The sequence below is a fragment of the Macaca nemestrina genome, chromosome 8, assembly GCF_043159975.1.
Source record: "Macaca nemestrina isolate mMacNem1 chromosome 8, mMacNem.hap1, whole genome shotgun sequence".
NCBI lineage: Eukaryota > Metazoa > Chordata > Mammalia > Primates > Cercopithecidae > Macaca > Macaca nemestrina.
In genome coordinates, this window is record NC_092132.1 from 87,937,558 (window position 1) to 88,225,915 (window position 288,358).

Sequence of the window (288,358 nt, forward strand, 5' to 3'; positions counted from 1 at the left end):
CATCTTGTTTGGGGAGGTGGTGGCACTAGACCTGTACTGCCATCCTGCTCCACTCCATGAGAAGGCAGTTGCCTGAGATGTACACTTTGACAAGCTTCTCAAATGGCTCACACATTCAAAAGCAGCTCCCCCATTACTTCTTATGGGGGCCAGAAATTTCTCCACAAAATATTCACTCCTTTATGGGTCTTGGATGTTTTTTGAACACTATAGAATGTGGTCATGGAAGGAGAACTTGCCCAGGTGCCAGGAAGCCTAGTCCTGAGTTTCCTCCCTTGTTTTGGTACTAGCTCTGCCCTCACTGCCCTGGTGACCTGGATAAACACGTTCTCTCTCTTTCTTAGTTTTTTTCCCCATCTAAAGTGGCAATGCTGATGTCTGTCTCTAAGCGCTGGTGTGAGGATTAGATGAGATAATGGATGTGAAAGCCAAGTGTTGCAGAAATATAAGCAGTATCATAGTTACTAAAATGCCCAGGCTAGATAATGCCCAGGGGGGATTAGCTGATGGCTCACCAGAACCACGTGGGCGCCTGGGATGGTCACAACAGAAGAACCAGAAGGACTACAGCGAGGAGAAAGACTTCAGGAAAAGAAAAGAAAGAGACCTCACCGCTGGCACAATCATGGAAGTTTTGTGGGTGAGGAGGTGCTCTAGAACTTTCCCCTTTTCCCCAGACAACTGTGTGCACTTACAGGGGAATGAAAGCTGCCCAACCCAGTTCAGGCTTGAGCCCTTGCCTTCCTGCTGCCCCACCTGTGCGGGATGAGGAGTGATGGCTGATGAACACCCACTTGGTGAAAGAGCCAATAAGAAAAATAACCAAATGCACCTGAGTTGATGCAGACACATCGCTCAGGTAATTTAGACAAAAAAGCCCAGTTTGGGCACCAGTAACTGATGTATGTCAGACTGGAGTAATTACTTTCTTTGTCAGAATTCCTGGATAATTTCTTCCCCATTCTTCAGCTGAAAGAATCTGGCCTTGCATGTGGGAGCCTGCTTGCTAAACATGATTGGATCCTTAGAAATGAAAGGCATGTGGGAGCCTGCTTGCTAAACATGATTGGATCCTTAGAAATGAAAGGCACAGCATGAGCTGCTTTCTATAAACACATTGGCACATGGATTAATTATTACAAGGGAAAAATAGGCCCCTATCTTTTATGTGAGAGGTGCATGGTGCCATGGAGCAGCAATGAATGAAGGGAGGACAAATCCACGTGAGATCACAGTAGCTACTTCTCACCAGGACCCTGCTGCCATCTAGGCTTTGTTCTGGATATTTTGCATTAAAAATCTCGTTTAATCTTCACAACAGGCCTATGAGGCAGAATCGAGGAATGAAAAGAACTTGAGTTTAGAAGCCAAACATTGGTGGATTTGATTCTGTACTCTACCACTTACTGGGTGAACTGGGCAAGCTACTTGTTTGTTGGAGCTTCAGTTTTCTCATCTGTTAAATGGAATTAATGCTGGCCTCAGTGTGTTGTGAGAATTAACTGGTAGTAATGACCGTGAAGCAGCTGAAACCCTGCAGGCAGAAGGTAAATGATAGCTCTTGTGTGACCCTTTACAGAGAAACTGCAAGAAGGATAGGTTGCTTGGCCAATGTTACGTTGCTGGTAAACAGCAGAGCTAGGTCTGCCTCCCTCCCAAGGGCAGATGTTTTGCTTGGAGGCCACTGAACCCATACCTTTCGTGACCACCTTTGCAGTGGCTGGATATAAGTCTCTTCCCACTGAGGGTAAGACCATGCATTAGGTGTCTGTATCCTTAGCATACTCTCACATGGTACCTTCAGTATTCCTTAAATGAATAACAGAATTCAGGAGCACCTAGAATAGGTGGACTAAGCTAAGTGCAGATAATTGCATAACAGGTGTTTACTGTGTGTGTAATAACTTCAGCACCTTTCACGTTGTTGGGACATAAGGTCCCTTCACTCCACATCAAAAATAGTCTGAGCACCCGTAAGACTAGCTTGCCAGGATGCAAGAACTCAGGATAGGAAGAGCGATAGGCCTGAGGAGAATTGGGTCAGAGCTCAAAAATGAACCCACATAGAACTAGCACAAATGGGGATCCTGTAAGGAAGCTTGTGACGAGCACACATAGTGAAGATCAAATGGCACAATGGATGGGAACATTCCTTAAAAATGCAAAAGCCCATGGCAATGGAAGGGATCACTGCTAGATCAAGAGCAGAAGCCTGAAACAATGGTGAGCAGGAGGCTTGTTACTACTTCCCTGGGTTGTAGGGAGATGGCAGGGAAACAAAAACCAGGGCAGAATCCCGGTCAGTGACTCACACAGAGAAGACTATGTTTGGAGAAGCAAAAACTGAACAGTCTCCTCCCCACTCCTCTCCTGGTTTTTGTCACATCCTCTGGTCCTGAGGCCACAGTGAGGCAGCTCCATTGGCCCTCAGTGGAATACAGAGGCACTTGGCAGAAACCCTCCAGTCAAGCAAAGAGGGGCAGCGTGGTGGGACTTGGTCATCCTGGCCTAGTCCTTACCTCCCTCAAGCTGCCAACTTTCTTCAGAGAAACAAAACCCTCTCCAGGCAGGCTTTGATAAATAGTATTGTCCCTGCACCCCTGCCCATGTCCCTGGGCACACACCAGGCAGGCCACCACAGCCCCTGACTGGCCTGGCACATGGCACATGGGGTGTCTTGGTACATGGAGTGGTGCCATGTACCTGTAGTCATAGATGAACTCACTGGAATCCCGCCCTGCCCCATGCTCCTGGCTGAGAGCTTCCAACTCGCAGGAGCTGAGTGTGAAGACAGTGTTCTGACTGCAGCAGGCCTCATAATGAGCTGGTGATTTTATTTCCTCCTGACAGATGGCGAGGTCTGTCCCTCCCAGGAGAAACATCAGCTGACCCATGACAGGTCTCAGCTCCCAGAGGCCTGGCTTTAAGCCTGCTGGATGAACTCACACTCCTCCAAGTAGCTGCCACTGTGAGGCCTTCAGAGAGTGGCTAACTAGGGTCTCACCTGGCCAGCTCCGACCTGCAATCACGAACTCGCTGCCCAGCTTCCTATCCACAGTACCGTTAGGACCCTGCTGCATCTCTCGCAGATGGCGTTTGACTTCCTTCATCTGTGTAAACAACAATTCTGCTTTTTCAAGCAGAAATAATCCATTGAAGGATCTACTATGCACCACACACTGCCCTTGCACCTGATACAAGAGTTAGAAAAGAAATGTGATATCCTCTGATGTAAAGAGGTGAAGGACCCCGTGGGGAGGTGGCAGAAAACATCAAACAGTAAATGGCTGTCAAAACAGAGATCAGGACACGTGTGCTGGTTAAGGAGAGCTTCTCGGGCAGTCATTTGTGAATTGGGCCTGGAAGCACAGATGAGCAGGAAATGGCACAGGACACAGTTAGATGCCATTTTACCACCACTCCAGTGGCACAAATGGAAAAGGCTGACCCTGGCGAGTGCTGGGGAAGAGGTGGTGCATAGCTGGTCTACCTGTTGGCTGTGGGAGTATAAATGAGTCAACCACTCAGGAAAATAGCTAAACAGCCTTCAGAGGAACAGTCTCATACACAATGACCCAGCAATTCCACTTGTAGGTGTACACCTTAGAAAACTTTTACACAAAGATGTTTACAGTAAGACTGTTCAAATGCCCACTGATGGAAGAAAGGATAAGCAAACTGAGGGGTGTTCCTACCATGGAGTGCCATTCAGCAGTCAAAAGAGAGGAACTGCAGTGACCACTAACAGTATGGACAATGCATATCAACTTATTATTAAGTAAGAAAAATAAGTCCTAAAACATTGCAAACAGCATGACACCTTCTTAAAGCAGGTAAAGAGAGTTAAAATGTCATATAAACATCTTAGGACTCCAAGGAATAGATAAGATGAGAGGACAGAAAAGGAAAATAGGTGAGGTGCAGTGGCCCACGCCTGTAATCCCAGCACTTTGGGAGGCCTAGGCAGGCAGATTACTTGAGCCCAGGAGTTCAAGACTGGCCTGGGCAAAATGGTGAAACCCTGTCTCTATAAAAACTACAAAAATTAGCCAGGCATGGTGGCATGTGCCTATAGTCCTAGCTACTCAAGTGGCTGAACCAAGAGGATTGCCTGAGCCCAGGAAGTTGAGACTACAGTAAGCTGTGTTCACATCACTGCACTATAGCCAGGCAACAGAGCAAGACCCTGTCTCAAAATAAAAGAAAAAGGAAAACACAGAAAGAAGGCACATGGGATTCAGGGTGTTGACTACCTTGGAGAAGGCAGGGATCAGGTGGGATGGGTTGGAACACACAGCCAATGTCAGCCATTGCTAAGGCCCTAGCTTTCAGGCTAAATGGTGGCTTCAGAGGTGTTCATCTGTTACTTTAAAATGTGATCTGGCTGGGTGTGGTGGGTCACACCTGTAATCCCAGCACTTGGAGAGGCCAAGGTGGACAGATCACTTGAGGTCAGGAGTTTGAGACCAGCCTGGCCAACATTGTGAAACTCCGCCTCTACTAACAATACAAAAATTAGCCAGGCATGGTTGCAGGTGCCTGTAATCCCAGCTACTTGGGAGGCTGAGGCAGGAGAATCACTTGAACTCAGGAGGTAGAGGTTGCAGTAAGCCGAGATTTTGCCACTATTGGGTGACAGAGCAAGACTCCATCTCAAAAAAAAAAAGGGGGGAGGGACCTATAACACAACTAGGAAAGCAGGGTCATGCCTGTAATAGCAAAAATAATAAAACACATCATAAGTCCCAGGGTTATCATTTCACCACCTCTTGTGTACCTGTAGTCCATTAGACTTCTTCTAGTGGGAAGGCATTCACTGAAGGGGAAATGGCATGAGCAAAGGGATGAGTCTGGTTGTATGGGGGACATAGAGGAGCCAGATTGGTGCAGAAGGTAACCTGATGGTGACCTGGATGCAAAAGGAGTCTGTGCTTTCTAGTCACTCTGGTCAGCCATTCAGGCGTGGGTGCTTGGAACCTCTCAAGTGCCAAAGGCCCAGCCCTGAGGTCTCGATAATCTTACCCTTGCCTTCCAGGAGCAGAGGGCTCTGCAGCTGTTTCCCCTGCAGAGAACACAGATTGGGTATGAACTGGAGACCTGGGGTCAGTGGCTGTGGGACAACACTCTCAGATAGGGTGGGAAGCAGGGGATTTGCCTTCTTGTGCAGTAATCTATCCATCCCTAAGTCGTGTCTCTGAATTGACATACCTTTCACTACAACAACTTAAATGTTCTAGGACTAGGGCACATCCTATCAGGCCTGAGATTTCACTAGGTTCTAGAATATTTGCTGCTTGTGAAGAAGGTGGAGCCTTTGATTCACAATTACTGGGCAGTATTCTGTCCCCCTGGTCTCCAAGCATTCACACTGATGACCTCCAGGGTCTCCTCTGTACCTAAATAAGCAGTGACTTGTTCTCTGGCTCAGGCCAGGTTCATGGAGCCCTGAGTTCTGACTGTAATTCCCATGAGTACCCAGTTCCAGAGCTGCCACCCCACAGGCCTCTGGAAGTTCTGCAGCCTGAGCCACCTTCCTCATACCACTGTGCCTCAGAGTGTGCAAGAGCCATGGGGCCTTTACACCCCCTCTGCCCAAGAGCCAGGAAATAGCAGGGAACAAGAGAAGGCTGTAGCTCCACTGTAGCAAAGAATGGCCTATTTAGGCCAATGGCGGGCCCAAGAGATCACAAACTTACATTTTCTTTGCCCAAAACATTGAATTTAAGGATGATTTAAAAGGATGTTCAGGGACAATTATGCTAGAAATTCCAAATATGATTAAAGAATCCTACAACAGAGGTGAACAAAGACCTGTCCCCATGTAAGTCCCAAGGAGGCGGCAAGACAGCATCCCCTTTGCCCAGCTCAATGACACGCCAGGGGACCAGATGTGGTTGTGCACAGGATGAGGCAGCAAGGGTGGAATCTTCCAGAACCCCAGGGAAGACAGGAGCAGAGGGAAGCCTTCACAGAGTACCCAAGAGGGGTGCAGGGAGCTAAACTCTTCTGCCGGAACCCAGCCATCTTGCAGTCAAGGGCAAGGAGGCCACTGCTGGGACCTGCAGGGACCTGTGACCGAGGCTACAGGAGTAGAGAATGCCTCAACACAGCATGGACCACCCCCAAGCGCACACTCATCCCCCTCTCCCTAAACACACCCCCAACCCCACAGGGCCTGGTCCTTGGCAAGTTTCTTGGGATTGAGCCATAACAGGGAAAGGAGGGCTAGACTTGTTTGAGGTAGACTTCCTGCTACCTGATGGAATGAGAATCAGAGTAGGCATTTAGAGTAGTTAAACAAGAAAAATGAAAAAAAAAAATAGCACAATGGCAAAGTGTGTGCTGATTCTGGGGCCAGATGCCTGAGTTTGTACTATGACTCCTTCACTTTAGTGTTAGTAGTGACATGTCCATACAGATCTGCAGCAACCTCAATTCTTGCCTCCTTAAAAAAAAAAAAAGAATTCAACCAAGCAACATAAGGCAGAGAGAGAGAGAGAGAGAGAGAGAGAGAGAGAGAGACTGAGGCAAGTTTTAGAGCAAGAATGAAAGTTTATTTTAAGATATTAGGGCAGAAATGAAAGGAAGTAAAATACACTTGGAAGAGGGCAAAGCAGGCAACTTGAGAGAGTCAAGTGAATGCTTCAACCTTTGACTTTGGGGGCATGTGTCTGAATGGTTGTATCCCTTCTCCTCTGATTCTTCCCTCAGGATGGGCTGTTCACATGTGCAGTGGTCTCTCAGCATTTGAGAGGGGCCGCATGCACAGTGTGTTTACTGTAGTTGTACACATGCTCACTTGAGGCATTCCTCCCTTACCAGTCAAATGTTCTCAAAGAAAGGTCATATACCAGTTAAACTCCACCATTTTGCCTCTTAGTGTGCATGCTTGAGCTCACTCTCCCAACTCCCGAGACCTTATTGGGAAGCTACTGATCACCACCTTCAGGTCGTTCTATCTGTTGGAAGACTGCTTTTTCCTGGTGCTGGCTGTGACCAACTATTGTGTTAGAGAGACAGTGTAACAACCGCCTAACCATCATGTGGTGATTACCTGACATTGCTGGTAGTGGGTTGCCAGGGGCATCTCTCCTGCCCTGCTTGTGTCTAACTAGCTACCTACTGTAACATCTCCCTTCTCAAGAGAGTAAGTGTCCAATTCTTTGAGACAATGGATGAAGTTCGGTCTTCTGTAACTGCCGCATGGTGGTGGTTGTTTTGTGGGTCTTGGCCTCTTGCTAGCTGTCAGGGCAAATTGGCTCCATGGGTTGTTGAAAGCAGTATCTGGTCAGGTCCAAGGGAGACATGAGCACTATTTCACCTGTCATGTCCCACTGATGGGCAATCTAACGGTCCCCTGTAGAAGGGTAACTCTTGAATATTGAGAGGATGGTATCCCTTGCTGAGGATCATCTGGAATTTGACAGCACATTCCTCTTGTTTCTTTTGAGCTGCAGCCAGAAGTCACTGGTTGGTTCACAGGAATAAACAGGGGTAGTCTAAATTGCAGAACAAAATTAAAAACAACTGATAAGACTAGAATCTAGTAACAGGTGTACCATAGTTTTTTAACATAAATGTTTCTCTCCAGTTCTCATTTTTCTTAAAAAGAAGTTATGATAGGACTGATTTGTCTGCTAATAAGCTCTAGTCTTATTTGCAAAAAGAACAGCAAGAATAATTATTTGCATATAATTATTTGCATGTCTTCATTTTGATGTCACAATCTCCAAAGTTATCAGAAACCTACAGCCAAAGCACCTGTCAAAGTTTTATAGCTTATTATAAAACTACCTTTTAAAGAGGATCAAAATAAGACAACAATTGTCTATGGATAAAAAAATGTCTTGCAGCAGCCACAGTCAAAGACATAATTAACAAGAAATTTTGTTACCTCTGTGGTACACAATAATTTAACATAACACTTATAATTATTACTGATAATTAATACTGAGATATATTATAATAATTGGAGTTTTACATAAAATTTTGGAACACATACCAATAACACATCTATACTATTGATGTTAAACCTAATTCTTAATAAAACCTTATAGACAAATCTATTCAATCTTAATCAGTTTGACCATAAGGTAAGATTCTCATAAACCTTTTATAACCCTTTACAGTTTTTTTTGTTAAAGTGAAGAATAATGTTCTAAGAAAACAATATTGTGCTTTTTTCAATGTTCAATATATGGATAAAATGAATAATACCCCTTTAACTTTAGCCTATAGGTTTACAAACAGAATTTCTTCTACAACATTAATCCTTCACAAACCTTTCATAACATGCTCAACCCTTCAGATTTATTCTGTCTCACTTAAAACAATCCTGTAATCATTTAAACTAAGCAAAAAAACCCACACTTTCATGCTTTCTTATAATCTTTTACCAAAAACACATTCTACTTTCCTTACATACCTTACACATAAAACTGTTTTTCCAGTAGTCTCAAATACAGTTACACCGTTAACTCTTAGCAACTTTGACTTTTGGTGAAAAACCTGGCAAGTTATTTTAATTATGTACTAAATATGGACCCTAGGACACCAGACAGAAATGTGGACAATCTCTGACACTTTCTAGCATAGCTAAGGGGCACAGGTAACTCTGTATGTCTCCAGCCTTACATAGCTTAAGAGCACAGAAATTGTAAAGTTAAGAGTCACAGTAACAGCTTATGAAGCATTTAGTAGATCTCATAATCTTTAAAATTGTTCAACATTTCTTTTTTAAATTCCCTTTCATGATTTTTTGTAACTTCCCCAGACCATCTATGACATACTTCGACTTTCTGACTTGTCCTAAACATCCCTTTTTAAACAACCAGTTATTTTACTGTAGGACAAAAATTTACCATACAAGATCCTTTTTCATATAAAGTCTCTTTTATTTATAACCTTTCTTCCCAGAAATACCTTTACCTTTATAACCTTTGAACTAGACAAAAGTCATTTTCCTTCTATTAGGAACTTATGGTTTGTACTGTGTGTTGCTCTGTGAGTCCAGTGAAGGTGGAGCAAGTAAAGAGGTTGTCTGCATACCATAGAAGTTATCTCCCCTCAAGAGATTGCTTGGTTTTATTGCTAGGATGCATTTGAATGAATGTGGGCTATTTTTAAACCCCTGAGGTAAGACTGTCCAAGTTAAAGTTATTGCTTAAAGATTTAGGTAACTTTTGCAGAAGAAATGGAACTATTAGAGGGAGAGATGAATTTAGAGGTTGGGTGAATATTGAACAGGCACCCATCTTGGAAATATATTTTTGCCCCAAAGGGGTGTGAATCTTTTCTTTTGGAGGCAGGGGGTGCCATTTGTCCCCATTATCTGACATGATTTGGAGGAAAATTGCTTAGAGAAGGAAATTAGCAGAGTAGGCAGCTCTTAAACGCAAAAGAGAAATTCACAATTTTACTTGCCACCTCGACTTGCCCTTGGCATTGTCCTATTGATGACCATGTCTGATCTGGGAGCCAGCTGGAGCAGAGGGTCCCTTCTGCTCAAAACCATCAGGGATTGGGATTCCATCCCAAGGGCCCTTCTGCCCTCAGAGCAGTCCTGTTTCCTGTGGCCGAGCTTGTGGCAGAGAGGGCATTCCATGCAGAGCTTCTTCCCTTTTATCCCATTAGGCAGTTCACCTTCCAGTGACCTGGCTTCCCACACTGATTGCAGTTACCTGGAGGAGTGTCCTTAGGGCAACCTGGAGGGAGCTGTTGACTGGCAGAGCAGCCAATAGTTGAACCTGCCTCTTCTCTCTGCATTTAGTTTTTTCCTGAGCCCTGTCCTCCTTGTTCTGATCTCAGTTATAAAATACTTAGCATGCTAATTTGAGGATTTTCTGCCTAAGAACACTGGATGTTAAGGTTCACTTTTGTAATTTTTTCCCAGTTCATTTCTAGGCCAAACAGTATTACTAAGGAAACCTAACTTTTGTTTAGGTGATCAGACTTTTCCCAGTTCTTAAGGATGCATCTGAGGGGCATGGCCTGTGGTATGGAGATGGAATTACCCACCTCAAATTGAGAACAGAAGAGAAATAAAGGAAAAAGGAAAAAGAAGGCCTCCCCTCTTACTGTTCTATTATCCCAAATGGGGTGTCTGCCATTCATCCTTAGGCTTCTGGAATGAACTGGTCCTACCATGTACCCTTAACCTTGGTACCATCTCATCATGATTACTGACTTGAGGACAGGAAAACTACTGGAGTGAACAAGGTGGGGTCCCTCTTTATCCTTGGGGTTCTGGAATAAACCAGTCTTACTTTGTACTCCTTACCTTGCCTTCATCTCTGCTCTAATGGTCATGGGTTAGCCTAGGATAAACCTTCATCTCTGTCCTATGGGTCTCTTGTGCCTGTGGCCTTGGCCCAGCCTCCATCCTTGTCTCTATGACCTGAGAATGACTCTCACTCAGAGCATTTGAGCAACAAAATAATTATCCCTTTTCTCAGATTTCCATTTCCCATATTCTTTAAGTAGATGAGAAGCCTGTTTTTTAGCTAACTGCTCCAAAGGGGCTGGACTGACTTCCCTTCGAATAGGACCTTTAAGGCCTTGATGCATATTAAGAAGGGTGTGGAATTGATTTGAGAAACGAAAGCTACAATAATAAATGGAAGGAAGCGAGAGGAATACTCATGGAAAGCCTTCCGGTGCTCCCCAAGACAGCAGGCTTTGGACTCGAGAAGGTAGCATTTATTTTCCCTCCTGACATAAAGTAGTAACCTTTGGAGGACTTGGGGCTTAGTGTAAGAATCTGCAAATGGCGAAGAAAGAATTTCTTCTCCTCTCAAAGAGGTACTACCTCAAAAAAAAGCAAGTAGATGGGTTCCTTAAAAGGCTACTGCTTAAGGCCCTGTGCAGGCATATAAACTGCTTCAAAAGTCACCAAAAAAGTTAGCCCTGAAGCATAACAAGAACGAAAAGTGTGTGGTAAGTGATGATGAAATAGGAGAGCTGGGGTTGTGATTAGCGTCTGTTCTAGTAATGTGCCAGCAGACAGGTCTTCCAAGCTGGCAGGGTAGAAACAAGTATAAATATCAGGGGATATCAGCAAGGTAGCCCATGTCTTTGCTGTCAAGCAAATGCAGCAAGAGCCACAGGTACACAAATAACAGAAAGTGTGTGTTTAAGAAGTCACAGGGCATTCAAAGTGAAAGCAAAGGAGGCAGAGTTGCCCTTGAGGCAGATGGTCTGGCAGGTGTGCAAGGGCATTTTAGAATACACACAGAGAGAACAGAAGAATAGGCAGTGTGAGTTTTTGGGAAAGAGCCAAATGTTAGTTGAAAAAGTAGAGGAAACCCCAGATATTGCATGGTATTAGGATTTAGCCCTACCACTCCTGTCCAGAAAAGCCAGTAGTGTCTAGGTCTACTTGGTGTTGACTCCAGGGTTCTTCCAGCCCCTGCAAGTCACTGGTGAGGGTAAGCTGAGACACAGCCAGCGGAAGTGTGGCCAGAGGCAGTGTGGCCAAGAGAAATCATTTTGAGGGTTGGTTAATAAGCAGGAGAGCAAAAGGAGAGCAAAAGGAGAGAACGAAACTCTCTACAGGGGTTGAACACCTCCAACCAGAGAATGTGAGGCATAGATGTATCTTACTGCCAGGAAATGTATCTGAGTCATGCAGCAAAAAAGTATGTTAGCAGCAATGAATCCATAGGGGACTGCAGGAACCTCAACACTTGCCTCCTCAGAAGAAAGAATTTGATCAAGGGACATAAGGCAGAGTGAGAGACTGAGTCAAGTTTTAGAGCAGGAATGAAAGCGTATTAAATTGTTTTAAGGGCAGGAATGAAATTAAAGTACACTTGGAAGAGGGCCAAGCAGGCAACTTGAGAGAGTCAAGTGCATGGTTTAACATTTGACATGGGGTCTTACATGTAGGCAGGCTTCTAGAGGATTGCATCCCTTCTCTCCTGATTCTTCCATTAGGGTGGGCTGTCTCCAAATGCCATGGCCTGTTATCATTTGGGAGGGGCCCATAGGCAGTGTGTTGAGAAAAATACATCACAAATCTAACTGCAAGGAACTTGTTGCCAAAATAATTAAAATTGGTAAAAATGCATAATGTGTAGGTCTAGATGCCCCTCCAGGATGTGAGCAAAGGACAAGTCCAGGTGGTTTTCTCAGAAGCCATTGTCACAGCCCAAGAGAGCCACAGTGTGGCCTAGAGACCCCAACTTCAGTAGTAATTCAGAGTCCACATATCCAACTGCTTAATGAGCCTGCACTTATTTCTTCATTGTAAAATGGTTATGATTATATCTACTTTGCAGAAATCTTATGAGGACAAATTAGATAGCCTGTCACTATAGTGAGTATTCAAGAAATGGGATTATTCTATTATCAGAGAAATTATTTTGATAATTATTCTATTATCAAAGGAAGAAAATGCATAGCGTCAATAGCAATGAAAGATGTGGAAGTGATGACAATTTAAAGGTAAGATGACTCATTCATTAAAGTAGAAAGAGATATTCTAGTTCACAAAAAGACATCAACAAAAACATCAGTATCTGTTTTCTTTATAACTTGCAAATCCTCAAAGAAGCCCAGATGTCCATTAGTAGATAAATAAATTGTGGTATATTCATGCAATAAAATGCTTCTCAGCAACAAAAAAGAATAATTCACTGGTTCATGCAGTAGTGTAAATAAATTGCAAAATCACTATGCTAGGTAAAAGATGGCTTATGCAAGAGATTTCATACTGACTTTTTTTTTAAGACAGGGTCTCTCTCTGTCACCCAGACTGGAGTGCAGTGGCACAATCACAGCTTACTGTAGCCTCAACCTCCTGGGCTCAAGGCGTTCTCCCACCTCTACCTGCTGACTACAGGTATGCACCACCAGGCCTGAAAAATTTTTCATAGAGGCAGGGTCTGAGTATGTTGCCCAGGCTGGTCTCTAACTCCTAGACTCAAGGGATCCTCCTACCTTGGCCTCCCAAAGTGCTGAGATTATAGGTGTGAGCGATAGTGCCTGGCTATAAAATTTAATCTGTATGAAATTCTGGAGCAGAAGAAACTAATCTTTCTTAGAAAACAATCAAAACCCTGATTCCCAGAGCCCAGGAATTCTGATTTCATATTCAGATTATACCTATTACAGAAGCGTATCATACACAAATATATCTATGTAATACTTTTCACTTATCCTTCTTAACATTTTCTGTAAAACATACCTAACCCCTTTTGGTTGTAACTTTGGGATTCTGTTGTGTTTGACTGCTTGAAGATCTTATTTTCCTCCTCCCACCTTCAATACTCCTTTTGGTACTGTCCAGTACTGCCTTGCCCAATGGAGAGATGGAATGTTTGCTGGGTACTTCCATACTCCAGGCCCTGTATTAGGCACTTGGCATGTATCTTCTCATTTTATCTTCACAATAGCCACGTGGGGGACACATTATTTTTTTCCATTTTACAAATATAGAAACTAAGACTCAGATTGCTAGTGTAACTTGACAAGTGGAACACAGGTAACAAGAGGTGTTTTCTTCTTCGCCAATAAAGAGAATTTTTTTAGGCTAAGACCATTTTGATTTAATCTTATTTCAGAGTGAAAAAAATTCATTACATTAAAAATGGCAAACTCTTTCATTCTATAAGAGTAGAATTGGCAGTCACTTATTTGGTCTAGAATCTTAGGAAGCAAGATGCTTATAGTTTCAATAGAGGGCTAATTTTAATTAATTGAGTGCTTCCCTGTTTTAATCCCACGGCTTATAAATGACATTAGCAGTGGCTTGGACTTATTGTTGTCTCTGGAAGAAGTTGGGCTTGGCATAACCTCCTGGGGTACAGATTTGTTAATCAGGTACTGAATTGTTGATGAAGGATGGAGCGGGTGTTGATGTTGTGGAGGCGGGTGTCCTGGGATCATCTGCCTGGCCCATGAGAGCTGGCACAGAGGCAAAGCCGTGGCTTGTCTTTCCCCAGCCTATCCTCATTATCCTGGACAGCTCCTTTCCTGGATCTGAGAAGAAGCTATGCAGCACATAGAAAAAAAAAGAAGAAAAGAGTCTTTTAAAGACTTTTAATGAGTGATTAATTATAAAAGTAACACATGCCCATTGCAAAAATGAATAAAGATATTTCCAGTTCTTAAGAAAGTTTTGAAAATCTTTTGTTATATGCATAGGTTGTTGAATGCACCTCTGCTGATTTAAATTACTGAAAGTGTTACCAACGAGGTCAAAGGCAGAAACAGTTTTTTGTTGTTGTTTGTTTGTTTGTTGAAATAAGGCCTTGCTCTGTTGCCCAGTCTGGAGTGCAGTAGCATGAGCATAGCTCACTGCAACCTCAAATTCCTGGGCTCAAGTGATCCTCCTATCTCAGCCTCTTGAGTAGTTGGCACTACAGGTGTAGGCTGCCATGCCTGGCTAATTTTTTTTCTTTGAAGAGACGGAGATTATCATGTTGTCCAAACTGATCTCAAATTCCCACGTTCAAATGATCCTCACACTGTGGCCTCCCAAAGCCCTGGGATTACAGGCATGAGCCACTGCACCTGGGAGAAACATTTTGAAGGCTCTGAAAAAATAGAAAATATTGCTAAATTGTCTTCCAGAAAGGTTGTACCAATGTATGCTTTTGTCAGCAGTGTGTAAAAACCATTTCACAATGTGCTCAGCAACACTGCACATATTAATTTTAAAGACAGAGCCAGATTGGGCCAAGCACGGTGGCTCATACCTGTAATCCCGGCACTTTGGGAGGCCAAGGCAGGTGGATCAAGGTCAGGAGATCGAGACCATCCTGGCTAACACAGTGAAACACCGGCTCTACTAAAAATACAAAAAATTAGCCGAGTGTGGTGGCAGGTGCCTGTAGTCCCAGCTACTCGGGAGGCTGAGGCAGGAGAATGGCGTGAACCTGGGAGGTAGAGCTTGCAGTGAGCCGAGATCGCGCCACTGCACTCCAGCCTGGGCAACAGAGGGAGACTCCGTCTCAAAAAAAAAAAAAAAAAAAAAAAAAGACATAGCCAGATTGCAAAATAAAGAGTATTTGGGAGTAGCTTTTTATTCATAATGAAGTCTTAATTTTTCTATATGCTTATTTTTGGCTTCTATGATTCTATTCATTTGAAACTATAGAACATAAATAGATTTTATAATCTATATAAAATTTATTTACTTCTATAAGTAGCTTTACATTGTAATTCCCTTACTCATTTTTTCTTACAGAGTTAATATTTTTCTAGTTGATTTTTATGAGCTCTTTATATAGTAAAGACACTAACTCCTTAAACACACACACATAGTAGAAGAAAAGATAAAAAGTGGTTCATAGAGTGGACAGGGTATTGGGAGGAAAGTAGACAGCAACTTCAGTATGTATATTAGTTTCACACTCAGGATTTTTTAATGCAGTTTTTAGTTGGTGACTCAAGGATATGGGCTGTTTCATCTCATTTCCAGCACATGACTGGCAAGGTCATGGTGGAAGGAGAAAGAACATGGATGGCCACTTAGGGCATGATGACCAGGCCTGGAAGTGGCATGCATCACTTCCAACTATTTTCTATTGGCCAGAACCCAGTCATATTGTCCAAATCTAACTGCAGAAAAGGCTGAGCAACATGATCTTCTTGTGTGCAAAAGAAGAAAAGAGGGAATTGTGAGCATTTGGCCATTTCCTACCACCTTAACTGTGACAATCATCCTATGTTAACTTGTGAACCACCCAGCCCTAGCACTCCTAATCACGTTTCCCCTTTTTTGTTGTTGTTGTGTTTTTCTTTTGCATAGCCCTTATTTTTGACATGCTGTATGTATTCATTTATTAATGTTAGTCCTCCCCCACAAAAATATAAGCTCAACCAGGTTAGGGATTTTTGTCTATTTTGTTCACTGACCCAGAAGAGCACCTGGCACTCATATTAGTTAAGGAGATATTTCCTGATGATATTTCCTGGCACAAAGTGCTGACATGTTTCCCATGCTTTCTCTGTGGTGCATCCTTCCTCTATAGTCTACTGCCAACACCTGGTCAGCCTTCAAAATTCAGCCCAAGATCCTTATCGTGCATGAACTCAATTACCCTCCCACCTCCTGCAGAATTGATTGTGACCTTCTTTGTGACATAGTCACACCTTGTACCAAACAACTCTGCATGTTTCCCACTGTTTTTCATTTGTAATTTGTTTGTCTGCCCTTTGCAACAATAGGTCTCCTATGAGAACTGGCCACATTAAGGATGTCATAGTGAGTGTCAGTTGAATAGATGAATGAAAGAATGAATGAATAAGTGAATGATTTGATAGGCCAACCAATTCTTTACAATTTGGACAGTTTTAAAAATGCCCCCAATGAAGTCTTAATATGGACTACATATACATGATACTATTAAATTTATTAGATGTGATAATGACATTAGAGTTATGTAATACATGTAACGTTATATAATGTATTCATACTGGGTTTATTTTTTTATATAAAGAATATATTATATAACGGACATATATTATGCAGTGTACATTTATTGGAGATAACTCCTGAATTACAGGTGAACTGATAAAGTGCCTGAGATTTGCCATAAAATAAAATAAAAGGAAATAAAACAGAATAAAAATAAAGTATGTTGGAAGAGGAGGATAGATGGAAGACAGGATGGACAAGAGATAAGTTGGAAAAATGTTAATAACTGTTCAAACTGGGTAGTGAGTATTTGACATTCATTTTACTGTTCTCTCCACCTTTGTGTATGTTCAAAATTTCCTTAATAAAAATTAAAAACAAATGAAGTAACATAGCTACTTATACTGTGCTCAATATGAAGGAAAAAAGATTTCCCAACCCTGTGACCTTGTTCCACACTTAGCCCAGTTCTGAATGAAATGCCTCTCGCCTCTCCTGGTGTTGACCATGACATCTCATACTATGTGTAGAGAAAGCCATGTGTATCCCTGCCCTCTGTGGGAGGAAAACAGATGTGTACATGTGCAGCAAGAGGACATCTTGCTCCTGCATGTCATAGTGCATTCTTTTAGAGTGTTAGGGCTAGTGAGGGGTCTTAAAATCACTTAATTTATCTCTCTTATCTTACCAATGAAAGGAAACTATGAATCAAAGGCTGTGTGACTTTCCTAAGCTTAAACAGTGAAATAGCAGCAGCAACATCAAAAATAAAATTCACATCTGTAGACCATTGAGCCAATCTCAGATATGTCTACGAAGAGTGTTTGTCTCATATACACCTATCAAATACTTTTCATTCTCTACACCAATCAGAAAGGCAGGCCTAGAAAATAGATTAGTATGTTGTGGATAAATATTTGTAAAGAAGTGACTGTGGCTCAGACATACAATAAAACTTACTAAAACTCATCAAGTTAAAATTCAGAGTCCTCTGGAAATCCACAAGTTTATGGAGATGTAGCAAAAAGATCATTTATGGAAGAGATACATTCATTGAACAGCAGAATAAGTCTCCTCATTTTCTGCCTTCTGTCCATGGGTAAGGTGAGACTGACTGAAGAGAGTCAGGCGTGTCTTAAGCAGGTTACTCAGCATGCTTCTACATAACCGGTGACCACTAATTGACTGTCAACCCTACAACACTTAGTGCTCGTCCTTTAGTGCACTCAACAACCACACCAAGTAAGAATCATTATCTATCCTTATTTGACAAAAACAATTAGGCTTAGACAGGGTGATATAGTCTGGATTTGTGTCCCCACCCAAATCTCATGTTGAATTGTAATCACCAGTGTTGGAGGTGGGGCCTTGCATTAATCCGTTCTCATATTGCTATAAAGAACTGCCTGATACTGGGTAATTTATAATGAAAAAAAGGCTTGATTGACTCACAGTTCCACAGGCTGTACCTGAAGCATGGCTGGGGAGGCCTCAGGAAACTTACAGGGGCAGGGGAAGCAAGCAGGGCTTACATAGCCAGAGGAGGAGGAAGAGGGAGCAGAGGGAGGTGCTACACACTTTAAAACAACCAGATCTCATGACAACACACTCACTATAAGGAAAATAGGAAGGGGGAAATCTGCCCCCATGATCCAATCACCTCCCACCAGGTCCCTCCACTGACACATGGGCTTACAATTTGACATGAGATTTGGGCAGGGACTCAAATCCAAATCATATCATTCCACCTCTGGCCCCTACCAAATTTCATGACCTTCTCACAATTGAAAATATAATCATGCCTTCCCAAGAGTCCCCCAAAGTCTTAACTCATCCCAGCATTAGCTCAAAAGTCCAAGTTCAAAGTCTCATCTGAGGCAAGGAAAGTTCCTTCTGCCTATGAGCCTATAATCTCAAAACCAGTTAGTTACTTCCAAGCTACAATGGGGGTACAGGCTTTGGCTAAATACTCTCATTCCAAAAGGGTAAAATTGGCCAAAATAAAGGGGCTACAGGCCCCATGCAAGTTCAAAACCCAGCAGGGCAGTCATTACATCTTAAAGTTCCAAAATAATTTCCTTTGACTCTGTATCTCACATCCAGGCCACAATGATGCAAGGGGTGGGCTCCAAAGGTCTTGGGCAGCTCTGGTCCTGTGGCTCTATAGAGTACAGCCCTTGCAGCTGCTCTCAAGGCCTGGCATTTAGTGCCTGCATCTTTTCCAGGTGCATGGTGCAAGATGCTGGTGGATCTACAATTCTGGGGTCTGGAGGATGGTGGCCGTCTTCTCAGTTTTACTAGGCAGTGACCCAGTGGGGTTTCTGTGTGTGGGCTCCAACCCCAAATTTCCCCTCCCCGTTGCCCTAGTAGAGGTTCTCCATGAGGGTTCTGCCCCTGTAGCAGAGTTCTTCCTGGATATATAGGTGTTTTCATACACCCTCTGAAATCTGGGCAGAGGCTCCCAAGCCTCAACTCTCACACTTAGGACACCCACAGGCTTAACACTACATGAAAGCTGCCAAGGCTTATGGCTTGCACCCTCTGAAGTGACAGGCTGAGCTGTACCTTGGGCTTTTTAGCCATGGCTGGGGCTGGAGTGGCCATGATGCAGAGCACCAAGTCCCAAGGCTGCATAGAGCAGAGGGACCCTGGGCCTGGCCCCCAAAACCATTTCTCTTTCCTAGGCCTCCAGATCTGCAATAGGAAGGGCTGCCTCGAAGTTGTGTGAAATGCCTTTGGGGCATTTTCCCCATTAACTTGGCTATCAACATTTGGCTCCTCTTTACTCATGTAAATTTCTGCAGCCAGCTTGAATTACTCCAGAGAAGATGGGTTTTTCTTTTCTACCACATGGTGGGGCTGCAAATTTTTCAAACATTCACACTCTGCTTTCCCTTTAAATATAAGTTCCTGTTTCAGATTATCTCTTTACTCATGCATAACAAAAGTGACCTTAGCTCCACTTCCCAATAAGTTCCTCATCTTCATCTGGGACCTCCTCAGCCTGGGCATCATTGTGCATATTATTGTCGGCACTTTGGTCATGACAATTTTACAAGGTTCTAGGAAGTTCCAAATTTTCTCTCATCTTCCTGTCTTCTTCTGAGGCCTCCAAACTGTTCCAACTTCTGCCCATTACAGTTCCAAAGTTGCTTCCACATTTTCAGATATCTTTATAGCAATGCCCCACTCCTAGGTACCAATTTTCTGTATTAGTTTATTCTCGTATTGTTATAAAAAAACTACCTGAGAGGCCGGGCGCGGTGGCTCAAGCCTGTAATCCCAGCACTTTGGGAGGCCGAGATGGGCGGATCACGAGGTCAGGAGATCGAGACCATCCTGGCTAACACGGTGAAACCCCGTCTCTACTAAGAAATACAAAAAATAGCCGGGCGAGGTGGCAGCGCCTGTAGTCCCAGCTACTCAGGAGGCTGAGGCCGGAAAATGGCGTGAACCCAGGAGGCGGAGCTTGCAGTGAGCTGAGATCCGGCCACTGCATTCCAGCCTGGGCGACAGAGCGAGACTCCGTCTCAAAAAAAAACAAAAACAAAAACAAAAACAAAAAAAACAAAAAAAAACTACCTGAGATTGGGCAATTTATAAAGAAAAGAGGTTTAATTGACTCAGAGTTCCATAGGCTGTGCAGAAAGCATAGCTGGGGAGGCCTTGGAAAACTTAAATTATGGCAAAAGATGAAGGGGAAGCATGAACATCTTACATCGCCAGAGGAGAAAGAGAGAGAAGGGGGAAGTGCCACATACTTTTAAACAATCAGATCGCATGATAACTCACTATCATGAGAACAGCAAGAGGGAAATCTGCCCCCATGAGTCAATGACCTCCCACCACGCCCTGTCCTCCAACACTGGGGATCACAATTCGAAATGAAATTTAGAGACACAAATCCAAACCATATCAAGCCTGGTGGGAGGTGATTGGATCATGGGGGTGGATCCTTCATGAGTGGTTTAGCACCCTCCCCTTACTACTGTTCTCATGATGGTGAGTGATTTATCCTGAGATCTGGTTGTTTAAAAGTGTATAGCACCTCCCTCCTCTCTTTCCTCCTCCTGCTCCAGCCATGTGAACTACTGGCTCCTTCTTTGCCTGCCATCATGACTGTAAGCTCCCTGAGGTCTCCCCTGAAGCCGACACTGCCATGCCTCCTGTACAGTCTGCAGATCTGATAACCAATTAAACCTCTTTTCTTTATAAATTACCCAGTCTCAGGTATTTATTCATAGCAGTGTGAGAATGGACTAATACAGAGGGTAAGGGGCCTGCTGAAGGTCATGCATCTAATAAATGACTAGTCCAGGGCTTGAATCATGTCTATCCCATCTTACAGCTTTCTTCTTTCCACCCTGCCAAGCTGCATTTGAAGAATCCAAATATTTTGGCCAAATTGGGATCACTCCTACAAGAGCCAGAGATGTCTGTAATCCTGAAACATGGCGGACAGTGAAAGATGGTTATGGTTACATAGTCCTGGGTCTCCATATGAGGTCTAAGGCAGCAGCGTTGCACTCTATAGATTCAGGGGTATTGAGGCCTACTGCTGGAATCGGGCCGTGGAGCAATAGGAAGACTGTCCCTGCTGGCTAACCCACTGATGGGTGACTCCACATTCACTTACCAAGTCACACTGGGCCAAGCTGAGGCCTGACCTTAAATTGCTTTAAATCCTCCTCTCCTGTATCCTGAGCAGGAGAGGAGGAGGAGGGGCCAACAATTTATCACTCTTTCCTCCAAGAGTTACCTTCTGTCATGAGTGCCTCACCAGCTGTTCTTCTGACTAGCATCCTCTCTTCGCCCTCACCTAGCCAGGCATACGGAAAGACATACACCTCTCCTCTGCACACACACACATGTGCACACACATACATGCACACACACAAACACACCTACACACACACATGCACACACACACACAAGTGCATGCACACACACACACACACACACTCTGCACTGCTCTTCCCAGACCCAATTTACAGACAAGAAACGTGAGCCCAAGCAGGTTTCTGGTTTACTCAGTGTCCTCCATGAGAGTCTCTATCACCATATTTGGCTTCTAGGAAACAATCATATAAAAATGAATAATTGAAAACACATGTCCACACAAAAACCTGTACATGAATGTTCATAGTAGCATGATTCATGATAGCCCCAAGGTAGAAACAACTCATGTCCATCAACTGATGAATGGCTCAGCAAAATGTGGCCTATCCATGCAATGGAATATAATTCAGCCTTTAAAAAGAAGTGCTGATACATGCTGCGACACAGATAAACCTTAAAACTTTATGCCAACTAAAAGAAGCCAGATCCAAAAGGCCCCATATTTTATGACTCATTTGTATGAAGGATACTGAATTGGCAAATCCATACATATAAAAAGTAGATTGATGATTGCACAATGACAGAATGGTGTGGGATTGCTAGAGGGTATGAGGTTTCTTTTGGGGTGATGAAAATGTTCTAAAATGAATTGTGGTCAGGGCGCAGTGGCTCACGCCTGTAATCCCAGCACTTTGGATGCCTGAGATGGGTGGATCACTTGAGGTCAGGAATTCGAGACCAGCCTAACCAACATGGCAAAAACCCATCTCTACTAAAAATACAAAAATTCACCAGGTGTGTTGGCATGCGTCTGTAATCCCAGGTTCTCAGGGGACTAAGGCACGAGAATTGCTTGAACCCAGGAAGTGGAGGTTGCAGCGAGCCAGGATCACACAACTGCATTCCAGCTTGGGCGACAGAGTGAGACTCTGTCTCAAAATAAATGAAATTAAAATAAATTAAATTAAAAAAATAAAACTGTGGTAATAGTTGCACGAGTCCAAATATAGTAGGAAGCATTAAACTGTACGTTTTAAATTAGTTAATTGTATGGCTTGTGAATTATATCTCAATCAAGCTCTTTCCCAAATAAATAAGCAAATGATGAAGCTTTCTAGACCCTCTAAGGAGACTGCACAGCTACCTGCACTCTCTCTAGCACAGCTCACTTTAGGAAGCCTTGAGAAGCATGGGAGGCTAAAACACAAAACTGGCCATCTTAAGCCATCTTGCTGAGTGACCTGTAGTGAAAACCCACGGAGAGCCCACCTCAGGGAGCACACTGCACATAAGGCATGTCCAGCACAGGTGACAGGACTGAGACTGTGGTGCCAGATGGACCTGAGTTCCAGTCTGACTCTGCCACCTCTCAGCTGTGAGATGGGGACAGGTCACCTAAGACAAACTCGCATCTGTAAAATTGAGGGGGCAATAATAGGGTTGTGGTGAGAATTAAATGAACTCTTCTACGTGGCTTGCACCAAAAAGTTAGTTGTTGCGATGATAAACATGGCATCACCCAAAGACAAGAGCTGGATAGTTAAAACTTGGCTGACAAGGGGCGAGTGCCTGTGTAGAACGTTCATCTCAGCATTCCACGCATCCACAGAGGGAGATATTCAAGGGCACATCCCAAAGAGAGCAGGCTGTCTCCCTCTTGCACAAAACCTCAGAGCAGCAGAGTCCAGATGGCAAGTTTGCACAAGATACCAGTGCACATTGGAAAACCTAGTGCCCGTCTATCATTTCTGAGGCTTTGCCGAAGAGGTTTCCCCCATTATTTCATGTTTCAAATAATCAACAAGTATTCACTGTTAATAATCAACAAGTATCAGTTTATTCTCGCATTGGTGCTGGGCTGAATTTCACACAGGTACAAAAGAAAGAAGTTCAATCCTTTCTCTAAAGGAGTAACTCTCATAGCAATTCTTTGAAGTAGGCAGGACAGTTATTAGCATGTCCATTTTCAGGTAAAGAACCTGAGGCCCACAGAGGCTAAACGCCCTGCCCAAGATCGTGTAGCTATTATAGTCACTGGCAACACTGAAATTCAAGCCTAAGGGGTCATGACCTCCAGCCTCATGTATTCTTTCTCTGGCGGTGGATTCTCTAAGACATCAGAGCATGGGCTTAAAGCTGTCTGAGGCACAAATCGCCTCACAAATAATCAAGTGATGAGGACAACAAGCTGAGATAGATGCCTTGACAGGACCTACTACGTAATTTGCAGGGCCAAGTACAAAATAAAAATGCAGGCCCTTTCTTCAAATATCATGAAGATTATGACAGCAGAGCATCAAAGCGAGCTCAGGGCCCTTCCACATATGGAGACTGCACAAGTCACACATCCCTGGAGTCAGCCTGCCCCTTATCCCTGTCACACAAATGCCTAGTGCAGAGCAGATGTATCTGAGCAATTCTGCTCTCTGGCTCCAACAAGAAGCAAACTCTCCTGACCAAGCTGTGAACTTGCCCTGACCCCACATCCAGCCACCTTCCAGGTGGACATGTATCTCTCGGGGCCAGCTGATCCAGCATCCTTCAGCATTTCCGATTTTGCAGATGTGCAATCTCTTGGCTTACACTGCAGCCACCTTCTCTGCCTGAGAAACCCAGTCTCCCTTGCCAAGATTCAGCTGCAGTGATACACAAGTCCATTAATGCTCCCCTGGGCACTGAGAAGTGGAAATGTCTACTTAAAGCTGGAGGGCTCTTTGGCCAGGGTGTCAGACCTGCATTTTTCTTATGCAACTGTTTTCTCCTGTTTGTAACACCTGTGGCTGTCTTGCAGAAAACAACACACTACACTGACAACCAGCCGATCTTTCTTTTTTTTTCTTTTTTTTTCTTTTTTTTTTTTTGGAGATGGAGTCTTGCCCTGTCACCCAGGCTGGAGTGCAGTGGCACAATCTTGGCTCACTGCAACCTCCAGCTCCTGGGTTCAAGCAATTCTCCTGCCTCAGCCTCCTGAGTAGCTGGGATTACAGGCATGTACCACGATGCCCGGTTAATTTTTGAGTTTCTAGGAGAAATGGGGTTTCACCGTGTTGGCCAGGTTGGTCTCAAATTCCTGACCGTATGATCCGCCCGCCTCAGCCTCCCAAAGTGCTGGGATTACAGACATGAGCCACCGTGCCCGGCCTGATTTCTTTCCATCTGTCATGTAAACCTTATTTTTCTGAATAACAGGGACACAAGAACGGCAGACAAACCAGAGGCTCCTAGAATTTCATGAGTAAGAAAGATAACTTGGTATTAGTTAGAAATAGAGGCAGACAGAAATGAGCCTTGGGTCTTCCAAAGATCCATGAATTAGCTGTGAGATTTAAACAGAGCATATTCTCTCTCTCTTATGGCTCGAACTGCGTTTTCCCCTAAAAAATATATTGAAATCCTACCCCCAGTACTTCAGAATGCGAGCTTATTTTTAAAGTATGGGGTTGTTGCAGATGTAACTAGTTAAATCAAGATGAGGTCATACTGGAGCTATGTGGGTACTTAATCTAATATTTCTGGTGTCCTTATAAGAAGAGACAAAGAGGCTGAGTGCAGTGGCTCATGCCTATAATCCCAGCTCTTTGGGCGGCTGAGGTGGGAGGATTGCTTGAGTCCAGGAGTTTGAGACTAATCTGGCCAACATGGCAAAACCCCATCTCTATAAAAAGTACAAAAATTATCTGAGTGTGGTGGTGCATGCCTGTAGTCCCAGCTACTTGGGAATCGAGGAGAAAGGATCACCTGAGTGTGGGAGGTGGAGGCTGCAGTGAGCTATGATCATGCCATTGCACTCTAGCCTGGGCAACAGAGTGAGGCCCTATCTTAAAAAAAAAAAATAGAGAGAGAGAGACACACCACGTGGCAATGGAGGCAGAGACTGGAGTAACGTTTCCGGAGGCCAAAGAACATTGAAGATGGCCAGCAAACCACCAGAAGCCAGGAGAGAGGCCTGGACTACGTTATCGCTCATGGCCTGTGGAAGAAACCCACTCTGCCATCGCCGTGATCTCAGGCTTCTGGCCTGTAGGGATGTGAGGGAACACATTTCAAGTGTTTTAAGCCACCCAGTGAGTGGCAGTTTGTTACGGCCACCCCAGGAAATGGGTGACCCCCTTTACCTGAAACATAATAAGGGTTTGACTGAGTGGTCTCTGGGGTCCCCTCCATCTCTACATTTATGCTATTCTGACTTTGATCACATAGCCACCTTATCCCAGAAGTCAAACTGTCACTCTAGTCAAACTTACCCAGTTCTTTCTGCTGCTCCTTCTTTCCAGGAGATTCGTAGGACCCAGCAATCTGGGCCATCTCCCTCTGAAGCTCCCCAGTGAGTCGACTGCCTCTTTCACACTCCTCTGTACATCTGCTGTGTGTCTGGGCCTGAGCTGGGAAGTGGTGTAAAAATGCAGACTGGGAGCTTGACCTTGTGAAGGTTGAATTCTAGTGAAGACTGGCTTTGAACACATAATCCACTTGGCAGCCATCCCCCGGGAGAGCTCCCAGTGAGCCCCACATCCTGGGGAGTTCATACTCCCATGGCGTTGCCTCCGCCATTGACACTGGGCTGGTCTATCAACTGATGAATGGACACATGAAGTGGGGCACATCCATACAATGGAGTAGCACTCAGCTACAAAAAGGAATGAAACCTGACACATGCAACAACATAGATGAACTTTTAAAACATGATGCTAAGTCAAATAAGACAGGGACAAAAGGGCAAATACTGCAGGATTCCACCTCCATGAGGTAGCTAGAATAGGCAGGGTTCACAGAGATGAGAAGCAGGCCGTAAGTTACCAGAGTTGGGGAGGTGAGGGGGATGAGAGTTGTTGCTTAGTGGGTACAGAGTTTCTGTATGGAGTGACAGAAAAGTTTTGGAAGCAGATGTGATGATGGTTGTACGTTGTGAATATAATTAATGTCACTGAATTGCACATCTAAAATGATTAATATGGCATAGTTTGCTGTATATATTTTACCACAATAAAATAAACATAAGTTTGAGACCAACCTGGGCAATATAGTGAGATCTCAATCTAATTATTTTTTAAGTAACTGGGCATGGTGGCACACACCTGTGGTCCCAGCTACTCAGGAGGCTGAAGTAGGAGACCACTTGAGCCTGGGAGTTTGATGCTGCAGTGAGCCATGATTGTGCTATTGCACTCCAGCCTAGGTGACAGAGCAAGACCCTGTCTCAAAAGAAGGAAAAAAAGAAATATAGGCAGGGAAGGGAATACAAGCACAAGTGAAAGAGGTTAAAAGGCTTACCTCTGAAGAGTGGGATTCAGGTGCAAAGGTATAAGGCAGAGATGGCTGTTGTTAGAAGTGGAGTGACTATTTGACTTTATGAATCTGCGCATATGTCAGCCCAATAAAACAAAGAGGGAAAGGCTGTATTTCATAACTGATACATTAACAAACACTAAAAAATAATTAGAATAAAATTGTGGTGAAACTAGAACACCAAAATCCTGCTAACAATAGAAATGTGTACAAGCCTGGTGGTTTCATTTCCAGAACATTTCAAGAGCCATTGAAATGCTGGGACGTTTTGACCAATTCTCACACGCTGAAGCTAGGATCTGTGTGGGAAAACTATGACCCACAGACCAAATCCAGCCTACCACCTATTTTTGTATGGTACATAAGCAAGAATGGTTGTTATGATCTTTTAATTGTTGGAACAAAAACCCCAGAGAATAGCATTCCGTGATGCATAAACATGATAAGGTATTCGAAGTTTGGTGTCCATAAACAAAACTGTGTTCTCACACAGCCTTGTCCATGCATTTGTGCAGGGCCTATAGCTGCTTTTGTGCAATAGAGACCACATGGCCCATAAAGCTAAAAATACTATTTGGTCCTTTGCAGAAATAGCCTGCCCATCCAGGTACAGAGGGCGGCAGCACAGTCAGGGAGGGCAGCGCAAAGCCTGGACCCTCCGATGCCTGGTTAGGTGACCTTGGGCAAGTTTCCCAACTTGTTTGTGACTTGGTTTTCTCATCTGTAAAATAAAGATATTATTAGTGCCAACCTTCTAGGGTTGTGAAGATTCTGTGAATGAACCAGCCTAAATCAGAAGAGCATCTGCACTTGGTGTAAGTCAACTGCCAATGCTTCCCCAGAGAAATGCATCAGGAAGCAACAGGTATGTGCACAAAGGTTTGCACAGCTAGTGCTCCCTAAGGGGTGCCCCTGACACCTGGGCATCCTTACCCACAGCTTGGGCCACAGCAGAGACCCAGGGTCAGACTGTGAATTCAAATATTTCTGCTATGCTGCAACACAGACATCCCGAAAAATCACTGTATTCTGCAAAATCATGGGACATGACTTACAGGGCTATGAGAGAAATAGAGTTAGGGGCTTCATCAGCAACATGTTTTTTAAAAAAGATTAGAACCTAATAAAAATGATAGCACAGTTTTACATGTTAAATGTTTAAGAAATACATAAATACTAAAATAAAGACGGCATTTTCCTTTAAAAAGACAAGGCTTGTTTGAGGAAGTGGGCATTGGGGTTGTAAGCTGGGTAATCTGGAATTAGGAGGAACATTCTAGCCCCAGAGGTTAGTGGATGTAACTCCTAACACACCCGGTGAATGGAGGGACAGATGATGCTAGGATTTGCGTGGGTGCAGTATGTATTCATAGGGTGTGTGCACGGATGTGGTTGTGTATTCCTTGGGTGTGTACACAAGTGGGTTTGTGTATCCCTTGGGCGTTTGCACAAGTGGAGTTTTGTATTTTTAGGATGTGTGCAGAAGTGGGGTTGTGTATCCCTAGGATGTGTGCAGAAGTGGGGTTGTGTATCCCTAGGATGTGTGCAGAAGTGGGGTTGTGTATCCCTGGGGTGTGTGCACTGGTGTGGTTGTGTATCCCTAGGGTGTGTGCAGAAGCGGGGTTGTGTATCCCTGGGGTGTGTGCACTGGTGTGGTGTGTATCCCTAGGGTGTATGCAGAAGTGGAGTTGTGTATCCCTGGGGTGTGTTCAGAAGTGGGGTTGTGTATCCCTAGGATGTGTGCAGAAGTGGGGTTGTGTAAACCTGGGGTGTGTGCACTGGTAAAGCTGTGTATTCCTAGGGTGTGCATGTGTCCTTGTGTATTCCTAGGCTCAGGTTGGCCAGGCGCTGTTCTCTGTATTAACCTGGTATTTCTGAGGACAAAATTGTGCAGAGCAAATGTGAACTTTGAGACTCATGTCATGTCCAGACCTTTGTTCCTTAATCTAGCAATTGTGTTGGAGAAAACTCATGTTTTAAATCAAGCTGTATAGCAGAACTGAATATATCACATAGCTTGAGGACTCTGGACATGGTTGGGGAAGGGGAACTTTTAAGGAGGTGGCATTTCAGGGAGGGACTCAGAACCTTGACTCATTCCCTGATGTGGATGTCAGCGGCAGCACCAGAAAGGGCTCTGCAAGGCCACGTGGCAGCAACTCCTTGCAGCTGCCCCACCCTCCGGGCTATATACTCAGTGCTGAGCCTGATGACTCACACCAGGTATACAGCCTGCTGTGTACGAAGCCCTTCCACACACACACACAGGGCACCTCACAACAGGCTCATGGGGACAAAGTGCAGGCATCATGAATCCATATTTGACAGGGATGGAGAATGGGGATCAGAGAAGTTGATGACTTGCCCAAAGACACAGAGCCTGAAAATGGAGGAGGTCACTCCCACATCCCAGGCCCTGACTGGCCCGCCATCTGCCCTCTTGACACTGTAGGTGTTGGGATCCCCTCGCCAAACACGGGGGTAAACTCCAGGGGTCAGGCTCAAGGCCGCCCGTCCAGAGGCAAAGGCTACAAGAGGAGGGGTGCAGGACACCCAGGTGAACGAAAGGCACCGGCCTCAGATGGGTTCACCTCCAATCCTGACACCTGTTTCTCCTTTAAATGGAAAAAGGACAAGCCTCCCTCTGCACTGCATCTTTAACAATTACAGCCAGCAAGGATGAGGAATGTTCCAGCACAGTCAGGACATGAACTGGTTTGTAGCAGGATTGCAGCATTTATTTCAATCTTGAGTCAGAAGGCCGAGCAAGTAGCTTGCATGATGTTTAAAGAGCTTAACTTCGACTGCGGCAGGCAGTCGCTTCTCTGATTAAAACACCTGCCAGCCTACCCCCGCCACCTCTGTCCTCAACTCTCAGGATGCACCTGGGCCCTCAGGCTGGGTGTGCTCAGGACCTCCATGTGCCCAGAGAAGCCATGGCACTCACGTGTGGTCATGTCAGTGTTTAGTAGGTGCACCTCCTGCTCACATTTGCCCAGCAACTTCCTCTAACCCAATGGAAACAAGACACAGCCTGAAGAAAGCAGACCTGAAATAAGACCCCGCAACAGCTATTTCTCCTTCAGTGCTCTCCAGGCTGTATAGGACCAGTCAGTCACTGCACTACCCTACATGGCCTTGGGGAACAAGCTTACCCTGCTGGAATATGCTTTAAGGACGTGGCCATGTGACACTCATCTGGGCCAGTGGGCCTTCAGACACGTACACACACACACACACACACACACACAAACCTGGGAAGCAAAACTGCTTTGTTCAGGAAAGGCACAAATGCATTTATAACCCAATTCCAATGTCAGCTACTTGGAGCATAAAAGGAGGCCACATTCTCTAGCTTTTGGGATTACATCAACTCTCTCAAGGGAATCTTCTCACTAACTCCAAGAACCCCCCAGCCCAGTGGATGCTTTCCAAGTCCAAAGGGTCAAGTCCTAGTCACAGCACCTCATCTGAGGGTCTGATGCAGTGGCCACTGCCACGAGGTGTCTGTGTTAGGAAAGGTGGCCCACCAGCCAGACATGGTCCCCCAAACTCATGGCCAGACAGCCTGCAGGCCTCCGCTGCCAGGCCAGGAGCTGGCCTGTCTTATCTTCCCAGCTCCTCTCTGCCTCAGCTGGACCCACAATGTCGAGCCCCCTGGTGATGGGGCACAGCATGCTGACCACTCTTCTTAGGGACGCCCAGTCACAGCCCCATGCTGTGTTCAGAAACCTACACTCAAGATCTCCAGCCAGGATGGGGCAGGAGCCAGGCTCCCCTCTCTGTTTCAAAGCCCTTCCCTCAGCGCCCACCTTGTTTCTCCTGTGCAGAGATCAATGATGATTCTTTCAGGGGAAACCACAAACATTCCATATTAAGTTTGAAAACATGTAAGTTACAGCTGTGTAGTGGAGGGCACATTTTATTGTGACTATTGTGGGATCTGGCCAGCAACCCACAATGTAACGGGGCTCTCTCTTTGTTCCCAGGTGGATCAGCAGGTCAAGAAATAATGAACACACCCAAGATAGTGAAAGCTGGGTCCGGGGGGTCATTGCCTTCTCGTCCTGCAGTGCCAACAATGCACTGGATATGCCAGCATTTATTATTAAGTTTAGTGAGGGCCAGGCGTGGTGGCTCAAGCCTGTAATCCTAGCACTTTGGGAAGCCGAGACAGGTGGATCACGAGATCAGGAGATCGAGACCATCCTGACTAACACGGTGAAACCCTGTCTCTACTAAAAAATACAAAAAATTGGCCGGGTGAGGTGGCGGGCGCCTGTAGTCCCAGCTACTCAGGAGGCTGAGGCAGGAGAATGGCGTGAACCTGGGAGATGGAGCTTGCAGTGAGCTGAGATCTGGCCACTGCACTCCAGCCTGGGCGACAGAGTGAGACTCTGTCTCAAAAAAAAAAAAAAAAGTTTAGTGAGGACGTGGGTAGGTTAGTGAGGGATTTAGGGTCATTTGATTATGAGGTGAGATGGTCACATGGGGATGAAGTAATTCTTTAACATAACATCTGTATGCAGAAGTACAGTATACAGAGATAAGAATTCACAATATAGTGTGTGCAACAGTAATTTCTAACAGAGCCTTAGAACAGAAACACAGTCTTTCTATAACCTATGATTAGCAAGATATTAATCAGCAGTAACAGTTGCAGCAAGAGCTGGTTACAAACAATCCATAGAAACAGGATGTGAAGCTAGACAATCGGTTAGACCAGAAATTCTCAGAAGGGAGTATGCCTTAACCCTAAAGAGGCCTAGAAGAGCCGTGGCAAGATGAAGGTGTTTATAGCCCTATCTTACCCATATGGTCAGGGTCCCCCCACCCATGCATCCGTTTATAGGCTCTCCACAAGGGTCACATTCCATTTCCAGAGCTATGAACATCTGCTTTTCTGGGATAGGAATCTTGGTGATGTGAAACTTCCCTGACTGCACGTCCATTCATAGGCTCTCTGCAGGGGGAAGCACATCACGCGCTGTTGGCTCATTCTGGCAGTCCAGCCTGGCATTGTCTTTACATAATCCTGCATGCAATTTTGTATTTACAATAATCGGAGCATTTCATCTTTTATTCCACAGCAATAGTTTCAGGGGGTCTCCCTACATGAATCTTTGTAACTGCTATGAGAATCTTGCTCCCGGCTGCACTCCATCTAATGCCTGTTGGAGGTGTGCACCGCATCAAGTAAGGCCAAGATCCTGCTCACCTGTGATCCAAAAAATATTTGCAAGGAGAATGGAGATCTGGATCAGCCTGCATGAAGGCTTCCCAAGCCTCAGAGGCAGAATTCAGTGGCCCAAACTCCAGGGCCAACTTACTGCAGTGTGCATATATTTTCACACACGTATGTGCCGACTCATGCATTTGTGCATGCACACAGATATGCATGTAGGCTATGTGCATGCATATGTTCACACATACATACAGTGTGTACAATGTACTGCTCTGTATGTGTGTGTATATGTATTATATCTATTTTAGACATATATACTGGTTTGTATGTATGTGTATATATACTGGTATATTTGTGTATACTATCATGCATGTATGTGTGTATACATATACTGGTATGTATGCACGTATATATAGAGAGATATATGTGTGTTATGTGTGTACATATATCCATTTACCAGCATGTATGGTGTGTGTGTGTACCAGTATGGATATGTGTGTGTGCGTGCGCACACATTTGCTGGTATGTACGCCTGTTTGTGCTTATAATGCACAGGCAGAATGTTTCTAGTGGACCACACAAGCTCTAGTTCTGTCCTCAGCCCTCCCTTTTGCCCTACACTCAAGGCCTCTCTGAGCTTCCTTTACAGGTAAGCATGCAAGTTCTGACCCCGCAGCGCCACCTCCTGGCCACCTTGGTATTTCTGGCAGATCCTGGCCACCAGTACTCAGAGGTAAAGATGAATAGGAGCCACATCGGGAGATGGGACACTGAATGAAGTCCCCAGGGTCACAGGGTTCTCAGACATCCCCAGTAGTTCATTTGCAACTCCAAAGATGGACTCCAAAGGACCAGGACCCGTAATAAGTCAAGGAGGCCTCAATCCTGAAGTGGGGAAGGCGTACAAGTCTGGGTGACCCCAGGAAGGGCAGGAGAACTTTCTGGGCATCTGGCTTTGTACTTCTGCAGTTTTCATGGGAGGCTGGCTCTAATCCCATGCTCACCTCCCATATCCAACCTCGTGGCCAGGCAGCGCCTCTAAAGTGGATGATGGCCCAGCATGAGGGAGAGTATCTCTTTCAGGGTGGAGAGAGAGGGAGGTGGGAGCAGTCCCAAGAGAGAGGATGCTCCAGAGGGTCCTGGGATGTGGCGCTCAGGACTCAGGCGAGACAGCTGACCGCTGAAGAACCTAGCGTTGAAGAGAGTTTTCAGAGAATCAAGCCAGGGAACCAGGCTGTGTAAAGCCCCAGGACACTCCAGATCCTCAGGGTGATTGGCTGGGGCAGGGGTGGGCTGATCTTGGGGGTCAGAGCTGGAAAGGAGTTGGAGCACCCTGGTTCCACCAACCTCCCTAAGCAGGAGCCTCTCTCAAGGCAGCACCCCTACAGGGAGTCAGACCGTGAGCCCACACATTGCAGAGCTGCTTGCTTCTAACATGGGCTCTCTGCCTGTTACAAAGTCCTTCCTCACCTAAAGCTGGTATCTGCTCTCTTAGGATGTCCTCCCACTGGTCCTCAATCTGCCTTTGGGATCATCCTGGATAAGCCCACTTCTCTCCCAGAAGACAAGCTCCATCATTTGAACACAGCCTTCTTGTTCTTGAAGACCAGTTCAGCCTCACATATTTCCCACCTCTCCCTCAAATTCTTCCCTCCTGGCTGGGTGTCCCAAGACTTGGATCTTGTCACTGCCAATCTGGGGGTCTCAGATCCCTAATCTGTAAAATAAAGAGGTTAGACTGGGTAGTTCTGAAAAGCTTTAACATCCACAGTTCTCTGAAAGTGCAAAAGTCATCTGGCAGACAGATTGGTAACACAAAGGGGGCTTGATCAAACAAGTAAATATTTTATCTAAATATGTAAATGTATATAGCTACATATAGAAATATACCTGTACATGTGTATGCCTACATATACATCCACATATATGTGTGTTTAGCTACACTTACATAGACATACCTTTCACTGAAGGGGTCTAGGAACAGCAACTCCCCCAGTAGCAATGAGCACAGCTCACACCCACATATTCTATTCTCCACAAAAGAAACTGAGGGTCCTTGAAGAAATACTGACTTCAGGGATGGGACCGTGAAAGCACAAGTTGAAATCAGGGTTTTTTATTTGTTTTTTGTGTGTTTTTTTGTTTTTTGTTTTTGTTTTTGTTTTATTGAGACAGGGTCCTGCTCTGTTACCAAGGCTGGAGTGCAGTGGTGTAATCCTAGCTCACTGCAGCCTGAATTATTGGGCTCAAGTGATTCTCCCACCTCAGCCTCCTGAGTAGCTAGGACTACAGGTGCATGCCCCCATGTCTGGCCATTTTTGTTGTTGGTGTTGTTGTAAAGACAAGGTCTTGTTATGTTGCCCAGGCTGAATTTGAAATCTTGGTCTCACATCTCAGCCTCCCAAAGCGTTGGGATTCTAGGCATGAGCTACCACACCTGGCCTGAACCCAGGATATCAAGATGTCTTACTGAACCAGAAAGCAAGTGAACACTTAAAGAACAAGGGACTATGTCAGAAGGACACAGAAGCCAGCTTCAAGGGACTCCCTGTTTGCCAAATCTGAGACAATTTGAGCATCAAATAAATCATGAAAGTAATGGATTAAAACCGATTGACTTAAATAGAAACCACAAGTCTACAGTGATAAAAATGAATAAACTGAATGTCTGATGAGAAATGGAATATTCAGTTTCAATATACCACCTCACAAAATATTTATTCATTACAAGACGAAGAGTAACTTTACAGAGGACTCTGGAAGACACCACTTTAAACAAATAATCAAAGTGAACATTACCATTCAAGTCCAGTCTTGGCATCGCAGCAAGACCCCACCTCGAAAAAAAGAGAAAGAAATAACTGGGTGTGATGATGGTTCATCTGTGGTCCCAGCCCCTCAGGAGGCAGAGGTAGGAGGATCACTTGAGCCCAGGAGGTTAAGACTACAGTAAGTCATGATTGTATCACTACACTCCAGCTTAGGTGACAGAGTGAGATTCTGTCTAAAAAAATAATAATAAAATTTAAAAAAAAAAAAAAACAGAAAGAAAACAAAGAACGCTTACACAGGACAAACCAAAATCAAGCACAGTGGAATCACACTTCTGCCATGTTCCTGCCATCAAATCCCGAGGGATCAGCACACACTCAAGTGAAGGGACAGTCCACAAGATAACTGGTCCTTCATCTTCAAAAGTGTCAAGGTTATGAGACTCAAGTAAAGACTGAGCACAGCCTCAGACTGGAGACTGAGAGATGTGACAACCAAATGCCGCATGTCAGCTCAAACTGGATGATGCACTTACTGTGAAGAAACCACTGGGCATTGGGGAGACTGAGCGGCAGTGATGCACCGCGTAACTTTCCCACTTGTGACTGAAGGTTGTTCAGACTGACCGTGTAGGAGAAAGTCCTCCTTTGCAGGAAATACACAGGAGTATTGGGGGTGATGACACATTGAAAAGTAAGTGTTGATAACTTGCCCTCAGATGGTTCAGGAAACATACATTATTTGTGCTGCAGTTCAAGCTTTTCTGTAACTTTGAGATTGTTTTAAATTTAAAGAAAATTATACACACACCCACAAAACTATCTCTTGTAAATGCCTGAGAAGAGCAGGACTTTCTTCCTCCAATGAGCAATTCTAACCAGGAAAAGCTCGCTAATCTGTGCGTACCTGTCGTCAGAATCTGGCCCACAGAGTATGCTTCCCTGGCCCCGCCCCATCTTCCCTGAAATTCTAACAGGATGAATGTCAGGGAAACAGGACGTCAGCACACCTGGCTTCCCAGCCCTGAAGAGCATCAGCACATAGGGTCATGGCTGGCTTTTACCGAGCACTCACTGTATGGATGGGGTATGATGTCAAGCTGACCAGGCGCTGGATCTTGGTTCACATTCGCTGTGTGATCCTGGACCAGTCACTTCACCTTTCTGAGTCTCTGCTATCTGCTGGGTAAACTAAAAACAATAGTCTCTGTCTTGCCAGGTTGTGGTGCGGATTACAGAGAATTGTGCAGGATATCAGGTACAGTGATAGTTTCCAGACTTTAGGCCTTTGGGAAGTCAGCCTCAGAATCCTTTCGGAATCTCCTTATCAAATACAGATTCCTGCAACCTACTCCCAGAGTGATCCCAGCTCACCTGTCCTGTTTCAGCTCCAGCTGATTCACTTCCCCCGCTTCAGGCTTAGACCAAACACTTCACAATTTCCCACATGCACCATAGCTCGCATGCCTTTGTACACACAGTTCACCCATCCGCAATGCCCTTGCTCGCATGCCTTTGTACACACAGTTCACCCATCTGCAATGCCCTTCCCTCCTTGACTGGGAAACTCCTATTCCTCCTTCAAAACCCAGGCGAAATGTCTCCTGATTTTCAAAGCCTTTTCTGACTACGCCCCACGCCCCAATTCCCATTACTCTCTTCTTTGACCAGTTGTTATGACATTATAAGTATAATTACCTCCCATTTAGTGAATCTATTATATACCTACAATTTCACACGCAGTATGTATTGTAAGCCAAGGACTAATCATTAGCCCTGTTGTCCTGTTTGCTCATGAAAAAGCTGAGCCTCTGAGAGTTTAAGTAGCTTGCCCTAGGTTTCCTAGCTGATACGGAACAGAGGCAGGACCCCAGGCCGGAGTCTCTAGCTCCGGGTGTCACGGTTTTGGCTCTGCCTCCCACGCAGCTCACGCGCTCTCAGATGCTGGGTTCCCATCAGCCAGCACAGCCTCTGATGCACAAGCATCAGGGAGCCGTGTCAGTCGGTCCCTATCTCCCAGGTCCACACTTCCTTCAGTCATACCAGGCTCTCTCTGGGCAGGCTGAGAGGATGGAGCTAGGAGCCTCTGAGGCTGGTAAGCCCGGTGCCTTTGGGAAATGACCGGGACTGAGGGTGGGTTAACCAAGCAGGACCTCTCACGAGGAGGGCATTGGCCTTCCCCGGGATGCAGCACTGACGTCTGCCACCAGGGGGCGCTGCTGCATTATTTCAGGAGCTGCTTCTGCCCAGCGAAGGACGGGAGCGTTTTCCACTGCGTGTGTGTCTGGGGCTGTGATTGTCAGAACCCGCCAACTTCAGAATTCACAGACTGAAGAATTCATGCTCACATGACCGAACAAAAATATGTGGAGCATGAAATTTTTACTCAAGAAGTAGGGCACCTCGCTCTCCCCTGGGGAAAAGCGTCGTCCCTACTTTCCTAGGAGTTAAATTGCTAAGGCTCTCAGGAGACTCCACGCGGCTGTGCGCTCTGCTCTCTTGTTAGAAAAGATGCCAAAATCGTAGAATTTGACCAGAACCAACCGAGCTCCACAACGGAGTGTCGCTAGTGTGCTGTTGGAACCGAACTGTCGATTCCTTCCTGGGCAGGAGTCGCCGCGAAGGATCACTGACACGAGATTCACAGCAGAGAGTTATTTATTACTAGCGCGCTAGGGTCCCAAGCTCTAAGTTGGCCCTGGGACCCCGAGTGCTTGTTACAGGTTGTTTATATAGGCAAACACAAGTTCAAACACAGCTTAAGGCGCGAAATTCAAACAAAGCTTTAGGCGCGTGGTAATTGGGTCTAGCTATGGCCTGAGCAAGGTGTCTTGTTCTAATTGGTTAGAGCAGGACCTTATGAGGTTTTTTCTTGGAGTTGCTGATTCCGGGAACTTCGAGGCAGGGTGGGACCCCCAGAATTGGCAGGGTGGGACCCCATGAGGTTGTTTTCCGGAATTGGCAGGGTGGGACCCTATCAGGGTGGGACCCTATCGAGGCAGGGTGGGACCCTATCGAGGCAGGGTGGGACCCTATCCAGAGCCACCTGGTGTTAATTTTTCTCTATATGAGGCCTAGTTTCTAAGTTTTATGAGGCCTAGTTTCATTCCCTCCTCTTTTTGTGTCAGAGGCTCAATCTTGAGCCTCTTCTTCAGTCCTGAGGGTCTGGTATTGTTGGGTCAGAACCATAGCATGTACTATGTTTAATCTATTTTTAATAAGGGTGAGTAAGCGGTTGAGTATGCATGGCCCGAAAGTCAGGATGAGCGTGAGCAGGATGAGGGGTCCTAAGATGGTGGAGATTAGGGTGCTAAGCCAAGGGGATTGGTTGTACCAATTTTCAAACCAATTTTGCTGAGATTCTCTCTCTTTGGTCTAGTATGAGTTTTTTGCTCATACCGGAGATCAAAGGAGTCTCCAGAGTGATAGTATACTCGGGGAACAACTTGTACCAATACGCAATAGTGGGTGCCGCTGCTAAAAACGGCTGTGGATACACAGGGGGTGAGCCCAGTGTTGCAAGCCCACCAATCCGTCTCGGAGGGGACCAAATAGTGATTGGAGCTGGGTACTGTCAAGGTTACATTACAAAGATGCTGGTGACTAGGGGGCACTCGGCCTATGCAGGTCCCCGACCCAGAAACCTCAGCCAGGGTTAGTTTTCTTTGTTGTTCCCACGCGCATCCAGTAGGATTGGCGGAGTTAGTGAAATTATTAGTGGAGGCGATGCCTTCATAGTAAGGGGGGCCTGTTGCCAGACATAGCCAGCAAGAGGAGGTAAATTCTGGCTTTGTCTGGTTTAAAGTGAAGTAGGAGCCTTTTATGAGATTTAGGAGCCTGTCACCTATTCCCAGGTCAAGGGGCCCGCGGGTGACGTTTTGGGCTGAAGGTGTGTATTTAGAGGAGGTGGAGATTGGAGGCGGGGAAGTGCTTTTAGGAGCTCTTGGTTGGGGCTCTCTCGATGTAGGAACCAGGGGCTTCCCTGTTTCTGATAAAACTTGGTTTGGTCCTACTGCGACAGGGGCTGTGATAGGGTTGACTATTAATTTGATTTGGATGGGGATTCCATACAGTGGCTTTTGGTATAAATATAGGCCCCATATTAACCCGGATATCTAACGGTTATCAGATTTTGCTGCATCTTCAAACTTGATGCGGACCAGATTGCAAGTTTTTGAATATCGGGTTCTGGTGCAGCGCTGGACAAAGGACATGGTTATGTACCAGGGTTTTGTGGCCCATTTCCATTCTCCATCATTAGTAGTTATACAGGACCAACTAGCGCAAAACAGGGCATCTATTTCTCCACAAGTTTTTTTCATTTCTCCTGTCCTGAATCCGGGACAGGCATAGAACCCGTTCCGGCTTACGGACACCCTTCTAGCCTGTTTTCTCCATTCTCCCCCTTCCATGTCATCTATCTTTGCTATTTTGTCTAGGTTGAAATAGAGGTCAGGGAACCAAGTCCCCATAGGAGCAATTTTTGAGGTTTTATCTAAGACCTCATGAGTACTAAAATCAATCACCTGCCAGGTCAGGTTATATGGCCGGTGGGGGTTATTACTGCCAGCGACGCAGGGAAGGAGGGCTAGTAACAAGCAAGGGGCTAGATACGAGAGAGTCTTATCTTGAGCGGGTCCTCGGAGCGTCGGAGTTTCCATGTCTCAGGTGGTGTTGGTCCGGGCATCCCTGGAGCAGCCTTGGCGTGGGATGCGTGGATCCAAGTGGAGATTCCGTTAACCTTTATGGCTGTGGGTGTGGTCAGGAGAACAATGTAGGGTCCTTTCCACCGAGGCTCTAGTCCTTGAGTGCGATGTCGTCTAACGTAGACAGAGTCTCCCACCTGGAAGGGGTGACTGGTCTGTGGATGTCCTGGTTGGTACAGTTCTGCCAAGGGGGCCCAGATTTGGGCCTGTACTGCTTGGAGTCCTTTTAGCCGGGCCTGTAGGTCAGTCTTAGGATCGGAGGGGGAGAAGGAATTAAGCAAGGTTGACAAAGGGGGAGGTCCTCCATAGAGGATTTCATATGGAGTGAGCCCAAAATGGTTAGGTGTATTCTGGGCCCTTAACAGAGCTAAGGATAGGAGGCGTCTCCAATCTTTTAAACCAGTCTCTAAGGTCAATTTAGTAAGGGTCTCTTTTATTGTTCTATTCATTCTTTCTACCTGTCCTGAGCTCTGGGGTCTATAGGCACAATGTAATTTCCAATTAATCCCCAATATCCTGGCGAGCCCCTGACTTACCTGAGAAACGAAGGCCGGCCCGTTATCTGACCCAATTACCTTGGGAAGTCCGAATCTAGGAAAGATTTCTTCCAAAATTTTCTTGGCTACTATGTGTGCCGTTTCTTGCCGGGTGGGGTAGGCTTCTACCCATCCTAAAAAGGTATCTACAAACACCAATAAGTACTTATATCCAGCATAGTGAGGTTTTACTTCAGTGAAGTCTATTTCCCAATAGACTCCTGGGCGGTTACCACGAGTTCGTTTCCCTTCTGGCACTCGGGTAGCCCCAGCGTTTACCTGCTGACAGACCTTGCAGGCAGATGTCACTTGTTCTACAAGGGTACTTGCCTTTGGGATTAGAAAGTCAGTTTTTTCAATCAGTAATTTTAGCTTTTGATTACTCAAGTGTGTCCAGGCATGCATCTGCTGGATCATTGCCAGGGCCTCCTTTTGGGGAAGGACTATTTTCCCTCCTTTTTCCTAGTTTTTAGTGTCTTTGTTTTCTATAGCCCCTATGGCCTTTGCTTCTTCCTGGTCTTCTGGGGTATAAGTATGTTCAATAGTTATGTGGCTGGTTTCGTCAGGTTCTGTGGCTAGGGTCAGTACTTCCACCATGGCGGCTTGCCTGGCTACTTGGTCAGCCTGTCTGTTTCCTACTGCGACTGGATCCTGTCCTTTCTGATGCCCGGGGCAGTGAATTATAGCCACTTCTTGAGGAAGAAAAAGGGCTTTCAATAAGGCAATTATTTTAGCTTTGTTCTTGATTTCCTTTCCTTCTGAGGTTAGGAGACCTCTTCTTTCATAGATACTTCCATGAGTATGAGCCGTTGCAAAGGCATACCGGCTATCAGTATAAATGTTAGCTTTCTTTCCCTTTGACAGCTCTAGGGCCTTGGTTAGTGCTATTAACTCAGCCTTCTGTGCAGACGTGCCAGGAGGTAATGATTGTGCCCAAATGATGTTGTGACCATCTACTACTGCCGCTCCCGCCCTCCGGGTACCTGAGTCAAGGTAACTGCTGCCGTCTGTGTACCAGGTGTGATCCGCGTCTGGGAGTTCTTGGTCTTTAAGGTCTTCTCGTGTTCCATGGGTCTCAGCCAGTACTTGCCAACAATCGTGTGGGCTTGGTTGGTCTTCTGGTACCGGCAGCAGCGTAGCAGGGTTTAAGGTGACCGGAGGGCCAAACTGGACGCGATCCATGTCCAGTAGGAGGGCCTGGTAGTGGGTTAGGCATGTGTTGGTTATCCACCGGTCCGGAGGCTGCCGCACTATGGCCTCTAGAGCATGTGGGGTAATAACAGTCAGTCGCTGCCCAAGGGTTAACTTAGCAGAGTCCTTGACCAGCATAGCGGTGGCTGCCATGATACAGAGACACGGGGGCCAGCCAGCCGCTACAGGGTCTAGCTTCTTAGACAGGTATGCTACCGGTCTTTTCCAAGGCCCTAATTTTTGGGTCAAGACCCCTTTGGCAATTCCTTGCCTCTCGTCCAGGAAGAGGGTAAAGGGCTTTGAGGTGTCCGGTAACCCAAGGGCCGGGGCAGACAAGAGTGCTTGTTTTAGTGCCTCAAAAGCCAATTGATGCTCTGTCTGCCAGGTGAAAGGGGTGCTCTCCTTGGTGAGTGCATAAAGGGGGGCGGCCAGTTCAGCAAAACCGAGTATCCACAAGCGACAGAACCCAGCAGTTCCCAAGAATTCACGTACCTCCCTGGGATTTCGTGGTGGTGGAAGGCGAGCCACTGTCTCTATGCGCCCAGGGGTGAGCCACCTTTTCCCTTCACTCAGGATATACCCCAGATATGTTACCTTGGTCTGACAGAGCTGTGCCTTCTTGGCGGATGCCCGGTATCCTTTTTCACCCAGTGCCTGGAGTAGATGCCTGGTACCTTGTATACAGATTTCCTTTGTAGGAGCAGCCAAGAGGAGGTCATCCACATACTGGAGTAGAGTCACGTCTGGATTTTGGGTCCGGAAGTCAGTCAGGTCTCGATGAAGAGCCTCATCGAAGAGAGTGGGAGAGTTCTTGAATCCTTGGGGAAGCCGGGTCCAGGTCAACTGGCCTGAAATTCCTTTCTCAGGATCCTTCCACTCAAAGGCAAAGAGTTCTTGGCTTTGGGGGGCCAGAGGTAAACAGAAGAAAGCATCTTTTAAATCTAATACTGTATACCAGTCATAGCCTGGTTTTAAGGTGCTGAGTAAGTTGTAAGGATTAGGGACCGTGGGATGGATGTCCATGGTTCTTTTGTTAATTTCTCTCAAGTCTTGGACAGGCCTGTAATCCTGAGTACCAGGCTTTTTTACTGGCAAAAGAGGAGTGTTCCAGGGTGAGTGACAAGGTCACAACACTCCGAGTCCTAGAAATTTGTTAATGTGCTGCCGAATTCCTATATGAGCCTCTCGGCTCATGGGATATTGCTTGGTAGACACGGGCACCGCCGTGGGCTTTAGATCAATTATGATTGGGGCTTGATACTTAGCTAGCCCGAGTCCTCCCGTTTCCGCCCAAGCTTGGGGAAAATCTTGCAACCAAATATCAGGGAGGCTAGTGATAACCGGAGCGTCGAAAAGCCGATGCTCATCTTGCAGAGACACAGTTAAGATTTGGATGGGCTGACCGTCCCAATTTAATACCTGGGCCCCTGTCTCGGAGAAATGGATTTGGGCTCCGAGCTTGGTCAGAAGATCTCGCCCTAGGAGGGGGTAGGGGCATTCAGGTACCACCAAGAAGGAATGTGTCACCATTCCTTGTCCAAGATTAACTGTCCGGTGGTTAGTCCACTTGTGCAATTTTCCCCCTGTTGCCCCCTGGACCCAGGATGTGCGGGAAGACAGGGGCCCGTCTGCCTTTGTCAAAACTGAATGTTGGGCGCCTGTGTCCACCAAGAAGGTGGTGGGTTGCCCCCCTACAGAGAGAGTTAGCCGGGGCTCGGGGGGGGGCTCCAGAGCCTTGACACCCCTATTTGCTATCTTCACCTAGGGTGAGGACAGCGGCAGGTTTCTTTTGGTCTTTAGGACGCTTGGGGCAATCTTTAATCCAATGTCCCCGTTCTTTGCAGTAGGCACACTGGTCTTTTTCCACTTTTGGCCGCCTTCGCTTTTCTCCCTCTCTCCCTGGTCCTTTCTCTTTCACAACTGCCGCCAGGATTTTTGTTAAATGCTTATTTCTTACTCGGTCCCTACGATCCTCTCGCTCCATCTGTTCCTTTGCTAACCTGGCTTCCCTTTCCTCAGGGGTTTCTCTCTTATTATATACTTTTTCTGCCTCCCTAACCAATTCCTGTAATCCATAGGTTTGGATTCCATCTAGTCTTTGGAGTTTTCCTTTGATATCTAATGCAGCTTGATCTATGAATGCCATAGCTACGGTAGCCTTATGTTCTAGGGCCTCTGGATCGAATGGGGTATACATTCGGAACCCTTCCAGAAGCCTTTCCATGAAGGCTGCCGGGCTTTCATCCCTTTCCTGAGTTATGGTCCTTACCTTGGCCAAATTTGTGGGGCGCTTTCCTGCCCCTTTGAGACCCGCCAACAGAGCCTGGCGATAGATTCGGAGACTCTCCCTACCTGGTGCCATTTCATACTCCCAGTCTGGGCGGGTGAGGGGAAATCCCTCGTCTATTTCATTGGGAAGTTGGGTTGGGAGGCCTCCTGGTCCTGGCACATTTTTCCGGGCCTCCAGGAGGACTCGCTGCCTTTCTTCAGTGGTTAGGAGGACCTGCAAGAGTTGCTGGCAATCATCCCAAGTGGGCTGGTGAGTGAGGAGAATGGATTCTATTAACGAGGTTAGGGCCTGAGGGTCTTGGGAAAAGGAAGGGTTATGGGTTTTCCAGTTGTAGAGGTCAGAGGCAGAGAAGGGCCAGTACTGGACCGTGCGATTGACAGTACGGAGGGGAAAAAGGGAGGATTGCCAAGTAGAAGGGCCCTCTGGGTCCTCAGTTCGCCGCAAGCGGAGACGAGGAGGTGTCGGCGGCGGCGTCTGAGGGGTGAGTTTGGGCGGGGCTGGAGAAGGAGACGGGGTGGAGGGAGGGGCCGAGGGAGAAGTTGGAGAAAGGGTAGGGGCCGAGGTGGTAGAGGAAAGAGCTGGGGACAAGACAGGGGGCAAGGGTGAAGCGTAAGGTGGAGGTCCCAGAAGGGGGTTCTGAGGTGGAGGAGGCAGGGGGTCAAGAAGGAGGAGATCCCTCTGGGGTTCATCTGGGAGGACTGGCTTAGGCGGGTCTGGATTCCGATTCTTTGGGGCTTCTAAGGCAAGGAGGGTAGATTGGGATGGGGAAGGGGGATGGAGGAAGGGTTTCACCCAAGAGGGAGGATTACGGACCAGATCCTCCCAAATAATTATGTAGGCCACCTGGTCCGGGTGTCCGAGTGGCCCAGGATCCATCACTTTTGCTTTAACCTGCAAGATAATTGAGAGGTTAAATGTTCCGTCCCGGGGCCATTCCCCATGGAGGGTTGGCCATTCGGACGAGCAGAATGTTTTCCATCGTCCCTTACGGACTTCTACAGAGAGGTGGTGGGCTCAAGCCCGGATGTCAGGGAAGTGAGTCAGGGTTAGAGACAAAGGAGTTGTCAACATCTGTCCCATTTCGTCCACGTATAACAAGGACAAAACAAAAGAAACAAAAACAAAGACCAGACAAGTAAGGAGAAGCCGCACGGCCAGAGAGTGGCGCCACAAGATCACAAAATATTCAGACGGCGGGGCGGCCTGCCTACAGATTTGAAGAGGCTAACTGAGTCGTTAGCCTTCTCCCAGACTACCGCCAGGGCGTCCCCCACGGCGCAAGTGGGAAGGTGCGGGACACGTCTGTCCCCCTTCCCCACTTAATTCAGAAGGAGTACTCCCCAGAGTTCAGAGTTAGCCGGCAAGACAGACAGAACAAAACGAAAGTACCTGGTAGGTCCGTTCAGTCAGCAGTCCGTGGCCCAGGCCAGATGGGTCTCCGCCGGATGGGTCGGGGGTCCTCGGACGACCCCACTTCCCGGCCAACGCACCAAATGTTGGAACCGAACTGTCGATTCCTTCCTGGGCAGGGGTCGCCGCGAAGGATCACCGACACGAGATTCACAGCAGAGAGTTATTTATTACTAGCGCGCTAGGGTCCCAAGCTCTAAGTTGGCCCTGGGACCCCGAGTGCTTGTTACAGGTTGTTTATATAGGCAAACACAAGTTCAAACACAGCTTAAGGCGCGAAATTCAAACAAAGCTTTAGGCGCGTGGTAATTGGGTCTAGCTATGGCCTGAGCAAGGTGTCTTGTTCTAATTGGTTAGAGCAGGACCTTATGAGGTTGTTTCTTGGAGTTGCTGATTCCGGGAACTTCGAGGCAGGGTGGGACCCCCGGAATTGGCAGGGTGGGACCCCATGAGGTTGTTTCCCGGAATTGGCAGGGTGGGACCCTATCAGGGTGGGACCCTATCGAGGCAGGGTGGGACCCTATCGAGGCAGGGTGGGACCCTATCCAGAGCCACCTGGTGTTAATTTTTCTCTATATGAGGCCTAGTTTCTAAGTTTTATGAGGCCTAGTTTCAGTGCCAGGTCCTGTGCAAAAGACCCCCGTGTCTAGCTTTGCAGAAGTAACTTCAGGGTCCTTCAGCAAGCTCTAGCTACAGCTGTTAAATCTTACTGACTGACATATTCTACGACTATAACTCCATTTTCTCCAGCCCAAATTTAGCACATATGATGCGACAAAGCATCCCAGAGGTAAACTGCTTTCTAGGAAGTGTAGCTCAGGCACCTACATGTTGGCATTTTAGGGATAACGGCTTATGGGACCTACGAACACAGTATTTGAAAATAGACCTGTCTGGAAAGCCCAGGTCAGGGGCTGCCAAGAGCAGGGCAGGGCAGGCCCCAGACCACATAGCTCACTTGCAGGGGGTCCTGGGGTCTCTTCACTGACCCTTCTCCAGGAAGCTTCTACCAGGGGTCACAGCAAAGCCCCTCTTCTGTCTGGCATTCCACCCCAGGTCTTCTCCTTTTCTCTCTCTGCACCTTCTCCTGGGAAATCTCATCCAAATCCATGGCCCTAAGTATCTGTTAAAGATGCCCCTAAGACACCATTAATGAACATACAGACCAAAAAATAATTCTGATAAGATTGCTGTGGTGATTACACAAATCTACCCATGACAAAATTGTATACACCCAAACCACACAACACACACACACATACACGCACACACACAGTAAACTCAAAAGTACACTCAAAGTGGGGCCTTCCAGGTCATAGGTAGACAAGAAACGAAAGGTTGCATTCTTTGAGGTCTTTGATCAGCCTTTCACTGAATACACAATTTAATGTGAGAGGGGGTAGATAATCGTCAATACCTTAAGCTGACTCAGTGAATCTGCATTTTTACAAAAGCAATAAGGCAGAGGAAGCAATTTTATATGCGTTTGTCTCAGGTGAGCAGAGGGATGACTTTGAGATCTGTCTGTCCTTTGTCCCACGCCTGTGAACATAAACTATCAATTCTCATTGCCAGGGTGAAATTCAACAGAACTGTTTTCAGGTAAAGATCTTGTGATCCACAAGGAATTTCCTTGTGGGCAAATCGTGATGGAGGAATGTAACTTTTAAAAAAAATCTTTGTAGCTATCTTATTTAGGACCAAAGTGGGAGGCAGGTTTGCCTGACTCCGTTCCTAGCTTAGCCTTTCCCCTTGGCTTAGTAATCGTGGGGGGTCCTGAGATTTATTTATTTATTTTCCTTTCACAACACACACACACACACACACACACACACACACACGAGGTATTAAGCTGGTAAAACATGAATATTGTGCAGGAGTCCTGACGTTCACCTTGATTGGACTTCTTGGACCATATGTCCAACCCCAAAGCAGTGACCATGCAGGAGAAATGGAACAGCTCAATCAGTGAGGGCCCTTCCAACTGGGAGTGGAGCAGGCTCCCCTCAGGCACAGAGATATCCTGGCTGGGATGGAGGAAGTGGGAAACAAATACCAGTGGACACCCAGCCATGCCTGCCTCTCACCCTAATCTGCACTTGAAGCTGACCTTTTCCTCTGGTCTCCAAAGCTGAACACTGGATGTCCATCACTAGACATTTCTTCAGTGCTGCACAAGCATTCACATTCAACAAGTCTAGAAATGAACTCTTGCCCTCAAGCTCACTGCCCCTACTTCCAGATTTTCTGTCCTGGTTGACGGTCCCACTCACCATCCTAGTTTCCTCCGAAGAAACACCTAGTATTACCAGTTTCCTTTTTTTTTTTTTTTTTTTTGAGATGGAGTCTTGCTCTGTCACCCAGGCTAGAGTGCAGTGGCACAATCTCGGCTAATTACAACCTCCACCTACTGGGCTCACGCGATTCTCTGGCCTCAGCCTCCCAAGTAGCTGGGATTACTACCTAATCCATGTACTCTCAGAGAGTTGGTGACAGGGTGTGGACAGCGAGGTGAAGGCACACCGGGCTCCACGCTTTCATGAATCTTACTGAGGAGCAGGCCCTGGAGACTCGCCTTGGAGGTAGAAGCAGGGGATGGGCTGATGGATTGGGTGGACATAAGGGAAAAGAGGAAATCAAAAACAACACCTATATATGAGGGCTGGTGATGCACACACCTATCATTCCAGCTACTCGAGAGGCAGAGGCAGAAGGATTGCTTAAACTCAGTAGTTCAAGACCAGTCTGGGAAACAAAACAAGATTCTGTCTCAAAAAAAAAAAAAAAAAAAAATTTAATACCTGGAATTTTTCCCATAGATATCATAGATATTTGTGAAATGTTTATTAAAGCATTTTTATAATAAAAACTAAATACTAGCCAGTGAAAATGTGGTTAAATAATGATGGTGCACAGAACACTACACAAGCATTAAAATACATTTTTTAAGAACTACCATGGGACACTCTAGAGTGGCCTCCAATGACCCTGGCCTTTTGGAGTTGATACCCTTATGTAAAGGTGAGGGATGTCACTTCTAAGACCAGGATACAAACTGTGGCTTCCATCTTGCTCTCTCTTGACTGTGTCCATGCTCACTCTGAGGGTGGCCCTGCAGAGAGGTTCGAGTGGCAAGAAACTGATGTCTATGGCCAGCAGCCCTTGGGGACCTGCAACCTGCAGACTGCCACTTGAGTTAGTGTGCAGTGGATGCTTCTCTGGCTTCCCCCTCATTGTGGCCAGTGAGAGACCCTGAGCTGGGGGACCCAGCTAAGTACACCATGTTACTGCCGTGGGGATGACGGTACCCAGGCAGCCCTTCAAGTGATCCCTTTCACTTTGTTAGGCCGTGCTCCTTTTGTAGGTCATTAAAAAAAATTGACAAATCAATGCTTTAAAATTAAAAATAAAACTATTTCATTCAAATAGTCTCCAATTGTACAATGCCTTGTTGTCCTAAAGGGGGACAGTTGGAGATATTTGGAGTTTCAAACCTGATGAATGAGATGCGGGGAAGAGTAACTGGATGGAAATTGCTCAGCAGGCCTGGTGCCTGTGGGAGCTCATAAGGCACCAGTAGTTTCTCCCAGGTGTTTGGCCACTAACTCATCACCAGGGCATGCTGGTACATGCTGAGGAGTAAACCAAGTCCTGGGTGTTGAGTCCTTTTCTTCTCCTGGCTATTGGTGGTCATTGTCTTCTCTTCTGAACTAGTATCTTATGACAGGGATTGAGAAGGAGCAACTTAATAATCATTTTTACTTTCTTCCTTATCAACCAGACCCAGATTTAATTCAAGGAAGCAATGTGTCCTAGTAAAGAGCTACATTTTCCAGCCACAATGCTGTGTGGTCCTGTGACAGTTTTTAAAAGAAAATTAAATGGAAGATCTTGGGTGAAACTTCTAGGAAATCTCCTTCTGCCCTTTAATGTTTATTTTCTTTCTTCCTGGAACAGGGGTAGGATGGCTGGAGCTCCAGCAGCCATCCTGTGACTACAAAGGGCAAAAAAAAAAAAAAAAAAACCCATGCTAGGGATAGCTGTAAGGAAGGACAGAGGGAGAATAGGTCTTTGACCAGCTGCCAAATCCATTATGGACTGCCCTTTACTGGACTTCTTTGGCCTAAGATAAACATACATCCCAGTCTTCTCTAAGCAACTGTTATTTATATTATCTGTATATATAAACAACATTACATTAAGGAGACATCAAGATGATAGTAGCACATTAAATAGAAAAAGGCGAGATTACAAACCCCAGACATTGTGCCTCAATCTTGCATCTCCTACAAAAACAAAGCAAGTAATTGTGGCAAACCAATCAATTTATTTAATGAGTATTTATTGAGTGTCAATTATTTGCCAACTCTGGGATGATGAAGAAAAAAATTAGCACATCAGGCCAGGAGCGGTGGGTCACGCCTGTAATCCCAGCACTTCGGGAGGCTGAGGCAGGCAGACCACGAGGTCAGGAGGTCAAGACCATCCTGGCCAACATGGTGAAACCCCATTTCTACTAAAATACAAAAAATTAGCCAGTTGTGGTGGTGCGTGCCTGTAGTCCCAGCTACTGGGGCGGGAGGCAGGGAATCGCTTGAACCTGGGAGGTGGAGGTTGCAGTGAGCTGAGATCACACCACTGCACTCCAGCCTGGCAATAGAGCAAGACTCCATCTCAAAAAATAATAATAATATTAATAATAATAATTAGCACATCAGTGGGTTCCAGGATGTTAAAAGTCAGACTTCAGCACATGTGTGTATATGCCTGTGCTGCCTTCAATTAAATGTCAATCAAAGCAACATCATCAACTGTAAACCAACAAATTAGTTTTAAACACATTAAGCTAGGATGATGCCATCCATGCATAGGCTGAGCAGTCCCTGTAAGTTTCACATGCTTCCTGTCTAACATATGAGATAAGGACTGCAGGAGATATTAGATATTGTTAGTGGTAGAGACTTAAAACAAATTTCTTACTATTTCAAAGCTTTTGGATATTGCTTTTAAAAATGAAAGTGACTATTCGTGTCTATTTACATGAGCAAATCAGAATTGAATTGTCTCTGTCTTGTGTAACTAGAAGTGTTTTGAAATGAAAATGCAGGCCACTGGCAACCAACTGCCAATTTCAGATGAATGAAAACAGCCGTGGTGTGCTCATTGATTCTGTCTGGGGGATGTGATGGTATGCATTTGGACAGTTTGTATCTTAGCAAGACAACTTTTTAATGCATTTCATGCAGAGGAGTTGGGTTTAAAAAAAGCACTGACAGAGCTAACTTGACTGTCTCTTCGCCATTGGTCCTGTCCATTCTGAGTCCTGATTCCTCTCCATCTGGATCCTCCCCCTGCAGCCCAGTGCTGGGAGGGGCTAGCACAGCTAACTGACTTACTCGAAGTGCACTACACTGGAGATTCAGAGATCAGAAGGCATGGGCATCAGGCATCTGAGCCAAAGCTAAGTCATCATAGTCCCTGTGACCTGCGTGTAAACATCCAGATGGCCGGTTCCTGCCTTAAGTGATGACAGTCCACCACAAAAGAAGTGAAAATGGCCTGTTCCCACCTTAACTGATGGCATTACCTTGTGAAATTCCTTTTCCTGGCTCATCCTGGCTCAAAAGCTCCCCCACTGAGCACTGTGTGACCCCCATCCCTGCCTGCCAGAGAACAACCCCCTTTGACTGTAATTTTCCTTTACCTACCCAAATCCTACAAAACGGCCCCACCCCATCTCCCTTCGCTGACTCTCTTTTCGGACTCAGCCAGCCTGCACCCAGGTGAAATAAATAGCCTTGTTGCTCACACAAAGCCTGTTTGGTGGTCTCTTCACAAGTCGAGCATGAAAATGGGTTCCTGTCCTGAGGGACTGACAGTCTGTCTTTGTTCTCTAGGAATCAACTAATGAGAAGTCTCAAATGCCTTGTAAAATTTCAAGTCTGAAAGCAGGGGCTGTTTCACAGCAGTCTCCAACAGCGGTAGTAAGGATGTACCTGCCTAATAAGCATTATAGAATGACCATAGGTGTTTAGAACTTTCCTCTCCAAGATTAAAATAACTTCATTATCTTGATTTGTTGGTTCATAACTTTTTAACAGTTTACCTAGAACAGACTAAGAAAATAGCACATGATGTCAGAAAGAACAACAGGCTAGGAGAGTGTGAAAGTAATTTTTAAGCAGAAAAGGAGAATACAAAGGTGAATTTTGGCTCATCATTACCTCTCTGCCCTTGGAAAAATAACCTTTCTGAATCTTGGTGTCAGGCCTCTGAGCCCAAGCCAAGCCATCCTATCCCCTGTGACTTGCACGTATATGCCCAGATGGCCTGAAGTAACTGAAGAATCACAAAAGAAGTGAAAAAGGCCCTGCCCTGCCTTAACTGATGACATTCCACCACAAAATAAGTGAAAATGGCCGGTCCTAGCCTTAGGGGATGACATTACCTTGTGAAATTCCTTTTCCTGGCTCATCCTGGTTCAAAAAGCTCCCCCACTGAGCACCTTGTGACCCCCACTCCTGCCCGCCAGAGAACAACCCCCCTTCGACTGTAATTTTCCTTTACCTACCCAAATCCTATAAAACGGCCCCACCCTTATCTCCCTTCCCTGACTCTCTTTTCGGACTCAGCCCGCCTGCACCCAGGTGACTAAAAAGCTTTACTGCTCACAAAAAGCCTGTTTGGTGGTCTCTTCACACAGACGCACATGACACTTGGTTTTCACATTATTACAATAATATTGCCTGTGTTACCCACTGCTGAGGTTGGAGGATTATGAGCCATAATATGTGTGAAAGCACTGAGTATTGAAGGTGCTGTGCAGATGGAAGATTGTTATTATTGCTACGCCTACAGCCAGTGCTGGTATTGTCACATTTGCATCCAGAATTTTGGGTAGGATGCACTTAAGGGAAGAGACCACCCCTCATATCATCTTATGCCCAATTTCTGCCTCTAAAGAAAGAAGAAGTAAAAACTAAAAGGCAGAAATGAAATCCACAGGCAGACAGCCCAGCGCTGCACCCTGGGCCTGGTAGTTAAAGATCCACCCCTGACCTATTGGTTCTGTTATCTGTAGATTACAGACATTGTATAGAAACACACTGTGAAAATCCCTATCTTGTTTTGTTCCGATCTAATTACCGGTACATGCAGGCCCCCGTCACGTACCGCCTGCTTGCTCAATCAGTCACGACCCTCTCACATGCACCCCTTAGAGTTGTGAGCCCTTAAAAGGGACAGGAATTGCTCATTCAGGGAGCTCAGTTCTTGAGACAGGAGTCTTGCCGACGCCCCTGGCTGAATAAACCACTTTCTTCTTTAACTCGGTGTCTGAGGAGTTTTGTCTGCCGCTCGTCCTGCTACACACTGACATAGACATTTCATTTCTTTGCATCTATTTTGAGAAAACCAAGCCAGGGAAATGCAATGGAATTCTACATTAAAAATTACTTTCTACAAGTACCAACTATTTGTTTTTATAGTAAATAGGTGCTGTTCACAGTATTAACTGATAATTGTCAATTGATTTTTTTTTTGAGACTTTTGGGGAGGAGTTTTACTTTCCCCTAAGAAATTAATCCATTACCTTACATATATTTGAATGTAATTGTAATATTTCCTCTTTGGAAAGATAACTAAAGCACAAAATATTTTAAAGATGGTACTTTCAGATAATTTTATATTGTGAATCTCGAAAATTTGAGACAGGTCTCAGTTAATTTAGAAAGTTTATTTTGCCAAGGTTGAGGACACACATCCATGACACAGTCTCAGAAAGTCCTGATGACTTGTGCCCAAGGTGGTCAGGGCACAGCTTGGTTTTATACATTTTTGGGAGACATGAGTAATCAATCAATATATATAAGCAGTACATTGGTTTGGTCTGGAAAAGCAGGACAACTTGAAGCAAAGACAGGAAGATTCCAAGCAGAAACGGCTTCCAGGTCGCAGATAGTTGAGAGACAAATGGTTGCACTCTTTTGAGCTTCTGAATAGCCTTTCCAAAGGAATCAATCAGATATGCATCTATCTCAGTGAGCAGAGGGATGACTTTGAATAGAATAGGAAGTAGATTTGCCATGAGCAGTTCCCAGCTTGAAGGGGCCCAAGATGTTTTCCTTTCACAATATCCAGAAACTCAGAGGAGAAATGATTCATCTAAGGCCAGGATATGAGTAGGTAACAGTCTCCATGGCATCCCTACCCCCACATTCATCTTCTCACTTTGCACAATCTATTGTTTTTTGTCACTGCAATAAATGCAACTGGATCCCTGGGCTGTGTGGCTTGAGCTGGCAGAATCCTGGTAAGCTGCCAACTCTCTTGTGGCTGTTGCAGCTTCCACAGGTCTCTTGAGGAAGAGTAAATACTCAACATATCAGTTTCAAAGCAGACAACGATACAGGAGTTATTAAGAAATAATTTTAGGCAGATAGTAAGGGTAAAGTCTCTTGGTGAAAATCTTCCTGTAATAACAAACCTCCCTGAATCAGCTCTTTTCTAACAGAAAAGGCAGCTTAACAGGCCAGGCCAGCAAGCTTTGATATGCAAATGCCAGCCATTAGGAACTAGGTTCACCCAATCTGGTGATTTCCACCATTTTCTCCTTGTTACCAAGTGTACCAAGTGTCCTGGCCAGCTCCAGATAATACCATGTGCTCAGAACATCACGGTGACTCACATTTGCATATTAAAGGGCTAAGGTGGGAGGGCCAGCTTTTTCGTAGGCTACGTAAATGACATACCTGGTCAAACCAATCCCCTGGGCCCTATGCAAACCAGACTCTGCCTCCTCCAGCATCCCAATATAAGCAACCATTTTTCTGCCACACACAGGGTTGTCTCTTTGTTTGAATCCCCATTCCCTCCGTCTCTGTATGGGGGAGCTGTTTTCTTCTTCCTTCTTTCTTGCCTATTAAACTTTTTGCTCCTTAAAACCACTGCACATGTGTCCATGTTGTTAATCCTATTGGTGCGAGACCAAGGACCCTGGTGTTCTTCCAGTCATTGGAGCCATATCATTTTGGTGTGTTGGCCGGGAAAGGGAATTCATTCATCGGACTGGTGAGTATGGAGTGAATCTCAATCTTAAATCTGTCCTTTAATCTCAAGGCTCTCTTCCAGCTACCCTGTCACTAATCTTTCTTTCTCTCTTTATCTGCAGTCTCTTACTCTCTCTGTGTGTATCTAATGTGCAGGAATCTTTACAGTTCAGGGAAGCAGGTCTATTAGAAAAGATCACAAATTATAGCAGGCAGTAACTCAATAAACATCTCTCTGTGGTTTCTCTGGTGAGCATGTGGTATTTCTAAGCCAGCACTGCCACCTAATGGAAATAAAAATCCTCTTCATGAGATACATTGCTGGTCCTCTGAGGTACATTGCAGCTTCACAACTTTTCCATTTTGTGCTTTTCTACTGCTACTTCTGTGGATGGGAAAGCTCTGCTTTCAACAGTTAGGAGTAAGATGTCTTCCTCAGCCAGATTTTAGTCCCAATATTGTCCCATGAGTAGGAAAACATTCATTCGGTTCCTATTCCTAAGGCACCTATTCTGTCTCCAATTAAGACACTACTTAATTAGTAAGGTGACTTTAAGTTCAGAAGTTAACCAGAACTGTTTTTTAAGAGTAAGTGCTTTACCACGGGTCATAATAGCAGACTATCTAGCACATTGTCTTCATTAAAGGATCCTTGCCCAAAGGTGACACAGTCTCTCTGGAGATCCATTTCTTGGTGAGCCAGGAAAACCACACAGGCTTTAGGAAATCAAAGGGAAATCACACAAGGCAGTTAAGCTAAGTTTGCATGGGTAAGCATGGTTAACCCCATCACTTAGTTCATCTGGTTCAATGGCTTGGAGGACCATGCCTACCACCATGGGAGGCACATTTAACATGGCACTGGGATCCAGAAGACAGGGAGGGGAAACATTCAGAGGATGCTCCCTGTCTCCTTCTCCACTCTGGGTCATACAGAAAGGAAAGACACTAAGGGGATGCTGTTATTCTCGCTTCTTTTCCTTTTTCTTTTTCCTTTCTTTTTTTTTTTTTTTTTTTTTTGAAACAGAGTCTCACTCTGTCACTCGGGCTGGAGTGCAATGGTGTGATCTTGTCTCACTGCAACCTCCGCCTCCTGGGTTCAAGTGATTCTTCTGCCTCAGCCTCCTGAGTAGCTGGGACTATAGGTGCATGCCACCCCGCCTAGCTAATTTTTGTATTTTTAGTAGATACGGGCTTTCACCATGTTGGCCAGGTGGATCTCGAACTCCTGACCTTGTGATCCACCCGCCTTGGCTGGCCTCTCAAAGTGCTGGGATTACAGGCATGAGCCATGGCACCTGGCCTATTCTCACTTCTTTTTCTAAATGGGTAATAAATTATCTCCAGCTTTCACCCTTCTGGAGTGCACTCTGAAACACTGGAACTTCCTTAAGCTCAGAACTTTAAATAAAAAAGCAACTCATTTTCTTTCACACAAGGGAATGACATTTTTACTAAACCTTTGCAAGCATTGTAGATCAACCCAGCTCTTTTAGCAGTCATATCAGGCAGGGCCAGGGAAAACAGTTTCCCAAAATTAAAAAAGCAACTTTCAGGGGAACCATCTGAGGATTCCCCTTAGTTAAGGCCCCCTCAAGTTCCCTTCTCTTTACAAAACCTTGGGCAAATAAAGGGAAACTTAGGCAGATTTTCTAAAAACCCTAATAGGTATATAGAAGCTTTCCAAAGTTTAACTCAGGTGTTTAATCTCACATGGCGGAATGCTATGCTGCTCCTAAAGCAGACCCTCACTGCAGCTGAAAAGCAAATAGTTCTGCAAGCAGCAGATAATCTTGAAGATGAGCAATATATCTCCTGTAATACACCGAAAGGGAAGAAAGTAGATAGGGAAAGTCAAGAAATAGCAGAAACACCATTCCCAATAGAGAGGTAAGCAGTTCTGGTAAACAATTCTAAATGGAATCCCAATAGTTCAAGAAATAAATGGAAAGAAAGCACGTTTTCATATGCATTTTAGAAGGCCTGCAGAAAACCAGGGCCAAACCTCACAATTAAATTCTCTATTATGGACCAAAAGCCAGATAAGAATCCTGTAGCCTTTCTGGAAAGGCTAAGAGGGGCACTAATCAAGTACACTTCCTTACCTCGTAATTCAGCTGAGGAATAGCTCCTCCTGAAGGACAAGTGTATTACGCAGGCAGCTCCCGATATTATGAGGAAACTACAAAAGCAAGCTGTATGACCAGAGAGTATCTTAGAGACCCTCTCAAAGGCAGTCACTTTGGTCTTTTATAATGGGGTCCAGGAGAAGCCCACAAGAAGGAAATAAAGCTCAGGAGAAGGACAGAGGCTCTAGCAGCAGCTTTGCAGGTTTGTAAAGTCCAGAATCCCCAAGCTGCATCTGCTAGTTGCTATTGGTGTGGCAGGCCAGAGCGTTTTAAGAAAGAATGACCAGGCAGCAAGATTAAGAAACCTTGACCTTGTCCAGGCTGTGGCAAAAACCACAGGAAATGGAACTGCCCCAGAGGATCACTGAGTTCAGGACCAGTCTCACAGATGGTCCAGCAAAACTGACGGGTCCTGGGGCTCCAAGCTTGCCTCCAGAGGCTCAAATAGCCATTACAGCACAGGAGCCCCAAGGTGATTCTGGAAATTAAAGGAAGAAAAGTAAACCTCCTTCTAAACACGAGAGCCAGTCTCTCTCATTCCTCTATAATCCAGGCCTCCCCTCTTCCCATAGCACAACTGTAAAGGGCATCTCAGGAAAAACTCTAATCCAATATTTTTCTCAACCTTAGTTGTAGTTAGGAGGACCTATTTACACACGCTTCCAAGCCATTGTCATTATACCTCTATTAGTCAAAAAAGCCTCCAAGTTAACCCTAGGAAATAATTCAACTGCTTATAGCCCACATCATGTGGCAGGATCACTGTATTCTTAGTTGGTAAAGCAAGAAGTACATAAGGCAGGATAAGCAGTAGTCACTCTTCCCAAACATAAGCACTGAGTTAGCTGAGCTAGTAGCTCTTTTTTTTTTCAAGAAATTTTTGTTTGAGTTTATCTGTTAAACAGCTTAATTGAGATACAATTCATATACTATACATTTTACTCATTTAAAGTATACAATTCAATGATTTTTAGTATAGTCACAGTTATCTACAAATATTCAGTTTTAGAATCGACTCAAAATGAAACTGAACACCCTTTCCCTTTAGCTACTATTAGTCCCTATCCCCCATTTCTCTCCAACAGCCTTGAGCATCCACTAATCTACGTTGTGTCCTTCTAGATTGTTCTGACTATGGGTATTTACTGTAAATTGAATAATGTAATATGAGGTATTTTGTGATTGGTTTCTTTCTTTTTGTTGTTGTTGTTGTTATTATTTTTTTAATTTTTATTTATTTATTTATTTATTTATTATTATACTTTAAATTCTAGGGTACATGTGCATAACGTGCAGGTTTGTTACATATGTATACTTGTGCCGTGTTGGTGTGCTGCACCCATCAACTCGTCAGCACCCATCAACTCGTCATTTACATCAGGTATAACTCCCAATGCAAAGAGCTAGTAGCTCTTAAAAGAGCACTTAAATTAAGCAAGGGAAAGGTAGCTAACATTTATACTGACTCCAAGTATGAGGGAAAGGTAGCTAACATTTATACTGACTCCAAGTATGCTTTCCTGATTTTCCATACTCATGCTTCCATCTAAAAGGAAAGGCATTTTCTTACCACTAATGGATCTCCTATAAAATATCACCAGGAAATTGGTAGATTATTATCCTCAGTTTTTCTTCCACAAAAAAATAGCAGAGATGCATTGTAAGCAACATCAAAAAAAAAAAAAAAAAAGAAAAAAAAAAAGAAATAAAAATAAGGTAGCCAAAGGAAATACATTAGCTAATCAGGCAGCTAAGTCAAAGGCATGAAAGCTTCAAGGCATTAACGTGTTTCAAGCCCCTTCTATTCTAAAAAGGCTCCATAAAAGAAATTAAACCTCAGCATTCCCCTGTAAAAATAGAATAGGCCACTTCTCAAGGGCATACTTTTCAGCCCTCAAGATAGCTATAGTCAGGATGGCAAATTCTATTTACCAACCTCCAGCCAATAAAGGTCCTTGAAATCCTTCACCAAGATTTTCACTTGGGAAAGGATAAATCTTATCAATGCGCTCAGAGATTGTTTTTAGGTAGAAATTCTCTATATTGGTTAAGCATGTAACCTCTCTAGCTCTCTTCCAACAAGAATTACAAGTAGCAAAACCTCACCCCAGAAAATAAAACCGCGTCTCTTCAACCCAGGAAATTTGGTATTAGTAAAAATTCTTACCTCTCTCCTTCTGTAAGCCAAGCTGGGAAGGGCCCTACACTGTTCTTCTTTCAACCCTCTCAGCAGTAAAACTTATAGGAATCAACTCTTGGATACATCACACTCCAGTCAAAGCCTGAAGAGCTGAAGGAGCAACCCCCAACAGCCCAAAAGAAAGAACTGAATATCAATGTGGAGAAACAGAAAATCTCAAACTAAAAATCATAAAAGATAAGTAACCGAGTGAGGGCTACTCATCTTAGTCAGTCCCACCTTTACCTCAACAAATACTTTTTGTCATTTCTGCCCTTTCCTCTCAAAACTTGCCACCAAATATTAGAAAATTTTAATGCATATTTGCAGGCAAACTTCATTTGTACATGGGGTTGCATTTGTAACCTTGGAAATCCCCAAAGGGAAATGGTATATCTTGGCAAGTAAATTTTTAAGCAAAAATTTTTTACTATGCCACGCTTATGGAAATTGTTACAGTCAGTCTACTATTTGCAATAGAACTATACGCTGTGGCACCCACAATGTGCAATCCTGGTTGTAAAATTCTAAATGCTGTAATATTTTGCCTAATTATCATCCTTATAACAGGATTAATTATTGCAGGAAAAATTTATTCAAGGTTGCTTTGCTTACAGCAGGACAGATAGTTATGGATAAGAAGTAAGCATAAAAGTTTTGCTATCATTAAGTTTAATAGGACTTTTTACTAAAGGCTGGTAATATAATGCACTCTAAGCTATAAAAAGGAGGTTATAAAAAATAAATTGTATATAAAAAAGGATTTTGTATGGCAAATACTTGTCCGAAAAGGAAATGACTTGTTGTTTAAAGGAAGAATGTTTAGGACAAGTCAGAAAGTTTAAGTATTTTGTGAGAGTGTCCGTGAAGTCATGAAAAAGTTAATAATGAAAGGAAAGGAATTGTCAAAATTAACACTAAAGTTATTTTTAACCACCCAATAATGTATTTCTGCCAATCATATTGCAAGTTATAAAAATGACATAAGACTAAAATTATTCTCTAATGGCAAGTCAGGGGGGAAATGTCTCTAGGAAAAAGTTACTTTTATATTAATGCTTCTGGTAACGTACAGCGATATCTATTGAAGGCAAATTGTTATTGCAATCCCTTGGTGTAACTAACAGGTATCAAACTTATTTATGGTCTATAGGACCCCCACTAATGGTGATAAATCTTAATGCTCATCTTCTAACCCTATATTTTAAACCTTCTTGTAAAATTTATCTCTTCATCTAGAAGCGATCAAACTCCAAATGATGCTGCGAGCAGAGCCACACATGAACATGCCATTCTTCTGAGGACCCTTAGACCAACCTCAGGAGAAGTCCCAACTGCTGCTCCTCCACATGAAATCCCTTTTCAACCAGAAGTAGCCAGAAAGAATCATCATCAAACACCCCCTAAAGCAGTTAGGTTCACTTCTGTTGTGGGGGGAAATGATACAGGAGTTATTAAGAAATTATTTTAAGCAGATAGTAAGGGTAAAAGTTCTTGGAAATTTTCCTGTAATAAGAAACAACCCCCAAACCATCTCTTTTCTAACAGAAAAGGCAGCTTGAAGGGCCAGGCCAGCAAGCTTTGATATGCAAATGCCAGCCATCTGGAACTGGGTTCACTCAATATGATAATTTCTGCCATCTTCTCCTTGTCACCAAGGTGTACCAAGTGTCATGACTACCTCCAGATAACACCATGTGCTCAGAACATCATGGCGACCTACATTTGCATATTAAAGAGCTGAGGTGGGAGGGCCAGGTTTTTCACAGGCTGCATAAATGACATACCTGGTCAAACCAATCCCCTGGACCCTAGGCAAGCCAGATACTACCTCCTCCCGCATCCCAATATAATCAACTACTTTTCTGCTGCACACAGAGTTTTCTCTTTGATTGAATCCCTCCTCCCTTTATCTCTGTAGGGGGAAGCTGTTTTCTTCTTCCTTCCTCCTATCTTGCCCATTAAACTTTTTGCTCCTTAAAACCACTCCTTGTGTGTCTGTGTTGTTAATCCTATTGACGCGAGACCAAGGACCCTGGTGTTCCCCAAGTCATCAGAGCCATATAAACAACATTCTGGCTAAGAAACAGACAAGCTTCATTTTTATGGTTTATGCCTTCTATCTTTATTTCTCAGTCTTCTTCCCTTCACTCCTCAGATTAAACACATAGCAGCATTAAATGTCGTCTTTGTTTTTAGGACTCAGCATTTTGGACTGTGTAGGTCCATGCTCATTGTGCCTGCTGATGGGGTCCTCATGCCCTTTAGTGACGTTCCTGGGATTGCAGGCTCTAAATGTCACGTGATCTTGTTTGCATCCTTGTGCTCCTTTTTCAGAAAACAATCCCTGCTGCACACAAAGATTGACTTTGTGTGGCTCCTCAGCAAGTCTGGTGGTTCCTTCCTGCCTCTCTTCTCCCTTCCCCATTCTGGATTTTTCTCCTCTCTGCTTCCCATTCCATCATAAGGGAATGGGGCCAAGTATTTTGGATGGGAAACAGGAACTGAGACGAGACGTGAATGCTGAAGAAATAGCAAGACTAAAGATAGCAGTGCTTTGAAAAACTAGGATTGTGTAACATGGACACATGCAAGTGATGACCCTTCCCCCTACCCCCTATTCTAGTCTTTTCTGTCCCCAAACCCTGGCCCTTGGGAAGATTCTGGGACAAGGAGTGGGTTACCCAGGGTGATCTGGGGGTTGTGCCTATGCTCCTGGTGAACATTTGATGCTAGCATGCTTGGAGCCATCTGATAAGCTCTTGCGTGCCAGGAGCTGGCATGGGTGGAGGAGAGGACCCCAGCAGCTTTCTTGGTGAAGAGGTGGACAGCACTCTGTGGAAGTAGCAGTCACATGTTCCTTTAGCTGGGGCCAGGGTTAGTGAAGAGGGTTTAAAGGAAGCATGGGGAGCAGGAGGAATGAGAGGCAATTATTTCCTCAAATGTTAGAGAAAGCCAGTGCTCCTCACTCCGGAAGCCAGGCTGTTGGGAATCAGGGGTGGGAAACACAGTTCTGGAAGCTGCCCTCTGCTCTTCCTCAGTTTGCTGGGGCTCTGTCAGCCTTTAACTGATGAACTTCCTTGTCAGTTCAAAGTCAAATAAATGACTTTGGGCAAGTCACTTAAACTCTTTGGGTCAGTTTTTCCTCCTTTAAGTTGAGAAAATTGATGGTGACTTCACAAGTGGGTATAAATATTGCATTAAAGATAATAGAAGTGGCCGAGTGCTGTGGCTCACGCCTGTAATCCCAGCACTTTGGGAGGCCGAGGTGGGCGGATCATGAGGTCAGGAGATCGAGACCATCCTGGTTAATACGGTGAAACCCCGTCTCTACTAAAAATACAAAAAATTAGCTGGGCATTGTGGCTGTGCCTGTAGTCCCAGCTACTCGGGAGGCTGAGGTAGGAGAATGGCGTGAACCCAGGAGGCGGAGCTTGGAGTGAGCCAAAATCATGCCATTGCCCTCCAACCTGGGAGACAGCAAGATTCCATCTTAAAAAAAAAAAAAAAAAAAAAAAGATAATAGAAGTTAAAGTGCTCTGTGGAGTGTAACTTGCTATATGTTACTTTGAGTTAGGACCTCGGTGTGTTTTTAGACTACACATCTACTATTCTAGGTAACTTAAAACTATTTCTCTCAAATGCTAATGAGCTGTCCTGAGTAGCACAGTAGGTGTGTTTCTTTCCCCAGGACTTCTTGGGAGCTTTGGAGGTTGTTCCGTGCACTGGAAGACCTCCAAAGCTGCCCCCTACTTTAACAGCATGGCTGAGTGTTGTCGGGAGGGGACAGAGTTCTGCCTGGCTGGACTGCCACGTGCAGGGGAGATGCCCCACTGGCAGTGCCTCAAGAGTGAAAGGGGCAAACCTGGGGTTCCTTCAGCCAAGGAAGGTTCCAGATAGGGTAGGAGGAGATGGGTGGACGCCTTGGTAGCCACTCCCACTCACCCCTGCACTTACGACTTGGGGTTTCATGCCCTGCTCCTTTAACGCTGTGTCAAAGAGAGATGCCAAGTTTGACCAAACAACCCCGCCCTGCCATTTGCCATGTGGCCCTGCCTGTGGGGAGTTGCAGAGAAATACATGAGCACACCAGGAAGAGTTTTGAATGAAAAAATTGTTTAGACACAGGGTGTCACTATGTTGCCCAGGCTGGTCTCTAACTCCTGGCCTCAAGTGATCCTCCTGCCTCAGCCTCCAGAGTAACTGGGACTACAGATGCATGCCACTAAGCCTGACTAAAGTTTTGAAAAATTTAATGTTGATGGAAAAAACATGAGTAGAAATGAAAGGCTGGTATGAGTTGTAAAGTCATTTTGTTCTTAGAGAATTTTCCTCATGATAACTATTGTCAGACATGAAGAGTACTTATCCTAATAATTGGGACAGTCCTGCGGGGACAGTGTGTTCTTAACAGCTACCAAATTGGCATATAGAGACCTATCCTCTCTGAGAACCAGAGGACACTAATAATCAGTAGTAGTTATTGAGTACCGGCTATATGCCAGACACATACGCACTGGTGATCTTATCCTATGAAGGAGGTATTGTTGTTCCCAATTTATAGATGAAGAAACTGAAGTCACTGAGATAACGTCATTTATTGGAGGTCTTGTGGCTAGTAAGTGGAGCCTGATTTAGAACCAGGGCAGTCTCATTCCAGAATCCAGAACCAGTGATTTGTAACCGACACATTCTTCTCCAAAGGGATCTAGTAATGGGATTTCCCACTTTTAATGCACCTTTTGCTTAAAGCCTCTGTTCACAGTCACAAGACATACTTTTTAAAGGAACATGCAGGACACAAATGTGACCACCAGTGGACAGCAGGGTGGGCCCAGCTGGATGGCAGAGGCCAGTACATTGACCAGGACAGAAGCCCCAGTACATGGTGTGATGATGGCGTCTCCAGGCAGACTTCCTTTGCCTCAGGAAGCAAAGTCCTAGCTCTCTGCGTCTTCATGCAGGATTTAGAAGGAAAACTCAGCTATCTCACGTCTGCTCTCCCTTGTTTATTTTACCAAAGTGAAGTTAATGTGGCTTGAGCCTTGTTTCCTGGGGAAATCAGCCTGGCTTAGGATTCCATTGTCCTCTGGGACCGGTAAGATGTGGAAGGCTGACCTCACACCCAGCTGAAGGGCACCTTCCTGGACTGTGGGCTTGGCTGCCTTCTGAATCACCAGGGCTGGAGGGCCTGACCCAGGTGTGGACACACACTGTCCTTCCACTCTCTCCATGTCCCACTGCCCATCAGTAATGTTCTTGTCACCTTCTGGTGTAATTTCAGAGCTCAGTAATGCGGGTGTCAAGGGACACTGGGCCAGACCCCCTTGTGCTTCTGTAGCTCTCCCTTGAGCAGGATTCCATGGCGGCCAGGTGGGCCTTGCCCAGAACCCCCTGTGCGGCCAGGTTTCTGCTGCTGCTATGCAGTGGCTGTCTTTCCAAAACGTGGCATTCCTTTTTCCACTGCCCCAGAGTCCCAAAGGCTTTTCTTCCCCCTAAATTAAAATCAGGTTGAGAAGCTGTTTGACAGAGTTGAAGTTCACTATCATCTATTCTTTTTTCTCTCTAAAATAAGGATCCCAGTGAAGCCCATGTTAGAGACTGGGTGTTTCCTCTGATGCCCCCAAGAGACAGGCTTTGTGGGGGTGTCTCTTGGCACTGGGTCTTTAAGCTTCAGGAGTTTGAAGGCTCTCCTTGTTTGTGTGGCGTTGACTCATAGTGTGTGTAGGTTTAGAGCTACATGGCTCATTTTTTCACTTCTCTGTTCATACGCTGTGACACCGTCCACTTCAGGCGCAGTAAGCCACTGTCTGGAGGTCATCAGATGAGTGCAGAGTTTGCCTGATTACTCCACTAGGTTGAGTATTTGGGGTTCTTTCCCACTTTTGTCTTTTAAAAATACTACTGGGCTTCTTTGAAGAAACAGCTTGTGCGGAAAGGAGGGAGGCATATTTTAGCACTTGAAGTGGAGGAGAGGTGAGGTGTTGCTTCCCTGGGGCATGCCCTGCAGACAATCCTGTGCTGCGGGTCACCTCCCCACCAGGTGCCTTCCTTCCTTGGTTGTTATTTCCCATCTCCCTGGGCCTCCGACCTTCTCATGCTTTATGAGTTCCCAGCTTCTGATGGCCACTGTGGCTGATGCACAGAGTCTGGGGAACAGCATTTCAGCCCGACAGGTCATGTTCATGTACCACTCCTTCTTATTCCACAGAGCTGTCTTCTTACTTATTCATCTTTCCCGCATAAGTCGTACATGAATATATCCCCGTGGTAAACATTTTAGACAATGCCAAAAGCTGCGTCTCCTGTCACGGTCTTCTCTGCTTTTCTCAGGTGACCTCTGTGGCAGCTTCACATGCCCATGTCCAGAGTTTTCTCTCCCTATATACTGTTGGCTCTCTGCATCTGTGGATTCAGTTATTCATAGGGTCTACAGGCCAATAATATTCAAGGAAACATATGAAATAAAAACTAATACAACAATTAAAAAAAAAAGCTTTGGCTGAACATTGTGGCTCATGGCTCATGCCTGTCGTCCGAGCATTTTGAGAGGCCAAGGTGGGAAGATCACTTAAGCCCAGGAGTTTGAGATGAACCTGAGCAACATGGAAAGACTCTTTCTCTACAAAACAAATTTAACAGTAGCTGGGCATGGTGGCATGTGCCTGTGGTCACAGCTACTTGGGAGTCTAGGGTGGGAGGGTCTCTCAAACTTAGGAGGTTGAGGCTGCGGTGAGCCATGATTGCATTCCTGCATTCCAGCCTGGGTGACACAGTGAGACCCTGCCTGAAAAAAAAAAAAAAAAATGTGTGCATCAACTTCCACCTCCATCTTCCTGCTCCGGCCATGCCTGCTCCTGCTTTGCCTTCCGCCACAATTCAAAGTCCCCTGAGGCCTCCCCAGAAGCTGCTATGCTTCCTGTACAGCCTGCAGAAAGTGAACCAATTAAACCTCTTTTCTTTATACATTATCCAGTTTCAGATATTTCTTTATAGCAATGTAAGAACAGACTGATACACATTTGAAATGGTTGAAAACAATTATTTTCCTTGGAAATACTTAAGACACATCCTCACCTCTTGTTTTTGTGAAAAACCTACTCTGTGAAACTTATTTTACAAACTGAATGTCTGCCTTAGCCTGGTTCCTCAGAATTAATGAGGTTTGGCCAGATGTAAGCTGCTGTGCAGGTCCTGCTCAGGTCTTCATGATCCATTAGATTCTTGGCTTTGTTTAAAGTTTTCACATGAAAGTTCTGGTAAAGTTGCCTTTTCCTGCCTCTCCAAGCTTGAGTACAATTTTCATTTTGGGAGCAGGTGTAGGTGAGTGCCTGGTCTGCTTGCAGATCTCGGCCTGACAGATAGACACCTTTGCTTCCTGGAGACTCTCAAGCTTTGTTATTTTTCATTGCTCTAAGATTCCAGTGCTGTTTTTTAAATTTTATTTTTTATTTTTGTGGGCACGTATTAGGTGTATATATTTATGGGGCACATGAGGTATTTTAATATAGGCATGCAATGCAAAATAATCACATCAGGGTAAATGGGGTATTTTTCACCTCAAGCATTTATTCTTTCTTTGTGTTACAGACATTCCAATTATACTTTTTTCATTATTTTTAAATGTGCAATAAAATATTGCTGACTATAGTCACCCTGTTGTGCTGTCAAACACTAGGGCTTATTCATTCTATTTCACTATATTTTTGTATCCATTAACCATTCCTACTGTCCACCTCCCACCTCAACCTTGACTACCATTCCCAGCCTCTAGTAACCATCCTTCTACTCTCTATTTCCATGAGTTCAATTGTTTTAATTTTTGGTTCCCACAAATAAGTGAAAACATGCAAAGTTTTTCTTTCTGTGCCTGGCTTAATTGCCTTAACATATTGATCCCCAGTTCTATCCCTGCTGTGGCAAATGACAGGATCTCATTCTTTTTATGGCTGAATAGTACTCTGTTGTGCTTAAGTACCACATTTTCTTTATCCAGTTGTCTGTTGATGAACACTTACATTGCTTCCAAATCTCAGCTATTGTGAATAGTGCTGCAGTAAACGTGGGAGTACAGGTAGCTCTTTGATACACTGATATCCTTTCTTTTGAGTATACACCCAGCAGTAGGATTGCTGGATTCTATGATATTTCTATTTTTTGTTTTTTGAGGAAACTGAAAACTTTTCCATAGTGGTTGTGCTAATTTACATTCCAACCAACAGTGCACCAGGGTTCCCTTTTCTCCACATTCTCACCAGCGTTTGTTATTGTCTGTCTTTTAGACGTAAGTCGTTTTAACTGGGGTGAGATAATATCTCATTGTAGTTTTGATTTGCATTTTTCTGATGACTGAACAGACTTATGACGTTTTCATAAGCCTGTTTGCCATTGGTATGTCTTCTTTTGAGAAATGAGTATTCAAATCTTTGGCCCATTTTAAAATCCAATCATTAGATTTTTTTATTGAGTTGTTTGAGCTCCTTATGTATTCTGGCTATTAGTTTCTTGAAAGAGAGATAGTTTACAAATATTTTCTCCCATTCTATGGATTATCTCTTCATTTTTTTGACCATTTCCTTTGGTGGGCAGAGGCTTTTTTAACTTAATGTGATCTCGTTTGTCAGTTTTTTCTTTGATTGCCTGTGCTCATAGGGTATTACTCATGAAATTTTTACTCAGACCAGTGTCTTGAAGAGTTTCCCCAATGTTTTCTTGTAGTGGTTTCATAACTTGAGGTCCTGGATTTAAGTTTGTAATCTTTATTGATTTGATTTTTGTATATGGTAAGAGATCGGGTTGTAGTTTTATGCTTGCGCATATGGATATCCAGTTTTCCCAGCACCATTTATTGCAGAGACTGTCTTTCTCCCAATGTATGTTCTTGTCACTTTTGTTGAAAACGAGTTCATGGTAAATGTGTGGATTTACATCTGAATTATTTGTTTTATTAGCCAATGTGTCTGTTTTTATGCCAGTATATGCTGTTTTGATCATTGTAGCACTGCAGTATAAAGTTAGGTAATGTAATTCCTCCAGTATTGCTCTTTTTGCTCAGGATAGCTTTGGCCATTCTGGATCTTTTGTGGTTCCAGATAAATATTTGGATTATTTTTTATATTTCTGTGAAGAACATTATTGGCATTTTGATACAGATTGTATTGAATCTGTAGGTTGCTTTGGGTAGTATGGACATAGTAACAACATTGAATTTTCCAATCCCTGAATATGGAATATATTTCCGTTTTTTGATGTCTTCTTCAGTTTCTTGCATTAATGTTTTATAGTTTTCATTGTAGGGCTCCTTCATTACTTTGGTTAAGTTTATTCCTAGGTATTTTATATTATTTGTAGCTATTGTAAAAGGGATTATTTTCTTGATTTCTTTTCCAGATTGTTCACTGTTGGCATACAGAAATGCTACTGATTTTCGTATGTTGATTTTGTATCCTGCAACTTTATTGAATTTGTTTATCAGTTCTAACTGTTTTTTGGTAGAGTCTTTAGGTATTTCCCAATATAAGATCATGTCATCTGCAAACAAGGATAATTTGACTTCTTCCCTTCCCATTTGAATGCCTTTATTTCTTTATCTCATTTCTCTAGCTAGGTCTTCCTGTGCTGTTTACAAATATAGTTGGCATGAGAGTTTTACTAGCACTGTCTTTTTAAAAAATTTTAGTTTAAGTTCTGGGATATACGTGCAGAATGTGCAGTTTTGTTACATAGGTATACATGTGCCATGGTGTTTTGCTGTATCTATCCACTCATCATCTAGGTTTCAAGCCCTGTGTGCATTAGGTATTTGTCCTAATGCTCTCCCTCCCCTTTTCCCCCACCCTACCACAGGCCCCAGTGTGTGATGTTCCCCTCCCTGTGTCCATGAGTTCTCATTGTTCAACTCCCACTTATGAGCATGCAGTCTTAAACAATTATTCTAGCTTCCCCTCCTGACCAAGTTTAATCTTAATTATCTATAAATATGCACCATATTGAAGGGCATGTTTTTTAGTAGGGAGGTAATTGCTCTTCCTGCTTACAATTTTAATTAAAAATTACCTCTGCCACCTACCTCACCTCTATTTCCAATCTATTTAACAATGTAGAAAAGCAACAGTTAATGTTTATGCATGCCTCCCTGAGTTCAGAAAACACTCTTTTCCCTTTAGTAACAAAGGTAGAAGATTCCATAATGTGACATATTTTTATAAGACATTTTATGCAGTAAATGATCAGGGAGGAGTGTATCTCATGACATAATATGGGAAGAATTTTGACAGAGTTCACTTGTGTTAAGTGCATGTTGTCTGTGATCAGCTTTCCACATTGAAATATACCACCATTTCCAGGTACATGTTTTTTGTTTGTTTGTGTGTTTGTTTTTAGAGGAAGGGTCATTCTCTGTCATCCAGTCTACAGGGCAGAGGTGTAACCATGGCTCAGTGCAGCCTTGAACTCCTGGGTTCAAGCAATCCTCCCACCTTAGCCTCCCAAGCAGCTAGGACTACAGGTGCATGCCCTCATTCCTGGCTAATTTTTATTTTTATTTTTTGTAGAGTTGGGGGTCTCACTATGTTGCCCAGACTGGTCTCAAGCTCCTGTCCTTAAGCATTCTTCCTACATTGGCCTCCCAAAGTGCTAGGATTGTAGGTGTGAGCTGCCACACCCAGCCTTGTCCTCATGGTTTTTTTTTTTTAGCACCGTTAAGCCAAACTCCTTTAGAGATGAGATCACTCTGTCACCTACAGGAGTATCAGAGGCAAGAAGATTGAAATCTGGCAGAGAGAGGCAGAACATATCTCCCTGGTTGGCTTTTCCAGAGTGTCTGCTGTCCAGAATTAGCCCCGGATGGCTTTTGAAGCACAGGTTCCAGCCATTTTCCTTATCTTTGGGTAGCCTCTCCCTGAATGCTTTTCCTACTGCCCTGATCTGTTACTCTCCCAGTGGCCTGAGTAACCTTCAAGCACAGCTCTGCCCTCTCCCATCTAGGGGGCACCATTGCCTGGAAATTGAGTCCTTGTCTGTCTTTTGGACTCATATGCCTTTATTTAACTACTTGAGTCCTGTTCTATGGCAAAGTCTCTGGTAGGCATTGGGGATACAATGAAAAAACATCAGTTGCTATCCTTAGAGTAGAGCATAAAAAAACTAAAAAGAAGCAATAAAATTAATTTTATTGATAATTTCTGCAATGTAAGATATCTGATATGGTATTTTATCATGAGTCACTAGCCACATTTGAAGCGCTCAGAGGACACTTGTGCTAGTAGCTACTGTAGTGGACAGAGCTGGTCCAGAGGCAGAGCTGGACAAGTAAAAAAGCAGTGCAGTGTATGTAGTGAGTCCTGTACTTTTGTTTTCCTAGTGAATTTGTGTTTGCGTAGGAGATTATTTTTTGCTACATCGTGAACTCCATGAAGGGATAGGCATTGTCCTATTTTCCTCACCCTTTTATCATTAATACTTGATGTTTAGCAGGTGTTTAGTCAATTTTATTATATGAAATTGCTAAGCACAGGGCATTATAGGAAAATCTAGGATGAGTACCTGCCTGCTCTGGAGTGGGAGAAGGGTGGCATCAGAGACATTCTCAAAAGGAGGAGACACGTCTGAATCAACTTGCAAAATCAGAGTATGTGTCTGGGGTAAAGAGGAGGCAGGGAGAATATTCGAAGGAGAGAGGAATGGGTACAAATGCTGGGAAGTAAAAGGGAAGACAACAAGTTGAGGGGGAGCCCCAGGTACTTCATTATGAGGAAAGCTCAGGAAAGTGGAGGAGAACATCAGAAGATGACATTGGAGAAGCAAGCGGTGCTCAGAGGATGTATTAGTCCATTCTTATATTGCTATCAAGAACTACCTAAGAATGGGTAATTTATAAGGAAAAGAGGGTTAATCGGCTCACACTTCTGCAGGTTGTACAGGCTTCTGCTTCTGGGAAGACCTCAGGAAACTTACAATCATGGCAGAAAGCAGAGGGGAAGCAGACGTGTCTTACATGACTGGAGCGGGAGGAAGAGAGTGAAGTGGGAGGTGCTACACACTTTTAAACAACCATATCTTGTGAGAACTCACCCATTATCATGAGAACAGCAAGGGGAAAGTCCACCCCCATGATCTGATCAGCTCCCACTAGGCCTTTCTTTGATGTGGGATTTGGGCAGGGACACAGATCCAAACCATTTATTCTGACCCTGGCCCCCGACAAATCTCATCTTCCTCTCACATTGCAAAACACACGTATCCCTTCTCAATAATTCCCCAGTCGTAACTCATTTAATCATCAACTCAAAAGTTCACAGTTCAAAGTTTCATCTGAAACAAGGTAAGTCCCTTGCCTATGAGCCTGTAAAATAAAAAACCAGTCAGTTACTTTCGAGATACGATGGGAATATGGGCATTGGGTAAATATTCCCTTTCTAAAAGGGAGAAATGGGCCAAAACAAAGGTGCTAATGGCCCCATGCAAGTCCGAAACCCAGCGAGAAAGTCATTGAATAATATCCTTTGATTCCATGTCTCATATCCAGGCAACACTGACAGAGAGGTGGGCCCCTAATACCTTGGGAAACTCTACCTGTCTTGCTCTGCAGGATTCAGCTCCCATGGCTGCTATCAAGGGCTGGTGTTGAGTGCCTGTGGCTTTTCCATGCTCACGGTGCAAGCTGTTGGTGGATCTACCAGTCTGGGGTCTGGAGAAAGGTGGCCCTTTTATCATAGCTCCACTAGGCAATGCCCCAGTGGGGACTGTGTGGGGGCTCCAACCCCACATTTCCCCTCTGCATTGCTCTTGTAGAGGCTCTCCAATGAGGGCTCTTCCCCTGCCGCAGACTTTTGCTGGACATCCTGGCATTTCCAGTTCTGTTGTCAACCATGCAATTTTCTCAGCTGATACTTCTGCTGAAACCGCAATCTTGTGAAATTTTCTTTCTTTCAAACAGTCTATTGTGACAGATGTTTCTTTTGACATTCACACTTGTTGGATGTTCCTTCTATCAAGCATTCAACATTGTCAGATGTCAAATCTTCTTTCTGTTGAACATGAAATCTTCTTGGATGTGAGTTCTGCCAAACATTCCATTGAGGCCTGTGTTTCTTTTCCAAAACATGTAAGCATGTCAGATGTTCTTTCTGCCAAACCTGCAATATTGTCAGATGTTTCTTCTTCCAAATCTGCCATCTTGACGTATGTTGCCTATGCCGAACATGCCATCTTGACAGATGTTTCCTATGCCAAACATGCACTCTTGTCAGATTTTCCTTCTGCCAAACATGTACCCTTGTCAGATGTTCTTTATCCATAATATGCAATATTCTTACATGGAACTTCTGCCAAACATTCCATTGCATCAGATTTTTTTTTTTTTTTTTTTGACCAAAATTCAAAACTCTGTGATGTCTCTTTGTCAAACTTTCAATCTCGCTGTGTGATTTTTGGATCAAACACCCAGCCTTGCAAGTGTTACTTTTGTAAGACATTGAATGTTGTCAGATGTTACTGCTGCCAAACATGCAAGCCTGTGAGAAGTTCTTTATGCTAAGCATGTAATCTTCATAAGCGTGAGTTCTACCAAACATTCATTGTGGCACATGTTTCTCTTGCCAAACATGCGAGTATGTCAGATGTTCCTTCTGCCAAATCTGCAGGCTGGTAAGTTTTCTTCTGCCAAACAATCAACCTTGACAGATGTTTCTCCTGCCACACATGCCATCTTGACAGATGTTTCTTCTGCCAAACTCACAACCTTGTCACATATTCCTTGTCCCAAACCTGCAACATTCTTAAATAGAACTTCTACCTAATAGTCAATTGGATTAGATGTTTTTCTTCTTTTTGGCCAAGTTTTCAAAATTTCAAAATTCTCTGATGTCCTTTTATCAAACTTTCAATCTTGTCACATGATCCTAGTGTCAAACACTCAGAATTGTCAGACAGTACAACATTTCATGTTGTCAGATGCTACTGGTGCCCAACGTGTAACCTTGTCAGATGTTCCTGCTACAAAACATGCATGCCTATCTGATGTTCTTTCTACTAAATAGGCCATCTTATTAAGTGTGAGTTCTACCAAACAGTCCATTGAGGCACATGTTTCTCTTGCCAAACATGCAAGTAAGTCAGATGTTCCAAACCTGTAAGCTGGTAAGATGTTTCTTCCACCAAACATTCAATCATGACAGATGATTCTTCTTCAGAGAAGACTGAGTGTTTGGCAGAAGATGTTCAGCTTGCAGTCTTGTGACATATTTCCTCTGCCAAACATGCAACTTTTTCAGATGTTTCTTTGGCATAACATTCAACCATGTCAGGTATTTATTGTACAAAATATACAGGCTTTGTAACATGTTCTCTCTGCCAAACGTGCAACATTGTCAGATTTTCCCTCTGCCAAACACACAATCTCCTCAAATTTTCTTCTGCCAAACTTCCAAGTTTTTCAAATGTTTTTTCTGCCAAACGTGCGGTCTTGTCAGAAGGTCCTTCTGCAAACGTGTAACTTTGTTGGATATTCCTTGTCCCTAACATGCAATATTCTTAAATAGAACTCCTGCCAAACATTCCATTGGATCAGATGTGTTAATTTTTTTCTGCCAAACATTCAAAATTGCCTGATGTCCCTGATTCAAACTTTCTTTTTTTCTATTTTTTTTTTTTTTTTTTGAGAGAGAATCTGGCTCTGTTGCCCAGGCTGGAGTGCAGTGGTGCGATCTTGGCTCACTGCAAGCTCTGCCTCCCGTCTTCATGCCATTTTCCTGCCTCCAGGCCATTTTCCTGCCTCGGCCTCCCGAGTAGCTGGGACTACAGGCGCCTGCCACCACGCCCAGCTAACTTTTTATATTTTTAGTAGAGATAGGGTTTCACTGTGTTAGCCATGATGGTCTCGATCTCCTGACCTTGTGATCTGCCCACCTCGGCCTCCCAAAGTGCTGGGATTACAGGCGTGAGCCACCGCGCCCGGCCTCAAACTTTCAATTTCTTCACCTGAGCTGTATGTCAAACATTCAGCCTTGTCAGATGTTACTTCTGATAAGCATACAACCTTGTCAGATGTTCTTTCTGCCAAACATGCAAGCATGTCAGGTGATCTTTCTATGGAATATTAAAACTTTTCAGCTGTTTTTTCTCTCAAACATTAAAATTTGTTAGATATAGTTACTGCAAAACACGCACTCTTGACAGATATTATTTTCTGCCAAACATGCACATTTGTCCGATGTTTTTTCTGCCAAACATGCCATTTTGTCAGGTGTTTCTTCTGCCAAACATGAAACCTTGTCAGATATTCCCTTTGCCAAAGATGCAATCTTCTCAGATGTGCCTTCTGCCAAACATACAAGGTTTTCAGTGGTTCCTTCTGCCAAACATGCAAGCTTTTCAGATGTTTCCTCTGTCAAACATTCAGTCTTGGCAGATATTTCTCTTACCAAACATAAAATCTTGTAAGATTTTTCTTGTGCCAAATGTTCAATTGAGTCAGAGATTCTCATGCTAAATTTTTAATCTCATCAGATGTTGCTTTTGCCAAAAATTCAATCTTGGCACGTAAGTCTTCTACCAGAAATTCAGCCTCCTCAGATATTTCTTCTGCAAAACATGCAGCCTTATCAAATATTTCTTTTCCCAAGCATGCAAGCTTGTCAGTTTGTTTTTTCTGCCAAACATGCAACATTGTCAGATGTTCCTTCTGCAATCCACGCAATTCTCCAGGTTCTTGCAGAAGCAACTCCAAGAGTAGCCCTCTCCAGCATCTCAAGTAAGGAACTCATTGTCTGCTGTATGGCAGAATAGAAACTCAATGTCTGCAGTCTTGCAGAAGACCTTAACCTCTCCAGCCTCTCAAAGGAAGAGATCGCCATCTCCAGCATCTCAGTGGAGCACCTTGCTGTGTGCAGCATCACAGAAGTGGACTAAGTTCATAGGGCCAGGACAGTGCACCTGCTCCCACTCTACTTTTATATTTTCTCCCCTCATCCTCACTCCTTCATAGTTCCCAAGCTGTGAATGTGGTGCTTCTCTCACAGCTGCCAGCTACTCCTGCAGTCCCCAGCCCCCAAAAAGCAGCTCTTTTTACCTCTTTCCATTGTCTGTTTCATTCAAGTGCTCCTATTGAGGACAAGGATCTGCTGCATCTTCCATAGTTTCCCCTGGATGGCAGTTTTGTGAAGCTTCCCAAGAGCCTGATCTAGGCTCTGCGACCAGGGATCTAGTAGACACAATTACTGAAGAAGTTCAGGGTCACCTGGCTCTTCTGGCTTTCCGCAGCACAGATGTTCTTTGTGACTTTGGCTACCAGCTGCAGACTCCCCAAATTCACCCTCCCCTTCACCACACTATCTCCAACCAAACATCAGCAATCAAAGCTGTCTGGCCAATGGCTCCAACAGAAACACTGATCATGTCCATCTGTTCAGAGAAGAGAGTCATCATGAAAACCCTCTCAGAGGAGGATCTTGTTGTTAAAGGAGACTCTCAGAAGAGAAACCTTGTTTCCAGCCTCTGACACTAGGACCTCACCACCTCCAGTCTCTTAGAGAAGAAATTTGCCATGTCAAGCCTCTCAGAAAAGTACATCAGGGTCCTCAGCCTCTCACAGGAGAAACTCACCATGTCCAGCCTCTCAGACTAAGACCTTGCTGTCTGTCTCCTGCCTCTCAGAGAAAGAAGTCATCACCAGCCTCTCAGAGGAGCACTTCGTGGATCTTCCGTCCTGGAGGTAAAATTCACCACCTCCAGACTCTTGGAGAACCTCATTGTCTCTGGCCTTTCAGGGAAGCAGCTCACTCTTTACAGTTTCCTAGAGGAAGACCTCAACCTCTACAGGCTCTCAGAGGAAGACTTTGCCATCTCTAGGACTTTGCCATCTCTAACCCCTCAGAAGAGGACTCCGCCATCTTTAGCCTCTCAACAAAAGACCCGGACATGTGCAGGATCTCAGAAGAGAACCAAAGACCTGGAGGCCAGGTGTTCTCCCCTGCCTCCACCCTATTTTTCCACATCCTTCCTTCACCACCACTCCCCCATAGACCCCAACTCTGGAAGAGGTGCTTCTCACGCATCTGCTCACTTCTTGAAGTCCCCAGTGCTCAGTACACAGTTCCTGTTATCTCTTATTATTTTCTGTTTCATTCCAGGGCTGTCTCTGGCACATACAATTCTCCTATACCCTCCATATTTTCTCCCAGATGACACCTTTGTGACTCTTCCAGAGATTATCACCACAGCTCTGGTACAAAGGGTCTTAGAAGACATGGTTACTGAAAAAGCTCAGAGGCACCTGGTCTTTTTGGTCCTCCATAGCAAATAACTTCTTTATGGCTGTGACTACTGGCTTCAGAGACACCACACTCGCCCTCAGCCTTCCCATCTCCCCCACCCTGTCAAGCACCAGCAGAAACCCAGTCTGGCCAAGACATTTGACAGGGACATTCACCATCTCCAGGATCTCAGAAAAGGACCTTGCAGTCTGAAGTAGAGGACTACGTGCTCGCAAACGAGACGTTCCCAATAAGTCCTGCTCTTGCAAATGAAGCAGGGCGTTCCTTCCCTGCAAACAGGGAGGACAAAGGAGCCAGCTGCTAACAGCAGACCCTGGGGGCTTGTTTATGTGTAAACATCCTGAAAATCCAGAAAGTCAGGGAAAGGTCAGAAAAACAACAATGTGTCTTGTGACTTGGCAACATTTCACAAACGACTTTATAATATAAAGCAGAGCACGCCATTCGAGGTGGCCGCCATGTTTGTCTTGTCTTGTGTTGTCTTGTGTGTTCATTCCTTTGTCTAGGAAACACGCGGACCCCAACATCTGGCACAGCGAGCAGGGTCCGTGGCTCCACGAGAGCAAGGAACTGGAGGGGGAACACCCTGGGCAGGTATACAAATGAAGGGGGACCCACGGGAAATTATGGGGAATTCCACCTCTCTGGCCTCTAAATATTTGCGGTTACTCCAGGGACCGTTGATGTCTATAGGAGTAGAAGTAAAAGAAAAGACTTTGAAGCGATTGTTTGCCCATGTTGAACAACATTGTTATTGGTTTCAATATCAAACCAAAGTGCAGTTAAATCAAAAGGAATGGTTACAAGTGGTTAAAGTCCTGCGTCGAGCTCATCAGCGAGGGCAAATGATACCTCTGACTTTGTGGACCTTGTGTAGTTCCATTACTCAGGCATTAGAGTTACTTGACACTTACTCAGAGCGTGGTGATACTGCCACAGGAGATGAGGCATCTGAAGCTTTAGAGAGGAATGATCCTAGAGAGGAACATATTTATGCCCCAATTGTTGAGGACAAGGAATTGAAAAAGAGCTAATGCCTCCTTCATCTGAAGGAAATTCTGATTTGCAGCATATTTTAGAGATGTTACAATAGTTGTTAAAATTGCAAGGTACCGCTGCTCCTGTTTCTCCTATCTCTCCGCCACGAGCCTTCCCTGTTACCTTCCCTTCTGCTCCTTTGGAAAAGGATTTCCCTTTGCCCCCACCTCCAACCTCTTTGCCTATGTCAGGTCAGGTTTTCTCTGTGCCTTTTCCTCCTGCAGGAGAAAAGAAGGAATCGAAGGAAAAGGATGATTTCGAGGAATTAGATATATTCCCAATAACACGGCTGCTTTCGGCCCCAATGCTCAGTTCCCAAATGGTGGCCAGAATGTGACTTTTACAGCCCTACAATTTAAATGTTTGAAAGAAATGAAAGCTGCAATTTCTAATTATGGACCTCAGTCACCGTTTGTTCTTGGCCTTCTCGATTCCTTCTCTTCAGAAAATATGATGATTCCTATTGACTAGGAAACGTTGGGACAGGCTGTCCTTGATCGTTTGCAATGGCTTCAATTAAAAAGTTGGTGGTAGGAGGAAGCAAGAGTACAAGCTAGAAAAAATGCTACCCAAAATCCCCCAGGACCTACTGAAGAGCGGCTTACGGGTTCAGGACAATACGCCGCTCTTAATGCTCAGGCAGACCTAGATGATATTGTTCTCACTCAGATTAAAGCCTTGTTTATAAAAGCGTGGACTAAGGGTGAAATAGCGGGTAAAACTTCTTTATCTTTTGTAAAGATCCTACAAGGAGCCACTGAGCCGTATCCAGATTTTGTAGCCTGTCTTCAAGGTGCTGTATTAAAGACTGTAGGTTCAGGCCCTGCTGCTAAAATTCTTTTTGATACTCTGGCTTTTGAGAGTGCTAATTCCGAGTGCCAAAAATTGCTGCATCCTCTAAAAGCTAGTGGAGCTGATTTAGATGAATACATTCGGACTTGTGCAGATGTTGGAGGAGCTATTTACAATGCTCAATTGTTTGCTGGGGCACTTTCTAAGGCTTTAAAAGGCAATTCTAAACAAGGTATATGCTATCAATATAGAAACACGGTCATTTTAAAAAGGAATGCCAAAAAAAATAGGCCTTTCTGCTCTAAAAGAAAAAAGTTACCATCTGATATGTGTAAACGATGAAGCAAGGGCGGACATTGGACCAATGAATGCCATTCAAAACCTGATAAAAGTGGGAATGTATTGTCACCCCTCTCGGGAAACGGGAGCCAGGGCCCGCAGGCTTGGGGGCCCAACAACTACAATGCAGGCCTACCCCAGTACCCAGTGAGCAGTGGCCTACAGCATCAAGGAATGACCTCGAGTCCTCCTCAAAGACATCTTACCCTACCCCAGTTTCTCAGCTTTATGCTGCCACTAAGCAGAGTGACGCTACTGACCTAGCTATTGTCCAACCTTATACTTTATCACCTAATGGAGGAATATATAAGTTGGCTACTGGAGTGTGTGGTCCTTTGCCAAAAGGACATATAGGACTTTTACTAGATCAAAGCAGCAGCGCTATGCGGCGGTTAATGGTGGTCCCAGGAATAACTGATCCTGATTTTACTGATGAAATCCTTATTATGGTACAAATCTCATAATTTATGCACCTAGAGGCAGGGGAACGTATTGCACAATTGCTTTTATTGCCTTTTTTTTTTTTCCTTTCCTATCTAGAGATGTGTCTCGTCAAGGAGGTTGCGGTAGTACTGGGAAAACTGTTTTCTGGGAAACTTTAGTTTCTGATCAAAAACCTTTATGTTTATTGCAAATTAATGGGATACTTTTTGAGGGGTTAGCTGACACAGGAGCGGATGTATCTATTATATGTTTGGCTCAATGGCCTGATCATTGGAAAAAGAAACAAGTGTCGGTTACTCTATCTGGCCTAGGTACTGCTTCTATAGTCTACCAAAGTGTCGAGCCCCTGAGCTGTGTAGGACCTGAAGGACAACAAGGAAAAGTGTTTTTTTTATATTGTTCTCATTAATATTAACCTTTGGGGCCGTGATCTTTTACAACAATTTGGTGCCTTTTTAAGCATTCTTCATATTTCTTCAGCTGCCAAAAATATGGTGTTCAAAATGGGCTACGATCCTTTAAACTCTTAGCCACTGTCCACAAGCCTCAAACTTTACAATTGAAGTGGAAAACTGCAACTCCTATTTGGGTGGAATAGTGGCCATTATCTAAAGAAAAACTTAAGGCTTTAAAGAATTTAGTTAAGGAACAATTGGCCGAGGGGCATATTGAACCAAGCATGGAATTCCCCTGTGTTTGTCTTGTCAAAAAAAAAAAAAAAGGAAAATGGCACTTATTAACTGATCTTAGAGCTGTAAATACTTGTATTCAACCTATGGGGACTTTATCCACTGTAGCCGAAGAAGAATTGTCATTTGTAGAAAATAGAATTAGTGAAGCTCACCTTGATTATATTGCACCCAATCTTCCACTTTCGTTATGTCTTTTTCATACTCCCCATTTGCCAACGGCCATTTTACACCAAGATAATAATATTCTGGAGTGGCTGTTTTTGGCTAATAAAGCCATTAAGAAAATTCACCCATATATTGATAAATTGGCTAAATTAATTATTAAAGGATGACATCGAGCTCGTCAGTTGCTTGGTGCTGACCCTATAAAAATTATTACCTGATTATCTAATCAATACATTAAATCTCTGTTGAAAACTCATGAGGGTTGGCAAGTGGCTTGCGCTGAGTATACTGGTTCTTTTTCTCAGCATTATCCTAGTAATAAATTATTTGCTTTTCTGCAACAATATTCTTTACTGCCATATAATCCTATCTCTTACACTCCAGTTAAAGGTCCCACCTTTTTTACTGATGCTTCAAGCAATGGAAAGGCTGGATACTGGACTTCAGACAATTCAATACTTTCTCACTATCCATTTGAATCAGTACAACAAGGAGAACTTTTTGCCATTCTTATGGTTCTACAATACTGGCCTCAAACCCCTTGTAATATAGTTAGTGATTCCCAATATGCTGTATATGTAACTAAATATATTTCTCAGACTTCTTTAACATTATTTCCTCAAACTCCTTTACAAAAATTATTTTCTTTATTATTTGTAACTCTTACTTCCCACACTAACCCCCTTTTTATCATTCATATTCGTTCTCATTCAGCTTTGCCAGAACCTTTATCTTTTGGCAATAGTCAGATTGATTCTTTACTTATTGGCAGTGTCCACCGGGCTCAGGATGAGCACCAACTACATCATACTAATAATTTAGGATTACAATGGTGATTTTCTATAACACGCCGTCAAGCCCGAGCTATTGTCAGAGCCTGCCCACCTTGTGCTCCTATTATTGCACCTTTTTTAAGTCCAGGTATTAATCCTCGAGGCATTCAAAAAAATCACATTTGGCAAATGGATGTAACTTATGTTCCTTCCTTTGGTCGTTTAAAATATGTTCATCATACTATTGATATGTGGCCACATTTCCAGTGGGCTATGCCATTACCCTCTGAAAAGGCTGACTCTGTTATTACTCATTTACTTACTCGCTTTGCAGTTATGGGAGTCCCTGCTGAATTAAAAACTGATAATGCCCCTGCTTATTGCCCTCGCAAATTGGCTGTCTTCCTCTCTTTATACCATATTCATCATTCCACTGGTATTCCATTTAACAGTCAAGGTCAAGCAATTATTGAAAGAGCCAATGCTACCTTAAAATTACAACTTTTAAAACCAAAAGGGGGAGATGGGCGAGATTCCCCAAAACATCAAATTCTGAAAGCCCTTTTAACTTTAAATTTTCTCAACCATTGGCGCCAATTACAGCAGTCTGCAGCGGTGAAACATTTTCAACAGCCTTTAGAAAAGCCACATAACAGTAATCTGTGGGTGTATTATCCTTCATTACAAGGGAAATATTTAAAAGGAAAAGTTTTACAATGGGGCCAAGGCTATGCTCTCGTCCGTACAGGTGCCGGAGACAAGTGGTTTCCATCTCGACGGTTGAAACAGTGCCATGGCGAAGAGGAGCCGATCCAAAGAGTTCCTGAAGGAATTCCAGGAGCTAAATCTGAGCGCTCAGAGAACATTCACCTTCGGAACTTGACGTGCGGAGCCCCCGACATGGGGACAACTGAAAAAGTTAACTCAAGAAGCTGAAGGGGTTGTTCAACAAGCTGGGCAGCCCAAAACCCCACTGACTTTATTCCTGGCTATGCTGGCTGTAGTAAATTGTCAGGTAACAGCTGGAGAATTTATATACTGGGCTTATATTCCTTTTCCACCCTTATATCAAGGTGTGGCCTGGGGAGACAGAGAAGTCCCAGTATTTACTAATGATACTGCTTGGATGCCATCGCCTTTTTTAAACCAGGATCCTGAATTAGACACTGGCACAGTAAATAGTTCATATCAATTTGGGGTTGAAGGGTTACCTATATGTCTTGGGGGTAGTCCACATTGTCTGCATCTTTCTCCTGATGCTTGGGCTGTTCGCTATAACCATAGTCATATCTCTGCCCTTAGTATGATTATTGTAGCTCAATGTTTTAAGTATAATCATACTGCAGTACTTAATGAAACTCTGCCAAGTACATTATCTTTATGCCCCATCCCCAATGTGTCCAGAGGTGTTTCCCAACTAGAGTGGACTAGATGTAGAGGTAGTGGGCCACGATTGTTGTTAGAAGTAAAAGGGAAGAGTCGTAAATGCCTTGTTACAGATTGGAGTGTACATGGAGATTTTCAGACTAAATTCAGCCATGTCAACCTGCATTGGCATAAAGGTAATCATAGCATTTCTGCAGATGGCAATGAAACTATTATTTGGCATGATGGTGGTCTATCACCCCCTATGCCACATTTGGCTAATACCTCACAAATACAAGGTCATATTTGGAAGTTGCTAGCTGCTAGTAAACCAATGTTCACTTTCACAGGAAACATGTCCTTAAATCTTACTAATATTGCTAACCTTTTCCATATAACTTTGCATCGAAATAGTTCTAGATATGTTATTGCATGTGTAAGAAAGCCTTACTTGTTGTTGACAGGAGTTTTTAAATGGGATAATAATACGGGGGTAGTTAACTGTACAAACAATTGTACATTCTTAAGTTGTATAAATGCTACTTGGTGGAATAATAATTGGAATGAGTCTCATTCCGATTTATATATACTAAGAGCCAGAAAAGAAACCTGGCTAACAGTAAACTTAACACGTACTTGGAGTGAATCTGCTGAGGTTACTCAAATTTACAAGGTTATGCAAGATCTTGTCCACCACAGTCGGAGGATGGTTGGAATCGTCGTGACTGCTGTGATAGGACTTGTAGCAATTTCTTCCACCGCCGCTGTTGCTGGATTAGCTCTACACCAGAGTATACAAAATGCAGAATTTGTGCAACAATGGCATGAACAATCACATTTGCTGTGGCAGCAGCAACGAGACATAGATGCTCATTTGACTGAACGAGTGCATAATCTGGAGCAAGTGGTTTCTTGGTTAGGAGATCAGCTAACAGTGTTGAATATCCGAGCTTTGTTGAAATGTGATTGGAATACTACCCAATTTTGTATTACTCCTGTTCCTTTTAACAGCACTGTACATAATTGGACTGAGATAAAGAGACTTTTAATTGGTCATAATAATCTTTCCCTAGAAATACAAGAATTAACACAAAACATTTCTGAAACATTTCACAATCAGTTACCGTTGCTGACTGGTGCAGATTTGATGACTGGTATTGCACAAAGTTTGACGTCTCTGAACCCTATGAGCCCTGTAAAAACTTTGCTGACCTCTGTTTCTAGCAATGTATTGATTGTTGTTCTTGCCTTGGTCATTTTCACAGTCTGCTGGAGACGGTACCAAAGGGCAAACACCAAATCCCAGTGAGCTCAACATGTAATGATGGTTTTAAAAGAAATTCCAACTTATAAATAAGGAAAGGGGAAATGTAAAGGACTATGTGCTCGCAAACGAGACGTTCCCAATAAGTCCTGCTCTTGCAAATGAAGCAAGGTGTTCCCGATAAGTCCTGCTCTTGCAAACGAAGCAGGGCATTCCTTCCCTGCAAACGGGGAGTACAAAGGAGCCAGCTGCTAACAGCAGACCCTGGGAGCTTGTTTATGTGTAAACATCTTGAAAATCCAGAAAGTCAGGGAAAGGTCAGAAAAACAACAATGTGTCTTGTGACTTGGCAACATTTCACAAACGACTGTATAATATAAAGCAGAGTGCGCCATTCAAGGCAGCCGCCATGTTTGTCTTGTCTTGTCTTGTCTTGTGTGTTCATTCCTTTGTTTAGGAAACATGTGGACCCCAACACAGAGAAGGACCTCACCATCTCCAGCCTCTCTGAGAAAGATCTAGCTATCTCTAGCCTTTCAGAAGGGAACCTCACCTTCTCTATACTCTTAGAAGGGAGACTCCCAGTTTGCAGCATCTCAGCAGAAAAACCTCCAGTCTCCAACCTTGTGGGGGAGGACCTCACAGTCCTGGGCTTCTCACCATGTCCAGTTTCTTTCTTTCTGCAAATATTAAACCTTCTCAGATGTTGTCTCTGAGGAGAAACTCACTGTTTCCAATTTTTCAAAGGAGGACTTCACCAGATTCTCACAAGTATGTTTTCTGGTTTTTTGTTTTGTTTTGTTTTCTTCATCTGTGAATATGACTTCATTGTCTTTTGCTTTTTGGAGGGGAAACTTCTTTTCTTCAGGCTTTTAAAGGATAATTTTTTTTTTCTTTCACATCTCAGGAGAGTCTCACTGCCTCCAGCCTCTCAGAGGAAGGCCTCACTTTCTCCTGCCTCTCAGATGAGAAACTTGCCATCTCCAGTTTCTTGTAAGAGGAACTCACAGTTATTAGTTTCTAAGAGAATGACCTCTTATCTCCAGTTGGTTAGAGAAGAAACTCACCCTTTACAGCCTCTCAGAAATAGACTTCATTATCCCCAGACTCTCAGCAATGAAACTTGCCATCTGCACTTTTTCAGAGCAGACGTTCATTATCTTCCACCTTTCACAGGACAATTCAAAATTTTTCAAATAATTTACGGGAAACATGTGACCTTGTCAGATACTTTTTGTGCTAAACATAGGAGCTTGTCAGATCTGTCTACTGCCAAACACGAAAGCCTGTCAGATTTTATTTCTGCCAAACGTGCAAGCTTGTCAGATGTTTCTTTGGCCAAACATGCAATTTTTGTCTAATTGTTTTTTTGTCTAATTTTTTGCCTAATTGTTTTTCTGACAAACATGAAAACTGGTCACATTTTCTACTGCCTAACATGCAATCCTGTCAGATGTTCTTCCTGCCAAACATGAAATCTCAGATGTTTCTTCTGTGTAACAGTGAAACTTGTCAGATGTTACTTATGCCAAACATGTAATCTTTTCTTCTGCCAGACCTGCAGCTTCATCAGATGTTACTTCTGCCAAACATGTAACATTATCAGATGTTCTTTCTGCCAAACACGCAATCTTTTCAGATATTTTTCTACCAAACGTATGCAATATTGTCACATGTTCATTCTGCTAAACCTGCAACCTTATCAGTAGCTCCTTCTGCCCAACATGTAAGCTTGTCAGAAATTCTTTCTGCAAACATCAAACCTTTTCAGATGTTGTCTCTGCCAAACATGCAGTCTTCTCAGATGTTTTGTTTTCTGTTAAACATGCAAGTTTGGAAGATGTATCATTTGCCAAATATTCAATCTTGACTTTCTCCTGCCAAACATGAAGACTTGTTAAAAGTTCCTTCTGCCAAACATGCAACCTTGTCAGATGCTCCTTTTGCAAAACGTTTAAACTTGTCACATGTTCTTTCTTCCTAACGTGCAGCCCTGTCAGATGTTCCCTCTGTCGAACGTGCAATCTTCTGAGATGTTCCAACTAACAAACATGCAGTTCTTCTGCTAAATATGCAGTCTTGTAAAAAAAAAATTCCTGCCAAATATTCAGTTGAATCACATCTTTCTCTTGCTAAATATTCAAACTTCTTACATATTCCTTTTGCCAAACATTCAACCTTGTCTGATGATTTCTGTCAAACATTCAGCCTTGTCAAATATTCTGCCAAACAGAAACCTTGTCAGATGTTTCTAATGCCAGAGTTGCAATCTTGTCAGATGTTCTTCCTGCTGAATGTGGAGCCTTTTCAGATGTTCCTTCTGCCAAACATACAAACTTGTCAAATGTTTCTTCTAACATTTTTTGTCAGATGACTTATGTCAAATATTCTATTGTTCAAGATGTCTATTTTGCAAGCTGTCAACCATACTATCTTTTAATATGTTTCTTTTCTGCCAGACCTGCAGTCTTCTTAAATGTTCCTTCTGCTAAACCTGAAATTTTCTAAAATGTTTCTTCTGCCACACATTCAATTGTGCCAAGTGTTTCTTTTGTCTAACGTTCTAATTTGTCAGATGTTTCTTCTGCCAAACATGCAACCTTTGTCAGATGTGGCTTTTTGCCAAACATTTCAAATTTCAGATGTATTTTCTGCCAAATGTTCAAACTTTTCAGATGCTTTTCCTTTTTAACATGCAGTCTAATCAGTTGTTTCTACTTCCAAACATGCGAGGTTGTCAGATGTTTCTTCTCCAAACATTCAACCGTTACAGATGTTTCTTCTGTCAGACATTCAATCTTGTTTGCTATTTCTGTTATAGTAGTTAGCTAGTCAGATGTGATCAGGACAGAAAATCTTTTTCATCCCCACCAAAAATGCCAGTTGTCCATGAGTTGATGGTCAGGTGGTTGTTAAACTGCCTGTATGAGATAATAATTGGTCACACCCAGGAAAAGCAGTCTTTCAATAGATAGAAACACCTACAGTTGTTGATCAGCAGTTTCCCAATAAGATCTCAAGAGTTGAGTGAATAGGCTAATGTACGCTAAGGGGCAAAATGGTGGAGTTTAAAACATTTATGACCTTTCTCTGGGAATATTCAACTGGTAAAAAAAAAAAAAAAAAAAAAAAAAAAAAAGTCAATAAAAAATGAAAAAACAGAATAAAGAAAGCTTAACTGAATGTGCATACAACTCCAGTAAACACACTGTACATGTGCTGATAGGCTACTATGCATGCAGACAGACTGGTCCAAGAAAAGAATCAGAAATGTAATGCAATTTCAGAAGCCTGCCAACCTATACAGCCCCAAGTAAAAGGTCAAATCATGAACCTGATATCTAAAGTCACATGTTTGGCCCTCTTTAAGTGTACTTTACTTCCTTTCTTTCTTGCTCTATTACTTTTTAATAAATTTTACTCCTGCTCTAAAACTTGCCTGGGTCTCTCACTCTGCCTAATGCCCCTCAGTTGAATTATTTCTTCTAAAGGGGCAAGAAATTGAGGCTTCTGCAGGCTTCTACTGATCCACAGCTGCTAAAATTCCTATTGCCAAACATTAGATCTTGTCAGCCTTTTTCTCGGCCAAATATTCGATCTTGTCAGATGTTTTCTTCTGCCAAATATTGAATTATTTTACATGTTTCTTTTGCAGGCTCTGCACATTTTCAGGTTTTCTCTCTGCCAACCATGCAGTCTTCTTGGATACTCTTTCTGCCCACTATGAAATCTGTTTAAATGTTTCTGTTGTCGACCATGCAATCTTCTCAGATGTTTCTTCTGCCAAATGTGCAGTCTTCTTAAATGTTCCCTCTGCCAACCATTCAATTGTCAGTTGTTTCTCCTGCCACATGTTAAATTTTATCAGATGTTTCTTTGCCCCAGCATTCAATCTTGTCAGATGTCTTTTAGACCAAACATCCAATCTTGTCAGCTGTTTTTCTTGCCAAACATTCAATCTTGTCCAATGTTTCTTCTAACCAATATTGAATCTTGTCCAGTGTTTCTTTGGTCAAATATTTAATCTTGTCAGATGTTTCTTCTACCAAACATTCAATCTGGGCCAATGTTTCTATTACAGTAGGTAGCTAGTCAGACATTAGTAGGGCAGAGAGGGCCTCTTCTCACTAGGAATGTCAGGCAACCATGAAGTGATGGTCAGGTCTCTCTAAAATAATCATTGGTCACCACCAGTAAAAGGCAGACTCCCAGTAAAGGGAAACATCTGAAGCTAGTGATCAGTGACTTCCTGATAAGATTTCAAGAGCTGGGCTAATGGGCTCATGCATGCACAGTAAGAGGCAAAATGGCAGAGTTTAACTGGTATATGACCATTCTCAGAAAAAATCCACCAGGTAAAAGTGGAATGCCTCGAGTTAGCGTGCGTATATCTCTAATAAAGACTCTGCACACGTGGCTCCTTCCAAGAGCTGACAGGCCACTGCACATGTGAGAGCCTCCTCTAAGGGAAGAATCAGAGAAGTAATGCATCCCCCAAAGTCTACCAACCTATAAAAACCCATGTCAAGGGTCAAACTGTGCACTTGGATCTCTCAGGTTGCATGCTTGGGCCTCTTCCAAGTGTACTTTGCTTCCTTTCATTCCCTCTTTAATACTTTTTAATAAACTTTCACTCCTGCTCTAAAACTTGTCAGTGTCTCTCACTCTGCTCTATGCTCCACAGTTGAATTCTTTCTTCTAATAAGGCAAGATTTTAGGTTAGGGCAGACCTTTTCCATCCACAGACACTGAAATTTCTACTTCCAAGCATTCAGTCTTTTCTAGTGTTTTCTCTGCAAAATATTTAATCCTATCACATGCTTTTTCTCCTAAGTCATCATTCTATTCAGATGTTTCTTTTGTAGGCCATGCTATTTTCCTAGGTCTTCCTTCTGTTAACCATGCAATCTTCTAAGATATATATATATACTCCTTCTGCCAAACAATGACACTTCTCAGATGTTTTTTTCTCTCAACCATTCAATATTGTCAGATGTTTCTTTTGTCAAAAAATTACTTTTGTCAAGTGTTCTTTCTGACAAACATTCAATCCTGTCAGGTTTCTTTTGCCAAACATACATTCATCTTAGATGTGAGTCCCTCTAGTGGAACACCAAACGTGGAGGTGATCTTAGGAACCCCTGACAAAATTGCATTATGTGAGATTTCTTTATTTAATTTGATGTGTTAAATGTGACTGCAATCAGAAGATTATTTCACATAATGCTTTTAAAATCCATTTTTCTTTATATTTGCCTCTCAGATTTCTGTCTTTCTGAGGGATGAATGAAACAATGATGTATAAAAAAGGGGAACATGCACAAATCCTATTTCAACCAGAAACAAATTTTCATGATGCACAATATGTTCTACAGTATAAATATTTCTATTAAAAAGATGAAGATTAAGTCAATATTTTACAACTCAGTAGGATTAATTTCCTTTTAATAATAATTGTGCATAAGAGCAGGCATGAGGGCACAGCACAGGGCTATAGTATCAACTACTTGGCTGGCTTACTTTGGGAAATGGCTTGACTTTAGGAGTTGAAGTCTATAGTGCCCTATGATCACACCTGTGAATTGCCACAACACTCCACCCTGGGCAACATAGCAAGATCCTGTCTCTTAAATAGTAAATACATACATACATATGTACATATGTACAGCAATAATTGTGCTTAATTTAGATAAGTGAGATAATTGTAGTAAAACATATATCCACTGAATAAAGTATAATAGTGTTTAATAATAGAAATTGTTTTGCTTTTAATTTTTTTATAACACTACAAACACAGTGAACCTGTTTAAGGCAGTTCTCAGAAAAGTCAGTCAAAAGAATTCCTTCCTCAATGTAAGATGATTTATCTGCTGTTCCCACTAAATTGTGGGTTTAACCATCAAAAATGAATCAAACTTTCAACTTATTTATAAATATGGTAATTGCATTTTACCTCATAACCTAGTTAAATCACAGATTACCAATTTCTGAAGAAATATAATACCAGAAAAAAACTTCATACTAAAACTATTTCAGATACAACAATTTGAGCCTGACCATTCAGAAGACACTCAAAATCTTGGCAGAGCATTATCAGTGACACTGTCACTACGGTATGCATATAAAGAGATTCAGTTTCAGGAACAAAGAGAATACAAGATATACTTTAGGATAGGGAGTCAATTATTTTAAAAGGAAATAATACAAATTTGTCATACATATCTTTAAAAATGTGTTCTAAGAGTACTTTCTTTAAGGATGAAATTCAAAAGGAAGCAGTAAAAGCAGAGATAACAGAATATAGCAAAATAAAGAGGAATTGCACTAACAAAAAGATGGGTACCAGCTTTTCTACAGATATCCCTAAAATTCCCAGAATACTGAAAACTAGTATTTAAAGCATATCTCCATATTTCCCTCTGTATCTCTCCATACGACATTATATTAGTTGTCTGCAATATATTATTATTAAAATGTCCACTTCTCCAAGCCGCTGGTTTATAAACTACTTCTGATTCAAATGTGAAACTCTCAAAACACAGTTGTATTGAGGGGGAGTATATGTGCATCTGACAGTAGCTTCTAGTTCTTGCTACCAGGTTTTTGTTTCAGAGTGACTGAGAGCATTTTTTTCTTTCAGGAAATACAAATGAAGTATTTCCACAAGAAGCAGCTAAGAAAGACAAGATCTTTCTTCACACCTGACCCTTAGGTTTTGACAATCCTGGAAAATGTTGACACATGTACTCATTAGTCTAGATAACATTCCCTGACCCTGTGTATGTAGCTGCAAAAAAGTTGGTTACTTTTGGCATCTTGGTAGATTCTTGAACACCAGAAGCATCAATCACATTAATAGTACACCCAAGAACTCTAAATTTTTTTTAAAAGGGTACCACCAGAGAGCTTTTAAAAGCTAAATCCAATTTACTTTTTGCTGTTAGTATCGATACTTCCTGCTTGAAATATTCATCTTTGTAAAAATTTTTTTGCAACATCACTCCCTCTGACTTTGCTCCTGCTTTTCTCTTGCCACTGTTCAGTCTCTTTTACCAACTCATTTTCCTCTGTATATTGTTAATATTCCCTGGGTTTTGTCAAGGGCTTTCTTCTATTTCTTCTACATATTCTGCATTATGGACAAGCTCATTAAGATCTATGGCTTTGTCTAATAATTATAATAAAACTATTCTAAGTCTGCAACTTCAACCATAGAGTTCTAGCTCCAGGTAGAAAAGCCTATTATCCAATTACCAACTGAAAATATCCTACATGAATGTTTCTTTGACCTCAACATATATGGAAATAAGTTAATCTATCTCATTATACCAATTATTATTCTTATATCTTAAGTTTAAAAAATTCAGCAAAAACAAATGAAAATAGAATAATGCCAAGAAAAAGTTCCACATGTTTAAATGTATAATCTGAGCTTCTAACTTACTTATTTAACCCCGGATGGGTCAAAAATTTTAATAGATTGATAGTAATGCACAAATCGGTGACACAAAACAAACAAACTATAGCATGAACTACTGCAAAAGTTTCCGTTGTTTCTCAACCTCTTTACATGGCTACCCTCCAACTATGCTCTCTATGAAGTGTCAGAAAACTACAGGCCAAAGGTCAAATGCAGCCTTCAATATAGCCTTGTATGTTAAGTTTTATTGGAGTACAATTATGCCTATTTGCTTACCACATTTTATGACATTTTTCACACTGCAGTGACAGAATTGAATAGATATGATAGAGACCAAATGGCCTAAAACGTTTCCTATTGAGCCTATATGGGAAAAGCTTGCCAATCCCTACTTTAAACAGTGACAAGAATGCCCTAATACTCAAATCTAATCTTGCGACTCCCCTGCTTAATGTTTTATTAGATTATTCTTAGCTAATCAAAGTAACTACATTTGCTTTCATATTGACTCGTTTAGGAATGAGCATGTTGTACCCTAAAATGTTACAGGAAGATCACTGCAAGCATCTGAGTTTACTCCCTATTTAAAAGAAACGTGAAGAAAGGCAACCCTTCCAGCCTTCACATACTGTCTTCAGAGAACATGATGATTGAAGTCATTGCTAATTAGCCAACCATGGACAAAACACTGCCAGTAGCACAGCTAAGCTATGATATCCTTGAACCACCAAAACAACTTTGGTTCCCATGGTTTTAGTCATTGTTATTATAGTTAGGTCAGCTAATATTCACAGCCAGAAGTATTCAGAGAATTTTTCCCTGGCCCACAGAATAAGATCTACTCATTTATATACTATTAAAAGGCTTTCTGAAGCTTGCCTTATGTAGGTATTCAGTCCACACCACTCCCATGCCACATTATTTCCACTAGCAAAGTGTAACTGCTCATAAACACTACAAAGATTAATCAAGCATACAACATTTTGCACTTGCTCTTCCTTCTGTCAAACATGAAATCATCTCAGATGTTTATTCTGCTTAACGTGCAAACTTATCAGATGTTTCTTCTGCCAAACATTCAATCTTGTCCGATGTTCCCATGACATTAGGTACCTAGTCAGATATGAGCAGGACAGAAAAACCCCGCTCCCACCTTCACCAGGAATATAAGAAAACCATGAGTTGAAGATGAGGTGGTTATTAAACTACCTTTCTAAAATAATAATTAGTTGCAGCTAGCTCAGGGAAAGGCAGTTTTCCAATAAATAGAAACATCTAAAATTGGTAATCAGCAGCTTCATAATAATATCTCAGGATTTGAGCTGGTGGGCTTAGATGTGTGCAGTAAGAGGCAACATGGTGATTTTAATTGATTTGTGACCTGTCTCTGAGAACACCTTACATTTTGAAAAAACAATACCTTAAGTGAGCAGGCATACAACTCCAAAAAACACACTGCAAATGCAGTCTCCCAGGTGCTGGCAGGCCACTGCATGTATGGACAGCACACCCTAAGGGAAGAATCAGGGGAAAAATAACACAACCTGAGAAGGCTTGGATCTTCTCAGGTCCATGGATCTCTCAAGCCACCCACTTTGCTTTCTTCCACATGTACTTTATTTTCTTTTGTTTCTGCTCTAATGCTTTTTAAGAAACTTTCACTCCTGCTGTAAAACTTGCCTTTGCCTCTCACTCTGCCTTATATCCCTCCGTTGAATTCTTTCTTCTGGGGAGGCAATTCAGGTTGCTGCCGACACATGCAAATCTGCCACCACTAACATTTTTACTACCAAACATTGAACCTTATCAGATGTTTCCCGTGCCAAATATTTAATCTTTTCAGATTAGAATCTTTTCTTTTGCAGGCCATGCACTCTTCCTAGGTCATCCTTATGCAGACTGTGCAATCTTTTTAGATACTCCCTCTGCCTACCATGCCATCTCCCTCAGGGTTCCTGCTGACCACGCAATGCTCTTAGATGTCTCTTCTGCCAAATACTACATCTTAGATGTTTCTTCTGCCAAAAATTCAAATATGTCAGATGTTCTTCCGCCAAACATTCAGTCTTGTCAGATGTTCTTGTTACTGTAGGTAGCTAGTCAGACATGAGCAGGGCAAGAAAGGGTGTGCCACCACCAGGAATGTCAGGCGACCATGAGATGATGGTCAGGCAGTTTTTAAGCTGCCTCTAAAATCATAATTGGTCACACTCGGTGCCAAGGAAAGGCAGTCTCCCAATACACAGAAACACTGGCAGTTGTTGACCAGCAGCTTCCCCTTAAGATCTGAGGAGTTAGTTGAGTGAGTTCACACATGTGCCCTAAAAGGAGAACTGCCAGAGTTTAACTCCTCTCTGACTTTTCTCTGGGAGCGTTCTACCTGTATGAGAATGTTTCAGGTGGGCAGGCATACAACTCCAGTAAACATGCTGTGCATGTGGCCCCTCCCAAATGCTGACAATCCACTATGCGTAGGGACACATTGTTCCAGTGGAAAAATCAGGGGAAAAATAACACAACCCTAGGAGCCTGGCAATGTAGAAGACCCCAAGTCAAAGGTCAAACCATGCAGTTGATCTCTCAATTTGCCTGTGTTGCCCTCTTCCAAGAGTATTTTACTTCCTTTCATTCTCGCTCTGAAAATTTTAAGAAATTTTACTGCTGCTCTTAACTTTGCCTCAGTCTCCATTCTGCCTTATGCCCTGCAGTTGAACTCTTTCTTCTGAGGAGGCAAGAATAGAAGTTGCTGCAGAACTTTACATATTCACCGCTACTAACATGCTGTGTTGTTGTGACTCAAATACAGTCCCCCATGGTGAGACACTTCTACACCTCATCTTCTTCCTCTTTGGACAAAGGAATTCAGCTCATATATGTGGGTTTTGTCTCCCCTTTCAATCTCCTGCTTTCTAAACCACCCCTAGAACAATTCCACTGGCCACAAGTGGCTCTGCTGTGCTCCTCCCGGCTGATCTCAGCTCACCCTGATAAGTGGCTTACAGGAGTGGGAAGGAACCTGGAGTCTGTACCACATAGAACCAAGGCACTAATGGCCTTCCTGGACAGGATGCTCACGAGAGCTGTGAGACTGAAGTCTAAGACTGTGCAGTGCCTGGGGCTTCCTCTCAGCTTTTACACCTAAAATCAGCTCTTTCCAAAAAGTCCACACCACCTATTCTCCCGTTTCTCTGTGTGTATTCTGAAATATCACCCACCATACCTTTTCCCATGGAAGTTAGTCTGCCTTTTCTCTGGTTTCACTTCGCATACCATGTGACTTCTCTGCCTGAAATACACATGCTCCTAGTCACTCGCACGCCCGCAACTCTTGCTGTGTTGGCTCGAAAGCAGAGACATGAGCTCTGCTCATGAGATTTTCCCCTGTAAATATTCCCTGACATTTATATTTGTTTTCACCAGCTCAGATGATGTTCAAGCCTTTCCCTATCTGCTGGCACATTGCTGGGAAAGATGTTAACTGGAACTCTGGGGCTCTGCCAGCTTCTTATGACTTACCACATGCTTTTCCTTACTGTTATGCTCAGGGCCCAGTTCTTCAGTGGCTTTTGAAGCCATTTGTTCACCTGCATAGAGCTTCATTCTGTGGCCTTTTAAGAACCCTACCTACTTGCTTTTTTTGGGTAATAGTACCCCTATGGGAGGGGGGAAATTCTTCCTCTAACCTTTGGGAGTTTTTACCCTAAGGCCCAAATCCTCTGGAGGTTACTACCTTATGTCAAGAGGGCAAATAAATATGGCCCTCTCAAATTCAAGGGTGGCTGTTTTGGGGAGCACAGGGAGGCTTTCCATGAGTATTCCTCACTCGCTTCCTCCCACTTCCTCCTGTAGCTTCTATTTCTCTAATCACTTCTATGCCCTTCTCAATATGCATCAAGGTCTTCAAGGTCAAATTCAAATGGAGTAAAGTCAAACCCCCTTGCAGCACTTAGCTGAAAAACAGGCTTCTCATCTAGTTAAAGAAGATGACAAACGGGAATTTGAGTAAAGAGATCATCATTTTCCTGCTAGAATGCTCTGAGCGAGAGTCACTCTAAGATCATGGAGACATGGATGGAGGCCAGGCCAAGATTGAGGGCATTGGTCCCAGGCTAGAAGATGAAGGCAAGGTTAGCAGTACACAGTAAAACTGGTTCATTCTGGAACCCCAAGGATAAACAGGGGATCCTCTGTTCACTTCAGTATGTTTTATGTTCTCAAGGGGGTAATTGTAATGAGATGGGACCAAGATTAGGGAAACACAGTAAGAACGATTTGCTCCAGAATACTAAGGATGAATGGGGGGATGCCCTATTCAGGATCATAAGAAATTTAAGAAAGTTCAAGCATCTTGTAGATGGTCTGTGTGAGTTATGAGAAAGCTTTGTGAAAGGAACCTTAGGAAAGAAATATTATACAACTTTAAAGGTTGTTATGTTTATCAAATGCTTCAGGAAAGGAAGCTTTACTGGAGCACAAATGTGCCTATTTGCTTCCATATTCTTTCTGACTCCTTTCACACTGCAACAACAGGGTTGAAAACATACAACAGAGACTACAAGACCTAGAAATGTTTGCTATCTGGCCCTTTACAGGAAAAGCTTGCCAATCCCTACTTTATATTGTAACCAGAATGCCCTAATACTCACACCTCCTCTTGGGCCCCCCCTACCCAAAATCTTTGCATGAATCCCTGCAGAAAACCTCACTGGCTCCCTATCCATGACTATTCTTTCTTCTTTCTCACTGGAGAAACACAAATTTATTTGAATATTTATCATTCCATTATCCCACCTCAGTTCCAAAAAAAAAAAAAAAGAAATGATTATTCTAAGCTAATCATAGGAATTACATTGATCTTATGATCCTATGCAAACTTCTGAGTTGGCTCCCTGTTTTGAAAATAAAACAAACAAAAAATCATGAAACAAAGAAACCCTTACAGCCTTCAGATACTGTCTTGAGAGAACATAATGACTGGCTACTCATTGGCTACTTAGCTAACCATGAAAAGAGACATTAACAAAATACTGCCAAGAGCACAGCTGAAAAAGGAAACATACATGTGACACTATGATATCCCTGAACCAACAGAACAACTTTGGTGCCTATGGTTTTAGCCGTTGTTAGTTAGGTCATCTAGTATTTACAGCCAGATATATTCTGGGAACTCCTCCATGGCCTACTGAATAAGATCTACTTCTTTATATACTAATCAAAAGTCCTTCCTAAGCTTGCCGTATCAAGATATTCACTTCTTTTCCAACAACTCCCATACCACACTATTTCCACTAGCAACATTGAATTTAACATAAACCCTACAAAATTCACTCAAGGGTCTGCCCTTTTGTATTTGCTATTCCTTCTGCCAAACATGCAATCTTGTCAGATGTTCCTTCTGCCTAACACACAATCTGGTTAGATTTTCTTTTTGCCAAATTTCGTTCTTCCGCCTCCTTACCTGGAAAACTACTATTTACTCTGCACGCTTTCCTTAAATTCTACCAATCTTTTTAAATCTTTAATTATTTGCCTTGGACATAAAGTGTCTGGCCCACATAAAATATGACAAATACACAATAAATAACAACTGTAAACTCCCAGCAGGCAGCTGACACAGAGTAAGCACTGAATATGGTAGTAAATAATAAAAAATGACAATGATAGTAACAAGATAGAAATGCTTAGTACCTTAAAGATGCTTTGCAGTTATGTGTACGTGGAGAAGTGGATAAATGAATAAAGGCATTTCCTTTGACAATTCTATTGAAAAACACAGAAATTAAATAGGGAAAGCTCTATTGCATTATGAGCACATTAAAGGTTCAGACTATATGTATTCTTTATCCCTGCAACACGCAAAACCTTACTTACAGAAGTTTCTTTGATAACTATATGATAGAGTTATGGTCATACAGTTCATATTGTATAATGTACATTGTATATTGTACATTGTATTATACCCAGGCAGTATAATACCATTTTTCTTATTGTAAAATATTTTGTACTTTTATTGTAATTTGTTAAGCCTAGAGTTGGGCTATTTTAATATTAATATTTTGGCTAGTAGTAACAGAGCATATCTTGTTGTAACAAAATTACTATTATGACAATTATCCATTGGATAAAGCAACACATCTTGTTTTAATGAAGTAAATATTATCTCACTTGGTTTCAACTTGGGGGTAATGCAGCCAATAATAGTGAGACCTTGTTGGTACAAGATTATGTAACACAAGCTGTGCTTCTCAACAAAATATTGTTCTTCTGACTTCTGCACTAAGCAGGTATCTTTAAAAAGTAATTTCCTATTGGTACTTATGCACCCTGGCTAAGTTTTACAATTCCTACTGACATATGATTATGGTACCAGAAAATTATCATTAAGTTCCAAGCTCTAAAGAAAGTTACTTTTTTAGTGACACAAATCATGATGTCATACAGTTGATCCTTGAACAAGGATTTGCATTGCAGGACCCCCTTATAATACATAGATTTTCTTCCCTCCCACAGCCACACTAAAAAAGCAAGACAAATTTCTCCTCTTCCTCATCCTTCTCAGCCTCCTCAATGTGCACACAGTGAGAATGAAGACCTTTATATATGATAATTCACTTCCACTTAGTGAATAGTAAATATATTTTTTCCATCTTATAATTTTCTTCCTAAGTTTTTTTTCTTCAGATTGCTTTATTGCAAGAATACAGTGTACAATACATATGACTTTATTGCAAAAATACAGTATACAATATGTAACTGTTTATGTTTTCAGTAAAGCTTTAGGTCAACATGAGGCTATTAGGAGTTACATTTTGGGAGAGTCAAAAGTCAAATGCAGATTTTCAGCTACACGGGGGATCAGCACCCTAATTCCCTTGTTGTTCAAGGGGTAACTTGAACATTTGTAATTCTCATTTGCTAAACACTGGTAATTCTCATTTGCTAAATGCAAACCATTTATTATAAAAGTTAAATAGAAGATATATTGTACAACAAGCCTATTTTTTTATGACTATAGAGGAAACATACAACATAAGAACTTAAATTTTGTATTATTTATACAAAAATACTATATGGAATTTTAGGGACCATAATTAAATTTTTTTTTCAGACAATACTGCTTGAGATTACAAACTATCTACAACAACATTGTTAACTAATTGTGAATTGTAAACTAAAAAAATTAAATCAAAGAAATTTATATATATCTATATTTAAATATATACACACACACAAGTTATTTATACATTTTTAATTGCTCTTTTGTGATTAAATCTTCCATAATCTTATGGTAGTGTCACAAAGAGTAGTTTACTGTCAGAAGTCTTACCTGGGTTGAAATTTTGAGGATTTTTAGACATATTTTATATTCCAAAAGTTGTTGGTGAATGCTATATATGAAATATGCAATCAATAAAAGTACTATTTTAACACTGATATGAAAAAATTTACCAAATATGTTAAATTATTAGAGTATTCCAGACAATATTAGAGCTAATCTCAGAACTTTACTCATTTCATAATCTTTGAATTTGTGAGCTCTATGAACTTCTTAAACTTTTAGTTAAAGAAGAAAGTAAGGTGAAATATTCATGAATTGAGGGCAATATAGCTCAGTAAATGAACTAGATTTAGGTTGACATTACGGAAAATGTTCTCAACTCAGAATAAATCTTAGCTCTGCAACCAATTGGTTCTTGATCAAGTTGCTTCTCTTAGGCTCAATGTCTTCCTCTAAGAGTGAGACTTGTAGTGCCTTATTTAACTAGGGTATTATAAAGACTTAACAAGATAGCATTTGAAAAAATGCTCAGAGAAGTAGTGAAGCAATGGAATAATTTATTCTTGAAACTTACTGCTGAAACTATTTTAAAATCCCAAATAAAACCCAACGTGTTTGTCAGATGCAGTGGCTCATGCCTGTGATGCCAGCACTTTGGGAGGCTGAGACAAGAGGATTGCTTGAGCCCAGGAGTTCAAGACCAGCCTGGGCAACATAGGGAGATCCTATCTCAACAAAGTTAAAAATAAATTTTTTTAAAAAATGTGTATTTCTTCATAGGTTCTAGTATTCAAATGTTGCAGTTTTCAGAAACTGTTATTAAGTCCTACTCTTGGTTATTAAATGTTCTATTCCTTGTGACTTGTAATTCAGGGCATCTATTTCATAATTTGTAATAAAAATATTTATAAATATATTAATTCATCAAAGTAGACAACATGATTATCTCCTATTGCTGAGTTCATCAATCACACCCAGAGCAGAAAACTATTGGATGTCAAGACCTGGCTTGGACTCCTAATACTCTTTACCAACCTACCCAAACTCTGAACCAACAAATCTTTGTTGCAATAATGCTTACTCCCCATGTTCATCTCCAACTGCTGTGGAAGACAAAACCTTACCTTTATTTTTTTAAAGTTCCATGAAGGGGATGCAAGCTGATTATTTTCTCTTTTCCTGGATGCCTACTAGCAATATATTGCACAGAACATCCCATGTGTTTCCCAGCACAATCTCATTCCATAGATCACCTTACATAAATATTTTTGTGGGTGTCACCATTTTGCATTGACTCATAACATTTCATTGGAGCTACTAAGACAGTAGTCAAATGTCCTTTTGGAGACTGCAAGAAATATAGAACACCTCACAAATTTGTGTGTCATCCATGTACAGGGATCATGCTGATCTTCTCTATATTGTTTCAATTTTAGTGTATGTGCTGCCAAAACAAGCACAAACATCTATTTTTTTTTTTTTTTTTTTTTTAACATGGAGTCTTGCTCTTATCACCCAGGCTGGAGTGCAATGGTACGATCTATGCTCACTGCAACCTGCGCCTCCCGGGTCCAAGTGATTCTCCTGCCTCAGCCTCCCAAGTAGCTGGGATTACAGGTGCCCACCACCATGCTCAGCTAATTTTTGTATTTTTAGTAGAGACAGGGTTTCGCTATGTTGGCCAAGCTGGTCTCGAACACCTGACCTAGTGATCCACCCACCTCAGCCTCCCAAATTGCTGAGATTATAGGCATGAGCCAATGTGCCCGGCCACAAACTTCTATTTTTATACATGGATACCGATGAGTCATGGATGAGGCTTAGCTCTGTTAAATCTAACTTACTTGAGATTTTGTGAATTCTTTTGAATGGCTTCATTGTGAGGTAGAATTTTAAAATATTTTTAAAAACTCAAGATAGAGATGCAAGTAGTTTGGGAGATTTTTACTTTTATGAAAAACAGATCACTTGAGGGAAAAACCACTACCCTGGGGAAGCAGAACATGGGTCCTTCCAGAACAATATGGTACTCTCCACTACCTACAAAATGGTGCCACACAGAATCTAAAGGGGCCAAGGGTATACATCTGGTAGCAAAGAAGAAAGGAATCTCTGATTTCTTCCTGTGACATTATTTGGACCTCACAGTTTCAAACTATTCCAAGGGATTCAGAGGATAATTTACCTTGAAGGTCTAGGACAAGTCCAAGCTAAGACATGGGTTTCATATCAGGTTTTGAGTGTGAGAAGGTCACTATGAGTGTGACTAAAGCTAGAAAGCCCAACTGCCAGAGCAGGGTACTGGCACTTTGGAAATAAAGGCTGAGCATATCTATGTGAACTAAAACAAAAAGTAGTAACTTTGAAGTCTATATGTGAAACACCAGGAAGACTGAGGGATCTAGATGAGTAAGGTCATCCTGGTAGCAAAGGTCATTGTTACCAGACTGAAGAAGCAGTTTGCATGGCAACAATGCAGCAACAGAATCAGTGGAAACAACACAATGATTAGAAGGACCTTTTCCCATCCCTCATCCTGACTGTAAAAGAAGACTGTCTTCCTGGGACTTAGGGAACCCCTTAAGTTCTTTTAAAAAAATCAAGGAGGAAGGTATAGAGGATAGCACCCAGAGGCAGTACTAAATTTTTTGCTAAAGTGGACATTTTAAGACCCAAATTACTGACTAGAAAAATAAAAAATGTGACACTGTGTTTATCCCATGCATTGGGGTTATACTTGGAATCAAATAGACAACTTTGATATCTGTAGGGATAACTGTGTTAAAAGCCCTAAAATAAAGAACCCTGGACCCACTGCTCCTTCTAACTAGTCTAGCTTTTTGCCTGATTTCTGGCTGATGAAATGAATTAACTCACTGCCCTTCAAAAACTAATTGAACCAAGCTATGAAATCTCACCTAGCCTTTACATGTAAACACTTAGATTAAAAATATTAGCAACAGCATAATCTTCTGCAGTCATTCCACACATATCTTGAGTAAATATGTCAATATTTTGCTGAAGAATGCTATCTCCGATGACATACTGCAAGCATGAGGGCTGTGCTAAACTAACAGAGAGAGAACTTCATTCTTAGAAACTTTACAAACTTAATATGTGCTTGTCAGTATAGAATTAACCACTTACATGAACTAACAAACATAAGCATCCCGGGTGCTCAAGTGTCAATCTTTGTAAATAACCCCAAAGGCTTAAAGGAAGGGACAAAAAAAATTCATGTCCCACTGGGGTATGGCGTAGTAGAAGTAGTGAACATAAAGTCCTTTGATGGGCAAAAGACTATGCTCAGGTCACTCATCTAAAGGAGGCAAAGATTTAAGGGAAGAATTATCCACTTCTTCCCTAGTCTGATATATTGTAATTCAAAATCAGTTAGAAGTCAGATAAGTAAGAGCAATCTGCAGGCTGAAAACAATAATACGATGAATAATTATATTAGTAATAGTCGTTCAGTTAATGATACTGATAAGCATGTGTGAGGCACTGAATTAAATGCTGTATGCACATAATCTAATTTCCACACAATCACCCCTGAAGGATATGTTATTATTCTCATTTTCATACAGGAAAACATATTCGGTACTAAGTAATGTTTGCAAGGTCACCCCTAACAAGTGAAGAAGCTAGAAATTAAAACCAGTCTTGTGTGAATCTAAGGCCTATCTCTTTTCCATCACTCACCTACAGCTTATCTTCATTAAATAAAAAGTTAATTTAATTAAACATATCTTTCTTCCCTCTACACATACCGATCACAAATAAAAAATTAAAATACACCGTAAATTAAAAAGAAATAAAATGATGAATTCACAGTGGTGGTAACAATTAATAATCACTTAGGGATAACCTAACATTAATATTTTTCAAATAAATCATCTTAAAGCAAACAGTCATCCAAAACACAAAATAATTTTCAATTCCTATTTATGATTCATATTACATTTTATACAAAGAGTATACAAAAGCAGAAGGTAGATAAATACTATAAAATACTTAATAATTCAATATTGAATCAATAAGCAAACTAAAAGTTATAGTTCATATGTCCTAAAACTAAACCCTTTACTGAAGAAGATAATGTGACCTAAAACATCAGATTGCAAATAACATCAGCCAATATAATAAGAGAATATAAATCCTGTCATATACATATGTTCTTTATGTTGCCCAGTCCAAGTAAATGCTTTTCTACCTAACTGGTGATTTGTGTTGATATTTTCCACTATAATCCAATAATTATAAAGCTAATCTTCTGATAAATTGAATATTTCCAACTTGAGTGTTATGACTCTAGAACAATACTCACTTTAAAAAATGACTAAACCTTTTAAACTTATCTACTGCATTTACATTTGCATTTTTTGTTAGTAAAAATTATACCATTTGCTGTCTTCTTTTAGTTATGGCACATAAAAGTGGTGTGAGGCCATCCTGTAAAATGGCAAAAACAATTTATAATTCATAAAATTACATATTCGTCAGCTGAGCTGAATACCTTATATAATGTCCTATGAACTTAAACACAAAATAGAAAGCAAATAAAAAGCAGTCCCTTCCTTCTCACTCCTCTGTGCTTTCCCATGCACTGCTCCTCCACTTGAAAACATCTGGCCTCTGACTCACCACGTTAACTCTGGCCAGCTCCAAAAATGATTTGAAACATTCACTGGTTTCAAGAATCTTTGCTTCTGGCACAACATTTCACATGGTATCTTGTAATAATTTTATTGATTCCTATCTAAACCAAGAGATTCTTGAGGGAAGCTGCTGTGTCTTTTATCTCTTTATCCCCAAACCCTATGATATCATAGTAAATGCTTTAAGTATTTTTATTAATGATCTAAATTATTACCTCTAGAGCAGTACTTCCTAAACTATATTCCAAAGAATATTTACTTTGTCAGAAGTTAGACTGCACCTGAACAGGAAGATCCTATGGTCATCTACGTTTGAGAAATATAAAACTGGATTATATGTCCGGTATTCAAGAAATGTCTTGACCTTTGCCTAATCCTTATTTGACAATAGGTTTTGTGGCAACTAACATTTGAGGAATTAAAATTTCAGGAGCACAGTTTTTAAAACTTTCCAATAAAGGTAGGGGTTTCCTCCAGGTGACACAAACTCACTTGATTATTTTCTATCAATGGGCCCAGGATCCCAGCTGCCAAAGTCAGGCACTCCTGCTCCAAGTAGGTCACTAAGGAAATGGGCTCTGAATTAAATGAGGCTTCAAATGAATTTTGATTGCTTATTATTAAATGGTCCCTTAGGTTTCTCCTATGACAGGATCACGGAATTTTAGCTGTTAGAAAGTTCAGTATGAAATTTTATTCTCAATTATAATGATATTGATAATCCTAGGACCCTAATGCATATCTACTTCTTAAAATGCATTAATCCATTTTTATTCTGGTTTCTATTTTCATTGCTACTTAAAATTATCTTTTATTTTTGGCAAAATATCAGAAATACAAATGCAATGGCTTATCAATACAATTTCTAGCTGAACTATATGGGTTATTTTAGCATAATAAAAGCCACTAAATCACTTCCATTTTAAGGGACAATGCTGAGGAGAAATATATAATGTGTTCTGCAATATGCATAACCTATCCAAATATAACCATAATTAACCTAAAAAAGCCTATAGGCCTTCTAATGTGATTATTATGTATGGTATATATAAAGAAAAATCATTGTTTTAAAAAACTTCTAAATTCTAAAAGTCAACTCCATTATTAAGGACTACAAAATATATACTATATATAATAAACAGCTATCAACTATCTTGAAAACCTTGAAATCTCTACCAAAATATACTATACGACAGGAGTTGTTAACTAAAATATTTACAGAGGCAAAGGATGTGACCTGAGTTAGTACCTAGGTGGGGAGAGTGGGAAACTAGAGACCACAGACTTTGCGTGAAGCTATAGCCTCTTCATAGCATACCAAACAGTAATATGGGCTCAAGGGAAACCAGATTTCATTATTTAAGAAGAGCCTGAAATACAGATTTTTGCATGTCTCCTAAATTTTACATGTTGGCTCAATTTATGCAGGCCAACTTTGCTTTCCTGTGTTGTTGTACACTAGTTAGAAAAAAAAAATACTTCAGTCAAAAAAATAATTCAAAAGTTTTACCTATAACAAATTCAAATATGTACCATAAATGCATAAAAGAAAGCCATACTCTCTAATACTTTTTGAAAGATATTAGTATTTAAAGTAAAATGTTAGACCATTATTTCAAATTATTTTTATTTAGGGATTGCTTAAGCTTCCAAATAGGAAAAACTGACCCTTACATATGTCAATGTTAAAACAAGTGGATTTCAAATATTTTGAAAATAACAATGGTTGATCTCTACATCGTTTTTCACTTCGATGTTTGTCTTGTATGAAAACAGTTGTTGTTACCTTTGACATACTCTCATTACAGACAGCAGGTGGAGAGCAGTGATGCCATAGACATCTGCAATATTTGGATCAACACCAAAGTCTAGCAGAATAGTTTCACATCTTCTTGGCATGTTAGAACCTATCAGTATTAGAACAAGAAATAAATCGTAAATTGTAGGAAATCAAAATAAATATTCCACAGGTTTCACAAACTAGTTATATTTCAATGAGACAAATTCACTTTTATTCTATGTATTTAAGCCAAATCCATCTCATGCTGAAAGAACTGGCTACTATATTCCTTCGTTAGAAGTGTCTTCTTTTCACTGTCACAGATGTTAAGCTGGCATTTTCTGTGCACCAGAAAAGTTACCACTTCTGGACAGTCATTGGCACAGGCCAAATATAGAGCCATCCTGCGAAATTGAGGAGATACTGAGAGAAGTTTAGTCCACTATCTCAAAACAAACAATGATTCATGTAATTGCAAACAATAAATAGCATGCTATTCCTCTGCCTTCAAAACAAATATTTAATTTCCCCCCGAAAAGAAATAATATTTATTAGCTCTTATTATTCACTACATCAATGAAAGAATGACATATTTGAATAGAAAGAGCTTGGCCTTTGGGTTCAGTTGAACCTGCAGTTGAATACTATTTTAAGATCTTTCACTTGCTAGATATTATAATTATTACTACTACTTATTAAAGACAACATCTTAATTAGGTAAAATGGTACCATTACACTTCCTTTGTGCTATGTTTTAAAGGTTCGAGATAAGACTGTATTTCAATGATTCTAAGATGCTCATTTTCTCATATTTCAACATCTCTGACATTAAAATGCTGCTTATAATTCATTATTTATTACAACTATATTTTGCAGCATTTTAAACATTATTTTATTGATACATAAAATAAGGCAGCATCACACAATCCACAGTGGCTACATCAAGTGGAATATGGTATATACAACAGGGCAATGGAAGTCCTAGTCATATGATTAATATTTAAATAAATTTTAAGCACTTAAACGTACCATGGGAAAGGAGGGTTGAAATAAAAGCAAATTTTTAAAACAAAGTAATTCCTTAATTTTTAAAAACTTTAAGCCAAAGAAAAGTCAGGATTCAAATAAATAAATATGGCTCATTTTACTAAGTATTTAGATTTACAGAATCTAAATGTATGCACGTATGTAAATTAGTATTTACATGTATAAAATGCATGTGACATAAGTATCTATATAATTAATATCACTGTTTAAAACATATAAATTTTCAAAATGGCAACTGATATTATCTTGCACTACTTTCTCACATCAGAAATGATTTTTTTGTGAAAGATGAGAGGACAAGCTTCAGTTGAGACTCATTCCTCATTCTCTAATTTTAAATCTCTCAGCTTGCTCAGGCCAGGCAGGTACACATGAAATTTTTAAGAATAGAAGGGTGTTGATAGTTATTATAATGTGTCTTTTACATAACAAGTATTCAGTTTATATTTGATGAATAAATAGATTTTTAAAATGAATAAATGCAGTTGGGAAGTTTTATATTTTAAAAACAGATACAAATAAAGTAGTATTTTCACAATGGTAATAGTTACTTATATTCACTATTTTTATTTTCATAATAATAACACTAAACTGATTAATATTTAATTATTGGCATATATGTAATAAAACTACACATAATAAAACATGTGTTTAATAAAATATGTACATATATAAAACTACTATCACAGATAAAGGTTATCTTCACTTCCAAAGACACTAAAAGTTCACAGACTATACTAATCCATAGAAATAAAAATTTAAAAATAGAAAGAGGAATTATTTATATCTGTGCAAAATTCATATTTCTGCACTTCCTAAGGATTATTTCATTAATAATAATTATGCTATATGCTATATGCCAGGGATGCCCAATCCCCTGCTTAGTGAAGAAATCACAAATCATAAAAAGGAAAAACAGTTCATTATAATACAATTGTCCCAAAATAACAAATTTTATCACATTTGGTACATATTTTCAGATAAAGCAAGACCATAGTCAGTTTGTGTGTGTAATCAAACTGAATGTCATCTTCACTTGATACACCAAAATACATTTTCACATGTCAACATACTTCGGTAGGTATTACTTTCAGTGGTCACACATGATCTCTTACTATATATTTACTGAAATTTATTTATGAGATTTGTTATATGGATTCTCCTTAACACAACCATATTTTAAGCACTGCTGAGAAAAACAAATTGCATGTATCTCTCGTTGTTTCCTAAATATATTTAAATATAATGGAATTGATCAAGAAAGGGCATACACATAGTTTAAATGTGATACTTACCACCCAACTGACTTTTTGAAAAGTCATCAGCAACTTAACTTTAAGCAGCAGTGTAAATATCACTGCTCCTCATCCTCACAAACTTTGAGGACAGAAAACAGTATTTTATTCCTTTTTTAAATTAAATTTGTTCTCATCAGAAACACTAAATATTTTTTTCATATGTGATAGGTGACTTGCAGAGCTGGAAAAAGTACTTCACCCAATTTTAGAGATTTTTTCTTGTTGATTTGGAAGAATTCTCTGTAAAATGAATATCCGTTTTTAATATGTACACACAACAAAACAAATGTGGCAAATATTGTACAAGTATGATGTCTTTTATTTTATCTTTTTCTCATATGCAGGGTGATTTAAATTTAATTTTGCTAAATAAACTTCAGACTGCTTGCTTGGGAAGTTCCTAGGAAGATCTTTGTCAACACAAAAATGTATCTGTATAAATAGGCATTTGTGTTTTCTTCTGGTATTTTTCTCATTTTGCATATTTAAAATAATCTATATTCAATGAGGAACTTATTTTTGTGACATAAAAATCTAGCTAGTTTCTTCCAAAAAGCAGGCATTTCATTTATAAAAATAACTCTTTTCCTACTAGTATAAAGTCTCGCCATTACCATGTTACAGATTCTTACCTATACTTGGGTGTTCCTGGATTTTCTATTCTCTTGCATTCATTTATCTATCTTTTCAGTTGTTAGCAAACTATTTGTGGAAATTAATAGCACATTTTGATATCTAGAAAGGCAAGACATTTTTCTGCATTACAAAAATGTTACGTCATCAAAATACTAAAAGACTGCATGCGTAATTCAAAAATGTTAACTTTGATAACTTTAGGTAAAATTAATAAAGATCTCACACTTTGAGAAAAATGAGTCTTCTTATTCAAGAACATGAACCATCTTCTCACTTCAAAGTTTCCTTCTAAGGTCTCTCAGCAAAGAACATATTTACATAGGCATTCATTGATATAAAATATTGGATTTTAGTCAAAAAATTCTTAGCCCAGAAGGTGATATATTATGGGAATTCTTTCTTTCATTATGTACCTTTCTATAATGTATCTAACATTATCTTTAAACGTGTGCATTAAAAATAAAACGATATATACTTAATTTTGTTAAATCACTTTAAAGTTATCTCTAAAGTGCTCTGTAAGAGGAACTGGGGGTAGAGGAACCAGCTAAAAGTTTTGGATTCTTTTTGCTGCTCATAAAGATGGCCTGGGCCCTCTGCCTCCAAGGCGTCCACATCACAGGCGCTGCGGAGTCCGCCTGGGAAGAAAGCCCAGAGCCCTGGGGACTAGGACCGCCCGCCCCGCACACCCCATCCTTTCCACGCCTCCCCTGGCCCCCAATCTTCAAGCCCCCAACTCTGAAGGAGGTGCTTCTCCCCACCCGCCCGCCTCGTCCCTCAGTCCCCAGCCCGCAGTTCCTGACATCTGTTCTTGCAGGTTTCAGACTGGTCTTTTCTCTTGAGCAGGAAGCTCCGCTGCAGCTTCCACGCGTTTCCCTGGACGCAGCTTTGTAGATCATCCCGACATCCTCATCTGGGGTCTGGTACCAGGGGTCAGAGAAGATGTGGTTACTCCAGGAGCTCAGGCACACCTGGCCCTTCTGGCTCTCCACAGCCACGATCTTCTTCATGGCCCGGCTTCAGAGACGCCACAACTCGCCCTCGCCCTTCCCTAGCACAGGCCCCGCCCAGCCCCCACCCGGCCCAGCACCAGAAAGCAAGGTGGTCTGGCCCAGACCTCAGACAGGTACCCTCCCACCCTAGGACAAGGACGTCTCCAACCTCTGGGAGAGTAAGTAATATGCGGAGCAGAGTCATTGGGCCCCAGCGCCCATGGGCACCTCGGAAGGCAACGGCCTCACGCCTGGCCAGAAACCGCCCTGAGCCGCGCACTCGCGGGCACCGCATGCAGGTGGCAGCTGCTGCTGAGGCGCCTATGGACTGGCGGAGCTCCCCAGACCGGAGAGCGCTGTCCCAGGTGCCTCAAGGCCCGCCTAACAGAGCTGCCTCCTTCTGCTGTTCCTCCCCTGCCCTCTGTTGAGCGCGAGGTCTTGGGTGCTGGGCACTGTGCAGCTGCCTAAATGGGGCTGAGTTACCGGTTCCCCACTCCTGCAGCTGAAGGACCAACCGCCCGAATGAGGCGCTGCCAGGGTGTCTGGCACCGGGGTCCGCACTGCTGGTGGCTCGGGCAGCGTTGGGAGTTGCCACCACTACTACTGCGCGCCGTATGCAGATGACAGCTGCAGCTGAACCCAAGGCGGAGGCTGGCATGGCTGGTCCTAGACGGCCTTCGGGTCTCCGAGTGTACCACCCTCCCATCTTCCTTGCCCTACTCCCAGAGAACGAGGTCGCCAATGCTGGGGACTGTGCAACAGCCTAAATTCGATGACTGAGCAGCGGGTTCCCGCCCTGTAGCTGCCAGGCCAAGCGGCTCCTCGGTGACGTCTGGTCCTAGGTTTTGCGCTGTTGGTGGCGTGGGCACGGTGGGAGGTTGCCACAGCTGCTTCCCTGCACCCTGTGCAGGTGGCAGCTGCAACTGAGCCCACGATGGAGGCTAATAGGGCTGATCCTACATGGCTGAGGGTCGCTTAGTGTACCTCCCTCCAACCCCAGGTTCCACTCTTTGTTGGCCCACGCACAGAGGGTGAGGTCCTGGGAGCTGGACAATATGCAGCAACCAGAATGGGGCTGAGTTGACATTTCTCACTCTCCTGCAGCTGCCGGGCCGACCGCATGAATTAAGCGCCCGACCCTGGGTTCTGCATTGGTGGTGGCAGCGGGCAGGGCGGGGGTTGCCATCGCTGCTGCAGGATGCCATGTGCAGGTGGCAGCTGCAACTGAGCCCATGGCGGAGATCGACTGGGCTGGTCCCAGACGTCCTGAACGTCACCGACTGCATGGCCCTTTCACCATAGGGTCAGATATGGAATCCTGGCCAGTTCCGAGAGCTCGGCGTCGAGGGTTCTAAGCACTGTGCAGTCACTGGGATGAGGCTGAGCACCGGTTCTCATCCTCCCATTGCTACAGCACCGATCGCCTGAATTAATCCAAGTGGCAGCGTCTCTCCCTGGGGTCCGGGGCTGGTGGTGCGGGCAGGGTATTGGATTGCCATCTGTGCTGCCGCACGCCATGTGCAGGTGGCAGCTGCAGCTGAGCCCACGGCGGAGGCTGGCAGGCCTGGTCTCAGAGAGCTTGAGGATCGCCGAGAGCACCGCCCTCCCTCCCTAGGGTCCGCTCCTCTTTGTCCCGCGCCCTGAGCCCCGGGTCGCTAACGCTGGGAACTGTGTGGCCGCCAGGTTCTCTTCCTGCAGTTGCCGGTTCCCTTCTTGCATCTGTCCTGCCAACTGCCTGAATTAGAAGCCCTGGTAGCCTCTGGCCTTGTATTTTTCACTGCTGGTGGCGCGGACAGGGTCAGGGGTTGCCACCCCTGCTACCGCGCCACATGTGCAGGTGGCAGCTGCAGCAGAGTCCATGGTGGAGGTTTGGAGGGCTGGTCCCAGACAGCCTTAGGGTCGCCGAGGACACCAGTCTCCCATTCTAGGCTCTGTTGTACCTCCCATTCTAGGGTCTGGCTCCGAATATGGGGCTTCCCTCAGAAGGCCTCCAGGTCGCTAAGTGTGCCTGCTGCCAGGCCTCAGGGTCCACTCCTCCTTGACCTTCATCTGGAGAGCGGCCCTGTTGCCGGATAATCTGAAGCCAAAGACGATAGAGCTGAGCTGTGGTTTTGCCCATTGTTCCACAGCCCAGCCAACTACCTGACTTAGCAGCCACCATGACACCTGGTCAGGGGATCTGTGCTCCTGGGGATCACGGAAACTAAAGTAAAAATTGAATATCAATTACCACCTACCTGCTTGGAGGTGTGAAAGAATGTTTATAAAGCAGTTACAAGATCTCCAGAGAAAGGCCAACTTAATATAAAGAGAGACTTTCTTACTAATGGGTGAGAGCCTCACCTTTAGGAAGTCCATGAATTTTCTCTGCAGTGATGCAACACGAAGGGAAAAACAAGGCAGCTCCAGAAAGGTGAGATGTGTGAAATTAAACTGGTTATGAAGTCAGCCCAGTTTCAGGAGTTTTTTTCCTCTTCCCAGATGGATGTGAAAATCCTAGAAAGACTCCAAGGGCCACCTCTGTGTTGAGAAGTGGCTTTTTTTTTTTTTTTTTTGAGACGGAGTCTCGCTCTGTCACCCAGGCTGGAGTGCAGTGGCCAGATTTCAGCTCACTGCAAGCTCCGCCTCCCGGGTTCACGCCATTCTCCTGCCTCAGCCTCCGGAGTAGCTGGGACTACAGGCGCCCGCCACCTCGCCCGGCTAGTTTTTTGTATTTTTTTAGTAGAGACGGGGTTTCACCGGGTTAGCCAGGATGGTCTCGATCTCCTGACCTTGTGATCCGCCCGTCTCGGCCTCCCAAAGTGCTGGGATTACAGGCTTGAGCCACCGCGCCCGGCCTGAGAAGTGGCTTTCTAATGGGTAGGTTTCTGAAAGGTTCGTTATAGACATGTAGCCTCTCTCTCTGATGTCAGAGATTTTTAGTAAAGGATGTCCTTTGATCTGCAGAACCTGCTCTACCTGAAGATCAGCAACCATTTCAAGCGGAGCCAGTGGGTGTTGAGCTAAGGATGGAGTTGCAGCATGAGATCCGAGGTGACACTGGGCTGAGGAATTTCCTCAACTACATGGAAAGAGGAACCTGAAAGCTCTACCAACCAACATGTGTATCAGTTACCATTTGTTTCTTTCTTTTTAAATACAAATGATATGAGTTAGAAGACATTATAGCTAACCTTACTAGGAAACTAGTAAGATTCTATTGGGATGAGCCATAGCTTGTGGCTTTGTCCATATGTTCTGTGTCTGACAGAGAGGCAGCCTTGCCATTGGTAGTGGTACAGCAGGACTCTGTCCAGCACTGTCAGGCTTAGGTTAAGTATGAAGTGATTCTCATTTTTAATAAAGCTTGTCTCGTCAGGTAATATAGAGATCTTGCTACCAGAGATTCTCACCCCCAATACTTCCATAGACTTTTCCTTTAACTTCTTTTATTAAAAATGTTTTACATTTAATAGAAGGCCATTCAGCCCCATACTGGCAGCTGCACTGAGCCAGACAAAGTGGCTCATGCCTGTAATCCCAGCACTTTGGGAGGCACTAGATGAGTGAGGAGGGCATGAGTGAGGAGGGCGGGTGGGGGTGGGGGGAGGGTTTTGTAGGAATGAAGTGCACTGTAGAAAGCAGAGTTGGCTGAGTACTCAGGGCTCCCTGCAGGTGTCCCTGCAAGTAGAGGGAAATGTGAACTGAGAGGTGGGGACTGTGACAGGACTTGCATTCCTCAGTCAGGCTTTTTCCTGCCACTGTTGACAATGGAAACCTGGGTGTGCTTGCTCTTGTAGATTACTCGTCAGCACGGCCTTCTATTTGTCATCGTTCCTCCCAGTCAATCCTAATACCTCACCCGGAACTGAGCTTTCAAGCATTTAAAAGTTTAATTTTTAAGGCTAATCTTAGCAATTCATAGTTGATAATATTGTACTTTGGAGGAATGCCAGGTACATGAGAAATGTTGAATTGTTTAATCTTAGGGTAAAAATTTCTCCAAAACGTTATTTCTGAAATGACAGTCACTAGTTGAGCATTTATTTGGCAGAATTGACTGTTGATGCAGACAGTATTACACACCTTATCAGTGTTTTCCAAGTGAATATCTGTCTCCATTTGAAAATTCAGGCTGGGCATGGTAGCTCACACCTGTAATCTCACATTTTGGGAGGTCAAGGTAAGCCGATCACTTGAGTTGATGAGTTTGAGACCAGCCTGGGCAACATAGTAAAACCCTGTCTCTATCAAAAATACAAAAAAATTAGCCACGTGTGGTGGTACCTGCCTGTAGTCCCAGCTACTCGGGAGGCTGAAGTGGAAGGATCGCCTGAGTCCAGGAGTTCAAGGCATGGCAGTGATTGTGCGAGTGCACTTCAGCCTGGGTAACAGAGTGAAGCCCTGTTTAAAAAAAGGTATGATGAATAGTGTACAGAAATCAGATTTCATATTGCCTTAAAATAGTGCCTGTACTTTATCTTCTTATTTAAGGTAATTTGCTAAGTAAAACATTTTCTTGCTAGATTGCACGAATAAGTACATAAGGTCCCCAAAGAACTTCCTCTTGTCTTTCTCATTTTAGGAGATGAAAGTGTCATAGAAGTCACTAGCAGTGGGAACTGGCAGTTGAGCTGATTTAGGGGTTGGTCCAAGCCTGGGGAAGTGCGAAATTGGGTCTCGTGCTTGTTTTCCACTTGAGGGAGGGAATCTTTTCCAGCTCAGGACACTGAGAACCTGAAGGTTCTTCCTGACTGAAGCTTCATACCTTAAGTTGACTCACATTTGAACTGCCAGCGCAGAGACTTGCTTGCTCAACGTGTGCCTATTGTTCACAAGGCTTTGATTCCACTCTATTTAATCCACTGTGACAGTTTATGTCACCAGTCTCTTGCCTTCTTGTTTCAGGGAAAACAATGGGGCACCAAGGTTCTCACCCTTCCTTTTCACATTTATCTCCTTTCCCGAGCAATACTCCCTCTCACACACCTGCACGTGTACACATACACTTACTGCTTACTCACTCACCTCCTTATTCACACACACAAAATTACACTTTCACTAACACACAAACACACCCTCCCACACAACCACTCAACCCTCACACACACACATATAATCACTCACACCCTCACGCACACTCACACACACAGTCACAGCCACACACACACACATCACACCTCACACACAATCATTTATACCATCACTCACAGTCACTCACACCCTCACACATACACAAATACACCCACACAATCACAGTCACTCATACCCATACACACACTCCCTCACACACACATGCATGCAATCACTCACACCCTCACACACATACACCCATACACACAATCACTATACCCCCACACACACCTTCACACACATACATGAAATCACACTCTCACACACATACACCCATACAATCACTCATACTCCCACACACCCCCTCACACACACTCACACCCTAACTCACACACATACACCCATACACACACACCCACACACACCCCCTCACACACACATACACATGCACTCACACCCTCACACACATACACCCATACACACACTCATGCCCACACACACACCCTCACACACACACATACACCCATACAACCGGCTCATACCCACACACACACCCTCACACACACATACATGCAATCACTCACACCCTCACACACACACCCATACACACACACCCACACACACCCCCCCACACACATATATGCAATCACTCACACCCTAACTCACACACATACACCCATACACACACTCACACCCACACACCCCCCCTCACTCACATACATGCAATCAGTCGCACCCTAACTCACACACATACACTCATACACACAATCACTCATACCCACCCACACACACCCTCACACACACATATACATGCAATCCCTCACACACACACATACATGCAATCACTTGCACCCTAACTCACACACATAAACCCATACGCACAATCATTCACATCCAGACTCACACACACACCCTCACACACACACCCTCACACACATACATACAAGTAATCACTCACACTCTAACTCACACACATACACACAATCACTCACACCCTCACCGTCAAGTTGGAATTTCTCCACAAACCACCAATCCAGAGTGTTACATTATACAGCAGAGTCACCCAAATCCAGGCACATTTCAAAATCAGTGATTAGCTTCCAGATATTTGGTACCTCACTTTGATACATTTTAAAGTTTCATTTTTTAATCCAAACTTTAAAAATATAATTCAAAGTCTACTTGAAAATAAATATATTCATAGAGGATAAGTAAGGTCACATTTACAGTGTGTCATAAAGTTCTCCAACCACTATGAATTGTACATAATGACAGCAATACACCGAGCATATCCTTGGCATCTGTCTCCTAGGGTAAGGGTGAAGTGTTACTTGATAGAAGCTAGATAACTTCTCTCCTGGTCACGACTGGGTTAGTCCTCCTATGTCATTCTGCTTTTATGCCACAACCTTTTAACTCTTCTCTGATTTATGAATATTTGGGTTAAACACATTTTTTTGTATCAGAACAAGTATACTAATTGCTAACAGTTCTGCCTTCTGTCTAGAATTTTTTAAAGCTCATCGTTTAAATTATATAGATGATCTGTCTCAGATAATCTTAATATACCTAATTTAACTGCCTTATCTCCATGCATTTCTGTGTGTCATTATACAGCTCTGTACTTCGGGGGATGTCAGTGAGAATGAGCATACAAAGAGGGCATAAAAATGTGCACCATTTACAAATGTATGTGAATATTGTTTTGTGCTTTAGTGAGAAAAGTTATATACAATTTTACAGTTCAAAAAGCAGCAAAAAGTATCTTCTAGAAATCAGTACAAATATTAGATGGGATTAGATCGCAAAGAGAGTAGTAACTTGGTGCATGGGAGGGGATAGACTGCAATCCATAATGATGTAGCATAGAGAAGATTCCAGAAGCAAAATATAATCCTGATGGGTTTTTGACATGAGTCATGAAACTCTCAGTAAAACAACAACGATATATGTATATATTCTAAATTTATCAAAACAGAAAGGTAGGTGTTGTTGGGTTGGTTGTGTTCGATGAAGAAGCATGACCCTGGTATAGGAAGCCAAAGAAACATAGCCACAAAAGCACAAAGACACTGTTTGTGTGCACTGAACTGTAAGAGAGGAAAAGAATGTGCAGCGGGCATCAGAATTGGAGGAATGAAGCAAAATCTGCCATTCTTTAATACATTACCTACAACTTCAGGTAGACACATGCCCAGAATATTTGGGAACAGACAATTCTCCAGATGAAACATTTCTATTTTCCATAATAACCTGTGATTCTTTTGCCTACATGCATCCTCATAGCCTGTTCTAATTGATCCCTAGCATAAATACAGTAAAATAGAGTAAAATACATTATTAAAAACATAGGCTTTGTGATTCACTCAATGGTTTGAGTGTCAGTTCCACTATTGTGTGCCTGTGTCACCTTATGCACATTATTTAAACCCACTAAGATTCAGTTCTTTCCATATGGAAAATATGGATAATAATAGTATCTCTGAGAAAGTGTTATTGAAAGAAAAATAATAAGTCCAAAGAATTATTTAGCAAAATGCTCAGTAAATCATAAGTATGCAAAACATTTTAGCTACACTTTTTTCACGGTGGGCAGAAAGTTCTGGTTCTGGCTCTTTTGGGGACATGTTCTCTCTACCATCTTTATCTCAAACATGGAAGAATTTAGTCATATGATGTCATGACCCTTTTGTGTTTCACATTAAATGAAACTATTATTTTCAATGTTTTAACTGATGGGGCAATGAGCAAAATGTTTTATAGTTTAGCATTTATAATGTAAACACCATGATAAAGTTATGCTTTGTCACCTTGCTATTCAGAAATTTCACATAAATTAATATTCCAATTCTGTATTTTGAAAATTTGATAGTAAATATTGGTTCTGATGTATAAGCAAAGCATAGAGAAATCATTTTATACTGCCTGTCAATGCAAACCTTGCTAGAAGAAATCCATTGAAAATGTTCATTATTATTTATGCTGTCTTTTTATTTTATTATACTTTTATTGTATATTTACCCTACTACAGAATTATAACCCTCTATAGTTGATATTTTTATTTTGTATTCGCCTGGATTGATGTAATTTTGCATATATCTGCCTATATACAAATATAAAATCACCAGTTAGGAAATAATGTATAATCTCATTCAGGAAAGACTTCCTAAATGTTCCTGTTACAAAAAGTCAGTAACTTGTTCCTTTTTGTGGTATCTCTTGAGAACTTATCCATTCCTTAGGCTCTTAGTATCGGAAGATAAATAAACAGATGGTTGTATGAAATGGCAAATGTTGGAAGCTAGCTAAGTAATAACATGCAATATGCTTTATGAAACAACAGTGAATTTTGAAAGCGAGATCAAATTTATATCTGTTTTTTTCATTGTTTTACACATAGGATAAGTTATGGATTTCTGAACAAACCTTAAAGAAACCAAAGATATGTAAAATATTAGATAATGTGAAACTCTTTTTTTGGAGTTGATAACTTCAATATCCATAAGCCATCTATATTAACAAGTATTGACTGCAGCAATTCTGTCCCATAACATGATATTCCAGGTCAAACTTCTGCATCTCAAGTGATCTTTATAGCTGTTTTGCAGTTTATAAATTCTGTACAATGTGGCTCTGTGGGGTAGTTTTAATAAATCTTGATTATGCTATAAACATTAGTGCACATACTTGAAATGGCATTTCCAGTCCTAACAACATAAATGCAGGAATGGGTCTTCACTGCTATATGAAGTATTTGCCATAGAGTCCATAAAATACTAAGCATCATTTAAGTAATAAGAAAAAACAAAACAAATTATTTATCATTGACATACGACAAAGAAAGTTGATACCTATTATTTACAAATATTTAGAATAGTTTTAAGAGTCATAAAGAAGGCTTGCCTACCTTAGGCAAAAACTAATTTGTTAATTTTATAAGAATATAAGATTACATGTTGGGGAAGGACAAGAATTTGCTAAGATATGAAAGTCTTCACTCCTTAGAGCAAGTAATTTTTTTCTACCCATCTCATCGGTTATGTTTGGTAAATGGAATCAAGTCATTCTATTCCATCCATCATGGTTTTTTTTTTTTTTTCCCGAAATCTTAAGTTTGTGATTATATGTGGAGAAAATTTATGAAAATTCCTATATTGGCTAAAGAGAACTCATCTTTTACATTTAGCATTTTGAGACCAAGAGAACAATGTCAACTGAAGGCAGATAAAATGCTGACATTTAATTAAATATCAGCTTTAATATTGTGTAATTTTACCACTTTACAAAACTACTAAAACTCGAGAATATAAATTAGTATTATCTGAAGTTTTCACACTATGCTGAAGATGTTAATAAAGAGAAGACAATGTTTAGAATGAACTAAAAGGGAAAAGGTAAAGGACTTGGATTATGTATTTCCTTCTCTTATTTCTTTCCTGCGTATCCCCCCACATTTTTAATATTTTCCCTTCCCAAATATCAGAGAGATTGTTAGCTTTCTGGACATCACTTTTATGTCCCTTAACTATCACTTACATACTTCTTTTCTTTCACCTTTTGCCTAACAAAATTATTAAATTTAATCATTTTGGCTAATTTTCTGTTCCGGATTGTCCATTCTGGTATTTACTCCATCTGTGGGGCTTTAAAATTAAATATATGTGTGTGTGTGTGTGTGTGTGTATGTGTGTGTATATGTGTGTGTGTGTGTATGTGTATATATATATATATTTTTTTTTAAACAGAATCTCGCTGCCCAGGCTGGAGTGCAGTGGCACGATCTCAGCCTACTGCAATCTCTGCCTCCTGGGTTCAAGCGATTCTTCTGCCTCAGCCTTCTGAGTAGCTGGGATTACAGGTACAAACCACCACACCTGGCTAATATTTTTGTATTATTTCTTTTTCTTTGCTCTTTTTGGCAGAGATGGGGTTTCACTATATTGGCCTGGCTGGTCTCGAACTCCTAACGTCAGGTGATCCACTCGCCTCAGCCTCCCAACGTGCTGGGATTACAGGCGTGACCCACTGTGCTCGGCATAATTTTAGTACACCATGTTAACCAGTCTGGTCTCAAACTCCTGACCTCAAGTGATCAACCTACCTCAGCCTCCCAAAGTGCTAGGATTACAGGTGTAAGCCACTGCACCCAGCCAGAAGTGAGCTTTTATAAAGGAGGATATTGGTAGTAGTTTCATTAAATAATATAATTTTTATGATTTTCGTTTAAAATTTTCTCCTGATGCAGAGCACTGGACTCATGACAATGTTATATTGATTACAATTCATTACATTTATGGTATCAAAATTAGGGGTTCTGTTTGTTTGTTAAATAGTTAAATTACTTAAAGCACTTTTCAGTAACTTTACTGTTAATCCAGGTAGCAAATTAATTCAGTACTAGATATATCTAAAGATTGACTTATCCAATGTAGAAATGAAATTTTGGTGAGGCCCATGATGATCTTACGGATGACATTTGCATCATGAGAAAAGAGAAGCCTTCAAATATATAACAGCCAAACCATATCAACTGGTAAAGTAGGGCAAATTATTCTGAGATTGCCGGTGGTAAAATTGTTTATTTGTTTTGGTAAAATATCTGACCTTCTTTCTCAAGCCACTGTAAACCTAAGAAGCTTCTTGAGATTCCTAACTTCTGTGTTTACTACCAGAGATCCTCAATAATAGTAGATAATCAATAAAGGTATTCAAGTTTAGCAGCTTCTCATTTCTAGACCCATATTCTCTGATGAGGTGAAGGACTAGAGTGGAGATCTTCCTAGCCATAATTTCTTGTTCCAGATTAAGGGAGTGTGGTGTGTCCATGTTTCTGAAAGTCAGTTGTGAAACTTCTAGTGTGTGAATGTGTGTTTGATAGTGATGATTTTACAGTCTCTTGAACACAATGCCCAGGTTATGTGGTTTCCAATCACTTTTCATGATCCAAGAACGAGAGAGAGCCACATGGGCTGAGGTTTCTCAGAATACGGTTAATAAGCAATCTGGAGATGGACCCTGGGAGGTAGTGAAGTACCTCCTGGGACACATCATAGTATAGCAGTTGAAAGTACCATGTTTCCTGAATTCATCTGAGGCTCTATTGGTATCCGTAGCTTGTAGATAAAGCAAGGTTTATTATTTTGGTTCACAACTTTCCTATTTCCATCTTCAAAGTTTCCTTTAACCTTCCTGTTACGTTTACAGAGAGAGTTCCAAGTTTTTACATTTGATTCAAAATCCAAATTAAAAAGAGAGCAGTTTCTCTCTCTGTGTGTGTGTGTGTGCGTGTGTGTGTGTGTGTGTGTGTAACAGGAATAAATTCATAGGCCATAAACCAGGTGAGTTAAGTGTAGAATCCAACTTACTAAAGATCAGCACTTTACACAGTTACCTTGGCACTTCATTTGAAGCTTGATATAAGATAAAAAATGTCATGGTAATTGCGTCTTATATAAGGATCTTTTTCTAACCACACATAGGCTGAATAATCAAAATTAAAGGCAAGTAGTTTCTTACCTATAAAATAGTTTCTTATCTGCTTGTAGCTGATACACCAAGGAAAGATAAAAGATTAGCTATGATGCACTTTTGTACTGTGGAGAAAGAAACTCTAGATGAGGGGGACCAGGTAACTGCCATGCAGCCGCTGCTTAAACTAGTGCTTTACAAACTGGAAATCTGGAATTACCTGACATTCTTTAAAACATTGATGCCTAGAACTCAGCCCCAGAGATTTCAGTATTTCCGGTATATGATGTGACCTGAGCCTAAGGATTTTCCAGATTAAGGGTGTATGGTGTGTCTGTTTCTGAAAGTCAGTTGTGAAATTTCTAGTGTGTGAATGTGTGTGTGATAGTGATGATGGTACACTGACTTTTAGATAATTCCAACGCAAAAAAAGAAATCAAAACATATAACAAAAACCAAGGGCAACTGGTTTAAGCCAACATCAACATGACTTTTCAGCTATTCAACTTTCTCATTTTAAAAGAATCGCTAACAAATTCCTGCTTGGTAGGATTCCTGAAATGATTATATTCAAAGACAAAGAAACACTTAATAGTTTGAGGGACTCTGAAAGGATTATTAAAATTTTCTTTCTTTAACTTTTATTTTAAGTTGGGGAGTATAAATGCAGGTTTGTTACATAAGTAAACTTGTGTCATGGGGGTTTGTTGTACAGATTATTTCATCACCCAAGTATTAAGCCTAGTACCCCTCAGTTATTCGTCCTGGTGCTCTTCCACCTCCCATTCTCCACTATCAGAAAGGCCCCAGTGTGTGTTGTTCCCCTCCTGTGTGTCCGTGTGTTCTCATAATTTATCTCCCACTTATAAGTGAGAACATGTGGTATGTGGTTTTCTGTCCCTGTGTTAGTTTGCTAAAGATAATGGCCTTCACCTCCATCCATGTCCCACAAAGAATGTGATCTCATTCATTTTATGTCTGCATGGTATTCTCGATGAGTTTGCAACTTTGGTAATGGTGAAATATTCGGCAAATCAGTTAACATTTTAGTGCCTCAATGGTTTATAAAATGCATGTTGTAATACATGCCCTAACTGTCTCCCAAATATATGGGGAGAATCAAATGTGCTAACAGATGAAAGTCCTTTAAAAAGTAAACTTACTAGTAACCTTCTACAAAAATAAAATCAGCAATAATTGCAAGCTGTGAGACAGGCAGCAGGGTAGTAATAAAAAGAATATTGAGCTGAAAAATCAGTATTCTTTCTCTTCCTCTTTTCTTTTCTCCTTAAAGATTGAGATCTGAAACAAATTGACAAACTATTATCATCTATTAAACACCTCAGCAATTGGTTTCTTCATATTATTTCCTGTACTATCATATACTACAAAATATTTAATAACTAAAAATTTGAAAGTTAAACATTAGAATGTGATTTACAGTATTATAATTGTTTGGTTTTTGACAAATCACATATTTTCAGTTCTTTGCCAGCATGAACATATGGTCCTTATTGTCATTTCTGAAATGTCACATTCAGATTCAAGTGCCTAATTGATAATATGATATAAAATAAAAATGATTAAATATTTATGCTGATTGTAGCAGCAATATTTATATGTTTTGAATAAAGAAAAATAGAGGTTTTTTTTAAATTATGCAAGCCAAATGAGAAATGAAGTAGGGGACTTGGTCAAACAAGAAGTGGTCACAAGCAGTGGTGAGTCCATCAGGATAAAGACATAAGATTCCCAAGGTAATGACAAAAGGCATTAAATTTGGACAAAGTTAATACATATCAGATAAAGCTAATGCTCCTGGGAAACCAAAGATGTAGTTGGCCTCTCAGTTCTTAAAAGAGCCTCAGAACACACTGAACATATCAGTTACAAACAGGACCAGTGGATTGTTTCTCGTTCTCTCTGTGGGGGGAGGGGTGTAATTAATGGTCATATATGCCTTTTAAAACAAGCATAGAGGATTCCCCAGCAAGATGGCTGAATAGGAACAGCTCCGGTCTGCAGCTCCCAGCAAGACCAATGCAGAAGGTGGGAGATTTCTGCATTTCCAACTGAGGTACCCAGTTCATCTCACTGGGACTGGTTAGACAGTGGGTACAGCCCACAGAGGGTGAGCTGAAGCAGGGTGGGGTGTTACCTCATGTGGGAAGTGCAAGGGGCCGGGGAACTACCTTCCCTAGCCAAGGGAAGCCATGAAGGACCGTGCCATGAGGGATGGTGCATTCTGGCCCAGATACTACGCTTTTCCTATGGTCTTCACAATCTGCAGACCAGGAGATTCTCTCAGGTGACTACACCACAAGGGCCCTAAGTTTCAAGCACAAAACTGGGTGACCATTTGGGACAGACACTAAGCTAGCTGCAGGAGATTTGTTTCATACCTCAGTGGCATCTGCAATGGCAGCGAGACAGATCCATTCACTCCCATGGAAAGAGGGCTGAAGCCAGGGAGCCAAGTGGTCTAGCTCAGCGGATCCCACCCACAGGGAGCCCAGCAAGCTAAGATCCACTGACTTGAAATCCTCATAGCCAGCACAGCAGTCTGAAGCCAACCTGGGACACTCAAGCTTGGTGGGGGAAGGGGCATCCACCATTACTGAGGCGTAAGTAGGCAGTTTTGCCCTCACAGTGTAAACAAAGCCATCAGGAAGTTCAGACTGGGTGGAGCCCACCATAGCACTGCAAAGCCATTGTAACCAGACTGCCTTTCTAGATTCTTCCTCTCTGGGAAGGGTATCTCTGAAAGAAAGGCAGCAGCCCCAGTCAGGGGCTTATAGATAAATCTCCCATCTCTCTAGGACAGAGCACCTATGGGAGGGGGTGGCTGTGGGTACAACTTCAGGAGACTTAAACATTCCTGCCTGCCAGCTCTGAAGACAGCAGCGGATCTCCCAGCACAGGGCTCGAGCTCTGGTTAGGGACAGACTGCCTCCTCAAGTGGGTCCCTGATCACAGTGCCTCCTGACAGGGAGACAACCCCAAGCAGGGGTCAATGGACACCTCATACAGAAGAGCTCCAGCTGGCATCTGGCAGGTACCCCTCTGGGATGAAGCTTCCAGAGGAGGGAGGAGGCAGCAGTCTTTGCTATCCTGCAGCCTCTGTTGGTGATACCCAGACAAACAGGGTCTGGAGTGGGCCCCCAGCAAACTCCAGCAGATCTGCAGAAGAGCGGCCTGTTAGATGTAAAACTAACAAAGAGAAAGCAATAGCATCAGCATCAATAAAAAGGATGATCACACAAATACTCCATCCAAAGGTCAACAACAGCAAAGACCAAAGGTAGATAAATCCATGAAGAGGAAAAACCAGTGCAAAAAGGCTGAAAATTCCAAAAAGAAGAACATCTCTTCTCCTGCAAAGGATCACAACTCCTCGCTAGCAAGGAAACAAAACTGGATGGAGTATTAGTTTGAGAAATTGACAGAATTAAGCTTCAGAAGGTGGGTAATAACAAACTCCTCTGAGCTAAAGGAGCATTTTCTAACCCAATGCAAGGAAGCTAAGAACTTTGATAAAAGGTTAGAAGAATTGCTAACTAGAATAAACAGTTTAGAGAAGAACATAAATGACCTGATGGAGCTGAAAAAACAGCACGGGAACTTCACGAAGCATACGCAAGTATCAATAGCCGAATCAATCAAACGGAAAAAAAGATATCAGAGATGGAAGGTCAACTTAATGAAATAAACCATGAAAACAAGATTGGAGAAAAAAGAATGAAAAGGAATGAACAAAGCCTCCAAGAAATATGGGACTGTGGCCGGGTGTGGTGGTTCATGCCTGTACTCCCAGCACTTTGGGAGGCTGAGGCAGATGGATCATGAGGTCAGGAGTTCGAAACCAGCCTGACTGGCATGGTGATACCCCATCTCCACTAAAAAAATACAAAAAATTAGCCAGGTATTGTGGTGCTTGTAATCCTAGCTACTCAGGAGGCTGAGGCAGGAGAATTGCTTGAACCTGGGAGTTGGAGGTTGCAGTGAGCCGAGATCATGCTGCTGCACTTCAGTATGAGTGACACAGTGAGACTCTAAAAAAAAAAGAAGGAAAGAAAGAAAGAAAGAAAGAAAGAAAGAAAGAAACAGAGAGAGAGAGAGAGAGAAGGAAGGAAGGAAGGAAGGAAGGAAGGAAGGAAGGAAGGAAGGAAGGAAGGAAGGAAGGAAGGAAGGAAGGAAGGAAAAAAGGAAGGAAAAAAGGAAGGAAGGAAGGAAGGAAAAGAAAGAAAAGACTATGTGAAAAGACCAAACATACATCTGATCGGTACCTGAAAGTGATGGGGAGAATGGAACCAAGTTGGAAAACACACTTCAGGTTATTATCCAAGAGAACTTCTCCAACCTAGCATGATAGACCAACATTCAAATTCAGGAAATACAGAGAACACCACAGAGATACTCCTTGAGAAGAGCAACAACAAGATACATAATTGGAAGATTCACCAAGGTTGAAATGAAGGAAAAAATGTTAAGGGCAGCCAGAGAGAAAGGTTGGGTTACCCACAAAGGGAAGCCCATCAGGCTAACAGTAGATCTCTCTGCAGAAACCCTACGAAGCCAAAAGAGACTGTGGGCCAATATTCAACATTATTTAAGAAAAGAATTTTCAACCCAGAATTTCTTTTATTTTATTTATTTATTTATTTTTTTTGAGACGGAGTCTCGCTCTGTAGCCCAGGCTGGAGTGCAGTGGCCGGATCTCAGCTCACTGCAAGCTCCGCCTCCTGGGTTCACGCCATTCTCCGGCCTCAGCCTCCCGAGTAGCTGGGACTACAGGCCCTGCCACCTCGCCCGGCTATTTTTTGTATTTCTTAGTAGAGACGGGGTTTCACCGTGTTAGCCAGGATGGTCTCGATCTCCTGACCTTGTGATCCACCCATCTCGGCCTCCCAAAGTGCTGGGATTACAGGCTTGAGCCACCGCGCCCGGCCTCAACCCAGAATTTCATATCCAGCCAAACTAAGCTTCAGAAGTGAAAAAGAAAGAAAATTCTTTACAAACAAGCAAATGCTGAGGAATTTTGTCACCACCAGGCCTGCTTTACTAGAGCTCCTGAAGGAAGCACTAAATATGGAAAGGAAAAACTGGTACCAGCCACTGCAAAATCAAACCAAAATGTAAAGACCATTGAAACTGAAGAAACTGCATCAACTAATGGGCAAAATATCCAGCTAGCATCATAATGACAGGATCAAATTAACACATAGCAATATTAACCTTAAATGTAAATAGGCTAAATGTCTCAATTAAAAGGCACAGACTGGCAAATTGGATGGTCAAGACCCATCTGTGTGCTGTATTCAGGAGACCCATCTCACATGCAAAGAGAAACATATGGGGCAAGGCGCAGTGGCTTATGTCTGTAATCCCCACATTTTAGAAGGCCGAGGTGGGCAGATCACAAGGTCAAGAGATCGAGACCATCCTGGCTAACATCATGAAAGTCCATCTCTACTAAAAATATAAAAATTAGCTGGGCATGGTGGTGTGCGCCTGTATTCCCAGGTACTTGGGAGACTGAGGCAGGAGATTTGCTTGAACACAGGAGGTGGAGGCTGCAGTGAGCCAAGATTTTGCCACTGCACTTCAGCCTGGTGACGGAGTGAGACTCACTGTACAAAAAAAAGAAAAAAGGTACACATAGGCTCAAAATAAAGGGATGGAGGAAGATTTATCAAGCAAATGGAAAGCAAAAAAAGCAGAGGATGCAATCCTAGTCTCTGATAAAACAGACTTTAAACCAACAAAGATTTAAAAAGACAAGGAAGGGCATTACATAATGGTAAAGGGATCAATGCAACAAGAAGAGCTAACTATCTTAAATGTATATACACCCAATACAGGAGCACCCAGATTCATAAAGCAAGTTCTTAGAGACCCACAAAGAGACTTAGACTCCCACACAATAATAGTAGGAGACTTTAACACCCCACTGTCAATATTAGACAGATCAATGAGACAGAAAATTAACAAGGATATTCAGGACTTGAACTCAGCTGTGGACCAAGTGGACCTAATAGACATCGACAGAACTCTCCACTCCAGATCAACAGAATATGCATTCTTCTCAGCACCACATAGCACTTATTCTAAAATTGACCAAATAATAAGAAGTAAAACACTCCTCAGCAAATGCCAAAGAATGTAAATTATAAGCAGTCTCTCAGACCACAGTGCAATTAAATTAGAACTCAGGATTAAGAAACTCATTCAAAACTACACAACTACATGGAAACTGAACAACCTGCTCCTGACTGACTACTGGGTAATGAAGTTAAGGCAGAAATAAAGTTCTTTGAAACCAATGAGAACAAAGACACAATGTACCGGAATCTCTGGGACACAACTAAAGCAGTGTTTAGAGGGAAATTTATGACACTAAATGCCCAAAAAAGAAAGCAGGAAAGATCTAAAATCGATACCCTAACATCAAAATTAAAAGAACTGGAGAAGCAAGAGCAAACAAACTCAAAAGCTAGCAGACGACAAGAAATAACTAAGATCAGAGCAGAACTGAAGGAGATAGAGACACAAAGAAAACCCTTCAAAAAATCATGAATTCAGGAATTGTTTTTTTTAAGATTAACAAAATAGACCACTAGCCAGACTAATAAAGAAGAAAAGAGAGAAGAAGCGATAAAAAACGATAAAGGGGATATCACCACTGATCCCACAGATTTACAAACTACCATCAGAGAACACTACAAACACCTCTATGCAAATGAACTAGAAAATTGAGAAGAAATGGATAAATTCCTGGACACATACACCCTCCTAAGACTAAACCAGGAAGAAGCTGAACCCCTGAATAGACCAATAACAAGAACTGAAATTGAGGCAGTAATTAATAGCCTATCAACCAAGAAAAGCCCTGGAACAGACAGATTCACAGCCGAATTCTCTAGAGGTTGAAAGAGGAGCTGGTACCATTCCTTCTGAAATTTTCCAAACAGTAGAAAAAGAGGGAATCCTCCCTAACTCACTTTATGAATCCAGCATCATCCTGACACCAAAACCTGGCAGAGACACAACAAAAAAAGAAAATTTTAGGCCAATATCCCTGATCAACATCAATGTGAAAATCCTCAATAAAATACTGTCAAACCAAATTCAGCAACGCATCAGAAAGCTTATCCACCACAATTAAGTTGACTTCATCCCTGGGATGCAAGGCTGTTTCAACATACGCAAGTCAATAAATGTAATCCATAACATAAACAAAACAAATAACAAAAGTCACATGATTATCTCGATAGATGCAGAAAAGGTCTTCGATAAAATTCAACACCTCTTCATGCTAAAAACACTCAATAAACTAGGTACTGATGGAACATATCTCAATAAGAACTATTTATGACAAACCCACAGCCAATATCATACTGAAAGGACAAAAACTAGAAGCATTCCCTTTGAAAACCAGCATAAGACAGGGATGCCCTCTCTCACCGCTCCTATTCAACATAGTATTGGAAGTTCTGGCTAGGACAATCAGGCAAGAGAAGGAAATAAAGGGTATTCAAATAGGAAAAGAGAAAGTCAAATTGTCTCTGTTTACAGATGACATGATTGTATATTTAGAAAACCCCATCGTCTCAGCCCCAAATCTCCTTAAGCTGATAAGCAACTTCAGCAGTCTCAGGATATAAAATCAATGTGCAAAAATTGCAAGCATTCCTATACACCAATAATAGACAAACAGAGAGCCAAATCATGAGCAAATTCCCATTCACAATTGCTACAAAGAGTATAAAATACCTACAAATACCACTTATAAGGGATGTAAAGGACCTCTTCAAGAAGAACTACAAATCAGGGCTCGAGAAAATAGGAGAGGACACAAACAAACAGAAAAACATTCCATGCTCACAGATAGGAACAATCAATATCACGAAAATGGCCAGACTTCCCAAAATAATTTATAGATTCAATGCTCTTCCCATCAAGTTACCATTGCCTTTCTTCACAGAATTAGAAAAAAACTACTTTAAATTTCATATGAAACAAAAAAGAGTCTGTATAGCCAAGACAATCCTAAGCAAAAAAAAATAACAAAGCTGGAGGCATCACACTACCTGACTTCAAACTACATTACAAGGCTACAGTAACCAAAACAGCATGGTACTGACACCAAAACAGATATATAGACCAATGGAACAGAACAGAGGCCTCAGAAATAACATCACACATCTACAACCTCCTGATCTTTAACACACCAGACACAAGCAAGCAATGGGGAAAGGATTCCCTATGTAATAAATGGTGTTCGGAAAACTGGCTAGCCATATGCGGGAAACTGAAACTGGACTCCTTCCTTACACCTTATACAAAAATTAACTAAAGATGGGTTAAAGATTTAAATATAAGACCTAAAACCATAAAAATCCTAGAAGAAATCCTAGGCAATACCATTCAGGACATAGGCATGGCCAAAGACTTTATAACTAAAACACCAAAAGCAATGGCAACAAAAGCCAAAATTGACAAATGGGATCTAATTAAACTAAAGAGCTTCTGTACATCAAAAGAAACTATCTTCAGAACAGAAAACCTACAGAATGGGAGAAAATTTTTGCATTCTATCCATCTGGCAAAGGGCTCATATCCAGAATCTACAAGGAACTTCAACAAATTTACAAGAAAAAAGCAAACAAACCCATCAGAAAGTGGGTGATGCATATGAACAGACACCTTTCCAAAGAAAGGTGCAGCCAACAAACATATGAAAAAAAGCTCATCATAACTGATCATTAGAGAAATGTAAATCAAAACTGCAATGAGATACCATCTAATGCCTGTTAGAATGGCGATCATTAAAATGTCAGGAAACAACAGATGCTGGAGAGGATGCGGAGAAATAGGAACACTTTTACACTGCTGGTGGGAGTGTAAATTAGTTCAACCATTGTAGAAGACAGTGTGGCAATTCCTCAAAGATCTAGAAGTAGAAATACCATTTGACCCAGCAATCCCATTACTGGGTATATATCCAAAGTATTATAAATCATTCTACTATAAAGGCACATGCACACGTATGTTTATTGCAGCATTATTCACAGTAGCAAAGACTTGGAACCAACCCAAATGATCATCAGTGTTAGAATGGATAAAGAAAATGTGGCACATATACACCACGGAGTACTATGCAGACATTAAAAAAGAATGAGTTCATGTCTTTTGCAGGGGCATGGATGAAGCTGGAAACCATTATTCTCAACAAACTAACACAGGAACAGAAAACCAAACACTGCATGTTCTCACTCATAAGTGGGAGTTGAACAATGAGAACAAATGGTCACAACGAGGGGAATATCACACACTGGGGCCTTTCAAGGGGTAGGAAGGAAGGGGAGGGATAGTATTAGGAGAAATACCTAAGGTAGATGATGGGTTGATGGGTGCAGCAAACCACCATGGCACATGTATACTCATGTAACAAACCTGCATTTTCTGCACATATGTCCCAGAACTTAAAGCATAATAAAAAAAAGATGCTGTAATAAAACAACTATTTAAAATTCAAAAAAAGAAGCATAAATGTGTATATGAGTGTAGCATGGATATACAAATCCATGGTCCATTATGTTCAATAATGATGTACATTTATGGCCTCAATTTAAAGCAAGTCCTCTCACACAGGACCTATTTGTCAACATTTATGAACATTTCCTGAGTTTCTTTTCTAGGTTAAATCCACTGACTTTACCTTTCAGTAGCTGTTTCACTATTATTGTCACTATCTGACTTTAATATAGTGAACAGCAAATCCTTCAAATAAGGGTTTCTGATTTCATATGCACTATTTTAATTATTTTCTGACACAAATATATAATGTATATATTCCCATACATATTCCTATCCCAATCTTTACTGTAATGTAGCAATAATCATAAAATTTTCTGTAATATGGTTTGTTGTTAATGTAAGGACTGCATTGTTACCTCATGTTAAAATTGATATCCACTATTTCTCATATCTCAGTGATTTAAGACAACAGTTATTTTATTCTTGCAATATTGCCAGCAAGATTTTGCACAGAGCTTAGCAAGGCAGTTCTTCTTGTCCCTTGGTATCAATGAGGATTGCCAGGGGATGTTGAGTTGGTGCTGGCTCTTCTAGAGGGTCCAGCACAGCAACATTTGCTTGTCAGCAACCTTAGCAGGGGAGTTGAAAGGCAGGACTCAGGTGCAACTTTTGAGCAAAGCACCTACATGGGACCCCATCAAAGGGCATTCTACTTGTGGACTTTTTGCATGGCAGTCTTAATGGGTCCCAGGAAGAATATTCCAAGAGTTTTGAAGAGTTTTGATTTTGGGTTTTTATTCGTGCTTTTGTATTTTACCAACAGATTTCTATACGTTCCCTATCATTTTCATGATACATGTATTTTAGATTTTAATTTTCTTTAGCATCTTGACCTTAAGCTTTAGATTTAATTTTTCTAGGTCACTTCAGTTATATTTCCCCTTGATTTGGTACCTCTTTTTCTTTACTCTCAAGTCTATGCCAAAGAGTAATATTTTCTAAATAAATGTAAATTGTTCCTGAATCTGCCATTTAAATACGTTCTTGAAATAGCTTCATAAGCAAATATGTCCTTGTATAATTGCCCTATTTGCATTCAATGCCAAAAGTAGGCCTATATTCAACAAGCATTTTTAGGTGTCGCCATATGCATAATTGGTCGTGCACTTAGGAGAATTCAAAAGTGATGGAAGAAATGAGCTCTACATTTTTGCAGTTTATAATCTATTGCAAGAAGTCAGACAAACATGCAAAAATATAGACATTTACAGTAATAAAGAAAAATGTACAATCCATTCACATGTGCTGTAAAATATAAAATCAAATGTATAGTTTGTGTAGCAAGAGGGCAGGCAGGAATTAATCTTGAGGCAGAGGCCCCTGAGTAAGGTATTGAAGTAATGCTGGCAAGGTGTTTTCAGAGAAGAGGGTGTGGACACTCAGCAAGAAAGTAAAAGGGAAGAAGGGTGTCTGGGTTACAGACAAAAATTACATAACTATGATAAGCATAATATTTCTAGAGGTGGTAAATAGAACAAATTGCAAAGCAGGAGGTTAAGAAGCTTATACTGCAAAATAAAGATTAAGGCTGGGTGTGATGGCTCATGCCCATAATCCCACCACTTTGGGAGGCTGAGCCGGGCAGATCTTTTGAGGTCAAGACCAGCCTGAGCAGCATGGTGAAACGTTATCTCTACCAAAAATACAAAAACATTAGCCCGGTGTGGTGGTGCATGCCTGTAGTCACACCTACTTGGGAGGCTGAGGCAGGAGAATAGCTTGAACCCGGGAGGTGGAGGCCACAGTGAGCCAAGATCACACCACTCCACTCCAGTCTGGGTAACAGAACAAGACTCTGCCTCAAAAAAATAAAAAAATAAACAAATAGATAAATAAATAAATTTCAAGTGTGTCTTATTTCATGTGAATTGAAGTCATTTGTTATATATAAATATATTGTTATATATTTACCTCAAGGAATAAAATCACATCTAATATATATATATACACATGCACAATTATATATATATAGTGCATACATACACATACACTCATGTGTGTATACAATTGTGTATACACACATGCATGTGTGTACACAATATATATAATTGTATATTATATTTTTAGAAGATAGGTAGATGCATCCCAAAGGACCTGGCTAAGGGGCTCCTGCTCCAAGACTAATTCCTGCCTGCCCTCTTGCTATACTAACTATTTGGTTTTATATTTTACAGAACCAATCCATATATTGTACATTTTTCTTTATTACTATTGTATGTAGTACACAAAAGCAAGTATAAAAACCCCTAACTTCTATTATGCTTTGCATATTTGCCTGACTTCTTGCAATAGGTTATATCTAAGCTTATTAATATGTATACACAATATATGTATACATTATATATATATGTGTATGTGTATACATAAAATTAACTCCGTTACAGGCAAAGGTGCACTTTTTAGTCATATACATATATATGCATATATATAATTTAGATGTGATGTGTTAAAACTTAAAAGACTTAAAAGTTTGCTTTTGCTTGCTGAGTTAATATTATTGTATGAATGTTAACTTCCTGGTGTTGATAGTGTCATTTAGTAGGAAAGGAATTATAACTAGAGGAAGTTGGGTAAAAGGTAAATAGAAACTTTCTGTATTATTAATGTGGCTTATTGTGAGTCTTAAACTACTTTTTAAAGTTATATTTAAAAATAAGAAAGTTTGTCTTTTTCCTCAATATGAATGTAGGTAACCAAAGTACCTTAGAAAGAAAATAAAACTAAAGATTATTTACTTGATAATAGGTCTTAATAGAAGATAATTTAATTAAAAAGCATCTTTTAACTTCAGAAAAGGATTATAGTTTATAAACAGAGCTTAATTCAAGCTAAATCATTAATTTTCTAAAGACTAGTCTGAAAAATCTGTATTCATTTTCAAAAAAGCAAACCAATTCTATGCACACATTCAATTAGGTCACTGCAATATTTTACCAATATGATAAAAACAAAGGATATTTTTACATATGTTTATAATTATTATGTTCTCTTTTCCAGTATTTTATATAGTAACAAATATCTCCTGCTCCTATGTTTTCTGGTACCTAAAAGCTATATCGAAGTATGTGGGAAATGGAATGAGCTTCATGATATTATTTTGATGATTGTATAACTACATTTCTGATGTTAGGAAACATGCTGATTTCTGCTTTCTTGGGCACTTTTTTGTTTGCTTATTGACAGAGTAACCAATCTTACTACATTTTAAATTTAGAAAATAAAATTTGATTTTTAGCAAAGATGACACATATTTATGAGTAGTTTGTTTTCTACTTAAGTCGGCATTTTTAAAGTCCTAAAATAATCACTTGGACTTTAAGAATTTAACCAAAGCACTTCTTCCAGCACTTCTTAGATTGAGACCACTCTTGTAAGTGGCTATTAAATGGGCTGTTTGCCTAAAATTCTTATCATCTTTGCATCTAACAACAACTTTTATCTTCAAATCTGCTAGTGTTTTAGAAATCTTTATTTCATTATCCACTATCCTCAAAGCTCTCCTGAAGCATAAGAAAATGTTTTTCTCCTCAATCTTTCTTCATTTCTCAACTGAAAAAGTTAGGACACAAAAATAAGAAGTGACTTTCTCAGAACGATTCTCATTTTCTGCAAAAACAGGTGATTATGGTAGCATTATGACCTTATCAGTCTATTGAAAAGAGAGCAAAATGCGTATAATGCTTGTTATATATCTTCTAACCAGAGACCAAAAATCATAAAAGAGTTTTCCAAGGGAAGAATACACGCTTACCTCAAGTATATTGTGAGTCTGATTCCAGACAACCATGATAAAGCAAATATTGCAATAAAGCTAGTCACACCATGTTTTTGGTTTCTTAGAACATAAAAGTTATGTTATACTATACTGTAGTCTAATAAGTTCTCAGAACATATAAAAGTTATGTTATACTATACTGTAGTCTAAGAAGTATACAATAGCATTATGTCTAAAATAACAATTTACATATCTTCATTATACATGCTTTCTTGCTAAAAAGTGCTAATCATCATCTGAGAATTCAGAGAGACTCCTGTCTCGATGGCGACGGCGGCTGACTCATCAGAGTGGGAGCTGCTGTAAGTTTGGTGCTGTGGTAATTGTTAAAATGAGTCAGCAATGCAGTTTTGCCACACTGGGTGACTCTTCTTTTCCTGAAAGGTTTCTCTGTAGCATGTGATTCTGTCTGACAGCATTTTCCCCATAGTAGAACTTCTTTGAAACCTAGAGTCAGTCCTCTCAAACCCTGTTATTGCTTTATCAATTAAGTTTATGGAATATTCTAAATACTTCGTTGTCATTTCAACAATGTTCACAGTATCTTCACCAGGAGCAAATTCCATCTCAGAAAACAATTTTCTTTGCTAATCCATAAGAATTAACTCCTCATCTGTTCAATTTTATCAGACTACAGCAAACTAGACATATCTTCAGGCTCCACTTCTGCTTCACGTTCTCTTGCTATTTCACCATGTCTGTAGTTACCTCCTTCACTGAAGTCTTGAACCCCTCAAAATTATCCATGAGTCTTGAAATCGACTCCTTTCAAAATCCTGTTAATGTCAATATTTTGACTTCATCCTGTGAATCACAGTGTTCTTAATGACATTTAAAATGATGAAACCTTTCCATAAGGTTTCCAATTTACTTTGTCCACATCCGCGAAACAAATCACTATCTATGACAGTTATAGCCTTATGGAATACATTTCTTAAATAATAAAATTGAAAATTAATCTTTGATCCATGGACTGCAGAAGGTATGTTGTGTTAGCAGGTATAAAAACCACATTCGGCCAGGCTCGGTGGCTCATGCCTTTAATCCCAGCACTTCGGGAGGTCGAGGCAGGCAGATCACGAGGTCAGGAGATCGAGACCTTCCTGGTTAACACAGTGAAACCCCTTCTCTACTAATACAAAAAAAAAAAAATTAGCCAGGCGTGGTGACAGGTGCCTTTAGTCCCAGCTACATGGGAGGCTGAGGCAGGAGAATGGCATGAATCCAGGAGGCGGAGCATGCAATGAGCAGAGATCACACCACTGCACTCCAGCCTGGGCGACAGAGCAAGACTCTGTCAAAAAAAAAAAAAAAAAGAAAAAAAAAAAAAGAAAAGAAAAGAGAAAAGGAAAGAAAAGAAAAGAAAACCACATTCATCTCCTAATACATTTCCATCAGGCCATCACGGCTTTTGGGTGCTTTGGTGCATTGTCAATGAGCAGTAACACTTTGAAAATAATCTTTTTTGTCTTGGGCAGTAGGTACCAACAGTGGGCTTAAAATATTCAGTAAATCATGCTGCAAACATAAGTGTTGTCACTGTGCTTTGTTGTTTCTAGAACTTAAGTTGGGTAGATTGAGCACAATTCATAAAGACCTTAATATGATTGGAAGGGTAAATTAGCACTGGCTTCAATTTAAAGTCACTAGCTGCATTAGCTCCTAATGAGAGAATCAGTCTGCACTTTGAAGCTTTGAAGCCAGGCATTGAATTTTCCTCTCTAACTCTGAAAATCATAGCTGGCAACTGCTTCCAGTTGAAGGCTGGTTTATTGACACTGAAAATTTGTTTTTTTGGTGTGGCCATTTTCATCAGTGATCTTAGCTAGATCTTCTAGGTAAATTGTTGCAGCTTCTACATCATCATTTGCCACTTCACCTTACATTTTATGTTATGAGGGTAACTTCTTTCCTTAAACTTCATGAACCAACCTCTGCTAGAGTCAAACTTTTCCTCTGCAGTTTTTCCATCTCTCTCAGCCTTCACAGACTAAGAGAATTAGGACCTTGCTCTAGACTAAGTTTTGTCTTATAGGAAGTTTATGACTTTCCTTAATCTTTTATTAAGACCACTCAAACTTTCTCCATATCAGCAATGAGGCTGTTTTGCTTTCTTATCAGCCACATGTTCACTGGAGCATCAGTTTCAATTTCCTTTAAGAACTTTTATTTTCCATTCAAAACTTGGGTAACTGTTTGGTACAAGAGGCCTAGTTTTTGGCCTGTTGTAGCTTTCAACATGCCTTCCTCATGAAGCTTACTTATTTCTAGCTTTTGATTTAAAGTGAGATGTGAGACTCTTCCTTTTACTCAAACACTTGAACTAGAAGTAGAAGTGGAGCTTGAAGTGGGCCATTGTAAGGTTATCAATTGGCCTAATTTCAATTTTGTTGTGTCTCAGGAAATAGAGGCCAGAGGAAAGGGAGGGAGGCAGAGAAATGCAGGTCACCGGAGCAGTCAGAACACCCACAACATTTATCAATTAAGTTTGCCATCTTATATGTGCATGGTTTGTGGTGCCCCAAAACAATTAAAAAGTAACATCAAAGATCACTGATCACAGACAACCATAACAGATATAATAATAATTTAAAAGTTTGAAATATTACAGGAATTACCAAAATTTGACAGAGATGCAAAGTGAGCATGTGCTGTTTTTTTTTTTTAAAAACTGTAGCAAAATATTTGCTCAGCACGAAATTGCCATGTTTTGTAAAATATGCAACATCTGTGAAATGTAATGCAGTGAAGCAGAGTAGAAAATGGCATGCCTGTAGTGTTCTGTAGGTGATCAGAGCGACCTTAAAGGCCAGGAATAATTGATACGGGAGCTAGAAAGAAAGTATTTAGGCAGTTAATGAGGGTAAAAGAGTCCTCAGCAAGGTTTCCCTTTTAAGAAAAAGCAACTCCCAACTCATTTTTCTAACAAAGAGCAGCCCATAAAATCGAGCTGCAGACATAGATAAGCAAGCTGGAAGCTTACAGAGGTGAATGCCGGCAGCTGTGACAATAGGAAAAGGCTACCTGGGGACCAGGCATGTTCAACATCTTTTCCTTTTCTTTGTCAACCATGTGTACAGTAAAGAAAGAGGCAACATGGTACTGGTCAGGTAGAAAATCCATCTGCGTAATAAAAGATTAGAGTGGGGCAGCCAGTTTCTTTGTGCACTATGCAAATGGCACACCTGGTCTGACCAATCTTTGTGTCCTATGTAAATCAGACACAGTCTCATCAAGCTCATCCATAAAAGCCCCTGCATTTCACCATGGAACCAGAAGACCCACTCAGGAGCCATCCTCTCTCCCTGCAGAAGAGGAAGTCTTTCTTTTACTTTTGCCTATTAAATCTCCTCTCTTAACCTCACTACTTGTGTGTCCACATCCTTGATTTCCTTGGCATGAGGCAATGAATCTCAGGCATTACCCGAGACAAATGACACCACTTCATAATGAGTTCCTTTTATATAAGCAACAAAGCAAAGGAATAATATATCAGGCCCTTAATGGATTTATTTCATGACTATTTATGTGAGTTATCTATTGTTTGGGGCCACTGAGTTTTAAATAGTAGTTCTTGACCAACCTCTTTATTGTAATGTCTGTTTGAGATAAAGGATGCTACTGAAAGTCCATTCATTCTTTAATCAATATTATAAACTGTGTACTATGTATTAGAGACTATGAAATAGGAATATAATACCAAATACTTTAGCAGTTAAGAGTGTGAGTTTTGGATTCTGACTTCTTCTGTTTAAATTATATCTCTGACACTTAGTTGTGGACTTGGTTAATTTTTTATTTTCAATTTTCTGTCCCTCAATTTATTCATCTGTAAAAGGGACATAATTATAAGGGTGACTTCTTCTTAGGTTATTTGTGAGGCTGAAGTGAAGTGCTAAATGTTAACTAATATCATTAAGATATAACCTCATGGACCAGGCATGGTGGCTTATGCCTGTAATCCCAGCATTTTGGGATGCAGAGGTGGGCAGGTCACGTGAGTCAGGGGTTTGGAACCAATCTGTCTGGGCAACATGGTGAAATCCCATGTCTACAAAAAATACAAAAATTAGCTGTGTGTGTTGGTGCAAGCCTGTAGTCCCAGCTACTCAGGAGGCTGAGGCCAGAGGAGCACCTGAGCCTGAGAGGTCAAGTCTTCAGTGAGACATTATCGAGCCACTTCACTCCAGCCTGGGTGACAGAGTGAGATCCTGCTTAAATAAATAACAAATAAATATATTTATATAAAACCTCACTCTCTGGGAGATAACAGTAAATATGGAGATACTATAAAGATAGCAGTGTGCACCAGATGCAATGCAAGATGAGGCAAAAACAGAGGTGAATATATACTGCAGAGCTGAGAAGTCTTTGAGTGAACTTGACACTGGAGATGAATTTGAAGGAAGATGAGAGCTTGTTAGACGAAATGATTGGAGAGCAGGCACAAGGGGACACCAGGATAGTTACACACAGAGGTGTAAAATCATGCCAAAATTTGCAGAGTTTCAGGAAACTCCATTCTGCTGGAGAAATCATACATATGGAGAGAGTGAAAGGAGATAACATTGAAGAGGTCTGACTAAATTTAGCTGCCTTCAGGAAGCAGGACACTTGTGAAGCAGGAAATTGACTGATACAGATTTGTGTTTTAGAAAAGTCTATGTCTGCCATCAATTTAGAAGGTGAAGGGGGAGGTATCACAGCAGTTGCAAGAAAATTGGTTAGTGGGATCTAGCAATTCTTTGACTGGTTGAGGTAATGGTAGTATGGAGAGAAAGAACTTTTTGAAAGTTGGTAATATGGATGGGATGTGCGGATGTGACTATGAGGAGATGGAGTCAAGGATGGACTTCAAATACAAAATCTGAGCAACTTGCGGGATGTGTACATAAATATGACCTGGAGGCATTTGGGTATGAGGGTCTGAATTTCAGCAGAATATACTAGGCTAGGGGTATTGATTTGGGAATCAAACAATTAAGTGGTTGTTGTGGCCAAGGGAAAACATTAGAAATCTAAAGTTAGAGCTGTGGTGAACACTAATATTTAAAGCAAGGGTTGAGAAGTCCAGTGATAAAAGAAGGCTCAAGTATCAAAACAATTTCAGAGACAGTCATCAGTGTTAAATATGCAAAGAAGGTAAGTGTCATCAATGTTAAATATGTAAAGAGGTAAGTGTTCACTGGATTTGCCAGTCTGGATGTGACTGAATACTTATTAAGAACAGATCTCCTAATCTAAGAAGGTAACTGGAAAACACCAATTTTTTCTTTCCATCTGTCAGTTATAAAATTAAATATTTGCTTAAGATTTTTAAACACATGTTTAGTTTACCTCTCTGATGTGTTTTTATATATATACATACATACATATATATGTGTGTATATATAAGTCACACACATATATGTTAAAAACATACATATATTACTGCCATATTTATATGTAAGAGTCTAATGTTTATATATGTATACATGGACTTTTTTATATCACTGACCACAAATGATTTTAAGCAAAGTAGAACTTCCTGAAGAAAATATGATTGAAACAAATCATGAAATATAAATAAAACTTACCTGTAAAAATGTGATAATAAACTAGTATTTGGTCTTGTTTGATCTGAATATACTACCTAGTTTTGGTTTTGGTTTTGGTTTTGTTTTGTTTGCAGATTCTAGACCACAATTTCAGGTTTCCAGGCAAACTCATAATTGTGAGATTTACTGATTTCTCATGGAGTTGAAGACTATTCCAGATTCTGATTTCTATATATTGAAGCCATTAAAACTTGAACTGATATATTCTGAGTAGAATAGAATTAGAAGTTAATCCCCAAAAATGCTCCTTAGATGGAGAATTCACCAGTGTGCTTTCACTGAACTCAAAATGTATAAACAAACACTTCTCCACATATAGTTCAAAGACATTCAAAGTCACAGCAAAAACAATTATACAAAATACAATTTCATATTTAAAATGTAAAAGTTTTGTCTTCTAGATAGTGAAATATACATTTAACTATAAAACCAATTATTTTCAAAGGAAACCATTTGAATGCAGTTTTAGGTCTACAAATATTAAGACTCGTAAAATAAAATCTTGAAGAATTATTGCTCTTAACAGGTTTAAAAAAGGATTTAAAATGATTTATTTTCAGGGAGATCGAAACCTGTCTTAACTATAAGGAGACAAAGATGGTCAGGCCCTTGATGTTTCAGGACTGAGGACAAGAAGCTAATGGAACTCCTTTCCTGAAATAGGTGGTGTACTTTGGGGCTGGAGTAACTGAGTCTGCTTGTATTTTATGAAGGAATACCCAAGGCTAGGTAATTAGTAAAGAAAGAAGAGGTATTTAGCTCATGGTTCTGCAAAATATATAGGAAGCACGGTGTTAGCAACTGCTTCTGGTGAGGGGTTCAGGCAGTCTCCAGTTATGCTGGAAGGTGAAGGAGAGCAGGTGTCACATGGCAAGACAGGATGCAAGAGAGAGACATGGAGAGAGATGGGAGGGACACACCGGGATGCTTTCAACAATCAGATGTTGTTAAAACTAACTAAGCAAGAAGTCACTCATTATCACAAGCATGGCACCAAGCCATTCATGAGGGATCTTCCCCCATAACCCAAATACCTGCCACAAGGCCTCACCTCCAAAACTGGGGATTTGAACATGAGATTTGGAAGGGACAAATATCCAAACTACTTTAGATAAAATGTATATTATTCTTTTCATAAAACTCTGGTGAGACTTCAGACATAAGATGAGCTACTTTGGGGCTTAGACCTTCTCTGGAAGTTCTAAAATTAGAAATTTAGAGATACTATTTAGGATTGCATAAAGGTTATCTTCAGTGATTTTCTTGCTAGATGATTCATGGACAGTCAATTGAAACATCAAGGAAATGGATGAAAATAAGATAAGCATCCAAATGAGATAACACCATACACCAAATGGGGAAGCGATTCAAGATCCTCGGTTTTTTTATCTACTGAAAGAGCTTTTTTGGATGAGCATAACTCTGCCCCACCTGTTTAGGGAGGGAGGTGATTGGATTATAGGGGTGGTTCCCCCATGCTCTTCTTACGATAGTGAGGGAGTTCTCATGAGATCTGATGGTTTTAAAAGGGGCAGTTTTCCCCTGTGCTTTCATTTCTCTGACCTGCTGCCTTGTGAAGAAGGTGTCTGCTTCCCTGTCTGCCATGATTGTAAGTTTCCTGAGGCCTCCTCATCCATGTGGAGCTACAAGTCAATTAAACCTCCTTTTTTTATGAATTACCCAATCTCTAGAGCAGTGTGAGAATGGACTCATACAGAAACTGATGCCCAAAGAAGTTATATGTCTTGCCTGAAGCACTAAAATCAGTATTAGAACTTGATAAATTTTCCACTGGTTTATGTTGCTTTCTGGAATAACATTTCATCATATATATATATTTGATATACATATATGTTATATTATATATAATATATTTATATATCAAATTTGATATGTATATGAAATGTGATATTTGAAATTAAAATAGTATATGTGTATATAACCTTGTTTACGATGTGTACCAAATATTAAATTAAAACCTACTATTTGAGCTATTGCAATAGTTAAAATAGTTTAGTTTTTACTTATTCAATTATCTTTCTCGCTTCTTGATTTTCTCACGCATATCTTTTACACCTATATTTATCTTAAACAATCCACCTTTCAGATAACATCTGTGTTTTACTATGTACACTTTTATTTTCATGGTCTCTGTTTCCCTATCTTTCAGCTTTATTATTTTTAACAGAAGAATCAAATATCCTAGTCTTTGTCTTATCTTTCAGCACATAAAATGTAAGCATTTGCACAAGTATGGAATGTTTTGTGACTTTAACTGAGTATAGTATTTAGTCATATGTTGAAAGACTAGGATAAATATTTTATTAGATAAAACAACCCAGGAACTTGAGATGATATGCAAAGAATGTTTGCTTGAGATAAATACAATATTGTTAAAAATTATACAATTAGGTCCGTAAGTTAATGACTCATCAGAATCATAGGATATTTTAAAAATGACATCTGTAATTGCTATTAGCAAGTAATAACCATAATATAATAAGTTAAGCTTTAAATAAATTTTGCTCTTTTCTTTGTCTTCAGTCATCTCCAGAGCCTAGGACAATATCATCTTCTCCCTAATTCCATTATTACTTCTCTCTAAACATTCTTTAGTTTTTATCCAGGATGATCTTTCTTTTTTCAACTTTAATTTTAGGTTCAGGGGTACACTGAAGATTTGATACATAGGTAAACTTGTGTCATGGGGTTTTGATGTGCAGTTTGTTCCATCACCCAGGGATAAACCCTAGTACCCAATAATTATCTTCTCTACTCCTTTCCCTCTTCCCACTCTCCACACTCGATTAGACCCCAGTGTCTGTTGTTTTCTTCTTTGTGTTCACGAGTTCGCGTCAATAAGCATATACTTATGAGTGAGAACATCCGATATTTGCTTTTCTCTTCCTGCATTAGCTTGCCAAAGATAATAGCCTCCAGCTCTATACGTTATTCGGTAAAATACTTGTAATCTCATGTTTTTACAGCTGCATGGTATTCCATGTGTATATGTGCCACATTTTCTTTATCCAATCTGTCACTGACAGGCATTTAGGTTGATTCCATGTCTTTGCTATTGTGAATAGTGCTGAAATGAACATACATGTACATGTGTCTTTATGGTAGTGTGATTTATATTCCTCTGGGTATACATCCACTAATGGGATTACTGGGCCCAATGGTAGTTCTGTTTTTAGCTATTTGAGGAATCACTACACTGCTTTTCACAATGGTTGAACTAATTTAAACTCCCACCAACAGTGTATAAATATTCCCTTTTCTCTGCAGCCTTGCCAGTATCCAATATTTTTTGACTTTTTAATATAGTCATTTTGACTGGTGTGAGATGGTATTTCACCGTGGTTTTGATTTGTATTTATTAATAATCAGTGATATTGAGCTTTTTTCCCATGCTTGTTGGCCACATGTAAATCTTCTTTTTAAAGTGTCTGTTCATGTCCTATGCTCACGTTTTAATAGGGTTGTTTTTATTTCTTGAAAATTTCTTTAAGTTCCTTATAAATGCTGGATATCAGACTTTTGTCAGATGCATAGTTTGCAAATATTTTCTTCTATTCTGCAAGGTGTCTGTTTATTCTGTTGATAGTTTAATTTGCTGTGAAGAAGCTCTTAAGTTTAATTAGACCTCATTTGTCAATTTTTGCTTTTGTTGTGATTGCTTTGGTGTCTTTGTTTTGAAACATTTGCCTATTCCTATGTTAAAAGCTCTCAATAAACTAGTTAGTGAAGAAACATATCTCAAAATAATGAGAGCCACTTATGACAAACCCACAGTCAATATCATACAGAATGGGCAAAAGCTAAGACCATTCCCTTTGAAAACCAGCAAAAGACAAGGATGCCCTCTCCTACCACTCCTATTCAACATAATATTCAAAGTCCCAGCCAGAGCAATCCGGCAAGAAAAAGAAATAAAGGCATCCAAATACAAAGAGAGGAATTCAAAATAGTTCTGTTTGCAGAAAACATGATTCTATATTTAGAAAATCCCTTAGTTTTGATCCAAAAGCTCCTTCGGCTGATAAACAATTTCAGCGAAGTTTCAGGATACAAAAATCAATGTACAAAAATTACTAGCATTCCTAAACACCAAAAACAGCCAAGTTGAGAGCCAAATCAAGAAGGCAATCTCATTCACAATTGCCACAGAAAGAATAAAATACCTGGAAATATAGCTAACAAGGGAAGTCAAAGATATCTGCAATGACAATGACAAAACACTGCTTAAAGAAATCAGAGAAGACACCAACAAATGAAAAAACATCCTATGCTCATGGACAGGAAGAATCAATATCATTAAAATGGTGATACTGTCCAAAGCAATTTATAGATCCAATGCTCTTATTATCAAACTAGTAATAACATTCTTCACAGAACTAGAAAAAACTATTTAAAAATTCATAAGGAATGAAAAAGGAGCCCAAATAGCCAAGGCCATTCTAAGCAAAAAGAACAAAGCTGGAGGCATCACATTACCTGACTTCAAACTATACTACAGGGATACAGTAACCAAGATAGCATGGTACTAGTACAAAAACAGGCACACCGACGAATGAAACAGAATAGAGAGCCCAGAAATAAGGCTGCATATCTACAACCATCTGATCTTGGACAAAGCTGACAAAAACAAACAGTAAGGAAAAGATTCCATGTGTATATGTGCCATGGACATGGTAAAGTGGTATCAGAAGAAATAAAGAAAACGCATATTTGTAATGCTGAAATTATTTTTTAAACGATGAGTTTTTAAGATACGGTTGCAACATAAGCTGTGTTTACATATATTCCATAAAGTTCTCAGTAGAATCTATTACATAGAAAATTCAAGCAAAAATGCCACATTTTCCCTTCAAACATATGAATATTTCTAAAAATATGCTTTTCTTGCTTGGAAATTTTAGGCAGTTACTGACCTTCACCTCTTTACAGTACGTTTGCAGTCTTCTATTTGCAGAAATATAAAAGTGAGAACAAAATTCAAAACTCACAGAAAAAATATAGTGGTGTAGAATGCCCACTTATACTAGCCAGTATCTGTTATTGCTTCTAGTTTAAGTGTATTTCTACATTTAACCCTAAAATGCTATGTTTTTGTACAAGTGGACACAACAGTAGCTGGTTCTGAAGAGAAGTTGGAAACTGTGAAAGATACATTTGGTTGAAGAAAGCAGCCTTCAGATTTAGACAGACTGCTCCAAGCTACAGCATTCCCTGTCCAGGGTTTAGAGAATCTTCATGTATTCCCTAACACTGAACAGAAAGCTGACCAAAAATGAAAAGGCTAAGTGCAGTGAGAAAACATAAATAAATACTAATATGGTTTGGCATTGTGTCCACACCCATATCTCATCACGAATTATAATTTGTACATGTCCAGGGAATGACCTGATGGGAGGTGACTGGATCACGGGAGCAGTTTCCCTCATGCTGTTCTCTAGACAGTGAGTGAGTTCTCATGAGATCTGATGGTTTAAACGTGTGTGGTGGTTCCCCTCCCCAGTTCTCTGGCTCCTATATGAGATGTGTCTTGCTTCCCCTTCACCTTCTGCATGATTGTAAGTTTCCTGAGTTCTCCCCAGCCATGTGGAACTGTAAGTCAACTAAACTTCTTTTCTTTATTAATTACTCAGTCTCAGGTAGTTCTTTATAGCAGTATGAAAATGGACTAATGCCAATATCATGGGAATTCAGAAGAAAAAGAGGACTTTCAGTCAGAATGACCAGAGTGCTTCATAAATAAGATGTATTATCAGCTTCACATCAGATAAATCAGATGTGGATAAATGAGAACAAAAATATCTTGGAGAAGGAAGCAGAGGTAGTGTGAGCAAAGCGATGTTTATCACAGTGGCGATCGTGTCAGTCTTATTCATCATTTTGAAGAAGCATTAAATGCTATACAGATTAGTTGCACTTTAGGAGGTGTCAAAGAAAATGGCAGGTGACAGGGCCAGAAACATAACTGAAAGTAGAAAACTGATGGTCTTCAGAGTCACATGAAGGACAGTGAACTTTATTCAGCAGGCAGTGGGGATTTCTTGAAAGGTTTTGAGAAGTAGCACAAATAGAACAATGCTTTAAAAAATAGACTGATAACCACAGATAAGACGAATTATAGTACAAAGAGAAAGTTGAGAGTCCAGAGCAGAATCCCGGTGAAATGAAACGAGTGTTTAAACCAAAGTGAATGTGATCTACATGGAGACAAGAAAATGAATGCAATAGTTTTAACAGAGGTTGGTAAGAAATTAACAATGACTCAGTGCAGATAATAAAAGAAAGAAGAATAACAAGTTTGAGTGTGAAAGCTATGAATTTGGATTTAAAAACACATGCAATGAGGATGAAAAGATCTGATAATATGCATTTAATTTACTCCGAGACAACCTAGTTGCCTAGTTGTGACCAAGTATTAAATGTCTTACACATATTAGCTCACTTAGAACATATGACTGAGCTCAGTAAGCATGGATTTGGGTGTAATCAACATAAGAGATATAGCTGAGGTCACAAGATTTACAAGAGAGAATTTTTTATACTAAGAAATGTCAGGCTTGACAGCAGGAGAAGAAAACATGAACTAAAGCAAATGCTAATATTTAGTCACCTGAAAGGGTATATACATGGAAAACAAAGTTGTTAAGAAAGTTTTCAGTGAGAATGGGAGTTCAGGGATATCAGTTTTGGAATGTGAATCATGAATGCTAATATGACCTGTAAGTCATCTGTAGTGAGCAGGACATAGGGGCCGGGATCATGGTGTAGATATCAGGATTGAAACTGTGACTCCTGAAATATAAGCCGGAAGGCAAATGCATATTTTTAAATTCATTTCCAACTGTTCCAGGTATATATCTTTTATTTCAACTAGATATTAATCTCCAGCAGGAAACAGAAATGATTTCTTAGTATCTTCCAAAACTCACACAAGGCAAGGAACTCAGTTATGCCAACACATGTTTTTGATTGCATGTTTTAAGAACAAAACTAGATATTTTTTTCACCAATTAATTAAAACAAACATAGTGATCCCTATTGAGCATCAGTAAATATCCTAACAAGTTAAATGTCAACTTTAAAATAAAAACATTGCATTTAAATCACTGATAATCTTGGTAAGCCTGTTAAATTAGAAACCGATCCACTAGAAGACATATGTCATCAATATAATCAACAAAGGATTCATTATCAAAATATATGAGTAATTTCCACAAATTCAGCAAATACAGACAGCCTTATATAAAAATGAGCAAAAGACATGAACCAGCTAGTCACAAAAGACAATATCCAAATGGTCAATCAGAGACACAGTAGGAAGAGAAAAGGTGAGCCATTGATTATGTTACCATGACAACTGATGTAAACTAGAACTCTCTCCTGCAGACTGCCAACAAACATGAAAAGATTCTCAATTAGGGATAAGCAAAATGTCAACCAATGCCACAATGTAATGCCATTACCAGAATATCCAAAATTAGAAAAGAAATGGTGCCGATTGTTGCCTATTGCACGTGGTAGAACTAAATCTCTGACACTGCTGGAGGAGAGCTAATTATTTACTATACGTTGGAAAACTTGGATATTATTTTCCAAAATAAATTATACATTTCCTATGGTTCACCAGTTCTAGTCTTACAAATGTGTCCAACTGAGGTGTGTACTAATGGGAACCAAAAGACATGCATAAAAATTGTTCATAACAGCATTACTCATAACAATAAAAAACTGGGGAATATTTCGATATTCATCACCAATACTATCAATAAATTTTGGGGGTCCCAGTGCAGTGGCTCATTCCTGTAATCTCAGCACTTTGGGAGGCTGTGGTAGGTGGATCATCTGAGGTCAGGAGTTCAAGGCCAGCCTAGTCAACATGGTGAAACCCCGTCTCTACTGAAAATACAAAAAAAAAAAAAAAAAATAGCCAGGTGTGGTAGTGGGCACCTGTAATCCCAGCTACTTGGGAGGCTAAGGAAGGAGAATCGCTTGAACCTAGGAGGCAGAAGTTGCAGTGAGCCAAGATCCCTCCACTGCACTCTAGCCTGGGTGACAAAAGCCAAAACTCTGTCTCAAAATAGATGGATGGATGGATGGAAGGATGGATGGATGGATGGATGGATGGATGGATGGATGGATGGATGGATGAATGGATGGATGGATAGATAGATAGATAGATAGATAGATAGATAGATAGATAGACAGACAGACAGACAGACAGACAGATAAATAGAATTTTTAGACAGATAGATAGATAGATAGATAGATAGATAGATAGATAGATAGATAAATAGATAGATAGATAGACAGACAGACAGACAGACAGACAGACAGACAGATAGAAAAATAGAATTTTTGGATATTCCACACAATAGAAATACTATTCAGAAAGGAAAACGAACAACTGCCATAGATGATCCTCAAAAACATAATATTAAGAAAAAGCAGCCAGACTAAAAAGGAAGCACACTTTTTAAATTCCATACACATAAAGTTCTGAGTACCTCTAGTACCTCTCTCTAGCAAGATTTGACTGGTTCAGGAGGAACACATCAAGTGAGCATGCATACAGCTCCAGTAACCACACTGCACATTCAGCCCTTACCAAGTGCTGACGGACCACTCTGCATGTGGACAACCTGCCCCAAGGGAAGCATCAGCGAGAAGAAACCAATCCCAGAAGCTTGCTAACCTATGAGACCCCAAGTCAAAAATCAAACCATGCACTTGATCTCTCAGGTCACCCACTTGGCCCACTTCCAGGGGTACTTTATTACCTTTGGCTCTTATTCTGATGCTGTTTAATAAACTTTCACTCCTGTTTTAAAACTTTCCTAGGTCTCTCCCTCTGGCTTACTCTTGTCAGCCAAATTCTTTCTTCTTAGAAGACAAGAATTGAGGTTGCTGCAGACCCATACAGATCTGCTGCCACTGATACAGGAGGTAGAAATAAATGATTTAGGACGCTAGTAGCTGCGCCAATAGAAAAGAGCTACTTGGGGGCCAGGCATGTCCAACACAGAGGCTCCATCTTCCCTTTTATTGTTACTATGTTTACAGTGAAAAAAAAAAAAAAAAAAAAAAAAAAACAGAAAAAGAAAAAAGGGCAGTTCAACACCGGCCAGGTAGAAAAGCCATTTGCATAATAAAAGGTTATGGTGGGGACATCCAGCTTTTCATGCCCTATGCAAATGGTATACCTGGTCCAACCAATCTTTTGTGTCTTATGTAAATCAGACACCCCCACTTCAAGCTCATCTATAAAGACCCTTGCACTTCACTGCAGAACCAGCGACCTATTTCTCTGGGACCCTTCTCTGTAGCAAGAGAGCTTTTTTCTTTCTTTCACCTATTAAACTTCTGCTCCGAGCCTCACTCTCAGTGTCTGTGGCCTAGTTTTCCAGGTCTCTGAGACAACGAATTTCAGATATTTACCGCAGACAATAACGCCATTTCATTGTGGGGGCTGGTTGGGGATCCAAGGTAGATTCATCAGAAAGGTGAGTAAACGAGTGGACCCTAAACCCTTACTTTCATTTTGAGGCCTTCTGCCCTCAACTTTAAAATTATAAACTAAAAACTGGGCAACTGATAGCAAATTAAAAAAAAATCTTTAGGGTGGCCACCATTCTCAATACTAAGACAACAGAGAAAACTTAGTGAATCCCCCAGGGCCCTCAAAGTGCTGGGAAGGTTGACTCTGTTTTGACAGACAGCCTAGATGTCATGTGCGTCTGGAAGACGTACAGACTAATGCTTGCTTTCCGGGACAACAACCCACTGTTACCCAAAGGCTTCTAACTAACTCCACCCTCCCCGACTGCCTGATGGGCACCAGCAACAGGATCTTGGAGTCTTTCCTACTGTAATTTTCCTCCTTTCCTGTCCAAGACAACCATGTCTCTTCTCCACTGTGTGTGTGCAATGCTGCAGAAATTTTCAAAGCTCAGGGAAATAATCCTGTTAGGCAAGATTTGGAAACGCTCTGGTAACTGGGAATATGGATCAAGGGAGTGCCGTTTTTGTCATTTTCTAGAAACAGAGGGTCTCACCCACCCCACCCAGTGAACCTCTCTCTCTCTCTCCGCCCTTGGTCTGTAGAGCACATGGTATTTCAAGGTCAACAGCACCACCTAATGCAATTAGAATCCTCTCCATGAGACACCTTGTCAGTTCTTTGCTGAAACATTCTAGTTTCTGAATTCTTCTCACTTTTGCACCCTCTACTAGAGACCAGCCTTTATGCTTCTTCTGTGAATGGGAAAACTCAACAATGAGGAGGAAAATGTCCTCCAAAATGAAGTCTTAGCCCCAATACTGTCCCATGAGCAGGAAAACCACCTTTCATTCCTTACATTATTTTAAGGCACCCATTCTGCCTCCAATTAACATGTTACTCAAATAGTAACATTTTATGTCTGAAAGTTAACCAGAATCACTGCCTAAGAATAAATACATTAGTCAAGGCCATAATAGCAAAATAAAGAATTCAACTCAGTACACTGTCTCCATTAAAGGGGCCTTGCCCAAATACAACTATTACATACTATTTTCCAAGATCTATCTATTGAGGAGCCACACAGGTCACACAGGTTTACAAAGTCAAAAGAAAACAATCACCAATGGAGAACCAAAGGTTACTAGACCCTTGTAAGCACTGCACAATCAACACAGCTCTTTTAATAGTCATATCAGGCAGGCCCAAAGGAAATAACTCCCCAACAGTGGCAAAACAAGTTCTGGGAAAAACACTGAAGGCAGTTAGTGTTCAGGCTCCTCATGGTCCCCCTTATTCACGGCACCTTCCAAATGCAATGTCAGCCCCTCCAGTGTCATCACTCCTCATTCCATGGTCTGACACTTACCACTGCAGGAAATACCTAATGGAGATGATGTCACCAAGGTTCCAGTTCCCTTCTCATTGCAGAACCACAGGCAGATAAGGAGAATTCGGCTGGTTTTCGAATGACCCTGATAGGTATAAAGAAGCTTTCCAAAATTTAACTCAGGTGTTGGACCTCGCATGGAGGGATGTTATGCTGCTCCTCAGACAAACCCTAACTGCAGCCGAAAAACAGGAAGATGTGCAGGCAGCTGAGAAGTTCAGAGACAAGCAATATGTGTCCTACAGTGTGACAAAAAATAAAAATAAATAAATAAAAATACAAGACAAAATAGGGAAAGAAAAGAAACAAAGGAAACTCCATTACCAAAGGAAGAGAGGCAGTACATCTTGACAACCCTGGCTGGAATCCCAATGACTCAACAGTTTAATAGAAATACTGGATACTTTTAATATTCAATATCGGACATTTTTGATATTGAAAGGCCTACAGAGAACTAGGGCCAAGCGTCTAAAATTAGTCTGTTTTAAAATTGCTGACAAAAACATACTGGAGAGAGAGCAATTTAAATGGAAAAAAGATTAATGGACTCACAGTTCCACATGGCTGGGGACACTTCACAATCATGAGAGAAGGCAAAAGGCATGTCTCACATAACGGATCAAAATGGGCAAGGTTTAGCAGCTCCATCATCTTTCTCTGAGAACACTCGACTGGTGAAGGAAGAATGCCTCAAGTAAGTACGTGTAAGATTCTAGACATCGCACTGTGTACGCCACACACCCCGCCCAAGGAGCTCGCTGGCTGCTGCACTGAACAGCCCTATCCCAGGGAAGGATCAGGGGAGAGGCGATGACGCCAACCCAGAAGCATGCCAACGAAGGAGAACCCAAGTCAAAAATAATACCATGCACTTGATCTGTCAAGTCACTCACTATACCCTCTTCCAACTGTATCTTGCTTCCATTCCTTCCTGCTCCAAAGTGCTGAAGAAGCTATCATTCCTACTCTTAATCTAACTGTCCTGTTACGCCCTAGCAACAACTTCTCAGAAGCCTTTTGGGGCAGTCTGAACAGCTCTCTGGATAGAGCCTAGTACTGTGGCCCTTTAAAGACTGCACCTACTTGCTCATTTCCAGTCATTGCCCCTCTGGGAAGAGGGAAGATTCTTCCTTCACCCAGGGCGAATTTTCACCCTTAACCACAAGTGCTCCAGAGTTTACCACCTTATGTAAACAAGGCATTAAATGTAAACCTCTCATTTCCACTGTCCGCCATGATGTCCTCTCAGGTGTTCCTGCCGCCCACCAGGCAATCTCCTGAAGCACTCCTTCTGCTGTCCATGCAATGTTCTTAAGTCTTCCTTCTGCCCAGTGTGCAGTCTTCCTGGATGGCCCTTCTGTCGTATGTTCATGTCTGCCAAACACTGAATCGTCTCAGATGTTCTTCTGCCAAATGTGCAATCCTGTCAGACATTCCAGTCACTCCAGGTAGCTGGACTGACATGAGCAGGGTATGAGGGGTTTCCCCCACCACCACCAGAAATGTCAGACAACCAGTAGATGATGGTCAGGCAGTTGTTGAAACGTTTCTTTGGAGGAAAACCGTTCGCAGCCTGCCAGTGCCAAAAAAGGGCAGCCTCCCAAAGGACAAAAGAGCTGGAAGGTGGACATCAGCAGCTTCCCGGTAAAATCCCAGGAATCATGTGCGTGGGCTCATGCAGGACACCTAACAGCCAGAACGGTTGGGTTTAGCAGCTCCATGCCCTTCCTGTGAGAACACTCAATGGGTAAGAAAAGGGCACAAGCCTAAGACTCTAGGAACCGCACTGCGCGTGTGACACCCAAAACCCATGGGCTGACAGGCTGCGGCACCAGTGGACAGACCCACCTGAAGGAAGGATCAGGGGAGAGGCAAAAACACCACCCTGAAAGCCTGCCAACAAATGACACCTTGAGTCAAACCCTGCACTTGTTAACTCAGGTCTCAAAAGACAAATGATCATTCTAAGCACATCACAGGAATCACGTGGCCTTCCCTAGTGACGGGTTTGCAATAGGCATGTGCTGTAACACAGCCCATATGACATTTCCGGAAGGTCACTGTGAGCTGCTGACTTGACGCCCTCTTCAAAAGACACCTGGGAAGAAGACCAACGCATCCACACTTCAGATACTGCCTTCAGACAACACGCCAACTGCAGCTGTTGCTACTCAGTCCACCGGAAAAGCAGACATGAACTAAAAACTGCCTGCAGCATGGCTGGAAGGGAAAACGTGAGCGTGACATGATGATGCCAACACAACTCTGGTACCTATGGCTTCAGTCGCTCTTACTTGGGTCATCTACTATTTATAGCCAAGAGCATCCTGAGAATGTGGCCATGGCCTGCAAAATATATCCTCTACCCCTTCTGCTCTGGATTGCTCAAAAATCTTCCCTAAGCTCACTTTTTCTAGACATTCAAATCATGCCCAACCACATCAGTACCACACTCTTTCCAAGAGCAACAATGTACGGTTCCTAAAACGATACGACTTCATGTGAGTCTCTGACCTTTGGAACTTGACGTTCCTTCAGAAAATAGGGAATCTTCTACAGATGTTCCTTCTGCAAACTACATGAGCTTCTAAGATGTTCTTTCTGCCACACATTCCACCTTATAAGATGTTTCAACGATGAAATGTTCAGTCTTCTCGCATGCCTACTCTGTCAAACCAGGGATCCAATCGCATAGTTCTTCTGCAAAACATTCGACCTCATCAGAAGTGTCTTCCACCAACCATTTCATCCTGCCAGATGTTTCCATGTTACTGTGGGTGGCTGGACACACAGGAGCAGTGCAGGAGAGGGCCTAGCCCACACGCCACCAGATATGTCAGGTGACCAGGACATGACGGATCAGGCCGTTGTTAAATTGCCATTCTAAAATAAGAAAAGATGGCTGGGAGAGGTCACCAGGGATGGGCAGTCCCCACAACAGAAAGAAATTCCAGAAGGTGGTGATGAGCAGCTCCCCAAGAAGATCTCAGGAGACGGACAAGGGAGCTCACACACACCTCCTCACAGGCATACTGGCCAGGTTTTACTGCCCTATGACCCTCCCCAGGCAACATCCTACTGCCGAAAAAGGCACGCCTCAAGTGAGAGCACTTACAACTGCAGGAAAAACGTCATGCCTGTGGCCCCTCCCAGCTGTCAACAGGACACCGCCGATGTGGACAGCCCACCATGCAAAAAGGGCGGCTCTTCTGGAGAGCACAGCAAGGCTTTCCATGTCTTCCTCTCTTGCTTCCGCCCGCTTCCGCCAATAGTGTCCTTTTCTCTACTCACAGTCACACCCTTCTCCAGATGTTTCCAGGCCTTCCAGGTCCTATCTGAAGGGTGAAATGTCCAGCCCCCTTGCGGCAGCTAGCTGAAAAACAGACTCCTCATCTATCATGAGAACCTGGGAAGTGGGAGTCAGACAGCAGAGATCATCATTGTCTTGCTGGAATGCTCTCAGCCACAGTCACTCTCACGTCACGGAGACAAAGACAGAGGCTGGACCAAGGCTGCAGGCGCAACAGACCAATAGCACTGGGACCAAAGCTGATCCCAGGCTAATACACGGCTGTTAGAGCAGGGAGGAAGGCAAGACCAGGGGTACACAGTAACACTGGTTCATTCTGGGACCCTGGGGATGAACGGGGCTCCCCCAACCACGTTCACTCCAGCACCTCCTCTCTTCAGTGGGTGATCGTGATGAGATGGGACCAGGATTGGCAGGGACATGGTAAGACCGAGACATCCCAGAGCAGTAAGGATGAACAGTGGATGCCCGATTCAGGATCCTGGGAAAGTTAAGAGAGACCAAGCACGTTGGAGATAGTCCTTGTAAGTCGCCAGAAACATTTCCAAAACGGGAGATGGGAAAGAAACGCCATGCAGCTTGAAAGGTTGTTAGGTCTGTTAAATCCTTCCAGAATTGACGCTTTACCAGAGGCCAGTCAGGACCATTTGCTTAAGCGTCATCTCTGACAGCTTCCACGCTACTACGGGAAGCCTCAGCAGACATGAAAGCCACCACGGGGCCTAGGAGTGTTTCCCACCTGGCCCTTTACAGGAAGAGCAGGACAATCCCTGCATCACGCCGTGACTGGAACGCCCTAATACTCACTGCTCATCTTCTGACTCCCCTGCTTAAAAGCTTCCTGTGAATCTCCACAGGAAACCTGGCTGGCTCCCTATCCACAGCCTTTCTTCTTCCTCACTGGAGAAACGCAGGGTTATCAGGATCTTTATTGTTCCCTCAACCCACCGCAGCTTCTGAAGGAGGAATGACCATTCTAAGCTCATCACAGCAATCACATGGCCTTCCCCAGTGACTGGCTTGGCAGTGGGCATGTGCTGTAACCCAGCCCATACGATGTTACTGGAAGGTCACTGCGAGCTGCTGACTTGACTGCCTCTTCAAAAGATACCTGGGAAGAAGAGCAACCCCTTCACCCTTCAGATACTGCCTTCAGAGAACAGCCAACTATAGCTGTTGCTACTTGGCCCACCGGGAAAGCAGATATGAACTAAACACTGACCACAGCACGCTGGAAGGGAAAATGTGAGCATAACATGATGATGCCGACACAGCTCTGGTGCCTATGCCTTCAGCCGCTCTTACTTGGGTCATCTACTATTTACAGCCAAGAGCATCCTGAGAATGTGGCCGTGGCCCGCAAAATATATCCTCTACCCCTCCTGCTCTGAACTGTTCAAAAATCTACCCTCAGCTCACCTTTTCTAGACATTCAAACCACGCCCAACCACTTCTGTACCACACTCTTGCACCAGCAACACTGAGCTGCTCCTGAACCTGACAGAGTTCACGCGAGCCTCTGACCTTTGGAACTTGACGTTCCTTTGGGCAAACAGGCAATCTTCTACCGATGCTCCTTCTGCGAATCATGCAAGCTTCTCAGACTTTCTCTCTGCCACACCTGTTCTCTCTGTTCCACCCTGCTAGATGTCTCTTCGGCCAAGGCCAAAACGTATCTGTCCTCTCACATGTCCCTCTGCCAAACTGGGGATCCAGTCACATGGCTCTTCTGCAAAACATTTGATGTCGTCAGACGTGTCTTCTGCCAACCATTCCATCCTGCCAGATGTTTCTGTGTTACCGTGGGCAGCTGGTCAGACAGGAGCAGCGCAGGAGAGGGCCCCGCCCACACCCCACCAGACATGTCAGGTGAACAGGAGGTGACGATGGGTCAGGCGGCAGTTTTGTTGACATAAAAATCTAGCTAGTTTTCTCCAAAAGGCAGGCATTTCATTTATAAACATAATTTATCTTTTCCTACTTGCATAAAGTCTCACCATTACCATGTTATAAATTCTTACATATATTTGGGTGTTTCTGGATTTTCTATTCTCCTGTATTCATTCACCTGTCTCTTCAGCTGTTAGCAAACTATTAGTGAAAATTGATAGCATCTTTTGATATGTAGAAAGGCAAGACTAAAATTTTAACTCCATTACAAAAATTTTCTTAATGTTATCACAATACTAAAAGCATGTGTATTTCAAAAATGTTAACTTTGATAACTTTATGTATGTAAAATGGATAGAGAAAACCGAGTCGTCTTATTCAAGAACATGAACCATCTTCCCACTTCAAAGTTTCCTTCTAAGGTCCCTCTGCAAAGAACATATTTACATGGGAATTCATTGATATAAAATATTGGATTTTACCCAAAATATTCTTAGCCCAGAAAGCGATATATTATGGGAAGTATTTCTTTCATTATCCTTCTTTCTATAATGTATCTAACCATATTTTAAACCATATAAGTCAAAAATAAAACACTGTACATACTTAATTTTGATAATTAAATCACTTTAAAATTCTCTCTAAAGTGCTCTGTAAGAGGAACTGTGAGTGAGTCAGAAACCAGCTAAAGTTTTGGGTTTATTTTGCTGCTGGTAAAGATGGCCTGGGCACTCCACCTCCAAGGCGTCCACATCCCAGGCGCTGCGGAGCCCGTCCGGGAAGAACGCCCAGCGTCCTGGGCCCCAGGACGGCCCGCCCCGCACACCCATTCTTTCCATGCCTCCCCTCGCCCCCACTCCCCAAGCCCCCAACTCTGAAGGGAGTGCTTCTCCCCACCCGCGCACCTCCTCCGGCAGCCCGCAGCCCGCAGTTCCCGACACCTGTTCTTGTAGGTTTCAGATGGGTCCTTTACTCTTGAGCAGGAGGCTCCGCTGCAGCTTCCACACATTCGTTCCCTTGGACGCAGCTTTGTGGATCCTCCCGAGATCCTCATCTGGGGCCTGGTACCAGACCCGTCAGTAAAGATACAGTTACTCAAGTTGCTCAGGGGCACCTGGCCCTTCTGGCTCTCCACAGCCACTATCTTTGTGGCCCCGCTACCAGCTTCCGAGATGCCACAACTTGCCCTGGCCCGTCCCCCTGCCCAACCCCCACCCAGCCCCCACCAGGCCCAGCAACCAGAGAGCAAGGTGGGCTGGCCCCGACCTCAGACAGGCACACTCCAATCTCTCTGACAGGGCATCTCCAACCTCTGAGAAAACTCTGAGAAAAAGCAGAGCCGTTAGGTGCCAGTGCGCATGACTACCTTAACCAGTGGCCGCCTGGTGACCCTGTGCAAGGCGAGAATCTGCGCATGGCGGGAAACCCACCAGTGAGCCACTTTCTCGCACCATGTGCAGGTGGCGGCTGCCGCAGAGCGGCCTGTGGACTGGCGGGGCTACCCAGAACGCAGCTCTGGGTCAGGCCTGCCCGGGGGCCCGCTTGACTGCACCACTCCCTTCTTCCTCCTGGACAAGTGCCCAAAGCGAGGGGTCCTGGCGCTGGGCACCGTGCAGCCACTGGGATGGGGCTGAGCACCGGCTCCCGCCCTCCTACAGCTTCTAGGCTGACCTCCTGAATAAGGTGTCCGGCAGTATCTGGCCAGGGGTCCATGCTCCTGGTGGCGGGCAGGGTCGGGGGTTGCCACAGCTGCTGATGCACGCCACGTGCAACCAAGTGTCTAAAGTTATCACTGTTTCCCAAAAGATAAATAAACTGATATTTAGGGTCAACATGGAATACTAAGGATAGTTGAGACATAGTTATCTTAAGCAAGGTTTCTTCCCTTAATCGCATAAAATCAATCACTAAGGCTATCCCGCGTAAGACAGAGTTTGAATTCAATCTTTTTTCATGTTCTAGTCCACTGTTCAATTTTATCATCAATAAAGCAGACTTTTTAGAAAAACATCACAATATGCCCCAATATGTTAAATATATGTTACTGGAATTCTACTTAACATCAAATATGAAATACTCTGTTTCCAACTGTTTTATTCTACTAAATACACAGTCAGTGGCTGATACATAGTCTGGGTTTTACTGCTTTCCATGTTAGTTGCTCCCTCCCAGATCCCTCCCACTGCTACCCCAGCTTTTGGTATGCCCCTCTTTTGTAACAGTAATCATGTGTTGGAGGAATCGTTTTCTTAATGTTCTCAACTGTGTGTTTCAAAGAATAAGGGCCCCATCTCTTTTGAGTTTCTGGAAATACTGTGGCACACAATAAGTATTTGTTCAAATTGGTGGGCAGCAAAGCCACATGATGGTATGTTTAAAATCACTTTAAAATTACAGTTCTTACAATATAATCCCATAAACAGCTTGGCAACCCATTAGATTTATGCAATTTTATTGCATATACTTCCATCTTTTACATGTTTTCTTTGGGTCATTTACGTCATTAAAAATCACTTTCAAGTTATAAAGAAAGTATTTCAGCTTCACTTCCCAAGGTTAATAGGAGTCCACTCCTCCCATTTTAACCATCTTATGTTTCTGCTGTTTATATTTGAATAGTGGCAGTTCTCTCATGCTGTGTTCCAAAAATATAAGACTATTTTTTGGAACTCAAAACAAATGTTTCCCATAGAAAAGTTAGAAAGCAAAGAACAAAATACACAAAGGTCACCTGTGTTCCCACAACCATCCACGAAAGCTTATTTAACACACTCCAATATCAGAGAACCCAGCCACACTGTGCTATCTTCTCTAGAAAAAAATGTCTTATTCCAACTGGGTATGTCTGAAACACATTTCTCTTCCCTCTCCTCTTCCACAACCTAAGTGGTGAGGCTCCCTACATTCAGCCCTTCCCTCCTTTCCAGTCCTGTGCTGCTTCTCTAGGAACAGAAACTGAAGTATAGTCCGGCAAGAGATATTCCAGGTACAAGGATCAGAGAGAAGACATTGTTCCGGCGCATAAAAAAAAAACAAGAGAATTTATAGTGCTACAAGTGGCTGTTCACAAGATCCCCATGGGACAGGCCCTGAGGTGCACCCAGCGTTCTAAGGGAGACAGAGGCTATAGCTGGGAGGAAGGAGCTCTAGGAGGCTCCTTGGACAGGGTGTGTTCTCATGCAGAAGTACATTATCACTCATTCATTCACCAGTAAACACTGAGAACATACAATCTGTTAGTACTGACTATATTCAGAAAATAAAATAGGCACATAGAATTTGCAGTCAATGGTGGCAGAACACATTACTCAAGTAACTCTCTCAAACATTTATCATTAAAAACTGAGATAAATTCCTTTAAAAACAGAAGGAAAGGAAAACAATTCCATGAGAGTGTATGTAAATCATTTGTCCTAGCTTGAGAGATCCAGGCAAGATTCGCTAAGGATGTAATACTTAAGGGGAAATCTGAAAGATCAGGAAGACAGCGGGGATGGAAAAGAAAGGAGAACACTCTAGGCAGAGGGAACAGGGTGAAAAACACCTGTGGAAAAGAAGAGACAGTATTTTCCAGAGAGGAGGAAAGAACAGTCATGGAGAACAAGGCAAAGGGAGTGGTAGAGGGTAAACAAAAACAGCCTGTCTCATAAACTCATTCTTCACAAGTATTCAGTGAGAAGCTACCATGTGCCAGGCACTCTGTGAGGCCCTTGGGATGGAGCAGTACCTAAGACAGGCAGGACCATCCCTCCCACAGCACTCACAGTGCATGGGAAGGACAGACCAAAAAGTAAACAAGCAAGATAATGTCAAACAACAATGTGTGCATGTGACTGCCATCAGTGAGCTGAATTTCTATGTGAGCGAAGTCCACGCACACAGATTATACCTACCCATGGAGCCTTATTTAAATGTTGCTGGCTGTGGCACACATCAAGATGCATGCAGGAATTGTTCCCAAAGCCAGATCATACATTTTTTATAGGCAAGGCACACCTGTGCCCATTTTTAAGACATATATACTAAATAATAGCCAGATAAAAAAAGAATTTAGCCCTATGTCAATATCCCTTAGTACATGAAACATATTTGATGCATTTGTTTCTCATTTGACAGCATAGGGGAACTATCACCCAAACAATACACTTCAGCCAAAGGAGAAGGAAGGGCTGGGAAAGCGTGCCTTGAGATGTGTCACTCTGCCCCCACCAGCTCACATGCTTACATGTTCTCTCTCTCTCTCTCTCTCTCTCTCTCACACACACACACACACACACACACACACACACAAACTGCCCCCTCTAATCAGGCTATTTATTAAGCTGCTAGTGCTTCTACACCTTGCTCTTTCATGCCTCCATGCCTTTGCCTGTGCTGTCCACCCTGCAGTAAAAACCTCCCATGTTACCTCTTCAGCTCCTTGGGGTCCTTGTATCTAATTCACGCATGACATACCGCAGGAAGCTGTTCCCTGAGTTGCTTGCTGCTAGTTGGGTTAGTTATTCTTACGAACTCTCTCCTACCAGACCTCTTAGCACACGGTATTAAAATGTGTGTTCACATGCCTCCCACCACACTGAACTCCTCAGCGGGGAAGCTGCTGGACAGTGCCTAGGACATAAGAGAGGGGTGTGAAGTTGGTCTAATAAATGAGATGAATGAATGAATGAACCAATAAACAAATGGCCTGATTTCACAATTCACAGCCATTACTGGAATTCTGTCTACCACAAAAGAGTGAAGAGATATTTCTATAAATTGAGACTGGTGTTTATGCATCTCAGGGATTTAACCCCAATTGTGCCCCTTCCCACTCTGACACACTCCACTTGTCCCCCACACCCATATCCTGTGCCAGAGGAACACACTCCACAGCTGAATCTAATGGAGGCCTGAAGCTCCAGCAAAGTGGCCCTCAAGTAAATCCTGCTGCTCACTCCTCCTGGCCTGGAGTCAGATATCCTGTGAGTGCTGAGGCCAAAGAAAATGGAAGGACAGAGTCAGATGGCATCAACCACAGTGGGGAGCACAGGTGAAGGATGTCTTGTGAAAGAGGGATGAAGGGAGGGAGGCTCTACGACAAGGTGATCAGGGCTGGGGCACAGCTTCAGGATGTATGCTGAAACAAGCAAGCTTATGCCAGGCTGCAGTGACAGAGAGACAGGCAAAAAATGCTCTCAGACCCTCTGCACCACACAAGTCCTAGGAAAAAGGCTCTGGTGGCTGCTTTTCAGAGGACACAATCCTCTGGGGAATCCTGAGGCCAGAAAAGACACATGGCTAATCATTTCCCCTGAGTAATCTTAAAACACATACATACACACAATAAACTTTGGAAACAGTTCTAAAACACAGCATGTTCTCAAAATCAAGAGAAAGAAACTCACTTGTACTTTCTCATCCTACCTCTCAAGAAAGATTCTCTGTGTCTGCTGATATCTTTAATTCCTTTAATAGCAATAGTTTTTCATTTCATAAAAAGAAATAAAGGGCAAACCACCTGTGACACATAGTGTGAATAAATTTCAGCCAAATTAAATTAGATTACTTAAAACAGCATGCTCAGAGTAGAGCAGATACAGGTTCAAATCCAGTTTCCACTGTTTCCTAGCTATACCACTGGACCCCGGCCTTTTTGGCACCAGGACCAGTTTCGTGGAAGATTAATTTTTCTTCATTGTTGCGGGGGATGGTTTTTGGATGATTCAAGCACATTACATTTATTGTGCACTTTGTTATTATTACATTGTAATATATAATGAAATTATACAACTCACCATAATGTAGAATCAATGGGAGGCATCAGCTTCTTTCCCTGCAACTAGACTGTCCCATCTGGGGGTGATGGGAGATAGTGACAGATCATCAGTCATTAGATTCTCATAAGAAGCACACAACCTAGATCCCTTGTGTGCACCACAAGCATGCTCACAACAGGGTTCATGCTCCTGTGAGAATCTAATGCCATTGCTGATCTGACAGTAGGCAGAGCTCAGGCCATAATGATGGGGAAAGATGGGAAGCAGCTGTAAACACACATGAATCTGCTCTATCGCCCACTCACCACCTCTTGCTGTGCAGCCATGTTGTTAAAAGGCCAGAGACCAGGACCCCTAGGCTACATGGCCTCAAAATACATAATAACTCAGTCTCCACTTGTTTATTTATACAATGAGGTGCCACCACCTCTCCAGGAGTAAAGCCGTCAGCAGGACACACAATCAGCTACCTCTCCCCTTCCATATATTTTGATGCGGGGTGAAAAACAAAGAGAAAGAATGGATGAACTAAGGCATAGAAGGCAGAGAAAAGGGAAAAAATGATATTGAAATGATAGAACTTTTCAATTTTCTTTAGTTCTTTATGGATTTAAGGGAAAGGCACTCGTGAACAGATCACATCGGCGGCTCAGCAGCTCCCACTATGGCTTGTCAGGAATGACCACCAGAAGAGAATGTAGAAACCACCTGGGAAAATCTCCTACAGCATCCAAAACAAAATGTCCCCTCAGCATCTATTTACATATTTCCAATGACAAACACAACATTCTACAAATCACATTGTTAAATATTCTCACTGTAACTGAGGTTATCCTTCCTTGGACCATGTGTACCTTTTCTTATTTCATCGGGTGGTATTCCATCTCAGCACACCAAAGAACTACTCCCTTCCAACATGTGAAGGATCATCCTCTCCCTCAACATCTACATCTCCTTCCTTCAAGGGCACCCTCTTTTGAAGGTCAGTTTTCCTTTTGATCCTTCATTCTTAAACTTAAACTCAAAAAAATACAGATGCATATAAACATCTATACATTTGCTTAAATGAGCAAATATACAAAATCCTTAAACCAACGTTCAAGCTGTGCCTCAATTTTATTTTAGTACTGACATTCCTCATTATATCTCCCCTTATAATATTTATTTTTTATTCTTCAGCTTCAAGGTAGATTTACATGTCATAAAACTCACTTAATTTAAGTGTACAACTCAACGTGTTTTAGTGAATTGACATTGCAGTCCATGTTTAGAATCCTCCCATCACCCCAAAAGTTCCTTCATTCCCATCCACAGTTAATCCTCACTCCTATCTCTAGCCCCTGGGCAGCCATTGACTTACTTGCTGGCACTAGTTTCGTCATTTGTAGAAATTTCATATAAATGGAATCATATAAACTAGTCTTTTGTGTCTAGCTTCTTTCACTCAGCATGTGAATTTGAGCATTTATCTATGTTGTGGCACTTGGCACATTCCTTCACACTGTTCAATAGTATTCCACTGTGTGGATGTACCACGGTTCACTCACGGCTGACGAACATTTGGGTTGTTTCCAATTTGGGCCATTATGAACACCACTGCCATAACCATTCACATACAAGTGTCCATGAGGATATGTTTCCATTTATTTTGGGGTAGAATACTAGGTTTTATGGTAAGTAAAAGTTTAACTTTTTAAGAAACTACAAACTCTTTCCCTCAGTGGCTGCCCCATTTTCTATTCCCACCAGCAACATGTGCCCACAGCATCACCCACACTTGGTACTGCCACTCTTTCTGGGTGTGAAGTGGTATCTCACTGTAGTTTCTATTTGCATTTTGCCAATCACTAATGGTGCTGAGTATATCTTTTCATATGCTTACTTTGCATTCATATATCTTTTTTGATAAAATGTCGATTCAAGTCTTTTGCCCTCTGCTTATTGGGTTGCTTATTTAGTTCCCTAAATATTCTGGGTACTTATCAGATCCTTATCAGATATAAATTTATCCCTTATCAGATATAAATTTTGCAAGTATTTTATCCTAGTCTATGGCTTGTTTTTTTCATTTTGTTAATGGTGTCTTCTTTGGAAGAGGAAATGTTTTTTATTTTAATGAAGTCCAAACTACTAATTTTCCTTTTATTTTGTCATATCTTCAACAAAATAATGTCATATCTTTTAATGTCATATCTTTGCTAATCCAATGTCGAACATATTTACTCCTATTTTTTCCTACAGGTTGCACAGTTTTTTTCTCACTTGTAGGTTTCTGGTCTGAGTTAATTTCTGTGTATGTTCTGAGGTGGAGCTCAAGATTTATTATTTGTTTGTATGTATATATACAATCGTTACCGCATCATCTGTTGAAAAGATAATCCTTCCCCCAGTGACTTGCTCTAGCACATCTGTCAAGTCTTTGACCATATTTTACTCAACTAATTAACATGTCTGTCTCTACACTATTAGCACAGTCTTTGATGACTGTAGCTTTATGGCAAGTTTTGTAATGCTGTAGTGTAAGCCCTTCAATTTTTTCCTCTCCTAGATCCTTTGTGTTTCTGTGTTTCCATTTAAGTTTTAGAATCAGCCTGTTCATTTCTACAAAAAAAAAAAAAAATCAGCCAGGCACGGTGGCTCATACCTGTAATCCCAGCACTTTGAGAGGCCAAGGCAGGTGGATCACAGGGTCAGGAGATGGAGACCATCCTGACTAACAGGGTGAAATCCCATCTCTACTAAAAATACAAAAAAAAAAAAAAAAAAAAAGATTAGCCAGGCGTGGTGGCACATGTCAGTAATCCCAGCTACTCGGGAGGCTGAGGCAGGAAAATCACTTGAAGCCAGGGGAGGTAGAGGTTGCAGTGAGCCGAGATCGTGCCAGTGCACTCCAGCCTGGGTGACAGAGCAAGAGTCCGTCTCAAAAAAAAAAAAAAAAATCTTGCTAGAATTCTGCCAGGGATTACATTGAACCTATTGCTCAAATGTGGAAAAATTGCCGTCTTAACAAGATTGAGTCCCCTAATCCATAAATATTGTGTATGCCTCTATTTATTTATTAATAGATCTTTACTTTCTCTCAGCAATGCTTTTTATTTCCAGCGTAGCTCTTACACTTCTTTTTAAAATTTATTTCTACGCATATTGTTCTTTTTGATGCTATTGTGAATGGATTTTTTAAAATTTTAGACTATTCATTTATTTTATATGGACACAACACTGATTTTTGCATATTGATCTTACATCCTATAACTACTTCTTTCATATTGTTTCGAATAAATACATCTCACTTGAAATGTTAAACTTCATACCTTGCATTATTTTACTTCCCTTTTACACAAAAGCTATACCAAGAGGAATGCAAACATTTCAACCACCTTTTTAGAAATCACCTGCTTTGGAACAATAATCCATAATAGGTCATTAATAAACAAACTTCACATATTTCATTATTTGTGCTAAAGCAGGTTTAAAATTTCCACTTAGCGAACTTAAACTTACTTTTTTTATTATTATACTTTAAGTTCTAGGGTACACATGAACAATGTGCTGGTTTGTTACGTATGTATCCATGTGCCATGTTGGTGTGCTGCACCCACTAACTCGTCATTTGCATTAGGTATATCTCCTAATGCTATCCCTCCCCCATACCCCCTCCCCACGACAGGCCCCAGTGTGTGATGTTCCCCATCCTGTGTCCAAGTGTTCTCGCTGTTCAAGTCCCACCTATGAGTGGGAACATGCGGTGTTTGGTTTTCTGTCCTTGCGACAGTTTGCTGCGAATGATGGTGGAAAAGTGACTGTTTGCCTCCTGTTCTTTTTTAAAATCGCTGTGGCAGGAGTCTGCTTAGAATACAGATTTGCCAAATCCAAACAACCTTCGGTTTTTGTAAACAAAGTTTTCCTGAAGCACAGCCATGCTCCTTTGCTTACATATTGTGTATAGATACATTTGCACTATGACAGCAGACAGGAATAGCAACACAGGCTGCATGTCCTGCAAGGCTAACAGTTCAGTATCTGGTTCTTTACAAAGACAGTTTGCCACACTTGCTCTCAAAGACTTAAATTCCTGCTTTGTTACTTAAGGAGAATTAATGTCCTAATATATAGTGCTACAGAGTATTTGTGTTTCCTTGAAATTTATATTTGAAACCTAATCCCCAATATGAGGATACCTGGAGGTGAGTCCTTTTGGAGGTGAGTAGGTCATGAGGGCAGAACCCTCACAAGTGGAATTAGTGCCCTTAGAGAAGACACCCAGAGCTCTTCTGCCCCTTCTACCACGTGAGGTTAAAGAGAAGACAGTGACTATGAAAAAAGAAGCAGGCCTTTGCCAGATAACAAATTGCTCAGCACCTTCATCTTGGAGGGTCCACACTCCCAAATGGCGAAAGATAAATTTCTGTTGTTTCTCAGACACACAGTTTATGATATTTTGTTACGGCAGCTCAAACTAATGCATATAGGATACTCTATTCCTTTTTTTTTTAATTTATTTATTATTATTATACTTTAAGTTCTAGGGTACATGTGCATAACGTGCAGGTTTGTTACATATGTATACCTGTGCCATGTTGCTGTGCTGCACCCATCAACTCGTCAGCACCCATCAACTCATCATTTACATCAGGTATAACTCCCAATGCAATCCCTCCCCCCTCCCCCCTCCCCATGATAGGCCCCGGTGTATGATGTTCCCCTTCCCGAGTCCAAGTGATCTCATTGTTCAGTTCCCACCTATGAGTGAGAACATGCGGTGTTTGGTTTTCTGTTCTTGTGATGGTTTGCTAAGAATGATGGTTTCCAGCTGCATCCATGTCCCTACAAAGGACACAAACTCATGCTGCTATAAAGACACATGCACACATATGTTTATTGCGGCACTATTCACAATAGCAAAGACTTGGAATCAACCCAAATGTCCATCAGTGACAGATTGGATTAAGAAAATGTGGCACATATACACCATGGAATACTATGCAGCCATAAAAAAGGATACTCTATTCCTAAATACTCTTTTCTTTGTCTCTAATACCTAAATTGTTCAATTTTTTTCCTCAAAAATCTCAAAACTTATATGAAAATACAGACTAGGAAAAAGTACTGAATTCTAAAGTAGACTATAGATTAGAGGTAAATTATCCAGATATGGCTCAGAAGAATAAAGCATACATATAAGCATTAAAGGGAGCTACAAAAATTAAGTTTATATGTTTTAAAATATTTTAATTTGCACATGGGTCTGTTATAGCACATGCATTAACTATGTTATGAACATCTCATAAAGAACATAAAGCAAAAACTATCATAAAGAAGAGAGAAGCAAGAATTTAAAAACTGTTCAGTCTTACAGAAGTCCAAATCTTTCAGCTGAAAGATTTGAACCCTGTCTGGTCAAAGAAATATATATACCATGTAAAACTAGGCTAAAACAAATAGATTGTATTGTACATAAAAAATAACTGGACAATACATAGTAATGCTCAAAGTCAAATCTTGTGTATTTGGGTGAAATTCTTAAGGTCTGACCCATTAAACATTTTTAATTACTACCAAGGCCTAAGTAGAAAGAAAATGAGCATATACAGATAAGAAAAACATAAGAAAGAAAAAGTAAAGTCAAACAGAAAAAAATATATATGGCTATAAACTAAAATAGAAAAGACATCAAAAAGAGATTAAAATATACACTTTCCAGCTGGGTGCAGTGGCTCATGCCTATAATGCTAGCACTTTGAGAGGCCAAGGTGGGTGGATCACCTGAGGTCAGGAGTTCAATTCAACATGGTGAAACCCCATCTCTACTAATACAAAATTAGCCGGGCATGGTGGCAGGTGTCTGTAATCCCAGCTACTCAGGAGGCTAAGGCAGGAGAATTGCTTGAACCCAGGAGATGGAGGTTACAGTGAGCCAAGATCACGCCATTGCACTCCAGCCTGGGCAACAGAGTGAGACTTTATCTCAAAAAAAAAATAAACAAATAAAATATACACTTTTCCAAAAAATTATCCACCTGCTATTTATTGCCAACACAAGCAATTCATCCATATGGCAAATCTTACCTACCCTAATCTGTTCCATCAACAGTCAAATTCCAACACGGAGATTCCATTCTAAATATCAGCAGCATATAAACAAGTAGCATTTTCTCCCTGAATACTTACTGTAAAAGAGTAACATTAATTTTATACAACCATAAGTTACTAGAGCAGCACTATCCAATATCATTTTCTGCAATGACAGAAGTGTTCTGTATTTGCACTGTCCAATGTAGCTGCTAGCCACATGTGGCCAGTGAGCACCTGAAATGTGGCTGGTGTGACTAAGAAACCGATTTTTTTTTGAGACAGGACCTCAATCCTGTTGTCCAGGTGGGAGTGCAGTGGCATGATGACAGCTCACTATAGCCTCAACCTCCAGGGATCAAGGGATCCTCCCACCTCACTTTTTTATTTTCTTGCAGAGACGAGGTTTCACTATGTTGCCCAGGTTGGTCTCAAACTCCTGGGCTCAAGTGATCCTCCTGCCTCGGCCTCCCAAAGTGCTAGGATTACAGATATGAGCTACTGTGCCCAGCCTGAGTTTTAAATTTTAATTAATTTAAATTTACACAGTCACATGTGGCTCAGAGCTGTCATACTAAACAGAGTAGGTCTAAATTACTATAAGGTTAACTTCACAGACTGCAATTGCCTTTCAGAAAAAGAAATAACTTCCTATCGCTAAACAAGAATTTACTAGTCTTCCAACTGAAAAGCATGATGCTACTTTTGCTTTAGCCAGTAATATATAAATCCTCCATTTACAGTAATCTAATCTACACCTGATTAATAACTTTTTCATCAGATATTAACTGTACCATCACTGTGAACCTGTCATCTGTATAAGATTTTAAAAATAGGGTCATAATGGTATAAAATCGCTTCCTCAGAAACACCATCTAAATATTCTTTCTCCTCTTATAAATATTGAAATCAAAATATCAAAAACTTGTAAGTGTTGGTTTACAGAAGAGAAAACTCGTTACAGGGAGTATCAATGAAAATTGAGAAGACAGCACATTACAGCAGAGGAGGTGAATGACAGTGCCAAACACCGAAGATGCAAAATGGAATGAGACTGAAAAACTAATAAAAGCCATAGGACTGATTCCTTATGCAAAACTCTTTCAGATATATGTGTTTCAGAATTCATAAATACGGTGCACATGTCATATATCACAGCTCAGATACTGCAGAATACCCCAGTAGGGTCTGCTGGTATACCCTGTCTCTGAGTTTCCAACCAAGTACATTTACCCATCTCTATTCCCAAATTTAGATCTCTGGTCCAGCCACCTAGCTCCTACTGCATGATTCCTTAGCTACCTATCTACTATTTTATGTCTCACAGATACCTTAAAGTCAGCCTTTACTTACTCAGCAAAAATTCAGTGTTTACTACATACCAAGCACTGTTTAGGGGCTACATATTTATCACCTTGAAATACTCTATCCCCTGAACAAGCTCCTCACTTTTAGGGCTCCCTTCCTCAGAAAACAGTGCTTCCATCTACCCTGTTGTTCAAGCCAGAAACACAGGAGTCATCCTTGACACCTTATTTTCTATTTGTACTTTCCCAGCCATCACTCAGTCCTTTTAAATCTCTCTCCAATCTACTAACTTCACTCCATCTCTCCACTGCCGTCACCTAAAGACTATAACTCTATGGTTCCTAACAGGAGGCAATTTTGCTCCTCCAAGGGACATATGAAAATAACTAGATACATAAATGGTGGTTGCAATTCCAAGTGCTACTACCATCTAGTGGGTAGAAGCTAGTAATGCAACTTAACATTCTACAATGCACAGGTTAGTCCTAAATGTCAAATTATCTATCCCAAAATATCAACAGTGCTGAGGTTAAAAACCTCTGCTTTAACTAAAAAGAAGAATCATAAATACCAATGATTTTATTTTTGTATTTATGGCAATTGTTCTTAGTTATCACAGCCAGTTACGGTGGCTCACACCTGTAATCCCAGCATTTTGGGAGGCTGAGGCGGGTGGATCACCTGAGGTCAGGTGTTCAAGAACAGCCTGGTCAGCATGGTAAAACACCATCTCTACTAAAAATACAAAACTTAGTTGGGCGTGATGGCAGGTGCCTGTAATCCCAGCTACTCAGGAGGCTTAGGAAGGAGAATCGCTTGAACTCAGGAAGTGGAGGTTGCAATGAGCTGAGATCACGCCGCTGCACTCCAGCCTGGATGACAAGAGCAAAACTCCGTCTCAAAAAAAAAGTTATCACAATTCAGAATTATTTTAATGTAATAAAATTCTACTCTGATCCAGTTATATCAAAGTGAAATACATATTTCTATGTGAACAAAGTAAATAGTTGTATATGTTCTCCACTCCTATTAGGATCATGATGCAGTAGGAAATTCCACTTTGTACAAGAAAATGTAAGGCATGACTGTAAAAAGAAAGAGCACAATTAGAAGAGAGATACCCAGTCACAAACATCAAGTTAATGATTTAGGCTAAAAAATATGTATAAGAGCATTCCCAGATAAAAATAAAAAATAAAACCTCCAAAGCCTAAAATTCTGTGAACACCCAACAAAGGGGTCCCATACCACAGACTCCAGAAGATCTGGAGGGCGGTGGGGGGAACAAAAAAAACAAAAAAACCAAGCCCTAAAGCCATGCACAGCACTCCACAGCACTGTCTCCTGGCTGCATGGAAGCTGTGTGGCATTACGTGGCTCAAGGATTACAGCTTTCTTCATAACTCAAGGCACAAAGATGAAAACAAACAGTAATTAGGATGAATTTCAGAATAGCCCTGACAGAACATCAGTTGTTCTCCCAAACTAATGTCTCCAATACCAGCCTTGTACTATGTCTTTACCGACAATGACTCAAAATACAACAAAAACTACTAAACATTAGAATTTACTAAAAAAAAAAAAAAGTATACTCAAATCTATTCTCAACACATGATGACTCAAGTCAAACTTGCTTATATAAACCTAGTCATTGGTTAATTTGCTGTGGTGTATCTACAAAACATTCTGGCTAACATGACATAACATTTTCTAATATTCAAATATTCTAGAAATCTGCCATTAAATGAGGGAACTAATTTATCTACTCATTTCACAAAATTTAGGCAAAACACAGTTAGGATGTCTCTGATTAAAATAAATCAAAACTATCCCTAAGATTATATGCATTTGTGCACATGCACACAGACACACACACATATACACACATATGTACACACACATTCTCTTTCAACTTTCCCCTTTGGTGACATGAACAATGTATAATAAAATTTTCAAATCATTATGTACAATTTACAGTATTAATAAGGATGTTAACCTACGATCAAAATTACTTCTAAATTTAAACCTGATGGAATACCTGGCACCTTCAATGTAGAAACATTTACTCAAAATTTTGAACACATTTTTCCACAGAAATATTATCAATCAGCAACAGGCTCCAAGGCAGGCCAGAAGAAGAAACTTATTTGATCCACTGTACAGAATAGGTCAGTCTATCTCTCACTCTCCCCCGAACACACATGTGTACACACATACACACACACTGAGAACATAACATTGGCCTGGAGTACTATTAATCAGAGGGTTTCGAGGAAGCAGAAAAATCTAAATGAGTATAAATGGAAACAAAAGACAGCTGAAAACACAGAGTTAAAATACACTTTTCAAAACTAATGATCCACCTTTTATTTACTGCCAACACTATCAGTTCACCGACAGCCCTTATGTGAACATGCTGACAAGGAATGCTAGATACCTTTAAGGGCTTTTTAAATACACAACAGAACTCATTACAGGTATTTATCTTAAAGAAGGAAAAATTATTTTTGAGGACTCCAGGAGGAAACTTTTTCCTTTGCTATGAGTCAAGTTCTTGGAACATGAGGGATATATCCCAAGTTTAGAAGCTAAGGGTCTTATTTCTCAAACAATGCTTTGGTGCTTTATTTCACCTTAAGGTGGTGCCCCCTTCTCCTGGTGTCGCCACTCAGGTGATAGGTTTGGCCATCTTTGGAGTGCAGCATAATATCTGGATTGCCTCCTTCTGTATAACTGTTTGTTACTGCAACAATCCAAGTTTAGCAGTAGAGAGTGAATCTGCATTCGCCTCTATCTCACTGACCTCCACGACAAGCATCAAGTTGTTTTATACTCAATGATTGCGCTGGTGATCTTCTTCATAATTTCCTGTCCTGAGCTACTCTGCTTGTTCTCATTGGTAAAATGCCTATAATAAACATAGTAGTCACTAGAGATTTTTCAGAATTAAGACATAATACATGAAAAGTGTTGACTGGGTTAGCTGGCACACAGTAAGCACTCAGTTATTAAGTATTATTAGTAAGGTAAAAATTAGAGAGAAGAGTATCTTAAAAGTCTATTATAATTCAACTTTCATCATTTCAGAGTTGAGGAAACCTAAGGTCATATATCTAGTCAGTATCCTAATTGACATCAAAACTCAAAGTTGTTTCTGGGCAATTTATCCACTGGATGATTCTCCAAGGAATGGAGTCAGGTAGAATGAAACCCCATGAGCTATGCATCATAATCTTTTAAGTTATTTAATGAGCACTTTGAAAATGAGACACTGCTTTATCACAAAACATCAGTTTGTTTTTAGATAGCACCTTTTACTTTATCTTAAACTTCAAGTAACACTAAAGGCAGGTATAAAATTTATTTTTAGCAAAAGAGAGTACAGATTTAACAAAGGTTGAAAAACATCTCAATTGTTCAATTAATCTTTACTGAATATCTGCTTTCTGAAAGACACTATACTGAACACTAAAAATACAAGAGTCAATAAGACAGTCTACCCTCAGAGAGCTTCCCATCTAGAAAGATATAAATAGGTTACTTCAATATTGCATGATAAATGCTAAAAAAGAGACTAAAACACAAAAATTTCCAATCTAAATTACCAACTGGATGACGGTATTAAGAGACGACTGACTCTGAGTAACTTTCGGTGTTCACAATGACTAGCTTTTGTGTCACGGACTTCCTGTAGTTTAGTGGATTCCAGTCCTCACAGTTATCATCAGTTCTGTTTCACAGATGAAGCTAAGATGGGCTACATAAGATGTGCAAAGTCATACAGCCACTAGACAAAAACACTCACAGTGGAATACAGGTCTGTCTGACTTCACAGTTTAAGCTCTATTCCATTACCCTACACTGTTAATCAAGAGTATTTAAATGAATAAAAGAGTAAATTAATTCTCACTTAAAAGAAACTTGCATATGATAGCTTTTTTGTTTGTTTGTTTTGTTTTGTTTTTTTAAGTGAAGACGAACCCGGGTGCGGTGGCTCACGCCTGTAATCCCAGCAGGTTGTGGGGAGGCCGAGGCGGGCAAATCACCTGAGGTCATGAGTTCATGACCAGCCTGGCCAACATGGTGAAACCTTGTCTCTGCAAAACTACAAAAAGTAGCTAGGCATGACAGCGGGTACCTGTAATCCCAGCTACTCGGGAGGCTGAGGCGAAGAATTGCTTGATCCCGGGAAGCAGATGTTGCGGTGAGCCAAGATCGCGCGACTGCACTCCAGCCTGGGCGATCGAGCAAGACTCCGTCTCAAAAAAAAAAAAAAAAAAAAAAAAAAAAAACCATTAAAATAAAATAAAATGGAAAGAAAAGCAAAGACCAAACAGAAGCAGGTAAAAATAGTAATATAAGCATAACTCATTTCATTGCACTGTGCTTTGCAGATACTGAGTTTTTTCTAACTTGAAGGTTTGTGGCAACCCTGCACTGTGTCAGACTCTTAGCACTATTTTTCTAGTCGCATGTGCTCCCTTCATGTCTCTGAGTCATATTTTGGTAATTCTCACAATATTTCCTTTTTTTTTTTTTTGAGATGGAGTCTCACTCTGTGGCCCAGGCCTGAGTGCAGTGGCCGGATCTCAGCTCACTGCAAGCTCCGCCTCCCGGGTTTATGCCATTCTCCTGCCTCAGCCTCCCGAGTAGCTGGGACTACAGGTGCCCGCCACCTCGCCCGGCTAGTTTTTTGTATTTTTTAGTAGAGACAGGGTTTCACCGTGTTAGCCAGGATGGTCTCGATCACCTGACCTCGTGATCCGCCTGTCTCGGCCTCCCAAAGTGCTGAGATTACAGGCTTGAGCCACCGCGCCCGGCCAATATTTCCAATTTTTACTATGATATGCCTGTTACAGTAGTCTGTGATCAGCAATCTTTGATGGTATGACTGTAATTATTTAGGGGCACCAAAAACCGGGCCCACCTGAGATAGCAAACTTAATTGATCAATGTTGTGTGTGTTCTGACTGCTCCACTGACCAGCCAATTCCCCATCTCACTCCCTCTTTTGGGGCCTCCTCATTCCCTGAGACAGGACAATCATTAAAATTAGGCCAATTAATAACCCTACAATGGCCCCTGTGTGTTCAAGTGAAAGGGAAGAGTCCCAGGTCTCACGTTAAATCAAAAGCTAGAAATCATTAAGCTTGGTGAGGAAGGCATGCCAAAAGCAGAGACAGGCTGAAAGCTAAGCCTCTTGCACCAGTCATGTTGTGAACGCAAAAGAAGAAGTTCTTGGAAAAAATTAAAAGTGCTATTCCACTGAACACACAACAGATAAGAAAGCAAAACAGCCTTATTGCTAATTGGATAGAAGCTCAAATCAGTCACAACATTCCCTTAAACTAAAGCCTAGTCCAGATCAAGACCCTAACTCTCTTCAGTTCTATAAAGGCTGAGAGGAGAAACTGCAAAAGAAAATTTTGAAGCTAACAGGTGCTGTTCATGACGTTTAAGGAAAGAAGCTATCTCCAGAAAACAAAAACGCAAGGTGAAGCAGCAAGTGCTAAGGCAGAAGCTGCAGCAAGTTATCCAAAAGATCTAAGATCACATAAAGGTGGTTACATCAAATAATGGAGTTTCAATGTAGATCAAACAGCCTCCTATTCGAAGAAGATGCCATTCAGACATTTCATAGTTATAGAAGAGAAGTCAATTCCTGGTTTCAAAGCTTCAACAGACAGGCTGACATTCTTGTTAGAGGCTACCTTGAGTTAATTTTTACACATGGTGAAAGGTAGGTAATCAATTTCATTCTTCTGCAGATGGCTGGCCAGTTTCCTAGCACCATTTATTTTTGTCAGTTTTGTTGAAGACAGCTATAGATGTGTGGCATCATTTCTGGGTTCTCTGTTCTGTTCCATTCCTCTATTTGTTTTTGTACCAGTATCATGCTGTTTTGCTTACTATATCCTTATAGTATAGTATTAAGTCAGGCAATGTTATGCCCCTGACTTTGTTCATTTTGCTTCGGATTGCTTTAGCTACTCAGGCTCTTTTTTGGTTCCATATACATTTTAGCATAGTGTTTTTCCAATTCTGTGAAAAATGACATCTCTAGTTTGACAGGGACAGTGATGAATCTGTAGATTGCTTTGAGTAGTATTGCCATTTTAATGATACTGACTCTTTCAATCCATGAGCTGAGAGGTTTCCATTGGTTTGTGTCATCTATGATTTATTTTAGCAGTATTTTGTAGTTTTCCTTGTAGAGCTCTTTCATTTCCTTGGTTAGGTATATTCATAAGTATGTTTTGTCTGTGTGGCTGTTACAAATGAGATTACATTCTTGATTTGGCTCTCAGCTTGAACATTATTAGTATATAGAAATGCTGCTTTTATATACACTGGTTTTGTATCCTGAAATCTTGCTAAAATCATTTATCAATTTTAACAGCCTTTTGGCAGAGTCCTTAGATTTCCTAAGTACACAATCATGTCATCAGCAAAGAACAACAGTTTGACTTATTTTCCTATTTGGATGCTTTTTCTTTGTTTCTCTTGGCTAACTGCTGTGGCTAGCACTTCCAGCACTACGCTTAATAGGAGTGGTGAGAGTGGGCATCCTTATCCTGTTCTCAAGGGGAATGTTTCCAGTTTCTGCCCATTCAATATAGTGTTGGTTGTGGGTTTGCCATAGATGGTTCTTAGTATTTTGAGGTATGTTCCTTTGATACTTTATTTCTTGAGGGTATTTATCATGATGAAATGTTAGATTTCATTGAAAGCTTTTGCTACTTCTATTGAAATAATCACATATTCATTCTTAATTCTACTTATGTGGTGAATCACATCTACTGATTTGCATAAGTCAAACCATCTGAGGAATAAAGCCTACTCGATCATGATGAATTAACTTTTTGATGTGCTGTTGAAATTGGTTTGCTAGTATTTTGTTGAGCGCTTTTGTGTCTATGTTTATCAGGAATCCTGGCCTGTAGTTTTCTTTTTTCAGTGTCTTTACCAGGTTTTGGTATCAGAGTGATGCTGGCTTCATAGAATGAGTTAGGGAGAGGTCCCTCCTCCTCAACTTTTTCGAATAGTGTCTATAGAATAATGGTACCAGTTCTTCTTTACACCTTAGGTAGAATTCGGCTGTGAATCCATCTGGTCCAGGAATGTTTTGTTGTTCAGCAGGTTTTTCATTACAGATTTAATTCTGGAACTCGACAATGGTCTGTTCAGTGTTTCAGTTTCTTCCTGATTCAATCATGGGAGACTGTATTTCCAGCAATTTATCCATTTCCTATAGATGTTCTACTTTGCATGCATAGAGGTATTCATAACAGTCACAGAGGATCTTTTTGTATTTCTATGGAATAGGTTGTAATGTCACCTTTGTTGGTTCAAATAGTGCTTATCTGATTTTCTCTTTTTTTTTTTTTTTTCTGCTAATATAGCTAACAATCTATCAATTCACTTTATCCTTTCAAGGAACAAACTTTTGGTTGTGTTGAGTCTTTGCTAGGGCTTGGGGGTCTAACCTTCATTCTATTCAGCTCTGGTTTCGTTATTTCTTTACTTCTGCTAGTTCTTGTTCTTGTTTTTCTAGTTCTTCTAAGTGTGATGTTAGAATGTTAATTTGAGGTCCAACGTTTTCAAGGAGGTGTTTAGTGCTATATACTTTCCTCTCAACACTGTTTTTGCCGCACCCCACAGATTTTGATATGTTGTGTCTCTATTGTGGTTGGGAACAAGCCCCCCCAAATCTGGCCATAAACTGGCTCCAAAACTTTCCATAAACAAAATCTCTGCATCACTGTGATATGTTCATGATGGCCATGACGCCCACACTGGAAGGTTGTGGGTTTGCCGGAATGAGAGCAAGGAAAACCTGGCTCGCCCAGGGCAGAAATCCACTTAAAGGCATTCTAAAGTCACAAACAATAGCATGAGCGATCTATGCCTTAAGGGCATGCTCCTGCTGTTAACTAACCCAACATATTCCTTTAATTTGGCCCTCCCTTCGTTTCCCAGAAGGGATACTTTTAGTTAATTTAATATCCATAGAAACAATGCTAATGACTGGCTTGCTGTTAATGAATATGTAGGTACATCTCTGTTTGGGGCTGTTGAAGGCTGTGAGACCCCTGATTTCCCACTTCACACCTCTATATTTCTGTGCATGTTGTCTTTAATTCCTCTAGTGCTGCTGGGTTAGGGGCTCCCCGACAAGCTGGTCTCGGCAAGTGGCATCCATCGTGGGGACTCGGATTCAGGTTGAAGGGTCACGGGAGCGATGGTTGGAGAATGTGGAACTAGCTGGAGGACACCCGAGTACTCTTAAAGCAATCCCCATGGTGAGTAAGAAGGGGAGCTCAGGAGCATCAGGGTAACAATGGGACAAGTGTGGGCTGTGATTCGTTTCACCTTGGAACTTTTCACACTAATGAGGAGGAGGAAGGAGAGTATAGTGAAGTAACAGAAGAGGTTACAGACCGTGTTTATTTATTAGCTAAAGCTAAAGCAGCAAAGGGAGGAGAGGCTCATCCCTACCATTCTGTACCCCCTCATTATTATTTTGAAGAAAAAGATCCTCCAGATCTTTCTTTCCTGGAAGACAATGGATGAAAAGTAGTTGCCCCAGTGACTCTTCCTGCAGCACCTCAAGCGACGGCTCTTAGTTCTATTCAGGCAGGAATTCAGCAAGCTAGATGAGAGGGTGATTTAGAGGCTTGGCAGTTCCCTGTTAGAATACATCCCCCAGATCAACAGAGAAATATCATAGCTACATTTGAGCCTTTTCCTTTTAAATTACTCAAAGAATTTAAACAAGCTCTAAATCAACATGGAACAGGTTCTCCTTTTGTAATAGGACTGTTAAAGAATGTTGCTGTTTCCAGTCGGATGATTCTAACTGACTGGGACGCTCTTACTTGAGTTTGTCTAACTGCTGCTCCGTTCTTACAATTTAAAATTTGGTGGGCAGATGAAGCTTCCATTCAGGCTGCTCGCAATGCCAAGGCCCACCCTCAAATTAACATAACTGCAGACCAACTTTTGGGGGTTGGTGGCTGGGCTGGTTCAGATGCACAACTGGTCATGCAGGATGATGCCATAGAACAGCTTAGATGAGTGTGCATTAGAGTTTGGGAAAAAATCACTTCAGGTGGAGAACAATATCCTTCCTTTAGCACTATAAAACAGAGATCCAAAGAACCATATATCGATTTTATAGCTCGGTTACAGGAGTCTCTTAAAAATGTGATTGCAGATTTGACTGCTCAGGATATAATGTGCAGTTATTAGCTTTCAACAATGTTAATCCTGATTGCCAAGCTGCTCTGCGACCTATCAGAAGGAAAGCACATTTAATTAATTATATCAAGGCCTGTGATGCTATCGGAGTAATCTGCATAAAGCTACTCTGCTAGCACAGGCAATGGTAGGACTGAGAGTGGATAAAAGAAATACTCCACTTCCTGGAGCTTGTTTTAACTGGGGGAAGCATGGTCATACTAAAAAAGAATGTAGAAAAAAATCAGCTAGTCAGGCCACCAGATAGGGGAAAAGAGAAAACTGCTGATCCTGAAATATGTCCAAAATGTAAAAAAGGAAAGCATTGGGCTAATCAGTGTCACTCTAAGTTTGATAAAGAAGGGAACCCGATTTTGGGAAATGCCATGAGGGGCCTGTCCTGGGCCCCATTCTAAAATGGGGCGCTTCCAGCTCAGGCCATTCCCTTACCCCTGTACAATGTCTGTCCCCCGCCACAGCCAGTAGTGCCACAGTAGATTTATGCTGCACAAAAGCTGTGAGCCTTCTGCCTGGGGAACCCCCACAAAAGGTCCTGTTATGCCCAGACTGTTTGTTCCCCAAAGAAGACCACCAGAGTCCAGAGTCAAAGCCAAGCGGCAAGGATCTTTACTACAAGTTCGAACTTGGTCCCTCCTTTACACAGTATACAAGAGGGCCCCGAACAATGCGAGCGTTTGCTTTTTATAGCCCGAAAGTTGTAGGGGAACAAAGAAATTCCTGCGCTTTCAGTAACCTTGAACGGCTGTCTCCTTATCGGAGACTTTCCAGGTGGTGTTTGTACTGAGCTCAGGGAGTTTGAGAGATATATGGTGGTGGGATGGGAGGATGGGATGTGTTTGTGCTAGGCTCAGGGAGTTTTGAGCCCGGGGCTGAGGAATGTGCCCAGCTCCTTTCATTCCCCCCTTCTTTTCAGGTATCTTTAGAGCCAATCTTGGGTCTTATAAGTCTGATTCTGTTTCAGCGTTTACAGGTTGGTATTGGGCTCTGAGGACCATGAGTTGTACGGTGTCAAATCTCTCCCTAATAAATTGTAAAATTCTGTTAACAACACAAGGTCCTACGGTAAGCAGAAATAGTAGACTTAGCAGGGGTCCAAGGAAGGGGGCTAACAGAGAAAACATAGAGGAATTCCACCATTGGTCTGCAGCTGAAGCAAACTGCCGTGTTTTTACTTCAGTGCTTAACTTGCGTAACTGTTGGACCCGGTCCTCTACAAGTCCTGATTCATTTATGTAGAAACAACAGTCTTTTTTTAGAAATATACATGTACCACCTTTTTCTGCAGTGAGTAGGTCTAGGGCCCTCCGGTTTTGCAAGGTTACCTGAGCTAGGGACGTAAGCTGCCGCTGAAGGGAGGCAAGGGACTCAGCCGACTCCTCCATAGCAATGGCAAATTGTTGGTATAACTTGTTACTTTCTATGAGGGTGTGACCTAGGGCTCCCCCCGCCAGTCCGGCCGCAATGAAGGATGCGGTGAGGGAGATTCCTGCAATGAGGGGGAGAAATATGGCTCGTGCAGGTCTTGGTCTAGGGTCTGGGTGAATAACAGCACTAGTCCAGTTACCGGTATACCCTAGGAACTCGCCAGCAGTTAGTATAGTCAACCGGGGAACTAATGTGACAGGGAGACATAGTAGGTTATTAACAGAAGGACTAGGTAGGTTCTTAGATAAGGTTCCATTACACCAGAAGAATATGCCTGATGGAGCCTTTAAGGTGATATTAGGGGGCGTTGCAGTGATGCTGCAGAGGCTGGAATTGGTTCCTGAGAAACAGTAGGGAAACTTCTCTTGACTGGGGTTTAGGTATAGGGGCACGCTCAGGATAGGAGCATACGAGAGGTTTCGGAGGTTGTTAGCTTGGGCAAAGGTAGAGGATCCCCATGGCAGAGGGACAGCTGTTAGCGGTGGACGCCCTAGAGTGGCGCACAGGAAGCAGCCAGACAGGCTATGAAGTTCTGTAAGGTTAGCAAGTTCTAGTCCTTCTTGTAATAACTTTAACCAGGAGAAAGGACGTAAGTCTTGTGTTAGTCTGTTTTCCTGTCGTTGGATATTCCCGTGGACCAGGGGCAGTACTTGCACTAGGCCTCGCCACAGATAGAGGTGACTGCTAGGCCATGTGGAGGAGGGGGAGTAGTATACAGCCCCATGTTGAGGTGTGGCCCAGCGGGAGTTCCAGGGGTCTCTAACTATCCATGTATATGGAAAGTCTCTATCCCGTCTATGATAGAAGGGCCATTTAGGGTCTAACTGTTTTCTCTCTCCCCAATAACGGGGTCTGTGGATGTTACAATAGTTATAAGGACAGCCAGCATTTTGGTGCCACCAATAGTGTTTACAATTGTATTTAGTCTGATCAAACTCAAAGCATATTATTGGTGTCATAGGTTTGGCTATTTGAAAACCGGTAAAATTTAGTAGAATTGGGCTGTTGCACCCTGAGGAAGGGCAATCAGCACTGGCCAATAATTTTCCGGGCTTATGAGGTTGCCCAGGGTGGGTTCGGTTTTCATAAAGCCAGAATCTCCAGACAAAGGGATTATGAGCTGGTTTTGTGATTTCTCCAGCGGCCACTAGGGCGACTAACATTAGGGTTAGACTATCTAACTGCATGTTTGCAGTGAGCTATGTTGTCGGCGCAGGGTGAGTTTTAAGGGGTTGTTCCTAGCTCTGTCCACAGTCCACGTGTCCGGTGCTTCAGCCGCCGCCGTGATTGGTCCCAGAAGATCAGAGGTTGGGTCCACTGGCTTGACGTGGGTGTAGTGGATCCACGATGCGATGCCTTCTACCTTCAGGGCGGTGGGTGTGGTTAGGAGTACCTGGAGTGGTCCTTTCTACCTGGGTTCTAGGGTCTCTTGTCGGTGTCGCTTGACCAGGACCCAGTCTCCCGGCTGGTACGGATGGGGTGTCGGCGGGGGACCGGTCTCATATAGTTCTTTCAGCTTGGGCCAGATTTCTTGATGAATTTTCTGCAAGGCTTGTAGGGAAAACAAGAGTTCAGAGACATTTTCTGTTTCGGACTTGAGCAGATCATCTTTTAGGCCGGGAACTAAGGGTGGGGGTCTGCCATACATAATTTCATAAGGAGTAAGGCCTAGTCTGTAAGGGGTGTTACGGGCCCGGAACAGAGCGTAGGGGAGAAGGACCACCTAATTAGCGCCAGTCTCCATAGTCAATTTAGTTAAGGTCTCTTTTAAGGTCCGATTCATTTTCTCTACCTGTCCTGAACTCTGGGGCCTGTAAGCGCAATGTAGTTTCTAATTTGCCCCAAGGATGGAAGCCAAATCCTGACTTACCTTAGCGACGAAGGCCGGCCCATTATCTGACCCTATCTGGACGGGGAAGCCATACCTGGGGAGGATATCTTCCAGGATTTTCTTTGCTACAACCTGAGCAGTCTCTTTCTTGGTGGGGAATGCTTCAGTCCACCCTGAAAAAGTATCTACAAAGACAAGTAAGTACCGATACCCGTATTTTCCTGGCTTTATCTCAGTAAAATCTACTTTCCAGTAGATACCGGGCCTGGTTCCCCTGAGCCTTGTTCCCGTTGCAGCCTGGGATTGGGGGTAGGCGTTGTTAAGCTGGCAGACTTTGCAACTTGTCACGATGTTGCTGGCCATCTCGGCTGTATGTCTGAATTTGAGCTTAGAGCGTCTGATCAGGTCTATCATCCACCGAGCACCCAGGTGGGTGGTTCGGTGGATGTGTTCTAACATTTGTTGTCCTAATTTTTCTGGTAGGATGGTTTGGTCATTAGTATCAGTCCACCACCCATTCTGGATCTGTTTCAGGGGAAGCTTGTCAATCCACTGGAGATCTTGTTCTGAATAATCAGGGAAATATGGCAAGTCCCGGGGGCCCGGGTCAGGGAGCTGGAGTGCAAGGAGTTGGCTGGGAGCCTTCGCCACCTTTTTTGCAGTTTGGTCCGCTAGAAAGTTGCCTTGAGCAGTTGGAGTAGTTAGTTTCTGATGCCCTGGGCAATGCACAATGGCTAACTTTTCTGGCCTCCATAGGGCTGTTAGCAGGGCTAGGATTTCTTGCTTGTTTTTTATTTCTTTTCCTTCAGCCGTTAGTAACCCCCGCTCCCTGTAAATGGCCCCATGTATATGCGCTGTTGCAAAAGCATATCGGCTGTCTGTATATACCGTCAGTTTTTTCCCCGCCCCTAAGGTAAGAGCTTGGGTGAGCGCTATTAATTCGGCCTTCTGGGCCGATGTCCCCGGGGGCAGGGGTTCCGCCCAGATTACCTTAGTCTCTGAAGTTACTGCCGCTCCAGCGTACCTCTGGCCCTGATGCATGAAGCTGCTCCCATCAGTGAACCAGACGAGGTCGGCGTCAGGAAGTGGGCGATCCTGCAGGTCTTCTCGAACTCCGTGCACCTGAGCTAGTATCTCGGTGCAGTCATGGAGTGGGGCGTCCAGGTCCGGGTTGGGCAGCAGCGAGGCAGGGTTTAAGGTCGTTGGGGGCAGGAAAGTTATCCTGAGAGGATTTAGTAGTAATCCTTGGTAGTGGGTGAGTCGGGCGTTACTCATCCATCGATTGGGTGGCTGTTTGAGTACACCTTCGATGGCATGTGGGGTAACGACCCGCAATTCTTGCCCCATGACAAGCTTATCAGCATCCTGCACCATCAGAGCCGTGGCTGCAATCATTCGGAGACAAGGGGGCCACCCGGCAGCCACTGGGTCTAACTTCTTTGACAGGTAGGCAACTGGCCTCCGCCAGGGGCCTAAGTTTTGAGTTATTACTGCCTTAGCGATACCTTTATTTTCATCTATGTATAAGTGGAAGGGCTTGGTAACATCAGGTAGTCCCAGTGCAGGCGCGGAGAGTAGGGCAGTTTTAATCTGTTGGAAAGCCGACTCGGCTTCGTCTGTCCACTTAAATGGCTGCTGCCCCCGTGTTGCCTGATATAGGGGTTTAGCCAGTTCTGCGAACCCAAGTATCCATAGTCTGCAAAACCCCGCTGACCCCAGGAATTCCCTCACTTGTCGGGTGGATTGCGGCCTGGGGATCTGCAGAACAGTTTGTTTTCGGGCGTCTGTTAACCAGCGCTGCCCTTCTTTAAGCAGGTATCCTAGGTATGTTACCTCTGATTTACAGATTTGAGCTTTCTTTGCTGAGGCTCGGTATCCTAGATTTCCCAGAGCTTGTAAGAGACCTTTGGTCCCTTGGATGCAAGCTTCTTGGGTCTCAGCAGCAATCAGGAGGTCATCAACATACTGTAGTAAGGTTATTTCAGGGTGTTTGCGTCGGTACTCACCCAGGTCTTCATGGAGGGCCTCATCGAACAGGGTAGGAGAGTTTTTGAATCCTTGCGGCAGTCTGGTCCATGTCAGTTGGCCACTTATGCCTCTATCAGGGTCATTCCACTCGAAGGCGAAGAGCTTTTGGCTCTGAGGGGCTAAAGGCAAACTGAAGAAAGCATCTTTTAAATCTAAAACAGTGTACCATTGATGTTTAGGGTTTAGGGTGCTTAGGAGGGTATATGGGTTAGGCACAGTTGGGTGTATGTCCACAACCCTCTTATTGATTTCTCTTAAGTCTTGTACAGGTCTGTATTCTCTACTATTAGGTTTTCGTACCGGCAACAATGGAGTATTCCAGGGTGAGTGACATGAGCAGAGGATTCCTTGGTCAAGGAGCCGGCGGATATGCGGGGCAATTCCTTTCTTGGCCTCTAGGGGCATCGGGTATTGGCGTACCCGCACGGGGTCTGCCCCAGGTTTAAGTTCAACAAATAAAGCAGGACGGTGTTTTGCTAGTCCTAAGCCCCCCGTTTCCGCCCAAGCTTCTGGATATTGCTGGAGCCAGGTTGCTATGTCTTGGTCAGGGGCCGGTTGCTCCTGGTGGAGCCGGTACTCATCTTCTAGGGTTATAGTTAGGACGGACACGGGTTGATTGTGGGAGTTGGTCACGATGGGCCCCTCAGGGAGGAAATGGATCTGTGCTCCCATTTTAGTTAGCAGGTCTCTCCCTAATAGGGGACAGGGGCTCTCAGGGATAACCAGGAAAGAATGGGTTACATTCTTGGCTCCGAGGTTTACTGTTCTTTGTGTTGTCCATGGGTATTTCTTAACTCCTGTGGCCCCTTGTACTCACGAGGACTTGGAGGATAATTTTCCATTAGTTTTAACTAAGACTGAGTGCTGTGCTCCCGTATCGACCAAGAACTGGACTGGGGACCCCTCCACTTGCAAAGTTACCCTAGGTTCGGGGAGGGGATCCGAACCCCGTCTTCCCTAGTCTTCATTTTGAGTGACTAGTACGGGTGTAGACCTAGGGGGTCCCTGTCCTCGTTGTTTCTTTTTGGGGCAGTCTCTTACCCAGTGGCCAGCCTCCTTGCAGTAGGCACATTGGTCTTTTTTCAGATTATCATGCCTGGGGGGCCGCCTGGGTTGGGTGTACTCTGGCTGTAGATGCTCTTTCTGTACTACTGCTGCCAGGACCTTGGTCATTTTTTCAGTGGCCTTAAATTGCCTTTTTTCTGGAGTATCTCTGTTATTGTAAACCCGCTGGGCTATCTGAAGGAGGTTTTGAATCCGCTTTTCTTCCAAGTCTTTTAGTTTTTGGATTTTTTTTTTTTTTTTAATATCTGGGGCTGCCTGATTTATGAAAGACATTACAACAGCTGTCTGACTTTCTGGAGCCTCTGGATCTATGGGGGTGTACTGTCTAAAAGTTTCTATTAATTTTTTAAGTAGGTGGCTGGGCTCTCTGTCTTTTCTTGCCGAATAGAATATATTTTAGCCAAATTAGTGGGCTTGCAAGCAGCTGCCCGGAGACCTGCCATTAGAGTCTGGCGATAAAGGTGTAGCCGTCCCCTACCTTCTGCCGTGTTGTAGTCCTACGCTGGCCTGGTCAGAGGAAAGGTCGCGTTTATGAGGTCAGGGTTAGCAGTCGGTTGACTGTCGTCCCCCGGGACCAGCTTTCCAGCTTTTACCTGTATTCCCTCTCGCTCCTCCGTGGTAAACAAGATTCGGAGGAGCTGCTGACAATCATCTCAAATGGGCTGGTGGGTGAACATGACACTATCCAGTAAAGCCAGTAAATCTTTGGGGTTGTCTGAAAACCGAGCACTCTGAGCCTTTTAGTTATACAGATCACTGGTGGAGAATGGCCAGTACTGGAGCTTGGGGATTTCTGTGTCATCTGGGGGTTTTATTTCCCGAAGGGGTAAAGCCACCGTGGAGTCAGGCGGCTGGGGGGGGGGGCCTAGTCCGCGAAGTGCGCCCTCGCGTCCGCCCCCCCAGCCTTTTAAAGTTACTTTCCCTTTCAGCGAGCCCGCCTCCCCTCTGCCTGCTCCGTCCCTCTATCTCTCTCTCTAATTTTTCCGTTTCTGTCTAAATCTTTGATTGACATACTTACAGGGTCTTTTCTTTAAGTTTCTATCTCATTCGCGCGCGCTTTCTCTCTCTGTCTCTCTGTCATCCCGTGTCCTTTCTCCTTTATACTCAGTCTCTTTCTCTGACTCTCCACGTCTGCCGTTTTCTCCCCTTTCTCTTTCCGATTTCCCTTCTCACTTTCTCCCTTTCCCATCTCTATGGTCTCTCTCTCACTTATTTTCTCTTCTCTCCAGTCTCACTTTCTGTGTCTCTTTTTGTAAAGGAATGTGGGTTAGAATTAGGTTGTGGGTTGGAATCCCTGTAAAGGAAATCCGCGCTGGAAGCTGGGAGCCCGGGGACCGGGGCCGCGAGCGCGCGCCGGAAGCCGGGAGCCCGGGGACCGGGGCCGCGAGCGCGCGCCGGAAGCCGGGAGCCCGGGGACCGGGGCCGCGAGCGCGCGCCGGAAGCCGGGAGCCCGGGGACCGGGGCCGCGAGCGTGCGCCGGAAGCCGGGAGCCCGGGGACCGGGGCAATTCAGACAGCAGGCGCGCACCCGGGGACCGGGGCAATTCAGACAGCAGGCGCGCACCCGGGGACCGGGGCAATTCAGACAGCAGGCGCGCACCCGGGGACCGGGGCAATTCAGACAGCAGGCGCGCACCCGGGGACCGGGGCAATTCAGACAGCAGGCGCGCACCCGGGGACCGGGGCAATTCAGACTGTTGCCCGGATCGCGAACCCGCTCCGGCAACTCAGATCGCAATTTAAATCAGAAGAGAGCCAGGGGACGTCTCCCACCGGTCTCCACTGGCTGTCCTATAGCGCGTCCGCCAGGACTGTGCCAGCCTCAGTTTCAGACCTCGCGAGTCAGAGATTCAGATTCAGAACAGACACACAGACACAGACAGACAAACGGAGACGAGCCAGCTCACCTATCAGTAGATCGATCCTAGCAGATCCGTTGACCAGGGGTCTGGTGGGCTTGGGGAATCCCGGACGAGCCCCCAGATGTTATGCCCAGACTGTTTGTTCCCCAAAGAAGACCACCAGAGTCCAGAGTCAAAGCCAAGCGGCAAGGATCTTTACTACAAGTTCGAACTTGGTCCCTCCTTTACACAGTATACAAGAGGGCCCCGAACAATGCGAGCGTTTGCTTTTTATAGCCCGAAAGTTGTAGGGGAACAAAGAAATTCCTGCGCTTTCAGTAACCTTGAACGGCTGTCTCCTTATCGGAGACTTTCCAGGTGGTGTTTGTACTGAGCTCAGGGAGTTTGAGAGATATATGGTGGTGGGATGGGAGGATGGGATGTGTTTGTGCTAGGCTCAGGGAGTTTTGAGCCCGGGGCTGAGGAATGTGCCCAGCTCCTTTCAGTCCCAATAGGAGTCTGTGGACCCTTGCCAGCAGGGACAATAGGATTACTTCTAGGAAGGTCTAGTTTAAATTTCAAAGGGGTACAAATACATACAGGAGTCACTGATTCAGATTACAATGGGGAAATTCTAATTGTTATATCTACTTCTGTTCCCTGGAAAGCAGGGCCAGGAGAGTGCATAGCACAGCTCCTGATTGTGCTGTATGTGGGAATGGGAAAAAGTGAAGTCAAATGAACAGGAGGATTTGAAAGCACAAATAAACAAGGCAATGCAGATTATTGGGTAAACCAAATTACTGATAAACGTCCTATCTATGAAATAACTATTCAGGGAAAGAAATGTAAAGGTTTGGTAGACACCGGAGTGGACATTTCAATAATTTCTCTACAGCATGGCCATCCACGTGGCCAATTCAACCCACTCAATTTAACATAGTTGGAGTTGGTAAAGCTCCTGAAGTATAGTTATATTTTACATTGTGATGGGCCCGACAAACAATCTGGGACTATTCAACCAATTAAGACTACTGTACCTATAAATTTATGGGGAAGAGATTTATTACAACAATGGGGAGCACAAATTCTAATTCCAGAACAATTATAGCCCTCGAAGTCAACATACAATGCATGAAATGGGGTATGTTCCTGGTATGGGGCTAGAAAAAATTTGCAAGGTTTGAAAGAACCGCTTCAAGCGGAAAGAAAAAACTCCTGCCAAAGATTAGGATATCATTTTTGAAGGCAGCCATTGTTAAGCCTCCAGAACCTATACCTTTAAACTGGTTAACAGATAAGCCAATTTGGATAGAACAATGGCCACTAAGTGAAGAGAAACTGGAGGCTTTAGAGAAATTAATTACTGAACAATTAGAAAATGGACACATAGTTCCAACATTTTCCCCTTGGAATTCTCCAGTTTTCGTAATTAAGAAAAAATCAGGTAAATGGAAAATGTTAACTGAATTAAGAGCTGAATCAATTCAGTTATACAACCTATGGGAGCATTACAGCCAGGATTGCCTTGTTATGCTATAATTCCAAATATTTAGCCTAATTAAAATAATCACAGATTTAAAAGACTGTTTCTTTACCATCCCTTTAGCTAAGCAAGACTGTGAATGATTTACATTTACAATTCCTGCAGTAAACAACCGGCAGCCTGCTAAGCATTTTCATTGTTTTACAGATGGGTCTAGAAATGGTAAAGTTTCTTGTTCTGGCTCAAAAGGTAGAGTTTTCCAGACACCCTTACTTCAGCTCAAAAAGCAGAGCTTGTAGTTATAATTGAGATATTGACTGCTTTTGATATGCCTATTAACGTGATTTCTGATTCTTCATATGTGGTTCATTCTACATAGTTAATTGAAAATGCTCAGTTACAATTTCATACAGATGAAATGATAACTTTATTAACCCAACTGCAAACAGCAGTTAGAAGTAGAATGCACTCTTTCTATATCATTCACATTAGGGCTCATACACCTCTTCCAGGACCTTTGACTGAAGGGAATCATGGCTGATCACCTAGTTGCTAATGCGGTATCTAATGGTAGACACTTTCGCAATTTAACCCATGTTAATACCTGTGGTCTCAAACGCAGATACAGCATTACCTGGAAAGAAGCTAAAGCTATTATCCAGCAAAGCCCAACTTGCCAAATGGTACATTCCTCACCTTTTACAGGAGGAGTTAATCCTCTAGGATTGGAACCTAACTCTCTTTAGCAAATGGATGTCACACATGTTCCCGCGTTTGGGAGACTAGGTTATGTACATGTATGTGTGGACACCTTTTCTCACTTTGGGCTACAGGCCAAACAGGAGAGTTTTCTGCCTGTGTTAAACATCATCTTTTGCAGTGCTTTCTGGTGATGGGCATTCCAGCTTCTATTAAAACAGATAATGCCCCAGGTTATACTAGCCAAGCTCTAGCTACTTTTTTCTCTATGTGGAATATTAAACACATTACTGGTATCTCATACAATTATCAAGGACAAGCCATAGTGGAAAGAATCAATCTCTCCCTAAAACAGCAGTTGCAAAAGCAGAAAGGGGGAGCATAGAATATGGAACACCACAGATACAACTGAATCTAGCATTATTAACTTTAAATTTTTTGAGCCTGCCCAAAGGCCAGATGTTATCAGCAGCTAAACAGCATCTACAGAAACCAGCTGCAAAGACAAAAGCAGAACAACTGATTTGATGGAGAGATCTGATAACAAAAAGTTAGGAAATAGGTAAAATAATAACTTGGGGTACAGATTATTATTGCGGTTCTCCAGGCCAAAATCAATAGCCGATTTGGATACCATCAAGACACCTGAAACTTTATCATGAGCCAGATGCCAAGGAAGAGATTCCAGAAAGATCCTGAGGACCCCCCAGTTGCAGCCATGTTGAGACTGACGCTGAGGAGGACCCCAACTGTCACAATCAACACCCGTCGAACACAGCCACCCACCTGGGGACAGATCAAGAAGCTGTCACAGAGTGCAAACAAAATCTGAGGAAAGCAGGACTACCAGTCACAACGAGTAATTTAATGGTAGCTATGATAGCGGTTATCACTACTGTCATGAGTATTCCTTCAATAAGCGCTGACACAGAGAACAATTATACTTATTGGGCATATTTATCAATCTTTGCTGGCAATAATGCCTAGATGTAATCACTCTATGACACAGTTACACATGCTTTCTGATCTCAGTATTTACCATAATAAATCTGCTCCTATAATTGAAGCATACCACCCTCAAAAACCTATTTGTAAATAAAATTGAACCTGACCAGAAAAAATGAACATACTTGTTTAGGAAGATTGCATTGCAGAACAGGTAGAGGTGCTGCACGACGATTCCTCTGGAATCATTATTAATTGGTCCCCTAAGGGGATTTAGCTTGAATTGCACCTCTCAGTCTGCATGTCGCGGCCACACTATGTTAAGCTGGTCTGAACAAAATGGTCAGATGGTAGATATAATAAGAAGTATGGCAAGAGTTCCTATTATCTAGAGCCATGGCAGTACAGTGGCACCTCAACCTCAAATGATATGGCCCACTCTAGGAGCTTAACATAAGGATTTGTGGAAACTATTAAGTGCTCTTAAAGATAAGATCAAAATTTGGGAAAGAATAAAAAAGCATCTAGAAGGACACTCTACAAACTTCTTTTTGGATATTGCAAAATTAAAAGAACAAATATTTAAAGCATCCCAGGCACACCTGACCTTAACACCAGGCACTGGAGTGCTTAAAGGAGCTGTAGACAAATTAGTAGCTAGTAACCCATTAAAATGGATAAAAACACTTGGAAGCTCTGTAATTTCAATGATGATTATGCTTTTAATCTGTGTTGCTTGTCTTTGTATAGTCTGCAGATGTGGATCCTGACTCCTGCGAGAAGTAGCTCACTGTGACAAAGCTGCCTTTGCTTTTATCGATTTGCAAATCAAAGAAGGGGGACACGTTGGGAACAAGCCTCCCAAAATCTGGCCATAAACTGGCCCCAAAACTGGCCATAAACAAAATCTCTGCAGCACTGTGACATGTTCAAGATGGCCATAACACCCACACTCAGGTTGTGGGTTCACCGGAATGAGGGTAAGGAACACCTGGCCCGCCCAGGGCAGAAATCCACTTAAAAAGCATTCTTAAGCCACAAGCAATAGCATGAGTGGTCTGTGACTTGAGGACATGCTCCTGCTACTGTTAACTACCCTAACCTATTCCTTTAATTTGGCCCATTCCTTCGTTTCCTATAAGGGATACTTTTAGTTAATTTTATATAGAAACAATGCTAATGACTGGCTTGCTGTTAATAAATATGTGGGTACATCTCTGTTTGGGGCTCTCAGCTCTGAAGGCTGTGAGACCTCTGATTTCCCACTTCACACTTCTATATTTCTGTGTGTGTGTGTCTTTAATTCCTCTAGTGCCGCTGGGTTAGGGTCTCCCTGACTGAGCTTGTCTCAGCAGTTGTCACGTATTTCAAAGAATTTTTATGTTTCTGCCATGATTTACCTGTTTGCCCGAAAGTCATTCAGAAGCAAGTTGTTAAATTTCCATGTAATTGTGTGGTTTTCAGAGATATTCTTGATATTGGCATCTATTTTTATTCCACTGTGGTCCAAGAGAATGGCTGGTATGAGTTTTGATTTTCTGAATTTATTGTGACTTGCTTTATGTTGAGTGTGCAGTTGATCTTGGAGTATGTTCCATGTGCAGATGAGAAGAATATATATTCTGTGGCTGATAAGTGGAGTATTCTGTAGATGTCTTTTAAGTCCAACTAGTCAAGTGCTAAGTGTAAGTCCAGCATTTCTTTGTTAATTTTCTGCCTCAATTTGTCTAATGCTTTCAGTGGACGTTGAGTCCCCTGCTACTCCTGTGTGGCTAAGCCTTTCTGTAAGTCTAGAAGTACTTGTTTTATCAGTCTGGGTACTCCAAAGTTGCGTGGGTATATATTTAAGATACTTAAGTCTTCTGTTGAATTGAACCCTTTATCATTATGTAATGCCCCTCTCAGTCCTTTTTTACTGTTGCTGATTTACAATCCATTTTATCTTACCTAAGAATAGTGATCCCCTGCTCTTTTTTGTTTTCTGTTTACATGGTAGACTATTCTCTAGCCATTTACTTTGAGCCTATGGGTATCATTATGTGTGAGATGTTTCTTTTTTTTTTTTTTTTAATTTATTTATTATTATTATACTTTAAGTTCTAGGGTACATGTGCATAATGTGCAGGTTTGTTACATATGTATACTTGTACCATGTTGGTGTGCTGCACCCATCAACTCGTCATTTACATCAGGTATAACTTCCAATGCAATCCCTCCCCCCTCCCCCCTCCCCATGATAGGCCCCGGTGTGTGATGTTCCCCTTCCTGAGTCCAAGTGATCTCATTGTTCAGTTCCCACCTATGAGTGAGAACATGCGGTGTTTGGTTTTCTGTTCTTGTGATAGTTTGCTAAGAATGATGGTTTCCAGCTGCAGCCATCCCATTACTGGGTATATACCCAAAGGATTATAAATTATGCTGCTATAAAGACACATGCACACGTATGTTTATTGCAGCACTATTCACAATAGCAAAGACTTGGAATCAACCCAAATGTCCATCAGTGACAGATTGGATTAAGAAAATGTGGCACATATACACCATGGAATACTATGCAGCCATAAAAAAGGATGAGTTTGTGTCCTTTGTAGAGATGAGTTTCTTGAAGACAGAAGATGGACAGATCTTTTTTTTTTCGTTGGACTTGCCACTCTGTGCCTTTTAAGTGGAGCATTTAGGGCATTTACATTCAAGATTGACAGTGATATGTGAGATTTTGATCCTATCATGAAGTTGTTAGCTGGCTGATTTACAGTTTCTATTGTGTGGCTGCTTTGTAGAATCTGCAGGCTCTTCTCTTATGTGTGTTTTTGCGGTAGTAGATAATGTTGTATTGTTTCTACTTTTAGAACTCTCTTAAGGATCTTTTGCAAAGCTGCTCTGGTAGTAATGACTTCTCTTAGTGCTTGCTTGTCTAGAAAAGATTCTCTTTCTCCTTCACTTATTAAGCTTAGTCTGGTGGGATATGAACTTCCTGGCTGGAACTTCTTTTCTTGAAGAATGCTGAAAATAGGCCCCTAAACTCTCCTGGCTCCTAAGGTTTCTGCTGAGAAGTCTACTATTGCCTGATGGGGTTTCCTTTGTATGTGACTTGCCCTTTTTCTCAAGCTGACTTTATGATTTTTTTCTTTAGCATTGATTGACCTGGGACAGTCTGGTGATAATATGCCTTGGTGATGTTCATTTTGTGTATTACCTTGCAAATTTCTTCTGTATTTCTTGTGTCTGGACACTTACATCAAGCAAGATTAGGGAAATTTCCTTAAATTATTCCCTCGAATATAGTCTCTAGGTTGTCTGCTTTTTCTCCTTCTCTTGCAGGAGTGGCAGTAATTTGTAGATTTGCTCACTTTACACAATCCCGTATTTCTTGACGACTTTGTTAATTTATCAAAATTCTTTTTCATTTTTGTCTCATTCAGTTAGTTAAAAAAAATTAGTCTTCAAGTTCTGAAATGTTTCCTTCTGTTTGATCCAGTCTACTGACAAAAAATTACAATTATATTTTGAAATTCATTGAGTGAAGTTTTCAATTTCCGAAGCTCTGACTAATATCTTTTTTCATTTGTCTGTTGAGATGGAGTCTCCCTCTGTCACCAGGCTAGAGGGCCGTGGTGCTATCTCAGCTCACTGCAACCTCTGCCTCCTGGGTTCAAGCAATAATCCTGCCTCAGCTTTCCGAGTAGCTGGGATTACAAGTGCTCACGACCACACCCAGCTAAGTTTTGTATTTTTAGTAGAGACGGGGTTTCATCATGTTGGCCAGGATGGTCTCGATATCCTGACCTCATGATCCACCTGCATCAGCCTCCCAAAGTGCTGGGATAATAGGCGTGAGCTCTAACATCTTTTTAAGATGTTTATCTCTTCCTTCATTTCCTGGATTGCTTTACAAGTTTCTTTGTGTTGATTTTCAACTTTGTGTTGATCTCACTGAGCTTCTCTGCAACCCATGCTTTGAATTCTTTATCTGTCATTTCTGAGTTTCCATTTTGGCTATTTAAAAACTTTGTTTCACATACCTCTTCTTTTCATTTTCTTCCAAGTAGCTCTTAATTAACAAAACTTTACTGAGCATTTACTATGGGGAAACATGGGAAAATCTATATATGCATGACTCTCAATCCTAGGTTAGGATGACTTAAGAATATAACAAAAAACACACGCATATAAAGAAGAAACTCAACCATGAGAATCACTTGAACCTGGGAGGCAGAGGCTGCAGTGAGCCGAGGTTGCGCCACCGTACTCTAGCCTGGGCAACTGAGGGAAATCGTGTCTCACAGAGGAATGCCTAAAGGGGTGCATGGTGAGCACACTGGGTCAGAGCAGCAGATTCCACTCCAGCCAATCTCCGCAACCACAGGAGGAGCTGCTCTCCCTCCCACTATCACTTTCTGTATATTTGTACACTACAAAACAAAGCATTGTTTTGTAGTGTACAAATATAGAATGCATACTTAGAAGCATTCTAGGACAATGTATGTTTGGAATTTTATAAAATTTTTGCAATCACCTCTTTCAACATTGCCATCTTTCAGATAAAATGAGAACAGGCCTCAATCCAGATACTGAATCAAAATCTTTGGGGGAATAGGACTGAAAGTATATATTAAAAAATAAAACACAAGTTCCTATAATCCTCAAGGTGTGAGAACAACTGTGTTGGACAATAGGAGAAAGAGCACTCTAATGAAGAAAACAATGTGAAGGAAGCACTTGGACATGAAAGCGCAAATGAGCACAGAGTGGAAAGGGATCTTAAGAGATGAGGCTGGAAGGCGGATGGTTCAGAAGTGAGGGGCTCTGTATGTCACACTAAGGCATTTGAGCCCACAGTGATGACAAAACCACTGAAGATGTTTAAAATAAGAAAGTGACATGACTAGCCCTCTGCTTCCACAAAGGAAGGAATGGGACACTGAGTGTGCAGGAGCAGCAGGTCAGGAGGCTGCTGTTCCAGTCCCCATGAGAAAGGAAGGCCTGGAGCTGCTGGAGGATGGAAGAGAGGATCAATTCAAAGAGTACTTGGGATTGGATCTGTCAGGACCAGTCACCAGATGAGGGGGGATTAAGAAATGGGAACGTTCATGAATGATGACAACATTAATCAAGATTGAGAAAAACAGGGAGGAAGAGTAGTTCCAGGAGACGAATGAATTCCACCTCAGACATGCTTAGTTTGAGTGCACCCAGCGGACACGTGTGCACACTCCACATGTGATTTGGGAAGACTAGTCTGGAGTAATCAAGACAAATGTGAATCTGGAAGTGATGGAGACATCTGAAGGAAAGCTACAGAAAAACAAGATGTAAGGCAGAATCCTAAAGACCTGCAAAGGACACATCCAAGGCCAAGTACCAAGAGTAGCAGAGGATCAATCTTCTAAGAAGCATAAGAATGAGTAGAACTGGAGGGTGGGAGCTCAAGAAGCAGTGGTCTCTGTCTAATATCATAGTGATAGGTGAAAAAGTGCTAGCAGCCCTCACTCTCAGCGCTTCCTCGGCCTCAGCATCCACTCTGGCGGTGCTTGAGCGGCCCTTCAGCCTGCCACAGCACCTTGGGAGCCCCTCTATGGGCTGGCTGAGGCCAGAGCCCCCTCCTTCTGCTTGCCCGGAGGTGTGGAGAGGCGCGGGCAGGAACCGGGGCTGCAGAGGCATGAACCAGGCTGCCCACTGCGCTCGCGAGCCAGTGAGAGTTCCAGCAGGCGCAGGCGGGGGCTCCGGGGGCGGCGCACGGAGTGGTCGGCCTACACCACCGGCCCAGGGCAGTGAGCGGCTTAGCACCCAGGCCAGCAGCTGTGGTGGTAGTGCCGGGTCCCCCAGCAGTGCCAGCCTGCCGGCGCTATGCTCAAATTCTCACCAGGTTTGGCTGCCTCCCCACGGGGCAGGGCTCCGGACCTGCAGCCTGCTGTGTCTGAGCTCCTCCCAGGGGTGCCGCCCCCTGCTCCGTGGCACCTGGTCCCATCAACAGCCCAAGGGCTGAAGAGTGCAGGTGCGGCTGGGGACTGGCAGGCAGCTCCGCCTGCAGCCCTGGTGCAGGATCCACTGGGTGAAGCCAGCTGGGCTCCTGAATTGGTTGGGGACTTGAAGAACTTTTATATCTAGCTGGAGGATCGTGTGTGCACCAATCAGCACTCTGTGTCTAGCTCAGGGTTTGTGAATACACCAATTGGTACTCTGTATCTAGCTAGCCTAGTGGAGACTTGGAGGACTAGCATTCTGTGACTGTGTCTAGCTCAAGGATTGTAAATGCACCAATCAGCACTCTGTGTCTAGCTCAAGGTTTGTAAACACACCAATTGGTACTCTGAGCTAACTAGCACTCTGTGACTCTGTGTCTAGCTCAAGGATTATAAACCTACCAATCAATACTCTGTCAAATCAGACCAATCAGCTCTCTGTAAAGTGGACCAATCAGCTCTCTGTAAAATGGACCAATCAGCAGGATGTGGGTGAGGCCACATAAGGGAATAAAAGCAGGCTGCCCCAGCCAGCAGTGGCAATCTGCTCGGGTCCCCTTCCACACTGCTTTGTTCTTTCACTCTTTGCATTAAATCTTGCTGCTTCTCACTCTTTGGGTCCACACTGCCATTATGAGCTGTTTACACTCACCACGAAGGTCTGCAGCTTCACTCCTGAAGCCAGCAAGACCACAAACCCACCGGGAAGAACGAACAACTCCAGACGTGCTGCCTTTAAGAGCTGTAACACTCACCAGGATGGTCTGCAGCTTCACTCCTGACAGTGAGACCAGGAACCCCACCAGAAGGAAGAAGCTCCAGACACATCTGAACGTCTGAAGGAACAAACTAGACACATCATCTTTAAGAACTGTAACACTCACCGCGAGGGTCCGCGGCTTCATTCTTGAAGTCAGTGAGGCCAAGAACCCACCAATTCCAGACACATTTTGGTGACCACGAAGGGACTATCGGCTATCGCCACGCGGTGAGACTTTCGCCTATCGCCAGGCAGTGGGACATTGACTATCGCTGAGTGGTGAGCACCAACGGACCCCTTTTGCTTGCCATTCTGTCCTATTTTTCCTTAGTATTCAGGGGCTAAATACCAGGCACCTGTCGGCCAGTTAAAAGTGACTAACGCAGCCTCCAGACTTAAGACACGGGTGTTAGGCTTTCTGGGAATGGGCTCTCTAACAACTCCCAACTCTTCGGAGTTGGGAGCGTTGGTTTGCCTAAAACCAGCTTCTGCTTTTCCTGTACTTCTGGGCTGAGCTGAGGGTTGACTGAGAGGAAAGTCATGCAGCTCTGGGGTCCCGACAACAAGTTGGTTGACCCTGCGGCCATGAGCAGAACTCTCAAAGACATGTCGCCCAAGTGAGACTCGCCCATCTATTCTATCTACCCTGACCCTTGCCCCCTGGGTCCTAATGCCTGCCAGACAAACATCCTCTTGCCTCTATTCTCTGAGTTTAGTCCTGCTTCTAAAAATCACTCCCTGTCTCTGGTGCTTTTCTAGTTTCTCCTATAAGAATGACTTCTAGTATGAACTCCAGGACTCTGTTACCTTCTTTAGGCACCCAGGCTCACCAATCAGAAAGACATAATTTTTACCCAAATCCCTATTGTAGGGGGTACTATCTGGAATTTTCAGGTCCCTCCTCAGACAAACAGGCCTAACAAAAGCTATTCCTGAAGCTAGGATATGGGGAGCCTCAGCAATTGTATCCTTCCTATTCATATAAGTGAAAACAAAAGGTGTCACTCTTCCAACCCTTGAGAGCCCTTCCCTCCCTCCACTTCGTTTTCGGGTAATAACATCTTTATAAGACAAGGGTAAAGTCCCAATACTAACATGAGAATGCTTAGGACTCTAACAGGTACAGGTTTTAAGAATGCGTTGGTAAGGGCCACTAAATCCGATTTTTCTCAGTGCGGTCCTCCGTGTGGTCTGGGTGGACAGGCAAGGGTGCAGGGTTTCAAGAATGTGTCAGTAAGGGCCACTAAATCCAACCTTCCTCGGTCCTCCATGTGGTCTGGGGGAAAAGCTAGTGTTTCTGCTGCTGCGTCAGTGAGCGCAACTATTCTGATCAGCAGGGTCCAGGGACCGTTGCGGGTTCCTGGGCAAGGGTTGTTTCTGCTGCTGCGTCAGTGAGTGCAACTATTCCAATCAGCAAGGTCCAGGGACCATTGTGGGTTCTTGGGCTGGGGGAGAAACAAACCAAAACCGCGGGCGGTTTTGTCTTTCAGATGGGAAACAGGCATCAACAGGCTCACCCTTAAAATGCAACCTAAACCATTGGGACCAATTTGACCCACAAACCCTGAAAAAGAGGTGGCTCATTTTTTTCTACACTACCGCTTGTCCCCAATATTTTCTCTCTGATGGGGAAAAATGGCCACCTGAGGGAAGTACAAATTACAATACTATCCTGCAGCTTGACATTTTTTGTAAGAGGGAAGGCAAATGGAGTGAAATACCTTATGTTCAAGCTTTCTTTCCATTGAGAGAGAATACACAACTATACAAAGCTTTCAATTTACATCCCACAGGAGGACCTCTTAGCTTACCCCCATATCCTAGCCTCCCTATAGCTCCCCTTCCTATTAATGATAATTCTCCTCTAATCTCTCCTGCCCAGAAGGAAATAAGCAAAGAAATCTCCAAAGGACCACAAAAACCCTCAGGCTATTGGTTATGTCTCCTTCAAGCGGCAGAGTGAGGGGAATTCGGCCCAACCCGGGTACATGTCCCCTTCTCCCTCTCTGACTTAAAACAGATCGAGGCAGACCTGGGGAAGTTTTCAGATGATCCTGATAGGTACACAGATGTCCTACAGGGTCTAGGGCAAATCTTCGACCTCACTTGGAGAGATGTCATGTTATTGTTAGACCAAACCCTGGCCTTTAATGAAAAGAATGCGGCTTTAGCTGCAGCCCAAGAGTTTGGAGATACCTGGTATCTTAGTCAAGTAAATGATAGAATGACAGCCAAAGAAAGGGACAAATTCCCTACTGGTCAGCAAGCCATCTCCAGTATGGATCCCCACTGGGACCTAGACTCAGATCATAGGGACCGGAGTCGTAAACATCTGTTGACCTGTGTTCTAGAAGGACTAAGGAGAATTAGGAAAAAGCCCATGAATTATGCAATGATGTCCACCATAACTCAGGGAAAGGAAGAAAATCCTTCTGCCTTCCTCGAGCAGCTATAGGAGGCATTAAGAAAATATACTTCCCTGTCACCTGAATCACTTGAGGGTCAATTGATTCTAAAAGATAAGTTTATTACCCAGTCAGCCGCGGATATCAGGAGAAAGCTCCAAAAACAAGCCCTGAGCCCTGAACAAAATTTGGAGACATTATTAAACCTGGCAACCTCGGAGCTCTATAATAAGGACCAAGAGGAACAGGCCCAAAAGGAAAAGCGAGATCATAGAAAGGCCACAGCCTTAGTCATGGCCCTCAGACAAACAAACCTTCGTGGTTCAGAGAGGACAGAAAATAGAGCAGGCCACTCAGTAGGCTTTGTTATCAGTGTGGTTTACTAGGACACTTTAAAAATGATTTTCCAATGAGAAACAAGCTGCCCCCTCATCCCTGTCCATTATGCCGAGGCAATGGTGCACTGCCCCAGAGGACGAAGTTTCTCTGGGTCAGAAGCTCCCAACCAGATGATCCAGCAACAGGACTGAGGGTGCCTGGGGCAAGTGCCAGCTCATGTCATCACCCTCACTGAGCCCCCAGGTATGCTTAACCATTGAGGGCCAGGAAACTGACTTCCTCCTGGACACTGGCACGGCCTTCTCAGTGTTAATCTCCTGTCCTGGACAGCTGTCCTCCAGGTCCGTTACTATCCGAGGCATCCTGGGACAGCCTGTAACCAGGTATTTCTCCCACCTCCTCAGTTGTAACTGGGAGACTTTGCTCTTTTCACATGCCTTTCTTGTTATGCCTGAAAGTCCCACACCCTTATTAGGGAGGGATATATTAGCCAAGGCTGGAGCTATTATCTACATGAATATGGGGAACAAGTTACCCATTTGTTGTCCCCTACTTGAGGAGGGCATCAACCCTGAAGTCTGGGCACTGGAAGGACAATTTGGAAGGGCAAAAAATGCCCGCCCAGTCCAAATCAGGTTAAAACATCTGAACACTTTTCCTTACCAAAGGCAATATCCTTTAAGGCCTGAACTCATAAAGGATTACAGGATATTGTTCAACATTTAAAAGCTCAAGGTTTAGTAAAAAATGCAGCAGTCCCTGCAATACCCCAATTCTAGGAGTACGAAAACCAAATGGTCAGTGGAGACTAGTGCAACATCTTAGGCTCATCAATGAGGCAGTAATTCCTCTATATCCAGTTGTACCCAACCCCTATACCTTGCTCTCTCAAATACCAGAGGAAGCAGAATGGTTCACTGTTCTGGACCTCAACGATGCCTTCTTCTGTATTCCCCTGAACTCTGACTCCCAGTTTCTCTTTGCCTTTGAGGATCCCACAGACCAAACATCCCAACTTAGGTGGACTGTCTTGCCCCAAGGGTTTAGGGATAGCCCTCACCTGTTTGGTCAGGCACCGGCCCAAGATCTGGGCCACTTCTCAAGTCCAGGCACTCTGGTCCTTCAGTATGTGGATGATTTACTTTTGGCTACCAGTTCAGAAGCCTCATGCCAGCAGGCTACTCTAGATCTCTTGAACTTTCTAGCTAATCAAGGATACATGGTGTCTAGGTTGAAGGCCCAGCTTTTCCTACAGCAGGTTAAATATCTAGGCCTAATCTTAGCCAGGGGGACCAGGGCCCTCAGCAAGGAATGAATACAGCCTATACTGGCTTATCCTCACCCTAAGACATTAAAACAGTTGTGGTGGTTCCTTGGAATTACCGGCTTTTGCCAATTATGGGTCCCTGGATACAGCGAGATAGCCAGGCCCCTCTATACTCTAATCAAGGAAACCCAGAGGGCAAATACTCATCTAGTAGAATGGGAAACAGAGGCAGAAACAGCCTTCAAAACTTTAAAGCAGGCCCTAGTACAAGCTCCAGCTTTAAGCCTTCCCACAGGGCAAAACTTCTCTCTATATGTCACAGACAAAACAGGTATAGCTCTTGGAGTCCTTACTCAGACTCATGGGACAACCCCACAACCAGTGGCATACCTAAGTAAGGAAATTGATGTAGTAGCAAAAGGCTGTCCTCACTGTTTATGGGTAGTTGCAGTGGTGGCCATCTTAGTGTCAGAGGCTATCAAAATAATACATGAAAAGGATCTCACTATCTGGACTACTCATGATGTAAATGTCATACTAGGTGCCAAAGGAAGTTTATGGCTATCAGACAACCACCTACTTAGATACCAAGTGCTACTCCTTGAGGGACTAGTGCTTCAAATACGTACGTGTGTGGCACTCAGCCCTGCCACTTTCCTCCCAGAGGATGGGGAACCAATCTAGCATGACTGCCAACAAATTATAGTCCAGACTTATGTCGCCCGAGACGATCTCTTAGAAGTCCCCTTAGCTAATCCTGACCTTAACCTATATACTGATGGAAGTTCATTTGTGGAAAATGGGATACGAAGAGCAGGTTATGCCGTAGTTAGTGATGTAGTCATACTTGAACCTGGGCCTCTTCCCCCAGAGACCAGTGCCCAATTAGCAGAACTAGTGGCACTTACTCAAGCCCTAGAACTGGGAAAGGGAAAAAAAATAAATGTGTATACAGATAGCAAGTATGCTTATCTAATCCTACATACCCATGCTGCAATATGGAAAGAAAGGGAGTTCCTAACCTCTGGGGGAATCCCCATTAAATTCTACAAGGAAATTATACAGCTACTGCACGCAGTGCAAAAACCCAAGGAGGTGGCAGTCTTACACGCCAAAGCCACCAGAAAGGTGAAGGAGAAAAGGCAGAAGGAAACTGTCAGGCAGATGCTGAGGCCAAAGTTGCTGCCAGGCAGAAACCCCCATTAGAAATACCTATGGAAGGATCCTTGGTATGGAGCAACCCCCTCCACGAGATTAAGCCCCAATATTCCCCGACTGAAGCAGAGTGGGGACTTTCATGGGGGCATAGTTTTCTCCCCTTGGGGTGGCTGGCGACAGAAGAAGGAAAGGTACTTATACCTGAAGCCAGCCAGTGAAAAATAGTTAAAACCCTACACCAAACTTTTCATATGGGTATTGAAAACACTAATCAAATGGCCAAATCCCTATTTACAGGGTCAAATCTCCTCTGGACCATCCGACAGGTAGTCAAAGCCTGTGAGGTGTGCCAAAAGAATAATGCCTTGGTTCATCATAAGGCCGCTTTGGGGGGACAAAGAATAGGTCTGGCAGTCAGACTGGCATTAGACTTCACTCATATGCCTAAGTCAAAGGGATTTCAATACCTGTTGGTCTGTGTTGATACCTTTACAAATTGGAGAAAAGGTTTTCCCTGTAAGACACAGAAGGCTCAGGAAGTGATTAAAGTCCTAATTCATAAAATAACTCCTAGATTTGGGCTTCCCCAAAGCTTACAGAGTGGCAATGGTCCGGTTTTTAAAGCCACGATAACTCAGGGAATTTCCAGGGCGCTAGGGATACAATATCACCTTCACTGCTCCTGGAGGCCACCATCCTCAGGGAAGGTCAAGAAGGCAAATGAAACACTCAAGAGGCACTTAAGGAAACTAACACAAGAAATTCATCTCCCGCGGCCTACTCTTTTGCCCATGGCCCTGTTGAGAATCCGAAATTCTCCTCACAAAATAAGGCTCAGTCCATATGAAATGCTGTACGGACCACCTTTTCTCACAAATGACCTCCTACTTGATCAGGAAATGGCCAACTTGGTCAAAGATATAACTTATCTGGCAAAATATCAACAAAACCTTTAAAACCTACCCGAAGGATGTCACAGGGAAAAGGGAACAGAGTTGTTCCAACCAGGAGATCTAGTGTTGGTCAAATCCCTCCCCTCTACCTCCCCATCTATAGACTCTTTGTGGGAAGGACCATACTCGGTAATCCTCTCTACTCCCACTGCAGTTAGGGTGGCAGGAGCGGAATCTTGGATTCACCACACCCAAGTTAAACTTTGGACATCCCCTGAGGAACCTGCGGGACCATCAGCTCAGGAGTCCCAAGACCAGCCTCGATACACTTGCAAACCATTGGAAGACTTGCACCTCCTCTTTTAGAAGGAAGCATACCAGACTAAAAAGGCTCCTACAACTGATCCTGAGGAAAGATCACTTACTCCTTAAAAAAAGATAAGTGAAAACAGCAATTTACTCCTACCTCTAACTCAGACTAGATAAAATGATCTCGTTTTCCAGAGCACCCGGTTTACCTTCCTATTTGCTCTTTGCCTATGTATCCCTCCTGCTTCCTTGGATACCTCATACAATCACCCCTCCTCTTCCACTAGCTCCTAATTATCTCTACAAGACTCTCACCTTAACTCACTATCTGTTAAACCAGTTCAATCCTTCCCTGGCAAATGACTGTTGGCTTTGTATCTCTCTATCAACCTCTGACTACATTGCCACTCCCATTCCCGCAAAAAACTGGGTCTTTACCAACTTGATTTACCCCCCTCATTATGAATGAAAAGACCCTTTCCAACTTCTAAATATGCAATCATTAGCCGACTTCCCCATCTCTGATAGGACCAAGAATACCCTAACAGGATGCACAATCCAACTTTTACGTTCTTACATTTCCAACCTCACCTATTACACAAGCAATGAAAAGCCCATACACAGCCCTGTAACTATGAATACCATCTTAACTTTCCAAGCCCCTTCATGCATCCAATACATCCTGTTATCAGGTCTGCCTCTAGGGCACCTACTACCGCATCAGCGTAATTACACCCTACAACTTCAAGCCCCAACTGATCACAGTAACTTCTGAGTCACCCAAACAGCTCCATTTAGATGGCTTGTCTGCTTCTCAAGGCCCCCCCAAAATCATCACATCCTCCCTGCTTAACAAACAGTCCAGATTTTGTAATGGCAAACATACTTCCTGCATGACCATTCACCCCTGGACCCCCTGCAGCAGCGCCCCCACCACTAGTGAATGCCTTCTTATCACCTCTTTCAATCACTCTCTCAAATGGTTACTAGTAGATACAAAACGTTTTTTTCTCCAATGGGAAAATAGAACACAGGGAGCCAGTTTGCTCCCAACACTCCTTTCTAGCCGGTCACCAGAGCTACCTTGGCAAGTACTCTAGGAGTATGGGAAAATGAAAACAACAAACTCATACACCTTTTTAACATACATAACCAGTTCTGTCTACCCAGCCAACGTATAGTCTTCTTATGTGGAACATCGACCCTTATCTGCCTCCCCACTAACTGGACAGGCACCTGCGTCTTAGTCTTTCTAAGTCCCAACATTAATATTGCCCCAGGGAATCAGACCTTATCAGTACCCCTTAAAGCTCAAGTCCGTCAGTGCAGAGTCATACAACTAATACCCCTACTTATAGGGTTAGGAATGGCTACTGCTACAGGAACCGAAATAGCTGGTTTATCTACTTCATTATCCTACTACCACACACTCTCAAAGGATTTCTCAGACAGTTTGCAAGAAATAACGAAATCTATCCTACTTTACAATCCCAAATAGACTCTTTAGCACCAGTGACTCTCCAAAACTGCCGAGGCCTAGACCTCCTCACTGCTGAGAAAGGAGGACTCTGCACCTTCTTAGGAGAAGAGTGTTGTTTTTACACTAACCAGTCAGGGATAGTACGAGATGCTGCCCAGCATTTACAGGAAAAGGCTTCTGAAATCAGACAACGTCTTTCAAATTCTTATGCCAGCCTCTGGAGCTGGGCAACATGGCTTCTCCCCTTTCTAGGTCCTGTGGCAGCCATCTTGCTGTTATTCGCCTTTGGGCCCTGTGTCTTTAACCTTCTTGTCAAATTTGTTTCCTCTAGAATTGAGGCCATCAAGCTACAGATGGTCTTACAAATGGAACCCCAAATGAGCTCAACTAACACCTTCTATCCAGGACCCCTGGACTGACCTGGTGGCACTTTCCCTGGCCTAGAGAGCTCCCCTCTGGAGGACACTATAACTGCAGGGCCCCTGCATTGCCCCTATCCAGCAGGAAGTACCTAGAGCGGTCATCGGCCAAATTCCCAACAGCAATTGGGGTGTCCTGTTTAGAGGGGGGACTGATAAGTGACAAAGTGCTAGCAGCCCTCACTCTCAGCACCTCCTCAGCCTCAGCGTCCACTCTGGTGGCACTTGAGGGGCCCTTCAGCCTGCTGCAGCACTGTGGGAGCCCCTCTCTGGGCTGGCTGAGGCTGGAGCCCCCTCCCTCTGCTTGCCAGGAGGTGTGGAGGGAGAGGCACGGGCAGGAATAAGGGCTGCGCGGGTGGGAACTGGGGCTGCATGCTGCGCTCCTGGGTCAGTGTGAGTGCCAGCGGGTGTGGGTATTGGCTTGGCGGGCCTCACACATGGAGCAGCCAGCCGGCACCGCCGGCCCAGGGGAGTGAGGGGCTTAGCACCCGGGCCAGCAGCTATGGCGGTTGTGCCGGGTACCCCAGCAGTGCCAGCCTGCCGGCGCTACACTCAAATTCTCACCGGGTTTGGCTGCCTCCCCACGGGGCAGGGCTCGGGACCTACAGCCTGCCGTGTCTGAGCTCCTCCCCCTGCGGTGGGCTCCCGCATGGCCTGAGCCTCCCCGATGGGTGCCGCCCCCTGCTCCGTGGCACCTGGTCCCATTGACAGCCCAAAGGCTGAAGAGTGCAGGCGAAGCTGGGGACTGGCAGGCAGCTCTGCCTGCAGCCCTGGTGCAGGATCCACTGGGTGAAACCAGCTGGGCTCCTGAATTGGTTGGGGACTTGGAGAACTTTTATATCTAGCTGGAAGATCGTATGTGCACCAATCAGCATTCTGTGTCTAGCTCAGGGTTTGTGAATACACCAATTGGTACTCTGTTATCTAGCTAACTTAGTGGAGACTTGGAGGACTAGCACTCTATGACTCTGTGTCTAGCTCAAGGATTGTACATGCACCAATCAGCACTCTGTGTCTAGCTCAAGGTTTGTAAACACACCAATTGGTACTCTGTATCTAGCTAACTAGCACTCTGTGACTCTGTCTAGCTCAAGGATTGTAAGTGTACCAATCAGCACTCTGTCACATCGGACCAATCAGCTCTCTGTAAAGTGGACCAATCAGCTCTCTGTAAAATGGACCAATCAGCAGGATGTGGGTGGGGCCAGATAAGAGAATAAAAGCAGGCTGCCCCAGCCAGCAGTGGCAACCCACTGGGGTCCCCTTCCACACTGCTTTGTTCTTTCACTCTTTGCAATAAATCTTGCTGCTTCTCACTCTTTGGGTCCACGCTGCCGTTATGAGCTGTTTACACTCACCACGAAGGTCTGCAGCTTCACTCCTGAAGCCAGCAAGACCACGAACCCACCAGGAAGAATGAACAACTCCAGACGTGCTGCCTTTAAGAGCTGTAACACTCACCAGGATGGTCTGCAGCTTCACTCCTGACAGTGAGACCATGAACCCCACCAGAAGGAAGAAGCTCCAGACACATCTGAACGTCTGAAGGAACAAACTAGACACATCATCTTTAAGAACTGTAACACTCACCGCGAGGGTCCGCGGCTTCATTCTTGAAGTCAGTGAGACCAAGAACCCACCAATTCCAGATATAACAGGACACAAAGTCCAAACCCAGGCATCTGATTCAGCAACTGCAACTTTATTGATGACATTAGGGTCAAGAGGCAGAAAACCACATTTTATAGATGAGGAGACTAGGTCTCAGTGCTTAAGTGACTAATCTAAAGTCATGGAGCTTAAGTCACACATTTATTCAGTAACTGCCAGGATAACTGTACAGGAGATATGAAGACGTGGTTCTGAAAGAACAAGGGGAGGGAGTCACAGACACAAAGCTGGAGTATAACTTATTAAATGCTAGCCAAGCAAAGACCTAGGAGCAACCCAGAGGAAGGAACAGTCAATTCCCTGACAGAAAGCGGGTTGGCAGGGAGCAAGGGAGCCTCCCAAAAGCATACTTGGTTCTCGGCCTTATAACTGAGCTAGGAAGGATAAGGAGCACCAGACCATGGCAGGGGCTCTAGGAAGAGGCAGCAGCATCATTCATATCAAGAAACAATTCCATAGGGCATTCAGACGAAGAAGTCAAGACTGTTACTTCACTAGAAAAGATGGGAAGAAATATAAACCCAGACATTCAAATAACTTCTGAAAGGTCTTCAATATAAAACTTTCCCAAACAAAAGTATCTTAATCATCCTTTTATGGATGGGGCAGGACTGGGGAGGCAAATGCATGCAGGAAAGAGAGAGACAGTGAGAGAAAACACAGGAGAGTGTACCTCCAAAAATCGAAAGGGAAGTTTTTTGCCCTGAAGACCAAAATACAGCTATGGTTTATATATATATACACACACACACATATATAATATATATTATAATATATAAAATTTATAATAGACAAATGTTACTACCTTTCATGAAATCTAAATTAACCTCAATGCTCATGTGAGATCAGTGCTATTTCCACTTTAAAAGGAAACAGCAAGGATGGCAGATTTGAGACCTCAACCTCCGGGCTCTCTATCTTACAGTTTTCCTTTTAGTCCAAAGTTGAACCTGATCTTACTATTTTCCTATTTTTACTAAAGGTGCTTACACTTTAATTAAAGTGTGACTGAGAAAATATAAAAATGTTATTCACAAATTCACATTCTGCCTCTACAATAGATTGTAGATTTTCTCTATCTTTTTAGGCTTCAAATTTCCTCCCTCTTACTTGAGAAGGGAGTTTCTGGCATGTTCAAAATCTATATCAAACCATACACTTAATTGAGCAATTTTCTGAGCATATTCAATATGATCGCCTCTAGCTACAAGCCCAACAACTTTCACATATGCCCAACAAAAGCTTGTTAATTACCTCTACATCAGAATTAAGCATTCTACAATAAGCCAAAAATTAACATAATAGACTAAAAAACTTTAAATTTAAACATAGATCAAAGTGATTAAATCTTCAACAAACAAATAAAAGCAGCCAAAAAAAAAAATCAATTGTTACATTCACATCCCTACTGATGGACTACAAAATGTTTTCCAATGTACTTTTTTAATAATATAAATGGATTTTGGATAACATACTTACCTTCTTAACCAGTCCCTCCCAAGGTGAATGGCCCGTCTTTGTGAGACCCTGCTTTGATGGGAAGGGGAGTGAGAGGGCATGAAGTATACAACCTGATGCCAAAGATCAAATTGCATATCAAAGCTCAAAATGCATACCAACTATACACTGATCATTGAGCAATTTTCTAAACAGATCTATACTGTTCAATATAATAGCCACTAGCCACATGGGGCCATGAGCACTTGTATGTGGCTATTACAAATTCAGGTGTGTTTTAAATGCTAAATACATGATAGACTTGGAAAAAAATAGTACAGATAGAACAACCTTCAGTTTCAAGGGCCCTGTGCTGGAATCTAAGTCTAGCTGTTTATGTATTAGATTATTGGATACTAGCTCCAAAACTTTTTATTCTCCAAGTTTGAAATGGGACTCTGAATTCTTTTTAAATTTCCCAGGCAAAACTCTTCTGTAACTATGTTTAGAAAAGAAGTGTCCTCATCAGCAAAGCTCTTGGTCACAAACCAACCTCAAAGTCAACAAGAGATGACAGGACCCAAAGGCAAAGGAATGAACCGCTTTTTAAATCTTTATAATACAAATTAAACAGAAATAAGACACCATCAGATTGCCCAAATTTTAAAGTCTCACAATACCAAGATAGACTATGATGCAGAGCAATGGGATTTCTCGCACATAGCCGAAAACTACTTTAGAAAAAAGCTCAGTGTTTTCTTACAGGATTGAAAATAGTCCTATCTGTGACCAACCACTCCAATATCCACGTGTTTAACACGGGGTAGGAGATACATGTACAAGAATAATCAACACAATGTTGTTCATCATAGCCAAATGCGAAAAAAAAAAAAAAAATTAACAGCAAAATGGCTAAATATATCGTGGTATATCCACACAATGGGAAACTACATAGAAAAACAAAAGTGAAAGAACTGTAACTCCTTACAAAAATATGAACTGAATTCAACACATAATGTTGTGCAGAAGAAACTATGCATCTCTTGAATCAATCCAGAAGAATACATTATAACATATAAACCTATTTCACAGAAGTTCCAAAAAGCAAGTAATGAACCATTTGTCTAGGAATGTCTATAAAATTCATAAAATTATAAAGAAGAACATGAAAGTGATTATGACTGAAGTCACTGAAGTATTACCTATGAAAGGAGAGGTTACAATAATGACAGACAAACAGGGAACTTTTGTGGCCTGGTAATACTCTACCTTTTGCCCAGGGTGGTTACACAAATATTGGCTTTTTAGTTTTTTGTTAAATCTTATGTATTAGACTCAAATATACGTAATGGCTGTAATGAAACAGAGGTTCACAAAACTGTCCAAAGCAGATACCCCTGCTTAAAGAGCTTCACTTGAAGAAAGGGAAAAGCACACCATTCTTGGATAGGAAGACTCAGAATCATAAAGATGTTCATTTCTCCTTATGTTAATCATATAATTTAAGTACATACAATAAAAATGTCAATAGGCTTTTTCAAAAAGAAAAGTCAATTTAAAAATTAATAGAGAAATATAAACATATGAGATAGCCAAGAAATTTGTAATGATGGTGGATTGACTGCCCTTTCAGAGACTAGAATAAAATTTTTTAAAAGTTAGAATGATGAGCAGATAAACAGATCAACAAAATATAACTGGAATTCCCGAGATAGAGCCAAACACATAATGGGTATTCAGAATACAATAAAGGTATTATCTGAAATGTTTTGAGTGTAACACAAAATTTGGAAGCAATTTTTAAAATTAGATACAATTCCACTACATAAGTATAAAAAAATCCCTCATGGCAAAACAGGGTAAGCAAAGTCAAAGGACAAACAACAAACTTAAAAGCAACAGTATGTCACATCGCCAAGAGCTAATTTCCTTAATATATCTAAAGCTCCTACACATCAACAATAAAACAGTAACCATATAAAAGAAAAATAGGTAGAGTATAGGCACAATCAGCTCTGAGAAAAAGAATTACCAATGACTCATTCATATGAAAAGATGCCCAAACTCTATAATAAGAGAAATAGAAGTTAAAAATCAAATACAATAACATTTTCACCTATCAGATAAACTTAAGCAGCACTCTGCACTGGTGAGTGTATAAGGAAACAGACACACTAAAACACTGTTGGTAAAAGTATATACCAATATAACATTAATGGAAAATAATTTAGAAATATGAGAGATGATATATTTACATTTATGCATATGTACTTCAGCACTGATATAATAGGAAAATTGGAAAACAGGGGGACTACTAAAGCATGTTACATTCAGTCGATGGAATGAATGCTCTACAGCCAACACAAAGAATGAGGCAGTCCCATAAGTACTAACGTGAAATGGTCTTTTAGGTATCCGTAGCAGCAGATCTTTTTCCTTGTAGGCTTCACTACTGGTAGAGTCAACTTTGGTAAGGTAATGGAGAACATCTAGTTCAAGAACTATGACCTCCCCATAAATACTAAAGATGAATTCAATGCTACCAACTGAGGAAAGAGCTTTTTATAAACCAGCATAAAAATCTACAAATTACCTACAAAAAAAAATAACATTCTATGGAAAAATTAAACTAAAAACATCCAAAACTGAATTCTTACTGTACTTGCGCCCTAACCTGCCTCCTCATCCTACCAAATCTGCCTCCTTTCCTGATAGATCTCCTATTTTACTTCATGGGGTCGCTTCTACCCAGCTCCTCAAGTTAGAAACAAGAGCCTTTATTCATATTTTCTGGGCTCCCAAAATACTTTTAAAATAATTTCTGTAAGTGCTTATATTAAATTGTCACTGGCCTATAAGGTTGACTTTCCCTTTAGACTGTGAGCTTCTTAAGGCTTGGGAACAATTTTATTCATCTTTGCATTCCTACCAATCCCTGAGTGGAAGGCCTGGCTCCATTTGTGCTTTTCATTCACTGAAAGAAAAAATGGGGGAGGGGAGATCATGCCTCAAGAGTTTGCTTAAAGTCAAGGGGAGCAGACTAATAAACAGTTCATATTTACCTTCCATCTTTCCTAAAGGGCTTAAAGCTCTTAATATTAATTGCTACAATTAGAAACTCTGTAACTACACATGTAAAATAAATACAAGAAGCATAAAGACAACTTATTAAACATTCAGTAAGCATTTCTTGTATGAGTACAATGGATGAACACAGACATGGTTGTCCCTGCACTCACAAAACTTAAAAGCCAGTAAAAGGACAATTAAATGAACAATACAAATGATGATCACCAAGTTTTTTATTACACAGAGAACAAGCATCATGAGAACGCAATAGAGAGATTTATTTGACATTCCTCTCTCAGGGCTCTTTCTTGTCTCCTGAATTATATGGCCACTGTGCATTCTAATCCCACATAAACCAAACACACTCAGCTCAGCCAGTGAGAAGCCCTATTCTGCCAGGACAGGCCTACAGATATCAGACACAACATCCTCTATTCCTCCCCAGACAACCCCAGACAATGGCACAGAGAACTGCCAGGCTAGAGCCCAAACATCCTTAAACTCCATGGTAAACTGATGATGTTAAAAACAGCCAGAGAATAATTAACTCACAAATCCCCGAGTGCATTCTCAGATCATCCACATGAACCAAAAAGCAGTGAACTTTTCCAAATGCACAAAAACAGAAGCAGAAAGCAAGTGATTTAATCAAGATAAGACAGAGATTAAAGGTAGGCATCTACCTACCACCTGAATGAGTGTTTCATTTTGATCTCTGTCTTGACCAACTATACAAAATTCCTATGAACTGAGAAAAAATTTATTTATACTCCCTTGTGAAATTAAAAGTACTAGATTAACTGCATTCACAAGTGCTAAACTATGAAGCACAAGTAAAGGCTGAACTATGAAGCTTCAGTTTTATTTCAGGTGACCTGCTAAAATAAACACAATCCATATAAAAAATAAAGCCCAACAACATACACACATCCCCAAAAAATCACACAGAACACACACATAGAAAGGGTGGGCCTGCTTCCTATCCACAACACCGTCAAGCTTGCTGTGGTAAATGAAAGCCAGGAAGCTCATCCCTGAACAGGATGAAGGGGGATGAATACAAGAACAAGGAAGCCCTTCTATAAAGACAGTTCAGAGTGTGTCTCTGTGTGTATATATACTCACATGTTTAGTCTCTTAGGTGTGTGAAAGTAAAATAAATACTGGGGCCCCTAAATCACCAAGCTAAAGGGAAAAGTCAAGCTAGGAATTGCTTAGGGCCAACCTGCGTCTCCTTCTATTCGAAGTCACCCCTCTGCTCTCTAAGATAGATGCATATCTGATTGCCTCCTTTGGAAAGGCTAATCAAAAACTCAGAGAATGCAACCATTCCTCTCTCACCTACCTGTGATCTGGAAGCTCCTTCCCAGCTTCAAGTCTTCCTGTGTTTGCTTCAAGTTGTCCTGCCTTTCTGGACCCAACCAATGTACTTCTTACATATGTTGATTGATGTCTCATGTCTCCCTAAAATGTATAAAACTAAGCTGTGTCCCGGTCACCCTGGGCACATGTCATCAGGACTTCCTGAGGCTGTGTCAGGGGCATGCATCCTCAACCTTGGCAAAATAAGCTTTCTAAATTAACTGAGACCTGTCTCAAATTTTCTGGATTCACAGTGGCACATAATGGCACATAATGCCAGCAAACCAGAAGACCTGATGAAAGGAAAAAGAAGGTAGTCTAACTTCATTATGACTGAAAAAAAAAATGAATCTGGCATATCCATACAATAGGATATTACTTAGCAAATAAAAAAACTAACTATTGACACACAAAACAGCATGAATAAATCTCAAAATAATTGAGTGAAAGAAGTCAGAACAAAAGATTACCCACTGTGTGATTCTATTTATATAATATGTAAATTAGAAAATGCAAACTAATCTACAGTTACAAAAAGCTTATCAGTGGCTGGCTGTGGATCAGAGGCAGGAGGGAGACAGTACTGAAGGGTACGAGGAAACTCTCGGGGTGACAGGCATGTCTATTATCTTTAGTGATGAGAGCTTTATGGGTGGATACCTATGTCAAAACATCAAACTTCACACTTCTAATATGTGCAGCTTGGGTGTCACTTTACTCCTCAATAAAACTGTTTAACATTTTTTAATAAAAATAAGTTCACATTGACCATTTCAGTTTAAATGAAAACTTACAATATGAAGGAGATTATTTTCACATTCAGAAGGATATTTTATCACAGTTACATAACATACATATCATGCTTTGTGGGCAAGCAATTTCAGAATGAATACAGATGCGGAATATTTAAATGTCTGTATTTCTTCCCATTCATCCTTTTCACGATTTAAAAGAAGCTAAAGCATTTTACAGAAAATTCCCATCACTTTCAAGTTTCTTACAGAGACTCTCTAAAATTCAATAAACATCTAACTTTTTGGAAAAGATGGGACCTTAAAGACCATCCTGCCCAACTTTCTCAATTTGAGGAAGCAAACTGAAGAGCCCATCCCCTTGCGGAGTTCATCCAGTCTTACGGCTTTGAAGTCAGCTCTACTTTGCTGACACCTACCTTTGTCATTTTAATCGACATCGCCACTGAACTACAGACATTTATTCAACTGCCCACTAAGCTACCTCACTTGACTACCTAAGAAGTATCTAAAACCTATTGCGTCCAAAAGGGATATTCTGATTCCCCTCACCATCAACTTCTCCAATTTTCCCCATCTCAGTAACTGAACCATCACACATCCAGTTGTTCAAACAAAACAAAACCTAGAAATCATCTCCTGCCTTCCACATAGAATCCACACTTAAGTTCTTTAGCTCTGTCTGCAAAGTACATTGCCAAAGCTGTCCCAGGCTCCATCTAGATGGCTGCTATGGCTTCTTACCCAGACAACAGCTCAAAAAGGTCCCCATTTCCTCTTCTGCCTCTACACAGTATCCACAGTCATGGGGCCATCAATCCCCAGACCTAGAACACTTATAGACTTAATGCCATGATTAAAGTGAAATCCTAACTCCTTATTCTGCCCTAAAAGATCAAGGCCCCTGGACAGGCCTGGTGGTTCACACCTGTAATCCCAGCACTTTGGGAGGCCAAGGCAGGTGGATCCCAAGGTCAGGAGTTCGAGACCAGCCTGTTCAATATGGTGAAACCCCATCTCTACTAAAAATACAAAAATTAACCAGGCATAGTGGCCGACGCCTGTAGTCCCAGCTACTCAGGACGCTGAGGCAGGAGAATTGCTTGAACCCGGGAGGCGGAGGTTGCAGTGAGCTGAGATCAGGCCACTGCTCTCCAGCCTGGAGACTCTGTCTCAAAAAAAAAAAAAAAAAAAAAAAAAAAAAAAAAAAAAAAAAGATCAAGGCCCCTTCCACCTCTGTAGCCTCATTTAGCACTATCTCTTTTCTGGCTACATTTCAACATTTCATACTGACTGTCTCCAACACACTAAACTCATTTCCACCTCTAAGCCAACGCTTTCCCACCTCCATACCCGGAATGCACACAGATACTTCACCATTCACATCTCAACTCAAATAACATCTTCAAAAGCTTCCCAGACCTCACAATCTACAGAAGCATCCCCTGGTGAGAAGTTGGTGGTGAGGAGAATCAGGAGTTCCCTTTTGGCCACAATAAGTTTAGATATTTATTAGGTATTCAAGTGACTAGCTAATTCACTTATGATAGACCCCACTTTACTGACTTTACAGTACTTATCACTACCTAAAATTATCTTGTGAAGTTTTTTACTTATTTATTACATATGCTAATAAAATTCATTCATTCATTTATTCATTCATTCATTCATTCCTGCTGTGCCTATAAGAAGCATTAGCCCAAATAAGAATTGTGATCCTTTCTTATTTCACTTGAAAGCATTCATCTCCAGGTGCCTGGTACTACTGGGTAAAAAGTACCCACATCCATTTAAAAAAAAAAAACAAAAAACAAAAAAACGGTCTATTTTGATCCTTTTGTAATTCCTAAGTGTGATGATTATTTTTACCTTTTTACAACATCAGCACATTACCTGTCTGATGTTTAAAACTAAAGGTCAATTTCAACTGTCCTATTAATTTTATAAGACCCCAAATCTCCTTCCTCAACCTTTTTACATCAGCACATTACCTGTCTGATGTTTAAAAATAAAAGTCAATTTCAACTGTCCTGTTAATTTTACAAGTCTCCAAATTATGCTTCTAAAGAAATGAAAAATTCAAATCCTGACCTGCCTCATTATCATGAGATTTCTATTTGATACAATATCAACTTATCAATTTAGAGGTATGATGTTGATTTTGGGATTGCACTGCCTCTCACTAAAAAAATACACTTTTCAATAAGGATCACGTCAATATAAAAAGTGTTAACTTTTAGTGCTTAGATTGGGATCTGTAATATCTTGCCTTTGGGGTACTTGGCCAATAATCACTTACATAATATACTATCTAAATGCACCAATTTAAACATTTTTAATGCCTTTTCTTTTTTCAAATTTTAAAGTTTTCAGACACTGTTACCAAAAAAAATCAATAGATTTTTTATCGGGATGGTACACATTATAAATGATCTCACAGTAAATCATTAATCACTGGGACGTACATTTCATAAGGACAGAGATTTTTATCCATTTTGTTCATTGTATCCCCCAGCACATTCCTGGCACATTATCAGCTTTACAAATATGTGTTGTTAAATACCTGCAAGCTCCTGTTTTATCTCACGGAGATCACCACATTATTCCAAATTTAGAAGGTACTGCCAATATGTGTAATCTCTTCTTGCTATTGCTTGATGTCATTAAAATATTAAGCATGAGCTGAACAGCAATTCCAAAGCACAAGTGCTTGACTTTGAAGCTATATAGTGATATATGGCAAATGGGCAGCAAGAGATCAACACAGACTTTTGCATAAGATGTGATCAACATAGATTTTCTTATGCTGTACTCCGGCAAGACTCAATATGGAATCTGGATACACGAACTGCTCTAGGGCTAGGGAGAAAGCCACCGATGGAAGACCATCTATGCATCTCTGAATACAGGCTGCCAGAGTATCAAATTTTATACTGACCCCAAGGTGAATGTTAAATAGCTCTACAGGGCTGATAACAAAAGTCGCCATAATAAAGTAGTCAGAAGCAACAATTGTGAATCATAGAAAAGAAGCTCAGTTTTGAGTGTGCTGCAAGTAATTTATACTAATGAAAATTAAAATAGTGAAGTTTATGAATAATTTAATAAAGATTATTCCTAAAACATTACTCTTGCCTTCATATTTCTAAGAAAAAAACAGTAGAGATACAACTAGTTTGCTGGGAACTACATATAACACAGTGAACACAAGTGGGATGTGTGTCATATGAATGCCACCTATCATATCAAAGTAGCTGACACTGCAGATCTGAAGCAAGCAGCTCTCTACCACCTAACAAATCCTAAATACAAATCCCTGTTCCAACCTTGATCAAGTAACCTTGACATTTACCACCTCTTTCTTAATATGAAAATAGGAATAATCTCTGTCTAGATTTGTAAATAATGAAATTTATAAAGAAAAAGAAAAACAAACAAACATACACTTCTGATACTTTGATCAACATGGTGTGCCTACCTGAACGACTGGATGAGGTGGAGCAGGTTCAGAACCCACTGGGAGAGCTCCAATACAAGGCAAGAAGACAAGAAAACAGGCCATTATTTAACAAACAAAACAACCTGTTATAAAATATGCATTATACCACTTCACATCCACCAAGATGCCTGTAATCAAAAAGACGGTAAGTGTTGAAAAGAATGTAAAGAAACTGGAACCCTCACATATTGATGGTGAAAATGTAAAATGGTACAGTCACTTTGGAAAACAGTTCCTCAAAATGTTAGGCACAGTTATCGTATGACCCAGCAATTCCACTACCAGGCATACACACAAATGAACTGAAAACTTAAATCTACACAAAAGCTTCTACACAAATGTTCACAGCAGCATTATTCATAATTGCGAGAAAGTGAAAGCAACCCAAATGTCCATCAACAGACAGACAAATAAAACGTGGTATATCCATATAGTGGAATGTTTGGCAATAATAAGAAATGCATGATGATACGCAAAGATAGATAAACCTTGAAAACATGCTACTGAAAGAAGTCAGACACAAAAGACCGCATGTCGTATGATCCCACTCACATAAAATGTCTAGAATAAGCAAATCTATAGAGACAGAAAGTAGATGAGCGGTTGCTTAAGGCCGAGGGGTTTGGGAAAAATGGGGAGTGACTGCTAATAGGTGCAAGGTTTTTTTTGTGATGGAAACATTACAGATTAGACAGCGGTGATAGCTGCACATCTGTGAATACATTAAAACCATTGAACTGTACACTTTAAATGGGTGAGTCCTGACGGGCACGGTGGCTCACGCCTGTAATCCCAGCACTTTGGGAGGCCGAGGTGGGTGGATCACGAGGTCAGGAAATCGAGACCATCCTGGCTAACATGGTGAAACTCCGTCTCGACTAAAAACACAAAACAATTAGCTGGGTATGGTGGCTGGCGCCTGTAGTTCCAGCTACTTGGGAAGCTGAGGCAGGAGAATGGAGTGAACCTGGGAGGTGGAGCTTGCAGTGAGCCGAGATGGCACCACTGCACTCCAGCCTGGGTGACAGAGTGAGACTCCGTTTCAAAAATAAATAAATAAATAAATGGGTGAGTCCCATGGTATGTGAATTATATCTTGATAAAGCTATTAAAATATATTGTTTATTATCTTTAAATAATTATAGCTTTCAACCATCAAATGATATGTCTTATCAAGATGAAGTATGGATATGTTGTCACCCCAACAGCTACATTCCACGTAGTTCACAAAGTTCTGTCGCAGCCCCCAGTCCCCATGACCAAGAGTCTTCCCCAGGCCTTTTCTTCCCGGAGAAGATACTCTTTCTTCCTAGAATCACAAGTGGAGCTGGTTTCAACTGGGGCTGCTTCTGTGACAAGAAAGAATGGGCCAACACTCAAAGAAAAGCAGAATGAGAGAGGGAGTGGGGCAGTGGGATAAGCAGGGAGAGGGAAAGAGGAAGTGGAGAAAGGAGCACAGAGAGGAAGAGCACTGTATTTATTATTGGGGCATTTGCATCCAGCCATGCTGGCTAGTTTAAAGTGGGTTTCTGTAATTTGCTTTTAGGGGAGTCTTAATATGTTATTTCACAACAAACTGTTTCCTCATTTAATGGATGAACTTTCTAAGGATCTATACACAAGTAAAACTAAATCCTGGGCCATTTTTGTTTAATAACAAGACATATGAAACATTGGAAAGAGCACATATAGCTCAGTGGTTAAATGAAGTCAGACAGATTTAGATTCAAATGTGAGTCCTAGGCTTACCTAAGTGACCTTGGTAACACTATTTAACTTCCCCAAACCTTAGTTGCCTCTTCTGTAAAATGGGAGCCCTGGGTTTGGTTTCCTTACAGACAGGCCACTGTCTGGATTAAATGAGATAACCCATGGCAGGGTCTCGGTACAGTACCTGGCATATGAAAACACAAATATATGACCCACCATTATTAGTGGTAAACTCATGATTTATCACAGATATATTTAGAGCATAGAAAAGTTTTGATTTAAAGCAAAGAGAGTATGAATAAGACTAGTAGGTAAGACCTGGAGAAAGCTGTATCACGCTTCACAAAAAATATTTTTCATTCATTTGGAGAGCATTATTTTTAAGATATGTTAGAAACTAAACCTAGCAATGGTAAACACAACAGCCAGAACCAAAAATGCTAATTCATAAAAATCAATTCCAGTTCATAGCTAACCTTGTCAAATACATACCTTAGTCAGAGTTACTTCTTCTTAGCCTTCAGTCTGCAATCACTTTTGAAAACCACTCCCCACTTGCAAACAGACAGCTTTAGATGATTATTTAGATTGCTAAGCTTTCTGTTCTTCTATGACACTGAATATTAATGCATCCACATGAGAGAATTACCTCCATTCATCTACTGCCTGTAGATATCACTAACTTGACTCAGACATAAGTTCTCCCCAAAAGTGACCCTGTGATCACCCAGCTGAGTTTATTCATTCATTCAACAAAGATTTAGTGAGACCCTACTATGTGCCAGGTACTGTACTAGGTACTAGAGATGCAGAGAATAAAATAGGTACCTCTTCTCTCTGTTCTCATGAGGACCTGTTGCCTCCTCATCAGAACATTAACCACACTGATTTCTGATTTCCTAATTACTTCTCTGTAACCCCTACAGAGACTCTAAGCAAACCTGAGGTCAGGGACCATAGCAAATCTGATTTTCATTGTATCACATTATTTTGAATATAAGTCATGGAAAAAAATGAAATAGAATGAGTTGTCTGCACAGTATAGCCACAGTATAGCTATTCACATGGTCAAAGACTCATGCAGAGCAAACTCTGAAGTGTGTAGAGACACATAGACTTTACAGGTCACTGAGACTCCCATCAGTGCCAAATATAGTCTGCCACTCATGTCCTGGCTACATCTAGAGCTTGATCCATATTATATGATACAGATATAAAACTATATGATACAGATATACAATTATATGATACAGATATAAAATATTACATTTATTTTTATAAATACATATATTAGATTATCTTTTCACTGAAAATATGTCTATATAAGGTAAAGAAGAATAAAACTGCACATAGATTAGCTAATATAGAATTTCTTAGGTGAAACCCACCAATTCCAGAAAAAGCATGAACTACTACAACTCACCCAATATGAATTTAAATAGCCCTATAATTAACTGTTAAGAAAACTGAATTTGTAATTGAAAATCTCATGGAAAAAAAATCTCTAGGCCAGCCAGGCACAGTGGCTCACGCCTGTAATCCCAGAACTTTGGGAGGCTGAAGCGTGTGGATCACTGAGGTCCGGAGTTCGAGACCAACCTGACCAACATGGTGAAACCCCGTCTCTACTCAAAATACAAAAAAATTAGCCAGGCGTGATGACACACACCTGTAATCCCAGCTACTGAGGCTGAGGCAGGAGAATCACTTGAACCTGTGAGGCAGAGGTTGCAGTGAGCCAAAGTTGTGCCACTGCACTCCAGCCTGGGCAACAAGAGCAAAACTCTATCTAAAAGAAAGAAAGAAAAAGAAGAAAGAAAAGAAGGAAAAGAAGGAAAAGAAGGAAGGAAAAGAAGGAAGGAAGGAAGGAAGGAAGGAAGGAAGGAAGGAAGGAAGGAAGGAAGGAAGGAAGGAAGGAAGGAAGGAAAGAAGGAAGGAAAGAAGGAAGGAAAGAAGGAAGGAAAGAAGGAAGGAAAGAAGGGAGGGAGGGAAGGAAGGAAGGAAGGAAGGAAGGGAGGGAGGGAGGGAGGGAGGGAGGGAGGGAGGGAAAGGAAAGAAATATCTAGGACCAGATGGTTTTACTGGAGAATTCTATTTAAAAAATAATTAACACTCATTGTATACAATCCCTCCCAGGAAACAGAAGAGGAAGGAATACATCTCACTTCAATAAAGGGAGTGTTCTAGACTTAAGAAGACTAAAGAGACATGAGAACTAAATGCAACCTGTAATTCCAAACTAGATCCTGTTGCTAAACAGAATTTGATGAGGTAACTGGTAAAACTTGAATAAAGTCAAAGATGTGACGATGGAAATGTATTAATTTTCTCATTTTGATGGTCATTTTAATATTACACAGAAGAATGTCCTTTTTTTAGGAAAATACCACAAAATATTCAGAAGCGATGGGTCATCAAGTCAGCAACTTACTCTCAAATGGTTCAGGAAAAAAAAATGTTCTCTGAAATGTACTCATAACCTTCCTGTAAATTTAATATTGTTTTAAAACAAAAAAATTATTTCTTAAAAATATAGAAGGCTATCTTTATGATCTCAGGATATAGAAGAATTTCCTAAACTAGGTATAAAAATATTGTAAATCATGAATGTTATAAATTCAGTAACATGAACATTAAGAATTTTATAAATGGAACATTATTCAGCTTTTCAAAAGGAAAGAAATTCTGGCTTTTATAAGTCACATAACATATATCATATGTGACAACATGGATGAACCCTGAAGACATATGCTAACTCAAATATGCCACTCACAAAAAGACAAACACTGTGAAATTCCACTTATATGAGGTATCTAGAACAGTCAAATTCATAGAAACAAAAGGCCAGGCTGGGCCTGGGGGAAAATAGGGATTTGTTTAATTAATATACTGTTTCAGTTCTGTAAGATGAAAAAGTCCTGGAGATCTACTACCCAACATTGTTAGTACACTTATCACTACTGAACTACACACTTAAAGATGGTGAAGACGGCAAATTTCATGTTTATTACCACATACATATATTCATTTATTGACAACACTATGAAGAAAGGAAGGAAATAACACAATATTGCAGAAGTCACTCCTCTCTGGGATGGGATCTAAAAAGGGCACACAGGGAACTTAAAAAAAATTTCCTTAAGTTTGAGTGCAAGTGGCTTTCATCATCCTCCAAAAGGATACCTCTTGCAAATCTAATTTTTAAAATCAACTCCCCAGGAAAGGGAAGATGTACCAGTACAAAAAGCTCTAAAAATAAATAAAGAACTAAAGGAGAGGGAAGAGAAAAGGAAAGAACCAGGAATTCTCCTAATATTATTAACTTTAAAGTATATTTTCTAAATAATAAAGGATCAATTTCTGTACGACAACTTAGTTTAAGTAGTACTGAGTAGTACTGATCAAATTAGATGGAACTTTATATAACTACCAAATATCTTTTTAAAATATGGAGCCAAATAATATCAAACCCTCAGCCTCCCTATATTACTCACCGAAACAGGAGGAGTCAGACAGGACAGCGGCAGTCCTCAGTGGTCTGACCAAGGGGAAGCAGAAAGAGGTGCTGAGGGCCAGCGTTCTGCCTGGAGAAAAATGGAAGCTGGCGGCTACACAGAATACAGCTTGTTCAGAGGCCTCCCACTCCTGACTGGTTTCCCTCTAAGAAAAAAAAAAAAAAAAAGGTAAGGCTCAAAAATATATGCACATAGTTCCTAGGGGGAAAAAATAAATGTCTAATTCTTCTCCTCAGTAGCTTTAAGACATGCAAATCAAATTCTGAATTTTCTACTGTTCAACTGGCTGTATCAGCTGGGACTCAGGTCAGATACAGATGGGTCACAGATGCTGACTGAAAATCACCTATATTTTACTCTTATTTTTATTCACAATGCTTTCAGGAAAAAAACAAGTTTGATTTAAATTTTTCTCATTCTATTCAAATCACCATAGGCTCTTTATCAAATGAAATTCTTACTGTGAAAAATACAATGGAATCCTTTAAAGATAAAATGTGCAACCTCCAAATAGAATCTTAAGTCCTGCCCCATACCCTGAACTCCAGACTCACATTTTCAATGGTCTCCATATTTCTACTTCAAAGTCTAGCAAGCCTCTGAAACTTAACACAGTCGAAAGGAAAATCTTTCATATTCACCCTTTCTCATATTCTAACAGCCACTTCTCTTCCAGGCAGGCGCAAGAGGCTGTCACACTTACCTTTCACTGAGCCGTTAGCATTTAAACTGTCCATGGATGGCAAAGCTAAAAGAGTACTGACTGTAACACTCCTTCTAGGGCCGCATGGTCAACACAGAGTTCTGCTCCTGCCAGCGCCGAAAAGCACTCAACCTGGCTCCCGCACCCGCTTACCTGCGTGTTCCCTCCCACAGGGGGTTGAGCACACGGGGTTCCAGTAAGTGGGGTCTGCACCTGCCAGCGCCTAAGTGGCTGGTTACTTTTGGCACCCACATCCCAGTTCCTGCCAGCAAAGGGGTCAGGGAAATTATCTTGCTTCACTACCTCAGCCAGGTGACCAAATTAACATCAACAATAACCAGTCACACTGAAAGCACACACCTAGGAAAGGGGACTGTGCCCCTCTGCAAGCCAGGAAGAGAGTCCTCACTGGAACCCAACCCTGCTGACACCCAGATCTCAGACTTCCAGTCTCCGGATCTGTGAAAAAATAAATTTCTGTTGTTTAATCCATGCAGTCTGTGGTATTTTATTATGGCAGCTAACTAATACAGACCTTAAGCAAAAACTAAAGAAATCAATCAAGTAAAGAATTTAGTCAATAATAATGTACCAATACTGTTTCACTGGTTGTGACAAATGACAATACTAATGTAACACGTTAACAACAGGAAAAACTGGATGTAAGTTATTTGGGAAGTCTCTATTATTTTCACAACTTTCTGTAAATTTAAAACTATTCTAAAATACAAAGTGTATTTCTAAAAATCCGATAGCTTCCTATCATATTTTTATTATAACCAAAGGCCTCCCAATCTCTTTCACTAATCATCTAACATTTATACCTTGCTCACTCTGGTGTACTATGTTCACCTTTACAAGGGATACAAAGTATGAGTTACACAAGTGTACACATTTGTCAAAATTGATCAAACTGCACACTTAAGGTCTATGCATTTCACCATATATGTTATACTTAAATTACAATTGTTTTAAAATACATGATTGCAAAATGAATAATCTGATGGCCTAAAAAGAACCTTTGAATTTGGTGGCTGCACACACTAACATTTCTTTTGCTCTGGAATCTGCTATTTGGCATGGTTCAGCATGGATACCTCATTGCTTCTCTATTTGCCATCAGCCAGGGAATGGTATTATCTAAAGGCTCACTCACTCACATGTCAGATGGTGTATGCCGGCTGTCACCTAAGACTTTAGCTGGGCCTGCAGGTTCGAACACCTATACAAGGCATCTTTATATGCCCTGAGCTTCCTCACAATATGGTGGCTGTATTACAACAACTTTATATTCAGTGTGACTCCAATTTTGTTTCAATACACACATGCATTCTAAAAAAAATTAACAAAAGTTTTCTCTGGAGTGAAGGACAATGAGTGATTTTTTAAACTTTCAGTTACACATTTTTATTTTATAAATTTTATACAATAAAACGTATTGCCTTCTAAACCAGAGGAAAAAAATTCAGTTCCCTATTAGGGTAAGTAACACATTAGTGAAAACACAAATGAAATTGGAAATGCAAAAGTGTCAAATATATTTACATGTTATAAAAAAAGAATCCGCTCACAAACAGCGAACATATTATGAAATACTTCATTCCACCTTACTTTTTTACCCCCCGAGATGGAGTTTTGCTCTTATTGCCCAGGCTGGAGTGCAATGGCGTGATCTTAGCTCACTGCAACCTCCGCCTCCTGGGTTCAGGCGATTCTCCTGCCTCAGCCTCCTGAGTAGCTGGGATTACAGGTGTGCATCACCACACCCTGCTAATTCTTGCATTTTTAGTACAGATAGGGTTTCACCATGTCAATCAGGCTGGTCTGGAACGCCTGACCTCAGGTGATCCACCTGCCCCAGCCTCCCAAAGTGCTGGGATTACAGGCGTGAGCCACTGCACCCAGTCCACCTTACTTTTTAAGTTACAGATGAACTGAACATCAGCACATCAGAAACTAATAAAAAATACAAATACGTTCAATGATATCTGGTGTCTTCTAAATTACATATCTGGCCCTTTTCATGGCACAGGTCTCCCTTAGGTCCAATTCCTTCCTCAAAACCTTCTCTCCATATATTCCTTTAATCATAACCACCTACTAAACATTACCCTAGAAATAAAATCATTTGGAAAGCAAGGCCTACAAAAGCAAACCTCAGATGCTAGATACTTCCTATCTTACAGCATGGTGTAACCTCACTTAATAATAGATTCTATATTTTTATTAAGATTTAAGGCCTACTGAACAAATACTATGGCTACCTCAAGGTCACTCTGGACTTCTCAGTAATGATTAAACAATCCAGGAGCCTACAGCAAGATCTTTTGCTCCTTTTCCTTCCTTGGCTTCAGCCTTACTGCAAAACATGCCCTTCCTTTCCACTATCTGGCCCTGCAAGGCATATTCTTACATTCCATACCGATCAACAATTTCTATCGTCTCATAAATTCTACACTTACTCTAGTAAAAAGTTAACTGTTTTGCTTACACTAAAGTTCTTTTCTTCATCTGACATCAAATAACTACTTTTATAATTTCCTAATTTTTCAAAACACTGTTAATTTGCTCATACCAAATTAACATACTGGTAAGTTATATTTTTGCACTTTTCATTTCCTGATGTGTCTTTTTTCTGTTGACTCACACTATCTGATTACAACAAATTCATAAGCTTTCTCTCAACCTGGACTATTTACATTATAAAAATGTTCTATGTTCTATAAAATGCTCAACTTTAAAATGATAGCTAAATGATTTTATTTATCCAATTTTACAATATGAGTTTTTAGTTATTCCAAGAACTTCATTGACTAGAAAGTCAATTCTTAGGTGCTTCAAAGAAACAATGTATTATCAGTATGAAAAGTTAAGGCTTGTGTGGTATTAATCAAATATTCCCAAGACTTGCCCAAATAGAAAACAACTGTAAATATACTCATATGTTGCTTAATGATAGGGATACATTCTTAAAAATGCATCATTAGGCAATTCCGTTTCTGTGTAGACATCACAGTATACTTAACAAATCTAGACAATCTAGCCTTCTACACACACAGGCTAGATGGTACAGTCTATTATTCCTAGGTTACAGACCTATACAGCAACTTACTGTACTGAATACCGTAGTAACCAATACAATACTATGTGTGTATCTAAACACAAAAAAGGTACAGTAAAAATACAGCATAAAAGATAAAAAATGGCATACCTATACAGGGCACTCACCATGAATGAAGACTGCAGGACTGAAAGATGTTCTGAGTGAGTGAATGTTAAGATCTAAGGCATTACTGTACACTACTATAGACTTTATAAATATTCTACATTTAGGCTACACTGAATTTATTTTTAAAAAGTTCTTCTTTCTTCGATAATAAATTAACCTTGGCTTACTGTAACTTTTTTACTTTATAAACTTTTTAAGTCTTCTGTAATTGCACTTAGCTTGAGACACATATTGTACAGCTGTACAAAAATATTCTTTCTTTATACCCTAATTCTATAAGCTCTTTTCTATTTACTTTTAATTTTAAAACTTTTTGTCAAAAACTAAGACCAAACAGGCCAGGCGTGGTGGCTCACGCCTGTAATCCCAGCACTTTTGGAGGCCAAGGCAGACAGACTGCCTGAGGTCAGGAGTTTGAGACCAGTCTGGCCAACATGGTGAAATCCCATCTCTACTAGAAATACAAAAAAAAATAGCCAGGTGTGGTGGTGTGCACCTGTAATCCCAGCTACTCAGAAGGCCTAGGCAGGGGAGTTGCTTGAACCAGGGAGATGGAGGTTGCAGTGAGCCAAGATCATGCCACTGCACTCCAGCCCGGGCACCAGAGTGAGACTCCTGTCTTTAAAAAAAAAAAAAAAAAAAACCTAAGACACAAACACATCCATTAGCCTAGGCCTACACAGGGTCCAGATCATTTATATCACTGTCTTCCACCTCCAATCTTGTCCCACTGAAAGGCTTTCAGGGGCTATAACATGCTGTCATCTGCTATTATGACAGTGCCATATTCTGGAATATTTCCTGAAGGACCTGCCTCAGGCTGTTCTATAGTTAACTTTTCTTTTTAGTCAATGGGAGCATACTCTAAAACAATGATAAAATGTATAGAAACTACATAAACCAGTAATGTACTTAACATTATCAAGTATTATGTACTGTACATAATTCTATATGCTAGACTTCTACAGGACTGGTTGCACAGTAGGTTTGTTTACACCAGCATCACCACAAAAACATGAGTAATGTGTTGCCCTAAGACATTACGAATACTAAAGCTTCACTAGGCAACGGGAATTTTTCAGTTCCCTTATAATCTATGGGACCAGCATCATATATAAGGTCTCATGACCTCACTATGCACTATGCAGTACACGACTGTACTACACAAATTAGGGCTATACGCGGCTGTACAAATTTATAGTAGTCCCAAGGTACCAACTCAAGACCTTTGGCTAAATAAAGAAGAATGTCAAAAATGTTTTAAGTCCTATCTCCTTCCCTTGATTCTCCTGCTTATTTCAGTACTGAAAAGAACTTTCTCTGGTTGCTGAGATGTTCAAATGAGTTCATTACTATCAAATCACTTTTAAAAACGTATATGCATTATATAAATTAAAAGGTATTTACTATTAGCATAGTAAAGAAAATATTGCCGCATGGGAGGGGGAGGAGTAAGCCTATGGCAGACATGGGGTTGGCAGAAGGGAAAGAAAGAGGGGGAAGAGACAGAATGTGAACATATGCTTGTCTCCCTAAAAGAAATGTAAATGTATACGTCCATCTCCCTTGCTCCTCATCAGCAAAATGTTGGCATTTGCTGATACACTGGAAGCAGCCTATTTAAGTCAGGAGTTTGATATGCTATAAGGTCATACACTACATGTCAGTGTGGGAAACAGAGAGGATCCTCCACAGAGCTGAGAAGATGAAAAACCCTAAATTTTGATCAATTTATTAATAAACAGAGAATAGTATTTTCTTCAAATACACGATTAATTTCACTACCAATACTTTATTCGCATGATACACATTATAACTGCTATTCAAGATAGTTGGGGATAGGTACTTTACTATTTAACTGGAAGTTATGACTGCAATACGAGATTTCAACAGAAGGCAGAATTATTTTACACTCCTTCCACATACTTCTATTTTAAGTAGTAAAGCACAGGGCAGCCTGTACCCTAATGTCAGGTTTCCAGCTCGCTGCTAGGAAAAGTCGTCTGGACAAGGGGGAATCCTGTATTATAAATGAAATCCCTGAAGACTAAACAACAGGAGCACATTCTAGCTAAGGACCGCGAATGAGTATCCCGTGTAAAGTGCAAATACTTACTTCTAAGTTAAGTATGCTTGAAATAATTATAAGTAAAATTTGAAGAGTCAACTACCTTTAGTCTGAGGCTAGAGTAGTCACCTAACTCTACCCACCACACACCCCATCAACAACTTCCTTAAATCTTATTCTCAATTCTCACAATAAAATATTTCCAAACTTTCTTTGCTGAATAAAAATGGCGCTGCTTTTCCCATCACAATACTGTTGATTTCTCAGTAACTCTTAGGCTCTTTAACCATCAAACTCGATTGGCCTCATTTAAATGCCACCCTTCCATAGACAGTGCCAGGTGCTTTTTTGAGGGTTGGGCCAGGAGGTAAAGGTGGCTGCTTCTATCAACAAGGTTGCAACTTTCTCAGCTAGAATCCTGGGAATAACTCCCTCTGACTTACCTTCATAACCTCTCTGCCTTCTCGAAACTGTTGCCTCTGTCTCCCTTAAACCACATTCCAACGCAAACTGTCTCCAAAGTGCAGTAGCACTTAAGCCTCCCTGTGCCCCTCGCACCCATCAACGCCATCTCTAATGCACCATTCACACCTAGACCGGTGCATCAGCCTCTCCGGTGGTCGCTCAGAGCCACGCTCGGGGCAAGCACCACCACGCAGGCCTCTGCGAAATACAGCCTTCCGCGCCCCGTCTACACCCCAGCCCGTGCGCACCAAGGGCGGCTGCGGGACCCGACCACCGAGTCCCAGCCCCGCTGCGGCGGAGGGCAGGGACCAGCATGCACACCCTCAAGTCTATATGAAGACCCTCCCCGGGGGCTGTCGCCGGCCCCAACGCCTGGCCCACCCCGGCCCTTGCGGCGGATGAGGGTCTGGAGGCGCACGCAGCAGAAGGAGGGAGGAGGCAGCTCGAAGCGAGGGCTCTCCCGTAAAATAGAAACTTGTCTTCGCCTCCCTTCCAGGGGCGGCGGGAGGAGTGCACCGAGCGACCGGCCCCAATCCCCACAGCTCTCCCAGGCACCCCGCTCAGGCAGTACCGCGGCGGCAAAGGGCGGCGAAGGCGCGATGTCCGACACCCGGGTGCCTCGGCGTACCTACCTGGTGGAGTGGCAGGTGCACTGGGTTGCTGAGGGGCCGCAGCAAGTGGTAAGTCCATGGTGAAGTCCGTGGTACTGATGATACTGGAGGGCGACTGAAAGGCTCAGACTAGCGACTGCTCTCAACTTTGCGCCCTGGCCGCCGCCGGCGCTCGCCGCGAGTGACCGCTCGCCTGCCTCCAACTTCCAGCAACTTCCAACGCCCGCTCCCCACCTGCAGTGCGCTGGCGCCAGACGGTCGCAGGGAACAATCGTGGCGTGGATCGCCGACGCGGGAGCCAATCAGAGAGCGCCGGCCGCACCGCGCCCCTCCCCCCGCCGAGGATCGGAGCGAGGGGAGCGAGCGCGGCGAGGGCGTAGCGTGAGGGCTCCTCGCGGGCGTGGTGGGACGCGTCACCGAGGTAGGAGGTCAGAAGGGCGTCTTTGCCCCCCCTCACCCCTCCGTTTTTCCTCCCTGGAATGTCGCGGCCATCCACCTCTCGCTAGGAGGGACGGCAGACAACCTAGGAGCGCGGGGTGGCCCGAAGAAAATGGGGCAAACTGAAGGACGTCCCAAGCATGGCTGGGGACCTTGGGGAACAAGCTCAGACCTGGGAGGAGGAGGACGGCAAACCAAACCTACCTGAAAAGCCCCCTTGTCTTTGAAACTGCTGTGTAAAAGCCCAAAGTTGAGAATAATCCCGTGTTCTGACCCTTTCAGCCGCCCTCCAGCCACACCTGGGCCTTCCAGGCGGCGGGAGGTGGGCCTGCGTTGGACAGACATCTGTGGTCGCAGGGAGACCAACTCACGTGTTAAAGTTCAGTTCTTTGGTAGCCAGCCACCCTCACTGAAGGTCCCGACTTCCTCCTGAAAAGGTCAGTGTTTTGTTTTGTTTTAGAGGAAGTCTTGCTCTGTCGCCCAGGCTGGAGTGCAATGGGGAGATGTCCGCTCACTGCAACCTCCGCCTTATGGGTTCAAGCAATAATCTGCCACAGCCTCGCGAGTAGCTGGGATTACAAGCGCCCACCACTATGCCTGGCTAATTTTTATATTTTTAGTAGAGACGGGGTTTCACCATCTTGGCCAGGCTGGTCTTGAACTCCTGACTTCGTGATCCACCCGCCTCGGCCCCCCAAAGTGCTGGGATTACAGGCATGAGCCACTGCGCCTGGCCAAAAAAGGCAGTTTTCTAAGCATCCCTTTACCTGTTGAGCACAGCCACCCTCAGACTTTTGAATTCTCCGTATCCACATACCTTCTGTGTGTTGGGGGAGGGGGTTCCTGTGTGTGTCTAATTCATTTGCCCCAAACTTCATAAAAGTAATCCATTTGATCTCTAAAGTTGATGCAAACATCAACTTTGTGCAGCAGATTTTTAGAAGACGATGCCATAGGAGGGTTCCTAACTCTCCTAGAGAGCTCAAGACGTAAGGCTTTGACAGTTTGTAATTTGTATAAAAATACTGTTCACTGAGAGTTTAACTGCATGTTCTAATACTTTTGGTAGAATACCTCACTTAATGCTCACAATTACAGTGTGAGACAGATACTATTACACACCCTCTTTCAAAGAAATTGAGGCACAGAAAAGTTACGTAATTTGCCTAACGACACACAACTAAGTTGATTGGAATCCAAGGAATCTACCTCCAGAGCTGACCTTACCACTAGGCCTTTGTCTTCCTCACACTTAAACCCATTCCAGAAATTCCCATCAGCTAGCAGTTATACCATTTGCTTTATAACTAGTCTGGAATCTTGAAAAATAAGAAAGCACGAATAAGAACACACCCGCTTTGGTAAATGGGCCCGTGGGCTTTAGTTTCTCTGAAAAGGAAGCAGTTGAGCCAGTCAGTGCAGCCCCTTCCTGCCTAAAATTGATTGGTCACCGTAATCTTAGTTTGGTAGATTCTCAGCCGAAACTGAATAAAGGATGGAAAGAAGAATAAGAAAAGAAAACCTGGACCTTCATTCAACCTGCGGAAATGTTCCAGTGGGAATCATAATCAATTAGAGAGCAACCCGTTCTGTTCAACTAGTTGCTTATTAAAGAATATTAATCCAAAAATCTAGATTTCTCTATTAATACATTATTAGAAAAAAAAATCCTTTCTTTCAGTTTGGAAACGTGCAGAGAAAACATACAGGTGGCTGAGCATACAAACTGAAAAAATTGAAATACCATTTTAAAACGATTAAAATGTGTTGGGAACATACTGCAACCTCGAGTAACCAGCATGGAGATACAATCTCTGCCTGCCACCACGCCCAGCTAACTTTTGTACTTTTTGTAGAACAAATAATGTCACAAAAGGAGTTTCCTTAGGCTGAATTTTTATTTTAGTCAGACATGACAGAACATAGCCTATTATTTGGGCCTACTTCACCTAAAAGCATTAAGAGAGTTTTGCATTTACAGAAATAAACAGGATAACAACTAGTTTTGAACTTTTTCTTCTTAAATGTTGAAATATAATGTGGTTAGATTATTTTACTTTTAGCTGTCAGTATCTATTTTGAGCTTTTACAAACTGCACAGTAGGAAAGGATTTCAAAAGTACAAGCAGTAATTAAAGATTTCATGGATGAAAGTTAAGCAAATGAATGCATAACTTATTTGGAGTACAGTATTACTTTGTAGCACATTTAAAATTATTTCTCTGATTGACCATTTTGAAATTTCCAGGCTGGCCAGGCATGGTAGCTCATGCCTGTAATCCCAGCACTTTGGGAGGCTGAGGCAGGTGGATCACGAGGTCAGGAGTTCAAGACCAGCCTGGCCAACATGGTGAAACCCCATCTCTACTAAAAATACGAAAATTAGGTTGGCATGGAAGCACACACCTGTAATCCCAGCTACTTGGGAGGCTGAGGCAGGAGAATCGCTTGAACCTGGGAGGTGGAGGTTGCAGTGATCCAAGATCACACCGTTGCACTCCAGCCTGGGCAACAGGGCAAGACACCATCTCAAAAAAAAAAAAAAGAGAAGAAAAGAAAATTCCAGACACCATTAGACTTTATACTTCGGTACAGTATTTCTCTAATTCTACAAATATTTATATTTTTTTGGTTAGCATCCCCCTGGTAATCAATTAAATGATCCTACATTACTCTGGGACAGCGGCCAGGAACTTGGTCTTACAGCATAAAACTACTCTATTACTCTTTGTGTAAAATACATTCTGCTACTGGTCACTAGATACTTATCTCAGAGAGCTCCTAAAATTGTTCCCTTTGGAATTGCTTGACTGTCATTGAGAAATAAAAGAAAAAATCAACTCACATATATCTGATACAACCCAACAAGACTGTGTCTCCGTGGGGATCCAGGACCATCTTTATTAGAATCACTCAGGATGCTTATTTAGAACCCAGATTCCTGGACAATAGTCAGCACATAAAATAATCAGAATGTTCTATGTCAGAGCCCTAGAATCTGCCTTTTATCAGTGTTCATGGGCAATTCCTAAGTACAAGCTGAAGTTCAGGTACCATTGCCCTGGGCCTTTAATAGCTCTCATTTTGTTAAGAACTTCATTATAATTAAACAAATGCAAAAATAATTCACATATGCTGATTCTTATACCAGAACAAGTAATTTAACTAGATTTTATTGTGTTTCTAATTTACAAATAATAAATCCATAACCCTTTTCCTATGCTAAAATGTTAAGTAAATTAACATTAAATTAGTACTAGTAACTATGACAACTAATATTACTAGACCCATTTTGTCATTGAAGTAAAATAAAAATCAAATGCCCAGCATCCTTATTGATTATATATGTGTAATAAATATATAAATACTCCTCTATATTTCTGAGTAACTATGGTTTCTTACAAACCATAGTTTGTAAGATCTGTGTAGATCTATGTAGACCTGTGTCCTGATCAGCACAGATCAAGCCAACAGAAAGTTATTTGCCCCACTACCTCAGAAAAAACAGGTGGAATGCTTTAAACACCTGGCATTCGAAATTGTATTGTGTATTTGTGTCTGTTTGCTGATTTGCTGTCTGCATCCCAACCCATAGAGTGAGAACTGTATGAGTGCAGGGGCTCTGTCCACCACTGAAGCACCAACACCTAGAACAGTGCCTGGTGGGTACAGGTGCTCAGCAGATATTTATTGAATAAACAAAAAGGAAGGCAACAGTTCCACATCAAGACAGTGCCTAATATAAAAAGTTTCACTGTAAATCATCAATAAATCTTTGAAACCACAATGTTTATTTTCAATGGTCATTTAATTGTGTCAGTTTGTTTTATTAGCCAAAGTTTGCAGTATCAGATTGCCTCTTTTATACCATTTGGTGCCTGGAAAATATGCAACACAGGCTTTTCTTTCTTTCTCGCCCCTAACATTTCTGAGGGCTGGGGGGAGGCAGGAAGTGAACAATGTCCACGAGTCTTCACTGCCATATTGCTCTCATAGCTCAAAGTCTACGTTAGAATCATCACATCCTTCCTGAAATATGTTGCCAGCCTGTCCTTTGAAGCAGAGCCCTGATAACTTTGTTTCAAAGAGTGTCTAATGCAATAGACATTTATTTAAGATCGCTTATGTGCTAATAATGGAGACATTCAACACAGTGCCCAATTCCCTGTATTTAAACTTACCTTTGGTCACCTTTACAACAAAACATTTCTATTGTTTTTTTCTTATGCTTCTTTCCCCAATAAACTGGAAAAACTCAGAAAGAAAATTTAAAATATTTTAAGATTGCAAAAGTATAGTTAATCTTTTGAAAATGTGCAATGTCAAGCAATGTATTTACAAACCAATGCTGACATTTTAAAAACAGATAAAATTTAATAAATTTATTTTATTGTTTTATCTCTAAGATCTCATAAGTTATTTATATTTCAAATGTCAGACACATTCAGCAGATTCTTCCAAAGCACAAGCAAAATGAGCTTTTAACTTAATGAGTACCATGGTTACACATTTATCATATTTCTGCACAAGTATCAACGTTGTTTATTATTTCTTCAGTTTTACTCAAATATATGATAAAGTCAATAGTCTATTACGCACAGCATTTTTGCACATGGAAAAATTATGCATACTCTACAGATACAAATAAACTGAGTAAGAATGACAAGTGTAGAAAGAAGGAAATATGCAGCCTTTTCAATCTTGTATTTGTAAAAAACATGGTCACTGTTTTCCTAATTGATAATTCTTAATGTATATGACATGGCTAGACATCAGAAGAAAAATGACAGATATAAATAAGAGATGTCAACAAATACAATTTTTCTATTGCCGTTAACAGCCTCTGCCCCACTATGAGCTTGCAGGGCCCTGGCTGTCCCTGCAACACACCGTCATGGTCTCTGCCTTCTCCAACTCTGCAGAAACTGACCCAGCACCCTTGCTAGTCTATCCAGCGAAGATGCTCTTACTTACCTGAGCTCATGGATGGAGGAGAGGAGCCTCCACCTCCTCAGTTCACAGAGTCATTTTCATCTTGGTTCCATTGCTGCCTCTTAATCACCTTTTTGCCAATTACACTGCACTCTCTTCTTTCTCTTCAGTTCATCTGCCTGGACTTAGCTCTCAGGGAAGATAAAGGTCGAGGCAAGAGTGATGGCTGATTCAGAAAGATAAATATTCCTCAAGGAGAATACCTGCATGAGCACAGGAATGAGTTGAAGGAGTCTATGCAAATATTTTCTTTTCAACATAATAATTAAATTTAAGTATTACGTGTTCTCACTCATATGCAGGAACTCAGAAAGTAAATCTCATGGAGACAGAGAGTAAAATGTGGTTACCAGAGTTTGGGAAGGGAAGAGGGGATGAAGAGAAGTTGGTTAAGGGACACAAAATTACAGAAGGAATAAGTTTTAGTATTCAGTAGTACAGTAGGGAAATTATAGTTAATAATTTATTTTGTATTTCAAAATAGCTAGAAAAGAAGAATTGTAATATTAATATTCCACACACAAAAGATAAATGTTTGAGGTGATGGATATTCCAGTTACCCTGATTTCTTCATTATACCTCCTATACAGCTATCAAAATATCACATGTACCCCCAAAATATGTACAGACATTTTATAATAAAATCTTTTCAAAAAAATTAAATTTAGGTGTTATAAATTTGAGTCTATCCACTGATTCTTAAGAAACTACATAAATTTAGTAGCTATATAGTTAAATAATATTTTACTAAATTTTCTACAACTACTTCTATTTTAATGGCAGTGATTTAAGAGTTAGAAATAGTAACCAAAACTCTTATGACTCATATCTGCATTCCACCATACTATCTACTCTAAACAACATATACTGAGAAAGAATACCATCTATCTGAAAGTGTATTACTAGCAATTCATAATCCTTAAGAAGGCAGATATTAGTTAAGAACCATAAAGTCTTTCTCTCTCTGGAGGATAGTTGAGTTTGATCTCTCTTAGACCAGTGTTGATTACTTTTATAACAATTTATTGCCAGAGAGATGGCTCCATCTTCTTTAATATTTGAAGTGAAAAATGATCACCAGTGAAATGAACAATTATGTAAATGTGCTCATAACCTGCAAAAGAATTTTTTTCTAAATTCCTCTTACAGCTTTCAAAAAATGAAAGTGTAAGCAATATTATATGCTAAATGATCTCATTTTTTTGCTTCCTACTATGTCATATGGTAAAAACGTGACTAATGGTATTAATAAATAACATCTGTTTAGATAAACTTTATACCTGAAGCAATGTTGTTGTATATACACTGCATGTACTAAGAAAATGAGATGTCACTAGCTTTAGAGTGTTCTAACTTAGCTGAACTTCAAATGTCCGTTTATATATACAACTAAAAGACATCATAACATACTTAATTACATTATTAGTAATGTAATCAGTTTTTGAAAAATGCTAATTAGATAATTGACCCTTTTTAAAGACATTTTAATTAAAATTAATGTAAATTTTACCACTAAAAAAAATGACTCATTTGCTGTAATGATTTGCACTTACAAATAATATTTTTCTCCTTATTTCAAGGCCGATTTTGTACTATTTAAACATAAAGTTATCTGCTGCCCTTTGAAAGGAAAAAGAACATAATGAGCACAGGGTTTACATATATTAGAGAACATTGACCGACATACATGTAGGCTCTCACCAGCAGATTTCTATGCACATTCAGAGACAGCGGTGTTTGTTCCGAGATCTGCTTATACCAGTTATGCTTTTGATAATAATATGTAAACTTAAAACTTAGCACATAATCCATGAATTATGAGGATGAAAACAGATGTTTCTAATGAAACTGAATGCAGTGGAAAGACTGAATGAATGCAAGACATTTTAAAAAAATGTTTATTTGGTGTGGACAAGACCATTCTCTAAGTTTGGAGAAAAAAATATGAAAAACAAAAAGCATTCCCTTCTAAATGCAGGTTATTTGAAAAAATTTAGCTAGTTATTTGTCTTAAAAAAAATGGAGACTGGAAATCATAGAATTTAGTTACCTAATGGAGAAACCTAAGCCACTACAGAAAGATGATGGAGAACTAAAATCTGGCTAATCTAAGTAATGGCCATGGCTATGCATCCCAAGATTATAAATAAATATCCTTTCTATGTATAAAATTAAAATAAAATGTTTAAGATGTATGTGTGTGCTTATTTTTAATTGTTACCTTCAGCCTGGTTTTTCTATTAACTATCCACCCTTAACATACAGTTTCTACCGTAACATAAACATGCCTACAGTTTGATAACAAAACTACATTTATGGGTTTTTCTCATTATCATACTACAGGAGAGTAATAGTACAGGTCTTATTCTGCAAAAAAAAAAGAGGAAAAAAGGCATATCAGAGAGATAATATGGTGTGCAAAGATAGGATGTGCAAGATGTTCTTAGGTAACTGTGGAGAGTGAAATGTGGTTAGAATAAATATGTGAAAAACTACAGGAGAAGAAGTTCTATGAGTGAATAAGAGCTTTATTATATAGAATTTGATTGTTGGCCCAGAGATTTTTTTGTAGACGAAATAAGCAACTAATTATTTTTTGAGTATGAGGCAAAGAGAGGAAGAGGGGTTGGAGAAAGAGCTATAGAGTTGTACTGTGTACAACTTGTGTATTAGGAAGTTGGACTGACAGTGGAAATTAAAATGTTGTGCAACGTACATACCTAAGTCAGGCAGATCAGTTAGAAGGATAATTCAGTGAATGGCCAGCATGAGGTGAAGTTGGCAGTACAAGTAGCAATGCTGCTGAGAAGGCAAGAAAAATGAAGACTGAGCAGTACCCAATTGGCTTAATGTAGCTGTCAGGAAACTAAGAACAGAGACGTACTCGATGACTGAGTAGAGATCATTGCAGGGAATGGAAAGAACAGATGGAGTTAGATTTTGAGAAGGAAAAAAAGTCAAGCTTTGCTGAATTGCTGGATATTGAAACTTTGAGAAAAAGAAGATGATAAATATTTGTGATTAGGGAATGAGGATATCATGGAAGATCAAGATAGGTATGGCAACGAAGCCTAAGAAATAGAAAAAAAATGATGTTGGGGTTGGATGCGAAGAGATAAAATAATATGAGGACTCAAAATCACACTTTGCTTTTGGTAATGTGAAAATATGGATCGAAGAATGAAAGAAATCAGAGGAAATGGAAAAATCAAGTATCAACAACTTACTTTAAAAGTTTGGCTATAAAGGAAGTAGAGAGAAACAGCAGTAAGTAGGGAGACATGTGGGGGTCCAGGGACAATTTTATATCAGAACATGTTGGATTTTTATAGGAAGACTCAAGTTGACAGTAAGAAACTAAGGTACAAACTAGAAAGGATTACAGATGAATGGAGCCCCTGAGAGTTGATGGAATGGAACCCAGAGCTCATGTGGAAGGACTGGCCTATGGAAAAAGGGATATTTTCTGCATTATCAGGAGGGTAGAAGGAGAGAATGGGAACATGGAGGTAGATTTGTTGACATGGCCCTGGAAAATGAGGAGAATGTCATTTGAAAGCTTCTGTTTTTTCTCAATGAAGTAAAGGATATTGCCACCTCTGAAGAGTAGTGAGGGGAGGTATTGGAGATTTGGAGAAGGTAGGAAGGATTTGCGTATATGAAAACCTAGGGTTGCAAGAGTGAGATCCCAAATGGAGCTGGTGAACACTATTTTTAGTACTATAAAGATGATTGGAAGATTTTCTCCAGCAACCCTCTGCTGCTTGGATACAGGTAATAGGAATGTGTGTGGTTGAGTGAATTCAAGGTTAGAGTTTTATGGGTAGGTGGGGAAAAAAAGCAGAGGAAGTCAACAGAGGTGATGATATTTGCAAAAGGGTGATCACGATAGGGAATTATAGAACGTAAGTCAGTCAAAGAATGATAACAAGGGGCAGGGGCCTAGTAGATAGAACATTGTGGGGTTAATGGATCAGAATTCATAATAAGGGTGAAAAATTGTTGCTGCAGCAGTACCCAACATGTGAGCTGAAATGATAGGAAGCCATGATTTTAATGGTTTTAAAATCATAGTTTTATAATGGTTTTAATTCAGGATTTCAGAGATGGCTTTTTAATGGTTTAATAATGGTTTTAATTCAGGATTTCAGAGATGGCACCATTTCTAGTGATGACACAGCCCAAGACTTGACTATGGGAGATGGGTGGATACAGTACAATTGTAAAGAGGAAAATTGAAAATGAGGTGGTCTAGGAATGGAGAGGCTAAAATGTGAAGGCATCTTCATGGTTGTTGAAGTCATCTGAAATGATGGCAAGAGTTTGGGTGGGAGAAGAAGGCTGCCCTCTGGGGGTACCTAGATTGATGACAAAGGGATCAATGAATAAAGGTATGTCCACAGAATTTTGATTGTTAAAGGGGAAAAGAAGCTTGTACAAATGAATGTGAAAGTTTCACAAAAGCAGGGTTTATTTTATTTTTTAAATTCCATTTTATTTTGTTTTTTTTTTTTTTGGTTTCAAAGGAAAAGGGATACCTAGTATCTGACAATAACAGTTGGGGATGAGAACTTGGGGAGGGGGCAACATCTAAGGCAAGTGGGATATGAGAAAACGAACATAAGCCAATCTTCAGAAGACCTCAGGGGAAATGTTCTTAGAAACGAGCTGGCTTTCAAGCAAGAAGACTGAGAAGGTTCATTGAAGAGGAAGAAGATGCTGAAACTTTTAAGGATGTAGGGACATTTACTCGTTGAAGAGTAAGAGTTACTTGCTCAAGACGGGAGAGCTAGTAAGCAGATTGGTCAGAATTTAAATCCAAGTGTGTCTGACTCCCAAGCTGGGGCATGTTGCTTATCAGAGAGAGGAAATTCACCCAGATAAATGAATTGGATATTGAATGTGAGGAAACATATTTTCGAAATTATTTCATTCATCTCTTTTATCCTTGACAATTTAAAGGACATTAGTACTGTTATATTGGCATTAGATCAGAAAATGTAACAAAGAACAGAGAATAGCTATGCAGTTTCAGAAAATAGTTTTTAGAAGCTCCACTTAACTACAAAAAACCCAATGTAAATATAACAACTCAAGTGAGCCTTGTTGAGCTGGCAGAAATGTTATATCTATTGAGACTGAAATGCTATTTTAGAGCTTATGAAGCACTTTTGCCAGCAGACATAAATCCTGTTACCCTCTGATCCATAATCTACTTTTCTTAGTGATCCACATTGTCTTTGTTCTCCTAAGGTAACATCTAAGAATAGCATTTTCCCTGGCTTTCCAAACATGTGGCTGCCTATTGTTTTATCTGCTTTGTACCTTCATGGCTTTTTCTTGAAACTCCACTGCTCCTAGGCCAGGCTCAGTGGCTCACACCTGCAATCCCAGCTCTTTGAGAGGCTGAGGCAGGCAAATCACGAGGTCAGGAGTTTGAGACCATCCTGGCCAACATGGTGAAACTCCATCTCTACTAAAATATAAAAAGCTAGCTGATGTGGTGCTGCGCACCTGTAGTCCGAGCTACTTAGGAGGCTGAGGCAGGAGAATCGCTCGAACTTGGGAGGCAGAGGTTGCAGTGAGCCGAGATCACACCACTGCACTCCAGCCTGGCAACAGAGCGAGATTCTGTCTCAAGAAAAAAAAAAAAAGAAAGAAACTCCACTGCTCCTTTGCACCTAATCATATAATGTGTGAAGCAGAAAGAGCCACAGGAAAATGTGACCCTGGCCACCTTTGATTGATTCAGGGCTGGACACCTGACCTAAGTCAAACCAGTCGGAACCCTCCAGGGATCTCAGAACTGCTTGGATGCTGGATCTAATATGTAAAGCTTGGACACTGTCACTATCATCTCTTCTGCCACGGGAGACCAAAGAAGTGAAGGAAGGTGATCTGCAGGACAAGAAAGGTGAAAAACATACATAAATGTGTTTCAGTGATGCTGCTGCTGTTCAGAAAACAGAGATAAACATGTACAATACACCATTCTGTCTTCCTATGCCAATTGTTCCTAACATCCATCAGCATAGGAATCCAGAGTTCTGTGAGACAGTCCAGTATCTTTGTATCTTTTTTTATTATTATACTTTAAGTTCTAGGTTACATGTGCACAATATGCAGGTTTGTTACATATATATATACATGTGCCATGTTGGTGTGCTGCACCCATTAACTCGTCATTTACATTAGGTATATCTCTTAATGCTATCCCTCCCCCTCTCCCCTCCCCACAATGGGACCTGGTGTGTGGTGATCCCCTTCCTGTGTCCAAGTGATGTCATTGTTCAATTCCCACCTATGAGCGAGAACATGCGGTATTTGGTTTTCTGTTCTTGCGATAGTTTGCTGAGAATAATGGTTTCCAGCCGTATCCATGTCCCTACAAAGGACACGAACTCATCCTTTTTTATGGCTGCGTAGTATTCCATGGTGTATATGTGCCACATTTTCTTAATCCAGTCTGTCACTGATGGACATTTGGGTTGATTCCAAGTCTTTGCTATTGTGAATAGTGCCGCAATAAACATACATGTGCATGTGTCTTTATAGCAGCATGACTTATAATCCTTTGGGTTTATCTCCAGTAATGGGATGGATGTGTCAAATGGTATTTCTAGTTCTAGATCCTTGAGGAATCACCACACTCTTTTCCACAATGGTTGAACTTGTTTACAGTCCCACCAACAATGTAAAAGTGTTCCTATTTCTCCACATCCTCTCCAGCACCTGTTGTTCCCTGATTTTTTAATGATTGCCATTCTAACTGGTGTGAGATGGTAATCTCAGTGTGGTTTTGATTTACATTTCTCTGATGGCGAGTGGTGATGAGCATTTTCTCATGTGTCTGTTGGCTGTATGAATGTCTTCTTTTGAGAAGTGTCTATTCATATCCTTTGCCCAGTTTTTGATGGGGTTGTTTTATTCTTGTAAATTCGATTGAGTTCTTCATAGGTTCTGGATATTAGCCCTTTGTCAGATGAGTAGATTGCAAAAATTTTCTCCCATTCTGTAGGTTACCTGTTCACTCTGATGGTAGTTTCTTTTGCTGTGCAGAAGCTCTTTAGTTTAATGAGATCCCATTTGTCAATTTTGGCTTTTGTTGCCATTGCTTTTGGTGTTTTAGACATGAAGTCCTTGCCCATGCCTATATCCTGAATGGTATTCCCTAGGTTTTCTTCTAGGGTTTTTATGGTTTTAGATCTAACATTTAAGTCTCTAATCCATCTTGAATTAATTTTTGTATAAGGAGTAAGGAAAGGATCCAGTTTCAGCTTTCTATTTATGCCTAGCCAATTTTCCCAGCACCATTTATTAAATAGGGAATCCTTTCCCCATTTCTTGTTTTTGTCAGGTTTGTCAAAGATCAGATGGCTGTAGATGTGTGGTATTATTTCTGAGGGCTCTGTTCTGTTCCATTGGTCCATATCTCTGTTTTGGTACCAGTACCATGCTGTTTTGGTTACTGTAGCCTTGTAGTATAGTTTGAAGTCAGGTAGCGTGATGCCTCCAGCTTTGTTCTTTTGACTTAGGATTGTCTTGGCAATGCAGGGTGTTTTTTCATTCCATATGAACTTTAAAGCAGTTTTTTCCAATTCTGTGAAGAAAGTCGTTGGTAGCTTAATGGGGATGGCATTGAATCTATAAATTACCTTGGGCAGTATGGCCATTTTCACAATACTGATTTTTCCTATCCATGAGCATGGTATGTTCTTCCATTTGTTTGTGTCCTCTTTTATTTCACTGAACAATGGTTTGTAGTTCTCCTTGAAGAGGTCCTTTACATCCCTTGTAAGTTGGATTGCTAGGTATTTTATTCTCTTTGAAGCTATTGTGAATGGGAGTTCATTCATGATTTGGCTCTCTGTTTGTCTGTTCCTGGTGTATAAGAATGCTTGTGATTTTTGCACATTAATTTTGTATCCTGAGACTTTGCTGAAGTTGCTTATCAGCTTAAGGAGATTTTTGGCTGAGACAATGGGGTTTTCTAAATATACAATCATGCCATCTGCAAACAGGGACAATTTGACTTCTTCTTTTCCTAACTGAATACCCTTGATTTCTTTCTCTTGCCTGATTGCCCTTGCCAGAACTTCTAACACTATGTTGAATAGGAGTGGTGAGAGAGGGCATCCCTGTCTTGTGCCAGTTTTCAAAGGGAATTTTTCCAGTTTTTGCCCATTCAGTATGATATTGGCTGTGGGTTTGTCATAAATAGCTCTCATTATTTTGAGATATGTTCCATCAATACCGAATTTATTGAGAGTTTTTAGCATGAAGGGCTGTTGAATTTTGTCAAAGGCCTTTTCTGCATCTATTGAGATAATCACGTTGTTTTTTGTCTTTGGTTCTGTTTATATGCTGGATTACATTTATTGATTTGTGTATGTTGAACCAGCCTTGCATCCCAGGAATGATGCCCACTTGATCATGGTGGATAAGCTTTTAGATGTGCTGCTGGATTCAGTTTGCCAGTATTTTATTGAGGATTTTTGCATCAATGTTCATCAGGGATATTGGTCTAAAATTCTCTTTTTTTGTTGTATCTCTGTCAGGTTTTGGTATCAAGATGATGTTGGCCTCATAAAATGAGTTAGGGAGGATTCCCTCTTTTTCTATTGATTGGAATAGTTTCAGAAGGAATGGTACCAAGTCCTCCTTATACCTCTGGTAGAATTCAGCTGTGAATCCTTCTGGTCCTGGACTTTTTTTGGTTGGTAGGCTATTAATCATTGCCTCAATTTCAGAGCCTGCTATTGGTCTATTCAGGGATTCAACTTCTTCCTGGTTTAGTCTTGGGAGAGTGTAAGTGTCCAGGAAATTATACATTTCTTCTAGGTTTTCTAGTTTATTTGCGTAGAGGTGTTTATAGTATTCTCTGATGGTAGTTTGTATTTCTGTGGGGTCGGTGGTGATATCCCCTTTATCATTTTTTATTGCGTCTATTTGATTCTTCTCTCTTTTCTTCTTTATGAGTCTTGCTAGCAGTTTATCAATTTTGTTGATCTTTTCAAAAAACCAGTTCCTGGATTCATTGAATTTTTGAAGGTTTTTTGTGTCTCTATCTCCTTCAGTTCTGCTCTGATCTTAGTTATTTCTTGCCTTCTGCTAGCTTTTGAATGTGTTTGCTCTTGCTTCTCTAGTTCTTTTAATTGTGGTGTTACGGTGTCAATTTTAGATCTTTCCTGCTTTCTCTTGTGGGCATTTAGTGCTATAAATTTCCCTCTACACACTGCTTTAAATGTGTCCCAGTGATTCTGGTATGTTGTATCTCTGTTCTCATTGGTTTCAAAGAATATCTTTATTTCTGCCTTCATTTCGTTACATACCCAGTAGTCATTCAGGAACAGGTTGTTCAGTTTCCATGTAGTTGAGCAGTTTTGATTGCGTTTCTTAGTCCTGAGTTCTAGTTTGATTGCACTGTGGTCTGAGAGACAGTTTGTTATAATTTCTGTTCTTGTACATTTGCTGAGGAGTGCTTTACTTCCAACTATGTGGTCAGTTTTGGAATAAGTGTGATGTGGTGCTGAGAAGAATGTATATTCTGTTGATTTGTGGTAGAGAGTTCTGTAGATGTCTATTAGGTCTCCTTGGTGCAGAGTTGAGTTCAATTCCTGTATATCCTTGTTAACTTTCTGTCTCGTTGACCTGTCTAATGTTGACAGTGGGGTGTTAAAGTCTCCCATTATTATTGTATGGGAATCTAAGCTCTTTGTAAGTGTCTAAGGACTTGCTTTATGAATCTGGGTTCTCCTGTATTGGGTGCATATATATTTAGGATAGTTAGCTCTTTCTGATGAATTGATCCCTTTACCATTATGTAATGGCCTTCTTTGTCTCTTTTGATCTTTGATGGTTTAGACTCTTTTTTTATCAGAGGCTAGGATTGTAGCCCCTGCTTTTTTTTTGTTTTCCATTGGCTTGATAGATCTTCCTCCATCCCTTTATTTTGAGCCTATGTGTGTCTCTGCATGTGAGATGGGTCTCCTGAATACAGCAGACTGATGGGTCTTAACTCTTTATCCAATTTGCCAGTCTATGTCTTTTAATTGGACCATTTAGTCCATTTACATTTAAGGTTAATATTGTTACGTGTGAACTTGATCCTGTCATTATGATATTAGCTGGTTATTTTGCTCACTAGTTGTTGCAGTTTCTTCCTAGCATCAATGGACTTTACATTTTGACATGTTTTTGCAATGGCTGGTACCTGTTGTTCCTTTCCATGTTTAGTGCTTCCTTCAGGATCTCTTGTAGGGCAGGCCTGGTGGTGACAAAATCTCTAAGCATTTGCTTGTCTGTAAAGGATTTTATTTCTTCTTCACTTATGAAACTTAGTTTGGCTGGATATGAAATTCTGGGTTTAAAATTCTTTTCTTTAAGAATGTTGAATATTGGCCCCCACTCTCTTCTGGCTTGGAAAGTTTCTGCCGAGGGAGCTGCTGTTAGTCTGATGGGCTTCCCTTTGTGTGTAACCCGACCTTTCTCTGGCTGCTCTTAACGTTTTCTCCTTCATTTCAACTTTGGTGAATCTGACAATTATGTGTCTTGGAGTTGCTCTTCTCAAGGAGTATCTTTGTGGTGTTCTCTGTATTTCCTAAATTTGAATGCTGGCCTGCCTTACTAGGTTGGGGAAATTCTCCTAGATGATATCCTGCAGTGTTTTCCAACTTGGTTCCATTTTCCCCCTCACTTTCAGGCACACCAATCAGACGTATTTGGTCTTTTCACATAATCCCATACTTCTTGGAGGTTTTGTTCATTTCTTTTCACTGTTTTTTCTCCACTCTTCTCTTCTCGCTTCATTTCATTCGTTTGATCTTCTATTGCTGATACTGTTTCTTCCAGTTGATCGAGTCGGTTACTAAAGCTTGTGCATTTGTCATGTATTTCTCGTGTTATGGTTTTCATCTCTACCAGCTCTTTTAAGGTCTTCTCTGCATTGATTATTCTAGTTATCCATTCATCCATTCTTTTTCAAGGTTTTTAGTTTATTTGCACTGGTTATGTAGTTTCTCCTTTAGCTCTGAGAAGTTTGACTGAAGCCTTCTTCTCTCAACTCGTCAAAGTCATTCTCCATCCAGCTTTGTTCCATTGCTGGCGATGAGCTGTGTTCCTTTGGAGGGGGAGATGCAATCTGATTTTTTGAATTTCCATCTTTTCTGCACTGCTTTTTCCCCATCTTTGTGGTTTTATCTACCTTTGGTCTTTGATGATGGGAACTTACTGATGGGGTTTTGGGTGTCCTTACTGTTTGATAGTTTTCCTTCTAACAGTCAGGACCCTCAGCTGTAGGTCTGTTGGAGTTTGCTTGAGGTCCACTCCAGACCCTGTTTGCCTGGGTATCAGCAGCGGAGGCTGCAGAAGACAGAATATTGCTGAACAGTGAGTGTTGCTGTCTGATTCTCGTTCTGGAAGCTTCTTCTCAGGGGTGTACCCTGCCGTGTGAGGTGTGAGGTGTCAGTCTACACCTAGTGGGGGATGTCTCCCAGTTAGGCTACTCAGGGGTCAGGGACCCACTTGAGCAGGCAGTCTGTCTGTTCTCAGATCTCAACCTCCATGCTTGGAGATCCACTGCTCTCTTCAAAGCTATCAGACAGGGGCATTTACCTCTGCCGAGGTTTCTGCTGCTTTTTGTTTAGCTATGCCCTGTCCCCAGAGGAGGAGTCTACAGAGGCAGGCTGGACTCCTTGAGCTGCGGTGGGCTCCACCCAATTCGAGCTTCCTGGTGGCTTTGTTTACCCACCTAAGCCTTAGCAATGGCGGGCAGCCCTCCCCGAGCCTCGCTGCCGCCTTGCCATTAGATCGCAGACTGCTGTGCTAGCAATGAGGGAGGCTCCGTGGGCGGGCGTGGGACCCTCCCAGCCAGGTATGGGATATAATCTCCTGCTGTGCCGTTTGCTAAGACCCTTCATAAAGCATAGTATTAGGGTGGAAGTTACCTGATTTTCCAGGTGTTGTCTGTCTCCATTTCCCTTGGCTAGGAAAAGGGATTCCCTTCCTGCTTGTGCTTCCCAGGTGAGGTGATACCTCGCCCTGCTTCAGCTCTCACTGGTCGGGCTGCACCAGCTGACCAGCACTGATCGTCCAGCACTCCCCAGTGAGATGAACCCAGTACCTCAGTTGAAAATGCAGAAATCACCCGTCTTCTGTGTCACCCACGCTGGGAGCTGGAGGCTGGAGCTGTTCCTATTCAGCCATCTTGGGCAGGCCCTCTACCAATCTATCATCTTTGTATCTTAATAACAACCCTGCCTTCCGTAATTCACCACGGTAACTATACCTTGGAATTTTCTATCTAAGCAAACAAACAAAATACTAGGTATTCAAGAATTTTTACAACTATAAGTTATCTAAGAAGCGCTTATGAATAATTTTTGATGCTGAAAGCATTTCTGTCTGAGCAGATATTGTGAAAGTACCTGTCCCAACTGCTACCTTTTGAGTAATAATAATCATAGTGTTTATTGTAAGGTAATGAAGTTCTAAGCACTAGGCTATGTATATTACAGGCATTACATTCAGTTTTCAAACAGTATAAGAAAACTGAAGCTCACAGAAGTCAAGTGGGTTGGATAGCTATTCCCCTACCTGGATCCACCATCAAGAAGGGACTCACCCCAGCTTCAGAGGGAACTTGTCAGCAAGCGATGTTCAACTGTGGGTCCCTTCAGAAACAGCCCCAGATACAGGCCAGGCATGGTAGCTCATGCCTGTAATCCCAGAACTTTGGGAGGCCGAGGTGGGCAGATCACTTGAGGTCAGGAGTTCGAGACCAGCCTGACCAACATGGTGAAACCCCATCTCTACCCAAAATACAAAAATTAGCCAGGTGTGGACACCTGTAATCCTAGCTGCTTAGGAGGCAAAGGCATGAGAATCACTTGAACCCAGGAGGCAGAGGTTGCATTGAGCGAGATTGCACCACTGCACTCCAGCCTTGGTGACAGAGCAAGACCCTGTCTCAAAGAAAAGGAAGGAAGGAGGGAGGGAGGGATGGAGGGAGGGAGGAAGGAAGGAAGGAAGGAAGGAAGGAAGGAAGGAAGGAAGGAAGGAAGGAAGGAAGGAAGGAAGGAAAGAAAGAGAAAGAAAGAAAAGTCTCAGGTGCAAAAAGCTGCTTTTCTGAGGTCACACCCTCCCAGTTTGCATCCTGCACCCGGTAACTGAGTAAGAGGTATAAAGGTCCAGCATAGGATAAATCTGCAGAAACATTCTAGCTCCAGAACTGCAGTGGGGTAGTTGAGGCTATCAGGTACATCTCAGTTCAATTGCTCCTCTGCCCATTCCTGCTTCCTTCCCCAACCTTCCACAGCTGCTCATCCCAACATGCTCCCTAATAAACGCCTGAACACTAACATCTGTCTTAGAGTCTGTGTCCTGGGAAACCCAACCTACAATACCAATTGAATTATTCAACTTCCTCCAGCCAGGAAGGACAGAACTGGAACATAGATTCATCTTTCTGACCCTACACAAATATATTTTTCCACTGTGCTAGCCATAGTATATATAATGTATCTGTACACAATTATTGAGACATTGAGTCATAACTACTTCATTCACAACGTCACAATGCTTGCTTTGTCAATGGAAATGCCATCTTTTTCTCAGTTATCCCAGAGAGTTCTTTGAGATTTGTAAAAAACAAACAAACAAGCAAAACAAAACAAAAAAACAAACCTGTTTTTTCCTTACTGAAAATACTCTTCTAAGTATATAAAATCCAAAACTGGAAAATGAAAGACTTCTTCAGTAAAGATTCCCATGAACTGCAAAGACAGAATAATTCATTTGTGAAAAGAAATGGTGTTCTATGTTTTCATTATTGCTGCAAAATATACTTGTATATGATACAGTGCATTTTAATCTCAACTCCAAATAAAAATTATACTAACAGCTTCCCACAAATTATTGCTTTATTAATGCTGAAAAATTCAGACCCTAAAACTGATAGGAAAAAAGCAGGAAAGCATATGAAAATGTCAACATTTCCCACTCAGGATCTTTTTTTCCCCTATTTTATAGGGAATCAGTACTCAGCTTTTTTGAGGGAATAACTCAAAAACCACCCACCCAGACCATCTTCAACCCTTAGGGTTACTTAGAAATGACCTCTTTGTGTACAAAGATTACAGAAAACCCTTTACCAAGAATTTGACCTAGCTAGAAAATGAAATGAAATAAAATGAAATGAAATAATGTGAAAACCACAAAGTGATAGACATTAAAGGTTAATGGATAGGACCCTTTTAATGAATCCCATTTTTTATTGTCTAATAGACCTGTAGGCAACGGAGAGCTGGCAGAAGAACCAAGGTGAATGAGCCCTGCTCTGAGTCAGGGAACCCTCCCTCACTGTGGAGGAGGCCATCCGGGAAGATTTCATCCCAATTAGAAAAAGGTTTTGCTTCTTTCCCATGGATTAGTCCACACTGCCCACTGAGAAGCACTGCTTGTATTTAGATGTGGGTGTGTTGTTTAATTGATACATACCCGCTGGGTGACCCTGAAGAATGAAGAGACACATCTTCTTCAAAGGAACCTGAAGTGCATTGTAAAAGCCTCCTGGGAGCTTTGTACTGACTTGGAACTGTGTGGCTGAAGCCCACTTGGAAGCATTCTGCTGAAGGCCTTCCCTTCCCACTCCCCACCAAGCAGCACTCTAATCTAGTCTCTCATTTCTTCCTCTTCCCACAGGGGTCTCTGAATGGGATCTTGTCAGAATGATCCAGACATGGGGAAATCCACAGTTCGATTCTCATCTCCCTTTGCTTGCTGAGGGAGGGGAAGGAGCAGGGATGATGGGTTCTGTGGAAGAAAGGAGAGGCTTCCCTGAGTGGGACTCCCACCGTTGAGTTCTGGACGAGGGGACCCGCTGAGAATACAGCAGATGAAACAGCAAGGCCATTCTATGGCGCATTTTACTGTCTTGTATTTGCTCTTTGAAGTCTGAAGGCATTCATACAAATGTATAGTTTATAAAAATATGTACATAAATATATAGTTTATAAAAAGAAAAAAAAAAATGCTAAATTCTAATCCCTTTAGTCCATCACCTCTTTCCAGCACAGTCGGGTGCCACGTACCTGGGTGGTAACAATGAGGAGAGTCAAGGAAGGGAAAGTGAGGGGACGGTGGCCTCACAGTTGCCCCATGACTACAGCATCCTCTCAAGGTGGCTGATAGCCAGCAGCTCTGGACAGTGGTTCCTAGTGGACAAGTGAGGATAGAGTGAGAAAAGGAATAGTAAACACCTGGAAGCAGGTATGAGACCATCTTCCTGTCACAAGCAGATTAGAAGCTGATCCTTCGAGGGTGAACAAGTCGGCTGCTTCTCACGGCTCCTTCTTGGGATGGACTGTTCAGCACCTGGGCCAACATGTCAAACGTTGAACTCCTTTTGGATTTTATTTCATGGCTGGGATATAGTGTTTTGGAGTCAGTTTGTGTTTTTAAAAATTATAATTAGTTGCTGATATTGGAAAATCATGAGGTTTTGATGGAAAATGAGATTTCTAGCTTTTATAAACCTATTAACGACAATACTAAGCCCAAATTCTAGAATGACAACACTCAGCCAGACACCAGTAGCCACTACTGCTATAGAGGGGGATCACCCTTTACAGTCCCACCTGGCCCTTCTGGCATGCGTGAACTCCCTGGCCCAGATGAAGCATGGGAGGGCACTCTGCTCTGTCACCTGAGGGAAAAGTGAGTAAATTATGCCAACTGGTTCATTTTTCCATTTTGCTTTTTTTTTTCTCCTATTCACTTCTGTGACTTAAGGGAAAGGACTTTGCAATATGACTAAAAGGGAACAATGTCTGGCTTGCAGCTAAGACCATAGATTTCAAACACGCAGTCTCAAAACACACACACACACACACACACACGTGCACGCACGCACACACACACACATTGTTTACAATGTAAACTAATGCAACTTTGGAGTTGCAAAATTGGCAAAAGCAGCGAGAAATTAGGAATGCAATTTCCAGCACACTAAGCATCAGAGTCCAAGGGCTTTGAGGTAAATATCTTAGAGCATCATCCCTCAAGTAACAAATGTACTTATTTATAAACATAAGGAGAGAATAAGAAAAACACTATTCCCTGGTATGATTCTCCTACATATCTCTTTTCTGGTTGAGGCAAGATATCAGCAAGTTAAGTTACACAGTCCAGAACAGACCCATTTCATCTTGCCAGGCTTTTCTCAGTACTTTAGGGCTATGCATCGTAACAAATTGAAATAAAATTGTATTGCACATGTCCCCATGAACTGTAGAATATAAACTGCCAAATCCACAGTTTGCATTCTGTGGCTATAACGTATTTACAAAAATATGTGAGCTTTTTCATTATATCTATAAACAGATTTTAGAAAAGTATCTTCATAGAGTGTATTTCATAAACATTTTGTTTCAAATGCTTTCAAAATGACATTTCTTTTTTTCTGTCCCCACTTCTTTGGTTAATATGTGAAATGAATTGCATTTTAATTGTGTTGGTCTTTTCAGTGACATCATGTAGAATGGCTTCCCAAATGTCTTCCCAGTTTTGGTCTACCCAGTAGTCAGTAGCAGAGAAGTTAGGTATTTAAAGAATAACCTGCCCTAAATAAGTCATTGTTATTTGAATAATTCTACATAATAAAAACAAGCATGTATATGCTGATCTTATTTAGTTTCTAGCTTCTTGGAGCATTTCCTTAACTATTGTACTCTCACGATCTAGAAACTCAGCAAACAAATTCAGAAAGGGGGAGTTGGCAGGGTGGATGACCCCAGACCAAGGGGTTAACCTAGCTCCATTTTGCAGTTAAGGGTCACCATACATATGCTGTTAGCATAGGACATAATTAGAAACAAAAAGCAGCCAGGTCAACCTCTAAAAAAAGTGACTCAGATACATTCTAAAGAGACACCCAGCAAAATCACCTGCCCGTAGTGTCATCCCCTTAGTCCCTCTCCCCAAGCCCGAGCACCAGACCCTTGACTTCATTTTCTGCTTTTCTGGAAACAGCAATGGGCTCAGAGTCAGAACACTGAGTTTTAATCCAGATCCACCACCTGTTTTATGACTTTGTCTGCTTTTCCAGTCTCCAGTTTTGCTGTCTGTTCAATGAGGATAAAAATAATAATCGTGAAAAATTATTGTAATAATCCATTTATTCACTCAATAGATATTATTGACTTCTTATTGAGTGCCAGGGACTGTTCCAGGTGCTGGAAATACAGCAATGGGGAAAAAACTAAGTTCTTGTACTCCTTTTGCTTATTTTCTAGTAAAGAGATCATAGTAACATAATATAATGTAATGTTGTTGTACAAGAAATGTAATAAGATAGTGAAAACCCATAGGAAGAAAAAGATAAAGTAGAGGAAGAAGACAGAAATTGAAAAACAGGTGATTTTTAGAGAAGATGACTGATCAGAGACAAAACTGCATGTGTGAGAAGAGAATGCCAGGAGCCCAGCTGTGAGCCTGAGGCTGGGGAGGCTTATTGCATGAAAAGTAATTATTCTATGAGTGGCTCACCCTACTGTTAAAAGGAAAAACCTCACCAAGTTAGAAATACTTAGTTAGAGGGATTCAGACTTTTCACCGAAGCCCCAAAAAGTTCAATAATAAGGACAAGCTCACTATTTTATAGCTATAGTTCAAATACATAATAGAAAACACTAGTGCTAATTCTCAACTGCAAAGATATAGAACCAACCTAAGTACTCATTGACCAAAGAGTCAATAAAGAAAATGTGGTATATATACACCATGGAATATTACTCACCATAAAAAAAAGAACGATATGTCTTTTGCAGCAACTTGGATAGAGATGGAAGCCATTATTCTCAGTGAAGTAACTCTGGAATGGAAAGCCAAATATCATATGTTCTCACTTATAAGTGGGAGCTAAGCAATGAGGACACAAGGCATAAGAATGATATAATGGACTTTAGGGACTGAGGGAGGAAGACTGGAAGAAGAGTGAGGGATAAAAGACCACATACTGGGTACAGTGTACACTGCTCGGGTGATGACTGCACTAAAATCTCAGAAATCACTACTAAGGAACTTATCCTTGTGACCCAAAACCCCCTGTACCCAAACAATGATGTGAATTAAAAAATTTTTTTTTAATCCTTCAAATCTAAAAACCAACAAAAAAAAAAAAAAAAGGAAAACACTTGTGCTAATTAATCCCGGGACTAATTAAGGACCAAAATCTTAAAACTAAGGACAAAACTGGAATAGACTAACCTTAGCAAAGCTTAAAACAAGATTCAACATAATCAAAGTGATGTTCCAGGAATCATTTTACTTTTAAATAATTCTAGATTTATAGAAAAGTTGCAAACATAGTACGAAGAGTTCTCATAGTCTACCATACCACTCTGAACACACCTGATCTTGTCTGATCTCAGAATCTAAGCAGGGTTTGGCCAGGTTAGTACTTGGATGAAAGAGTTCTCATATACACTTCATCCAACTTCCCCAATACTAGCATCTTGCATAATCATAGCACAGTTAATGAAATCAGAAAATTAACATTAATATAATGCTATTAACTAAACTTCAAACCAGATTTTGTTCCAATTTCACCAGTTTTTTGCTAATGTTCTTTTCTGTTCCAGAACCAAATATAGGATCCCACAGTGTATTCGGTTATATCTTTTTAGTCCCCTTCAATTGGCGATAGCTTCTCCAATCCTCATTCTTTCCTTGTTTGCTATGACCTTAATACTTTTGATAAGTGCTGATCAGTTATTTCATAGAATGGTCCATAGAATGGTCCTTACTTTAGATTTCTCATTATTAGACTGAGATTGATTAGACTGAGATTATGCATTTTATGTGAGAATGGCACAGAAGTGATGCTGTTCCTTTCTTAGTGCAGTATATCAGGTCATACATGCTGTCAATATGCCTTTTTACTGATATTTCTAAGTTTGAACACTTGATTAAGACAGTGTGTGTAGAGTTTCTCCACTGTAAAATTACTATTTGTCTTTTATAATTCACCAATATTTTGTGAGAAATAGTTTGAGACTATGTATCCTGTTTCTCCCCAATGTTAATTTTAGTATCTATTGGTGGATCTTGGCTACAGCAATTATTCTTGTGGTATTTGCCTAAAGATAATTTTGTATTTCCTCCATATCTTCTTCATGTATTAATTAGAATTCTTCTGTAAGGGAAAGCCTTCTCTTTTCACCCATATATGTATTTATCCAATTACTTACTTATATTCACATGGGATCATGGATACCTGTTTTATTTTATGAGTTATAATCCACACTATTATTGAGACGGGAGAATTCCCTGATATCCCATGCAGGACATATGGCAGGGGTGTGGCTACTGTGTTCAGCCACCATGTGCTCAAAACCCCTATAGGAGGGAGAGCAAGCAGATGGGCAGGTGCAGGAGCTGGGGCACGTGCTGTGGGGCTCCAGCCCCATGGTAGCATCTAGGAGTGGGCGGCTGCACAAGTGGTGTGATGTGTGTTACAGTGTGCTCTTTCAGCTTTGCTGTCCACAGATGGCTTAAGTGTTAACTAGCTCAGTGGATGCTCTGCCTTTTTGAAAGGGCAGAGGGCTGGTGTGACTGCTTTCTGTACTCCTAGCTCCTGTCCAGCATCCTGGAAGAATCAGGTCACAAACAGACTTGAAGGGTGGTGAATGCAGAGGTTTTACTGGGCAGTGGAGGTAGCTCTCAGCAGGATGGATGGGGAGCTGCAAGGGGGATGGAGTGGGAAGATGATCTTCACCTGGAGTTTGGCCATCCAGCAGCTGAACTCCTCTCCGACTGCCCCCAGCCAAACTCCTCTTGGAGTTCAGAGGCTCCTTTTATTCTCTCTGCCACACCATTCTGCCATTCTTCTGCTCTTCTATTTGTCTTCTCATCCCCTCCTGGAGTCTGGCATCTGGGGTTTATATGGGTACAAGATAGGGATTGTGGTGGGCCAAAAGGCAACTTTTTGGGTGCAAAACAGGAATGCCTTCTCTCACTTAGGGCCATGCATTTCCAGGCTTGAGGGTGGGGCCTTTGCTGGGGAACTTTTTCTACCCAGTATTTCCCTGTTTCCTGTCTGTATCATTATTATTTTCTTGCTCAAATTGTTCCAGTTTGGGTCATTGGAAGTTCCTTCATACTGGCTCCTGTGTCCTCACTACAAGCTCTCCTGCCCCCATTTGCCTTGTTAGTATGTGTTTACTTTCCTTTTTTTTGAGCCAGAGTCTCACTCTGTTGCCAGGCTGAAGTGCAGTGGTGCAATCTCGGCTCACTGCAAGCCCTGCCTCCCAGGGTCAAGCAATTCTCCTCCCTCAGCCTCCTGAGTAGCTGGGACTACAGGTGCCTGCCACCACACCTGGCTAATTTTTGTATTTTTGGTAGAGACAGGGTTTCACTATGTTGGCCAGGCTGGTCTCAAACTCCTGACCTCGTGATCCGCCCGCCTCAGACTTCCAAAGTGCTGGGATTGCTGGCATGAGCCACTGCAACCAGCCTGTGCTTACTCTTACTACTCCAAGGAAATACAGTTTCTTTTCTTGAATACTGTATGTCAGTAATTTAATTACTGACTGGAAGAAAGATCAACACTCTTCAGAGGAAGACCAAATTTCAGAGTTTCTACAATGTATTGTCCATAATGTAGAGGGGGCATTCAAAAATTACTAGACTTGTGAACAAGCAGGACAGTGTGGCCCATAATCAAGAGAGAGATAAAGTGCTAACAAAAGCAGTCTGACAGGTAACCCAGATATCAAAATTACTTGGTAAAATCTTAACAAAAAACTAGGATAAATATGTTTGAAAATCTATAGGCAAAGAAAGTTATAAAGGTAGAGACAGAAAATTTCAGGAGAGTTAAGGCAACTTAAAAAATGGGAATTCTAGACTGGAAAAATGTATTATTTGTAATCTAAAACAAGTGTTAACCACCAGCTTGATTTTATCTTAATATATTTTGACAAATCTTTTGCCGTATTTGCTTTAGGTGTGTCTTAGTTTTAAAAACGACACAACTTTAATTATGTATTTCGTTGCTTCTCTTTTTTTCTGACTTTATTCCCCTTCGTCCCCCTCTGGAGCTTATAATCCTTCTAATTTCAGAATCTTTCCTCAATATAAGTGATTATACATTATTCTGCAAATATATGTATCTATAAATGATATGTAGTGTTTTTATATGTTTTTGTGAAAAATACATTTTCTAAAATGTGTGTGTTTTTTACCTCAATGTCATGTTTTTCAGATTTATCCATGTTCGCATTTATAGTTCATTAATTCTGGTACAGTATTTCATTTATAATGTACCATAATTTTATTATTTATTTTTATTTTTATATACAGATTATTTCCAGTTGTTAATATTAAAAATAATATTGCTATAAACACGTTTGTGCATGTGTCATTCAGCACATGTGAGACACTTTTCCTATAATATATTCCTTCAAGATGAATTACTGGTTTCAGATTTGGGGTATTTTTCAACCTACGTTTGTATAGTCAAATTTTGCTCCAATTTGGTTTCACCTATTTACATGACCAGTATATAAGTGCTATATAAGTGCTACATGATCAGTATATAAGCAGTATATAAGTGTTCCACATACTTGCCAAAACTTGGCATTATTAGTCTTTTGTTTGTTTGTTCTTTATTGGAGATGGGGTGTCTCTGTGTTGCTCAGGCTGGCTTTGAACTCCTGGGCTCAAGGGATCCTTCCATGTATCTGGGTCTACAGGTATGCGCCATTGTGCCAGGCTAGATTTTTTTATTGCTGTCCATCTGGTGTCTAATTATTTCTAACCATTTTTATTTGCATTTACTTGGTTGGTGATGAGATCATTACATATTCACAATTTATGCAGGTTTCAGTTTTGTAAATTGCCTATTTTCATTGTCTCTGTCTGTTTTCTATTAGATGAGTTCTCTGTGCAGGATGGTCATGTTAAGTTTTTTTGAAATTCTAAATAATAATCTAAGCCAGTTATATACTCATTAAACATGTTCTCACAGTTCACTATTTATTCAGATTTTCTTTTATATCTTCATATAAAAGAATTTTTTTCATATAATTCTTATAAAGCTTTTATTGGATTTATTTATAGATATCATATGGTTTTTACTGCTATCAAGTATATGATAATTTGTTTTTATTATATTTTCTGATTAGTTGTTATTGATGTAATGTTATTGCTTTCTATATGCTGTTGTTAAAATCTCTTAGACCTCAGAGTTTGTTTTCACATTGATTTGAAATAAAATAAGTGCAGGGAGGATACAGTATTATTCAACAAGGCTCTGAATGAGTGGCCACATGAAATAGACCCTTGAACACTTCTCAAGTGTGTGTTGCCAACAGTTTGCAGATCTCTGGTCCACTTGCTGCCATTTTAGAAAGATTTCAATGGAAGCAAATTTGAGAAGCATAAACTAAAGCTAGATCAGAGAGATTGGTTTGATTGCCAAGTCCTTTTTTCTGAGGCCTATGCCTACTTTGAATATAATTCAGGATGTACCTTTTATCTGGCCTTTCTTCTTTCTTCCAACTTTTAATTTAGGTTAGGGGGTACATGTGCAGGTTTGTTACATGGGTAAATTTTGTGTTACTGGGGTTTGTTGTACAAAAGATTTTATCACCTAGCTAGTGAGCATAGTACCAGATAAGCAGTTTTTCAATCCTCATCCTCCTCTACCCTCCACCTTCAAGTAAGCCCCACTATCTATTGTTCCCTGTTTTGTATTCATGTGTACGCAATGTTTAGCTCCCACATATAAATGAGAACATGTGGTATTTGGTTTTCTGTTTGCGTGTTAATTTGCTTAGCATAATGGCCTCCAGCTGCATCTGTGTTGCTGCAAAAGACAATTTCATTCTTTTTTTATGATTGTGTGGTGTTCCACGGTGCATATGCACCACATTTTCTTGATCCTGTCCATTGTTGATGGGCATCTAGGTTGATTTAACATCTTTGCTATTATGAGTAGTACTGTGATGAAGATATGTGTGCATGTGTCTTTACAGTAGAATGATTCATATTCCTTTGGGTATATACCCAGTAATGGGATGGGTGGGTTGAATGGTAGTTCTGTTTTAAGTTCTTTGAGAAATCTCCAAACTGCTTTCCATAGTGACTGAACTAATTTATATTCCCATTAGCAGTGTATAAGCATTCCCTTTTCTCCACAACCTCATTGACATCTGTTATTTTTTCACTTTTTAATAATAGCCATTCTGACTGCTGTGAGATGGTATCTTATTAGCATTTTTTTCTATATTTGTTGGCCACATGTGTGTCTCCTTTTGATAAGTGTCTGTTCATGTCCTTTGCACATTTTTAATGGGGTTGTTTGTTGTTTGTTTATTGAATTGTTTACGTTTCTTATAGATTCCGGATACTACGTCTTTGTTGGATGTGTAATTTGCAAATATTTTCTCTCATTCTGTAGGTTTACCTGTTTACTCTACTTATAGTTTCTTTTCGTGTGTGGAAGCTCTTTAGTTCAATTAGGTGCCACTTGTTATTTTCTTGTTTCTGTTGCAATTGTTTTTGGAGTCTTCTTCATGAAATGCCAAAGCGTATGTCCAGAATGGTATTTCCTAGGTTTGCTTCTAGAATTTTTATAATTTTACATTTACAATTTTTATAATTTTACATCTTTAATCCATCTTGAATTAATTTGTGTATGGTGAAAGGAAGGGATTCATTTTCAATCTTCTCCATGGCTAGTGAGTTATCTCAGCACCATTTATTGAATAGGTAGTTCTTTCCTCATTGCTTGTTATTATTGACTTTGTCCAAGATCAGATGGTTGTAGGTTTGTGGCTTTATTTCTGGGTTCTCTATCCTGCTCCATGTGTCTGTTTTTATACCCATAACATGCTGCTTTGGTTACTGTAGCTTTATAGTACAGTTTGAAGTTAAGTAATGTGATGCCTCTGGCTTTATTCTTTTTGCCTGGGATTGGATTGGCTATTCAGGCTCTTTTGCTTCCATATGAAGTTTAGAATAGTTTGGAGCAGTCGCTCCAGGAAGTTGAGGCTGCTGTGAGCCCTGATCATACTACTGCACTCCAGCCTGGACTTCAGTCACAACAGAACGAGACCCTGTCTTAAATAAAATAAAATAAAATAAAATATAAATGTACCCATGGCTAGTATTCTACAGTGACAAAAGGGAATAAACTAAAGGCTTACTTTTAGAAATTCCATTAGTTCTGTGGCTTAGTGTACCTTCTAAATCAAGAAAATCATATAAGAGAATCATATATTTCATATACCCTTCAGCTTATAGGAAAAGAGGCATACTCCTTTCCTTGACCCTTTGCCTGAAATATTCAGAATGCCAGAAGTATAACTTAAGTTCTTGTTTGACACTCATTTATGGTTCCTCTGAGCAAAGAAGTCAGAATCAGCATTTCCATAGTAATTTGTCAAAGACAAAAAAAAAAAAAAATTAGCACCTTCACTTCAAATGTGATTCTAAGGAAGCTTAACCTTTGCAACCAGGGAGGAGTTGATCCTGCCACACTGGGGCGTCACTGTCTCAACTTGGACATTTCACATTGCCCAAGACCTCAGTTGCACGTGGAAGTCACAAAAATACTTAGGAATGTTATTGCTGTTTAGGAATGTTAAAATCTGGACTAATGGAAGGGAAAATAGTCCAGCCCTGGGTACCATTGTGCTTGATCCAAGTAGTTGTTCATACCCTGCATTCAGAGTAGCAACAAGTATACAGCTATAATTTACCTGGTAGTCAAGGGACAAATACATCTTTGCTAGACCAGAGTGAAGTAGTTATGGAAAACACTACTGAAAGTTATAACAATACAATAACTGCCACCAACCTTGAGTGATTTCTATGTGCTGGAGACTGTTTTAAAATTAATTCATCTCAATTATCACTGAAAGATAATAACAATTGCAAACACTTTGCATAGTCACTTATCTGCCAACAGCAATTATTTGTTAATTCATTTAATTGCCACAGGAGCTCTCTGGAGGCACTATATGTATTCCTGTGTAAAACACGAGTAGCGTGAAGCACAGAGTGAATAACTAATTGCCTGCAGTCTAACAATTGATAAGTGGAGGAGCAGGCTTTGATCCCAGGGTGGTCCCAGATTCCACACCCTCCAGTATGATGCCATCCGCCTCTATGTCCATTTCAATAGCACAGATTTACAAACCTGAAGCTTACAGAGGACACGATTAAGGTCCAGAGGAGTGACTTGCCCAAGATCCCACAGTGAAGGTGCTGCAATTTGAGCCTGGGGTTGACAGAGCCAAAACCTGTATTCTTCATGGCACTGGGAAAATATCCAGGCAGACAGCCGCTGCTCTATCTGGAGATGGCCCTTGAGGGTTGTCCAGAATCCACAGCTTGTCACACAGATAGAAATATCCATTCTCTAATCATGTACAACATATGGTTAAAAATCACTGCCATCTGGCAGAATCAGAAGTCTGGTGCAGAGTATACGTGATGGTCCTCTTTTTCTTCTGTTCAGAGCAGATGCAGTAGTGAAGGTGATGGTCTTTCATGTGAATGACTAATGGACAGTGACGGGGAGCACTCATGGGGCACTCATGGGGCCTGGGCACATAGGCTGATACATGATGGCTGGTTAATGTTTTCTTTCTGTTTCCTCTACTTTAGCCCACTATGTGCAAATGTGAGAGATGGATTGATTTGCTGAAGGATAATTCAGCACCCATAGTGAAATGGAAGAAAATATCATCGTGGGCATTTACAAGTTGCATGCATCATGCCATGTTTTGGAAGCCAAATCCAAGCTATTCTGAATGTATTGCCCTATTATAGTCCAAGCAATAGAATTAAAAGCTATGGCTGGTATGTAATTGCTAATGATACAATAACCAGCGTGTTTCTTCTGGATTTTAATATTTATTCATAATTTCCCTCACTACATCAAATTAACCATTTTGGATAACTAAAGGCTAATTCTGTTTTCATTATTTTTGTCCTACAAATAGACTTCTTACATTCCAGCTGGCTAACTGATATTTGAGGAGAAAGAACTGACTCAATCATGTTCATTTTATGCTTAAATAAAAGACACACAACTTGGGGTTAAATATTGAGTAACTAGATCTATCAAGCCAGCCCAGCATTTCATATTCAATAAACAATGGATGAATCCATGAAGATTGATATATTCTTCATGGGATTCAAACCAGTGAGTAAGTTAGGTGAAATCCTTCTGGAATCAGTTGAACAAGATAGTAATAGAGATAGGGATAATGATTACTTAGAGATCTACCTATTTTAATTGTATTCTCCCTCCATAAGATGCTGAATTTCTTAAAGACAATGTTCTTCTTTAGTTACTAATCTTCCTGAGTCAAGCACAGTGCCTAGGGAATAGGGAGTGTTTAATAAATGTTTGTTGAATGAATGAATAAATGAGGTATGTGTGAGATATGTGTGTCTAATAGAGGTCGCTAATTAGCTAGAAGTGTTAGCTGTTACAGGAGACAAACTCAGACAGCAAGAAGTCTTTTGAGGTTTATTCTGAAAAGTATAAGATAGAATTATATAAAATTTACTAACCATTAACTTCTCCATGTATATGTAGTTATTCATTTTTTTTTTCACAGAGATATTTACATGCAATAACATAACAACTTACATATAGTATTCAGCAAGGTTTCGGTGTTGACTTGCAATGTCTTCTCATTAAAGAGGTGGGGAGAACCGTATGCTAACTGTGGCTCTTGTCTATGCTCTGATTCTATCTGAGCCCTCATTAGCCTGTGTCATTACTGATTTTCTGCTATACTCTCTGCTACTCCGAGGGCTATGCCTATCCTTATTTGAAAGGATGCTTCCATTTTTATATTTATACTACTTGGAAAAACATTTCAAAAGTTATTTTGAAAATTGGACCAGATTTATCCCTGATCTCACTGACTCATTTCTCTTGTTCTAGTTAATTTGGTATTTCAAAAGCAAGAGAGGTGTCTTTCCTTTTCAAAGTGTTCTCTGCAAAATAACTGCCCTCCCCCAACTATTTTTCTTTCTCTCTTTTCCTCTTCCTCTTAATGAAAACCTTCTATGCTTTGATGCTGAGAAGATATTAAGTAGATTTTCTTGGATTTTAGTGGGAACACAATAGTTTCCCAAGAAAAACGTCTACCCTATTGCATGTAAGCATTGAGTTTATGAAAAGTGATTTGTGCTATTCAAACTTTCTACCCAGTGTATCAGTCTGTGCTTTCACTGTTGTTTTACTCTTTCCCAGTCACCAAGCACAGGCTATATATACACACAATCAAAATACTATAGGTAAAATGTTAATCATTTTTGTAGCCCTCCACAATAAAATTATTTCTGATTATTTGCCTGATTTGCTTCCCTATGAAGTCCATCTTGGAAACCAAGCCCAGGTTTGTTATGTGAACTGCCTTAGATTACCTTATCAGTAAGTGACAGGGCTTATTGTCTCCAAGTCAAGATTGCATTTTATTCTTCTAAAGTTTTTCTAAAATAGTTAGAAAGATTTCTCCCAGTTTAACATCAACACCTACTGAGGGCAGGATTTTCTAGTGATTTCATCAAATAACTTCTCAATGGGACTTGGATTTTCTACTCTTAGCCTGCATCTCTCACTAACAGATGACCCTCAGCCATCATATGGGAAGTTTCACTCTCTGTAGAATGATGCAGAGGATATATAAAGCATTCTCATCCCAGAAGCCTGTGTTTGCAATCGTTTCTGTTGCTCTCCCCAGCATCCTTCAATCTTTGAACTGTCTTCCTACAAGGGAGTGATCCCCATATCACCATACAGTTTCAAAATGGTTCTGAAGACTGTTGCTTATTTGTGTATAGAGAGTCATTCTTTGCTTTTTGTTTTTCTGTTTGTTTCATTCCAGTCAGCTTTCAATGATCCCAGGGCTGCTCCTCGAGTTTGTGGATTATCCAGGCCACTGGCTCTATCCTTTTCATCTTCTGTTTGTAGTATTTTGCAATTTCATTGCATGTGACTTTGTTTGCAGTATACCAGAGCAGAAAGGAAATAAAATAAAATGAGCCCAGTTTGCTACTTGGGCATAGTCCTAGTATATATTTTATTTAATTCCTTGTTTATTTAGTTTTGTTGCTGAAGTTTTGTAGGGTGAAGAAGGCAGGGTAGAATATTTGCAAATATTGATTAAAATTGTTTTGCTACTTTCTGTTATATAAAATTATATATATCCATTGTAATTATTTATAAGAAAAGCCTAATCTCTTTTAAGTTAACTGTTTTAGTTATTTTATTTTATATGCTATAGTTGTTCTTTAGGATAAATTGGAATATGGATATTATTAACTTTTGGATAATTATACAATTTTCTATGTTAAATTCCATTAGTTACCACTTGCTGAGAATATCCAGCATGCTAAACTGACTGCCCCTAGTGGTTTTACGTTTTGTTATTAAGCTGAGAATTAAAGCAGAGCTCAAAGACTTCTTGAACATGTTCATGGCTCCACCATACAGCGGAGCTCATGTGCTGGTTTTCGCCCTTATTTCTAGCATGGAAAGAAGAGTTTAATGGAGAGAAGTCTCTCATTTATAATGGCTACAGCAGATGAAGAAGAAAGATGCCAGTGCCACCAGTGTTTGCTCCTCTGCAGTTCTCCCAGAAGAGCAGCCCACTTTGAATATTATATCTAGAAGATAATTTTTTAACCTAAAAAATTAGGAAATACTTTAAAATCAACAATAGTATCAGAGAGGAATAAACAAAAATTTATTTTATACAAGCAGAAGTATAAACTTTTTGGCTTACCAAGCAGATGAAGAACCTTAAAAATGTTCCTCCTAGTCTTTGATCCAGTATTCCACTTCCAGGAATAATATTGGAAAAAACTTAGAGATACACAAAATCCAAGATGATCCAGAGAGCATTATTTATAATAGTAAAGAGAAAATTTGAAATAACCTGAGTATTAAGCAGGAAAAAGGAAAACTATTTCCTAATTAAAGGAATCATACCATGGAATTTTAGACCATAATTTAACAGAATGTTTTTGAAAAACTGCTAGAAACATAGGAACCTATTCACAGGACAGAATTGAATGAGTAAAGAAGAAAACAAAATGTGCAAGAAATATGACAGCAATCACATCTGATATGGATTAGATATATACATAGAATAGTTAGAAAAGGTACTGAAAGAAAATATACTAACATACTGAATAGCAAAATGAATTATTTTTGTTTTCTTCTTTGTACTTTTCTACCATTGAGAAATGTTTTAACATGAATGTATTGTCTTCATAGTAGGAGTATGTCATATGTAAATGCAAATATGGATTTTAGTCAACAGAGCCTCAAAACAAATGTTTTGGTGTGAGAATTACTTAAGTTTGTGTCCTGCTACCTCCACTTACAAAATGGGGAAACTAATCTTTTTAAGACTCAGTAAAGACATTGTGTTAGTAATCAGAAAAGGTCCCACAAAGAAAAGCCAAGGATGAAGTGGCTTTACCTGTGAATTGCACCAAGAAAACCTAATAAAGAATTAACATCACTTATTCATAGATTCTTCCAAACTATAGTACTGAAGGGAACACTTCCTAACTCATCTTGTAAGGCCAATATTAGCTTGATACCAACACTAAAGACATCACAAAGAAAAAACTATGCACCAATTTTTTTGTTAATATAGATGTAAAAATCCTTAACTAAATACTAAGAGGCCAGCAGCATGTAAAAAGGATTTTACACTGCAACCAAATGGGATTTATCCCAGAAATGCAAGGGTGTTTCAACCTATGAAAATCAGTCAATTAATAAAATAAAGGAAAAAACCATGATCATTTCAACAGATACGGAAAAATCATTTGACAAAATCCAGTGTCTTTTCATGATAAAAACATCATAAAACCAGGAATAAAGAGGAACATCCTCAACATGATAAAGGGCATTTAAAACAAACCAATAGCAATAGTGAAAGGAAACTTAATAATTTAATAGTGAAAGGAAAGCTTCTGTCTTCCTTAAGACCAAGAACAAGAAAAGAATGTTCACTTTTGCCAGTTCTATTCAACACTGTAGTAGAGGTTCTATCCACAGAATTAGGCAAGAAAATGAAAAAAAAAAAAAAAGTCATAAAGTTTGGAAAGGAAGAAGTAAAACTACTACCTCTATTTACAGATGATATGATTCTATGTGGAATACTCCAAAGAACACATACACTCACAAAAGAGCTAATAAACAAATTCACCAAGGATGCAAAATGCATGTCAATATACAAAAATCAACTGTATTACTGTACATTAGCAATGATAGTCTGAAAATAAAATCAAGGAAATACTTTCATTTGTAATAGCATCAAAAATAATGAAATACTGAGGGATGAATATAACTAAAGAAGTGAAATGCTTGTACACTGAAAACTATAAAATATTGTTGAGAAAAATAAAAGAATCATAAACAGAAATATATTCCTTGTTTACGAATTGGAAAAAAGAATATTGCTAAGAAGGCAAGATTTCTCAAAATTGAGTTACAGATTCAATGCAAAACCTAACAATATTTCAATTATACTTTTTTACAAAAATGAAAGAGTTGATCATAAAATTGATATGAATTACAAGGGACTCTGAATAGCAAAAATAATCTTGAAAAAGAAAAATAAAGTTGAAAGATTCACACTTCTTAATTTCAAAACTTACTGCGAAGCTACACTAGTCAATAAAATATAGTAATGGTATAAAGATAGACATGTAGAAAAATGGAATGGAATTGAGAGTTTAGAAATAAACTCATACGTCTATAGTCAACTAATTTTCAACAAAGATGTAAAGACCAATGGGAAAATAATAGCACTTTCAACAAATGATTCTGGGACAACTGGATATCCACAGGTAAAGAAGAATTTGTATCACTAGCTCACATCATAATGGTGAAATTAACTTAAAAGAGATCAAATCAGGGTATTTCATGTACCCATAATATGTACACCTACTATGTACCCACAAAAATAAAAACATGAAAATAAACTAAAAAATGGATCAAAAACCAAAATGTCAGTGATAAAACTATGAAATTCTTAGAAGGAAATACAGGAGTAAGCCTTCATGATCTTGCATTAAACAATAGTTTCTTATATCTGACATCAAAAGCACAAGTGACTAAAGAAAAACATATTAATAAAATTTCATTAAAGTTGAAAACATTTGTTTGTCTAAGGGTACTGTCAAGAAAATGAAGAAGGGCTGGGCACAGTGGCTCATGCCTGTAATCTTGGACTTTGGGAGATCAAGGCAGGAGGATGTCGAGAGGCCAGGAGTTGAAAATCAGCCTGGGCAACAAAAGAAGACCCTGTCTCTACCAAAAAAATTAAAATAAGTTAGCTGGGCATCGTGACTCATGCTGTAGTCCCGCTTACTGGTAAGGTTGAGGCAGGAGTAACAGTTGAGCCCTGGAGTTCAAGGCTGCAGTGAGCTATGATTGTGCCACTGCACTCCTACCTGGGTGGTGGAGTGGGGGATCTTGTCTCCAATAAACAAATAAGTGAACAAGAAATTGAACAGACAATCTCCGGAATGGAAGAAAATATTTGTAATCATATATCTGATAATTTTCTAGTATCCAGAATATACAAAGAACACTTACAACTCAACAATAAAAGACAAATAACCAAATTTTAAAAATGAGAATATACAAATAAGAAGACACACAAAAGGCCAACAGACATATTAGAAGACACTCAGCATCATTAGTCATTAGGGAAATGCAAGTCAAAAGCACAATGAGATACTACTTTATAGCCACAAGGATGGCTATAATCAAAGAAATAGAAAATAGCAAGTGTTGGTGAGGATGTGGAGGCATTGGAACCCTCATACACTACTGGTGGGAATCTAAAATGATGCAGGCACTGTAGAAAACAGCTTGGAAGTTTCTCAAAATGTTAAATATAGAGTTCATATATTGCTGAACAATTCTACTCTTGGTATGTATTCCAGAGAATTTAAAACATATCTACATTTAAAAAAAACTTGTGCATGAATTTTCATAGCAGCATTATTTTAAAGATATTATTCATGATAACCAATAACTGGAAGCAACTCAAATGTCTAATAACTGATAAATGAATAAACAGAATGTGGTATATCCACAAAATGGAATGCTGTACAGCCATATAAAGGAATGAAGTATTGATACATACTACAACATACTGTAAAAATACTGTGCTAAATGAAAGAAGCCAATCAAAAAAGTCACGTGTTATTTGATTCCCTTTATATGAAATATTCAGAATAGGGAAATCCAAAGATGGAAAGTAGGTTACTGCTTGCAAGGACTAAGTGAGTGGGAATGATTGTTAATGGATACAGGGCAGGGCTTCTTTTGGGGGTAAGGAAAATGTTATGGAATTAGACAGAGTGATGGTTGCTTAACTTTATGAATATAATTTAAAAAACACTAAATTTTACACATTCAAGTGGTGATTTTATGATATAAGAATTATAACTCAAATTTTTAAAATATTTAAAAAAACAACCAAATCCAGAGAGCTCAGCTGCTAGATGGCCACAACAGAACAAGTCAACCCCAATTCTCCTGTTTCCCTTACTGCTTATCACCCTACCTTGCTCTATTCCTAAAGGGGCCGGAGTCTCTTGTAGCTAGATGAAAGAGAAATGAAAGAAGCACAATGTGAAAATGAGGAAAGACATTGACTAAGTGCAGGCTTTCAGACTGCAACAGGATCAGGCTGCAGGAGAGGGAGACTCAATTTTAAATTGAGATTAAAATTTCACACTTACATGGGCTGGGCATTTAATTCTCTAATTAAAACTATCTTTTATGACCTGAAATAAGATTTATATTTCCTATGGGTGAAAGGAGCTGGGCACATTCCTCAGCCCCGGGCTCAAAACTCCCTGAGCCTAGTACAAACACATCCCATCCTCCCATCCCACCACATACCGCCGTATATCTCTCAAACTCCCTGAGCCCAGTACAAACACCACCTGGAAAGTCTCCGATAAGGAGACAGCCGTTCAAGGTTACTGAAAGCGCGGGAGCCAAAAGAATTTCTTTGTTCCCCTGCAACTTTCGGGCTATAAAAAGCAAACACTTGCATTGTTCAGGGCCCTCTTGTATACTGTGGAATGGAGGGACCAAGCTCGAACTTGTAGTAAAGATCCTTGCCACTTGGCTTTGACACTGGACTCTGGTGGTCTTCTTTGGGGAACAAACGGTCTGGGCATTACATCTGGGGGCTTGTCCGGGATTCCCCAAGCCCACCAGACCCCTGGTCAACGGATCTGCTAGGATCGATCTACTGATAGGTGAGCTGGCTCATCTCCGTTTGTCTGTCTGTGTCTGTGTGTCTGTTCTAAATCTGAATCTGTGACTCGTGAGGTCTGAAACTGGAGCTGGCACAGTCCTGGTGGACGCGCTATAGGACGGCCAGCGGAGACCGGTGGGAGACGTCCCCTGGCTCTCTTCTGATTTAAATTGCGATCTGAGCTGCCGGAGCGCGTTCACGATCCAGGCAGCAGCTGACTCTGACCCCGACTGCCGGGGCGCACTGGCGATCTGAGCTGCCGGAGCGCGTTCGCGATCCAGGCAACAGCTGACTCTGACCCCGGCTTCCGGCGCGCGCGTGCGATCTGAATTGCCCCCGTTCCCGGGCGCGTGCGTGCGATCTGAATTGCCCCAGTTCCCGGGCGCGCGCGTTTGCAGCCCCGGTCCCCGGGCTCCCAGCTTCCAGCGCGAGCTTCCGGCCCCGGTCCCCGGGCTCCCGGCTTCTGGCGCGTGTTCGCGATCTGAACTGCCCCGATTCCCGGGCTGCCGAAGTGCGCCTGCGACTAACTATCATTAATAAGTCAGATCAGATTCCCTTTATAGGGATTCTAACCCACATTCCCTTACAGGAAAGGACTACAAATCATTACAGGATGGGTAATACCCAGAGTACTCCTCTATCTCTCCTTACAAGTAATTTCAAAGAAGTTAGAGCAAGGGGCCATAATCTTGGTATAGAAATCAGGAAAGAAAAGCTAATTACTCTGTGTCACTCTGAATGGCCTGCCTTTGATGTGGGGTGGCCACCCGAAGGGACCTTCTGGCTTGCTGTCATTACTAGGGTAAAATCCAAGATTTTCCTACCTGGACGTGCGGGCCACTTAGATCAAATCCCATACATCCTCATATGGCAGGACCTTGTTGAAAACCCGCCTCCTTGACTGTCCCCTTTCCAATTAGCCTCTGAACCCTGTAAGGCACTGGTTGCTCCACCACTAAAATCCAAGCAACCAACTCCCCCCCCATCCTGTTCTACCTGATAGCGGGGACCCACTGTTCACAGAGCCCCCTCTGTACCCCTCCAGGCCCCAGGCCCCAGCCCCTCGGGCTGAGTCACGGGAGAGAGCAGGCGGAGGGGAGGCGGCCAGCACTCACGGGCCCGCTGATAGGGAAAGTAACTTTGAAGGGCCGGCGGGGCAGACGCGAGGGCGCACTTCGCAGACTATCCCCCCCCAGCCGCCTGATTCCACGGTGGCTTTACCCCTTCGGGAAATAGGACCCCCAGAAGACACAGGAATCCCCAGGCTCCAGTACTGGCCATTCTCCACCACTGATCTGTATAACTGGAAGACTCAGAGTGCTCGGTTTTCAGACAACCCCAAAGATTTACTGGCTTTTCTGGATAGTGTCATGTTCACCCACCAACCCACTTGGGATGATTGTCAGCAGCTCCTCCGAATCTTGTTTACCACGGAAGAGTAAGAGAGAATACAGATAGAAGCCAGAAAGCTGGTCCCGGGGGACGACGGTCAACCGACTGCCAACCCTGACCTCATAAACGCGACTTTTCCTCTGACCAGGCCAGCGTGGGACTACAACACGGCAGAAGGTAGGGGACGGCTACACCTTTATCGTCAGACTCTAATGGCAGGTCTCCGGGCAGCTGCTCGCAAGCCCACTAATTTGGCCAAAGTATATTCTATTCTACAGGGAAAGACAGAGAGCCCAGCTACCTACTTAGAAAGATTAAGGGAAGCTTTTAGACAGTACACCCCCATAGATCCAGAGGCTCCAGGAAGTCCGGCAGCTGTAGTAATGTCATTCATGAATCAGGCAGCCCCAGATATTAAAAGAAAACTCCAAAAATTAGAAGACTTGGAAGGAAAGCAGATTCAGGACCTCCTTCAGATAGCCCAGCGGGTTTACAATAACAGAGATACTCCAGAGGAAAGGCAATTTAAGGCCACTAAAAAAATGGCCAAGGTCCTGGCAGCAGTGGTACAGAAAGAACATCTACAGCCAGAGTACACCCAACCCAGGCGGCCCCCTAGGCATGATAATCTGAAAAAAGACCAATGTGCCTACTGCAAGGAGGCTGGCCACTGGGTAAGAGACTGCCCCAAAAAGAAACAACAAGGACAGGGACCCCCTAGGTCTACATCCGTACTAGCACTCAAGATAAAGACTAGGAAAGATGGGGTTCGGATCCCCTCCCCGAACCTAGGATAACTTTGCAAGTGGAGGGGTCCCCGGTCCAGTTCTTGGTTGATACGGGAGCACAGCACTCAGTCTTAGTTAAAACTAATAAAAAATTATCCTCCAAGTCCTCGTGGGTACAAGGGGCCACAGGAGTTAAAAAATACCCATGGACAACACAAAGAACAGTAAACCTCGGAGCCAAGAATGTAACCCATTCTTTCCTGGTCATCCCTGAGAGCCCTGTCCCCTATTAGGGAGAGACCTGCTAACTAAAATGGGAGCACAGATCCATTTCCTCCCGGAGGGGCCCGTCGTGACCAACTCCCACAATCAACCCGTGTCTGTCCTGACTATAACCCTAGGAGATGAGTACCGGCTCCACCAGGAGCAAACGGCCCCTGACCAGGACATAGCAACCTGGCTCCAGCCATATCCAGAAGCTTGGGTGGAAACGGGGGGCTTAGGACTAGCAAAACACCGTCCTGCTTTATTTGTTGAACTTAAACCTGGGGCAGACCCCGTGCGGGTATGCCAATACCCGATGCCCCTAGAGGCCAAGAAAGGAATTGCCCCGCATATCCGCCGGCTCCTTGACCAAGGGGTCCCTCGCTCATGCCACTCACCCTGGAATACTCCGTTGTTGCCAGTACGAAAACCTAATAGTGGAGAATACAGACCTGTACAAGACTTAAGAGAAATCAATAAGAGGGTTGTGGACATACATCCAACTGTGCCTAACCCATATACCCTCCTGAGTACCCTAAACCCTAAACATGAATGGTACACTGTTTTAGATTTAAAAGATACTTTCTTCAGTTTGCCTTTAGCCCCTCAGAGCCAAAAGCTCTTCGCCTTCGAGTGAAATGACCCTGATAGGGGCATAAGTGGCCAACTGACATGGACCAGACTGCCGCAAGGATTAAAAAACTCTCCTACCCTGTTCGATGAGGCCCTCCATGAAGACCTGGGTGAGTACCGACGCAAACACCCTGAAATAACCTTACTACAGTATGTTGATAACCTCCTGATTGCTGCTGAGACCCAAGAAGCTTACATCCAAGGGACCAACGGTCTCTTACAAACTCTGGGAAATCTAGGCTACCGAGCCTCGGCAAAGAAAACTCAAATCTGTAAGCCAGAGGTAACATATCTAGGGTACCTGCTTAAAGAAGGGCAGCGCTGGTTAACAGATGCCCGGAAACAAACTGTTCTGCAGATCCCCAGGCCGCAATCCACCTGACAAGTGAGGGAATTCCTGGGGTCGGCGGGGTTTTGCAGACTATGGATACTTGGGTTCGCGGAACTGGCTAAACTCTTATATCAGGCAACACGGGGGCAGCAGCCATTTAAGTGGACAGACGAAGCCGAGTCGGCTTTCCAACAGATTAAAACCACCCTACTCTCCGCGCCTGCACTGGGACTACCTGATATTACCAAGCCCTTCCATTTATACATAAATAAAAATAAGGGTGTCGCCAAGGCGGTAATAACTCAGAACTTAGGCCCCTGGCGGAGGCCAGTTGCCTACCTGTCAAAGAAGTTAGACCCAGTGACTGCCGGGTGACCCCCTTGTCTCCAAATGATTGCAGCCATGGCTCTGATGGTGCAGTATGCTAATAAACTTGTCATGGGGCAAGAATTGCGGGTCGTTACTCCACATGCCATCAAAGGTGTACTCAAACAGCCACCTAATCGATGAATGAGTAATGCCCGACTCACCCACTACCAAGGACTACTACTAAATCCTCTCAGGATAACATTCCTGCCCCAAACGACCTTAAACCCTGCTTCGCTGCTGCCCAACCCGGACCTGGACGCCCCACTCCACGACTGCACCAAGATACTAACTCAGGTGCACGGAGTTTGAGAAGACCTACAGGACCGCCCACTTCCTGACGCCGACCTCGTCTGGTTCACTGATGGGAGCAGCTTCATGCATCAGGGCCAGAGGTACGCTGGAGCGGCAGTGACTTCAGAGACTGAGGTAATCTGGGCGGAACCCCTGCCCCCGGGGACATCGGCCCAAAAGGCCGAACTGATAGTGCTCACCCAAGCTCTTACCTTAGGGGCGGAGAAAAAGCTGATGGTATATACAGACAGCCAATATACTTTTGCAACGGTGCATATACATGGGGCCATTTACAGGGAGCGGGGGTTACTGACGACTAAAAAAAAAAGAGATAAAAAACAAGCAAGAAATCCTAGCCCTGCTAACAGCCCTATAGAGGCCAGAAAAGTTAGCCATTGTACATTGCCCAGGGCATCAGAAACTAACTACTCCAACTGCTCAAGGCAACTTTCTGGCGGACCAAACTGCAAGAAAGGTGGCGAAGTCTCCCAGCCAACTCCTTGCACTCCAGCTCCCTGACCCGGGCCCCCGGGACTTGCCATATTTCCCTGATTATTCAGAACAAGATCTCCAGTGAATTGACAAGCTTCCCCTAAAACAGATCCAGAATGGGTGGTGGACTGATACTAATGACCAAACCATCCTACCAGAAAAATTAGGACAACAAGTGTTAAAACACATCCACCGAACCACCCACCTGGGTGCTTGGCGGATGATAGACCTGATCAGACGCTCTAAACTCAAATTCAGACATACAGCCGAAATGGCCAGCAACATCGTGACAAGTTGCAAAGTCTGCCAGCTTAACAACGCCTACCCCCAATCCCAGGCTACAACGGGAACAAGGCTCAGGGAAACCAGGCCTGGTATCTACTGGGAAGTGGATTTTACTGAAATAAAGCCAGGAAAATACGGGTATCGGTACTTACTTGTCTTTGTAGATACTTTTTCAGGGTGGACTGAAGCATTCCCCACCAAAAAGAAAACTGCTCAGGTTGTAGCAAAAAAAAATCCTGGAAGATATCCTCCCCAGGTATGGCTTCCCCGTCCAGATAGGGTCAGATAATGGGCCGGCCTTCGTCGCTAAGGTAAGTCAGGATTTGGCTTCCATCCTTGGGCCAATTTGAAACTACATTGCACTTACAGGCCCCAGAGTTCAGGACAGGTAGAGAGAATGAATCGGACCTTAAAGGAGACCTTAACTAAATTAACTATAGAGACTGGTGCTACTTGGGTGGTCCTTCTCCCCTACACTCTGTTTCGGGCCTGTAATACCCCTTACAGACTGGGCCTTACCCCTTATAAAATTATGTATGGCAGACCCCCACCCTTAGTTCCCAGCCTAAAAGATGATCTGCTCAAGTCTGAAACAAAAAATGTCTCTGAACTCTTATTTTCCCTACAAGCCTTGCAGAAAATTCATCAAGAAATCTGGCCCAAGCTAAAAGAACTATATAAGACTGGTCCCCCGCCAACACCCCATCCATACCAGCCGGGAGACTGGGTCCTGGTCAAGCGACACCAACAAGAGACCCTAGAACCCAGGTGGAAAGAACCACTCCAGGTACTCCTAACCACACCCACCGCCCTAAAGGTAGAAGGCATCACGTCGTGGATCCACTACACCCACGTCAAGCTGGTGGACCCAACCTCCGACCTCCTGGGACCAATCACAGCGGCGGCTGAAGCACCAGACACGTGGACTGTGGACAGAGCTAAAAACAACCCCTTAAAACTCACCCTGCGCCGGCAGCATAGCTCACCACAAACATGCAGTTAGGTAGTCTGACCCTAACGTTAGTAGCCCTAGTGGCTGCTGGAGAAATCACAAAACCAGCTCTTAATCCCTTTGTCTGGAGATTCTGACTTTATGAAAACCGAACCCACCCTGGACAACCTCATAAGCCCAGAAAATTATTGGCCAGTACTGATTGCCCCTCCTCAGGGTGCAACAGCCCAATTCTACTAAATTTTACTGGTTTCCAAATAGCCAAACCTATGACACCAACAATATGCTTTGAGTTTGATCAGACTAAATACAATTGTAAACATTATTGGTGGCACCAAAATGCCGGCTGTCCTTATAACTATTGTAACATCCATAGACCCCGTTATTAGGGAGAGAAAAAACAGTTAGACCCTAAGTGGCCCTTCCATCGTAGACGGGATGGAGACTTTTTATATACATGGATAGTTAAAGACCCCTGGAACTCCCACTGGACCACGCCTCAACATGGGGCTGTATACTACTCCCCCTCCTCCACATGGCCTAGCAGTCACCTCTATCTGTGGCGAGGCCTACTACAAGTACTGCCCCTGGTCCATGGGAATATCCAATGACAAGAAAACAGACTAACACAAGACTTACGTCCTTTGTCCTGGTTAAAGTTATTACAGGAAGGACTAGAACTTGCTAACCTTACAGGACTTCACAGCCTGTCTGGCTGCTTTCTGTGTGCCACTCTAGGGCGTCCACCGCTAACAGCTGTCCCTCTGTCATGGGGATCCTCTACCTTTGCTCAAACTAACAACCTCCGAAACCTCTCATATACTCCTATCCTAAACGTGCCCCTATACATAAACCCCAGTCAGGAGAAGTTTCCCTACTGTTTCTCAGGAACCAATTCCAGCCTCTGCAGCATCACTGCAACGCCCCCTAATATCACCTTAAGGGCTCCATCAGGCATATTCTTCTGGTGTAATAGAACCTTATCTAAAAACCTATCAAGCCCCTCTGTCACCAACCTACTGTGTCTTCCTGTCACATTAGTTCCCCGGTTGACTCTACTTACTGCCGGCGAGTTCCTAGGGTATACCGGTAACTGGACTAGTGCTGTTATTCACCCAGACCCTAGACTGAGACCTGCACGAGCCATATTTCTCCCCCTCATTACAGGAATCTCCCTCACCGCATCCTTCATTGCGGCCAGACTGGCGGGGGGAGCCCTAGGTCACAACCTCATAAAAAGCAACAAGTTATACCAACAATTTGCCGTTACTATGGAAGAGTCGGCTGAGTCCCTTGCCTCCCTTCAGCGGCAGCTCACGTCCCTAACTCAGGTAACCTGGCAGAACCGGAGGGCCCTAGACCTACTCACTGCAGAAAAAGGTGGTACGTGTATATTTCTAAAAGAAGACTGTTGTTTCTACATAAATAAATCAGGGCTTGTAGAGGACCGGGTCCAACAGTTACGCAAGTTAAGCACTGAAGTAAAAACACGGCAGTTTGCTTCAGCTGCAGACCAATGGTGGAATTCCTCTATGTTTTCTCTGTTAGCCCCCTTCCTTGGACCCCTACTAAGTCTACTATTTCTACTTACCGTAAGACCTTGTGTTGTTAACAGAATTTTACAATTTGTTAGGGAGAGATTTGACACCGTACAACTCATGGTCCTCAGACCCAATACCAACCTGTAAACACTGAGACAGAATCAGACTTATAAGACCCAAGATTGGCTCTAAAGATACCTGAAAAGAAGGGGGGAATGAAAGGAGCTGGGCACATTCCTCAGCCCCGGGCTCAAAACTCCCTGAGCCTAGTACAAACACATCCCATCCTCCCATCCCACCACATACCGCCATATATCTCTCAAACTCCCTGAGCCCAGTACAAACACCACCTGGAAAGTCTCCGATAAGGAGACAGCCGTTCAAGGTTACTGAAAGCGCGGGAGCCAAAAGAATTTCTTTGTTCCCCTGCAACTTTTGGGCTATAAAAAGCAAAAGCTCGCATTGTTCGGGGCCCTCTTGTATACTGTGGAATGGAGGGACCAAGCTCGAACTTGTAGTAAAGATCCTTGCCGCTTGGCTTTGACACTGGACTCTGGTGGTCTTCTTTGGGGAACAAACGGTCTGGGCATTACATGGGGTACAGAAAAGTTAGGATACCTGCTGGACTTCCCTTGTAGAGACAGGGAAAGAGCCACACAGAGTATTTCAAAGTACAATGGGAGGCAAAACTGAATGTGATTTCATTCTAAGAATCATGCCTGTTCAATATATAAAGCAAAAATAAACTTCTAAGTCTCCTGACTGACTGAATGGACCCCGTTCTTGGCCAAGGGGACCCAAAGAGACCTGAAAAACTAGTCAAAGTCATGATGGGAAGAGGGTGTCAGACACGCCTCATTATACTCTTCTTTTGGAGTTCAGGCCCAATTGTACAGCATATACTTGAAAACAGAGATCTTAAAACTGTCAAAACAGACTGTTTGTAGCAACAAGATATCATATTCCAAGCTGACTCTAGTAAAACATCACATGAAAGACAATGAAGGAAATAAAAAATATTTTACCCTAAAATATATTTCTTTGCCAAATTTTGAAATGGCCTTGCAAAACCGTCTTTTGTGGGGGAAAATTTGCATCTGTAAAGAATTTCTATTAACATAATTAGATCTTCCACCTTCCAAGCCGTCCTAATCTTGAAGAGATTAAGAGTCTAGCACCATTTAAAGGTCTAAATAGGAAATACTTGCCATCTATTGTCTCTTAAGGCAGCCAACTATGAGACTTTATCTACATAATTAGAACCTTAGTCTCCACAACCCTTTTTCTTAATCCAGATACTCCCTTCTATTCCAGGTATTTAAATAATGACCTAACTGTTTCAATCAATTGCCAATCAGAAAAATCTTTGAATCCACTTATGACCTGCAAGCACCCCCTCCCCCACTCCATGTTGTCTGGCATTCCAGACCAAACCAGTGTATACCTCACATGTATTGACTGATGGCTTCTGTCTCCCTGAAACATACAGAAACAAGCTGTATCCTAACAAACTTTGGCACATGTTCTCAGGACCTCTTGAAACTGTGCTTTGGGCCATGGTCACTCATATCTGTCTCAGGGTAAACCTCTTTGAATATCTTATAGAGTTCAGCTTTTTTGTCAACAAATGTAAGAGTTACAAGTGATTAATGGCAGTTCTTAGAGGTTGTGGAGAGATCTAGAACCCCTCATGTAAAGCTAGAAAGGAATAGGGTAATATTTAATGAAGTGAAAAACCTGATGATCCAGCAGGTTCACTTCTGAGTATATGTCATGAGAACTTCTCTGTAAGGGGCTTATGCTCCACAACTAAAGATCCCTTGAGACACAGTAATTTATTTCTACATTTAGAATGTAAAGATTATATATATATATTTGTAGCCAAGACCAGCTCATTAGGGGAGACCCTAACCCAGTGGCGCTAGAGGAATTAAAGGCACACATACAGAAATATAGAGGTGTGAAGTGGGAAATCAGGGGTCTCACAGCCTTCAGAGCTGACAGTCCTAAACAGAGATTTACCCATGTATTTATTATCAGCAAGCCAGTGATTAGCATTGTTTCTATATATATTAAATTAACTAAAAGTATCCCTTATGGGAAATGAAGGGATGGGCCGAAATAAAAGGGGTGGGTCTGGCTAGTTATCTGCAGCAGGAACATGCCCTTAAGGCACAGATTGCTCATGCTATTGTTTGTGGTGATTTAAGAATGCCTTTAAGTGGTTTTCTGCCCTGGGCGGGCCAGATGTTCCTGGCCCTCATTCCAGTAAACCCACAACCTTCCATCATGGGCCTTATGGCCATCATGAACATGTCACAGTGCTGCAGAGATTTTGTTTATGACCAGTTTTGGGGCCAGTTTATGGCCATGTTTTGGGGGGCCTGTTCCCAACATGTCCCCCTTCTTTGATTTGGAAATTGATAAAAGCAAAGGCAGCTTTGTCACAGTCAGCTACTTCTTGCAGGAGTCAGGATCCGCATCTGCAGACTATACAAAGACAACGCAGATTAAAAGCACAATCATCATTGGAATTACAGAGCTTTCAAATGTTTTTATCCATTTTAATGGGTTACTAGCTGCTAATCTGTCTACAGCTCCTTTAAGCACTCCAGTTCTTGGCATTAAGGTCAGGTGTGCCTGTGATGCTTTACATATTTGTTCTTTTAATTTTGCTATATCCAAAAACAAGTTTGTAGAGTGACCTTCTAGATGCTTTTTTATTCTTTCTCAAATTTTGATCTTATTAAGAGCTGTTAATAGTTTCCACAAATCCTTATGTTTAGCTCCTACAGCAGGCCATATCGTTTGAGGTTGAGGTGCCACTATATCGCCATGGTTCCAGATAATAGGAACTCTTGCCATACTTCTTATTATATCTACCATATGACTATTTTGTTCATCAGCTGAACATAGTGTGGCCATGGCACGCAGACTGAAAAATGTAATTTAAGCTAAACATCCCCTTAGGGGACCAATTAGTAATAATTCCATAGGAATCATTGCGCAGCACCTCTACCTGTTCTGCAATGCAATCTTCTTAAACAAATATGTTCATTTTTTCTGACCAGGTTCAATTTTGTTTGCAAATAGGTTTTTGAGGGCAGTGTGCCTCAATTATAGGAGCAGATTTATTATGGTAAATACTGAGATCAGAAAGCATGTGTAACTGTATCATAGAGTGATTACATCTAGGCATTATTGCTGGCCAAGATTGATAAATATGCCCAATAAGTATAATTATTTTTTGAGTCAATGATTATTAAAGGAATACTCATGGTAGTGGTGATAACTGCTATCATAGCTACCATTAAATTACTCATTGTGACTGGTTGTCCCGCCTTTCTCAGGTTTTCTTTGGCATCTGTGACTGCTTCTTGATCTGTCCCCAGATGGGTGGCTGTGTTTGATGGATGTTGCTTGTGACAGTTAGGGTCCTCCTCAGCATCAGTCTCAACATGGCTGCAACCGGGGGGTCCTCGGGATCCTCCCAGAGTCTCTTCCTCAGCATCTGGCTCATGATAAGGTTTCAGACATGTTGATGGTATCCAAATCAGCTTTTGATTTTGCCCTGGAAAAACACAAGCATAACCTCTACTGCAAGTTATTATTTTACCTCTTTCCCAACTTTTTGTTATCGGATCTCTCCACCAAATCAGTTGTTCTGCTTCTGTGTTTGCAACTGGTTTCTGGAGATGCTGTTCAGCTGCTGATAACATCTGGCCTTTGAGCAGGCTCAAAAAATTTAAAGTTAATAATGCTAGATTCAATTGTGTATGGGCTGTCCCATAATCCCTATTTCTCTCCCTTTTTTATTTTTGTCATCAGTTGTTCATCTGTATGAAATAGTAACTGAGCATGTTTAATTAACTGTGTGGATTGAACCACATATGAAGAATCAGAAATCACATTAATAAGCATGTTAAAAGCAGTCAATACCTCAATTACAGCTACAAGCTCCACTTTTTGAGCTGAAGTATAGGGGATCTGGAAAACCTTATTTGTGAGCCAGAATAAGAAGCTTTACCACTACTAGACCCATCTGTAAAACAGTGAAAACTCTTAGCAGGCTGCAGGTTGTTTACCACAGGAATTGTAGATGTAAACCATTTGCAGTCTTGCTCAGCTAAGGGGATAGTAAAGAAACAGCCTTTTAAATCTCTGACTATTAAAGGACAATTTTTAGGAATTATAGCAGAAGAAGGCAATCCTCGCTGTAATGCTCCCATAGGTTGTATAACTGAATTGATGGCTCTTAATTCAGTTAACATTTTCCATTTACCTGATTTTTTCTTAATTACGAAAATTGGAGAATTCCAAGGGGAAATATTCGAGCTATGTGCCCATTTTCTAATTGTTCAGTAACTAATTTCTCTAAAGTCTCCAGTTTCTCTTTACTTAGCGGCCATTGTTCTATCCACATTGGCTTATCTGTTAATCATTTTAAAGGTATAGGTTCTGGAGGCTTAACAATGGCCACCATCAAAAATAATATCCTAATCTTTGGCAGGAACTTTGTCTTTCCACTTGAAGTGGTTCTTTCAATCCTTGCAAATTTTTTTCTGGTCCCATACCAGGGACATTCCCCATTTCATGCATCATATGTTGATTCTGAGGGCTATATAATTGTTCTGGAATTAGAACTTGTGCTCCCCATTGTTGTAATAAATCTCTCCCCGATAAATTTATAGGTACAGAAGTTATAATTGGTTGAATAGTCCCAGGTTGTCTGTCGGGCCCTTCACAATGCAAAATATAACTACTTTGATATACTTCAGGGGCTTTACCAACTCACACTATGTTAAGTTGAGTGGGTTGAATTGGGCAAGAGGATGGGCAGTGCTGTAGAGAAATGGTTGTAATGTCTGCTCCTGTATCTACCAAACCTTTAAATTTCTTTCCCTGAATGGTTACTTCACAGGTAGGACGTTGATCAGTAATTTGATTTACCCAATAAGCTGCTTTGCCTTGTTTATTTGTGCTTCCAAATCCTCCTGTTCATTTAATTTCACTTTTTCCCATTCCCACATACGGCACAATCAGGAGCTGTGCTATGCGCTCTCCTGGCTCTGCTTTCCAGGGAACAGAAGTAGATATAACAATTAGAATTTCCCCATTGTAATCTGAATCAGTGACTCCTGTATGTATTTGTACCCCTTTTAAACTTAAACTAGACCTTCCTAGAAGTAATCCTGTTGTCCCTGCTGGCAAGGGTACACGGTACACAGACTCCTTTTCAGACCTTTTGTGAGGGTTACCCAGGCAGAAGGCTCACAGCTTTTGTGCAGCATAAATCTATTGCGGCACTACTGGCTGTGGTGGGGGACAGACATTGTACAGGGGTAAGGGAATGGCCTGAGCTGGAAATGCCCTTGTTTAGAATAGGGCCCAGGACAGACCCTTCATGGTGTTTCCCGAAATCGGGCTCCCTTCTTTATCAAACTTAGAGTAACAATGATTAGCCCAATGTTTTCCTTTTTTACATTTTGGATGTATTTCAGACTCAGCAGTTTTCTTTTTTCCCCTATTTGGCCACCTGACTAGCTAATTTTTTCTACATTCTTTTTTAGTATGACCATGCTTCCCACAGTTAAAACAAGCTCCAGGAAATGGAGTATTTCCTTTATTCACTCTCAGTCCTGCCATTGTCTGTGCCAACAAAGTAGCTTTTTGCAGAGGTAATCTCTATGCTTTATGCAGAGCAGCCTGGCAATCGGGATTAGCATTGTCGAAAGCTAATAACTGCAACACTATATCCTAAGCAGCCGGATCTGCAATCACCTTTTTAAGAGACTCCTGTAACTGAGCTATAAAATCCACGTATGGTTCTTTTGGTCCCTGTTTTATAGCACTAAAGGAAGGGTATTTTTCTCCACCTGAAGTGATTTTTTCCCAAGTTCTAATGCACACTCCTCTTCTATGGCATCATCCTGCATGACCACTTGTGCATCTAAGCCAGCCCAGCCACCAACCTCCAAAAGTTGGTCTGCAGTTATATTAATTTGAGGCTGGGCCTGGACATTGTGAGCAGCCTGAATGGAAACTTCATCTGCCCACCAAGTTTTAAATTGTAAGAACTAAGCAGCAGTTAGACAAGCTCGAGTAAGGGTATCCCAGTCAGTTGGAATCATCCGACTGGAAACAGCAACATTCTTTAACAGTCCCATTTACAAAAGGAGAACCTGGTCCCTATTGATTAAGAGCTTGTTTAAATTATTTGAGTAATTTAAAAGGAAAAGGCTCAAATGTAGTTATAATATTTCCCTGTTGATCTGGGGAGTGTATTCTAATAGGGAACTGCCAGGCCTCGAAATCACCCTCTCGTCTAGCTTGCTGAATTCCTGCCTGACTAGAACTAAGAGCCGTTTCTTGAGGCACTGCTCGAACAGTCACTGGAGCAACTACTTTTGCCCAGTGTCCTCCAGAAAAGAAAGATCTGGAGGGTCATTTTCTTCAAAATAATAAGGAGGAGATGCAAAAGGGTAGGGGTGAACCTCTCCCTCCTTTGTCACTTTAGCTGGCAAATAAACCTGCTCTGTAACCTCTTCTGTTACTTCGTTATACTCTCCCTCCTCCTTATCATTAGTGTGAAAAGTTTCCAAGGTGGAATGAATCACAGCCCACACTTGTCCCATTGTTACTCTGATGCATCCAAGTTCCTCTTCTTATTCACCACGGGGATTGCTTTAAGAGTACTTGGATGTCCTCCAGCGAGTTCCACATTCTCCAACCATCGCTCTGGTGACCCTTTGACCTGGATTCAACCCCCAACCAGTGGGTGCCACTTGCTGAGACCAGCTCAGTTGGAGAGACCCTAACCCAGTGGCGCTAGAGGAATTAAAGACACACATACAGAAATATAGAGGTGTGAAGTGGGAAATCAGGGGTTTCTTAGCCTTCAGAGCTGAGAGCCTTGAACAGAGATTTACCCATGTATTTATTAACAGCAAGTCAGTGATTAGCATTGTTTCTATAGATATTAAATTAACTAAAAGTATCCCTTATGGGAAACGAAGGGATGGGCCGAAATAAAAGGGGTGGTTCTGGCTAGTCATCTGCAGCGGGAACATGCCCTTAAGGCACAGAACACTCATGCTATTGTCTGTGGTTTAAGAATGCCTTGTGGTTTTCCACCCTGGGAGGGCCAGGTGTTCCTTGCCCTTATCCCAGTAAACCCACAACCTTCCAGCATGGGTGTCATGGCCATCATGAACATGTCACAGTGCAGCAAATATTTTGCTTATGGCCAGTTTTGGGGCCAGTTTATGGCCAGATTTTGGGAGTCCTGCTCCCAACAATTTATAAATATATTTGATTTTTAAGTATATTTGAAGTGTGTGTGTGTGTGTGTGTGTGTGTGTGTGTATCTCACCAAGTCGAAACTTGAGAACAGAGTTGGAAGTCAAACATTAAAGAGGATGTCACCTCTCTCCTTAGTGTGACTGTGAAGGTCATCAATGATGGTTGTACTTTTCACTGAGCTTGGATTCAGACTCAGAATCCTTCTCAACACAGCTCTCCTCCAGGTAGCCATTAACAAATGAACATCACTGAGTGCAAGATAAAACTTTTTTTTTGCAACCCCTGGCTTATAATTTAATTAAGAAGACAGAAAATGCATATGTTAAAAATGCAAGGCAGAATAGTTTTATGTCCAATTTGGTAATATAGACTAGCATTGATTCTGGGAGAAGGCCAAGCTGAAGGCCTGAGCAGGAGAGGAAATTGTGTAAGAAAGAACAGCACTGCTCTGGGTAGATTTGTAGGAGACAAAGACAGTAGAGAGCAATACTTTCAGCAGAAATAGCTGGAGCTGTGATGAAGCTACATTTTGGGATCAGCTAGAAGATTGTTTATGAAAGGTGGAAATGGATTGAGTTTCTTTGTTCCCTTGTCTTAGTCAGAGACACTGTGGTAGACACAGAGACCTGACCCCAGACTTCTTTCCAAAGAAAGAGTTGCTGTGGCTCCTTCACAGTTAGTCTCAGCTGTAGAAAGGCCCCTGGCCAGGCAGGATCATAAAGGTCCAGCCATTTGGGCCTAACCTGGGACATGAGTTGGGTTATCCTCTATTTAGAGCTCCCCGTGCTGGAGTAGGTGAGGCTTTCTTGGTCCTGTATCTGTCAGTGGGTTTCTCCTTCTGCCCAATCCTACATCATCTCGTTTCCTCTCTTTGTATGTCTTGATCTCTAACAAACATCTTGCACTCCAAATTCCCTCAGTGCTTGTGTCTAGAGAACTGACCTACAATGACCTACAATCCCCATTTCCCCGCATGACTCTTCCATACCAAATGGGAAACACACTAAGAAAATGACAGGGAAACTTCTATTGCACCATCTGAACCAGGAATCACATACTTTGTTCCCTTCATTTTTATACCTCTTATAAGATTTTGCAATGTAAGAGACTATTTGCAGCATTACTTCGTTATGAGAGAATTTTGTATTTGGGTGTGGGTGGGCAAATGTTTGGATTTCGTTTTAACTATAAATAAATAAATTACAAGGTATACATACTGTATTTTCACAGGGCTGTTACAACTAGAATAACTGGGCGTTAAAGCTCATCTATCCAACATTTTATCTCATAGCTTCAGAAAGAAAAGGTGGGAGAGAAGACATACTGATTGCAAGTTTACCATGTAACAGCAGTGTTCTTATATCATTCATACACTACTTTAAAAATACATTTGGGCTGAAGCTGCCACTACTGAGTAACAGCAGCAGCTCTCTGGAATGAGATAGTCTAATGTGGTCAACATATAGAAACACATTCTGTGCACAGCTTCCGTCAACATCCCCTCACTGCCAGCATTGCCTCTACCCAGGAGACTGCTGGGTCTGCAGCAAATGTTTAAAGCTGAAGTTGTCCTGGCAAAGGGTTATAGCCTGTAGCCACCACTCTTTGCCACAAGGGGTCAGCCTTTGCAGGGGTCAGCCTTTGCATCTACTGTAATTAAAAGCGTCCAAGAAAAAAAAAGAACCCTCCGTTTTATGCTTATGAGTTTACTGCAATGTGTTGGTCAAATAAAGATCCATGAAACTGAAAAAACAATAAAAACAAGAAGCACTTAACTCCCACATTTCCTAAAAATTGGTGTACTCTTATTGTCATCAAATAATGGATTCTGAGAATGTTAGAACTAGAAGGGATGTTAGAGATTTGAAGAGCACCAGCTGCTTGATTTTCTGCTTTCTTTATGATAAGCATAACAGGAACCAAATCACATAGAACATTTCAATGATCCTTCCACAACCACTTGAGCCAAGTATTGCCACTGCTATATTCCGATCAGGTAACTGAGCCTTGGAGAGACTAAGTAACTCCCACAAACAAGTGTTGTTTATTATTATTATTATTATTTTGAGACGGAGTCTCGCTCTGTCGCCCTGGTTGGAGTGCAGTGGTGCGATCTCGGCTCACTGCAGGCTCTGCCTCCCGGGTTCCCGCCATTCTCCTGGCTCAGCCCCTTGAGTAGCTACAGGCGCCCGCCATTAAGCCCCGCTAATTTTTTTGTATTTTCAGTAGAGGCGGGGTTTCACCTTGTTAGCCAGGATGGGCTCGATCTCCTGACTTCATGATCTGCTTGCCTTGGCATCCCAAAGTGCTGGGATTACAGGCGTGAGCTACCGCACCCGGCCACAAGTATTTATGAAACACAAAAGACATGTCAACTGAAGAGTGGCCTGCCCCTCCACACCTGTGGTCGTTTCTCTTTAGGTGGACCAAGAGACTTGAGAAAAGAAATGAGACACAGAGACAAAGTATAGAGAAAGAAAAAGTGGGCCCAGGGGACCGGTGCTCAGCATACAGAGGACCCCTGCCTGCCCCGATCTCTGAGTTCCCTTAGTATTTATTGATAATTATCTTTACCATCTTAGAAAAGGGGAAGTGACAGGATAATAGGATCATTGTAGGGAGAAGGTCAGCAGTAAGACATATGAATAAAGATCTCTGTGACTTAAGTTTAAGGAAAAGTGCTGTGCCTTGATATGCATATGTAAACATCTCCATAAACCTTTTTAGTGCATAAAGAGCAGCATTGCACTAGCAAGTCCCACCTTTTGCCCTGAGGCGGTTTTCTCCTTTCTCCGTAAACAGAACATACAATCGGGTTTTACACCGAGATGTTCCATTGCCCAGGGACGGGCAGGAGACAGATGCCTTTCTCTATCTCAACTGCCAAGAGGCCTTCTTTCCTCTTGTACTAGTCCTCCTCAGCACACACCCTTCATGGGTGTCAGGCTGGGGGATGATCAGGTCTTTCCCTTCCCACAAGGTCATATTTCAGACTATCACATGGGGAGAAACCTTGGACAATACCTAGCTTTCCTAGGCAGAGGTCCCTGCGACCTTTGGCAGTGTACATGTCCCTGGGTACTTGAGATGAAGACAATGGTGATGACTTTTAACCAGCATACTGCCTTCAGGCATTTGTTTAACAAAGCACATCCTGCACAGCCCAAAATCCATTAAACCTTGAGTCACCACAGCACATGTCTCTTGCAAGGACAAGGTTGGGGGTAGGGTCACAGATTAAGAGCATCTCAAATACAGAACAAAATTGAGTCTCTTATGTCTACTTCTTTCTACATAGACACAGTAACAGGCCGATCTCTCTTTCTTTTCCCCACAGTCAACAAGTCAGTGGGCAAATTGGCTTGACACTGAGGTCTGTCTTATGCCAAAGCTTGTGTTTGTGTCTATATGACCCTCCAGTTCTTTCTTTTACAATATCTTAGAGGCTGAATGAATTGTCCAAAGGAAGAAAGCTCCTTGAAGACTAGTGTAAAGGTAAACTGAGGCTGGAGCCGAACCGGGAACGAAGACACAAGGCAAATGGCAGTGAGAATAGCCTTTATTAGGACTCGCAGGCGAGGTTCCTTGGTCCAAAGGCGTGGGCCAAGGAAGTCACGCTGAGGGAGGAGGGTAGGGGCTTTTTATAGCCTGAGAAGTAGGGAAGCTGGTTGTACAAACAGGGCCTGGGGGGTCTTGAAACTACTAGGGCGGGAGTTGAGTAAGGGTCGTGAGGAAGGGGTCTTTGGAAACTGTTAACTGAAACTGCTATTTACGAACTTGTGGAATGCAGGTGAGCTGCAGGTCATGGGGGAGTGTGGTTGCCCAGCCGGAACCTCTGACGTATGCAAGTCTGCAGGTGTGTTCAAAGAGGAAGGGAAGTCTCAAACAAAGGGCCTGCTATGCCAGGTGGCACCGCCATGTTGGGTCTAGATCCCTGCCTAACATTCCGACCTCTTTCTAATAAGAAAAAAGCGGCGACGTGTTCATCTGGCTGCTTCCTGCTGGTATGGGTTGTCGTGGGGTTCTTCGGAGGTCGGAACTCGGGTATAGGGGTGGAGCAGCATCTGATTGAAAGTGACCTGGGAGACTTCTTTTATGCGGTCCTGGATGAAGCAGAGGATACAGGAAGCTATGAGTAGTAAGAAGGCAATGATTAGTAAGGGGCTTAGGAATGGTAGGACCCAGCCGGCCATGGACGACTGCCACCACCTGAGTGGGGACTCTAATCCTGAGGTTTTTTTTGTGGAGTCCTTCTTGGACTTTTTCTAGAGTGAGGAGGTTGGTTTCTATTAGTCCTGACTCATTGATGTAGTAGCAGCATTCTTCACTAAGGAACATACAGGTCCCGCCTTTGTCAGCCATAAGGAGGTTGAGTGCCCTGCAATTCTGGGCTGCCACCTGGGCAACTGAGGTGATCTGTCATTGGAGGGAAGCCAGGGATTCTGCTGAAGCTTCTATTGCTACCTTTAATGGGGCCTTAAGGTCTTGAGAGGATCAGGCAGAATGAGTTAAGGCTCCAGTTTCAAGGCCAGAGGCCACGAGGGATGCGGCTAAAGAGACTCCAATCATTAGCAGAAGGAATACTGCCCTTGCCTGGCAGGGGCGGGCAAGGGACAGAAGAGAGGATAGCTCAGCTTCACTGTACAGGGTGAGGCTGGGGACTAGGGAGATGGGAACGCATAGGGTAGTGTTGGAAGCCTTGAGAGTTTTTGACAGGGTGAAGTTGCACCAAAAATACCCGCCTAGTGGGGCAGTGAGATTTGGAGGCGCCGATCCTATCTGGTTGCACCAGGAAGCATTAGGGGTGGAGTCGCAAAAGAGGAGTTGTTGTTTAAGCGGGTCTTGGACAAAGGAACTTCCCCCAGGGTTCAGCCGGGAAGGGGAAAGGAGGGGGTTAGGTTAGAGGAGTAAAAAGGGCTAGGTAAACGCACCGCAACTGGTGGGGGCTTATTCAACGCTGCACACAAGAAACAACAGGAGATGTTGTGCACCCTGGCCGTATGTACTACCTGGGCCCCTTCTCTGATTAGGGTTAGCCAAGAAAAAGGGTTACCACTGCCCTGAGGTTCGTTGTCTGAGTTGGCTGTGTTGTCTGGGTTGGCTAGAGCTGAGATGACCTCTTCTTGTTGTTTGATGTCGGAGGCCAGGATGACAAGGCTGCTTGTGACCCTGACGTAGGCTCTATAAATCTTGAGTTGGGCTACGGGATAAGACTCGTAGACATGCCGGTAAAGGCAAGCCTCTATACCTGATGCCCACCATGGGTCCCACGGTTCAGGAATGGTAAGGAAAAATGTGGGCACTTCTCCTTGTCTGTGTGATCTGACTAACCGAACTGTTGATGCCGGTTGCTGCCACTTCGTGTATGACATGTCAAGGTAATGCATGTTACAATAATGATATGGACACCCGCCGTTGGTTTCTACCCAGTAATTGAGACAGTTATATTCTACCTGATCATAGAGAAAGCATATGACCGAGTTCCACCAGTCAGGGCAACTATTAAAGGTGGAGAAGTTAAAGGTAACTTGACTCCAGCACCCTTGGGGCCGGCAGTCAACTGTGGCTAAGATGTGGGAACTTATGCGATTGTTTTGGGTCCAGGTCTCTGACAGATAGCATCTCCAGCGGAATGGGTTGATGGGGGGAGTTCGGGCAGGAGTCTTACCTAGGCTCAGCAGAACTGGATAGCTGAGGAAGGTTAGGCAGAGGATCGTTACCGGCATGCGTAAGTCATCGTTTAGTAGGGGCAACAGCCTGAGCCATCCACCTGGAATCATGCTGGGTGGGTGCCTTTTTCAGCTGGGACAGATGATACCAGGAGGGAAGGCTGAGGAGCTTGGCAGCAGTGGACGTGGTAAGGATTACAGTGTATGGTCCTTCCCCCTGGGGAGATAAGGCTTGGGGCTGCAGCTGCTTGACCAGTACCAGGTCTCCTGGTGCTATAACGGCGGGATTTTTAGGGTTTAGGGAAGCGAGTGTGGGGAGACACCTCTCCACATGTTTTCTTAGAAGCTCATGAAGGAGGGTTAAATAAGGGAGGTAGGAGCCTAAGGGAGGGGAGAGGGCTGGCAGCTCCTGAAAGAGGAACAGGCGTCCCTACAGCAGCTCAAAAGGGCTGAGCCCTGTGAGGGCCCATGGAGCTGCCCTGAGACGAGTAAGAGCCAAGGGAAAGTGAGTTATCCACGAGAGGCGGGTTTCTAGAGTGAGTTTGGTTAGATGCAGTTTAAGGAGGCCGTTTGCGCATTCTACCTTACCAGACGACTGCGGATGGTAGGGAATGTGGAGCTTGCAGGTAATCTGGAGTGCGGCTGCCACCTGCTGGGTGAATTTGGAAATGAAAGCCGGACCATTGTCTGATTGGATGGTTTGGGGGAGACCGAACCTGGGGATGATGTGCTCTAGGAGAATAGTTGCCACAACTTCTGCAGTCTCTCAAGTGGTGGGGAAAGCCTCAATCCATCCTGAGAAGGCATCAACTAAGGTCAGCAGGTAGTGAAATTTTTTATGTCGGGGCATGTGGGTAAAATCAAGTTGCCAATCTTCTCCTGGCTGGTGGCCTCTTAGCTGATGAGTAGGCCCTGGGTGTCTGAGCCTACCTTGGGGGTTAGTGGCCGAACAGGTGGCACATTGTTGATGTACTTTCTTAATTTGGGCCTGCAGTGAGGGAAGGTGAAAGACGTGTTCTAGGAAGTTATACATAGCCTTGGGTCCTATGTGGAGAGAGCAGTGTATGTTGGTTAGTATATGTACTGCCTGAGTCTGAGGGAGCGCTATTCGGCTGTCAATGAACACCCACCCTTCCTTGTTTCGGGTAACACTGGGGTGGGCCATCAGGGTTTGAAGTTCCTGGGAAGAGTAGTCAGGGGAATATGTGGGGCAAGAAAGAGTAAAGGCGCTCAGGGAGGGGAGGAAGTGAGGGCAGTGGCCCATGCGGTGGAGTCAGCTAGGCTGTTACCTTGAGACACAGGGTCCTTAGAATGCTGGTGGCTTTTGCAGTGGATGATGGCTACCTCTTTGGGGGCCTGGAGAGCATCAAGCAACCTTTTTATATGTGGTCCATTGACTACTGGCATCCCTTTGGTGGTGAGAAACCTGTGCTCTTGCCAGAGAATAGAGTGAGTATGTGCAATAAGGTAAGCATATTTAGCTTCTGTATAGATATTAACCCTCTGCCCTTTGGAGAGAAGTAAGGCATGAGTAAGGGCAGTGAGTTCAGCCTTCTGGGAGGTGGTGCCTAGAGGCAAGGGCCTGGTTTCAACCGTTTGGGTTGCTGTAACAACAGCATATGCTGCCTGTCAGCGTCCATTGGGGGTTAAGACAGAACTCCCGTCTGCGAACAGGGTACGGTCTGGGTGTTCTAATGGCTGTTCAGAAAGACTGAGGCAGGTGGGTGGCAGGGTGGTGAGAACTTCTGGGCAGGAATGTGCAGGGGCTGAATCGTATCCTAGAGTGGGCAAGAGGGTAGCAGGATTTAGAGGGGGTGAGGTGGTGAGAGTGATGTGAGGGTTTTCAATGAATAGCAGGTGGAACTGTTGAAGCTGGGACTGGGTGAGATGGCTGAGACACTTGTGTGTGATGAGATCTGACAGTCGGTTAGAAGAGTAGACTGTGAGAGGATGCCCTAGGGTAAGCTTGAGGGCCTCTTGGGTAAGTTCTGTGGTAGCCACCAGAGCTCGCAGACAAGGTTGCCAGCCCTGGACTGTGGGATCTAACTGCTTGGAGAGATAGGCCACAGGCTGGTATGTGGATCCAACCGGCTGGGCTAGGAGGCCAGTAGCTACCTTCTGGCGCTCCTTGGTGAATAGATGAAAGGGCCGAAGGGGGTTGGGGAGAGAGAGAGCAGGGGCAGAAAGGAGACAGTCCTGAAGCTTCTTGAAAGAGTTGACAACCAAGGAGGGGTCGGACAGTGGTCCGGTGGGTGTCTCCTTGGCAGCCTGGTAGAGGGGCTTGGCTAAGACCCCAAAGTTGGGAATCCAATGCCTGAAATACCCTACCAGTCCTAGGAAGGACAAGATCTCTTCCGCATCCTGAGGAGGCTGGAGAGTTTTGATGAGGCTCATTCTGTCTGCCATGAGGCTTTTCGTAGTGGGTGTGAGAAGTATACCTAGGTAGGTGACAGTAGGTGCAAAGTTGAGCCATAGCCAGGGTAACCCGATAACCTCGGTCGCCTAGAAAATTTAAAAGTGTAGCAGTGTCTGCAAGGGAGCACTCCCAGGAAGGACTACATAGTAATAGATCATCTACGTATTGTAGAAGGGTGCTATGGGTTAGGGGGCAGAGGAGGATGTCCCGTGCCAGTACCTGTCCGAAAAAATGGGGACTATCTCGGAACCCTTGAGGCAAGACAGTCCAGGTCAACTGGGAAGAAACATGAGTGTCTGAGTCCTCCCATGTGAAGGCAAACAGAAAGTGACAGTCTGGGTGTAGAGG

The 288,358-nt window shown here is 41.9% G+C and overlaps 1 protein-coding gene, 1 long non-coding RNA gene and 1 other non-coding gene across 11 annotated transcripts; 1 reads left to right on the forward strand and 2 right to left on the reverse strand.

Annotated features, from left to right (window-relative positions):
- Window positions 1–6,180: 6,180 nt before the first annotated feature.
- LOC105482255 (uncharacterized) lies at window positions 6,181–226,827 on the reverse strand. Of its 9 annotated transcripts, none has more exons than XR_011607010.1 (8): window positions 226,605–226,743; window positions 219,487–219,652; window positions 111,458–111,570; window positions 106,192–106,294; window positions 90,918–103,341; window positions 57,921–58,043; window positions 13,187–13,991; window positions 6,181–7,499 (listed from the first exon to the last, which is right to left on the reverse strand). XR_011607010.1 is itself a non-coding variant. In XM_071068223.1 (6 exons), the coding sequence occupies exons 1-5, from the start codon at window positions 226,660–226,662 to the stop codon at window positions 13,814–13,816; spliced, it is 624 nt and encodes a 207-aa protein (XP_070924324.1). In that variant the 5' UTR covers window positions 226,663–226,826; the 3' UTR covers window positions 6,503–7,499; window positions 13,187–13,813. The 9 variants fall into 9 exon arrangements, 2 of the variants coding, with proteins under 2 accessions (XP_070924324.1, XP_070924326.1); XR_011607011.1 differs by having other exon boundaries at window positions 111,454–111,570; XR_011607012.1 differs by lacking the exon at window positions 106,192–106,294 and having other exon boundaries at window positions 111,454–111,570.
- Window positions 98,130–98,236, reverse strand: LOC112426739 (U6 spliceosomal RNA). Its single transcript, XR_003018142.2, has one exon. It is a non-coding gene; the product is annotated as a U6 spliceosomal RNA (small nuclear RNA).
- A 30-nt stretch (window positions 226,828–226,857) lies between the features above and the next one.
- LOC105482258 (uncharacterized) lies at window positions 226,858–229,263 on the forward strand. The gene is made up of 3 exons (XR_987502.2): window positions 226,858–227,004; window positions 227,304–227,458; window positions 228,484–229,263. It is a non-coding gene; the product is annotated as an uncharacterized lncRNA (long non-coding RNA).
- The last annotated feature ends 59,095 nt before the right edge of the window (window positions 229,264–288,358 follow it).

Coding starts and splice junctions, on each gene's coding strand:
- LOC105482255 (XM_071068223.1), bottom strand. CDS start 226,662: ATGGACTTACCACTTGCTGCGGCCCCTCAGCAACCCAGTGCACCTGCC. Junction 220,670..226,604: donor TGCACCTGCCACTCCACCAG/GTAGGTACGCCG, acceptor ATTTTTTCACAG/ATCCGGAGACTGGAAGTCTG. Junction 13,992..103,220: donor GTAATGAGAGTATGTCAAAG/GTAACAACAACT, acceptor TGTGCTGCATAG/CTTCTTCTCAGATCCAGGAA.